General features: G+C 40.2%; 7 protein-coding genes across 11 annotated transcripts in view; 2 read left to right on the forward strand and 5 right to left on the reverse strand.

The window, feature by feature from the left end:
• Positions 1 to 11,982, reverse strand: part of zcchc10.S (zinc finger CCHC-type containing 10 S homeolog) — a 14,316-nt gene extending 2,334 nt beyond the window's left edge. Inside the window, exons 1-4 of the mRNA XM_018256191.2 lie at positions 11,835 to 11,982; positions 4,894 to 5,055; positions 1,989 to 2,030; positions 1 to 624 (exon numbers count right to left, since the gene is read on the reverse strand). The exon at positions 1 to 624 is cut by the window's left edge and continues 2,334 nt beyond it. Of these exons, the coding sequence (XP_018111680.1) occupies positions 333 to 624; positions 1,989 to 2,030; positions 4,894 to 5,055; positions 11,835 to 11,875 (537 nt within the window). The 5' untranslated portion in view covers positions 11,876 to 11,982 and the 3' untranslated portion in view covers positions 1 to 332. The remainder of the gene's footprint in view (positions 625 to 1,988; positions 2,031 to 4,893; positions 5,056 to 11,834) is intronic.
• Positions 11,983 to 28,400: 16,418 nt separating this feature from the next.
• On the forward strand, positions 28,401 to 63,645 carry hspa4.S (heat shock protein family A (Hsp70) member 4 S homeolog). Its single transcript, NM_001089848.1, is given in 19 exon segments — positions 28,401 to 28,573; positions 37,703 to 37,760; positions 39,524 to 39,664; positions 39,961 to 40,083; positions 41,473 to 41,572; positions 41,854 to 41,987; positions 43,093 to 43,337; positions 44,831 to 44,907; positions 45,125 to 45,276; positions 51,820 to 51,926; positions 52,665 to 52,798; positions 53,439 to 53,620; positions 55,837 to 55,923; positions 56,162 to 56,314; positions 56,430 to 56,555; positions 60,486 to 60,593; positions 61,399 to 61,518; positions 62,065 to 62,226; positions 63,394 to 63,645. Coding segments are annotated over 19 exon segments (2,511 nt in total). The 5' UTR covers positions 28,401 to 28,466; the 3' UTR covers positions 63,589 to 63,645.
• A 4,369-nt stretch (positions 63,646 to 68,014) lies between these two features.
• On the reverse strand, positions 68,015 to 84,188 carry gnpda1.S (glucosamine-6-phosphate deaminase 1 S homeolog). Of its 3 annotated transcripts, none has more exons than XM_018254169.2 (7): positions 84,033 to 84,188; positions 79,117 to 79,256; positions 77,140 to 77,241; positions 74,003 to 74,185; positions 69,466 to 69,650; positions 69,176 to 69,350; positions 68,015 to 68,332 (listed from the first exon to the last, which is right to left on the reverse strand). In XM_018254169.2, the coding sequence occupies exons 2-7, from the start codon at positions 79,238 to 79,240 to the stop codon at positions 68,232 to 68,234; spliced, it is 870 nt and encodes a 289-aa protein (XP_018109658.1). In that variant the 5' UTR covers positions 79,241 to 79,256; positions 84,033 to 84,188; the 3' UTR covers positions 68,015 to 68,231.
• Positions 84,189 to 91,162: 6,974 nt separating this feature from the next.
• rnf14.5.S (ring finger protein 14 gene 5 S homeolog) lies at positions 91,163 to 101,803 on the reverse strand (the record flags this gene model as incomplete). The annotated part of the gene is given in 8 exon segments (NM_001097849.1): positions 91,163 to 91,715; positions 92,930 to 93,060; positions 95,606 to 95,775; positions 96,786 to 97,014; positions 98,512 to 99,024; positions 99,549 to 99,700; positions 100,030 to 100,202; positions 101,657 to 101,803. Coding segments are annotated over 7 exon segments (1,356 nt in total). The 3' UTR covers positions 91,163 to 91,708.
• A 12,475-nt stretch (positions 101,804 to 114,278) lies between these two features.
• rnf14.4.S (ring finger protein 14 gene 4 S homeolog) lies at positions 114,279 to 127,099 on the reverse strand. Its single transcript, XM_041588743.1, has 8 exons — positions 126,823 to 127,099; positions 123,674 to 123,846; positions 121,382 to 121,533; positions 118,880 to 119,392; positions 117,749 to 117,977; positions 115,526 to 115,683; positions 115,192 to 115,322; positions 114,279 to 114,717 (listed from the first exon to the last, which is right to left on the reverse strand). Exons 2-8 carry the CDS (start codon positions 123,825 to 123,827, stop codon positions 114,711 to 114,713), a joined length of 1,344 nt encoding a protein of 447 aa, XP_041444677.1. The 5' UTR covers positions 123,828 to 123,846; positions 126,823 to 127,099; the 3' UTR covers positions 114,279 to 114,710.
• A 10,820-nt stretch (positions 127,100 to 137,919) lies between these two features.
• Positions 137,920 to 179,351, forward strand: ndfip1.S (Nedd4 family interacting protein 1 S homeolog). Of its 3 annotated transcripts, XM_041587429.1 has the most exons (9): positions 137,920 to 138,271; positions 140,025 to 140,106; positions 163,270 to 163,357; positions 165,875 to 166,005; positions 169,905 to 169,992; positions 171,715 to 171,839; positions 172,150 to 172,216; positions 175,873 to 175,978; positions 179,011 to 179,351. In XM_041587429.1, exons 2-8 carry the CDS (start codon positions 140,074 to 140,076, stop codon positions 175,974 to 175,976), a joined length of 636 nt encoding a protein of 211 aa, XP_041443363.1. In that variant the 5' UTR covers positions 137,920 to 138,271; positions 140,025 to 140,073; the 3' UTR covers positions 175,977 to 175,978; positions 179,011 to 179,351.
• A 76,239-nt stretch (positions 179,352 to 255,590) lies between these two features.
• spry4.S (sprouty RTK signaling antagonist 4 S homeolog) lies at positions 255,591 to 270,345 on the reverse strand. The gene is made up of 2 exons (XM_018256193.2): positions 270,106 to 270,345; positions 255,591 to 259,366 (listed from the first exon to the last, which is right to left on the reverse strand). Exon 2 carries the CDS (start codon positions 259,319 to 259,321, stop codon positions 258,428 to 258,430), a length of 894 nt encoding a protein of 297 aa, XP_018111682.1. The 5' UTR covers positions 259,322 to 259,366; positions 270,106 to 270,345; the 3' UTR covers positions 255,591 to 258,427.
• Between the last annotated feature and the right edge of the window lie 18,013 nt (positions 270,346 to 288,358).

The following is a 288,358-nucleotide window of genomic DNA, read 5'->3' on the forward strand; positions in this document are numbered from 1 at the left end:
TAACTGGGATTTGCCACATAAAAACAGTAAAACAGAGCTGGCAGCAGCAGGACCCCCTCCCCCCGCTAAAATTTATTCAGAGGGGCCCAGCAATTACCCTCTTACGCGTGGGCAAATTGTGTTAGCTATAGAGGAAGCAGGCCCGATAGTCCAGGCCCCCTGACCCCACAGGGTCTGCTTCCTCTATAGTTACCCCACTGAGAGCTGAGAATTTGTCAAGTACAACTGTATTACACATATGCTAGCATGTAATGTAGGGTTGTCGGATAATAAAAGTAGAATCTTTAGAAGGATGCCATGAGAAAGCTTTGAAGGCGGTCTTTTCGTGAATTTTATTTCTTTCTTTTCTTTCTTAACGGCTCATCCTCTGAGCTACTGTCTTCTTCACTACTGGTACTGCTGCTTGCGCTGGTGCTACTGGCACTTGTATCAGAGTCACACTCAGACGAGGAGGATGAACTTTGCGAGGACAAGGAAGTTGAAGAGCTGGAGGTGCTCTTGTCACTGTCTTCTGAAGATGATGAAGAGCTGGATGTGTCTTCACTGTCTGAAGAAGAGTCTGTATCAGAGCTGCTGCTGCTGCTCCCACTGCTCCCACCACTGGAGCTTGTGACACTTCTAGACCTGGAGAGGGAAAAAAAACTCCATGTTGGTACAACAAAGAAGGCAAAAATTTACATATACTTAACACAGTGTTCACCTTACAATTCAACTATTAATAGTATTTAGATCTGCAGCTCTCTTTAGGGTCTGGCCACTTGGGCAGATTAGTCACCAGGCGACAAATCTCCTCTTCTTTGCGGTGACTAATCTCCCTGATCTGCCTTCCCCGCCTTCTAAAATGTAAATTGCCTGGGGGCAGGCACGGAGCGTTTCATTTTCCGATGTCGCCCGAAGTTTCCTCGCGAGGCAGTTACGGGCGACTTCGGAAAACGAAGTGCTCTGCGTGCCTGCCCCCAGGCGGTTTTCATTTTAGCCGGCTGAAGATCTTCTTTCTAATTTTCTTTTCCAGGAATTGGCTGTAGTATAACATAACAGGAAGATATACATTCAATCTAACAGATTCCTCTAGTTTGAGACAATATATAGGAGAAACAATATCCTTTGTTTAAGAAGCAAGTTTTAGTGTTACTCTCTCATACATGTAGTTAGGTTACTACCACCTAAAAATAAAAATCATGTTTTCTGCTAGTGATTTTCTGGTGGTTCACTGTGACTATCCTAAGTATATCTAAATGGTATTTAGTGTGACCATTATGTGTAGCAAACGTGTGAGGTGCTTGCTACAGTGCTGTAACCTTAACATTTATCTCAACTTAATGTAAACTCACACATAAACATATAGTAAACCAAATGTTCCACTTGGGTATGCTTACCTAGGCAGTGCAGTATTTGTAAACAGTAGCAAGGTTCCTCGTATCTGCCATCTATCATCTCAGGTCAAATTCTATTGTGACCTAAATAAATATATTCAGGCAATGTATCCCAGGCTGTAGAATGTTATCTAGAGGACTCTACTGTGTAGCTCTCTAGGTGTAGAGACAGCAGAGGTGTGAATGTGGAGTCCAGCCTGAATAACAGGGTGTTATGTGTTGATGATGCCCATTGGTTCTTCTCAATATTTCTGGAAGCCAGCCTAAAATGCATTTAGGATGATTACCAGCTGTCTGAAATATTTTTGGAACTATGGCTGAATGTGTATGGTTCATGCAGCAGTGTTGTCACGTGTCTTTACCTTGATATACACTAAAGATGCCCTGACAAAATTTGGCCCCCAAAAGCAGGCCTTAACCAAACTGTAAGGTATGTAGGATGCTCAGAAGGAGTTGTTTTTTTATTGAGAGTGTAGCAATGGAAATTCCAGGCATTTAAGTGTCCTTCTGTAAAATGGAAGTTATGCAGATCACAGGAGATGCACATCTCTTTGTGTATAGGGCTGCTGAACATGGTGTACAGTTTAATAACAAGCTAACAGATTTAAAACATACCTTTTCTTCTTCATCTTTGTTTCAGCAACACTGTTGCCACTACTACAAAAAGAAAACACATGTTTAGATAAGTCAAACATAACTATTAATTTCTCCAAGCAAAAAAAAAAAAACATATTACAGGACAATATATTGTTTTAATCTTAATACCTGCTTACTCTCTCTGTCGACTACCTAAACATTCCCTGACATTTGAATGTGCCTAGAGCTATGGTTTATTTGAAGTAGGGGAGGATGAAAATGGACACCGGTATCCTGACATTTTCTTGCTAAATATAGAGCTTTATCTAATGCTAAAAAAGCATTAAAATGCAGGTGAATGGAAAAGCATAGATCACAGTTAGGCACTTGGCAGAACACCAACCGCCTTACTTAGCATTTATGCTGGGAATCATAACTGCAGCTCAACTGTAATCTCCAAGCAAATGTAATTGTCAATACAATGAAATTGTGAAATGGCTTTCCGGGAATCAGACAACGTAATATTTTCTACCCAACATGCACCGAGCATCATTTGCTGACAGCCATTTCTGATATCATGAAATATTACTAGGGATGCACCGAATCCACTTTTTTGGATTTGGCCGAACCCCCGAACCCTTTGAGAAAGATTCGGCCGAATACCGAACCGAATCCGAACCCTAATTTGCATATGCAAATTAGGGAAAAAACGTTTTTTACTTCCTTGTTTTGTGACAAAAAGGCACGTGCTTTCCCTCCCCACCCCTAATTTACATATGCAAATTAGGATTCAGTTCGGCCAGGCAGAAGGATTCGGCCAAATCCCGAACCGAATCCTAGATTCGGTGCATCCCTACATATTACATAAATGGTTTCTAGAAGACTAACAGCAACATTTGCAAATTATATACCATGATTCTGATTAAAGGAGAAGGAAAGGCTTTCAGCAGATGGGGTGCCAAAAATTAGGCACCCCAAGTGATTATATTGAATTGCCTGAAACCCCAGGCTGGTGCTCCGATCAGCAGGAAACTGCACCGGCCCAGGGTTATACCAGTGAGCACCATGGAGTGATCCACTTCTGTTTTCTTCTGTCTTAAAATTTCCCGGGCCAAACGCATGCGCAGTTAAACGAAACAGCCGACTTTTTAGTTAAAGTTCGCCTTTTCATTCTACTGCACACGTGCAGCCGTGTGAAAAAGGAGGAAGATGGAAGAAGATTGATTGTGGTGCTCACTGGTATAACCCCAGGCCAGTGCTGTTTTCTGCTGATAGGAGCACCGGCCCAGGGTTTCAGGTAAGTACATACAATCACTTGGGGGTGCCTAACATTTGGCACCCCCAAGTGCTGCAATCCTTTCCTTCTCCTTTAAGGAGACATTTTACTGAAAGAATGCTCTTAAAACTGGCAAAGAAAATGGAAATGCTGCTGTTTCGAAAGGTCAGGTGACAGGGGCCTTAGAGCAGAGGTCACAAATCAGTGGGGATGTTCTGACTAGAGAAGCCCAAAGCAGCAGCTGAGGGATGAGTTAGCATGAGATACAGGGAAGAAAATATGGTCTCCTAATTTCTCCTGCAAACCCAGTTTGAAGGCCAGTTAGTTTGATATAACGACTGTGTTTTGTTTATCTGTAACCTTATTATGAGAGAAACTTAGTCCTGAACAAATGCTAGACTGGAGATATCAGCCTGAAGTCAAAAGGTTATACCACTAAGAGATCCCCTGCCATAAAGCCAAGACCAAACGTTTACCTTAAAATTATATTTCAGTACTGGTTTTACAAAGCAAATTGTAAATGGCCTTTAGATATTCAATTCAACTGCATACTGGTCTATGTCTCAGCTTTGCTATGCAGGCACTCCCATGTGTAATATAAACTACGAGGAAAATGGAGCACCAAAGGAAGCCTCCTGAGGAAGTGGCTGGTAGCCACAAAACCCGTAAAGCAGGCAGCCTATAATATGTCCTAGGCATGCTTTCATTATTTTTAATGATTCTTCAATAAATTTCCATTTTTTAACGGTTGAAAAATTGACTCTTTTGGTGCTCCATTTTCCTCGTACTTTATATTGGACGTCACTGTGTGGGATCACAGTATTTGTGCAGCACGCTGGAGCTGAACTCTGACCGGTAAGTGCTCCCACGTTTATTCATTGCTGACACGAAGGGTGGATAGCGGCACAAAGATGCTCTGAAATCCACAATGTCTGAACACAGGTCAACACTGTGTCTGTCAATGAAAATTATACAAAACAGGGGATGGGAGTGTTTTAAAACCACAAATAAATAAATAAAAAGACCAAGTACAAACGAATATCACCTTAGCAGTAACCCATAGCAACCAATTACATTTTTGCTTTGTTTCAGTTGCAGCTGGCTGAGCAAAGCTGATCACTGACACGGGTTACAGGCAAGGTGCAAATTTGCCTGGTGTTAATAAATAAACCCAAATGTCAGCATCATACTAAAATTTATTGTGAAAGTAAAAAAAAAAAAAAAAAAACATTTAGCAAATGTGTTCCAAATGACATTTACACAACACTCAGGGGTACGAAGGTCTGCTGCCTCCTGATTCAATAGACCCAATGCCTCCTCCACTTACCTCCAGTGAGTCTACCTGAACAAATATAGGCAGATTTACTGGTGTAGAGAGGACAGTTGCCCTCTCTCTACATTGAGTCAAATATCCAGTTAAATGGGAAAAAAAAAGCAGTTCAGTTCTTAAAAGTTCTTGACATCATGGCTGAAATTGGACTGACAGCACAGTAGTTAACAGGAAGTTATTATATCAGCTTCACATAACTGGCATAATGCTTTTCCACAAAAAATAAATAAGTATAAAATGGTTATATAAATGTTTCAGGCTAGGAAATGATTTAGTAGCATTCATTAAACAACAGTACAGAGAGCAATAATGCAGTCTTCCACATTTGATAAACTTACGATTGTCCCAGCAATAAACAGGCTTCTTTTTCTTTTAATGCCCTTTTTAATTCAGTGGTTCTGGAAGGTCTATATAAATATTTTCTCTTTCCTGTACATTCATAGCTCCAGTGACCCATCTCCAGGCACTTTTGACAACGGACATTTTGCTTATTTGCTTCACTGTTGCAAAAGGGGATAAGAAAAAAAAAGAGTGAATGACACCTTCATATTAATAGGTAACAATGCTATCAACAACTAAAAAGCTTTTATTATACTTAAATAGCATGCTTTATGTTTACCCCTGCTGTTTTTTCTGTTTCATTTATAAATATTTGCTATTGTACCATTATTATCAAAACCTGCCACTTTATTCCTCTGAGAATAAAGTGGCAGTTGAGAATATATAGCATGAATGACCTGCCATGCTGAAAACAGTGCTCAACTTCTATGTACCCTAGTGGAGGCAGCTCGAAAGCCTGTTGAAGAATTTAGAATTTTGGGGGGAAAATATCCAGTTGCTCTCCAAAATACTCCTGGAAGCTTATCTCTTGCACCAATTAGAATGAAATTAGAGGGTGGACACCAACTGCAAAATATTTTAGCAATGGCTGAACAGGTGATATAGCAATGTTTTCATATGCCTCTAATCTTGTATCTATGATGTTTCTCATGTATTCTAGATCACGATATACAGCAGGTGTCCCCCCCCAACAATTTTGAGCCACACAATCCAAATTACGGAAAGATCCGTTTTCCAGAAAACCCCAGGTCATTCTGCATAACAGGTCCCATACCTGTACCATCAAAAATAAACATTAACTCCTGCTTCAATCCACATTTACAGTGACATTATACCTGGATCATAATTTAACACATGAATGAGTTTTGTCTAACACCTGCCTGAATAAATTCAATAGATCCATTGTGATTGGATTATGCTGATTGCATTACCCTTAAAATGTTTAATGCCAGGAAATTCCCACCTATTTGAATGAGCTGCATTATTCTTAAGGATTTAAAATGCCAGGGAAATCCCTGCTCAGTTCAAATGAATTGGATGAGTAATAAATAATATATATATATATATATATATATATATATATATTTTTTTATTAATCAGCAAATCCAGTTACTTTAGATTTATCACTGGTAGATACTCTAACCTTGCTATTGGCTAATCAGCACCCTGACCAAGGAAAGGTGAGGTCTCAACAGAGAGCTAGAGATAGAGAGTCCAAAAACAACTGCCTTATAGCAATTGCACACACTTTTAATCTCCCAGGCCTCTCATGGTGATCTTTCACTGTCAATTTTTGTATTTACTTACATTTCAAATATGCTGTCCTAGTGTGTGCCTCAGTGCCCTTTAAGGAACAGTAACATATAAAAAAAATTTATATTTCTCCTCCCTGCCTTCTATAGGAGATAGCCAGGGAGGAGAAACTGAGTGCCGCGCAATGGATCGTCGCCCTGACACCATTTCTGAAGAGGAGCGCAATCGAAGAATCGGTAAGTTATTTCTTAATAAAGACTGCGAATTTAAAGTTAAAAGTGTCTAAAATTGTTTTTTATGTTACTGGTCCTTTAAAGCAACAGTTCAGTGTAAAAATAAAAACTCGGCGAATAGATAGGATGTGAAAAATAAAAAATGTTTCTAATATAGTTAGTTAGGCAAAAATGTAATGTATAAAGGCTGGAGTGACCGGATGTCTAACATAATACCCAGAACACTATTTCCTGCTTTTCAGCTCTCTAACTCTGCCACATGGGACATATCTGTTCAGTGAGTTTGCAATTGATCCTTAGCATTCAGCTCAGATTCAAAAGTAACAGTTATGTCCCATGTGCCCCCCCCTCAAGTCACTGATTGGATACTGCCTGGTAACCAATCAGTGGAAACCAAGAGAGCTGCAAAGCAGGAAGTAGTGTTCTGGCTATTATGTTACACATCCAGTCACTCCAGCCTTTATACATTACATTTTTAACTAACTATATTGAAGGCATTCTTTATTTTGCACAGCCTATTTACCTAGTTTTTATTTTTACACTGAACAATTCCTTTAAGGGATTTTCCTTAGGAATGCGGATTTCCTTTTACTGGCATATTGTGTATATACAATGTTTACCGTGACTTCTGTAATTTTGCAATATTTAACTCTCCCAGTAAAATGATACCTAATTGAAAGTTTCTGCCAAAAATGTTTACTGCCACACAGGGCTGTTTCTTTGCCTGGTTACAAAAGCAGAAGGAGAAACAGCCAATCCACAACTTCCTGTATCTGACCTGACCAGCACTGCATAAACATGTGTGTAGATTCATAGAGCGGATATCAGCACAAAAATGAATAAATGCACAAGTCTGCACACAGGAAGAAACAGTGCCTGTCGGTGCAGATACAAAAAGAAGTGGATCAGCTTTTTCTCTGCCATGCATTATTTGGGGTTTTTTTCACTGATCTTCTTCCACTTTTAGCACAGAACAAACAGTATATATATTTCATAATATGCATAACTAGTCACCTTTCATTTGCAGCAAACAATAGCTATGTGCATTACGCCATCTTGGCCACAACACATTTATACATTGAAAACTTAAAGGACATGTAAAGGCAAAAATATAAAACCCCATTTTTACTTTCTTTAATGAAAAAGAAATCTATCTCCAATATACTTTAATTAAAAGATGTCTACAGTTTTTATCATAAACCTGACTGTATGCAGTGCAATTCCCCCTTCTTTTACTGCTGTGGATAGGAATTGTCAGATGGTCCCCAACTGCTGTGCAGGTAAACGATCATACTTTCAAATGGCAGGGGGAGCCCCCCCCACCTTACTTCCCAGAACTCGAGCAGCATTGTTGGATTCCCTGTAGAGATTTGTATCCAGAGACGCAGTGCAGTCTCTATATTCTGATTATTAATCAGTCTTGCTGTATTGGCTTCTATGGCAGATATTATTTGACTTGTGCTGTTTTGATCATTTATGACGATCCCTAAGCTTAACCTCCCAACTGAAGCCCAGACCACACTGAGCATGTGCGAGACTTGATGTTGCAGAAATGTCTAACAAAGTTACAAGATGACAGCTCCCTGCGCCAACTTTGAAAGCATAAATCATTTGTCTTATTAGGCTGCTGGTGCAGTAAGTTCATGTTTATATTTAGTATACATAATACAGCATTTCTAACATTATTCTATTTTAGACTTTAGTTGCCCTTTAAGACATATAGATTTCATATAAAAGGCACAATTAACCAATCATTCTAGTCAGATTGTATGTGAGCTGTAGCTCTTATTCCATTTTGTACTGGCATATGCAACCTGCTTACTATTCCATGCAAAGTCAGTAAGACTAAACAAGAATCCTCTACAACTAGGGTTGCCACCTTTTCTGGAAAAAAAATACCGGCCTTCCTATATATTTATCCTTTTTCCCTATTAATAACATTGGGATCAGCCATCATTTTTACCAGTCAGGCTGGTAAAATATCGGCCAGGTGGCAACCCTATCTACAACACTCCTATCCAATTATTTCTGTATAATGGGAGTTATTCACTACACTAGACAAACAGATTCCAGATTTTAATAAAACAATTACAAAGATTTCAGCTCTTGAGCAGTCTCAGTTTGACACAATTCTCTTTCAAGACCACATCTGACCTGCAGACCTCCAGTTGGACAGCCCTGCTCTAGAAATAAGTAATACATGCACAAATATAAAATTGTATGAAATGTTGTGGTGAGCACAACTCTCCTTTGTTTGTTAATGTTTTCAGACTGTGTGAGTCCTGCCAATTTCTGTGCCAAGGTGGTCATTTAGTCGATCTGACACCAGGTTAGAAAATTTCTGTCAGATAACGATAATATCTTTGAATTTAACAATACCCATGGGTGACTGACACTACTATTTCTGGGACATTACTTTCGTAATTACTTTTCGTAATTAATGGCCAGAACATCAACTGATTTGTTCTTTTTCCTACTTTAATACTACAATTTAAATCTAAATGGTTTGTTTTAGATTGTTGCATTAAGTTCGGCATAAAAAAACCCTGTACGGAGCCAGCTGGGCAGAACCATGCCCAACCCGGACCAGCTAGGCAAAAGCCGAACCCGGACCTGCTGGTCCTCTGTAAATCCCCCCCCCCTCCTCTTCCTGCTCCCGAAACCTACCCACAGTGTCCTAATTTTAGGCCCAACCCAGGACCCACGAAAACCGGAAGTGACGTCACTCCGGAGGCGGATCAACCAGGTCAGGCAAAATAGTTACTTTCATTTAAAGGAGAACCAAACCCTTTATATTAAAACCCCCTACCCTACATAGACCCCCTCCCTGCTCCCCCCCAGCCTAGGTGTTACCCTCGGTAAATGCCCCTAACTCTTTACCTCCCCTCGTTGCAGCTTCAGTGCTTTGGAGTTCACAGGCACCATCTTCTTCTCTTCGGTAATCTTTGTGAAGTAAGCGCCATATCAGTGCATGCAGTAAAAGTCACGGAAATTGCCGAAGCGCTGGAAGAAGACCAAAGATTACTGAAGATGGTGCCCGTGAACTCCGATGCGCTGAATCTGCAAAGAGGGGTAAATAACGAGTTGGAGCATTTAACGGTGGTAACATCTAGGCAGGGGGGGGGAATAGGGTCTATGTAAGGTAACAAGTAGAGGATTTTAATATAAAGGGTTTCGTTCTCCCATAAAGGACCAGTAACATCAAAAAAAAAACGTTTTAAAAAATTTGTTATTATACTACCAAAAAAAACGCACCAAGACTAATTAAACTTTAAAAGCGCACAGCCTTTATTAAGAAATAACTTACCGAAATTCCACTTGCGCTCCACTTCAAAAAAGGCAATCCATCCTGCGGTGCTCGATTTCTCCTCCTTGCCTTCCTTATAGGAGATAGCCAGGGAGGAGTAATCGAGCGCCGCACGATGGATCGTTACCCTGTCGCCTTTTCTGAAGAGGAGCACAAGCGGAGTTTCGGTAAGTTATTTCTTAATAAAGGCTGTGCGATTTTAAAGTTTAAAGTCTTGGTGGGTTTTTTTTCGTGGTATACTAACAAATTTTTTTTTTAATGTTACTGGTCCTTTAACTGTAGGACTCTAACAGGAGGTGGGGGAAATGCAGCCTACAATAGGCCCGAGTACCCAGGCAGGGTACCCACGGACAGCCCGCATTGTCGGGACAGTGATCTTTTCACCCAAAGCACAACAACCTTGCGGGTATTCCGCAGGTACCCCGACCAGATGCAGGACTCTAGTACATGGGATAAACCAGCTTAAGTCACTTGACCAATATGAGCCTGCGGAGCCCCTAGGGTTGCCACCTTTTCTGGAAAAAAATACCGGCCTTCCTATGGGGCGAATTCACTAAAACGCGAATCGGCTGCCGCTAGCGCAAATTCGCCAGCGTGACGTCATTTCGTTACTTCGCCCATTTACTAACGGGTGTTGGCGTAAATTTGCTAGTGAAGTGGACCTACTTTACTGCTACTTCACACCCTTACGCCAGGTGAAGTTGCGCTATGGCGAAGGGACGTAACTACGCTAATTCACAATCGTGTGCATTTTACTGAACGTTACCTCTTGCGCCAGACTTGCCTTCGCCACCTCAGACCAGGCGAAGTGCAATAGAGTAGATAGGGATTGCTTCAAAAAAAGTTGAAATTTTTTCTAAGTCCCAAAAAAACGCTGGCGTCTTTTACTTTTTTAAGGGTGATAGGCTGAAAAAGATTGTCAATTTTTTTGCGGTTACCCTCCTTCCCCCCTACATTTCTTAACATATGGCACCTAAACTATACAGTGGGCACATGTAAAGGGCAAAATAACAACTCTATTTTATTCTATAAAGCTTTCCCAGGCTTGTGTAGTGTAATATATTTGCTGCTACATATACGTCCATTGTACTTTAACTTGGCGCCGTATGAAAATTAGGCATCACTAGCGTAACTTCGCTTTGCTTGACGAATTAACGCTAGCGCAACTTCGCTACCTTACGCCTCCCTGAGCGCAACTTCAGATTTTAGTGAATTAGCGGCGCCCTGGCGAAGTGCGGCAAAGGCATCGCTAGCGTATTTTCGGCGCTTAGTGAATTTGCCCACATATATTTATGTTTTTTATCTATTAATATAACATTGGGATCAACCATGATTTTTACCAGCCAGGTGGCAAATCTAGAAGCCCCTGACCACTAAAGAAATCCTTTTCTCATCCTCTTCTGTGTTTGCGCCCAGAAGTCTTGCATCAGCAACGTGGCGTATTTTACAAAAGAAACGCGAGACTGCCGACTGTGCTGACGCAAGGCTTCCAAATGCAAAGAAAGAAAAGGATTCTATTAAAATGATTGGTGTCACTAGTAGCGCACTTTGTATCCACATCTTTAAGTGCCAGACGTACCCAACCAATTATAATCTTTATACGTTTACGAACATTGGAGTTAAATAGGCGGAGAGAGTTCTGGAGATATTGCCCATAGCAACCAATCAGATCTTTGCTTTCGTTTTCTAATTTATAGGTTGCTGTTTAAATCTAATGGCTGATTGGTTGATCTCCAGAAATCTCTCCAGATATTTATCTCCAATGTAAACATGCCCCTAAGTACTAACAATTGTAAAAGCACTGTAGAATTTAGATTAGGGTCTATTATTGCCGACATTCACGTGGTCGTTCTGCATGTATGGTGATACTTTGGCCCAAATAACCAAAGTATCACCATTCCACCGCCCCCACTATCTCCCATTGTCGCCATATACGGATAGTATCTCTAGCACTGGCGTTCCATTGGCTCCTCCTACCCACTGAGACTCCAATCTCCAGCTACACAAGCCAATAAATCCTGACACAGTCTCTAGACATAAACATTGTCCCGCCCCCTTTTATGCGCATGTTACAGTTCGTCCATATCAGAGGTTTGTTTGGGTACATCCATATTATAGATACCCCTGAACCCGTCGCTTTACTTACGCCTGCCTTCGAGCGATCAGCCGGTGCATGGGGGTAGCCATGTCGGATAAGGCCAAAAGACGACCCACTGCATGCCGGGACAATGCGCGAAGCAACAAATGACCGACTCTGTGACGGAAAGCCGTTGCTTGCGTGAGGCGCGATGGCAGCCATGATTGATGAGGGCACATTTCCCGCAAAATATGAAATATTCAAAAAAAGAACGTTTTCATGTTTGTTTTTATCAATAATTTCCTGATTACCGTGTTAGCTTTTGTTGTCTCTACCTGGGAAAACTGAAAATGATAAAGCTTTGTAGTATAAAGCATATAGGCGAATTAAAGGGTATTTTACAAGCAGCCGTGTTTTTGCACAATTGTGCCCTGCTTTCCTGTCTACTAAATTGTGCATCACTTAATAAGATTTTTGAAAAGATCCAATCGTCATCGTGAGACCACGATTATCTCGAAACGATCGTACGAATTGTCCATTAACTAAAAATACAATTTGCCAGGAAAACAAAGGGGAGCTGCCTGCTTGGCCCTGCAAAGATAGATTGCACTGGGACCGATAAAGATTTTTGTTAACCTGGCCGATCAATTTAATGACAGATGTCGGCCGAAAAATCGTAAGATGTACGATCGTTCGAATCCCACTAACCGCACGATAATTTCGAGGATTGGTTGGACTTCGCTAAAATCGGTCGTTCGGCAAGAAAAATCTTTGCGTCTATGGGGAGCTTAAGACTTGCAAGTAGTGTAAGGAAATATTTTTTCTTGATTTCTGCCAGAAAAGTCTGAAATTGTCAGATTTTCGGGCTAATTACAGAGCAGACCACAGAAACTTCCAAATAGGTAGGTCTGAAATCCAGATTTTCGGATTCTGACTTTTTCCATCCTCGGGGTATAATAAATCTTAAAAAATTCAGATTTTATAATAGAAAAATACAAAATGTAAATTTTTCTAGTTTTTGGCATTTGGACTTTAATAAATTACCCCCTAGTAATAGCTATAACTAAAGCATATAATGAAGGTGTGTTTGCAATACATTCCTCTGTAATTAGGAAAGAAAAGTAAACCCATTTGACCCCTTTTCCAGTTATAGTCATAGTTTAACACCAGTACTGCTTGCCCTACCAATGAAAGGGACTCATACAGACTCCTGCACAAATGGACCTCATAAACTGGATTATGCATTCCTTGGCTGACACAGTTCTACAGCCTGTTGAATATAGAGGGCATTATTATCATGACCATTTTTAGAGCAGAGAGTCTCACTGCATCAGTCAGAGTAGACAAGAAAATGCCAGTTTGAATATTAGGTGTTATGGCTGCTGTCTTGCTTGACTATATGACCAGTGGCTGGCCGAGCATTTTGTAGTACAGCAAATATTGTATCACTCATGTTTAAAATTCATGAACCATAAAACACTCAGACATTTAATGGCAACAGAACTGAACATTCCAGGGAAGCTATGTAACGCTTTATAAAACCAAAGTTCAGGCACAAAGCTATTAGGTAGATAGGCTTAGTGATATCATAAAGATATCAGCATATTTCCATTTTTTAAGTAACGAAGACAGGCTCAAACTTTTATTACCTGTCTGGCTTTCTATTGGACACTTTCAAGTTTGATATTTATCTGTGTAATGGTCCCATGGCAGCAGCTTTTACTATTGTAACACTCTAGACTCCAGCCAGCATTGAATGTTCCATCCTTGGATTGTTTGAACTGTGCTGTTTTAAGCAAGTGGGCTCAAACTGCTAGTGACGCATCACTACTAGTTATTCATTCTCATCATAAGTCAAAAATAATGAGGGCAGTAGTGTTCAATAAGCTTTGAGACATCTGCCTGCATTTTCGGCATGTAATGGCAAACAATTCCCAATTTATTAGCCACACTTATACAGTATATTATAAATAAGCTTTGTGAGTCTTTATTAGTGAGTATTCCATAAATATGTATGTCACCAAAATCCTAAACAAAAGCTACATCACCTCCATCAAGCTCTTTAAAATGGGGAGAACGATGGATGACTCCTGCCCCCAATAACGGGCAAATGCAAACTTTCTCCATAAAGATCTGGTCTTTCCCACCAATAGCCAACTTTTGGTGAAATATCATTGACATTTTGGTAAATGACTAGAGTTTCTTCATATAAAATCACCCGACATTTACTTCTTGGGCATTTTGGAAGATATTATCCCCACCAATTATGCTCACTACCGTTCTGGTCTCTGTTATTCCATGTTAGAAAAGTCATTGCCATGCAATGGATGGATGAAACCCTACCCAGTGTTTCCATATGGCAACAACTAGTTTATAAAGCAATTCCTCTTAAACTAACTTCAGAAACCTGGGGTACCCAGACCAAATTTGAACTAATCTGGTCACCATGCATTTAACATAATAACACTTTTTTTGTACCATTTTCTAAATACTGTAACTTATACAAAACAATCTATACCACTCCCAATGACTCCGATGTATAATGCCTTGACCTGGAAACTAGTGATTACTTTGTTTTTTTCTGTTAACAAAACAATTTAAAAAATAACCTTAAAATGGATGTTACCGGAAATGGGAGACAGTAATCACTACAGCCAATGCTCACATTGTTTTTTTTCTAATTTTCCCCAGAGATTTTACTTGGACGAATTGTGACAACCCAAGGCATTTTCTTAACACAAAATCTGGAATGTTGTGGCAGTATATTTCTACATTTGGCATATTATACATATAAACATGTTTTAAAACACATCACTAAAAGTTCTGCTACATTCTGCATGGTTTCTTCCTTTGCTTATTTAGAATTTCTGTCACACAGTGGATCGTGTGTGTGCTTTGAAACAGCAAAAAAAAATCTTGGTGTTCACTCTGACTTTCAACTGTCTAATGACGCTCTTCTATAAATAGATAAATATATCGCCATTGCTCACAGTTCCTTTGTAAAATGATTCATCATTGTATTTGTACTGACAGTGAGAAGAGCCATGTTGTTTTCCTGTCAGTGAATTAAACAGTCACATACCACAATGATAACATCACCAACTAGTGGTCATAAATACCAAAATGGCAAGGATTTTTAATATATTTTTAGTATGGGACCTGTTATTTAGAATGCTCTGGACCTCAAGTTCTCCAGATATAGAGCTATTTCTGTAATTTGGATCACCAAACCTTAAAGGAACAGTTCAGTATAAAAATAAAAAACTGGGTAAATAGATAGGCTCTGCAAAATAAAAAACGTTTCTAATGTAGTTCATTAGCCAAATATGTAATCTGTAAAGGCTGGTGTGACAGGATGTGTAACATAACAGAACACTACTTCCGGCTTTTCAGCTCTCTAACGCTGAGTTAGTCAGCGACTTGAAGGGGGGCCACATGGGACATAACTGTTTAGTGAGTTTGCAATTGATCCTCAGCATTCAGCTCAGATTCAAAAGCAACAGTTGTGACCCATGTGGCCCCCCTCAAGTCACCCACTGGTTACTACCTGGTAACCAATCAGTGGAAACCAAGAAAGCTGCAAAGCAGGAAGTAGTGCTCTGGCTATTATGTTACACATCCAGTCACTCCAGCCTTTATACATTACATTTTTGACTAACTAACTATATTGAAGGCATTCTTTTTCTATTTTAGTTTTTTTTTTATTTTGCACAGCCTATCTATATTACCCAGTTTTTATTTTTATACTGATCAATTCCTTTATGTCTGCTAAAAATCAACCAAATAGGATTATTTTGCCTCCAATAAGGATTAACTAGTTGGGATCAAGTACAAAGTGCTGTTTTATTATTACAGAGAAAAATAAATAATTTCTAAAAATTGGAATTATTTAATTAAAATGACCTCTATGGGAGATGGCATAACCATAATTTAGAGCTTTCTTGATACAGGCATGGGACCTGTTATGCACAATGCTCGGGACCTGGGGTTTTCCGGATAACGGATCTTTTCGTAATTCGGGTCTTCATTCCTTAAGTCTGCTAGAAATTAATTTAAACATTAAATAAACCCAATAGGCTGGTTTTGCTTCCAATAAGGATTAATTATATCTTAGTTTGGATCAAGTACAAGCTACTGTTTTAAAGAAAAATTTGGATTATTTGGATAAAATGGAGTCTATGGGAGACATCAATTCCGTAATTCGGAGCTTTCTGGATATCGGGTTTCTGGATAAGGGATCCTATACCTGTAATAGGTTTCCTGATAATGGATCCCATACCTGTATATGCCACATCAAAAACTCTTCCTGCATACTGTCCTTACATATACAAATTAATAACTGGTGGTAATAATATACTATATAGTGGACTTTATATTATTTTCATTGAGGATAGTGACATAAGTGGCTGCTTACTTTTGGTATAGCAGGTGGTAAAAGAGAAAGAAGAAGAATTTGTATTATAATGTGTTATTTTAAAAAGCAACCTCCCCAATGGCATTATCCAATCCACTCAATCAATGGTTTAGTCAGCACACTCCAGGAATTGGCTTTAATCTGGTGCAAGTCATCCAATGTCCACTTCACATTGTTCTCTCAGATCAGCACCAGCCACAAAATTCTATTGTTAAAACGCCTTTATTAGGACATGGGCTCTGACCCGAAAATTCAGCAACGTTTCAGACTGTTGTGAGTCTTTTAACGAAAAAAGAAAAAGATGCGGTTCGCATCGGAGCTCATCCGGATCAGCTGTGTCCATCCAGTCGCAGCCTTTACGAGACGCCGGTTACTTCGTGCCGGTATCCTCTACTGAATTCATCACGCTCTCGCGTTTGCGGCGCAGATCCTGGACATCACTCGGACAACAGTGTTAAATGCAAAATTCAGGCTTTATTTCATCATACACACAGGTAAGGGTTTGGGCGGTGGGTATGCACGCTGACTTACGCGTTTCTTGCCGGATCCACCGGCACTTCCTCAGAGTCAGTGAATATCACATGACTCTAGACTTAAATAGCAACAGTGACTGACATCAGTGCTCAAAAAATACAGGTGTATTCAAACTTCATTAATGATCAATACTTATTATTCATATATCGTTCGAAATAGTGATAACACGATTAAAAATTGAAAGTTTAAAAATTACTTGATATAACCATGCATTTTATATCATTTATACAATAAATTGAAAAAAACAACAACGAAAATGTATATCATATTGTGGTGATTAATTTAAATAATCAAATCATATATTTGTTATATAAACGTGTTTTTACAAAGCCTTATATTAAGCAAACCATTGTGTTCATATCTGTACTTTAAAGTGAACGTATAAAATCATTAAATAGATATAAATGAGAAAATTCTTTTAAAACCATTTGTATTCTCTTTAGAGGGCTGGTTATGAACTCATGTTCAATTGTATCAATTCATGTATCATTTTTAACCAGTGTATATTGTAGCATTCTATTTCTGTTTATAACCAGTTGCAACTTTTTAACCATTGCTTTTTGTCTAATGTCATCTTTTGAGCAGGAACAATAAAGTAAAAATTATTATTTTTGATTATATTTTAAATTTTAAATAAATCAACTCAGTGTTCAATTTCAATTAATTAATTCATTTTTATATATCAATTTCAATTAATATTGATTAATACTGATTATGTTTATTGTATATATTTTTGCAAATTAATGACACAGACAGGCTCCTATGTTTTTTTAAAAAACTTTTTTATATATATACTTCATTTGATTAATTCATCAATCCTATCTTATTAATTATGGCATATATCATTTGGTTTTCAATCTTTACTCGTCTAAGTTAGATACTTTATCAACTTGTGTCAGTTGAAATTGCTATATGTCATTAGGATTGTATAAAAAGTAGTAGATATTGGAAAAGCTTCAATTTCATAATTTTGTCTCATTCCATAATAAAAAATATCTTCGCATATTGTTGTAATTGAATAGTGTTGGCTGTGATAGGAAATATAAATAAATATTGATGTTAAATGAATTTACAAGACATATAATCATCTTAAGAAATACTTTATATCTGCTTCTTTGTTAAGACCCTTTGGTTTAACAGTGTTCAATGTTAATATCCAATAAAATTCCCTCTTAGACAGTATACCTTCTATGTCTCCTTTTCTCTTACCAAGTCTAATCGCCTCTATGACTTGGAAGGTTACAAAATGTTCCATCGCTTGATGTTTATCTATTACATGTTCGGCTACTGCAGATGAAATGTCTCTCCTATTAATGCACGCTAAATGCTCTAGAACTCGGTCCTTGAATCTCCTAGTGGTTTTGCCTACATACTGTTGTCCACACTTACATGTGGCTAGATATATCACATTCATAGTTCTACAGTTGGCATACATCCTGTTCTTATAAAGTTTTTGTGTATTCGTACTTTTGAACTGATCTGATCTATTAATGAAACGACAGCATTTACATACATTGGCTCCACATTTGTAAGTACCCAGGATCTTCATCCAATTCGCATTACCCTCTTTGTTAATGTCTGGTAACATACTTGGTGCTAGTTTATCTCTTAAATTAAGACTTCGTCTGTATACTATCTGTGGTTTCTTCAGATCCATAGAAGATAAAATGGGATCTCTTCGGAGTAGTGACCAATGCTTATAGATTATTTTTTGTATTTGTTTTGCCTCGGTACTGTATGTAGTTATAAATCTCATCTTTCTATCGTTTTGTTGTTGTCTAGGATATTTTGGTGTCTTAAGTAAGTCAGCCCTATTTTTCCTTATCGCATTCTCATAGGCTTTTTTGACACAGTCAATTTCATATCCCCTGGAAATAAGTCTGTCCCATAGTTCCATAGATCTCTGGTGAAAGGTGTCCCAAGTGGTACAGTTCCGTCTGAGTCGAATGAACTGACCAGTCGGTACACCTCTCAGCAAAGGTTCAGGATGGCTACTGTTCCTGTGTAATAATGAATTCCTACTTATAGTTTTTCTGTACACTTCAGTAAGAATGTGTGAATCTTTGATTTCTTTGTTGTGAGTCTTTTATCAAGCTTTTCCCAATTCACTTCATGCACGTATGCATTCAGGGTCGGACTAGGGCCTTGCGAGTCCACTGGGGCTACAATATTAAGGGCCCTCCTGGCAGTCCCTGGGGGCCCCCTTGCAACCTCCAAATTCTCACCAGCGTGAACTGCGACGTGCATGCGCAAACTGAGAGAACTGAGAAATCATTTTCTTCTATATGGTTTATCCAATAGCACATCCTACTAGAAGAGTTTTTCATGAAAAGACTTATTTAAATGAAACAATGTTTTAAAAATGCAGTGTTTGCCTGTGACTTTTTTATACCGACCCTCGACATTTAGGGATATTGTTTCCCTTTAAATACATCCAGACTTAGGATTTGCAAGTGGTTTCTGCAATGTATTTATAGGTATATCTATTTGACTTTACCCAGGATTATACTGAGTGGCAACTGTAGTTACAGATAATTGACACAATTGTCCCTCAGGGGTGTACCTAAACAATTATTGTGCAACCCAGCAACAATTTAAGAGGCCTAGGGCTGACTTTTCCCATAGGTTTATGTGACCCATTAACATGCCAAAAATGTCAGTGACTGTCCCTCTCTATCATCAAATTTGCAGTCCTCACAGTAAACCACTGCAGCGAAATTCTCACTGGTGCCTGCATGAACTCTGCCGCAGATCGCATGCATGTAATCCACCATGGCGTGCATGCGTGAATGCCGTACATGATGCGGCAGCACAGAAGCCACAGCTGGGGAAGTAGGTCTGGGCCAGCGGGGCCCATGAGGGCCAGGGCCCCCCGGTTTTTTCCCAGTGTCCCTCCGGCCCAGTCCGACCCTGTATGCATCAACCTATCAGAATGCAGGAGGCTTTAATTTCCCCAAATGTTACCTGGAAATGTAAAATAAAAGTGATGTATTAGTGAAGTAATAAGACTAGACTTTGGAATTGTTGTGAAGACATCTGTGGTGGTAGCACATAAAATATGTATCACCATTTAAAATACAAATAAAATGTGCATCACCATATAATACCATATAGTGCAGTCCCTTTAAGGATTTGTTTGTGATGCTAAATGGCATTTATAAAAAAAAAAATCAGAATTTATAATAATCCCAGCTGTATATATATATATATATATATATATATATATATATATATATATATATATATATATATATATATATATATATAATCTTTAGAATGGACCCGCACTCCAAGGGGCACATTTACAAAGCTCGAGTGAAGGATTCGAATTAAAAAAACTTCGAATTTCGAAGTGTTTTTTTGGCTACTTCGACCATCGAATGGGCTAGTTCGACCTTCGACTACTACTTCGACTTCGAATCGAACGATTCGAACTAAAAATCGTTCGACTATTCGACCATTCGATAATCGAAGTACTGTCTCTTTAAGAAAAACTTCGACCCCTTAGTTCGGCAGCTAAAAGCTACCGAACTCAATGTTAGCCTATGGGGAAGGTCCCCATAGGCTTGCCTGCGTTTTTTTGATCGAAGGATATTCCTTCGATCGTTGGATTAAAATCCTTCGATCGTTCGATCGCAGGATTTGCGCTAAATCGTTCGACTTCGATATTCGAAGTCGAACGATTTTAGTTCCTGGTCGAATATCGAGGGTTAATTAACCCTCGATATTAGACCCTTAGTAAATCTGCCCCCAAGTATTTAAATTAAAGTGAATTTTATTGATATATATATATATTGATATATATATATATATATATATATATATATATATATATATATATGCAATAAATATATTAGCGCCTTGCTATTAAACTAAGTATAGAACCTAGCCAAGGAACATCTGCTGTGTGTGTATTTTATTCTAAAATAACATCATGACTCGTGAATTGTGCTTTTCATGATCCAGTCTTCTACTAATAGCAAATAAGAGATTCTGGCTGGCACATTTTACATGTGACTCTTTATATATGAATTTCTTTTATCTTTTCTTATCGAAATGTATCATGATGTATCCATGTATGACAACCATCAGAGAGTATTTAATAGTAACTTCGTAGCAAATAGCAGGTTATGAGTACACGGAGTATAAGTAATGTGCTGTTTGTGAAAGCTGTGAATTAAGAATCAACAGCATTTTTACAATCACGTTTTCTGTGTTGCTAAAAGGAAATACATTGAAAGCGATTCATATCTTCTGCTTGAAGTGCGGCTAACATTTTTTGAATATGCCGATTTTATGTCCACACCCCCTAATTACCATGTCCATTTTAAAAAATTTGGCAGATTATGAAAGTTTGAATACATTTCTTGGAGTTTTAGGGCCACATGTTATGTGTTAAAACAGTTGCTAATGAAAGCTGTGAGTCACAGTTCTCCCAAGAGATTTACTTATCTTAAATTGTTACAATTGTATCTTTGCTTATCTTAAATTGTTACAGTTGTATCCTTGCTTGTCTTAAATTGTTACTATTGTATCTTTGCTTATCTTAAATTGTTACAAATGTATCTAAGTGCAGGTGCTGAGTATTCTGGGCTCTCTGCCAAAAAGTCTCATTTAAAGGAAAACTATACCCCCAAAATGAACACTTAAGCAACAGTTCATATTATACTAAGTGGCATATTAAAGAATCTTACCAAACTGGAATATATATTTAAGTAAATCTTGCCCTTTTACATCTCTTGCCTTGAGCCACCATTTCGTGATGGTCTGTGTGTTGCCTCAGAGATCACCTGACCAGAAATACTTCAACTCTAACTGTAACAGGAAGAAGCGTGGAAGCAAAAGACACAACTCTGTCTGTTAATTGGCTCATGTGACCTAACATGTATGGTTTGTTGGTATGTTTGTGAGTACAGTGAATCCTACGATCCCAGGGGGCGGCCCATATTTTTTAAAATGGCAATTTTCTATTTATGATTACCCAATGGCACATACTACTAGAAAAGTATATTATTATGAAAATGGTTTATTTACATGAAGCAGGATTTTACATATGAGCTGTTTTATGCAATATCTTTTTATAGAGACCTACATTGTTTGGGGGTATAGTTTTTCTTTAATTAGGTTCCGAAAATTTGTCTCTTTTTCTAGCGTCAGTGCAGGAGATCAAAGAGAAACTCGGGACTCAATAAAAATCTGGGACTGCGTGCTGAGCTATCAAAATCAGTACTGTCCCTCAGAAAACGGGACAGTTGGAAGGTATGCATATGGACTTAACCTCCTACTACCAGTAATTACAGACAGGGCCGCCATCAGGGGGGCACACGAGGTACAGTTGTATCGGGGGCCTAGCTATGCTGCTGTTTCCTAATTAGCCAGGCCCCTTGACAGCGCGCAAGCTGAACCTGAAGTCCTGAAAACATAAAGTCCTGAAAACCCAAAGCCACAAAGTCCCGAAAACCCAAAGCCACGAAAGGAGCCGAAGGAAACAAGGAAGGAGGACATGGAAGAAGAACCTGAGGTAAGTTCCACTGAACACCAATGTGTTTTTTTAAAAATATTATTAAACCCCTGGCCACCAATGTAATATTTTAATACTCTATTTGACATTCTCTATGGGGCCCCTGACCACCAATGTTTTTTCTTAACGTGTAAGGGGGGGGCTGGCCACCAATGTTTTTTTTTTTACCTTGTCGGGAGCGGAGGACCCTGGCCAACAATGGGTTATTAGCGCCCATGTTTGTGTGGCTTTTTTACTGTGGTGTGGGGGAGGGGTCTAGGAGCGGGGCCTGTGGTGGGAGGGGCCCAGAAATTTTTGTTGTACGGGGCCCCGTTATTTCTGATTGCGGCCTTGATTACAAAATCTCCTGCAGAGATTACAGAATCTCCATACAACTCCTGCATGAAGAGAGAATGAAGAGAAACAGATGCTGAAAGAGGGATAGTGAAGATGAACTTGATTATTTCAGAAACAGTACAGAATATGTAATTGATTGTATTTAGAAAGTTTCTTATTTTAGTATGCTGAAGCTTATATTAAATTTTCATTTTTGCGATAGTTTCCCTTTACAGAAGAAGGAATACCATTTTCTACTTGGGGGTGCCTATAGTTACCACCTCCAAGTGACTACTTTTACTTACCTGACACCCGGGCCGGTGCAGAAAACTGCACCGGCCCATGGTTTTTCTGGATCTCAGAGGATCCTTGAACTGATGTGCGTTTTCTTGGACATCAACGATTTAGTTTGATTTGTGTTGATTTTTGATGATGGTCAAGTGTTTCACAGGCCAGCTCACCACTCTAGTGCAGAACTCCAGAACCCCCATAAGGCTTTTTTTTTTTTTCATTTACATTTTCCTATGTGCCTTTATTGAGAGTTTTCACTTTACAAAGGAATAAAGTCATCAGAACACAAACATCAATAAAAGTACAGCTAATGACAAACTATAATATGTCTCATGTCCTAATTGTAAAAGTAAGAGGGGGAGTAGGAGGCATGAGGAAATACTCGGTCAGAATGTAGGGTAAAAATAGTAAATTCAAATTCAACTTTTTTTTTGGTGTCAAAATTCACCCATTCTAATTTTAGTTCCAAATTGAATGTAAATTCGAATGGGAGATTTATCACATCTCGACCATGGAAACAGTTCTAATTTGAATATTCGCCACCTAAAACCTGCCGAGTTCATGTAAAAGTCAATGGCAGAGGTCCATTAAACCATTTAAATATGTTAATTGCCTTGAGTTTTTTTCGGAGGGAAAACACGATTCGAATTTTCGGGTTGGGACTATTCCATCGAATATTAGATGTTCGAAATTTTTCTTAAATGACCTCCCATTTGAGTTGTGTGTATATTAGAATTTATTAGAGTAAAAAAAAATTCACATAAATTCAACCCTTGATAAGTCTGCCCATTATACTGACCCATTAAAGGAGAACTAAAGCCTAACTAAAGATGTAGGCTAGAAATGTTGTACATTATGTTTTGGGCTTCTGTACCAGCCCCAGACAACCACAGCCCTTTAGCAGTAAAGATCTGTGTCTCCAAAGATGCCCCAGTAGCTCCCCATCTTCTTTTCTACTGATTCACTGCACATACTGCTGTCACTGAGCTTAGGGACCCACTCACAATATACAGTGCACATAGAATAGAAATGTTATAATATAAGGCGGATTAGTAATTAATACAGATAATTACTACATGGCAGCACAGAAACCAGTGCAATTAGCATCAGAATTTAATAATCAGCCCTGTAGCATCAGCTTATATTACATTACAGGCAAACCTTATTTACTGTTTGATAATTTGCGACGACCCCTAAGCTTAGCTTCTCAACAGCTGCTCAGAGCCCACTGAGCATGTGAGTGTCACAGACACCCTCCAAGATGGTGACAAGTTTGAAGTCCTGGATTGAACTTGCTGCTATTAAGAAGCTGAAACTTTAGGCTGCAATAAATTCAGTATATAAAATATGGAATTTTTAGCCATATTCACTATTAGAGTTTAGTTCTTCTTTAAGGTACTATGTCACTCCAATATTGTCACCTACAAAGTTCTTGCAGTAGTAATGTTGGCCATACACAAAAAAATAAAATGTTTATATTTGCCAAGATGATGACATTTTTTTTTCCCTGACAGGGTAAAAGTTATATGTACAAAACAATTATTCACAGGTGTATGTTTGTTGGCTGGGGCTTAAAAGCTCCCTGATTTCTCACTAGAGATTCCGAGTGAAGGGTAAGTGCACTGTTGGTCTTACTACTCAGTCACACTGGTTGCTGGGGGACTTGATTTTAAACATACTAAGGGGCAGATTCACTAACTTCGAGTGAAGGATTCGAATGAAAAAAATTCGAATTTCGAAGTATTTTTTGGGTACTTCGACCATCGAATTGGTTAAATTCGTTCGAATTCGAACGAAATCGAACGATTCGAAGTAAAAATCGTTCGACTATTCGACCATTCGATAGTCGAAGTACTTTCCCTTTAAAAAAAACTTCGACCCCCTACTTCGGCAGATAAAACCTACCGAAGTCAATGTTAGCCTATGGGGAAGGTCCCCATAGGCTTGCTAACCTTTTTTTGATCGAAGGATTTTCCTTCGATCGTTGGATTAAAATCGTTCGAATCGTTCGATTCGAAGGATTTAATCGTTCGATCGAACGAAAAATCCTTCGATCGATCGATCGCAGGATTAGCGCTAAATCCTTCGACTTCGATATTCGAAGTCGAAGGATTTCAATTCGAGGGTCGAATTTTGAAGTATTTTTAACTTCGAAATTCGACCCTTAGTGAATCTGCCCCTTAGAGTGCTAATAAAGAGTGTAGGACTCATGAACAATGAGGGGCCTTGACATGGCACATGATCTTACATATTTTGGCCAAAGTGTCCCTATCAGACTTTAGTTTAGCAACTTTAGAGGAATTAAATTTAGAAGAATTAGATTTGACAGGTAAAATGGAGCGCCAGTCTCAAGCTGTCTGGCCAGTGCTTTTATCCTAACAGGAGCACCAGACTGGGGAATAAATCTGGTAATTATTTGTATTATTTCTATTTTTCAGTGAATAGGGATTTCCCTGTCACTTTAATCAGGGAATGTGACATTGACCCATGTGAGGACTGGACTAGGGCAGGAACCCTGAGATTCATACTGAGAGTTCCCAAGTATGTCTGTAAGTCACAATACCACATTGCCCTAATAATAAATGTCAGGTAAAAATAGATAAAAGTAGTATTAACATTTTAAAAAACAAAATAAACATGAACTATGTATTTAAAACAAAACATGTTAATTACATATGCAGCACTTCATATTCAAGTAATTTAGTGGCTACCATGTAGGAGGACATTGACCTGTGAAAATAAACGACTACGTTCCCAACTTTTATTAAAAATAATTAGATTGAGTATATTAAAGGAAACATAAATATTGGCTTTAAAATCGCAGTAACAGCAGCACAACACACAGGGCTGGAACTAGGGGTAGGCAGATGATGGAGCCTACCCCTAGTCCAGTAAGTGTTAGTGGGTGTGCACTTTAAAGTCATAAGGGTATATTTATCAAAGAGTTAAGTTAGAGATCACTACCAGGGTTGGCGCTTTTCCAGCCGAATTGGGCTACAAATTTAAAGCCCAGGCGGGTTTTGAAAGTACAAACTAGCCAAGGTACGGATTTGGGCTACTTTTTGGGGTTTTTTCTTGCCCTAATGTGCCAAGCCTGTGTCTCCCAATGCATGTTGGGTAATGTAGTTTTTGTTTAACAATTTGCTAACTGTATTGTAAGACTAAAATACCCAGCATGCAATGGGACTGACTTGTGTAGAAGTCGGGAGTTTATAGGCAAAATAGTCAGCACAACTTTGTTAAATCTTCTTACTTTGTATGGGTGCAGGTTCTCCAGTGGTCACTTCCCACCAGCAAATGCAGCAGAGATTCGATATGAACGGCACCACAATGTCTTGTTATAATAAAAATGCCTTTATTGCACACTTATAGGGCATTACCGCTGCGGTAATGCCCTATAAGTGTGCAATAAAGGCATTTTTATTATAACAAGACATTGTGGTGCTGTTCATATCGATTCTCTGCTAGAAGTCGGGAGTTACCAGATTTTGGGCTCTGTTCCAATCACTCTTAAAGTGATACTGACTTCAGTTCTGGACTGAAGGAATTAAAATAGGCCCTGGCATTTCAGCTAAGTAAATGGGCCACATATTGTCAGTTTCCCAGCTGCCCCAAGTCATGTGAGTTGTGCTCTGATAAACTTCAGTCACTCTTTACTGCTGTACTGCAAGTTGGAATGATATCCCCCCCCCCAAGCAGCCTAACAACAGAACAATGGGAAGGTAATGAGATAGCAGCTCCCTAACACAAGATAACAGCTCCCTGGTAGATCTAAGAACAACACTCAATAGTAAAAGCCAATTCCCACTGAGACTGATTCAGTTTCATTAAGTAGGAGAAATAACAGCCTGCCAGAAAGTACTTCCATCCTAAAGTGCTGGCACAAGTCACATGACTGGGGGCAGCTGGGAAACTGACAATATGTCTTGCCCCATGTCAGATTTCAAAATTAAATATAAAAATAATCTGTTTGCTCTTTTGAGAATTGGATTTCAGTGCAGAATTCTGCTGGAGCAGCACTATTAACTGATGTGTTTTTGATAAAAAAAAATGTTTTCCCTTTAAGCATTCTCGTGTTTTCCAGTGACTTTCCTCAATTTCAGACAGTTTTGGGGCAAAAATCTGCTGGCTACCTAATGTTTAGAGGTTGAGCTGTTTTACCAATATTTAATGAAATTATACATGTATTAGGGCCTTTTGGGGCCACGATACCTCCTGGGCCCCCTCTGTAGTTACGCCCCTGGTGACGGGTGAATCTGTCCCATTTTGCTTCATGGAAAAATTTGCGAAACAGTGAAAATGAAATTTTCACATATATTCATTTCTTTTTTAGACTTTTTTTCCCACTGCAAATATTGTGCTATGGTTGAAGTGCCCCTTGGCTAGTTCTCGGCTGGTTTTGTAGCTGACTTGTGGCTCGTTTTGAAAATTAGACCTGGCAACCCCGATCACGACAGTCCACTAGAGTGAAATACGGCCTCTCTCCATTCATTTCTATACGTATTTATCAAAGAGTGAAAGTTGATAAATACGCCTTTAAAAACCCCAAAAAAATGAATGTAGAGAGGCGGTATTTCACTGTAGTGGACTGTGGTGATCTCTAATTTCACTCTTTGATGAATACACCCCAAAGTGCTTTGTGCAGGACACCATTGGCATACCGCCCAACTGTCCCTTTTTCGGAGGGACAGTCCCTCTTTTGACAGCTCTACCCGCAGTCCCTCATTTGTACTGGAAAGTCCCTCTTTTCTCTGCACTGAACAGCCAGAAAAAGAAACAAAGTTTCTCACTTAATTGGCTTTTAGCAGAGAACCCAGAACAGCTAACAGGTGCAAATAAGATACTTTGAAACAATTTTGAGACACAAAAACACAGTTTAGATAAGGAGAAATATTTTCAAACTTTCATAACCTGCCAAATTTTGTAAATGAACATGGTAATTAGGGGGTGTGGCCACCGAAAGGGGTGTGGTCAACAAATTGCTGCGCTACGTGCGGGAAAAAATTTTTTGTCCCTCTTTTTACTTCCATAATGTTGGGAGGTATGCATTGGTCTGCGCGCATTTGCGCACACGCGTTCTCGTTTTAGCACTGCTGCGGTGGGTTGCCTGAGGTGGACGAACAAACTAGCCCAGGCAACGCCATTCCCATCCTTCCTTTGCACCATCACTGTTTATTTTTAGCTAAAGTTGCGTCACTGCCATAGAAACCCCCCCAATGCCCGCTGTATCCGTCCGTAGCAACTGCATCAACGTGCTTATGACGTATCCCAATCGGGCTCCGCCCCCTCCCCTTGAAAAATGAAAACCGAGCGTGACTAGGGCGCTTAGTCACTAGGCCCCGCCTATTTTCACGCTGACGGCTTGAGGATTTCATCACTGCTTATTGGCCTCCGACAAGCGCAGGGAATCTGCCATTGGTAAGTTTCGGCCGGCCCGTGACGTAATGATATCGCGATATCACCCGGCGCTGCCGATTTCCCATCCCTCCTCCTGTGACAGCGAGAACTTTCGAGATCTCACGCGGATCCATTCATCTCCACCTCCGCGGTGACTAGCACAGTGCTGCAGCCCGCCGGATCTTAGTGTCCCTCCGCCGTCCTCCCTGCTCGTCGCTGTGCTGTAGACATGTCGGTGGTGGGATTTGATCTGGGATTCCAGAGCTGCTATGTCGCCGTCGCCCGGGCCGGTGGTATTGAAACGGTGGCCAATGAGTACAGCGACCGCAGCACCCCGTGAGTATATTGCCGCCATGTTGCCTGTCAGTGATACACACGTAACATATAGTTCTTCACCTCTAGCTTCATTGCTACAGGTTACACAAATCTACTGGTGCCATGTGTGGACAAAAGCCTTCCTTGTCCTGTCCATGCCTCCCTACATATTCCTCACTTGGAAATTACAGTGGGACTCCTCTATATGACTTGTGGGGCTGCTAATGAGTGCCATGTATAGGCAACATTATATCAATTATATATATATATATATATATATTCATTCCCTCCCTCAATGGAGAATATTGTATGTTTCTTGGTACTTTTTTTTTAATTTAATAGTTACAAGTTAAAGGGGTTGACTTTAAATACATTTTTAGTATGATGTAGAGAATATTTGATTTATTCTAAAACAATTTGCAATTTTCTTGTGGTTATTTTGATTTTTTTTATTTAGCAACTCTCCGGGTTGCAATTCCGGCAGTCTGGTTGCTTGGGTTCAAATCCCCTAACAACCATGCACTGGTTTGACTGAAGAGACATGAATAAAGCTGGCCAAACTCTATAAGATCCGCTCGTTTGGCGATGTCGGCAGTACTATATTGGGTTAATCCGATCGTTCCGCCCTACAACGAGGAACAATGGGTCGATCGCCAGAAAAATGAAACCTTCCCGATTGATATTGTGGTCAGATATCGATCAGGAAGACCCGCCAGAAGCCCCCATACACAGCCAGATAAATTTCCGAATTGTTCTAAAGGGCCGATGTCGGCAGGTTAAATCTGCCCGTGTATGGCCACCTTAAGAGAGGCCTGAGTAGAAAAACAAGTAGGAAGAAGGAGGTAAATAATTCAAAAGCTATATTATAGAAAAAATGAAGACCAATTGAAAGTTGCTTAGAATTGGCCATTCTCAAACAAACAATCGGATCTTTCCCCGATATGCCCGCCAACGGCAGTACTACATTGGGTTAATCCGAACGTCCGGCCCTAGGCTACAAAGAGTAGCAATGGTCTCCGATGGGTTGATCGCAGGAAAAATGAAACCTTCCCGATCAATGGCGTTGTGAGATATCGATCGGGAAGACCCCAAAGATGCAGAATTGGTCTAAAGGGCCGATGTCTGCAGCTTTAATCTGCCCGTGTATGGCCACTTTAAGAGAGGCCTGAGTAGAAAGACAAGTAATAAAAAGTAGCAATAATGATAAACGTGTAGCCTTACAGACCCCGTTTGATAGTAGGACAGAGTCAGAAGAAGGAGGCAAATAATTCAAAAGCTATATTAAAGAGATACTGACACCAGAAATTAATTATTTTTTTTTTTTACATCTATCATAATAATGCCTTTGAAAGCTACAAATACATTTGCCATAAAGTATTTGCCTGATGCTTTTACATTACCTATCTGATGCTCCATGTTCCTGTATGAGGGGGCTGCCATATTTGTGCATCAGGTGTCTGCTAGTATTAGAAACTCTAACTGACAAGGTTAGATGGGACAGTCAGGTTTACAAACTTCAACAAACAATTACTTACAAAAAAAAAATATCAATATGACCTATAGGTAACTTTTAATGCACATTCATATTTTAAAAAGTAACAAAAAAAAGTTTTTGTGTCAGTATCACTTTAAAGAAAAAACGAAGACCAATTGAAATGTTGCTTAGAATTGGCCATTCTCGAATAAACAAGCAAATCTTTTCCCGATATGCCCACCAATGGCAGTTCTATATTGGGTTAATCCGAACGTTCGGTCCTAGGGCCGAACAAGCTGATTACAATGAGGAGCAATGTGCTCCGACGGTTGATGGCCGGAAAAATTAAACCTTCCCGATCGATATTGTGGTCAGATATCAATCGGGAAGACCCGTTGGTAGCCCCCATACAAGGGCAGATAAGCTTGCGAATTCTTCTAAAGGGCCAATGTCGGCAGCTTTAATCTGCCCGTGTATGGCCACTTTAAGAGAGGCCTGAGTAGAAAGACCAGTCATTTTCTAAGCGAAATTTGGCTCATCACTACTATTAACCTTTAATTCAAGGGGCCTCTGCCATTGACTTCTACATGAACTCGGCAGGTTTTAGATGAATAGTCGGATTAGAACGGTTTCCAGGGTCGAGGAGGGATAAATCTCACATTTAAATTCGAATTTTTCAGTTTTGACCAAAAAAAAAAAGAGAATTCAAATTTACCATTCGAACCTTATTAAATTTGCCCCTTAGTGATGCGGTATGGAAATTATTACTTTAAAGATCATTAGATCTACTTAAGTGGTTACGTGTTTAGTGCTAAATGACCAAGCCCTGCCCTCAAAGAGGATGGGAAAGCTGCAATGTTTTCCTTTAAGCAGGCAAGTCTGTGCTGAGTGGCTAGAATGGCATCCAATATCAGACAATGTAAAGTATAAGAAGTTACAGCACTTACCTAATCAGTCTGTTTGTGATTTATTTACCCAGTTTTACCACAAAAGAACTTAGCAAAACTTTCACTGGCGGTCAACAGATTTTCTGTAAAATGTGTGCCGTGCTTTACCCAGTGATTATATTTGGAATGAGTTTCTTCTTGTATGTGGGAGTAACCTTGGATTAGGTTGCACAACATCTGTATACATGGTTTTTAATCACTCATTAAAGGGATACTGACACCAGAAAATAACATTTCTATCATAACATTGTCTTTGAATGCTACTTAGAATTTTGCCATAAAACTATTTGCCTGATGCTTTTACATCAACTTTTTTACTACCCTGTTCCTCAATGAGGAGGCTGCCATATTTGTGCAGCAGGCGTCCGTTAGCATTAGAAACTCTAACTGACAGGTTAAGAAGGGACAGTCAGGTTGGCAAAAGAGTCAGGTTCAGACTTCAAGTGACAATTACTTACAAAAGCAGAACTATCGGCAAAAAGCGATCAACATGACCTATAGGTAACTTTTCATGTAGGTTAATATTTTGAAATTATATTTTTTGTGTCGGTATCACTTTAAACAGAGCTTTCTTTTCTGCCTGTGCTGCGGATACTATGGGGCCCATTTACTTAGCTCGAGTGAAGGAATAGAGGGAAAAAAACTTCGAATTTCTAATGTTTTTTTGGCTACTTCGACCATCGAATGGGCTCCTTCGACTACGACTTTGAATCGAACGATTCAAACTAAAAATCGTTCGACCATTCGATAGTCGAAGTACTGTCTCGACCCCCTAATTCGGCAAGTAAAACCTACCAAGGCCAATGTTAGCCTATGGGGAAAGTCCCCATAGGCTTCCTAACAATTTGCTGATCGAAGGAAAATCGATCGATGGATTAAAATCCCTCGAATCGTTTTATTTTTTCCTATGATTGTAGGAAATCCGCTAAATCCTTCGACTTCGATATTCAAAGTCGAAGGATTTCAATTCGGCAGTCGAATATTGAGGGTTAATTAACCCTCGATATTCGACCATAAGTAAATCTGCCCCTATGTGTCTTTCTGGATGACTGAGCATTCTATAAATTGGTAACGTTTATCTCATAAAATGATCTGATGCTCACGTAATGAAAATCGGTTTGTTTGGTCATTGTAGGTTAAGTGTAATTTACAGTTTAAGCAACACGTGTCCTGTCATTGCTTTATCTCATATATAGTATATATTGTATTTAATGTACAATATTATTTGTAAAGGTATGGGATTTGTTATCCAGAAAGCTCCAAATTACGGAAAGGCTGTCTCCTATAGACTCCATTATAATGAAATAATCCGTATTTTTAAAAAGTATTTCCTTTTTCTTTGTAATAATAAAACAGTAGCTTGTACTTGATCCAAACTAATATATAGTTAATCCTTACTGGAAGCAAAACCAGCGTATTGGGTTTATTTAATGTTTACATGATTTTCTAGTAGACTTAAAGGGATACTGTCATGGGAAAAAAAATTTTTTTCAAAATGAATCAGTTAATAGTGATGCTCCAGCAGAATTCTGCACTGAAATCCATTTCTCAAAAGAGCAAACAGATTTTTTTATATTCAATTTTGAAATCTGACATGGGGCTAGACATTTTGTCAATTTCCCAGCTGCCCCATGTCATGTGACTTGTGCTCTGATAAACTTCAATCACTCTTTACTGCTGTACTGCAAGTTGGAGTGATTATCACCCCCTCCCTTTTCCCCCCAGCAGCCAAACAAAAGAACAATGGGAAGGTAACCAGATAACAGCTCCCTAACACAAGATAACAGCTGCCTGGTAGATCTAAGAACAACACTCAATCGTAAAAACCCATGTCCCACTGAGACTCCTTCAGTTACATTGAGAAGGAGAAACAGCAGCCTGCCAAAAAGCATTACTCTCCTGAAGTGCAGGCACAAGTCACATGACATGGGGCAGCTGGGAAATTGACAAAATGTCTAGCCCCGTGTCAGATTTCAAAATTGAATATAAAAAAATCTGTTTGCTCTTTTGAGAAATGGATTTCAGTGCAGAATTCTGCTGGAGCAGCACTATTAACTGATTCATTTTGAAAAAAAAAATTTTTCCCATGACAGTATCCCTTTAAGGTATGAAGATCCAAATTGTGGAAAGACCCATTATCCGAGCATTCTTTGTAACCGGTCCCATACTTGTATACCTAGAAATACACAAAACACTGATTGCATGTGTATTGTCCTGTTCTGCTTATAGTGTAAGAAAAACATCCCACTTCTCAAAAACTTAAATCTAATCTGTTCTTCACATATTCCAACCTCTCAGGCTTTGTTTTGTGTTGCTTGTTTGAGCAATCTATATACACTGCTCCCTTCTGACTCCTGATCATTATATAGTGAATAAAGTACCCCCTCTTGTAAAATATAAGGATATTAAAAGTTACCGAGGAGTTTCATGACCATATAAAAACACGAGGCCGAAGGCGGAGTTCCATACAGGTCATGGAACTCCGAGGTAACTTCTAATATCCTCATATTTTACAACTGGGGGTACTTTATTATAATACACAAATTTCAGTGAGTCATGTGACAGAAATGACATGACTACTCATACTTTATAACTGATGACATCACTAGTCACCGTTTATAAGGATATAATTTACAAGATATTCATGGCTTTTGTGTATTATATGAATTTACTCAGCATGGTGATATTACATAGCTTCCAAATATAAGGTGTGCTTGTGTACACTAATTTTTTTACATTTGTTCTTCGCCCTCCAGGTACAAATTGTATGAGTCTATTTAAAAACTAATCTTGCAGAGGGATGACCTTGTAAATACAATTGTTTTTTCGTTGATTTTTTTTTTTTTGAGGAAATGGTGAAATACCTTGGGCCAGTCATTTCCCATATTCAGCATGTGACGTTAGTGTGCAATGCTTACTAGTGCAGTAAGATGGGCCAGAAGGTAAACTCACAGCCATCCTGTTATTTAAACTACATATAATACACAAAAGTTATGAATTATATCCTTATAAACGGTGAGTTCTGATGTCATCAGTTATAAATGGTGAGTTCTGATGTCATTTCTGTCACATGACTCACTGAAACTTGTGTATTATAATAAATAAAGTACCTCCAGTTGCAAAATATGAGGATATTAGAAGTTACCTCGGATTTCCATGACCTGTATAAAAACACTTGTCCGAAATATGGTCATGAAACTCCTCGGTACAAGAGGGGGTATAATTTACAAGAGGGGGTACTTTATTCACTATATATCTGGATTCTGACTTTGACAGGAGTAAATGTAGTTGTTGGCAACAGGTGTTTCTCGTGGTCATGCTCTAGTCTCTGGAGGTTTAGAGCCCAGTACAATTGTGTACACAACTATGCAGATACATACAGACCCAGACTGACAGTAGATTGTGGCAAATGCCAGAAGGGCTGCTATAAAATGCTACAGACAGTCATTGTTTATTGGCCCAGGGGGGTGCAGTTTGGACCTCTCTGTACTTGAAATGCTGCTGCTGTTGGACCACTATACGTATATGTTGTCAAAAGCACTTCTTTGTTGTTCAGGTATGGTATCCGTTATCTGGAAACCGTTAACAAGTACGCTCTAAATTATGGAAAGGCTGTCTCCCATAAACTCCATTTTATCCAATTAAGCCTAATTTTTAAAAGTGATTTCCTTTTTCTTTGTAATAACAAAACAGTACCGTGTACTTGATATAATTAATCCTTACTGGAAGCAAAACCAGCCTATTGGGTTTATTTAATGTTTACATGGTTTTCGAGTACATGTAAGGTCGGAAGATCCAAATTACGGAAAGATCGTTTATCCAGAAAGCCCCAGGTCCCGAGCATTCTGGAAAACCGTTCCCGAGCATTCTGGAAAACCGTTCCCGAGCATTCTGGAAAACCGGTCCCATACCTGTATATTTTATTTGCTAGTGAAATATCCTGTAATCACAGGATATGGGACACGGTACCATCAACTTAATGGGTTCGTAGTCAACCTTTTTCTGGTGTGCAGTCCAATAACCAAAAAAAATCAACTGTTAGGGGCATATTTATCAAGGTTTGAACTTCGAATTAAAGAAAACTTCGAAATTCAAAAAGACCAACCGAAATTATGTCAAAGTTTTTTTTTTTTTGGTCGAATAGGTCCGTATTCGGTCGAATTCGAATCATGCAAATCTAAGGAATAGCGCATTCGATCGAATTTGATTTGAAGTTTTAGAACCAAATAGGCTAAAACAGCAATTCGGCAGGTTTTAGATGGTGAATGGTTGAAGTCAAAGAAGACAGTACATGATAAATTTTGATATTCTAATTTTTTTCAAATTCAAATCGAAGTACACAAAAAATTGCTCGAAATTCGATTTTTTTTTTTCTCCTCGACCTTTGATAAATCTGCCCATTAGGGTTCAATTTTATTTTTTATTGCTTAATTCTTATTGTGCCTTCCACAGATTTTCTGTTCTATCTTCAAATGGCTGTTTAGTTGCTAGGATAATTAAGTCCTAGCTAATAGACAAATGTACAATAAAAAATGTAAATAATTAAAAAAGAGAAATAAAAAATGAAGAGTAATTGCAAATAGGCTTATAATGCCGTTGACTTTCACAGGTGCAGAATCATATTTCACTTGACGACAATATAAAAATCAGGGTTTTAAAAAGACTTATATTGAATATACTTGACTATGTAGTCTCAATTGGCAGGCTGCTGAGTTTTAGTTTTTTTCTTTATTTTTCCTACTACCACAAGGGAAACTGTGACCATAAAGGAATAGCAAAAAAGGGAATTTGTTTTTACTTTTTAAACCGGCACAATATACTTTCCATAGCCTGCCTATTCTGTTGTAACCCTCATTCTTAAATTAGACTTTCAAATTTTTGGAATCCAGAAATGGCAGTGGCAGCCTATAAGTTACAATGTCAATGTATTTTTTTTTCCGTTTTTGACTAGCACCCATGTTCTCGTCTTAAGGAAAATGCAAAACTTGATCAATTCATTTCCAGTTCTCCTCTTCTGTTAGGGCCATGTAATAATCGAGAAGGATTTAACTAGTGAAAACAAAAATTCATTATTTCCACATTCTAAAAAGAGTGAAAAGGGGTAGTCTGTTCATTTCATATCCATTTCTTCTGTTAACTGTTTGATTGAATGCAGGTCTGCACGACAGATCAGTCTTTCACAAGCCAACAAGAAGCTTGTTTGTAACAAAACTCTTAGTCTTTCTAAAGTTTACAAGCACAGATCAATGACTGTTGAAATAAATGAATGATGGATAGATGCCAGGTATCGAGCTACTTTTTTTTTGCCACCCTGATATGTCTATGTAAATAAAAAGCACACTGGCCCAGCAGTCTAAGTGTTATTCTTCATTTTCAGTGGATCAATAGACTTTTCTTTGTACGGTATATATATAAAAAAAAAAGTATCAAAAAATAAACTATATAGTGTAATTTCACAGAACTCTCTCAAAGGAATTGTTCAGTGTAAAAATAAAAACTGGCAGTTGATGGCACAATTGTGTACATGTGTTAGGAACCCAGTCTATTTAAAGGGATTCTGTCTTTTTTTTTTTGTTATATAGTTTTTATTTCTAAATTACACTGCAAATAATTCACTCTGCCATATAAAATTTTATTCCTGAACCAACAAGTGAATTTTTTTTAGTTGTAATATTGGTGTGTAGGTGCCATCTCGGGTCATTTTGTCTGGTCATGTGCTTTAGGAAAGAGCCAGCACTTTAGGATGGAACTGCTTTCTGACAGGCTGTTGTTTTTCCTATTCAATGTAACTGAATGTGTCTCAGTGGGACCTGGATTTTTACGTTTTATTGTTGATCTTAGATCTACCAGGGATATGTTATCTTGTCTTAGAGACCTGTTATCTGGTTACCTTCCCATTGTTCTGTTGTTGGGTTGCTTGGGGTGGGGGAAGTGATACAGTATCACTCCAACTTGCAGTAAAGAGTGTCTGAAGTTTATCAGAGCACAAGTCACATGACTTGGGGCATCTGGGAAACTGACAATATGTCTAGCCCCAGGTCAGACTTCAAAATTAAATATAAAATAATCTGTTTGCTCTTTTGAGAAACGGATTTCAGTGCTGAATTCTGCTGGAGCAGCACTATTAAACGCTTTGAAAACTTCATCCTAAAGATGCGATTTTGTAAAACCTCTTTGCCTTGGGACATGCTACATGATTTCATATATTGTAACCTCCACACACCTGTAGTTCACTCTCCCTGCTTATGGTGGTGCTGGACTTGCGTAGACTGGGAGAGGTCCCTTAGCAACAGTGTAAAGAATTAACCGGTTCCGCACACACGCAATTTTTAGCAGTCGGGGAACATCCCCTTTTATTGTGCCACCAACAAGATCAAAAACAATCCTGAAAGGTGGGTCTCCTTTTGACAGTAATATGTTTTATCTTGTGCATATTCAGTGTGTTGATGTCTATAGTTTGCATTTTAGGCCTTGTATAGTTCATCTACGTTTGGCTGGGATAATGTTACCATACAAATATCCATTGTTCTTGTGTATCTATTCAAATGTTACAAAAATCTATGTTATGTTCGTACAGTTGGCATACATTCATAGGAGAGTTAGCAGTTTGGAACTAGAAATTGTTTTCCTACCCTGTGCCCTCTAAAAACCTCCCCATTACTGCAGTTTTTAGAGCAAGTAAATTGTATCTTAACTACCCAATAATAAATGTATATATTTATCTGACAGAGCATGTATTTCATTTGGTCCGAAGAATCGGTCTATTGGGGCAGCAGCTAAAAGCCAAGTAAGTAATATATGTGTGTGTTTGTGTTTGTTTGTGTTTGTTTGTGTGTGTGTGTGTCTGTGTGTGTGTGGCATTAGTGAAAACACTAACAGAAAGCTCTACAAATAAGTGAATGCATTTTCTATATTTAAGCAAAACCATTTTTTGACAGATTTCCCTTTTTCTACATTTTACTTGATGGTAACTTAAGTTAGCATCCATGCTGGCAGCAAAATACTATTTGGTCTTTTTGGGCAATGGCACACTAAGAAAATGTAAGCCTTTTGCCACCCAATAAAGGTTTTAGGTGACACGCTCCAGCTCAAAGTGTAAAAAAGTAGAGAAACCATCGTCCGGACTCAGACACAGGAGTGTGACCCAAGTGTGCAAACTCTGAGTCCATCACCAACTAGTCAGCATTCCATCTTTTTAAAGAAGGCGCTTACCGCTTGAAGTCAATGGACCGGGTGCATAAGCCCAGAATACATGACTTGAGGGTGCCGCCAGACAAAGAAATCCACGTTTTGGCTTTTGCACTCCTGCACAATGGAAACTGAATGTCATTGAAAACAACACCTGACAAGTTTTGTGTGTCCTGCACTTAACCATAGACCAGGCATGTCTAAACTGTGGCCCAGGGGCCAAATTAATTTAAATAAATGTAATTTTACAAAAAATTTAAAAAATGTAGACCTATAATTTTTCACAAGCCTTTTAGTGCCACAGAATGTAAGTACCTGCTTGTCACAAATTATTTATGCAATTCACAGCCGTATTGAATCTGCAAAACACTTATCCAGACTTCATGCTTTTCACTCCTTCCAGCCCCCAAACAACAAGCCATGAATGCATTAGTGGCCCAGGACAGCAGGTCACATTGTTGTTGCATACAAAGTCTTTCCATCTTGAACTACATGGTGGTCCACCAGTGCTGCAGCCCTCCTGTGTCTTTTGCCTGCACCCAGTTAAGAGGCACTTACATTTTTAAAGGGGCTGTTCACCTTCAAACACCTTCAGAATGTCCTCCAGAAATAACAGCATTTTCCAAACACTTTCTATTTATGACCGTTTTTCTAATATTGATGTGTAAAGTGTCATTTTTCACCTTCTAAAGCAGCTTTGGGAAGGAGGGGGGTCGCTGACCCTGTAAACTGTTCTTAATTGATACATTTCTTATCTTCGTCGCTGCTGAGTAGAATCCCTGGGTTCTAAAGGCAGCTGTTAGAATTGATACAATAGTTACTAACAGTCCTCATTGAGAAATGTAGCAATTAAATGTAGCGAATTGTAACCGTTTACGGTCTGCACCTGAGCTGCCAAATAACTAATGGAAAGTATTTGAAAAAAAAAAAAATCTATTTCTGGGGAACAATCTGCGAACAATTGAACTGAAAAAAGTTTTTTGGAAGGTTAACAACCCCCTTTTTTTTTTTCTAGTGGTTTTTTAGTAAGGATACACTGAATGGGTTGTAAAACACGGAGTTTCCTTGTCGTTAAAAGAACAATTTCCCTGTGATATTTGAAGGCATTGTCCTCTTTTATATGCTGCAAAGGGTGATGTTATTGGATGTTTATGAGTTGTTTTCTAAACTGTTTAAATACATTTTCTGACCTAAATATTTGCAGCTCAATTTTCTGATTTATGAAATTTTCTCCCTGAACAAACAAAACTGTTTCTTTTATTTAATGTAGCTAAAATACCATTCATTACTTTTTTTAAACATATCATGACACTCTTATGCCATATTGTAATTTAGCCATTGATGTTCTTTTTCTATTTCTAGGTAATATCAAATGCAAAGAACACATTACAAGGCTTCAAAAGGTTTCATGGGCGGGCATACACGGATCCATTTGTGCAAGCGGAGAAGCCTGGTCTTGCCTACGAACTTGTGGAGTTGCCAACAGGCTCTGCAGGAATCAAGGTGCGTGTTGTTTTTTTTTTTAAGATATTTTATACATGAAAAGGAAATTAATTTACTGTTTTGTTGCCATGTCATCACAGTATAGGCGTTTTTAAGAGGCAGCAGACGTAAGTCTATAAAACTGTTTCTTCATTTGTATTCTTTTGTTCGTCTATATATTTTGAATAGGAATTGGGAAATATTTTCACCATTATGCCTTTCCTGCGAGGGCTGCCTTTGTCAAAATTCTGTCTGTGGCACGGGCTAAATTTTTCTATATTTCTTAGTGTACTAACTTAGTTCTTTCTCAATTGCAGGTTGTATACTTGGAAGAGGAGAAATGTTTTACCACTGAACAGGTGACTGGAATGCAGCTTACCAAGCTGAAAGAAACCGCAGAGAGTGCATTAAAGAAGCCTGTTGTGGACTGCGTTGTGGCTGTGAGTAACCTGACAAGACTGTAGCATTAGAGTGAAAGTAAGGTTTTTACAGGAGAATTCAACCCGTAATAAAAACAAAAAAAAAACCTCCCCCCTACCCTGCGTAGACCCTCCTCCCCCCAGCCTACCTGCCCCACTGGGCAAATGGCCCTAAATTTTTACTCACCCCTCCGTGCAGATTCTGGCCCCGGAGTTCACTGGCGCCATCTTCTTTCTTCAGTCTTTTTCAGAAGTTTCGGCACATGTGCAGTTGGAGTAAATTTCCGGTCCCAGACCACTGTGCATGCGGTGAAAGTCAGAAATTTTCACGACTTTCGGCGCATGCGCAATCGTTGGGGACCGGAAATTTACTCCAACTGCACATGCACCGAAAATGCCGTCAAGACACGAAGATTACCGGAGAAGATGGCTGCTGTGAGCTCTGATGCCTGAATCTGCACGGAGGGGTGACTAAAAAATTAGGGGCATTTGCCCAGTGGGGCAGGTAGGCTGGGGCGGAGGGAGGGGGTCTACCCAGGGTAGGGGGGAGGTTTTTTTTTTTTTTTTTTATTACGGGTTGAATTCTCCTTTAAGGACACAGGTATGTGCAGTATAACACAATTCTACAACTGACTATAGATCACTTTTTGAAACTGTCTCTGCTTACACAGACCTCCCCCTTTGGGAACACTTCAAAACACAAGAGTGTTTATAAACATATGCTGCATAGCAAGGGAGGCAGTTGAAATAGAAATTAAATAGCACAGGTTAAATAGGAGATGATAAGCTCTGCAGAACATCATTATATTCTACAGCGCTTATCTGCTGTGTAACCTGAGCCCTTTCTCCTTTGAATGATATATATATATATATATAGCTATAGTAGTGTTTCTGAAGCAAACACACCAGTTTTACCAGTGCAGTGAAACCGCATACAATATTTTTCGGCCTTTTTAAGCAGGATTCGGATTCGGCCCGGGCGAAAACGAATCCAAAGCCTAATTTGCATATGCAAATTAGGGGAGGGAAATCGCGCGACTTTTTGTCACTAAACAAGGAAGTAAAAAATGGTTTCCCCTTACCACCCCTAATTTGCATATGCAAATTAGGGTTCGGTATTCGGCCAAATCTTTCGAGAAGGATTTGGGGGTTCGGCCGAATCCAAAATAGTGGATTCAGTGCATCCCTAGTGTAATTATATTGTGCCAATAGAAATTAGATGTAGTGCATAATAATTAAAAATGAATTGTATTAATATTTAGGTGCTGGGTGGGTATCCCCACTTTCTCAATAACCTTTTGGCTTTTATGATAACCGAGTACGGCCTGTCAATCCTAATTAGGGGGTTTAAGCCGCAGACTAGAGAACTAGCAAAGTTGTGCACTTTGTTCAAACTGCCTCTTATTTCAGGTTCCTTCTTTCTATACGGATGCAGAACGACGGTCTGTAGTTGATGCCACACAAATCGCAGGGCTGAATTGTTTGCGCCTTATTAATGAGACAACGGCAGGTAAAGATGGAAACACTTTGTTGCCATACTAAAAAAACATCCTTTTTAAAGTTTGTAAACATTTCAATGAATAGCAATTTTTTGTTCCATGTAATGTGTGACTGTGGTGCAACTTTATGATCCAAAACTTTCTGGACAAATAAAATAAATAATAAAACCAAGAGCAACATGCAGTGGAAGACGTACTGTAACAATGATTTTATTTAGGCTTCGTAACAATTCATTTAGGTTCTAATGGGAAGTGCTAATTTTCTTTATTTTATCCCATTTGCTCTTCTCAGTTGCTTTGGCCTATGGTATCTATAAACAGGACTTGCCTGCTCCAGAAGAGAAACCAAGGATTGTGGTGTTTGTGGATATGGGACATTCTGCCTATCAAGTGTCTGTCTGTGCATTCAACAAGGGCAAACTAAAGGTGAATGTTTGAAGTATTTTGGTGACTAGAGCCTTCTGAGTATATACAATTAAGTTGAAAAAAGCAACTCTAGGCCCATAAGGATTTGCTTTTTTTTCTACATGTTTTTAGGGTGGTTTTAGTGTTTAAATAAGCCAACAATACCATTTGTATGTGTTCTTATAGTAATATTAAACATGAAATTATGTTCTTTAAACACTCCAAGTATTTTCCAAAATTGATTTTAAATAAATAAATATAAAGTGCAACAATTGTTATAAAGTGCTAAACGCATCAATTAATCAATGAATTCATTCAAAATGTATCAATTATTTTAATGTATAATAAACAAACTAAGCAATTGATTTAAGTACCTGTGCTTAAAAAATATTAAAAATTGAGTGCATTAATGAACTCGCGTTTTAATATTTATTATTTTTTAGGCACATGCACTTTAAAGGGGTGGTTCACCTTTAAGTTAACTATTGGTATCTTAAAGAATGGCCAATTGTAATTAACTTTTCAATTGGTCTTTATTTATTTCTGATTTATTTGCCACCTTCTTCTGACTTGTTCCAGCATTCAAATGGGGGTCACTGACGCCATCTAAAGAACAAATGCTTTCTAAGGCTAAAATATAATTGTTATTGACACTTTTTTTATTACTCGTCTTTCTATTCAGGCCTCTCCTATTCATATTCCAGTCTCTTATTCAAATCAGGGCATGGTTGCCAGGGCAGTTTGGTCCCTAGCAACCAGACTGCTGAAACTACAAACTGGAGAGCTGCTAAATAACTCAAAAACCACAAATAATAAAAAAATTCAAACCAAATGCAAATTGTCTCAGAATATCACTCTCTACATTATACTAAAAATTAATATAAAGGTGACCAACCCCTTTAATCAGTTGGTTATATATTCAATTTTGGGAGATACTTTGAAGTGTGGGGTTTTACTGCTAACCTATTTAAAGAATAATACTGTCTGGTAATTACACCTCTATACAATCCACAAGTGATTAAGTAAACGTGAGTCTATAGTAAATAACAAGGAAATTCTTCTTCCTTTTTGACTGTTAAATAATGTATTATGTAACATATTAATTTGCTTGCAATTACCTCTGCAGGTCCTGGCCACATCATTTGACCCTACATTGGGTGGCAGGAAGTTTGATGACGTTCTGGTAAACTATTTTGTTGAAGAATTTGGCAAAAAATACAAGCTGGAAATCAAGTCCAAGATTAGGCCTTTGCTACGTCTTGCTCAGGAGTGCGAGAAGCTTAAGAAGTTGATGAGCGCAAATGCTTCGCAGCTACCACTTAATATTGAATGTTTTATGAATGACATCGATGTATCTGGATCTATGAATCGGTAATAGCCTTTCACCATAGCTGTGAAATGTACCTGTCCTCTGAAATGTTTCCTTTTTGTTTGTTTTTTTTTTGTTCTACACTTTGTGAAATCAGGTGTTTATTTGTATGGGCATTTTACATGTAACAGGTAATGTATAAAGTTAAATAACTAGAGACTTATCTATTATATAAACACAAATCTATTTTTTTTTGTAATAGTTGCATGGTCTGTTGAAAATCCATTTGGAAACAGTTTATATATCAAGCAAACGCCTACAAATCTCCAACCTAAACATTTAATTTATGAACCGTGCTAAAATGTTGGTGAATTGTCAGTGGAATCTATCACAGATAAACAATAGTCTCATTTACAGTATGTGAAGTAGTAAAGATGCCTAAATATTGTTTACTAGGGCCACCCATGTGATTTTACTAGAACCATATTTTAAACTTGAAAATCACTAACAAACTGGTGTTGGAAAGAAATGTATAGCAATGTTTTAGCGCACGTTCTACTCTTGTTAACTATTATTGTTGTCCCCCTGGTCTGCACAGAAAAAGGAAAGTTCTGTTTCTCTTTTGTCTCAACCCAATTCCTCATCCCTGACCTTGTTAAATAGACTTAAAGGAACAGTAACACAAAAATTAAAATTAAAAGTAATTGAAATATAATGTACTGTGTCCCTGCACTGGTACAACTGGTGTTTGCTTTAGAAAGGCATATACAGCATTATATAAAAACAAGCTGCTCTGTAGCCATGGGAGCCATTCAAATAACAGGTTACATAGCAGATAGATGCACTCTGAAGAATCCAGTTGTATTCTATTAAAGAGTTTATCTGTTCTCAGGGAGGCCCATTTATCAAAGGTCAAATTTTGCATTCATATGAATTTGAATTCTAATATGCTCACTAATCGACTGGGAGGTTATTTAAGAAAAAATTTGAATGACTAATATTCAGTCTAATGGTTCGGATTCTAAAATTCGAATCTTATCTGATTTTGTACGAATCAAGTTTTTCTCCCAAAAAAAAGGGCTATTAACATCTCCAAATAGCTCAACGGACCTCTGCTATTGACTTGTACATGAACTCGGCAGGTTTTAGATGGCGAATGTTTGAATTAGGACTGTTTCCATGTTCGAGGTGTGACAAATCTCGTATTCTAATTTACATTTGAATAGGGGGATTAAAATCAAATGTGTGAACTTTTAACCTCAAAAATTTAAATTCAGATTTACTATTCGAACCTTGATAAATCTGCCCCTTATTAGCCTGTGCCTTTTCTCCTTTTTTTTGCCTAAATGGCTGCCCCCGTGGCTACACAATAACCTATTTACATAAACTATAGTAGTCTTTCTAAAACAGACACATAACTTTTACCAATGCAGGCAAACCGTACATTATATTTGAATTACTTTAAAATGCTTTTATTTTCTGATGCTGCTGTTACTTGAACAGTATCTTGTACTCCCAATATGACTGATTTGTCTTTATTTTTCTTCCAACATAGAGGGCATTTTGAAGAAATGTGTGACAGTCTTTTATCTCGAATTGAACCACCACTTCGAAGTGTTTTGGAACAAGCCAGTAAGTAAATAAAGACTAAATCGAAGTCATCAAATAGCTCAGTTTAGCGAACATATAAATCAGAATCTTTGTAAAATAAGGGCAATAAACACAGGTTTTCTTGTTCCCCTGTTGAGGTTATCAACATAATTTTAGGGCTCACCTTAATTTTGGTCATTAGACTGTTTATTAGTCAGTGCCGCTGACTGATTCACACTGAGTGGTTTTGTTTTGTTAGAGCTAAAAAAAGAAGATGTTTATGCAGTAGAGATAGTTGGTGGTGCCACTCGAATCCCTGCTGTGAAGGAGAGAATAATGAGATTCTTTGGCAAAGAAGTCAGTACAACACTGAATGCTGATGAAGCAGTAGCCCGAGGCTGTGCGTTGCAGGTAAGTTGAACCACCTTTACCAGATCTTGAAAAATGCTTAGAACTATCGCATTAACAGGGGTTTATTGCAGAGTCTGCATATTGTCTTTCTTTAAAAATAAAATAAAACAATCTCTGCCAAAATTCACTGTGTAGTTCCTGATAAACTAGTTTGAATTGCTGTGTCTGCAAAATGTTGTTGCAGAGCTTCATGTGTATTAGTCCAGTGCAAAAATGTTTTGTTTTAAAATGCAGCGGCGGTTTCTAGATGGGGAGGAATAATATCCAAATGTGCTTATTTAAAAAAAGAAAAAAAAATCCATAAAGCTTTATTGTGTAATGCATGAACCTATATCTTTCTCAACGTCAGCTTGGGGGACACAGGGACAATGGGGTATAGCTAGTACCATTAGGAGGCAGGACACAACTACAAAAAAGACAACTGGCTCCTCCCCCACTGGCTATACCCCCAGCAGGCTGGAGAAGAGCTCTGTTTTAGTTGTGTCCTCAGGAAGTTAGGACAGAAGAATTTTTTATTTTAATTATTTAGTCGGTTTTTGCTGACACCAGGGGGTTGCTGGAACCTTTACACTGCGTAAAGTACCTCATTGGCACCTTCCAACGTGGGACCTGTCTCTGGGGTCACAGGTGTTTCACACAGACCACCCAGCCAATTCCTCTCCTTCCCTTACAGATGGAGACCAGGCTGGCCGGCAGACAGTATTGGGAGAGCGGTCTCCAGGACAGGTAAGTCCCAATGGGCTCTCTCTCCCCCTTTTCCTTCTCCCTCCCCTATCCATGGAGGGCAGAATGGATTTTTTCCTCAGCCCCTAGCAACCTCATTGGAGAGGTGAGAGGGGGGTTTTCCTGGCTCTGTGCTTCCCCTTAAGCCTCTCGCCTCTCGAGCAGGGAGGGGGGTTCCCCTACAGGATTCTACTAGTGGAGCGCACGGGTCTCCTACCACATACGCGGCTTGCCAAGCAGCCACAGTGATCTTCCCTATGCGCTCCGATGCGGTTAGATGCGCTCTGCATGCGCACATTACAGACGGGCGCCATTTTCTTCGGATAGGCGCCTTTCTTTACTCCCTGTTGCGGAAGTAAATGCCCGCGGTTTTGTTGATCTCGCGCGATCCTAAGCGCGCTCCTCTACCTAGCGGCCGCCATTTTGGATCACACGCAGGGGAATATCCACGCTGCTCCCAGACTGCTATACTCTGGAGCTACAGCTAAGTGTCAGGCATTACTGGGTTATTCCCCCAGGCATTCCCACTTGCAAAATTTTTCACTATGTCTGAGGGACCCAGTGCTAGCCTTTTTTCTAGGGGGGCAACCTCAGCCCTGGTCACTTTTCTGTCGTGTGCCAAATGCCGCAAACATTTGCCCTCAGGGCACAAATCTTCTCTATGCAACCAGTGCACTACACTGCAGGTTTCTGAACCCTCACCACCTTCTCCACCTCTGGTGAATCAGGCGGCACAGGGGGATCCCTCAGTATCTAGCCCTGAAGCTTCTCCACACAGAGTACAGGCAGCACCTGAGTGGGCAGCCCAATTGGCCACAGGCATTCCTAAACTAGCGCAGTCACTAGACAAACTGCTCTCTCGCCTGGACACTCATAAACCTAGACCCTCCAAACGCAGGGCCCCCTCCCCATCCGAAGATGACAGCGACTCTCCTCCTAGGGTCTTTTCACCTCCTGATTCCGGGGACGATCAAGATCATTCTGATGGGGAGCTTCTTTCAGATTCAGACCAAGATGATTCTAGAATTTCCTCTGACACTGTGGACTCACTTATTTCCTCGGTGCTAGAAACCCTCCACCTTCAGGAACCGGAGGTCCGTGCGGAGTCTTCCAAATCTCTCTTCAAGCGACGCAATAAGACTTCACCTATGTTTCCGTCCCACAACCAGCTTGATCAAATTATCCAACAAGAATGGGACAAACCCGAGAGGCGTTTTCAAACAAACCGTCGTTTCCTGAGGCTGTATCCTTTTCCACCTGAGCTTACTGAAAAATGGGCTTCTCCTCCATCCGTGGACGCCCCAGTGTCCCGCCTCTCTAAGAACACGGCCTTACCAGTCCCTGACGCGTCCTCCTTCAAGGACTCTATGGACAAGAAGTTAGAGAGTTTGCTACGCTCTTCATTCGCAGCTTCCGGGTCCTCGTTGAGACCAGTCCTGGCTACAGCATGGGTTAGCCGAGCCATACAATCCTGGGCTGACACTCTCCTCACCGCTATTGCGGACGGAGCACCACGTCACGAACTCTCTCAGTTGGCATCTCAAATCAAGGAAGCCAATGACCACATGTGTGAAGCCTCACTTGACGCCACTCAAGCTATCAGCAGAGCCTCCACTCTCTCGGTGGCAGCCCGCAGATCCTTATGGATGAAACTATGGTCAGCTGACCTTTCCTCTAAGAAGTCCCTGACTTCCATTCCGTTCAAGGGGAAGCTCCTTTTCGGTCCTGAACTTGATAAAATCATTAGTCAAGCTACCGGGGGTAAAAGCACCCTTCTCCCCCAACCCAAAGCACGTCCCTCCTTTCGGAAGAACAAGTTTTTTCGTGGCTCTCAGACCAAGAGCGCGAGATCTTCTCCCCCAAGGCACTCCTTTTCGAACAAGGGCCGTTTCGGCAACAAACAACGAACTCCCTGGCAGAACCGAAAGCACTCTTCAAAACCCACCGACAAGACTGCCTCCGCATGACGCCGTCCTTTCCGGGCCGAATTGTATAGGGGGAAGATTGTCCCGCTTTGCAGACACGTGGGTATCTCTTGTTCAGGACACCTGGATTCACGAGGTGGTTTCTCAAGGCTACCATCTAGAGTTCTCGTCTCTCCCACCTCACCGATTCTTCATGTCAAGACTCCCTCAAGAATCGGGCAAGCGTACAGCTTTTCAGAGGGCCATTTCCAACCTTCTCCTAGCAGGCGTGATTGCTCCTGTCCCCCCAGACGAACACTTCATGGGCTACTACTCAAACCTGTTCATAGTCCCCAAAAAGGACGGCTCTGTCCGGCCGATCCTAGACTTAAAGGAACTGAACAAGCTCATTCGTCCGAGAAGGTTCAAGATGGAATCCCTCCGATCTGTCATTGCGGCGATGTCCCCAGGGCAATTCCTAATGTCTTTCGACATAAAAGACGCTTATCTTCATGTTCCCATTTTCCCTCCTCATCAGAGATACTTGCACTTTGCCTTCCAAAGTTTCCACTACCAATTCACAAGTCTCCCATTCGGCCTCACTTCGGCTCCCCGGGTCTTCACGAAGATCATGGCGGCTGCCACTGCTCTGATCCGCAACGAGGGAGTCTCCATCACCGTATCTCGACGACCTTTTGATCAAGGTGCCTTCGCCCCAGGAGGCTCAGCGGTCCCTTCAGGTCTCCATGGCGAAGCTACGGGAACTAGGTTGGGTTCTCAACCTACAAAAATCCTCTCTAATCCCCAGTCAATCCATGAACTTTCTAGGCATGAACTTCAATACTCAATGACCCAGAGGATCTCCCTCCCTCAGGAGAAGATTGTTCATCTCCAGGCCTTGGTTCGATCACTGCTGCAGAAGCCCAAACATCCCGTAAGGTTCTGCATGAAAGTACTGGGTGTCATGGTTTCCACCATAGAAGCAGTCCCCTTCGCCCAATTTCATCTCCGGGAGCTCCAGTGGAACATTCTCAGCACCTGGAGACGGAAATCCCTACTACAAGAGATACTCCTCTCTCCTCAAACTCGGACGTCCCTTCTGTGGTGGCTCAACACCACTCACCTCTCAAGGGGAAAACACCTCGGGGACCCCAGTTGGCGCATTCTCACAACAGACGCAAGTCTCTTCGGTTGGGGCACAGTGCTCGAAGGCAGGTCGGCCCAAGGGCAGTGGAACCTCACAGAAAAGACGTTGCAGATCAATCTGCTCGAGATCCGTGCAATTCGCCTGGGCCTCATCCACTGGCAGCAGGACCTGACGGGGCAGGCGGTGAAGATAAAGTCGGACAACTCCACGGCGGTGGCCTACATCAACCACCAGGGCGGCACAAGGAGCAGGGCGGCTCTAAGCGAGATAAAGATGATATTCCAGTGGGCCGAGAATCACAGCGTACAGCTGTCCGCCATCTTCATACCGGGACTGCTGAACTGGGAAGCCGACTTCCTAAGCAGGCAATCCCTGGACCCAGGCGAGTGGTCACTAAAGGACGAAGTATTCCAGGAAATAACTTCCAGATGGGGCACTCCAGAGGTGGACCTCATGGCGACCAGGCACAACAGAAAGGTACCAAACTTCCTAGCTCGTTACAGAGACCCACTGGCCCTAAACGTGGACGCTCTGACGGCCAACTGGCCCTTTCGCCTGGCGTATGCCTTTCCTCCCACTCCTCTCATTCCCAGAACGATCAGAAAGCTTCAAAGGGAAAGGTCCACCCTCATCCTCATAGCACCGAGGTGGCCTCGACGAGCATGGTTCACAGACCTTCTCAACCTCTCCGTCGCAGAACCGTGGCCTCTGCCTCTTCTTCCAGACCTTCTCACTCAGGGTCCAATCCTACACCCAAATCCGACCTACCTCAACTTGACGGCGTGGCTCTTGAGACCAAGATTCTAATTCAGAAGGGATTTTCAAGGGCCGTGGCACGCACTATGTGTGCGGCACGGAAGCCAGTTTCAGCCAGGGCCTATCACAGGGTCTGGTCCACCTACCGTCAATGGTGTTTCACTCGCAAGGTTAACTTCCGGCTTTTTTCTCTACCATCTCTACTGGAGTTCCTGCAGGAAGGCCTTTCACTTGGACTGTCTTTGGGTTCCCTCAAATCTCAAATATCGGCTCTATCCGTACTTTTCCAGAAAAGACTTGCTCTGCTTCCTGACGTCAAAACCTTCATGCAAGGAGTGGCTCATGTGACTCCGCCTGTCAGGGCTCCCACACCTACCTGGGACCTGACGTTAGTGCTCCGGGCTCTTCAACTTCCTCCCTTTGAACCCCTGGGGTCGGTGCCCATTCAGTTCCTGACCTGGAAAACTGTTTTTCTCCTGGCTATTACTAAAGCAAGACGGGTTTCTGAGGTCAGCGCTCTTTCCTACAAGTCGCCTTACCTTGTCTTCCACCACGACAGAGCAGTCCTTCGTACCATACCATCCTTCCTGCCTAAGGTGGTCTCAGAATTTCATATACACCAAGAGATTGTGGTTCCTTCCTTCTGCCCATCTCCAGCAAACCAGAAGGAGAGGGCACTGCACACTCTGGATCCTGTGCGGGCCTTAAAGTTTTACCTCTTCAGAGTTCAGGACTTCCGCAAATCCGATTCCCTGCTGGTACTTCCCTCAGGCTCACGTCGAGGCGCATCGGCTACCAAACAATCCATTTCTCGCTGGATCAAACAAGCTATACAAGGTGCATACAAAGCCCGGGGTCGAACACCTCCGTCCAGGGTCACTGCCCATTCGACCAGGGGTGTGAGTACGTCCTGGGCTTTCAGAAACCAGGCATCAGCTGAACAGCTGTGCAAAGCGGCAACTTGGACCTCTGTCCACTCGTTTGCAAAATTTTATCATTTTGACACCTTTGCGGCATCTGACACTCGCTTTGGCAGAAAAGTGCTTCAGGCCGCGGTGGCTGATACCACATAAGCCTCTTTTTCCCCACCCGGTTGTTAGGGGACAGCTTTGGTACGTCCCCATTGTCCCTGTGTCCCCCAAGCTGACGTTGAGAAAAGGAGATTTTGTGTACTCACCGTTAAATCCTTTTCTCTTCAGTCACTTGGGGGACACAGGGCTTCCCTCCCTGGATTGAGGCTTTCACTTCCGTCAGACAAGTTTCCTTTTTCTTGTTAACGGTTATTGGCTTTTTTGAAAAGTTTTTACTTAGTTATGTAATATCCTGTTGACTTTGGTACAAACTGAGCTCTTCTCCAGCCTGCTGGGGGTATAGCCAGTGGGGGAGGAGCCAGTTGTCTTTTTTGTAGTTGTGTCCTGCCTCCTAATGGTACTAGCTATACCCCATTGTCCCTGTGTCCCCCAAGTGACTGAAGAGAAAAGGATTTAACGGTGAGTACACAAAATCTCCTTTTCTGAAGGAAACACACCAGTTTTACCAGTGCAGAGCAACACCACATTATATTGCTATTCTTTGAAACCCGTTACAGTTTTTTTTGCTGTTCTTTGACCAGAAAGATGGTGATGTTTATAGTTAGTGACATTTAGAGATTCGCTTGACCACATATTCATGTATAGATGCAGATGTCCAGAGAAGATATTATCTACACACGCCGTAAGCTTTGCATGCACACTATGGTCTGCTGCAAGGGAAAATAAATGGCAGAGTTATGAAACTGTAAGATGTATTTACTTGCAAAAACAAACAGAAATGCACACACAATGGTTTGCACTACAACATCCTTGTGTCTTAATGAGCTTAATTCCATAAATTTCACCAAGTTTCAACTCCAGCTTGAGGCTTTTTTTTCCCAAGGCAAACCAAAAAGCTGCAGATTTTGTGAAATTGCAGATTTTTTTTTTTTTTTGTTCTGTTTTATACAATTTGCAAAATGACTTTTCCTCTATTTTACAGTGTGCCATCCTATCGCCAGCTTTTAAAGTGCGAGAATTTTCCATCACAGATCTAGTACCATATCCTATATCATTAAAATGGAATTCTCCAGCTGAGGAAGGCTTAAGGTAAGCTATTAACTTTTTGTGTAGTAGACAGGGATAGAATCTTACAAGAACTATTTTCAGAGGTTTGCCTGCTGTTTTTTTTTTTTTTTTTTATGCATAAAATAGTCTAATTCATGTGATTTTAGGTCTGTCGCTGTTGCAGTTAACACAGGAGGCAAAGGGTTAATCTGTGTGCCATTGCCCTTATTTAGTATGAATCATCATCATTTATTTATATAGCGCTGTCAAGATACGCAGTGCTTATGAATCAACACTTGTTTATTTCTGAATTTAAAGAAGAAGCAGGGCCGACCGGCACTCAATCGGATCCACAGAACCAGTGAAGATTAGTTAAAAAAATATATTTTATTTATACAAAATTGGATGTAGATACAAATATACATCTTTAACTTTGTATAAATAAAATATATTTTTAAACTAATCTTCACTGGTCCTCTAGATCCGTTTGAGTGCCAAATAATGGTTGATCCCAATGTTATTAATAGGGAAAAAAGATAAATATATAGGAAGGCCAGTATTTTTTTCTGGAAAAGTTGGCAACACTATTCACAACTGTTTTTGTCCTTAAACTGAAATCTGATTTCCTCCTTGAGTGCACATCCCTTTCTCCTCCTGTTTTTTGTCTGGCTGTGCAAATATCAGTACTGCTGAAGTGGTGTCAGGGAATATGCTACTCTGTCAAGTTTTGTTGTGTTCCTCTTATACTGAATGTCATATTTTGGTGCTTCTTACTTTCAGTGATTGCGAAGTCTTTCCTAAGAATCATGCAGCTCCTTTCTCCAAAGTGCTTACGTTCTACAGAAAGGAGCCTTTTAATCTGGATGCTTACTACAGTGCTCCCAAGGAATTGCCCTATCCAGACCCCTCCTTAGGTAATTACAATAACTTTTTTTTTTTTTTGGTTCATTTGGTCTTTAAATCTACCCATCAGCATGAAAATCTGAAGATATTCTGCTTGATAGAATAGACTAAATTGCACACCACTCACATGCCTACTTTATACTACATTGCTAGTTTGTTTAGTTATATTTTCTAGGGATGCACCGAATCCGTTACAATAGTATTTTCCAAATGGTCTTTAAAATTTTAAGGGCTTAGAGGTTGTGGCAAACCTCCTTTAGCCTTGGCGACAAAACGTCCATAGTTCTCCTCCCGTTGTCTGTGCTGCAACCCTTTGATCTTCCCATCAGTGGGAAAGATAACAGCACGAAACACTAATAAAATATTCCTTACATAAAATGTAATTTAATCAATCAACAACGCTTCCCCCTCCCCTTTCTTATCATTCTCATTGTTCTTGACCTTTCCATAATCTTAACAGTAACCCACTAGGTGATATTTGGCTGTCTTTCTTTGCCCCAATACAAGAAGTCATTACATATTTTATAATCATTATTTCTTGTTGGGCACTTAATATTAAATATTCCAAGCAATTAAGCGGCAAATTACACCCCATTTTGTTATGGTTTCACTCTTCTATGGAAATTTTTGATTTGTTGTTCTGTCTGTCAGGTCAATTTCACGTTCAGAAAGTTATCCCACAAGCTGATGGGTCAAGCTCTAAAGTAAAGGTGAAAGTACGTGTGAATATCCACGGGATTTTTAGTGTATCCAGCGCCTCTCTTGTTGAGATACACAAAACAGAAGATGGCGAGGAACCCATGGAAACAGACCAGGTTACAAAGGAGGAAGAGGTACATATGCCAAACGTAATTTTTCCATGGAGGTAACCCAAGCTGTACTGTACGGCCTTTCATGTTACAATTTGCATGGTGATTGCACTATACCTACTTATATATTTATTTGATACTTCTCATTAATGACCATAATGCAGGTGAGTATGCAAGACGAAAATTTAATTGGATATTTAAAATTCTATTTGTAAGCATTTCAGTCAGTTCATTGCCTCCTTTGTAATGTTTTACAACAGAAGCCATCTGAATACTCCTTGATTTTATAAACTGCAGCTCTGTAGGAAAATTTACACCACTTGAATCAAATTAAATCCGTAATGCTTCTCCTAATACTGGCAAAATTCACAGTATTCTCAGACATAATAAAAGTTCCCTTAAATGTGACCCACCCCTTATATTTTATATATTATTAATATATACAGACTATTATAACAAAAAATAGGAGGGCTTAGAGTGGCAGTGTTTATATGAGGTATTGTGGCATTAATGAAAAACTTTCTCACTGTTCAGAAAAACACCCTCAATCCTCAAGGTCCTATTGAGGATAATGCAAAGTCAAACAAATAAATTAAAGGTGTATTTTAAGACCAATGTATTAAAAATATATATAATTTATTTAACAAATAGAATTCTTAAAAGCTGGCCGGCCAGGAAACACAATAAATAGAAAATCGGTAAAATTACATAAAAACAATTATCAAGTTATTCCAGGTGGTAGTCGCTGGTTTAAATTTAATAATACAATATATACTCCTTGGTTATGATAGGATATATAAGCACCTATCATAACCAAGGAGAATATATTGTACTTATAAAATTTAAATGAGCGACTACCCGCCTGGAGTAACGTTATAAATTTTTTTAAGTCATTTTACTGATAATTAAACCCTTAACTAAAAAAAAAAACCTACCCTAAGTAGACCCCCCAGGGAAATGCCCCTAACTTTTTATGTACCCCTCGTGCAGATTCAGGGATCGTAGTTCCCGGCAGCCATCTTCCGGGAATTTGTGTCTTCTTTTGACAATTCGGGCAATTTCCATCTATTACGGCGCATGCACAGTTGTCGCAAACCGGGAAATTGCTCCAACTGCGCGTGCGTCGCTTCTCGGTTCTCAGTCTCAGATTACCGAAGACCCAGAAGATGGCTGCTGTGAACTCCGATCTCTGAATCTGCACCGAGGGGTAAGTAAAGCGTTAGGGGCATTTCCCCGGGGTAGCAGCTAGGCTGGGGGGAGAGGAGGGAGGGGGTCTACGTAGGGTCGGGGGTAGGGTTTTCTTTTAGTTAAGGGTTGAATTCTCCTTTAAGGCATTACAAGCTGGATTTTTTGCCTTCTAAGGAAGATTTGGGTGGCAAAGAACTCCATGCATTTGTATGATGCTGAATGCTGCTTTTCATACTCTCTCAAGTTCCATTTATTTTGCACTACACAGCAGAATATATTTCTCCCTCCTTTTAAACCCTATGTCTGTGAGCTCTAAATTCATTTTGGTATGCTTGACAAGAAGCAGGCCTGACAAAATGTTTGTTGACAAACATTGCTTGAGATAATAAAGTCAAAAATCATCTCCTGTGCACATTTGTATAACTGGACATTCTTATTTTGGAAAAAAAAATATTTATTTTCAATTTTGTATCACAGTACAAGCTGAATTGAATCAGGTTTGTAGCTGGAGACCCGTTGGCTGGATGTAGCCTGCAGTGGATTTTAATGGCCTCTCCATTTTTTCATGGATTCCTTTATAGATGACCTTGTCCTATTGAAGTAAAGAGCTCCTGGAACATGAACAATGTAGAACCCCCATTTTTCATCCCCTGCTTTTGCTTTTAAGTTTTCCCTTATTTTACATTGTTGTTTTGTATTATGCATAGTACATTTCACTGATTTTACATTTTCCTGGATTTTACACCTTTTTTTTTTTTTTCTGGTCCCTTGAAAAATGTAAAATGGGGGGTTCTACTATAATCAACCTGTTACATGTAATTAGTTGCACAGCAATCAATTACATATGGGCCTGGTAATAAGGGATGCTGCAATCTGCCTTAGTGTTTGTTGGGGAAATCGGACAAATACTGAAATGTTCTGTAACCACGATAATCAAGTGCCTGTTCTTTGCACAGGTGAATAAGTAAAGGTTTATTTACATAGTATATATGACCGCTACAGTATCTTCAGAAATGCATGTTTTGTGATCCTTATCCAAATCTCCATTTTAGAAAATGCAAGTGGATCAAGAAGAGCCTAAGCCAGAAGAGACCCAGCAAGCACAAGCAGAAAACAAGACTAACCCTGATGAGATGGAGGTGCCTATAATATTCTAAACATTGGGTTGGGAACCATTATTACCACTATATAACTCGGTGCTACATAGAATCCGAGTGGGTTATGTAATAGAAACAATTCTGCAATGATTAGGAGCTTTTAATGATGGGTTAAAATGTTGCTTTACTGCACAAATGTTTCACATTATATCTCCCACGTCTGTGTAACCCAAACAACAAGAAGCTTTTTTGGATAACGCTTTGTTTGTTCTGTTCATAGACCTCACAACCTGGGACCAAGGATAAAAAGACTGATCAGCCTCCCCAAGCCAAGAAAGCAAAAGTGAAGACGAGCACAGTTGACTTGCCAATTGACCACTACCCACCATGGCAGATTGGCAGGGACATGCTCAATTTATTTGTTGAGAATGAGGTATGTACATAAAGAAATCTATATTTATATCATATATTTTTTTGCTGGCATTCAGTGCAATAGAATGAAATATGATGGAGCCTGAGTATAAGCTGCTGAGTCTTCTCTCCCTCAGGGCAAGATGATCATGCAAGACAAACTGGAAAAGGAAAGGAACGATGCCAAGAATGCGGTAGAAGAATACGTGTATGAGATGAGGGACAAGCTGAGTGGGATCTATGAGAAGTTTGTCAGTGAAGATGTGAGTTAGTTGCTCTGTGCATAAACCCAGTTATTTTTCTGCAGGCAGCAAGTAATTGTTTTCAATCTAGGTTTCAAATGGAGATGACTGACCCCAGCAGCCAAAAAACGAATTACTCTTCAGGCCCTCTCTTAGTTTCTAATTCTAACTGCTGCCTAGTTGGTAGCTTTGACCCAAGCAACCAGACAGTGGCCGAAATTGCAAACTACAGAGCTGCTGAACCTTTCCAGAAACTAAAGGCTGATTACATATTGTCTCAGTATATTCCTACCTACATCTTCCTCAAGGATCATTTCAAGCTGAACTATGCTTTTTAATTAGTTACAGTACAGCAAACACTCACCCTTGAAATGTAGATGAATTCAGCTCATTGATCTCATCACATCCATAACCGTGATTGGACATTTACTTAAAGGAGTTGTTCACCTTTAAACACTTTTTTTCAGTTCAGTTGGTTTCAGATAGTTCACCAGAAATTAAGACTTTTTCCAATTACTTTCTATTTGTGACAGTTTTTCTAATATTGAAGTTTAAAGTTACATTTTTCACCTCTGGGCAGCTCTGGGCTGGCGGGGGGTCGCCGACTCTCTAACTGTTTAAATTGATACATTTGTTATCTTTGTCCCTGCTGAGCAGAATAGAAAAACTTACACTCGCACACCCTGGCCGTCCAAAATCAAACGAATCCCAGGTGCTCGATGTTAAAGGAATTGGGCAACCTCAAAAACAGCGTAGACACAGAACACACCGGCACAACGTGGATAATTCTAGCAGGTTTAACCTTGCTCGTTTATTGCGGATGCAACGTTTCGGGGTGTGACCCCTGTCACGCCCCGAAACGTTGCATCCGCCAATAAACGAGCAAGGTTAAACCTGCTAGAATTATCCATGTTGTGCCGGTGTCTTCTGTCCCTGCTGAGCAGAATCCCAGAGTATCATTAAAGGCAACTGTTAGAATTGATACAATAGTTGTTGATATTCCACAGATGCTGCTGAGAAATGTATCAACTAAATTTAGAAAATTTATAACCGTTCAGAATCTGCTCCTGGATCACTGAGCTGCCAGACTGAGACACTTTTAACTCAAATTTAGGGGAAACGGTAAATAAATAAAAGATGGAAAGCTATTGAAAAAAGTCTTTGTTTATGGTGAACAATATGAAAACAACTGAACTGGAAAAAGGAGGGTACAACTCCTTTGATATAGTGTTAATTCTGTGTTCTGATGGCTTCATTCGTTTTTAATTTAAGGAGAACTTCTATAGAAAGAATATCAATGAAGAAATGAATAGAAAGCATGTTAAATTTGCAGGGCACACACACTTTCCTTAAAGGAACAGTGACCCCAAAAAGTTTATTTTTTGTGAATTTCCCACTGGAAACAACTTAACTGCTATTCCCTTTTATTACATTTGATAACATTCTAAAATCAAGAAAACACGGGACATGGAATTACATCGAAGGAAAAGGATCTTTATTGTTGTTTGCATTTGCCAATGCTTAGGACGATACTAAGTTGAATATTATTATCCACAATCTGGGATCTTTATTAAGCAATAAAAACTTTAAAAAAAAAAAAATCTATAGCTTTAAAAAAAAAAAAATGCAAGTTTTTTTTAAAGGAATAACAAAATAAGGTACTGTTGCCCTGCACTGGTAAAACTGGTGTTTTGCAGAAACTGTACTATAGTTTATATAAACAAGCTGCCCCTATGGCTACACAGCAGCTTGTTTATATAAACGAAAGTAGAGTTTCTGAAGCAAATACACCAGTTTTACCAGCGCAGGGTAACGATACATTATAGTGTCATTCCATTAAAACACTTTTGGTCACAGTTGTTGGTGTTATTGGTCCTTTAAGTTGAAACTGTAGAATAGAATAGTTCCACATTTCCTTGCTTAGAGTCTTAATTTATTTGTTCATGTTTGCACTTGCAATACATTTCTTCTGACTTTTTACAAAGGGCAATATTTACCTGAACACACTTGTTGCTTCCCTAAAGAACTCGCCAGTTCTGTTGATCAGGGGTGACTAATCACATGACTAATCACATGACTAATCACATTCACAGCTGTTTTGTATTGAGGTCTGTCCTGCTGTTCTTCTCAAATTCCAATACAAATTTCAGCAGCACTCGGTATAGTGAAAAATAATTTATTTGTGCAAATGAAGCAACGTTTAGGGCGTAACCAGCCCTTTATCAAGCTTCAAGCTGCTCTTCTCAAACTCACACAATCCTTATTAGATGTAGATGTAGTTACAACTCCGAGATCATTTGCAGATCCGGTGTATATGATTCTGCACAGTTCTCACCGAAAGATGGCATACACCCCTAAATTCAGCTGTTGCTCTAATTCCCACTATGTCTGACCTGAATAGCTCATAGACTACCGAGGATAAACACAAACGTTGCCGAGTAGAGGTGTAGCGATAATTAAGCAAATGTATAAATAGAATTCAATGATGTAAAAAAGGTTAATTTCTGGTGTCAGTTCATCTCTTTCCCTAAAATCTGTAATTGATATTTCTTTTGATATGTCACCCTAAATATGTGCATTATACACCATTACAAAACACGAAAAATAGAGCTGGCACTACTCCGGTACCCCAAAAATATGATCAAATCAAATAGAATCCAGGAGTCACGAAGTATTAATAAAATAGTACAAAAAGTTTTATTGCATCTTGTATGAATAAATATTGTTATTTGAAGAATATTGTTATTTTCTTGTATAAAAAACTCAATAGTACATCCATTAGAACTACTATTTGTACTAGCTTTGCTTTTTAGATAATGAGCCACTAGGGGCAGCAATACACACTTTTTTTGTAAATTGATTGTAATCCCGCCCATGTCATTTTCTATTGGCTCCCACTCCTTTAAATACTATGTTTGTAATATGTACCAGTTAGCCTATGATTAAGTGTCCTGTGTGGACACGAAACGCGTCGGGCTTTTATCTTTTATACAAGATGCAATAAAACTTTTTGTACTACTTTATTAATACTTCGTGACTCCTGGATTCTATTTGATTTGATCATATTTTTGGGGTACCGGAGTAGTGCCAGCTCTATTTTTCGTGTTTTGTATGTATTTTCCCCCCTTGCTGAGGGTTTGGAGCATGAGCACCCGGACCCCATATGGAAAGCGGTAAGCTTCCCCATATATTTTCCAATGTCTTCTGCTTTTTATTTAGTTTGTTCTATATATCATTATACACCTTTAACATGTTATAAAAATGTTTCCACAGCCAGGTAATAATTCAGCCTCAAAATGCAGATAAAGGCTAATGGCATTATTCAAAAGCCAATCTGCTACCTTCGGCTTTCTAAATGCATGTATTGGTGTGGGTTCAAACTGTCAGTGAGCACGCAGAGCGGATTTTGGAGCACCGAATCCAGGATTCGGTTTGGGATTCGGCCTTTTTCAGCAAGATATGGATTCGGCCGAATATTTGTGCCTAGCTGAACCAAATCCTAATTTGCATATGTAAATTAGGGGAGGACAGAAATCATGTGATTTTTCGTCACATTTTTTTCCACTTTTTCCTTTCCTGTCCGTAATTTGCATATGCGGTTTGGTATTCAGACAAATCTTTCACCAAGGATTCGGCTGAAACCTAAGTAGTGGATTTGGTGCATCCCTACACAGAACCCATACTGTTGTGTATCTTCCCAAAATCCACGCACTAGTCCTGTCCCTGTCAGCACATACACACATTGAGACACACACCACAAATCATGTTGGTCGCTGTTTTTTATTTATTTTTTTAAATATGCCTGACTTAGAGGCCCAAAGACAGATTTACTGCCAAACAAGAGCCTACCTGCAATTCTTCAATGGATAAAAATCAACCAATCACAGCCCTTGTTTAGCGATCCTCTATGAACTTTATATTGTGATCATTTGTCTGTACTTCCCTTGATAGGACCGGAACAGCTTCATTTTGAAACTAGAGGACACTGAAAATTGGCTGTATGAAGATGGGGAAGATCAGTCCAAACAAGTTTATATTGATAAAATAAATGATTTAAAGGTAAAATCCCAAACCCCTTCTGTTTCTCTCTGTTATGTCTGGTTGTGATATTTGTAGAGCCATTCCACATGCACTTGTTTTAAAATAACTACAGTTGTGGATAGCACTGATTTAATTGCAGATGTTTTCATTTTGTTCAACCCTTTCATTGCCAGTACTTTTTTAAAGGGGTGGTTCACCTTTGAGTTAACTTTTAGTATGTTGAAGAATAGCCAATTCTAAGCAACTTTTCATTATTTATTTCTTTTATAGTTTTTTAATTCTTTGCCTTTTTCTTCTGATTATTTCCAACTTTCAAATGGGGCGTCACTGACCCCATCTAAAAACAAATGCTCTGGAAAGCTCCAAATTTATTTATCATTGCTACTTTAGTACTCCTATTTCTTTTTAGGTCATCTCATCTTATTCATATTCCAGTCTTCTGTTAAAATCTTCACATGGTTGCTAGTGTAATTTGGGCCATAGCGACCAGACTGCTGAATTTGCAAACCGAAGAGCTGCCGAATAAAAAGCTAAATAACCATAAATCATAAATGAACACCAACTGCAAATTGTCTCCGAATATTGCCATCTATATCATACTAAAAGTTAGGTGAACAACCCATTTAATATCTTGCAGTCTAGCTAGTAAAAATTCATCATGGAGCAGAAGGGAATCGAAAAATTGCATAAGTACAACGGTACTTTTGTGTAGTCTCTACAACAGTGAAACTTAATGGATTAAACACTATACAGCTTTTTACATTACCCCTAAATTTACATCTACCCGTCTCATTGCCTATAATCATTTCCCTTTTGCTTGTAGAAATTAGGGAACCCTATACAGATACGCAATCAAGAATACGAGGAAAGACCAAAAGCTTTTGAAGAACTGGGGAAGCAGATTCAACTTTACTTGAAAATTGTTAATGCATACAAAAATAAGGTAAGTGTTGTTATGTGTGTGCTCACTGGGTTGCACTATCTTTTACTTTGCCCTTACTTTGCCCTTACTTTGCCCTTACTTTGCCCTTACTTTGCCCTTACTTTGCCCTTACTTTGCCCTTACTTTGCCCTTACTTTGCCCTTACTTTGCCCTTACTTTGCCCTTACTTGGCCCTTACTTGGCCCTTACTTGGCCCTTACTTGGCCCTTACTTGGCTGGAGTTTGTTGGTAACCTGAGTATTCTGTGCATTTGGGTCTGTATGTTCTCCCTGTAACTATGTGGGTTTCTTTCAGGTACTGATTAAACTGACCCTAAATCAGTGCTTTTCACTTCAAGCCATAATTTGAGGTTGTTTAAAGTGAATATAAATGAAAAGTAATTTTAGAATAAAAGGGGCAGATTTCCTTTTAGTTTAGGGGTCGCATATCATTAGAGGAATTAGAATGGTAAGGCTACAGGTTTATTTCTAATCTGTTAGAAGATGGAACCACATGTGGAATATATAAAGCAAATAAAAATATGTATGTTTTGTCTTGTGTCTGTAGGAAGAGGCTTATGATCACTTGGAGGCTGCCGATATGGAAAAAATAGAAAAGAGTATTAATGAGGCCATGGAATGGCTGAATAACAAAATGAATTTACAGATGAAGCAAGATCCTACTGCAGACCCAATAGTGAAGACCAAGGAAATCCAAGGGAAAACTCAAGTGAGTTTACTGCATAGTGTGTCTTTCAAACCTCTCCTATTATTTAGGGGTGTATATGAAGATACATCAGGCCAATAGCAGACTAAGAGCAGAATCGCTATTTTCCGAGTAGCACATACAAGGGGAACTATCATGAAAATTTAATATAAGCTTCCGTATGAAATAAGAAACTTTCTAAATACAATCAATTAGAAATTCTGTACTGTTTCTGAAATAATCAAGTTTATCTTCACTATCCCTCTCTCAGTATCTGTTTCTCTTCATTCTGTCTTCATGCAGCAGTTGGGTGACCGTTAGATCTAGGGTTGGCACCTTTATGTCTGGCTGAGACTGGGCGCGGGGGGGTCCGTGACATCAGCAGGCGGACCCGTGACGCCAGTGGGCGGGGCTATGCCGCATCGATCAGCGGTTGGCCGATCGCCGTGTCAATCAAGGGAATCCCACCTGGTTTTCCTTATTTGGAAAACCGGGCAGGAAGTATAGACCCGGGCAGCCCCTCCAAATACCGGGCTGTCCGGGTCGAAATCGGACAGGTGGCAACCCTAGTTAGGTCCAATATATCTTATAGGGGCTCCTTTTGTCTAGAAGATGTATTAGAGCTCATGCTATTAAAATCATCAGACATCATGTCTCTCTACATGCAGAATTTGTTCGATTTTGTTTGTACTGGAATCATTACAAGGAAAGGAACCCCCCCTATAAGATATATTGGATCTAACTGTCAATGAATATCTGACACCCAACTGCTGCATGAAGACAGAATGAAGAGAAACAGATGCTGAGAGAGGAATAGTGAAGATCAACTTGATTATTTCAGAAATGATGCAGAATATTGAATTTATTGTATTTAGAAATGTTCTTATTTCAGTATGCTGATGCTTATATTGAATTTTCATTTTCACAATAGTTTTTTTTCAAAACTGTTCGCAGATGGAACAAAATTTGAAATATGAGAAGTAAATGAAATATGTATTTTTGTCCCGCTGTCTGTGTGCTGATCTACAGTAGTTGCTTCACCAGCGCATTATCCCCAGCAGATAAGTACTGTATATCTAATAGGATCAACACTTTTGTGTAGATCAGAACATAAATATCACATCTGATGACTTTTTTTTTTTCTCTTCTGTTTTTTTTCCACCTTCATTTTTACATCCGTCGATTTTAAAGGAGTTAATAAACCTGTGCAACCCGATCGTAACAAAACCGAAGCCCAAGGTCGAGCCACCGAAAGAGGAGCAGTCGAATGAGCAGAATGGACCAGTAGACGGCAATACAAACAGCCAAGGGCCACCGGGCACGGAGCCAAACCCAGATCCGGCTGCTGCAGAGGCAAAGAAGCTCCCTGAAATGGACATCGAATAAATTCCATCATCTATTTCTATTCTAAAACCGTATAATAAAGCTTTAAGTTGTTACCCACATACGGCTCAGAGTACCAGTCTGAGGAAAGAGACGGCAGTTTTCCTAGTTAACAAGTCGCCCTTTTATTTCTCCTCTGCATTTTTCTCTTTTTATTTTTTACTGATCATATTGTTTGTTTGAATGTTCTTTTCTATTTATGTTGCTTTGGCGTAAATCCTTGTTGCTACAACTGATTAGTGTTGGCAGTAACTCGCACATTAGCCTATTAGTTGGAAGCTACAACAGGTGTAGCAGCTTCATAGTAGAAGTCAAGGCCTTCCTACCTACAATAAGCTGAAACGCTCCGAAAAGCTCTTGGCACAATCAAAGGACACTCCCGTGTTCATGCGCTTCACTTTTACTCCAGATCCTAAAGTCTTGGTTTGCATCTCTCCCCTGAATGCTGCACTTCTGCCCAACTGACAGTTGGTTTGCTGCATTAACAAAACCTTTTGCATGGCAGTTTGGTTGCTTAGAGGTGCGACAAGAAAGCAGCGTAATAAAACTCGGCATTGGCCGCTGTCCCTTAGTAGTACCAGGAGTTTATTGTCCTATAAGTATTAGTATTTGCTGATCCCATTATGTTTTCCATTACCAAGGAGTAAGTGTGAGTTCTATACGCAGTTTGATAGATACCATTTGCCCATCATTTTATGGTAGTCGCAAAACAAAAAGTTGCAATAGTTTAACAGCCTTTGTTGTTTCTGATTAGTGTTTAAAGGGGACCCGTCACCCAAAAAAAAAATATTCAAAATCCTATTTTATCACATTAGTCAAGCAAAATGAACTTTAATTACACTGTATAAATTATTTGAATCTTGTTTTCTTCAGTCTGGGAATTCACAATTATAGCAAGCAGGCAGGAGCCATTTTGTGGACACTGTTATTAAGGCAAGCCTTGTATCTAGGAAGTGCTGAATGGAAAGTGAAAGTAATTGTCTAAGGCATAGAGGAGGGGGAGACAATATTTGATTGACAGCTGAGATTTTTAAACAAGCTATGAATGCTTTAATAAAAAATAGAAATTGTATTTCATGTTTAATTTGAACTTTTATTATACAGCTTTTTGTGTCTGGGTGACCGGTCCACTTTAACACAAACAAAGCCACGAACGACTATCTTTAATGCTGGATTATTAAAAAAAAACGAGCTCCGTCCATTTAGCCCTGCTCCAGGGAGGAGTGACGGAGCAAGTATTGCTTTAGAGCTTAATATTGTAACATTATTACATGAAAAGGACAGGTGAAGCCCTTGCAACACAGTCTGTCAATCATACTTCATGTTATTTTAAACATGGGGAAGTATTTAGGAATTTTTTTTCTTTATAGGATTCTGGCTGCCATATTGGTGCCAGGAGATTGTAGAACAGGAATATTGACTAAAACTCTTGCTCTCGGAAGGTTTCTGGTAAGCTGAACCATTCACAGGCGAGATTTACATCTAATCTTGCAGATTTAGTAACCAGTAAGTTACCATACCCCCATAGGAAAAAAAACATCTTTGTAATTTTTTTTATGATTGTTACATAACCAAAACTCTAAAACACAGCAGTTCTTGTCTCGAAATAAACATGCTGGGTTGCAACTTGTGTCCATTGTGTTTCTTTTTCTTTTAAAAGGTTTTATTTATTCGTTTGACCATCCACTCGTATGAAGCAGTTAAGTCAGACAGGCAGTAGTTACACCTACATGTAACGGCTCCATATTTTGTGCAGTTTTGCTGAGTCAAACCTTTTTTTCTTTAAAGGAGAACCAAACCCTTTTAATTAAAATCCCCTACCCTATATAGACCCCCCCCAGCCTAGCTGCTACTCTGGGTAAATGCCCCTAACTCTTTACTTACCCCTTGGTGCAGATTCAGGGCATCGGAGTTCACGGGCAACGTCTTCTTCTCTTCGGGTCTTCTTCTGGTGCTTCTGCAATTTCAGTTGCATTCAGCGCATGCGCAGTTGTTCAGGACCGGAACATTGAGCCAACTGCGAATGCGCCAATAGGCTGCTTTTTTCCTAAGGATTACCGAAGAGAAGAAGATGGCGCCTGTGAACTCCGATGCCCTGAATCTGCAACAAGGAGTTAGTAAAGAGGGGCATTTACCCGGGTAACACCTAGGCTGGGGGGAGCAGGGAGAGGGTCTATGTAGGGTAGGGGATTTTAATAAAAAGGGTTTGGTTCTCCTATAACATAATACAATTAGGGAAGGATAGGGGGAGGGGTACGCCGTTGAGAATGACCAGTACATATAGGCCTACATATGTTTGGTATTGATTTAACTATTATTTTGTAAAATAAAAGTATCAGCCCATGGGCCCCAGACTTTTTAATATTTGTCTAGGCAGCCTCTACTCCTGTATATCAACTTGTAGAGAGGAAGTTCTTCATTTATTAGGGATTTCCATCATTTAGCGTGGGTGCAGTAGGCAGCTTGCATGAGAGGATAGAAATATAGGAGTCGCAGGAGAGCGCGTCTGTATTGGTCTGGCACTATATTATATAGGAGACATACGCTGTACCTCTGGGGACCGCATATTTGGCAAAATGAGGGTTTGTTCTATGAATGTTGCTACTTTTGCCCAAAATTTGTTGGTAGAAAGGCAGGTCCAGAAAGCATTCATAAGTCTTCCTGGGCTGACCACATTTAAAACATAGGTTTTTTGACATGAGGCCCATAGAGTGCAATCTCGCTGGTGGAAGTTCTGTGTATTGTGCGGTATGGAATCAAGATCTCATTGCTGCTAATCACAGAGGGTAGGTAGGAGTGAGTGAGTGAGTCTAGCTGCGGTATAGCCGATGCCCATTTGGATAACAATATGTGAAAGGGTTACCCCTCTGCTTGTTCATAATTGAATAGATACGGGACACTAGGGGGCAAATTTACTAATGGGGAGAAGTGACTAACGCTGGTGAAAATTCGCTGATTTACTAACGGGCACTGGCGTAAATTTGCTAGCGAAGGAAATAGACTGTAGCGCTACTTCGCACTCAACGCCAGGTGAATTTTTGATCTGGTGAATGGACGTAACTACGCAAATTCACTAAGATGCAGATTTTAATGAACGTTACCTCTTGCGCCAGACTTGCTCTCGCCACCTCAATACAGGCGAAGTGCAATAGAGTAGATAGGAGTTACTCAAAAAAATAGTTGAAAATTTTTCCCAAAAAACGCTAGACTTTTCAGTTTTTCAGGGTGATAGGCTGCAAAAGATCATAATTTTTTTTGGGGTACCCGGCTTCCCCCCTACATTTCCTAACATATGGCACATAAACTATACACTGGGCTCATGTGTAGGGCAATATAACAACTTTATTTTATTAAAGTTCACTGGGCTTGTGTAGTGTAATGTATCTGCAACATATAAGTCCATTGAAATGTAACTTCCCGCCGTATGCAAATTAGCCAATGCAGCTTGCTGAATCAACGCTACCGAAACTTCGCCATCATTTGACTCCCTGGATGCAACTTTGCATTTTAGTGAATTAGCGTTGCCCTGGCAAATTTACTTCCCAGCCATGCAGAACTCAAGCAGCTTTGTTTATGATGATCCCTAAGCAGCCCAGACCACACTGAGCATGTGCACAGTCTTAGTCTTGCAAAGATGTTTAACAAAGTTATAAGATGACAGCCCCCTGTGGCCAACTTTGAAAGCATAAATTATTTGTTTGATTAGGCTTGTGGTGCAGTAAGTTCATGTTTATATTTAGTATACAAAATACAGCATTTCTAGCCTTATTCTTTTTTAGACTTTACATGCCCTTTAACATCAGCTAAATCTAGTTCTGGGAGAGGACTGATTTCTAGTCTGTTGCCCTTTAAAGGAAAACTATACCCCCCCCAACCAATGTAGGTCTCTATAAAAAGATACTGAGTAAAACAGCTCATATGTAAAACCCTGCTTCATGTAAATAAACCATTTTCATAATAATATACTTTTCTAGTAGTATGTGCCATTGGGTAATCATTAATAGAAAATTGCCATTTTAAAAAATAAGGGCCGCCCCCTGGGATCCTATGATTCACGGTTCACACAAACAAACCTTGTTAGGTCACATGAGCCAATTAACAGACAGAGTTCTGTCTTTTGCTTCCACACTTCTTCCTGTTACAGTTAAGAGTTGAAGTATTTCTGGTCAGGTGATCTCTGAGGCAGCACACAGACCATCACAAAATGGTGGCTCAAGGCAAGAGATGTAAAAGGGCAATATTTACTTAAATATATATTCCAGTTTGGTAAGATTCTTTAATATGCCACTTAATATGATATGAACTATCTGTTGCTTAAGTGTTCATTTTGGGGGAATAGTTTTCCTTTAATCTGCCTTCAGCCTCCAAAATGCAACTAATCAGCACATATACTGTGTCTCAAAAGGAAAAGAAGGAAAGACACAATGAATACCAAGCTGTACGCCTTTTAATACAAAACCTGGAGTAAGAAACATTTAGTATTCCAATGGAGTGTCTAGATTATACAAAGAGTGTAATGTAATGTGTAAAAATTTATCCCAAGCAGCACTCTGCTAGTACATAGGCTTATAGCATCCCAGTCTCTGCCTGCTCTTCCTATACTTCTTCACAGTCCAACTTCAATGGGAATAGAGTCTCTTTGTGGTTCAGTCGCTGTAGGGTTTCCTTGGAATTCGCCCAGTTTCCGTCCATTTCTCCTTCATGCTGTACAGCGGATCAACCAGTTTGTTGTGAACACGCATCAGACCTGTTAATATACAGTAAAAAAGTAGTTATAAATGGATTTACATTTCTAAATTACACTGTTTACTCTGCAAATAATTCCCTCTACAAAATAAAATTTCATTCCGGAAACAAGTGTATTTTGTTTAGTTGTAATAATGGTGTGTAGGCGCCATCTCAGGTCATTTTGCCTGGTCATGTGATTTCAGAAAGAGTCAGCACTTTAGGAAGGAACTGCTTTCTGGCAGGATGTTGTTTTTCCTACTCAATGTAACTGAATGTGTTGCAGTGGGACCTGGATTTTACTATTGAGTGTTGTTCTTAGATCTACCAGGCAGCTGTTCAGCTGTTATATTGTGTTAGGGAGCTGCTATCTGGTTACCTTCCCATTGTTCTGTTGTTAGGCTTCTGGTGGGGAGGGGGGAAGGAAGGTAATATCAGTCCAACTTGCAGTACAGCAGTAAAGAGTGACTTAAGTTTATCAGAGCACAAGTCACATGACTGTGGGCAGCTGGGAAACTGACAATATGTCTAGCCCCATGTCAGATTTCAAAATTAAATGCTGCTGGAGCAGAACTATTAACTGATGTGTTTTGAATAAAAAACATTTTCTCCTTGAAGTTTGGTGGCCTCAGTAGAGAGTGGATGTCTGTCTCGCGTGAGAGTCTCAAAGATATTTGTTGTATTGCCGCAATTCCCTAACCTGCTCAAGGGCTCAGATGATTTCTTGATCGGTTTATTCTTCCCATGTTATAATCTGGCCCCAAGTGTGGTGAAGCAAAGATTTGGCTTATTACATTGAAGAGGGATTAACAGTTCAAAAACCGAAGAGGAATTTAGCTTGTATTTTACTAAACAAATTGAACACCTTTGAAATATTTTACAGTCTTCACACGAAGCTCCAGAGTGGCATCCTCGTCGCAGACAAACACCGTGCTCGGGTGCTGCTGGAAGGCAGAGACTGTCCACATGTGATTTACACCTTCCTCAATTGCCTTATACAAAGCAAAGGCTTTATGGGCTCCCGTGATGAGAATCATGACCTGCAATAAAAGAATTGAGTGTGATTTGATTTTGTATACACACAGACACTTGCCCCTCTCCCACACACACCCCTTCCTTCATAGAACATCAAATCAGCTCAAAGGTCCATCTTACTTCTTTGGAGTCCATAACAGTCCCCACACCCACAGTCAGGGCCATTGTTGGCACTTTGGAGAGGTTGCCATCAAAGAAGCGTGCATTAGCCAGAATAGTGTCCATGGCCAACGTTTTCACTCGGGTCCTGGAGACCAGACTTGACCCTGGCTCATTGAAAGCTATGTGGCCATCAGGACCGATACCTGTATTTAACAGCAATAAACGACATGTTATATAAAGATCAGCTAAAAACCTAAGGAACATACAGGTAGAAGCCAATGATCTCCTTGTGTGGCACCGACTTACAGCAAAGCTTTCTAACCGGAGCTCTGGGGATTTTTGCTGCCCACAGCCTTGCCAACGGCTCCACAGACCCCTAAATATGGCATCATTTTTTTTTTAAACTTTTTATTGTTTAATAAAGATAACAGATTGTTATTCCCGTGTTTTCTTGATTTTAGAAGGTTTTCTAAAAGTTATAAAGAGGGAGAAAAGCCGTCCAAGTTAGTGATGTGCAGGTCGAGTTTTTCCCCAACCCACCCGATATCTTCCCTCTCTCCACCCGCACATGACTTACGCGTCCCTTTTATAGACCCATGCCACCCCGCCAATGGCGTCACAAAAGGGGCGGGGCAAGCAGGTGCGTGGCTATAAAACCAGAACCCGGAAGTCGGAAGCTGGCAGTTTAAGGTGGCTGCAGGGAGAGCTGGAAGAAGAGCTCGACCCGGACCCGCCCCTAGTGATGTGCGGGCCGACACTTGGGTTGGGGCCGACTCCTGCACAAAATCTTAAGGTCGCAGGCAGGTGTGGGTCGAGCGACTTAGTACTTTCCCGGCTTCTGGCGCCGGAATTTGTAGACTTCCGCCTGCCCCACCCCTTTTGTGACATCACTGTGGGGCTATAAAAAGATGGCAGTAGCAGCCCCGGTCCGGGTCAAAAATTCTCGACCCGCACATCACTATCGCCCGCCACCCGCAAATGGGGGGTGTGCGGTCGGCTGAACCAGATCGACCCGTGGGTAAAAAAGTTGTTTCCGATGGTAAGTTCCTGGATTTCTTCCAGTTTGTAAGAATCACAAATACCATTAGGAGTATTATCAAATCTGTCTGCGTATAAGTTCAATATGTAAACGTTATAAAACAAAATAATAAAGTATAATACAGTGACTCCTACTTTTCTCCCCTCCGGCTACTCTAGACGGGAAACATTAATTTTCCCATATTGGTTACCATTTGTCTCCTTTTTTTGTATTTATTACCTTTTCTAGCTAGAGAGGGGGGCACGGACTGTACCAGAAGGGGAGGCATAGGGGTATATTTATCAGAGTGAAGTCAGAGATCACACAGTCCTCCAGAGTGAAATTTCGGACGCGCGTCTGAAAAGCCACTCGCATCAAAATCACTGTGCGTCAACACTGTTCGGACAACCATTGACTATAAAACCGGCGTCAACATTGACGCAAGTGACTTTTTGGACGTGTGTCCAAAATTGATGCGGGCGTCATTTTATCGTGTTTCACAAATTTTTCCCCATTTCGAGGGAAATTCGCCGAAACAGGAGTAATTCGCCCATCACTACTTGTATCCTGCTTCGAGCAGGGTGGTGTTAATTGAACTATGTGCTGCCAAGTTCCATATTTTTTCCCATTCTCGCTCGTATGGCATCATTTTACTGTCATTTGCACTTCACTGTACAGTTTGGACAACTCTGCAGCAAACACTGCTCTGTGGCTTTGGAAAAAGGCAACATGGCAAGTAAGCCAATTAAAGGAGAACTAAACCCTAAAAATGAATGTGGCTAAAAATGGCATATTTTATATACTGAACTTATTGCACCAGCCTAAAGTTTCAGCTTCTCAATAGCAGCAATGATCCAGGACTTCAAACTTGTCACAGGGGGTCACCCTTACTGTCCCAGTACTAAATCAGTATGAGGCAACCGCCCACCCACCTGTGAGAATCCTCCTGTCTGTCCCATCCTTTGTTTAGGTACATTCTCAGCCCTCCTCCATTAACACCTACACACTCATCCATATTACAGTAAAAGTAGCAGGGTTCTCAGGTCTAATTTTCAAAACCAGCCAAAGTCTGCTACAAAACCAGCCCAAAACCAGCCAAGAGGCACTTCAAAAGTAGCCCAAAAATAGCACAATACGTGCAGTGAAAAAAAAGTTTCAATAATAAACAAATATATGTAAAAATACACAAGTTTCCATGAAGCAAAATGGGACAGATTTGCCCGTCACCAGGAGTGTAACAGAGGGGGGCCCAGAAGTTATAGGGGCCCCATGAGACCCTAATTCATATACAATTTCAATAAATATATATAAAACAGCTCAACCTCTTGATATTTTGGTGGCCAGCAGATTTTTGCCCCAAAATTTTTGAAAATGAGGAAAGTCACCAGAGAATGCTTAAAGGAGAACTAAACCCTAAAAATGAATGTGGCTAAAAATATCATGTTTTATATGCTGAACTTATTGCACCAGCCTAAAGTTTCAGCTTGTCAATAGCAGCAATGATCCAAGACTTCAGACTTGTCACAGGGGGTCACCATCTTGGAAAGTGTCTGTGACACTCACATGCTCAGTGGGCTCTGAGCAGCTGTTGAGAAGCTAAGCTTAGGGGTCGTCACTAATTATCCAGCAGAAAATGAGCTTCCCCTGTAATATAAGCTGATGCTACAGGGCTGATTATTAAATTCTGATGCTAATTGCACTGGTTTCTGAGCTGCCATGTAGTAATTATCTATATTACTAATCAGCCTTATATTGTGACATTTCTATATTGTATGTGTACCGTATATTGTGAGTGGGTCCCTAAGCTCAGTAAGTGACAGCAGCACAGAGCATGTGCAGTGAATCAGCAGAAAAGAAGATGGGGAGCTACTGGGGCATCTTTGGAGACACAGATCTTTACTGCTAAAGGACTGTGGTTGTCTTGGGCTGGTATGGAAGCACAAAACATAAGATACAACATTTGTAGCTACTTTTTTAGTTAAACTTTAGTTCTCCTTTAAGTGACCCTTGATCCAGAATATTATTTGTGTATGTGGTAATATTAGATAACTACATGGGAGGGGGCACAAGAGATCTGGTATGGAATATACAAACACAACACAGTGTCACTACTAGTAGAATGAGATTCCAGCATTGTGTATAACAATGTAGAGCTGTAGAGAGTACAGATGTATTAACAAGCATTTACATTGTAAGAATTAATTGGATCTTCAGTAACAGTATTACTATAATCCCAGAGGCTCTGGCCATGTATACTAATAATTTGTGCTTATTTGTGCCAGTATTTACCAGCCTGGAGCGCTAAGGGTTACTCTACTGGCACAATGGAGCGTCAGCCTGTACTGGAATATGTGACTATTGACTAATAAAAGCCTGGGGCACTAGAAGGACAAATACTTTAATATGTTGGGAAATGGCTCCATTACTTGGCAAAGAACATTCCCTGTTGGAGCAGGAACCTGTCGCAAGGGCTGAACTATATCGTCTCTGCCAATTTGCTGTAACAAAGGAACATGGGTGTAAGGCTGGGAGAGATTATAATTTTATCCAGGGTCTATAAAAGGAAAATTCTGTCCAAAGTACATCTGTAAGTATTTTGCAACACCCATTAAAAAAAATCCAATGTTTTGTTTGTAAAGGGAAAAGACCGAACAAAACTATTTTATCCAAAGCGTTTCTCTCACACGTTTTGATGTTGCTTGGGCAATTACATGTGTTTTGATTTCTTTATAGCTACCATCATTATTAAAGGAGAACTAAACCCCCTGCAATGTTAAGTCCCCACTGGCCCCCCTCCGTTGGCCTCCCCTCTGCACAGTCTTACCCCACAATTCTGTCCCCTCCAGAAATAGTGACCGCACATGCCGAGCAAGCGCAGCGGAGCTAACGGACGACATCTTCTTCTCTTCGGAAATCTTCGTGAAGTGAGCGGTGTAATGTTGCATGCGCAGCTGGAGCAATCTTCTGATTCACGCTGAAAGAGACGGAAATTGCCGAAGGGGAGGAAGAAGACACAAAGATAACCGAAGAGAAGAAGATGGCGTCCGTGAGCTCTGTATGTGCGGTCACTATTTCAAGAGGGGACAGAATTCTGGGGGTAAGGGGGGAACAGGGAGGGGGGGCCAATGGAGGGGAGCCAGTAGGGGCTTAACATTGCGGGGGGTTTAGTTCTCCTTTAAAGGAACAGTAACCCCAAAAAATGAAAATTTTTAAAGTAATGAAAATATCATGTAGTGTTGCCCTGCACTGGTTAATTGATCTGTTTGCTTCAGAAACTCTACTATAGTTCATATAAACAAGTGGCTGTGTAGCAATGGTGGAAATTGAAAAAAAGGTTATTTGACACAGGTTAAATAGTGGATAACAGATAACACCATTATGTTCTACAGAGCTTATCTGATATCTGCTGTGTAACCTGAGCCTTTCCCCCCCATTATGTATATATAACAATAGTAACAATGGCGTATGTTAACTCCTGTACATGCAGTATGTAGGAGCCATGTTGGATTCTGTAGCACTTAGTCAGAATTTCCTCACCTCCAACAAACAGTTCAATCCCTCCAGCAGCCCGAATCTTTTCTTCAAACAGGTCACACTCTGCCTGAAGGTCTTCAGTGTTTCCATCCAAGATGTGGGCGTTCTCAGCGCTGATGTCAATGTGCTTGAAGAAGTTGTTCCACATGAAGGAATAGTAGCTCTCTGGGTGCTCCCTGGGAAGGCCTGGGTACCAGAAACTACATTCAGACAGCTACACCCCCAACACATTCACACAGGATGGACACAGACTTCACAGGTAAATTGACATGGGGCTAGACATATTGTCAGTTTCCCAGCTGCTCCCAGTCATGTGACGTGTGCTCTGATAAACTTCAGCCACTCTTTACTGCTGTACTGCAAGTTGGAGTGATATCAACCCCCTCCCCTCCAGCAGCCCATCAGCAGAACAATGGGAAGGTAACCAGATAACAGCTCCCTAACACAAGATAACAGCTGCCTGGTAAATCTAAGAACAGCACTCAATAGTAAAATCCAGGTCCCACTGCAATACATTCAGTTACATTGAGTAGGAAAAACAACAGCCTGCCAGAAAGCAGTTCCATCCTGAAGTGCTGGCTCTTTCTGAAAGCACATGACCAGGCAAAATGAGCTGAGATGCACCTACACACCAATATTACAACTTAACAAAATACACTTGCTGGTTCAGGAATAACATTTTATATTGTACGGGGATTTTTTTGCAGTGTGAACAGTGTAAATTAGAAATAAAAACGACATCATAAAAATCAAGACAGAATCCCTTTAAAGAGGAATTAAACCCAAATAAAACAATTTACATAATAAAAAGAAATTCCAGTATACAGTCATTAAAAACATTAAACTTTTTTAAGGCTATTTGTAAACATAACTGCTATTGACAGCCGATTCTGTCAGCCCTGCTGATTCATATCATTGATATCATGTATCATTAGTCAATAAGCCTGCAGCCAAAATTCCAGATTCCTCAATGTCTGCCATGTTGTGTGATTAACTAACTAATCACAGATGTATAGAAGGCATTGTGGGAAAGTCTTCGCTGGAGGAGGGTAGATTACTGCAACAACCCAACTGTGTTGAGAGTTTCCTTAAATGAGAAGGATCTAGTGGTTGTTGTAGATAACAAGTTGTCTAATTCTGGGCAGTGAAACAACAACAACGAACTATAAGTGCAGTGTGGGCACCACAATTCGATATGTTGGTGTATATGTGGGGGCAAATGGGCTGGGGTGTCCTCCAACAATTAAACATATATACACAACAATTGGGACTATAAATCCCCGCCCATGTGACCCCCAACTACTCAATTATACATGAATACTTCAAATATGTAAAAGGCAATATTTATTGTTCAACACTATGCCAAAATCTCAAATTAAAAACAATTAAAACCTAACTAAGCAGCGCTGCGTGTACAAAGGGATCCCTTGTGAATATTATAGGTGTAACCCAGCATGGGTAATGATTAAATGTTGTGGTGTGCGCCAGGACTGCCGAATACTGCTCATCACGGAACCGGAACGAAGACGCTGCCACACGTCTCTCTAAGGACTCACAGTTATTCACGGACTTCCGCATGGTCGGTAATATACTTTATCTTGGTTGAGCGGGGCTGCCCTGGAAAACATCCATATTTGTAGGACACCCCACGGAGGCGTCCTTTTGGTCATGCCAATTATTTTGTACTCACCTACAGGGTTTTGGCCGTACGGCAGGTGCATAAAACCCCTCCCCTTGAACATTGAACGGGGTTATTATCTAGAGGAGACCTACCCTGAAGGGGTGCTTTATTGATACCTATTGACTCTGGCACTTTGACACCTGGGATATTCCATTATTCATATTTCGGTTATAATTAATCGAATACCAGCATCGGATAATTTGGAACTTTCGCTATAGGTGGCTCCAGATACGCCACTTTCACACCACAACTTTCAATCATTACCCATGCTGGGTTACACCTATAATATTCACAAGGGATCCCTTTGTACACGCAGCGCTGCTTAGTTAGGTTTTAATTGTTTTTAATTTGAGATTTTGGCATAGTGTTGAACAATAAATATTGCCTTTTACATATTTGAAGTATTCACGTATAATTGAGTAGTTGGGGGTCACATGGGCGGGGATTTATAGTCCCAATTGTTGTGTATATATAATTCTGCGCAGTGTCATTCTGTGGCTACTAAAGCAAATAAAGTTCTGTCTTGTATAAAAAAGGGGCATTAACTCAAGGGATGAAAACATAATTATGCCTCTTTATAGGTCCCTGGTGAGGCCTCATCTGGAGTATGCAGTGCAGTTTTGGACTCCAGTCCTTAAGAGGGATATAAATGAGCTTGAGAGAGTGCAGAGACTAAGTGCAACTAAATTGGTTGGAGGGATGGAAGACTTAAATTATGAGGGTAGACTGTCAAGGTTGGGGTTGTTTTCTCTGGAAAAAAGGCGCTTGTGAGGGGACATGATTACACTTTACAAGTACATTAGAGGACATTATAGACAAATAGCAGGGGACCTTTTTACCCATAAAGTGGATCACTGTACCAGAGGCCACCCCTTTAGACTAGAAGAAAAGAACTTTCATTTGAAGCAACGTAGGGGGTTCTTCACAGTCAGGACAGTGAGGTTGTGGAATGCACTGCCGGGTGATGTTGTGATGGCTGATTCAGTTAATGCCTTTAAGAATGACTTGGATGATTTTTTGGACAGACATAATATCAAAGGCTATTGTGATTCTAAGCTCTAGATATGGGTATGTAGAATTTAATTAAAAGTAGGGAGGGGTGTGTGTATGGATGCTGGGTTTTCATTTGGAGGGGTTGGACTTGATGGACTTTGTCTTTTTTCAACCCAATTTAACTATGTAACTAACTATGTAACTATGTAACTGAATACTGCTGTAGCCAAGATAGAAACTGACCTGCAAATTAATTTAAATTAATTTTATTATACAAAATGTCGAATTTAAGTTTTCTGCCCCTTTAAACAAGTGTGTGAGCCAGACAATGAAGGATTTGAGAGAGGCATCCTTACAGCAGACCAGATGACTGCACTATTCTCTAACACAACATGCATGGAACATCAGGCTCCCATTATTTGACTTAACCTCAGCGGTACAACCCAGAACAGAGCGATGAACTTACCCACATACTCATCCATATTGAATGTTTTCACATACTTGAAGGACAGATCTCCATTTTTATGGTACTCAATTAGTTTTTTGTAGCATCCTAGGGGGGTGCTTCCTGTAGGGTAAAATAATTTGTTAATTGAACGTATGACTGTTGAGTTATAGCTTGGAATCCTACAAAGAATTCTGTTTAAATGATCCAAACCTTGGAGACAGAACAGAACCAATGCCCTTTCTAATATTAATTCAGATCAAAGAAAATAGATGCAGAGGCACAGTATGGCTTTAATATGCTCAGTGTACATCGGAAAAATTACATATACTCATTGCAGGTATTTAAATCCATTTCCAAAACACAAAAAGCTGAAATCCTTGGCTTACCACTTTCAACGGAGGGTCCGGGTGCTCATGCCCCAGACCTTCAGCAAAGGGGAGTAAGTCAAATAAAATTGATTGTAGGCAGGAACCAATCCGGAACACCGGAAAGTAGAATCCAGGAGCCCGACATTTAAATTAGTACAATAAAAGTTTTATTTTACATTATTTATAAAAAATAAAAAAGCCTTACATGTTTCATGTCACCCAAGGACACAATCATAGGATAACTTTCTTAAAGGGATACTGTCATGGGAAAACATGTTTTTTTAAAAAAAGCATCAGTTAATAGTGCTGCTCCAGCAAAATTCTGCTGTGAAATCCATTTTTCAAAAGAGCAAACAGATTTTGTTATATTCAATTTTGAAATCTGACATGGGGCTAGACATATTGTCAGTTTCCCAGCTGCCCCCAGTCATGTGACTTATGCTCTGATAAACTTTAGTCACTCTTTACTGCTGTACTGCAAGTTGGATTGATATCACCTCCCTCCCTTTCTCCCCTCCCCCACCAGCAGCCTAACAACAGAACAATGGAAAGGTAACCAGATAGCAGCTCCCTAACACAAGATAACAGCTGCCTGATAGATATAAGAACAACAATCAATAGTAAAAGCCAAGTCCCACTGAGACTGATTCAGTTACATTAAGTGGGAGGAATAACAGCCTGCCAGAAAGTAGTTCCATCCTAAAGTGCAGGCACAAGTCACATGACTGGGGCAGCTGGGAAACTGACAATATGTCTAGCCCCATGTCAGATTTCAAAATTGAATATAAAAAAATCTGTTTGCTCTTTTGAGAATTGGATTTCAGTGCAGAAGTCTGCTGGAGCAGCACTATTAACTGATGTGTTTTGAAAAAAACACATTTTCCTATGACAGTATCCCTTTAAGACAAATACAAGATATTTAAAGGAGATGGGGCCAATAAGGAGTTTTTTAGGTGGAGTTTGTAAAGCCAACCAATGACCCCATTTTATTTAAATGTTGGGCTCCTGGATTCTACTTACTGGTGTTCCGGATTGGTGCCTGCCTACAATCAATTTTCTTTGGTATTTAAATCCAGGCAACTGTCTCAGTCCAGTCAGTGGCTGCTTTGTGCAGTCCTGGACCCCTTTGGCTTGAGCACTGCAGGATTTAAAGGCTACGACAAAAATGTTTTTCAAGGACATGATGATGGAAAAAGGACATTCTAGCTATGGATTTTCCTTGCCCGCCCAGCTGTTTGTATGGACATCCCCTATAGCAGCCCTACAACACCTTAGGAGGGTACAGCAAACTACTTTTCCAAATGATAACTTGATACTAACAAGTTAAAGGGCTTAACACGTTTTGATAAAACTAGTGCACAGAGATAGAGGGCCTCTTTCTACATTTTGTAACCTTGTGTATCTTAAACAAGTACAGATGTGCCCCTCTCCCTTTCTGAACTGCACTACTTTTTACCCCCTAAAACTGAAACTTTGTTGTTTGGCCCTGGCCAAATAGGCGGCAAAGCTACCTTCTATAATAAAGTTTGGTTTTCTGAGGCAGTAGCTACAAACTGCTGGGTTATGTGCCTTCTCCATCTGTTAGAGGTGTGTGCCAGTGTGGAAACCATTGCTGCAGGAATCTTACCTGTCGGAAGCCCCAAAGTAAAGTACTTATCAGCGGTCGGATTAAACTGGATGATGCGATTTCTTATGTATTTAGCTGCCCACTCACTGGCTTGATCATAATCGTCTAGAATAATGAGCTTCATGCTAATGGATTAATTTCTAAAAAAAAACAAAAAAACAAACCATGTACATGATATGCGGGCAAAAAAATACATTGATGAAGTGCCAGAAGGGGGCATGAAATGCGTCAGGTGATTCTACATGTCATAGGGTAGGAGTACAACTGCTAAAGATGCCTGTCTGTTGTTTTAATTTTTTCAATAAAGCTGGACAGTGATTTTTATCCAAAGTGTGTGGATTGGCTTTCTCACCCACCTAACCCCCTACATATGATGTCCACTGGATTGGAGACCAGTAAGAGGGAGCCAGCACACTATTAGGACTGGACACAACGAATGAGTGGCCGCGATGTGGACCTGTGAGTTTCCTCTCTCTCAAAAAAATACATTCACAGTTACACATTATACATTTTAATGTCTTTTATTTAGACAGCTTCCTATTCAAGGGGACAAATAAAAATGAATCCAAATCCTATTTTATCCCGTTAGTCAAGCAAAATGAACTTTAATTACACTATATACATTTTTTTAATCTTGTTTCCTTCGGCCTGGGAATTTATAATTATAGCAAGTAGACAGGAGCCATTTTGTGGACACTGTTATTAAAGCAAGCCTTGTATCATCTCAAAATCTTGTTTGTGCACCAGAATGGGGGACCTGATGTCCATTCCCACACACTGGTTACATAATTAAATGGTAAAGAGAACGGGGGAATGTGGGGATTGCAGTGATATCAACACAGGGAATTACTCCTTTAAAAAGACTTACAAAGTGTGCGTCAGCTACAGAGGGTTTAACTTTCCCTTTGTCAATTAGACAGACAGTAAGAGGCAATAGATTAAAATATTGGGAGGCTGCAACTGATCTTGTAAGCCATAGCAACCAATCAGCAGCAGCATTTACTGGTCAGTTGCAGGGACGATCCCGCCCAATTTGCCGCCCGAGGCGGCCTTTGTTTTTGCCGCCTCCCCCGGAAATTCAGCTCTTAGTTACTAGGAGCGCCATTTTTGCCACCCCTGGCAACCAGCGGGGCACTGCCGTCTGAGGCGAGTTCCTCAACTCGCCTCATTGGCGGAGCGCCACTGGTCAGTTGTGTGAAAGAAAACATCAGGGTTTTACAGGCAGAAGTATGGCTGCACCATGGGATCACCATGGGGTCACCAGTACAGTGAAGTACAGTACAAGGTTGTGGGTACTTTCAACGGAATCACACCCAGTCATTGGTTCAGATATGTTGATGACACCTGGGTTCAGATACACACACAAGAGGTACAGACTTTCACTGAACACATAAACGCAGTGCAGGGCCGGGCCAGCCTGGGCAGGCGCCCCAGGCAACCCGACCTGCCGCGTCACCCCCTACACTGAGCGCGCGCAGGCACGCTGACAAAAGCATCACAGCACATGTCACTCTCAATCACTTAGGCGCACGCATGCGCACACGCGCATACATCGCATGCCACGCTCCTGTCTCATGCGCACAAAGAACAGTAATAAAGACCGGACAGGGGTAGGCAGCAGTTAAAGGTACGTGCTGGGCGCCCCCTAAGCATTGCGCCCTAGGCACGTGCCTACTCTGCCTACCCCTAGTTCCGGCCCTGACGCAGTGGACCACAACATCAAGTTTACTCATGTAAATATGCAAGATAACACACTGGCTTTTTTGACTGCTTGGTAAGAGTCAGAGAGGGTGGAAAGCTGGAAATAGAGGTCTACAGAAAACCAACCCACACAGACCAGTGCCTGCTGTTTGACTCCCATCATCCACTAGATCACACCATGCACAGCACGAGGCAAAAGAGTTGGAACATTTCAGAGGGGCCCTTAAAATGTGCAAGTATCCAGATTGGGCCTTTGTTAATATCAGGAAAAGGAGAAGCAATAATATCAAAACTACCAGTGAAGTTGGAAAGCAGGTCAGATGTAAGAACTTGGTCCTCATATGTAGCTGGGGTGTCCAAAAAACTTAGAAGGACCTTTAATAAGCACTGCATCCTGGGCTGCTTTAAAGGAATTCTTCAGTGTAAAAATAAAAAGTAGGTAAATAGATAGACTGTGCAAAATAAAAAGTGTTTCTAATATAGTTAGTTAGCCAAAAATGTAATGTATAAAGGCTGGAGTGTCTGGATGTGTAACATAATAGCCAGAACACTACTTCCTGCTTTTCAGCTCTCTTGGTTTCCACTGATTGGTTACCAGGCAGTAACCAATCAGTGACTTGAGGGGGGCCACATGGGTCATAACTGTTGCTTTTGAATCTGAGCTGAATTCTGAGGATCAATTACAAACTCACTGAACAGTTATGTCCCATGTGGCCCCCCTTCAAGTCACTGACTAACTCAGACTTAGAGAGCTGAAAAGTCAGTATTGTCTGCAACATTCACTGCTGCTTTGGCACCTTGTGGCGCTAATCATGCTAATACAATCAACACCTTACCAACATGAGCTCTCTGACCCCATGCTGGTTATGTAGGGTCGGACTGGGGGGCCCAGGCCCCCCCGCCCCCTTACTAAGACTCGTCGGAGTGAGCCGTTCGTCGCACATGCGCAACATGGCCGCTCTGCGCACATATGCAGGAGGCGCAGCGCCGGAAATGTTTTTTTTTTTTTTGCAATCCTAAATATCTGGAGAAGGGTTCTGGCCTGGCAGGGGCCAACGAGGGTCTGGGCCCACCGGGTTTTTCCCGGTTTCCCGCCGGGCCAGTCCGACACTGTGGTTATGATAGAAAGGTTATGCAGATTGGAGCAAAATTCCAGGGTATTTAAAGGGGTTGTTCACCTTTGAGTTAATGTTTAGTATGATGTAGAGAGTGATATTCTGAGACAATTTGCAATTGGTTTTCATTTTTTATTATTTGTGGTTTTTGAGTTATTTAGCTTTTTATTCAGCAGCTCTCCAGTTTGCAATGTATCCAAATTACCCTAGCAACCATGCATTGATTTGAATAAGAGACTGGAATATGAATAGGAGAGGCCTAAATAAAAAGATCAGTAATAAAAAGTTGCAATAACAATACATTTGTAGCCTTACAGAGCATTTGTTTTTAGATGGGGGTCAGTGACCCCCTTTTAAAAGCTAGAAAGAGTCAGAAGAAGAAAGCAAATCGTTAAAAAAACGATAGAAAATAAATAATGACGACCAATTGAAAAGTTGCTTAGAATTGGCCATTCTATAACATACTAAAAGTTAACTTAAAGGTGAACCATCCCTTTAACTCCAGAAGCATGCATTCTTACATATCATTTTGAATTGAAAAAGCGAGTTGGACCAGCAAAACAGAAAGTTTATTTGATTTAACTTATTACAACTATAGAGGAAACTGATCCCGCGGTCGCTGGGGGGCCCCAGAAACAGGGGAGCCTGGAACACGGGATCAGCTTCCTCAGGGAGGGGGGCGCGACCAGCAGAGCAGTGCAAGGTAATGCGCATGGGCTTTTTTTTTCGGGAGGGGGGCCTAGCATGGTCTTGTCTTGATTCTGCTTATTACTATAGCTATACCATGACTTGGATGAAGGAGAACCTTCACAAACATCTGATTGGTTGCTCTGGGGTTACTGGACCAGAACAAAGTCTGCACTTTATTACATGAACCTATTGTGTTTCACTGTCAGGACACAGGGTGTTCCATGTCATTAATTCTCTAGCACAAAATCCTCCATAAACAGGAAATAGGAGAGTCACCGCAAGTACAGAAAGGAAAGATTCACATTCAGCTCTGATCAGTGCATGATAAATGCTGATCTGTACATGTTATCTTAAATAAGAGAATGGCTTACACATACCCAGACTAGTCCTTAGCAGCAGTGGGGTCTGTTACCCCTACAGTCAATGACAGAGAGAGAGAGTTTTTTGCTGGAGATACAGAAATGCTATAATTGGACTTTAAAAACAGTAACAATAATATAATTCAGGAATAATAAATGAGAGAATTTGCTTAGAACTTTAAGTCTTTGAACACTGCAGCCCCTAAGTGACCATAATGCCTGTGAATTTAAAGGGGGACTATTGCAACAATGAAAATTTCATCATACTGAAATAATAAACTTTCTACAATCAATTAAATATTCTGTACTGTTTCTGAAATAATCAAGTTTATATTCACTTTTCCTCTCTCAGCATCTGTTTCATTCTGTCTTCATGCAGCAGTTGGGTGTCAGATGAATGATCCAATATATCTTATAGGGGGGCTCCCTTTCCTAGCAGATGTATTAAGAGCTCACTGAAATAGCTCTAACTGCTCTAACTGTCAATGATTATCTGACACCCAACTGCTGCATGAAGACAGAATGAAGAGAAACAAATGCTGAGAGAGGGATAGTGAAGATCAACTTGATTATTTCAGAAACAATGCAGAATATTTAATTGATTGTATTTAGAACATTTCTTATTTCAGTATGATGAAGCTTATATTAAATTTTCATTTTCGCGATAGTTCTCCTTTAAATAAGAAAAGGAGAGAGAGAGAGAGAGAGAGAGGGGGGGGGGAGAGAGTTTTTTTGCTGGAGATACATCAGAAATGCTATAATGGGACTTTAAAAACAGTAACAATAATATAATTCAGGAATAATAAATTAGAGAATTTGCTTAGAACTTTGAACACTGCAGCCCTTAAACGACCATAATGCTTGTGAATTTAAAGGGGAACTAAACCCTCCACCAGCCCCATCGCAGTTGTACAACCAATCAGATTAGGGTTACCGTCCACTTCCAAATGTGCCCATGTGACTGTGGTAGAGTGTATAGAGCCCACTCCTGCTGACTGATGTCCAATAAAGCTTCTCCCAGACACCCGGCGTCACTGCAAACAACACTCACCGGCAGCCCTGCCTCTAAACTTCACTTGTTCTGCCACAGCCCAGTCTCTGCTCAGCCGGTCATATGACTTTAGGTCAGGTGGTTAGGAGAAAAGGCTGATTCAGCTCATTCCGCCTGTTCACCTCCAGATGTCCAGCAGGTGGCGCAGGAGTGTAATGTGTAACCTATAGTAGTTCTTTTTCCTTTTATCATTTGAGAATGGCTTCTCCATTTAGGGTTAGTTCACACGAGGAGATTCGGGGAGATTTTGTCGCCTGTCGACTAATCGCCTCGTCTTCTGAGCGACAATCTCCCCGAACTGCCTCAGCGTGTTTTCCCATAGGCTATAATGAAAAGTCGCCTGCACTAAAGCACACGCGGAGCTGCGTTTTCCATAGTTGCCAGGCGACGAAATCTCCCCGAATCTCCTTGTGTGAACTAACCCTTACTGTCTAACCCTTCTTTAGGTACATTCTCAGCCCTCCTCCATTAACACCTACACACTCATCCATATTACAGTAAAAGTAGCAGGGTGGCCAGGTCTAACATTCAAAACCAGCCAAGAGGCACTTCAAAAGTAGCCCAAAAATAGCACGATACGTGCAGTGAAAAAAAAGTTTTAAAAATAAACAAATATATGTGAACATATACCATTTTCAAGTTTTCACTGTTTCCATGAAGCAAAATGGGACAGATTTGCCCGTCACCAGGAGTGTAACTACAGAGGGGGCCCAGGAGGTATAGGGGCCCCATGAGACCCTATCCCTAACTTGTCACAGGGGGTCACCATCTTGGAAAGTGTCACATGCTCAGTGGGCTCTGAGCAGCTGTTGAGAAGCTAAGCTTAGGGGTCGTCACTAATTATCAAGCAGAAAATGAGGTTGGTCTGTAATATAAGCTGATGCTACAGGGCTGATTATTAAATTCTGATGCTAATTGCACTGGTTTCTGCGTAGTAATTATCCATTTTAATTAATAATCATCCTTATATTGTGACATTTCTATTCTATGTGTACTGTATATTGTGAGTGGGTCCCTAAGCTCAGTAAGTGACAGCAGCACAGAGCATGTGCAGTGAATCAGCAGAAAAGAAGATGGGGAGCTACTGGGGCATCTTTGGAGACACAAATCTTCTCTGCTAAAGGGATTTGGTTGCCTGAGGCTGGTATAGAAGCCCCTGCTGCTGCCCCCCCTCCCCCGGAAAATCGCTCTTAAAGTACCTGGAGCAGCATTTTTGCTGCCGCTGGTACCTTGTGGGTCACTGCCGGTTGAGGCTACAGCCTCAACCCGCCTCATTGTGGAAGCACCCCTGCTGACTTGTGTAGTAGTTGGGAATTTCAATCTGCTGGCCAAAAAAATTACTCGAGGTTGACATGTTTTACCAATATTTATTGAAATTGTATATGTATTAAGGCCTTATGGGGCCCCTATACCCCCTGAGCCCTCCTCTGTAGTTATGCCCCTGGTGAAGAGGCAAATCTTTCCCATTTTGCTTTTCGGAAAAATGTGCAAATCAGTAAAAATATAAAAAGGCATATTTTCACATATGTTCATTTATATTTTAGACTTTTTTTCACTGCACATCTTGTGTTATTTTGGGCTACTTTTGAAGTGCCTCTTGGCTAGTTTTGGGCTGGTTTTGTAGCTGACTTGGCTGATTTTGATGGGCAACACACGGGAGGGGGGGAGGGTTTTTGCGCCAACTAGGTTTCCTTCCCCTGTAAAGGAAAACTAACACCAAAAAATGGAAATCTTCTAAAGTAATGATGAAATGTACCGTTCTCCTGCACTGGTTAGTTCATATAAACAAGCTGCTGTGTAGCAATGGGGGCAGCCATTCAAGCACAGGATACACAGCAGATAAAAGATAAGCTCTGTAGTCTACAATGGGATTCTTCATAAAGTATCTGTTATCTATTGTGTATCCTGTGCTTGAATGGCTGCCCCCATTGCTACACAACAGCTTGTTTATATAAACTATAGTAGTGTTTCTGAATCCAACCCTACGGTTGGATTCCATAAGTGAATTTCTCATTTTCCTCTAATAAAACAACCATCTTGATCCTGCATGACTTTAGTATTACCACAGATTACCCAGTTTTCCTTATCTCCTCTACACTTCAGTATGTAACTGTTAGTCCCTTATTTAAATCAAGCTGTTCTGACGATGATCAGGGACAGAAGCGTTCCCAGAGGGGGGCGGGCCCTGGTGCGTGACGCGCAGCCGGACCCCGCCCCCTCCGTACGGCCGAATTTTAGTGGCGCGCTGTGCTGCCAGGGGGATTTCAGTGGCGTGCGGCGCTGCCGGGGGGCCCTGAGGGGGTGCGGCCCTGGCCCGCTCGCACCCCCTGCTCCCCCGGTAGTTCTGCCACTGATCAGGGACACTTTAAAGTGCTGGTAGGCCACAGGGCAAAGATCATATTTGGGGAAGCTACAGCCACTGGATACGTTTTCTTAAATAGCAGGCAATAAAGAATGTTCTGTTTTAAAGAAGAACGAAAGTTGTCCCAAATGTTAGGTGCCCCTGTCCCAAGTGATTGTATTTACTCCTCCTATCAGCAGAAAACTGCACTGGCCCAGGGTTATACCAGTGAGCACCATGGAGCGATCCTATTCCTGCTTTTTCTTTCTTCAAATTTCCCGGGGCAGACGCATGCTCAGTAGAACAAAATAGCCGACTTCTTATTTAAAGTTTGGCTTTTCACTCTAATGTGCATGTGCAGCAGCGAGAAGAAGCTGGAAGAGGATCACTCCGTTGTGTTCACTGGAATAACCCCAGGCCAGTGCAGTTTTCTGCTGATAGGAGCACCGACCTTGGGTTTAAGGTAAGTTAATACATTCACTTGGGGGTGCCTAACATTTGGCACCCCCAAGTAGGATATGACTTTCCTTCTCTTATAACTAAAATAGACGTGAGTCAACAACTGCAAGAGTAAGAACATACAAACATCTCCAGTAAAGATATAGGTAGTAAGATCCCTTATCTGGAAACATGTTATTCAGAAAGCTCTGATTACCCACCTTAGCTCATAAAAAGGTTACATATATATTACAACACTGCTGTAAGAGCCATTGATGTCAAGACTATGTAGGACAGCAGATACAGTGCAGATACAGTGCCTTGTAAAAGTTTTCACCTCCCTTGGCATTTTTCATGTTTTGTTGCCTCCCAACCTGGAATTAAAATGGATTGTTTGAGAGTTTGCACCATTTCATTTACAGCACATGCCTACAACTGAAGATGTTTATTTTTTTATTTTTATTAATGTGAAGCAAACAATAAATAGGACAAAATAACAGAAATCTTCAGCGTGCAGAACTGTTCACCCCAAATTGGAATTTATAAATACATAAAGAAATGCAGCTGAAGTCCAATTATTAATGCAGGTTGCTACAGAATCCTGTAGGACAGAAGCTCGCCGTGTGATGTTAGAGAGCTGTGCCTGAAGTCCAATGGGAGGGGAGGGAAAGCTGCAGGGAGAGAGCTGCAGCAAGAAGAGACCCGCAACCCGATCAGCATCCCGCATCTATACCCGGACCTGAAACGCTTACCCTCGTTCCATAGGGTACCGTTTTTTTTCCCGGGTAACCGACCTGCTGCAGGATTCTACTTTACTGCACATGTATAAATCTACACTAAGGGCCCCCAGAAATTGTAAGTAAGATGGGGGTGAGCTGAGCATGCATTCACTTTTTTTTTCCAGGGCTTGTGCATAATTTTTCCTAAAAGGAACAATCGGACTGGGGCATCTGGGGCCCACGGACACTGGCGCCTTGGGGACTCACACCTAGTGTTGCCACCCAGCCGGTATTTTACCAGCCTAGCCGGTAAAACACATGCCAAGGCCAGGATTACAAATTTAACGGCAATGTAGCTGCTGGTAAATTTGTAATACCCTTAAAGAGACCCCTCGGCCTGCCCCTGTAAAACTTAACTGAAATCCGTCCTAAAATCCCCGCACCACAGTTCCGCCCCCTTTTGCATCATGTCCCGCCCCTTTTGATGTCACACCCCACCCATTTTTGTTCCCGCTCCCCACCAGCCGGTAATACATTTAGGAAAAGGTGGCAACCCTACTGACACCCCAGCCGTACACCACTAAACAGGCCCCCCGGAGCTGTACATACAGGTATGTGGTGTATGGGGGCAGTTAACAGCCAGGGAAGAAGTGGACAGAGCCAATGGAGGCCCATGAGGGCCAGGGCCCAACAGGTTTTTCATTTCCCACCAGCCCAGTCTGATCCTGGATTTAATGAAGTACCGAACATACAAACACCCCTTAGTGAATCCTTGTACATAAAAGGGGTTGTCCACCTTCAAACACTTTTTCCAGTTTAGTTGTTGAACAACCCTTTTAAGAAAAAGAAATAAAACATGTAGAAAATATAAAGTGTATTTAATTATAATTAAGTATTTACCTTACAAGATGATGTTGGTTATCTCTATAAAATAAGAAATGTTGTCTGCAAAGGTTTTCATTCATCCCGGTCATGATATACTGGACTTAAAGGGGTTGTTCACCTTTGAGTATGATGTAGAGCAGGGATCCCCAACCTTAAGAACCCGTGAGCAACATTTAGAAGTAAAAGGAGTTTGGGAGCATCACTAGCATGAAAAAAGTTCTTGGGGTGCCAAATAAGTGCTGTGATTGGGTATTTGGTAACACCTATGTGGATTGTCAACCTACAATAAGATTCTGTTTGGCAGTGCATCAGGTTTTTATGCAACCAAATCTTGCTTCCAAGCCTGGAATTCAAAAATAAGCACTTACTTTGAGGACACTGGGAGCAACATCCAAGGGGTTGGGGAGCAACATGTTGCTCACGCGCTACTGGTTGGGGACCACTGATGTAGAGTGTGATATTCTGACACAATTTGCAATTGGTTGTAATTTTCTATTACAGTATTTGTGGTTGTTGAGTTATAAGGCTTTATATTTGGCAGTCCTCCAGTTAGAAATGTATACTAGTCTGGTTGCTAGGATCCGACTGTCCCTAGTAACCATGCATTGATTTGAATAAGAGACTGGAATATGAATAGGAGAGGCCTAAATAAAAAGATGAGTGATAAAAAGTAGCAATTATAATAAATCTGTATCTTTGCAGAACATTTGTATTTCGACGGGGGTCAGTGACCTCTTTTTGAAAACTGCAAAGATTCAGAAAAAGGCAAATAATTAAAAAAACAAATAAATAATAAATTGAAAAGTTGCTTAGATTTGGTCATTCTATAACATACTAGAAGTTATCCTAAAGGAGAACCACCCCTTTAATGATATACCCATCCAAGCGGCTTCTTCAGCTCAACTGAGGGATATGGAATTCCCCAGCATTTTACAGTCACCAACATGCAATCACAATGGTTCCAATTAATTTAAGTTGGCCATACACGGGCAGATTAAAGATGCCGATACCAGTCCTTTAGACCGTTTCGTCAGTTTATCTGCCCATGTGTGGGGGCTCCCGACGGGTCCAACCGATCGATATCAGGCCAAAAATCGAGCAGATATCGATCGGTCAAGTTTGATTTTTCGTATGATCCTGGACCACATTGGCTAGTTGATGAGGTCCTGCGACTTGTCGGAGCCCATTCGTAGTATTGTAATCCGATCGTTAGGCCCCAGGGCCGAACATTCGGATTCATCCAATATTGCCCAGCCGTCAATGGGCATATCAGGTTAAGATCCGCTCGTTTGTCGACCTTGCAAAACGAGCGGATCTTTTAGTGTATGGCCATCTTTTCAAAGGTAGGTATTAGCTGAAACTCAGACTATTTCTGTTTCAGCAATCAAATCTAATTAGCCCTTTTACGGTTTTGTTTCACCAATTCCATATAATTAGGGGGAGTTGTGTGTTTGTGTCTTCTTAAAGTGGTGGTTCAACTTTAAAGGGATACTGTCATGAGAAAACATGTTGTTTTCAAAACGCATCCGTTAAGTGCTGCTCCAGCAGAATTCTGCACTGAAATCCATTTTTTAATATTCATGACATGGGGCTAGACATATTGTCAGTTTCCCAGCTGCCCCCAGTCATGTGAATTCTGCTCTGATAAACTTTAGTAACTCTTTACTGCAAGTTGGAGTGATATCACCCCTCCCCCCCAGCAGCCTAACAACAGAACAATGGGAAGGTAACCAGATAACAGCTCCCTGGTAGATCTAAAAACAACACTCAGTAGTAAAAGCCAAGTCCCAATGAGACTGATTGAGTTACATTAAGTAGGAGAAATAACAGCCTGCCAGAAAGTACTTCCATCCTAAAGTGGAGGCACAAGTCACATGACTGGGGCAGATGGGAAACGGACAATGTCTAGCCCCATGTCAGATTTCATAATTAATTATAAAAAAAAAAAAATCTGTTTGCTCTTTTGAGAAATGGATTTCAGTGCAGAATTCTGCTGGAGCAGCACTGTTAACTGATGTGTTTTGAAGAAAAAAAAACAGGTTTTCCCACGACAGTATCCCTTTAAGGTAACTTTTATTATTTTATAGAACAACCAATTCTAAGTAACTTTTCAAATTGGTTTTCATGATTTATTTTTTTATAGTTTTATAGTTATTTGTCTTTTTCTTCTGATTCTTTGCAGCTTTCAAATGGGCGTCCTTGTCCCCAAACGCTCTGTAAGGCTACAAATGTATTGTTATTGCTATTTTTTTTTTTACTACTGATCCTTCTTTTCAGACTCTCTCCTATTCATATTCCAGTCTCTTATTCAAATCAATGCATGGTTGCTAGGGTCAATTGGACCCTAGTTACCAGATTGCTCAAAATGCAAATTGAAGAGTTGATGAATAAAAAGCTAAATAACTCAAAAACCTTCAATAATAAAAAATGAAAAATTGCAAATTATCTCAGAATATCACTCTCTACGTCATACTAAAAGTTATCTCAAAGGTGAACAACCCTGTTAATTATAAATTAGAGATTGTGGTTTTTTTTGTGCTACAACCTACATTGTGGTGTAAGTAAGGTGTAACGTCAACCTGACTGGCTTGTGCTTGCTCAGTGCAATAGTTACCAAATATAAGGCTTTCCGTAAAGGTGAATAAATGATGGGTCCATCACTTGCAATCCCAGACAATAATTACTTTAACATCTGCCTGTTTATAGTGAAGGGAGCACATCAAACATAGCTGGCCATATGATTTCAATACTTTGCCAACATTCTTTATTCACTGGATCAGAATATTATAGGAATTACCCTGACCACAAATGCAGAAGCCTATGGATAACAGGAACACGGTTTATCTGCCACCAAACAGACACTGAGGTATTCCTAGTGACTCTCATATTGTTTGCTTTGTCTCCGCAAAACCAGCACATAAGATTTATAAAAATATATAAAGCATATAGACACTGGTGCATAAGCTGTGCATAGAGACTGTTTTATAAAAAATATACCCTTAGATTGCTACTTACAGATCTACTGTTTTCTGCTCTGTTATGTGTGTGCACTGAATTTCAATGTGGAAATGCAAAAGCATTGAAGCCCAGTACTGACTGGCCAGTGTCATGCCTTTCAGTAACACACACACAACATGGACACTGGATCTGACTTCTACAGCAGGTGGAGAAAGTGCCACTAGCCAAAGGGAAAATATAACCCTCTTTAAAGCAAGTTTCCAAGCCTTTCTGTGTACCGCAGGCCAGTCTTTATCATCTGTATTCCATGGGTCCCTGTCCACTTTGGTGCCATATTACAATCTGCAAAACAATTCATGTAATATATATTAGCAGCTGGCCCTATTTTATACAGGTATTGAATCAGTAATCTAGAAACCCATTACCCTGAAAGCTCCGAATTGCAGAAAGGCCACCCCCCATAGACTTCATTTTAACCAAATAATCCAAATTTTTAAAAATGATTTCCTTTTTCTCTGTAATAATAAAACAGTAACTTGATACCAACTAAGATATAATTAAGCATGAAGCCTCTGATGAAGTCCTAAAGCGACGAAACGCGTAAGGCGGAGGCAGTGATGTCATCTCCAATGCCCCAGGAGCGTTACAACGGGTGGAAGCAACGTGGGTCGGAGCCGAAACCACAATACCAATTTGCACAGTAACACGGACATTAGAGGGACAGAGGAGATTTGATTTGCCTATTTAAAACTTCTCAAATGTGAGTGAAACTGATGTTTTCCATATATACGGCCACAAAGGTTGACAAAAACTAAATTAAAATATTTGAGCATCAAATAAGACATTTGTTTCATCATATACCACCATTATTCTCATATATACACCTATTCATTTTCAATCTTCTTCTTTAATTCCGGAAGCAGTCAAAATCAAATTGCAATTATCATTTTGTACAGTGAGGTTACAAATAACTCCTAAAACCATGTTTAAAGGGATACTGTCAATGGGAAAAAATTTTCTCCAAAATGAATCAGTTAATAGTGCTGCTCCAGCAGAATTCTGCACTGAAATCCATTTCTCAAAAGAGCAAACTGATTTTTTTATATTCAATTTTGAAATCTGACATGGGGCTAGACATATTGTCAATTTCCCAGCTCATGTGACTTTGATTTAAAGAGACAGTAACCAAATTAGTGTTACACAAACATTTCGGGACATATGTATGCTCCTCCTCAAGTGATAAGCCACCATAGAGAACAACACAACTTATGTACCCATTAGTACAGTGACACTTATCATGACAATTGTGAACACTATCATGATTTTCTAATAGGTGTCACTGTACTGATGGGTATATAAGTAGTTTTGTTCTATACCCATTGTATTAATGGGTGTGTTCAGAGCACCACAATAACATCAGGAACATCCCACCACTGAATTTCAGGTATTTGTGTATTCACTTATGATTGGATACTAACGAAGGAGGAGGCCAGCGTGAATACCGATATTCCTGTATCAATATTTATCAAAATCATTAGAAACTCTTAGGCACTTACTGATTGTAGCAGCCTGATGAAGGATTATGGAAGTGTTGGTATGGGTCTTCTTTGGACAGTACAGAGAAGCACCGCCAACAGAAGTTTTGCTTACATCTTGCACAACACATCTTGTTGCAGCCGTCTACTTTCTGTAGAAGTGAACATGTAGCGGTTACTATTAAAACAATCTCAGGCAGCAACACAATTCTCCCGGGGACTTGAAATCCACTAAAAGGTTTAGTGCAAATGATATAAACCAAAAAACTGGGTACAAGTATCACAAATTAAAGGAAAACTATACCATCAAACAATGTAGGTCTCTATAAAAAGATATTGCATAAAACAGCTCATTTGTAAAACTCTGCCTCATGTAAATAAACCATTTTCATAACAATATACTTTATTAGTAGCATGTGCCATTGGGTAATCATAAATAGAAAATTGCCATTTTAAAAAATAAGGGCCACTCTCTGGGATCGTAGGATTCACAGTTCAAAAAAAAAAAAAAAAACATACGTTAGGTCACATGAGGCCAATTAACAGTTAGGGGCACATTTACTTAGCTCGAGTGAAGGATTAGAAGAAAAAATACTTCCAATTTCGAATGTTTTTTTTGCCTACTTCGACCGTTGACTTCGAATCAACGATTCGAACTAAAAATCGTTTGACTATTCGACCATTCGATAGTCGAAGTACCGTCTCTTTAAAAAAAAAACTTCGACCCCCTACTTCGCCAACTAAAACCTACCGAGGGACAATGTTAGCCTATGGGGAAGGTCCCCATAGGCTTTCTAGCTATTTTCTGATCGAAGGAATTTCGTTCGATCGATGGATTAAAATCCTTCGAATTGTCCGATTGATCAACGTATTTGCGGCAAATACTTCGACTTCGCTATTCGCAGTTGAAGGATTTTACTTCAACGGTCGAATATCGAGGGTTAATTAACACTCGATATTCGACCATTAGTAAATGTGCCCCTTAGAGTTGTAGTATTTCTGGTCAGGTGATCGCTGAGACAGCACACAGACCATCACAAAATGGTGGCTCCAGACCCGAGATGTAAAACGCAATATTTACTTAAATATATATTCCAGTTTGGTAAGATTCTTTAATATGCCACTTAATTTGATATACAGTGGTGTGAAAAACTATTTGCCCCCTTCCTGATTTCTTATTCTTTTGCATGTTTGTCACACAAAATGTTTCTGATCATCAAACACATTTAACTATTAGTCAAAGATAACACAAGTAAACACAAAATGCAGTTTTTAAATGAGGGTTTTTATTATTTAGGGAGAATAGAAATCCAAACCTGTGTGAAAAAGTAATTGCCCCCTGAACCTAATAACTGGTTGGGCCAACCTTAGCAGCAATAACTGCAATCAAGCGTTTGCGATAACTTGCAACGAGTCTTTTACAGCGCTCTGGAGGAATTTTGGCCCACTCATCTTTGCAGAATTGTTGTAATTCAGCTTTATTTGAGGGTTTTCTAGCATGAACCGCCTTTTTAAGGTCATGCCACAACATCTCAATAGGATTCAGGTCAGGACTTTGACTAGGCCACTCCAAAGTCTTCATTTTGTTTTTCTTCAGCCATTCAGAGGTGGATTTGCTGGTGTGTTTTGGGTCATTGTCCTGCTGCAGCACCCAAGATCGCTTCAGCTTGAGTTGACGAACAGATGGCCGGACATTCTCCTTCAGGATTTTTTGGTAGACAGTAGAATTCATGGTTCCATCTATCACAGCAAGTCTTCCAGGTCCTGAAGCAGCAAAACAACCCCAGACCATCACACTACCACCACCATATTTTACTGTTGGTATGATGTTCTTTTTCTGAAATGCTGTGTTACTTTTACGCCAGATGTAACGGGACGCGCACCTTCCAAAAAGTTCAACTTTTGTCTCGTCGGTCCACAAGGTATTTTCCCAAAAGTCTTGGCAATCATTGAGATGTTTTTTTAGCAAAATTGAGACGAGCCTTAATGTTCTTTTTGCTTAAAAGTGGTTTGCGCCTTGGAAATCTGCCATGCAGGCCGTTTTTGCCCAGTCTCTTTCTTATGGTGGAGTCGTGAACACTGACCTTAATTGAGGCAAGTGAGGCCTGCAGTTCTTTAGATGTTGTCCTGGGGTCTTTTGTGGCCTCTCGGATGAGTTGTCTCTGCGCTCTTGGGGTAATTTTGGTCGGCCGGCCACTCCTGGGAAGGTTCACCACTGTTCCATGTTTTTGCCATTTGTGGATAATGGCTCTCACTGTGGTTTGCTGGAGTCCCAAAGCTTTAGAAATGGCTTTATAACCTTTGAAATTGAACTCAGGTGTGATAAACCACAGTTAAGTTATTTTTTAACAAGGGGGGCAATCACTTTTTCACACAGGCCCATGTAGATTTGGAGTTTTTTTTCTCCCTTAATAACGTAAACCTTCATTTAAAAACTGCATTTTTTGTTCAATTATGTTATCTTTGACTAATAGTTAACGGTTTTTGATGAGCAGAAACATTTTAGTGTGACAAACATGCAAAAGAATAAGAAATCAGGAAGGGGCCAAATAGTTTTTCACACCACTGTATATCTGTTGCTCAAGTATTCATTTTGGGGGTATAGTTTTGCTTTAATATTCTTAACCATAAAAACGGAGCAGTTGGGCAAGTTCTAAGTTCTGGACTGAAGAAGTCTCAATTTATCCCTGGACTTGCCTGGACACTGGCTCTACAGCTTGGGCACTGCTTGGTGTTTGTGTTCAGCCATTCAGACGATTTCATCTCTATTGCTTTTATTATCACATTCTTGCCATAGCGCTTCTCCAGCAACTTCTTACCAGCCTCATCTGCCTCCAGGTATTCGTCACGCACTAAGATAAGCTTTACTGGGGACAACATCAAAAGAAAGCCAAGTGAAATGTACTGCTTTACTTCATCACAAAGTAATAATTGTAATATAGGAATATCAGTAACCATAATATTTTTGTATTTATTTATTTTCCCTGAGTACTTTTACATTTTCTATTTTTCCTGCTAAGGTTACAGGATGTTCGTAGGAAATGCACTGACCAGTGTTCCTCAACCTTTACCCTTGAGTCACATTAATTGTAAAAAGAGTTGGGGAGCAATACAAGCATTTTTTTTTTGCAACAAGGATAAGCTCCTACTTTAAGGCCAATGAGAGCAACCTCCAAGGGGTTGGAGAGCAACATGCTCACAAGCCACTAGTTGGGGATCACTCGCATAGATAGTCAGGGTCGCTGACTCTTGACCTTCTTGGGTGCCAAGATTCCTTTGTTTGGCAGATGGGACTGTTTGTATTTGCAAGATACTGTAGCCAGCTTTGGTCTGTATTTCAAACAGGCAGTAGATAAAGGGACCACGTTGTATTGCATTTCAGATTATTAAAAGATCAGTTCAGTGTAAAAATAAAAACTGGTTAAATAGATAGGCTGTGTAAAATAAAAAATGTATAAAGGCTGGAATGGCTGGATGTCTAACATAATAGCCAGAACACTACTTCCTGCTTTTCAGCTCTTGAACGCCGAGTTAGTCAGTGACATGGGACATAACTGTTCAGTGAGTTTGCAATTGATCCTCAGCATTCAGCTCAGATTCAAAAGCAACAGTTATGACCCATGTGGCCTCCCCTCAAGTCTCTCTAGAGTTTCGAATGCTTACCAACTACTGCTGCACAAATATGGCAGCCCCCTCATGTAAAAGCATCAGGCAAAATACCTTTATGGAAAAATTATAAATAGCTTGAAAGACAATGTTATGATACATGTAAAAAAAGGTTTAATTTCTGGTGTCAGTATCCCTGTTGGGAGCCCCTATTCTGCCCAAGGCAATATTTACCAAAATAAGCACCCATCCCTCATTTAATGCCACTAACCTGTTGTTATATTACAATATGCGACTGCATGGTAGGCCATTTTGCAGAGAGTACAGAAAGCATAATTGCAGTTGGAGCAAATACCCATTGTGCCCCCAGGCTCCAGCACTACTGCAGTTTGGCAGCTGGGACGTGGACAGTACAACACATCTGCCATCAGATCCAGACTGGACTGTAGTAGAAGACGGTCATAGCGGCTGAACAATTTCTCCCCAACTAGCAGCTTCACCTGCAGACAAAGCAATAGATCCTGTAAAAGATATTTACCAAGGTCTGTCCTGCAGCCTCCACTGTCTCTGGGTATCAAAGGCAACAGTCTACAACAGTGTAGAGAAGTGTATCTGCTCCTGTACTCTCCTGTGTGTAGCTGCACATCTTCAATCTGCATTTTTTAGGAAGGTGTAGTGAAGCTGATCCACTCTTAAAGGAATTGTTTAGTGTAAAAATAAAAACTGGGTAAATAAATTGGCTGTGCAAAATAAAAAATGTTTCTAATATAGTTAGTTAGCCAAAAATGTAATGTATAAAGGCTGGAGTGATTTGATGTATAACATGTCAGTCAGAACACTACTTCCTGCTTTTCAGCTCTCTTGGTTTACACTGACTGGTTACTCTGGTTACCAGGCAGTAACCAATTAGAGACTTGAGGGGGGGCCACATGGGTCATATCTGTTGCTTTTGAATCTGAGCTGAATGCTGAGGATCAATTACAAACTCACTGAACAGAAATGTACCATGTGGCCCCCCTTCAAGTCGCTGACTAACTCAGAGTTATAGAGCTGAAAAGCAGGAAGTTGGATTCTGGCTGTTTTATTAGACATCTGTTTACTACAGCCTTTATACATTACATTATTATATTAGCATTTTTTTTATTTTGCACAGCCTATTTACCCAGTTTTTATTTTCACACTGAACTATTCCTTTAAGGCAGAGACACACGCAAAGATTCAGGGAGATTTCATAGCCCGGTGACAAATCACCTCTTCTTTGGGCAACTAATCTCCCTGAAAAGCCTTCTTGCTGGCTAGAATCTAAATCACCGGCGGGATGGCACTCTTCGTTTTCCTAAGTCGCCCCGAATTTTCCTCATGAGTGCTCCAAGTCCCAAACCGACGGCGGTTTAGATTCTTGCCGGTGGGAAGGCAGTTTGTGGAAAATAAGTCGCCCGAATAAGAGGCGATTTGTCACCAGGCAACTAACTCTCCCCGAATCTTCAAGTGTGTCTCTTCCCCCTATACTCTCCTGTTTGTAGCTGCACTGTCAGGCACGCAAGTGTCAGCCTGAGGGCTGGTACACGAAGAGGAGATAAGCTCATTAAAAGTTGAAAGCAAGCAATTTCGGGCAGATCTCAGCCCAAGCGTAGGTACACATAGCTGAGATCGGCCCTAAAATAATACATTACAATATACAATACAATACAGTTAAGGAAAGGCCAACACAATGGGCTGTGCATACCTGAGTGTGTTTTAAATTGTTAACGGTTTTTCATGGGACATTGATCCAGGCTGAGGTTCTTTCTTTGTATGTGCAGTGCCCCAATCAAATTGTTTTCTGAAGGTATCCCTTTTAGTAGCTTATGCACTAAAGACAGATGAACGTACTGCACATACAAAGGTCTAGAAGCCTGACGGAGGCCACTGAACCGCTTTCTGAAGAGAAGCAGTGGCCTGTGGAAAAAAGTTAGCAATTTTATAAACTGGGGAGCATAACACTGTAAATGTATTACCTGTGCAGGTGTAGCAACAGAAGAACACTTTGGCTCGGGACAGTTAAGAGCCTGGACCTGCCCATCGCGTATTTGAACTGTATAATAATCTTTAAGGCAGACATTGCAATAGATATGCTGACAGTCCTTAAAGTGAGTGCACTCGCTGCCCAGCTTTTCTGAGAAGCAAATGTTGCACATATAGGATTTACTATCAAAGCACTTCTTCAACTGAGCTTCATTAAAGTCCAAGATACACTCAATAAGGGCAGAGACAGATTCCACGTCCTGGATAGCGCGTTTGTCCCAAATCTCTGCTTGTGCAGAGCCTGTGGCACAACAAGTATCATATGTCTCACCGTTGTTATTATTTGTGCTGTGAGATCCAAACTCACAAACTGGTATTTCATATGGTGAGTTAATCTTTAAATAATCCAGAGTCTCCTCCTTGAAAAACTGCATCCAAGCAAACAAAACTACACCTCCTGCGTATTCCTCCCATAGGTCATCCAAGCGCTGACACAGCGAGGCAAGCTGGGATAAACATAAACAGAGATTTATTCATGGCTTCTTGTCTCCTACTCTTCATCTCCATGTACCTGCAACTAGGCAAAATCTAACTATAAAAGATTTTAATTTAAACAGAACAAAAAACTGTTTTGAGTAGGTATTTGTTAGGCATCTAATCACTAACCTTGGACCTCAGGCCAGTGCTCCTTTTCAATGAAAAACGCACCAAGCTGGAGTACTTTCTATGGCAGGGCCATACCACCAAATTTCCCAATGATTCTTTGCAATGGCCAAGAACAGCATAGCACAGGCAGGCATTGTAAGTTTTGGGTAATATAGTCTTATTCAAGCAAAATAAGACTATATTGCCCCTGTCACTGGGGTGTGCCTAATAAATTGCCACTGTTCCGACCAGTCAGTTTTACTATACTTGCCCTTTAAATGCTTACAAACACAATAATCCACTAGTATATTGGCTAAATGCAGATGTTTAATTGGTTTAGATAGGATGCTGTTCCTATGTTACTACATAAGTAGGTGTGTTTTACCTGACTTGGAGAAAGCCACTTGCAGCTAAGTGTGAAGGCTGGAGGTTCAGTGGATGGGTATCCTGGAGGCAGCTCAAAGTTCAGTATGACAGGGGGTAGGAAAGAGACGATTCCCTCAAAGCTTCCCATGTATTCATTAGATGCACAGTCACCTTGGGTAAGCACAAAAATATTTGAAAATTTTTGCCTATAATGAGATATCTGAGCTCATTAAGTGCACATGGTCCAGAGCAGGGGAAAAGCAAAATAAGAGCAAATGTGATAAGAGTTGAGGAACAACACAAACATGAAAATGTTCCTGGGAGTGCCAAATAAGGGCTGTGATTGGCTATTTGGTAGTCCCTATGTGGACTGGCAGTTACAGGAGACTCTGTTTGGCAGTACACCTGGATTTTAAACGAATCACTGGTAGGGATTACTGGTCTAGAGAAACCTTCAGCATGTTAGAGCACAGAAGTAGTTATCTGAATATTTAACTCACCTTTTATTGTCACACTAAAGTTTGGAGGAAGATCTAAACAAACACATATTTCCCCTCCTGACGCAGTCTCTGATCTCTTGAATTCATCTTCAGAGTAGATACTAGCGAGTGCTAGCAGTTCATCCTCCTGCGCTTCCTTGTCTTCTCTTGACATTGGTTGTTTATGCAAATCGCTGATACATTAAGCACAATATTAGTTTCCATCATAATTTACCTAAAGTTTCGTGCCATTCTGATGGTATAAAAGCAAACTCACACAGATGAATATGTCTCTTATTAAAAAAAAATTGCTGGGATGATTAATAAGCAGAACATGATGCACTATAAGCACCTTGTTTTACTTAAATATAATTTTACTTTGGAGGGAGCACTTTAAAACACAGAAGAAGAATCTGTACATAGACTTTCTATGGTTTCTAGATACACACTGATTTGTGTTGCAACACCCTGGTGACTGCATTGAATATTAAATATATTGTGCTAGGTTCTGTTAGGTTTTTTTTCCATAGCCTGTGGCGCTGATCTATGATTTTATCTTGATCTTTGACAATGTGGAAGACTTCTTTACAAATACACTGAAGGGTATGTATCAGTGTATAACAAAAAAAATCCAACTTGGATAAGCAGAACAAGTGCTAATTCAGCCAGTAAATGTTACAGTCAAAATTTCCAATCAGCAATCCCCAGACCAGATCTTTCTGGTCTGGGGATTGCTGACTGGGAGATCGGCAATCTCCGTCAATTTCGGCGCATGCTCAGTTGTCAAAAACTGGCAAATTGCTCCAACTGCGCTGACATACCGATCTCCCAGTCAGCTTACAGAGGACCCGGAAGATGGATGTTGTGAAGTCCGCTGCCACAATCTGCGACGAGGGGTAAGTATAAAGTATGGGGCATTTCCCCGGGGGGGGGGGTCTACGTGGGGTGTACAGGGTTTTTTTCTACAGGTTTAAAGCAAACAAACCAGTTGTACCAGTGCAGGAAAACAATACATTATATGTTACTTTAAACAATCTATTTTTTGGGTGGAAGGGCAGAGACACACTCTCAGATTCGGGGAGATTAGTCGCCTGGTGACAAATCTCTTCATCGGTGCATCTAATCTCCCCAAACTGCCTTACCGCCGGTGATTTACATTAGTTCGTCAGACAACTTTGGGCGTCTTCAGAAAACGAAATGCAAGGATTGCCATCCCGCCAGCGATTTACATTCTAGCCGACAGGAGGCAGTTCGGGGAGATTGGTTTCCCCCGATGAAGAGGAGATTTGTCTCTGGGCGACTAATCTCCCGAATCTGAGCGTGTGTCTCTGCCCTTACCGTTCCTTTAAGCAAACTGAGCTCTGTCTTCTCACTGCTAAAATTCTCAGAAACCGAAATTAAACAAAATCGACAGTTTAATCACAGGAATCTCTATGTAACTTCCCCCTTCATTAAATAGTATTAAATAGATTCCTGCCAAATTTTCCTTTCCCCAATTGATCAGAAAATGCATTGGGCTTATTCTGAAGTTTCACCTTTGTTAGAAACAGTTCAAGTGTGGCTGGGGACGGGGCCTGAGGGAGAATCATGAACACAAATGGCAATTTCATTTCCCAGAGGTGGTATGGTGGTGTTACTTAATACTCACAGAGGTAAATGGAACAATCAAATTGCTTGTCAGGCGTAGGCCGGGGGTTGTGAAAATACTCGTCACTAGTTTGTTCCCGGATTTCTGTAGGTTTCTGTAGTGGTACAGCAAGGCAGCCGGCAGATGAGATCACACTCACTGGAACAGAATGAATATTTCTTTTTCCCCAAATCCTAAATGCCAATCTAACTTCCTGCTTTTACATGCCCCTCCCCTGTCTGATGACTCATATGACATCACCAACTGGAATGCCGTCCAGATCCAAACAGCTGAACCTGAGAGAAAGCTCTCTCACACACACACAGAGACACACACACCGTATCTGAGAGAAACCCTTAACTTCATGTACCAGGACTTGACACTGATCCTCAAGGCTGTGCACAAACCCCCCACCCTCCTCAGACCTCAAACTATTACAACACAAACAAAACACTTTTCCCCATATGTAAGTTTGCCCAGTAACCAGTAGCAACCAATACGATGTCTGCTTTTAAACAGGTGACCAGTAAATACTACCTGCTGATTGGTTGCTATAGGTTACTGCACCTGGGCAAACTTAGTGGGGGTTATTTATGAACTAGGGATGCACCGAATCCACTATTTTGGATTCGGCCGAACCCCGGAATCCTTTGTGAAAGATTCGGTCGAATACCAACCCGAATCCGAATTTACATATGCAAATTAGGGGTGGGAAGGGGAAAACATTTTTTACTTCCTTGTTTTGTGACAAAAAGTCACACAATTTCCCTACCACCCTAATTTGCACATGCAAATTAGGATTCGGATTTGGTTCAGCCAGGCAGAAGGATTCGGCCGAATCCTGCTGAAAAAGGCTGAATTCCCAACCGAATCCTGGATTTGGTGCATCCCTATTATAAATACTGTGCAATTTTGCACCTGGGCAGTAACCCATGGCAACCAATCAGATGACTGCTTTCAGTGTTCAACCTGCAGCTGGCTGAAAAACGCTAATCGCTGATTGGTTGCTATGGGTTACTGCCCAGGTGCAAATTTGCCCAGTGTTTATAAATAAGCCCCAGTGTCTTTTATTACATAACCCCCTTAATTTATTACATATTTGCCTATATGTCAGCGACTGTTTGTTTTTTGGCATGTGACAGTGGGACCTAATGTATTTATTGTGCTGTGTAGAGCAAATACAGCACACATCACCAGGCATCGCTTTAAAAAACGGTGTACTTATCGGTGTATTGGTTTTTATTCATCACTTACCTCTGTATATAAATCCAGTGTAAAGAACAGTAGCCCCTTGAAAATGCCTTGTGTAGTTCATCCATCATGTTTTTTTTCCACGCTGGAACTAGGGTTGCCACCTTTTCGGCCGGTGGGGGCGGGAACAAAAAGGGGCGGGCATCGATGTAAAAGGGGACGGGGTCTCACACAGTGACGCAAAAGGGGGCGATGGACAGAAACCTGAAAAAAGTACTGAGAGAATTGGGGGCGGGCCAAGGTCTTTTTCTTAAGGGTATTACAAATTACTGGCAACTACATTGCCGGTAAATATGTAATACCGGCCCCGGCCTTGGCAGGTGTTTTACCAGCTTGGTCGTTAAAATACCATCCGGGTGGCAACCCTAGCCGGAACTAACTTTCTGCTTGAATTTTTCCCATTGACATTAATGGATTATGGCAGGTCTGCAGTGGTGTAAAATAACGGCGTCAAATAAAAAACTCACCTTGATAAATTTGCCATTTGTTTTACACAGCTTTTTACACTGGTTTTCTGGTGTTTTGCACATTATGATATATAGGCTTTTCCACCGTATGTATTTAGTGTATGTATATATATTTTGCACGGTATGTGTTTTACACTATAGTACAGTACAGGTATGGGATCCGTTATCCGGAAAAAAGCTCAGAATTATGGAAAGGTTGTCTCCTATAGACTCCATTATAATCAAATAATCCAATTTTTAAAAAAGTATTTCCTTTTTCTTTGTAATACCGTAATCCCAATTTAAGATGGCCATACACGGGCCAATAAAAGCTGCCCTCCAACGGGCTTCCACGATCTATATCTGCCCGAAAATTGGCCAGATGTCGATCGGACAGGACTAATAATCCCGTTGGATCGCAGACCCTTCGTTGATGCGGTCCCACAATCTGACTGACCATTTACCCATCGTTATGATCCAATCGTTGGGCCCTAGGGCCCACGATCGGATCAGCCCGATATCGCCCACCTCAAGGTGGGCATATCAGGTGGAGAACCACTCATTTGGCGACATCACCAAACGAGCGGATCTCTTAGTGTATGGCCACCTTAAGATATAATTAATCTTTATTAATATTATTTATTTGTTATTTTATTTTTTAAAAAATTACCATGCCCATTATCATGTTCATTTTACAAAATTTGACAGGTTATGAAAGTTTGAACACATTTCTGATGTATTTATGTGTTATTACAGTTTTGCTAATGAAGGCGAATTGCCCTTTAAGCTGCAAGTCACAGTTTCACCAACAAAATTGCTTATCTTAAATTGTTACAAAAGTAACTAAGTGCACCTGCCACGTATTTTGGGCTCTCTGCCAAAAGCCAATTAAGTTTTGGAAACTTTGTATCTTTTTCTAGCTGTTCATTGCAGGAGATCAAAGAGAAAGTCGGGACATTTCAATAACAATCCAGGACTCAAAATGTTGGGAGGTATGCCTGACAGGATACTGCAGCAGCATGCCATCACTTTTTCAGGCTGCAGCTCACAGTTAAAGAATAGAGGCTGAAGTTACTGGGCTACTTTTCTTTTACAGATTCAGTTAGACGAGAGGACTAGCTCATCCCTTAGAACTGACAGTGGCCACGATCTATGTCCCTGGAAGTGAGGCTGAGAGAGGAACAGTTGCACGGTTTGGTTGCTGCGAGTTATTCATACACAGTGCAGCCTCCTGTAGTTTCTGTGTTGTAATGATCAGCATTACAGAATTATGTTAATGGGGCAGAAAGAGGCGTTAGAATAAATTCCGTTAGCCGAGGGGTGTGGTATTGGGAGTGAGCACATTTTTATATGACTGGTATTTCCCTCACTTTGTACCTGCAGTAAGTCTCACAGATAAAATGGGGTTTAATGGCTGCCCTGATTCCTAGCGATTTTATGCTGCTATGGAAACTCAGGCAGTAATTACCTCTGTGCCGGTGGCAATTACCGGAGAAGCCATTCCTAGAGACAGAATGTAAACATATTACATAAATGCAGCTTGTTGTCTCCAGTGTATTCTGTGCAGAAAACACTGGGGAAAGTGTAAGTGGAACAGATGAGAACTAGGGATGTAGCGAACGTCGGAAAAAAAGTTCGCGAACATATTCGCGAACTTCCGCAAAAATGCGAGCGGTTCGCGAACGGTTCGCGAACCCCATAGACTTCAATGGGAAGGCGAACTTTAACATCTAAAAAAAAAATTTCTGGCCAGAAAAATGATTTTAAAGTTGTTTAAAGGGTGCAACGACCTGGACAGTGGCATGCCAGAGGGGGATCAAGGGCAAAAATGTATCTGAAAAATCTGCCTGTGTGTGCTTGGAAGAGATAGTGTAGGGGGAGAGCTGTTAGTGATTTCAGGGACAGATGATAGTAAGTTTGCTGGCTAGTAATCTGCTTGATACTGCTCTGTATTGGAGGGACAGAAGTCTGCAGGGATTTGAGGGACATTTTAGCTTAGGTAGCTTTGCTGGCTAGTAATCTACTGTTCTCTTTAAACAACTGCCATACGTTGACCTTGTAGGCATTGTTTGCCCAGTTTTTTTGGACGCAGCCACTGAAGCACAGTTGCCAGAAAAAATATGCCATATAAATGCTGAAAATAGTAATTTTTCGCCATACGTTGACCTTGTAGACATTGTTTGCCCAGTTTTTTTGGTTGCAGCCACTGAAGCACAGTTGCCAGAAAAAATATGCCATATAAATGCTGAAAATAGTCATTTTTTGCCATACGTTGACCTTGTAGGCATTGTTTGCCCAGTTTTTTTGGTCGCAGCCACTGAAGCACAGTTGCCAGAAAAAATATGCCATATAAATGCTGAAAATAGTCATTTTTTGCCATATACGTTGAGTCAACGTATGGCAAAAAATGACTATTTTCAGCATTTATATGGCATATTTTTTCTGGCCTCTGTGCTTCAGTGGCTGCGGCCAAAAAAACTGGGCAAACAATGCCTACAAGGTCAACGTATACACTACTACAGCGGTGGATACGGATTACGTAAAATATATTATGGCTGCTTGAAAAAAGTCACTCCGGTGTTTTTTCTGGAGACGGTAATATTATGGATATTTAGACAGAATGTGAACAAGGTCACACAGCTAGATGGCGGGTTGAAGAAAACAGTGTGCAAATAATGCCTACAAGGTCAACGTATACACTACTACAGCGGTGGATACGGATTACGTAAAATATATGAATGCTGCTTGAAAAAAAGTAACTCAAGTGGTTTTTCTAGAGACGATAATATTATCAATATTTAGACAAAATGTGAACAAGCTCACACAGCTAGATGGCGGGTTGAAGAAAACACTGTGCAAATAATGCCTACAAGGTCAACGTATACACTACTACAGCGGTGGATACGGATTACGTAAAATATATGAATGCTGCTTGAAAAAAAGTAACTCAAGTGGTTTTTCTAGAGACGATAATATTATCAATATTTAGACAAAATGTGAACAAGCTCACACAGCTAGATGGCGGGTTGAAGAAAACACTGTGCAAATAATGCCTACAAGGTCAACGTATACACTACTACAGCGGTGGATACGGATTACGTAAAATATATTATGGCTGCTTGAAAAAAGTCACTCCGGTGTTTTTTCTGGAGACGGTAATATTATGGATATTTAGACAGAATGTGAACAAGGTCACACAGCTAGATGGCGGGTTGAAGAAAACAGTGTGCAAATAATGCCTACAAGGTCAACGTATACACTACTACAGCGGTGGATACGGATTACGTAAAATATATGAATGCTGCTTGAAAAAAAGTAACTCAAGTGGTTTTTCTAGAGACGATAATATTATCAATATTTAGACAAAATGTGAACAAGCTCACACAGCTAGATGGCGGGTTGAAGAAAACACTGTGCAAATAATGCCTACAAGGTCAACGTATACACTACTACAGCGGTGGATACGGATTACGTAAAATATATTATGGCTGCTTGAAAAAAGTCACTCCGGTGTTTTTTCTGGAGACGGTAATATTATGGATATTTAGACAGAATGTGAACAAGGTCACACAGCTAGATGGCAGTTGGTTGAATAACACACTGGGCAAATAATGCCTACAGGGCAAATAATGCCTAAAAGGTCAACTTATACACTACTACAGCGGTAGTAAAATAAAAAAAAGTAAAATAAAAAAAAATGAATATTAAAAAAAAAAAATTAAAGTTGGTGCTGCTGAACTACTAGGAGCAGCAGATTAGCACACCAGTCCCACTCCCCAACACTGCTAGACTAATAGCACTGGGCTCTTATAGTAGTAGTAGTAGTAGTAGTAAAACAACAAAAAAATAAATAAAAGCAGTCCTTACAAGGACTACTGTTATTGCAGCAGTCAGCAGATGAGATCAGAAGCAGGACAGCTGCCCACAGCAGCTACATACAGAGCACTGCAGTAGAAGGTAGATTACTAGCCAGCAAAGCTACCTAAGCTTAAATGTCCCTCAAACCCCTGCAGACTTCTGTCCCTCCAATAACAGAGCAGTATCAAAACGATTACTAGCCAGCAAACTTTCAACTGTCCCTGAAATCACTAACAGGCAGCAGCTCTCTCCCTACACTATCTCTTCAGCACACACAGGCAGAGTGAAAAAACGCTGCAGGGCTTCGGTTTTTATAGGGAAGGGGAGTGGTCCAGGGGAGAGCTTCCTGATTGGCTGCCATGTACCTGCTGGTCTGGGGTGAGAGGGCAAAAAAAGCGCCAACAATGGCGAACCCAAAATGGCGAACGTCGCGCGACGTTCGCGAACTTCCGGCGAGCGCGAACACCCGATGTTCGCGCGAACAAGTTCGCCGGCGAACAGTTCGCGACATCTCTAATGAGAACATGGAGTACACTGGCTCTGTACTTACATGGCAGCCCAAGTGTAGCTCACACACTTATCTTCCCCAGGCCCGGATTTGTGGAAAGGCCACCTAGGCCTGGGTCTAGGGCGGCAGGATTTTAGGGGGACGGCATGCTGTCCAACCACACCCACATTAGTTCAAAAACACTGTGGATGCACTGGAGATAAAGTCATTTTTATATTTCCCCATTGCTCCAGTGCAGATGATGAAAATTTGCACAAATAAAAGAGAGGCGACAGGGGCGACGAACGGCAGTGGGCCTAGGGGTGCCTACCATGTAAATATGGCCCTGACCTTCCCTGAGTCACCTCACTGTATAGCAATAAAAATAATTGGACAGGCAGAGAGGATTCCAGGGGCGGAAAAAAGCCGCTCCTGCACCTTTAAGAGACGAATTTCCATTTTTTAAACCGGAAATTCGGCTGTACTATTGCGAGAGAGCGCAATTGCGCTCTCCACACTAGTGTACCTGCCTCCCCTCCCGACAGGTAAGCCGGCGAGGGGGGGGCGGCATTGCCTTCGACAGGATCGGAGCTGTGGACAGGGCAGGTGGGACACTGGACGGTGCAGGTCTTGACTGGGAGTCAAAATAGGCCCTGGCATTCCAAGTACTCAGTGGCCCAAATAGTACTCAACCAGCCCACTAATTAGTGATTGTCTATGGGACCTTACAGCAGCCCCTCTGGCATTTGCCAGAACCACAGATTGCCAGTCCGGGCCTGGACACTGGGTAAAAACTGGGTAAAAACAAAGACTTTCCCCTTGGGTGCTATGAATGTGGGTGGCAGGGGACACCACAGGCAGTTGCGTCACCACTATGGGGGACACTGGATGTTCATAGCTGCAGTGGGACCCAAACTTCACAGACCAAAACTGACAATGAATGAATGAGAACCCTTGGCAATTAGTATCACCCTTGTTATTAAAAATGCTGAGCATGTTGCTTTTACTGCAGTTCCAACATGTGGGGGCCACGCAAACCCATGCAAATCACAAAACAATCTCTTTTAATCAGGGACACACAGGGGTATTTTGGTTGTGGTTCCTTTGAGTTTTAGTAGTCAGGGGGCAGCGCCAAATTGTCCAACATATTGTGCCAGCACTTGCACATATTGTGCCATAAGACTTGAGCTGACACATTTCCACGAGACAATCACCTGACAAGAGCTTTCACAAGTGACTTTAGGCAGCAGGGATTTTTTGGTGCTGCCTCCTGAACGTCTCAAAATTGTGACCTCCAGAGCACCAGTGCTTTTACTATTTTTTTTGTTATACTCAAATAAAGTGTATCATTGAATTTGTAAATAAGTCTTCCATATTGTGCCATATTGGGTTCCTTTTCTGCTGAAAGATATTTTTGTGCAACATGTTCTGCTTACTGAACATCCAAGCTAATATTTTAAACAGGGCCAAAAAAAACCCAATTGATGAAACTTACTGAGATTCTGAGACCAATCTATATTATTTTTTTTATTTTTGGTTGTTTCTGAGAAATATACATATTACATTCCCCCATAGACTCCTAACAGCTTTTTAAAGACCCAGAGTATGAGTGACCCTGTCTATGCATTTAGGGGCCTATTTATTATGCTGTGTAAAATTAAATTTGCAGAAAAAAAGTGTACAAATCTGTGCAAAATAAATTACAAACTTATTTTAAGGCGTGTTTTATTTTATGCCAAGCGAACAAGAAAAAACACATTAAAATAAAATTAATCCTTATTGGAAGCAAAACCAGCCTATTGGGTTTATTTAATATTTACATGATTTTCTAGTAGGTAATCTATGAAGATCCAAATTACGGAAAACCCCAGGTCCCAAGCATTCTGGATAACATACCTGCAATCCCTATGAAATGTTTTTACACCCAAACTAATGACAGGAGCATATTTGCTCTTTAGGCTATTTCTGATGAAAGCTTATATTGTATTACAGATTTGTACAGACAACCAATGTCAAGAGAAGACAAGGAAGCGCAGGAGGATGAACTGCTAGCACTCGCTAGTATATACTCTGAAGATAAATTCAAGAGATCAGAGACTGCGTCAGGAGGGGAAATATGTGTTTGTTTAGTTCTACCTCTAAACTTTAGTGTGACAATAAAAGGTGAGTTAAATATTCAGATAACCACTTCTGTGCTATAACATGCTGGAGGTTTCTCTGGACAATGTTTGCAGGTATAGGATCCATTATTTGGAAAGTTTGGTACCTGGGGTTTTTAGAATATTATTTTCTTTAAATTCACAATTAATATTTTCTTGCTTTCCTTTTGCTGCACTTTGAACCTGTTTTGACCATCTGGAACCAAGACAGCAACCAATCAAAGTGTAAGCTGCAAACTAAAGATAAATTCCCAGTAGAGTCCCAGATTGCTCAGTAATTGCTCAGTAGTTGCTCATAATCTTTTATTCGTTTAAAAGGAATATCCATATGAATAATCGGCCTTGTTTTGCTCAGAGTACTAAACTGCATTTTTTGGGTGCTGTATTGAGATGTTTTATAGAACTATTTTTTGTCACTTTTTTACAGCTTTATGTCACAAGAAGCTAATTTCTATTTGTGACCGTTTTTCTAATATTGGAGCTTAAAGGTTAATATTGCTACTTGTGTCTTTCTGAAGCAGCTCTGGGAAGAGGGGGGTCTGGGTGGGTTCTGGGTGCAGGTAAAGACGCGGGTCGGTGGTTCTGCAGGTTTGCGGGTCAGGCTGCGGGTCTTCTCAATAGCGATATTTACTCCTTTTTTCTGGTCACGTCTACTTCTGATGATGCCACTTCTGGTTTACAATGACAGCACTTCCTGATTCTTGATGGTCAGCGATTTGCGGGTCCAGGTTTCGGATAAGGTACTTGCGGGTCGGGTAGCTGTTCCAAGCGGGTAAGAATGCGGGTTGTGGGTCAGGGTTGTGGGTTGCGGGTCCCAAAAAATTGACCTGTGCAGGACTCTATTTCAGATGCTCCTGGATCACTGAGCTGCCAGACTGAAACAGCAGAGACATGAACATTAAACTTTAGATTTCAATTATGGGAAATACAGTAAAAAATCACAAATGGAAAGTAATTGGAAAAAGTATTTATTTCTGGTGAACAATCTGAAAACAATTGAACTTAAAAAAGTTTTTGGAAGGTGAACAAACCTTTAAGTGAAGGTAGTACATTTCTTAGGCTAAAGACACACGGAGTTACTAGTAGCAGCTACTACTAGTTGTGGCTACAAAATGCCAAAAATATACCCTGCCATAGACAATAGTGAGAATTGCCTCTTCTGACAAACGTAGTGTCTTAGCAAAGCCAATTATAACTATTGTATATATTGTTGCCATGACAAGTAGCTGATACTAGTAACTCTGTGTGTCTTCACCCTTAGGGGGGAATTCACTAAAGGGTGAATTTTTGCCAGCCAACGCTCCGCCACATGGTAAAGGGAGCAAAAAAAAAAAAAGAGATCCTCTAATGTCCTAGACATGAGCCCACCTTAAAACAAATGTGGCATGCCCCTCAAATGGTCAGAAAAAAATGTTAACACAAAAATCTTTAATAGAACTTTTGCTAGCGCATTGTCCTCTACCCCTTTTAGTATATTGGTGATGTCCCTGCGGATGGGATTTCTGGCAAATTGTCACTTGCATCTGCCACTTCTCCCTTTAGTAAATCTGCCCCTTAGTTTTAAGGGGCTGGGTTCCCCTTAGAAGAGGTGAGATGATCTGCCCCTTAAACGTCTGTGAAGCATACTGACTCTTCGCTCTAAATACCCAGGTTCCAGACTGACTATATACCAGATGGGGCTTTAACCACCTTGTGTGATTTTACAGAGACAAATTTCAAAACACAAGTTTCATAGTATATCCCTTTCTTGTTTTTATTTAAAGGTGGATGTTTTTGTATAATGTCATTCAAAGGACATCCGCACATACAGTTTGACAAATTATTAAACTTAAAAAACAGCTCTGTCTGACATATACATTATGATTATGAGCCTGTTTCTCCAGTACATTAGTTTAATTGTTTGGTTTTGTCATGCGACAATAGTTGATTTTGAATGTTTTTGAAAGGATACAATTTTATTTGTTAGATTACCTGGGGCAAGTTCTTCTAATGCCAATAGATGTTAGTCTCTTGAGACTGAGTAGCCTATGATTAAGGGCACATGAGCCCCAAATGTGTCAGGCGTTGTGCCTAAGTTGTATAGCAGTGCTTTTAATGATTTAAAGCCATTTTTTTCAGTAAACCCCAGTGAAGCAGCTTTACTTCTTTGTTTTCCATTCCAATATTGAAGTGCTGCCAATTTATGCAATTACTTTTTCTTTTTTTTTTTACAGGAAAAAATGAGAACAATGATTATGGAACTATGGGCTGACAGGTTTTCATTTTAATGGGCACATTTACTAAGGGTCGAATATCGAGGGTTAATTAACCCTCGATATTTGACCTTCGAAGTAAAATCCTTTGACGAGCGGATCTCTCAGTGTATGGCCACCTTAAGATGGGGGTGAGCTGAGCATGCATTCACTTTTTTTCTAGGGCCAGTGCATATTTTTTTCCTAAAAGGAGCAACAGCTGGGGGGGAGGCAGTGGCGTAACTAGATGTTACTGGGCCCCACAGCAAAATAATTTTAGGGCTCCCAAAATATCCAGTGGTTGCCCTGTATTAACAATATATATTAAAATTCCTAATTAATTAGAGCCTTATGGGGCCCCCTATGCCTCTTGGGCCCCCCTGCAGCTGCATGGTCTGCTTCCTCTGTAGTTACCCCGCTGGGGGGAGGGGTCCTGGGGGGAGGGGTCTGCAGTAATATTGATTTACTCAGTGTCGGACTGGGGCCCACCGCTACTGGCACCTTGGGGACCCTCACAGAACAGGCCCCCCACCACTGTACAAACAGGTACATGGTGTATCGGGGAAGGGGAGGTGGCACAGTCTGTGCCGGCAGTTAACAGCCAGGGAAGAATTGGAAAGCGCCAGCTGGGGCCCATGAGGGCTAGGGTCCACCGGGGTTTTTTTTCCTGGTCTCCCGCTGGCCCAGTCCAACCCTAGATTTGCTGGGGGAGAACCTAACATACAAGCAGGCCCGGACTGGTAATCTGTGGGCTCTGACAGTCACTATTTATTGGGTTGGTGGGGGGCTGCTTGGGTCTCTGTGTACTTGGAAATCCAGGGCCTATTTCGATTCCCAGTCCAGCCCTACATACAAGCACCCTTAGTGAATCAGAATTTCCTTGTACATTAAGAAAAAGAAATATAAAATGTAGAAACTATAAAGTGTATTTAATTAGAATTACCGTAAGTATTTACCTTACAAGATGATGTTGATTATCTTTATAAAATAAGGCTAGCAAACAATTTGAAATGTTGCTGTAAAGGCTTTCATTCATCCCGGTCATGATATACTGGACTTAATGATATACTGGACTCAGTCATATACTGGAGTAAACTCATCCAAGCGGCTTCTTCAGTTCAACTGAGGGATATGGAATTCCCCAGCATTTTACAGTCACCAACATCCAATCGCAATGGTTCCAATTAACTTACTCAGGTAGGTATTAGCTGAAACTCAGACTATTCCTTTTTCAACAATCACATCTAATTAGCCCTGTTACTGCTCCGTTTCACCAATTCCATATAATTAGGCCTTTCACTGTGTGTGTGTGTGTGTGTGGGGGGGGGGGGGGTGGATGTATCAGCCTCTGTAGACCCTCTATAACTCAGTCAAGGGCAAGGTAATGACTTGAAATGAAAATCTGATTTTTAACACTATTAAAAAAGGTTAAGCACTTTTTATTTATTTCTCCATGGATCTGCTTTCTTGTACTTTTAATAGTAAATACCCTCAACATATAAAAATAATATATAAAAAAATTATACCTTAGAGATAAAGTTTTTTGTGCTAAAACCTACATTGTGGTGAAAGTAAGGTGTAATGTCAACCTGACTGGCTTGTCCTTGCTCAGTGCAATAGCTACCAAATATAAGGCTTTCCGTAAGGGGAATAAATGATGGGTCCATCACTTGCAACTCCCAGACAATAATTACTTTAACATCTGCCTGTTTATAGTGAAGGGAGCACATCAAATATAGCTGGCCATATGATTTCAATACTTTACTAACATTCTTTATTCACTGGATCAGAATATTATAGGAATTACCCTGACCACAAATGCAAAAGCCTATGGATAACAGGAACACGGTTTATCTGCCACCAATCAGACACTGAGGTATTCCTAGTGACTCTCATATTGTTTGCTTTGTCTCCGGCACAACCAGCACATAAGATTTATAAACATTACATAGACACTGTTGCAAAAGCTGTGCATAGAGACTGTTTTATAAAAAATATACCCTTAGGATCAGGTCACACGCTCAGATTTGGGGAGATTAGTCGCCCGGTGACAAATCTCCTCTTCTTTGGGGCAACTAATCTCCCCAAACTGCCTCCTAGAATGTAAATCACCAGTTGAATGGCACTCGAATCGCTTCGTTTTCCGAAGTACCTTCAGGCAACTTCGAAAAAAGAAAGGTTCCGAGTGCCATCCCGCCAGAGATTTACATTCTAGCCAGCGGGAGGCAGTTCAGGGAGTTTATTCGCCCCTAAAAAGAGGAGATTTGTCGCCGGGCGACTAATCTCCCCAAATCTGAGCGTGTGACCTGACCCTTAAAAGCAGCTAGTGTCAGACTTGCTACTTACAGATCTACTGTACTCTGCTGTTATATGTGTGCACTGAATTTCAATGGGGTAATGCAAAAGTTTTGAAGCTGAAATCCTCTCAATTACATACTGACAGCCCAGTGTCATGCCTTTCAATACACACACAACAGGGACACTGGATCTGACTTCTACAGCAGGTGGAGAAAGTGCCTAATGTGTCACTAGCCAAAGGGAAAATATAACCCTCTTTAAAGCAAGCTTCCAAGCCTTTCTGTGTACCGCAGGCCAGTCTTCATCATCTGTATTCCATGGTTCCCTGTCCACTTTGGTGCCATATTACAATCTGCAAAACAATTCATGTAATATATATTAGCAGCTGTTGCTGGCCCTATTTTATACAGGCATGGGATCCGTAATCTGGAAACACGTTATCCATAAAGCTTTTTTATGATGGTGCTCTGGAAACACAGGGTGGAATCAAACATTTCAGGACAAAAGTATGCTTTTCCGCAAGTGATAAGCCACCATAGAGAACAACACAACTTATATAGTACAGTGATACTTATTATGATAATGCAATAAGCTAAATGTCTTCAAAGATTCAATGGATTAAAATTTGCACTATTTAAATATATTGTGAACTCTTTACATTATCATGGTATTCCACTAGGTGTCACTGTACTGATGGGAACATCCCGCCACTGAATATTTGTGTATTCACTTATGATTGGATACTGACGAAGGAGGAGGCCAGCATGAATACCGATTTTCCCGTATCAATATTTATCAAAATCACAATAAACTCTTAGGCACTTACTTATTGTAGCAGGGTGATGAACGATTATGGAAATGTTGGTACGGGTCTTCTTTGGACAGTACAGAGAAGCACCGCCAACAGAAGTTTTGCTTACATCTTGCACAACACATCTGGTTGCAGCCGTCCACTTTCTGTAGAAGTGAACATGTAGCGGTTACTATTAAAACAATCTCAGGCAGGAACACAATTCTCATGAAATCCACTGAAAGGTTCTTTGCAACTGATATAAACCAAAAAGCTGGGTTCAAGTATCACAAATTAATATTCTTAACCAGAAACTGAGCAGTTGGGCAAGTTCTAAGTTCTAGACAAGAAGTTTCATCCCTGGACTTGCCTGGACATTGGCTCTACAGCTTGGGCACTGCTTGGTGTTTGTGTTCAGCCATTTAGACGATTTCATCTCTATTGCTTTTATTATCACATTCTTGCCATAGCGCTTCTCCAGCAACTTCTTACCAGCCTCATCTGCCTCCAGGTATTCGTCACGCATTTCTGGGGACAACATCAAAAGAAAGCCAAGTGAAATTTACTGCTTTTCTTCATCATAAAGTAATAATTTTAATATAGGAGTATCAGTAACCATAATATATTTTTTATCATGTATTTATTTTCTTTGAGTACTGTTGGGGAGCAATACAAGCATTTTTTCTGCAACAAGAATATGCTCTTACTTTAAGGCCAATGAGAGCAACCTCCAAGGGGTTGGAGAGCAACATATTGTTCACAAGCCACTAGTTGGAGATCACTGGAATAGATAGTCAGGGTCGCTGACACTTGACCTTCTGAAGCACTTGCCTTGGGTGCCAAAATTCTTAAGTTTGACAGATGCTACTGTTTGTATTTGCAAGATACTGTTGCCAGCTTTGGACTGTATTTCAAACAGGCAGTGGATAAAGGGACCGCTTTGTATTGCTTTTCAGGTTATTAAAGGGAAACTAAATTCTAAAATAGAATAATGCTAGAAATTCTGTATTTTGTATACTAAACGTAAACATGAACTTACTGCACCAGAAGCCTAATTAAACAAATGATTTATGTTTTCAAATTTGGCCACAGGGGGTCACCATCTTGTAACTTTGTTATACATTTTTGCAAGACTAAGACTGTGCACATGCTCAATGTGGTCTGGGCTGCTGTTGGGATCGTCATAAATTAAAAGCACAAGCCAAATAATATCTACCAGAAGCAGATACAGCAAGATTAATTAATAATAAGAGTATGCAGACTGCACTGGGTCCTGTGTTGTCATGTAATCTAATGTGGATTTTATAGTTTTTGTATTGTTTAATACAAACTTGATCCAAGTCTGCAGAACCAGTGGCTGCAGCAAACTAATTCTCAAATAGAATCCCAGTTTATCTTTTTAAATCTGGCTCCATGAATTTTGTCCCTTTTGTCAGTTTTGTTAACTGAAAAAGAAACATATCCACAATAATAAATCTGTACTGTTTTTTATAAGAAACCTGACTGTATGCAGTAAAATTCCCCCTTCATTTACTTGCTCTGACTGCTGCGGATATGAATCTCTACACAGTCGCCGGCTGCTCTACAGGGAAACAAACAAAGCTGCTCGAGTTGTGGAAAGTAAGGTGGGAGGGGCGCCCCCTGCTGTTTGAAAGTATGATTGTTTCCCTGCAGAGCAGTTAGGGACTGCCTGAAGTTTCCTATCTGCAGCAGTCAGAGCAAGTAAATGAAGGGAGAATTTCACTGCATACAGTCAGGTTTCTTATAAAAACGGTAGACATTATTTAATTAAAGTATATTGAAGATTGGTTTCTTTTTCATTGAAGAAAGTAAAAATGGGATTTTATTTTTTTGCCTTTACATACGGACACTTTCGATATGGACACTAAAAACTACTCTTTAAAATATTAAAGTACATTAAAAGTTGCCTATGGGTCATGATAATTGTTTTTTGCTGACAGGGCTGCTTTTGTAAGTAATAGTTACTTGAAGCTCTTGAAGAACTTAGCTCTCTGACTGTCCCTTCTCAGCCTGTCAGAGTTTCTAATGCTAACAAAGTACTGCTGCACAAATATGGCAGCCCCCTCATTAAGGAACATGGGGATCAAATAGGTGATGTAAGCATCAGGCAAAATACCTTTATGGAAAAATTATAAATAGAGTGAAAGACAGTGTTATCATAGATGCAAAAAAAGGTTTAATTTCTGGTGTCAGTGTCCCTCTAGGGCAGGGTCCCCAACCTTTATTACCTGTGAGCAATATTCTGATGTAAAAAGAGTTGGGGAGCAACGCAGTATGAAAAATGTTCCTGCGTGCCAAATAAGGACAGTGATTGGTTACTTGGTAGCCCCTATGTGAACTGGCAGCCTACAGGAAGTTCTGGCAGGCAGTACACCTGTTTTTTATGCAACTAAAACTTGCCTTCAAGCCTGGAATTCAGAAATAAACTCCTGCTTTGGGGCCACTGGGAGCAACATCCTAGGGGTTGGTAAACAACATGTTGCTTAAGAGCTACTGGTTGGGGGAGCCCCTATTCTGCCCAAGGCAATATTTACCAAAAGAAGCACCCCAGCCCTCATTTAATGCCACTAACCTGGTGTTATATTACAATATGCGACTGCATGGTAGGCCATTTTGCAGAGAGTACAGAAAGCATAATTGCAGTTGGAGCAAATACCCATTGTGCCCCCAGGCTCCAGCACTACTGGAGTTTGGCAGCTGGGACGTGGACAGTACAACACATCTGCCATCAGATCCAGACTGGACTGGAGTAGAAGACGGTCATAACGGCTGAACAATTTCTCCCCAACCAGCAGCTTCACCTGCAGACAAAGCAATAGATCCGGTAAAAGATATTCACCAATGTCTGTCCTGCAGCCTCCTCTGTCTCTGGGTATCAAAGACAACAGTCTGTTTCTCTCAGTGTAGAGAAATGTATCTGCTCCTGTACTCTCCTGTGTGTAGCTGCACTGACAGGCACAGCCTCAGCTACACATAGCTGAGATCTGCCTGAAAATGCTTGCTTTCAGCTTTTAATGAGCTTATCTCCTTGGGGGGCCTTATTTATCAAAATCCAAATTTTTCTGATTATTGTAATTAAAAAAGTCCGACCAAGCAAGAATCCACAATTGGACCTTATTTATTATAAAAAATTATACAAAAAAAATCGCACGAAAAACCAAATCATATGATTTTTTTCTGAGTTTTTTCCCAAAATTGTTCAAATTGTTTGGATTTTTGCCCAAAAAGTCCAAAATAGTTTTCAGGCTAATTTCAGCACAGAAGACAAAAACTTCCAAAAAGGATAGGGAACTCCCCCATTGACTTGGAATCCGAAAATCAGGCATCTCAGACCTACTGAGGTTGTATATGACTTTTTCCATCCTCGGGGTATAATAAATCCCGAAAAAATCCCTTTTTTACCCCACTAACAATTCAGATTTTATAGTTAAAAAGAACTTGAATTTTTAGAGTTTTTCATGGGACATTGATCCTGGCTGAGGTTCTTTCTTTGTATGTGCAGTGCCCCAATCTTAAACTGTTTTCTCAGGTATAACTAAATTATGCACTAAACACAGGGAAACTTACTGTACTTCTCATACAAAGATCTAGAAGGCTGACTGAGGCGAGGCCACGGAAACCCTTTCGGAAGAGAAGCAGTGGCCTGTGAAAAAAAAGTTAGCAATTTTATAAACTGGGGAGCATAACACTGTAAATGTATTACCTGTGCAGGTGTAGCAACAGAAGAACACTTTGGCTCGGGACAGTTAAGAGCCTGGACCTGCCCATCGCGTATTTGAACTGTATAATAATCTTTAAGGCAGACATTGCAATAGATATGCTGACAGTCCTTAAAGTGAGTGCACTCGCTGCCCAGCTTTTCAGAGAAGCAAATGTTGCACATATAGGATTTACTATCAAAGCACTTCTTCAGCTGAGCTTCATTAAAGTCCAAGATACACTCAATAAGGGCAGAGACAGATTCCACGTCCTGGATAGCTCGTTTGTCCCAAATCTCTGCTTGTGCTGAGCCTGTGGCACAACAAGTATCAGATGTCTCACAGTTGTTATTATTTGTACTGTGAGATCCAAACTCACAAACTGGTATTTCATACGGTGAATTAATCTTTAAATAATCCAGAGTCTCCTCCTTGAGAAACTGCATCCAAGCAAACAAAACTACACCTCCTGCGTATTCCTCCCATAGGTTATCCAAGCGCTGACACAGCGAGGCAAGCTGGGATAAACAGAAACACAGAGATTTAGTCATGGCTTCTTCTTGTCTCCTACTCTTCATCTCCATGTACCTGCAACTAGGCAAAATCTAACTATAAAAGATTTTAATTTAAACAGAACAAAAATTGTTTTGAGTAGGTATTTGTTAGGCATCTAATCACTAACCTTGGACCTCAGGCCAGTGCTCCTTTTCAATGAAAAACGCACCAAGCTGGAGTACTTTATATGGCAGGGCCATACCACCAAATTTCCCAATGATTCTTTGCAATGGTTCAGGGCCATGAACAGCATAGCACAGGCAGGCATTGTAAGTTTTGGGTAATATAGTCATATTCAAGCAAAAGTGGTAGCTCTCAGACAGTGCCCCTGTCACTGGGGTGTGCCTAATAAATTGTCACTGTTCGGACCAGTCAATTTTACTTTACTTGCCCTTTAAATGCTTACAAACACAACAATCCACTAGTATATTGGCTAAATGCAGATGTTTAATTGGTTTAGATGGGATGCTGTTCCTATGTTACTACATAAGTAGGTGCAGGGCCGCCATCAGGGGGGGACAGGGGGGACAAGCGTACCGGGCCCGGGCATGAAGGGGGGCCCGGCAGCGCTGCATTTTTTTGAAGATCCGGGCCCCCCTTACGAGCGCCCGAGCCGTACGTCTTGCCTCTTCAGTGCCGAATGCGGAAGTGCCGAAAAGCCGAAGCCGATGCGACGAAAAGACCCGAAGTCACGGAAAAAGCCAAAGTCCCGAAGTCACGAAGCGCCGAAAAGACCCGAAGTCACGAAAACAGCCGAAGCCGAAGTCCTGAAGCAGCGCAAAGACCCGAAGTCACGAAAACAGCCGAAGCCGAAGTCCTGAAGCGGTGAAAAGACCCGAAGTCACGAAAGGAGGCGAAGTTGAAGTACTGAAGCCATGAGTTCAATTCTACTGAACACCAGTTTGTGTTTTTTTTTTTTTTAATCCCCTGGCCACCAATGTATTATTTTAATATTCTATAGGCCCCTGCCACCAATCTTTTTTTTAAAACTTTTGTTTTTGGGGCCCCAATTTTTTTTTTAACTCGTAAGGGGCCCCTTGCCACCATTGTTTTTTTTTGGGTTTTTTTTTAAAAAAAAAATTAATTTTCTTTTTGGTGGCCCCAAATTTTTTTAACTTGTAAGGGGGCCCCTGCCACCAGTTTTTTTTTTTTTTCAAAAAAAAATTATTTTTTTTTTAAATTTTTTTTGGGGCCCCAATTTGTTTTTAACTTGTAAGGGGGCCCCTGCCACCATTTTTTTTTTTTCTCCAAATTTTTTTTTTGGGGCCCCAATTTGTTTTTAACTTATAAGGGGGCCCCTGCCACCAATGTTTTTTTTTTTTTCAAAAAAAAATTAATTTTTTTTCAAATTTTTTTTTGGGGCCCCAATTTGTTTTTAACTTATAAGGGGGCCCCTGCCGCCAATGTTTTTTTTTTTTCAAAAAAAAATTAATTTTTTTTCAAATTTTTTTTTGGGGCCCCAATTTGTTTTTAACTTATAAGAGGGCCCCTGCCGCCAATGTTTTTTTTTTTTTTCAAAAAAAAATTAATTTTTTTTCAAATTTTTTTTTGGGGCCCCCAATTTGTTTTTAACTTAGAAGGGGGCCCCTGCCACCAATGTTTGTTTATTTTTTAGTTTTTTTTACATTTTTTTTTGTTGGGGCCCCAAGTTTTTTTTAACAGGGGGCCCCTGCCACCAATGTTTTTTAAAAAAAAAAAATTTTAATTTTTTTTTTGGGGCCCCAATTTTTTTATAAGGGGGCCCTGACCATCAATAGCTTTTTACAACTTGTGTGGGGGGGGGGGGGGTTACTTTTTTAGCGCTGATGTCTGTGTGGTCTTTTAACTGCGATGTGGGCGGGATATGGGGCGGAGCTTGGTCGTCAGTTTGGGCGGGGCCCAGGGGGCCCCAAAAATTTTGTTGTACGGGGCCCCGTGATTTCTAATGGCGGCCCTGAGTAGGTGTGTTTTACCTGACTTGGAGAAAGCCACTTGCAGCTAAGTGTGAAGGCTGGAGGTTCAGTGGATGGGTATCCTGGAGGCAGCTTAAAGTTCAGTATGACAGGGGGTAGGAAAGAGACGATTCCCTCAAAGCTTCCCATGTATTCATTAGATGCACAGTCACCTTGGGTTAACGCACAAAAATATTTGAAAGATTCAGTATGGACACCAATAAATTCAATTTTTTTTATTTTTGCCTGTAATGAGATATCTGAGCTCAAGTTAGCTATATATTTGTTCATTCTAAGAAAAACATACATCCAGTGTCGGACTGGCCCACCGGGATACCAGGAAAACTCCCGGTGGACCAAGGTGTCAGTAGGGCCCTCATGCTGTTAAACATTTGGCCTATTTCATGGCCATTCCCTATTTCTATGAAGCTAAATAGATGGAATAATAGATTATAGTATGAAAAGAATAGAGACTAGAAGAATAGAGAATAAGTGAGGAGAGGAAGAAAAATAGTACTAAGTGGTCCCCTGGTCTAAGGTTTTTGGGTGGGCCCCTGGTGTCCCAGTCCGACACTGCATACATCTAAAATAGAACATACTGTATATAAGAAAAGCATAGCACAGTCAGTTAATTTTCTATAGTTAAAATACAGTATATCTGCAAGTTATGGAATCCATGACGTACATATATATCTTAACAGTATAAAGTTCTCTTTTGGTACAGAGCAGAGTGGGCTTGTTCCTTGGAATTTAGATTTCCAGGCCCTCCCTGCTGTGTTATGATGAGAGATTGTTCTTAAAGGAACAGTAACACCAAAAAATGAAAGTGTTTTAAAGGAATGACAATATAATGTAGTGTTGCCCTGCACTGGTAAAACTAGTGTGTTTGCTTCAGAAACTCTACTATAGTTTATATAAACAAGCTGCTGTGTAGCCATGGGGGCAGCCATTCAAGCACAGGATACACAGTAGATAACAGATATGTTCTGAAAAATCCCATTGTATACTACAGAGCTTATCTGTTATCTACTGTGTAACCTTTGCCTTTTCTGCTTTTTTTTCCAGCTTGAATGGCTGCCCCCATGGCTACAAAGCAGCTTGTTTATATAAACTATAGTAGAGTTTCTGAAGCAAACACACTAGTTTTACCAGTGCAGGGCAACACTACATTATATTGTCATTCCTTTAAAACACTTTCTTTTTATGGTGTTACTGTTCCTTTAAACAACTAATAGTGTAACAGAATGCTGGTATAGGGAGCACACAATATGTGTATTAGATAGAGTTAAGTCAGTCAAGCGCTTCCCTTCTCCACTAGTCTTTCCAAAGCACCAGTTTTACCAGTACAAAGCAACAGTACATTATATTGTCATTTCTTTAAAACACTTTCTTTTTATGGTGTTACTGTTACTTTAAACAACTAATAGTGTAACAGAATGCTGGTATAGGGAGCACACAATATGTGTATTAGATAGAGTTAAGTCAGTCAAGCGCTTCCCTTCTCCACTTGTCGCAAGGTACTGTGCCACTGTTTTATTAATATTCTTGCAATATATTTTCTATACTATGTGCTAACTGGTCACAGAGAGACCAAGGAAAAACACATGCTGAAGTATATTGACATTAAAGGACAAGGAAAGGCAAACAAATAAAATACCATTTTTACTTTCTTTAATGAAAAAGAAACCTATCTCCAATATACCTTAATTAAAAAAAGTGTGCCGTTTTTATAAGAAACCTGACTGTATGCAGTTAAAATTCTCCCTTCATTTACTGCTGTGGATAGGAATTGTCAGATGGTCCCTAACTGCTGAGCAGGGAAACAATCATACTTATGAACAGCAGGGGGAGCCCCCGCCTTACTTCCCAGCCATGGGGAACTCAAGCAGCTTTGTTTATGATGATTCCTAAGCAGCCCAGACCACACTGAGCATGTGCACAGTCTTAGTCTTGCAAAGATGTTTAACAAAGTTACAAGATGGAGACCCCCTGTGGCCAACTTTGAAAGCATAAATCATTTGTTTGATTAGGCTTGTAGTGCAGTAAATTCATGTTTATGTTTAGTATACAAAATACAGCATTTCTAGCCTTATTCTATTTTAGACTTTCTTTGTCATTTAAGTACACATGGTCCAGAGCAAAAAATAATTCATAGAAATTCAAAAATAAACACCTGCTTTGAGGCCACTGGGAGCAACATTCAAGGGGTTGGAGGGCAACATATTAGTCACGAGTCACTGGTCAGGATCACTGGTCTAGAGAAACCTTCAGCATGTTAGAGCACAGAAGTAGTTATCTGAATATTTAGCTCACCTTTTATTGTCACACTAAAGTTTGGAGGAAGATCTAAACAAACACATATTTCCCCTCCTGACGCAGTCTCTGATCTCTTGAATTCATCTTCAGAGTAGATACTAGCGAGTGCTAGCAGTTCATCCTCCTGCGCTTCCTTGTCTTCTCTTGACATTGGTTGTTTATGCAAATCGTTGATACATTAAGCACAATATTAGTTTCCATCATAATTTACCTAAAGAGCCAATTGGTTTCTTGCCATTCTGATGGTATAAAAGCAAACTCACACAGATGAATATGTCTCTTATGAAAATATTCGCTGGAATGATTAATAAGCAGAACATGATGCACTATAAGCACCTTGTTTTACTTAATTATAGTTTTATTTTGGAGACAGCACTTTAGAAGAATCTGTACATAGACTTTCTATGGTTCAAGACACTTACTGATTTGTGTTGCAACACCCTGGTGACTGCACTGAATATTAAATATATTGTGCTAGGTTCTGTTAGGTTTTTTTTTCTTTTTTTGCACGTGCTATGTTTTATTGTCCTTAAGGAAAGGTTGAATCGTGATAAAAAAAAAGCCAGAATTGTTGGAGAATATTTGATTAGCTTTTCAATTACAATTTTTCTGTGAGTATAATGTGAGACTGGATTTTTGGAGTAAAGTTTGTCCTATCCTGGTTCCTATACCCTTCTCAAACTATCCTCTAAAGGTGATACATGGAGAATTAACACTTAAAGGAGAACTAAACCCTCTTTTATATAATGACCTTATTGCACCAGCCTATAGTTTCAGCTTGTCAATAGCAGCAATCATCCAGGACTTCAAACTTGTCACAGGGGGTCACCATCTTGGAAAGTGTCTGTGACACTCACATGCTCAGTGGGCTCTGAGCAGCTGTTGAGAAGCTAAGCTTAGGGGTCGTCACTAATTATCCAGCAGAAAATGAGGTTTGTCTGTAATATAAGCTGATGCTACAGGGCTGATTATTAAATTCTGATGCTAATTGCACTGGTTTCTGTGCTGCCATGTAGTAATTATCTGTATTAATTACTAATCAGCCTTATATTGTGACATTTCTATTCTATGTGTACTGTATATTGTGAGTGGGTCCCTAAGCTCAGTAAGTGACAGCAGCACAGAGCATGTGCAGTGAATCAGCAGAAAAGAAGATGGGGAGCTACTGGGACATCTGTGGAGACACAAATCTTTACTGCTATTGGGTGGTGGTTGCCTTGGGCTGGTACAAAAGCCCAAAACATAATGTACAATATTTCTAACATACTTCTTTTGTTAGTCTTTAGTTCTTCTTTAAAGTCCCTGGGCTATGAGCAAGATATTGGCTTTATTTATTTATTTATGTGTGGTGAAAACACTTGGGTGAAATTGAGTTAAGGAAATTACACTAAATATATTTTATCTTGTTTCTCACATGGTTCTATGTTTGGTTCCGGCCAAGAGCACATCATTTTGGAAATGGGGCTAGACATATTGTCAGTTTCCCATGTGCCCTCAGGTCATGTGACTTGTGGTCTGATAAATTTCAGTAACTCTTTACCGCCACACTGCAATTTGGAGTTATAGCACCCTCCTTCCCAGCAGCCCAACAGCAACCTATCTACAGAACAATGGGCAATTAACCAGATAGCAGCTACCTGACACCTCTGAAGAAGGATTTGTTTGCATTACTAAAGGTGCTCCCTAGCCCCATTTAGTGGTAGACATGAGAATAGCACCACAACCTGGGTCGTGGTATAATAAAATGGTAAGGGAAGAAAAATAGCTGTCTCAAAGCAGTTCCATCCTGAATTCTCTTCTCAAAGCTCAGAATCAGTACAATGCACACCAGCTAAGCCTCCACACCAGCTAAAAGAAATACATTTGTTGGTTCAAGAATAAAATGTTAAATGGTAGAGTGAATTATTTGCATGTAAACAGTGTAATTTAGAAATAAAAAGTAAACCATAAAAACCATGACAGAATCCATTTAAGTTAAAAGTGCACCCAAACTTTGACAAAACATAAATTGCAAAACAAACAAGATTTGGAAAATTTAAGGAAAAGTAAACCTCAGAATTTTTTCCATTGCCAATCTTTTTCACAGTTTCACCACTGAATCACCAGATCAATATAAAATCATAGATCAGGGCCACAAGCTATGGAAAAAAAAACAAATAACAGAACCTAGCACAATATTGTTAACATTCAGTGTAGTCACCAGGGGTGTTGCAACACAAATCTGTGTGTGTCTTGATTCATTGAAAGTCTTAATACAAATTTTTCTTGTATGTTCTAAAGTTCTATCTCCAAAATAAAATGAAAAATAAGTAAAACAAGTTGCTTATAGTGCTTTCTTCACAAGGTAGAATAAATTAAAGCAAGGTGCAATGGTGTTTTCTTCGAACAATAAAACTCAATAAAACTTCTCCACTCTCTGGTGGGATTAGCAATTGGACCAGATCTTTCACTATATATATATATATATATATATATATATATAATTTAAAGAAACAGTAACACCAGAAAAAGAAAAGCGTTTCAAAGTAATTCAAACAAATGTGCTGATGCTATGCACTGCATTACACCAAGTTATGTGTTTGCTTTAGAAAGACTTTATTTTATATAAATAGGCAACTGTCGACACAGGGGCAGCCATTCAAGCTAAAAAAGAAGAAAAGGCACCGGTTACTTAGCACATAACTTAGCTAAGAAACCTCTGTTTTGAATGGCTGCTCCCATGGCTACACAATAGCTTGTTTAAATTTAAATCATAGTAGTGTTCCTAAAGCAAACAGACCAGTTATTCCAGTGCAGGGAAACAGTACATTATCTGTTAATTACTTTAACAATTTTTTTGGTGTTAAAAAGTGAACTGAGCTTTGTCTCCTCACTGCTAAAAGTCTCAGAACCAACAAAATCGACAGTTTAATCACAGAAATCTCTAATTCCCCCTTCATTAAATAGTATTTGACTTAGATAGTACAGATTTCTTCCACGTTTTCCTTTCCCCAATTGATCAGAAAAGGCATTGGGCTTATTCTGATGTTCCACCTTTGTTAGAAACAGTTCAAGTGTGGCTGGGGACGGGGCCTGAGGGAGAATCATGAACACAAATGGAAATTTCATTTCCCAGAGGTGGTATGGTGGTGTTACTTAATACTCACAGAGGTAAATGGAACAATCAAATTGATCGTCAGGCATAGGCCGGGGGTTTTGAAAATACTCGTCACTAGTTTGTTCCCGGATTTCTGTAGGTTTCTGTAGTGGTACAGCAAGGCAGCCGGCAGATGAGATCACACTCACTGGAACAGACTGTAGATACGCTCTTCTAAGGCAGCGGAATGCAGCCGTACCTGTTATTTTACGCACACCTTCGTCCTGGCTACATTATCATGCTCTGGTCTCACCCCTCCTGTCTCCTTTGTTGGTCCTTGGAGGAGGGAGGGCTGAGGACAGAGGGCTGAGGACCATACCTCCCAACATTTTGGAAACAGAAAGAGGGACAAAAAAGATTATGCGTGGGGAAATTTTTTTGACCATGCCCATTTTTCTGGCCACATCCCCTACTTACCATGTTCATTTTACAACATTTCTGTGGTTTTTATGTGTTATTACAGTTTTGTTTATGAAGGTGCATTGCCCTTTAAGCAAGTTCTCCCAAAAGACTTTCTTATCTTAAGCTGTTACAAAAGTATCTAAGTATCTATTCTGGTCTCTCTGCCAAACGCCAATTAAGTTGGAAACTTTGTATCTTTTTCTGGCTGTTCAGTGCAGGAGATCAAAGAGAAAGTCAGGACATTTCAGCAACAAACCCAGGACTGTGGGCTGAACTGTCAAAATCGGGACTGTCCCGCTAAAAACGGGACAGTTGGGAGGTATGGAGGATGGAGAGTTGAGCACTAAGGATGGAGGGCTGAGGACAGAGAGCTGAGCACTAAGGACAGAGGGCTGAGGAGGGAGGATAAAGAAAGGAGACAGGAGGGATGAGATGTGAACATGATATTTATCCAAAATGGAGGTATAAATACAGCTTTTTCGGATGTGTGAGTATAATAAAAGGACTTTTTTCTGTGTAAAAAAAATGGATGTGAGAAACTCGTCTCACTGACAGCAGCACAGAGCATGTGCAGTGAATCAGCAGAAAAGAAGATGGGGAGCTACTGGGACATCTGTGGAGACACAAATCTTTACTGCTATTGGTCTCAGGCAGCAGCAACCCCCGAGTTTCCAGTGGCACCAAAAAGCCGCTCTTGGTAACTTAAGAGCCAAATTTCCAGTTGTTAAACTGGAAATTCATCTCTTCTAGTGCAGAGAGAGCAATTGCTCTTTATGCACTAGTGATTCAGCCCCCATGGACCCGCTTCTGCGTAAAAAAAGGTAAGTGCTGGGGAGCAGCATCGCAGAAGCCGCCTCAGGCAGCAAGAGGCAAAGAATCGCCCCTGGTACCTTCTATATTTAGAGAGAATAATGCAGATTCTTGTTATGTCTTCTTTAAAATTCCTATGGGTCCAAATCGGGAATTGTAGGCTCCCTGGTCGGGATGGAGGGAAGAGAGTAACAGGTGGCTTCCAAAGAGGTAAGTCTGGTGCGCTGAAGTTGGCGGGGGGGGGGGGGTGTTGGGGCCCGGAGTGGGTGAGAACTTCTAAAATCGTGACCTCCAGAGCACTGACTGATTTTTAATAATTTTTTTTGTTATACTCAAATAAAGTTTATCATTGAATTTGTAAATAAGTCTTCCATATTGTGCCATATTGGGTTCCTTTTCTGCTGAAAGATATTTTTGTGCAAAATGTTCTGCTTACTTAACATCCAAGCTAATATTTAAAACGGGGCCTAATTTTGGTTGTTTCTGAGATTAGCACTTTTAGGGGGAAATGTAATAAAATTTTGCAAAGAGCAAAACTTTGCCATTAAAAATCTGCCTGTCTCAATAAATATTCTTTGTTAGGCTTTTATTGCATTGCAAATTTAAATTGCCAATGTGAACCGTTAACATCTGCTCTGGAGTTTTCGTTAAATATTTTGTCGCAAAAAATGGTTTGCGATTGCGAAATTTTATTCCATACACTACAAACGTTCGCAAAAACAATTTGTTTGCAAACTTTGCAAGGCAGTCTTTGAGGTCTTTAATCAGTCAAAAATGGCGCAAACATGGTCGCTAATGTTTGCAAGTGTCTTTGCAAATGTTTTTTGTGCTAACAAAGCATATTACATTCCCCCATTAGACTCCTAACAGCTTTTTAAAGACCCAGAGTATGAGTGACCCCGTCTATGCATTTAGGGGCCTATTTATTATGCCGTGTAATATGAAATTTGTAGAAAAAATGTGTACAAATCTGTACAAAATAAATGACAAATTTATGAAGGTGTTTTATTTTTTTATTTGTTTGCTTTTTCGCGCAAGTGTGCGTTGCATCATCGTTCACGCAGCTGCATGGCAAACCAGCATTCGCACAGGAGCGCCTGAACCGGCGTTCTTTGAGGTGCGCAGAGGGAAGCCAGGAGGGGGCCCCGGGTAACTGCCTGGAAGGGCCTTCACGTGGCAGTACCAGGGGCCCCCAGTACTCCAGTCCGACTTATTTCATTTGTTAGGAAGGAATTAGCCAAGCAACTTCAGTGTCTGCTGGTCTACCGCAATTTGCCGCGGATGCGTTCTTCCCACCATGACCAGGGAACAGGGTTGCCAGGTTTACATTTCAAAACCAGCCAAAGACTATCAAAAAACTAGCCAAAAAGTAGCCAAAAGCCATTTCAAGTAGCCCAAAAATAGCCCAATTCATACACTGAAATATCTTTATCTTAAAATAAAGTAAAAAATAAAAAAAGTAAAACAATAAGGTCCGCATCAACACTTGGAAGAGGAGAGACAGTCGATAGTACACAGGGAATTGTATTAATATTATTAGTGAATATGATTCTGGGTTTCAGAACATTTTGGGAACAGCAGCTGACTACTATCACATTCACTCACTGCGAGTCTGCGTGGTGGCACAGCAGCCAATCTCGCTCTCAGGCACTTAGTCTCACTGTCATGTCGCTATAATTTGCATGAAAGTCCAAACTCGTGGCAACCTCCAAAACTAGCCCAAATCCTTATGTTGGCAGGTTTGGACTTTTACAGCCTGCCACTAAGTTTTAAAAATAGCCCAATTTGACTTTAAACCTGCCAACATAGCAACCCTGGCAGGGGAGTAACTATAGCGTAAGCAGACCCTGTGGCTGCAGGGGGGAGGCTCCAAGGGATATAGAGGGCCCCACAAGGCCCTAATTAATTAATTCCAACTAATTTCAACATATATTTGTAAAAAAAAAAAAACAATCTTTGGATATTTTGGGGAACCTAAAATTCATTTGCTGTGGGACCCAGTAACATCTAGTTACGCCATTGACCGTGACATCATGCTCTGTTCATTAAACTGGCTACCAGTGTGTAAAGGGAACGCAATGTGGCTAAAGTAGCTAAAGCATTAGGCTCTAGGGCCACATGATGTGGAGAATCCACCGCCCCACTGCAGGTTGGGTGGATTTCGGCGCAAAATGCGAAATCTCACGTATTGCCACCAAAATCTGCTGTGTCTGCCTGCACCCGATTGGAGGTAATGATTCCAGGCTGTGCAGCAGAAGAAGAGCAGCAGCGGGGCTGTGGATGTTTGGCCTGCATTTCTGCCTTAAGCTGGCCATAGAGGCAAAGATCTGATCGTACGAATCGAGGATTTCTTACGATTTTCGGACCATGTGTGGAGAGTCCCAACATTTTTTGCCCGGTGGAGATCGGTCGTTTGGTCGATCGGACAAGTTAAAAGATTTCTGTCGCCTGCGGATAATATCTCTGCGTGTATTGCCGATCTGACAATATCAGTGGGAGACTGTCACTAGCTTTGTCAGACATTCGTACGATTGCTGTCAGGGGCAGAACATCGGCTGATCTGTTCTTTTTCTACTTTATTTGATCTGAATGGTTAGTGGCAGGTCGGGAGATGGGGAAGTCTGATCGTACGTTGATTTGTATGATTGGATCTTTGCGTCTATGGCAAGCTTTAGGATAGGGGAGATCCCCGCTACACCAGCCTGTGTTGTTTGGCTAATCTTCTTTGCTGATATTTCTGGGAGAGGCGCCGACCCCTCCAGCCAGCACCGGGCAACTATCACCAGGAGAGACCTAGGGGAAATTAGGTAATTTGTTTTGAAGCTTTAGGATAGGGCCAGAATCCACTCCCCCGCTCCTGCTTTGTCTGTGTTGTGGATTTTAGCGCCGAAACATCACATTTTGCATTTCACTACGAAATCTGCCCTGCCATCAGAATACAATGGGAGCTGCAGGTCAGCAGATTCATTTACATTGTCTGGCCTTAGAATGCATAACCTGAGAGTTGTTATACTCTCCTTGGCAACTATGTGGTTATGTTTCCACTTGCAGGCTGACTGATGTTTAGAAGGAAAGAAGCCAGGTTGTACTACTTAAGGGTTTGGTGTCATGGAAGTGCTTCTCCCCCACACATCCTGTTGCTATTTTTCTCATTCACACCTTCCGAGCGGGGCCTCTGTATAAGGACTGGAAGTCGTTTTCACCACGATACCACTAACTGGCTGACAGTGCACAACAGGAATGGGCAGTGTCAGGCTGGGGTGTCTGGGGCCCACCAGGGCTGCCTCAGGGGTCACCCACCCCAGTTGTGTACTCTTCCACTACCTACAGCCCTCACTTCTGCACATATGTTCAGCTCTTTGCAGCCATGTTGGCAGAGGGGTGGAGTACTGAAAGTTCCTGCCAGGGATCAGGTCTGCATTACAGGCCCACTCGATTTTACCCTGGTGTTCCGCTGGCCCAGTCCAATCCTGCATGGGCAATAGCCATGAAGTATAAGTACAGTTTGTTGATATATTTATCAGAGACTTTAGTAAATATGAAAAACAGTGTAAGAAGAATCAGTGTAATTCCTCTTGAAGTTTTGAAGCTGAAACTTGCTAGCTCATCCTTGAATGACTTGAGATGTCTATATCTTCATTAAATTGTCTGCCTATGGCCCAGTTTCTGAAATCAGCAGTATAATTCTCTGTAGGACCAGGATCAGCCTGATTGCAGATCATGTGGGGCAGTTTCAGATGTAATTGCATGTACGGTGTCATAGTACCTGGTTGGCAAGGGTTGAAAGAAACTTTAGACATTGTTCAGGCCAAAGATCTGCCATTTGAAGGCAAATAATTACCCTCTCTTTCACCCCCGTTCCTTAAGGTGGCCATAGACACACAGATCCTATCAGTAGCGATCCTAGAGGGGGGCGGGCCGTGGTACTTGACGCGCAGCCAGGCCCCACCCCCCCTCCGTACGGCCGCATTTGTCAGTGGCGCACGGACTGCCGGGGGGCCCTGAGGGGGTGCGGGCCCTGCTCCCCCGGTAGTTCCGCCACTGGATTCTATGGTATTAATCGGGGATTCGTACGATTTACGGATCGTGTGTGGGGAGTGCTGACAGCTTTTCGACCCAACCGATCCCGCCGGAGCCCATGGCACATCGTAATCGGATCGTTCGGCCTTACGGACGAACAATCAGATTACCCCTGCTATAGCCATGCTCGTTAATGGCATATCGGGGAAAGATGTCGCCAAACGAGTGGATCTTTTCGTCTATGGCCACCATTAGCGTCTACCAATCGCAAGTTCTAATAAGTTATACCACTATATTCAATAGATTATGATCCTGATTGGTGGCTTTTCTCATTGATGAAAACATTGAATATCCTACTTACTTGATTCATTTTTTAATGAGCCCATTGTATGCACACAAACTCAACTTGAACATAATGGGAAAGAGGCCCCTTAGTGGGGCCGAATGAATTTAGGCTGGGGCCCCCTCCCCCTGGTTGTACGGGTTTAGGCACTCCTCACTCCTACCCCTCCCACCCCCCTTTTGGCTAGAACAATGGGCTAGTAAGTCTCGGCGGGAAAAAGGGGGGCGGGAGGAGGGAGCTGAGGGGAGTGCCGTGGGGGTGGTTTAGGGGTTAAAAGGAGAAGCAGAGCAGGAGAGCGGGCATTAACTGTTGTTTTTTGTCTCCCACCCTCCCACCCTAGGAGAAGATGGAAGCGAAATATGGTACTCCAGGGTTCTTGGAACCGATCACCTTAGAGGGGTCAGGAAGGAATTTTTCATCAGCAAATTGGCTATAGGCTCCTGAGTTTTTTGCCTTCCTCTGGAATGCCATTATCTGTGTAGGTCAAAGATAGTTGTTCCCCTGACGCAGCTGCGGTTCCACATTGGGCGTCAGCACGGCTCCGGAAATGGTGAGATTTACAGTGCAGGCCTACCTTTGGAGAGTCACTAGCGTGGATCAGACTGAGACTGCACGGTCTTGTCTGAGTTCAGCTGAGAGGCTGGGTTAGCGCCACTATTGCACATGATAGGGAGCAAGAGGATGGGTAACCGTAGGTCACAGAGTGCGTTTTGCCCTGAATCTCTGCTCCCTGTAAGTCGGTAAAGGTATGGGCGGAGGCCCAGAGGAAATGATAGGAGCCGCAGCTGTGGGTCAGGGGTGCCTAGTCCTTTTGTGAATTTGTAAATAAAGAACGTGACCTCCACAGATTTTGCCACTATTCATGTGTTTGTGTTTTTATTTAATTGAAATGTTATGATTCAGTTAAGGTAAAGTTAAAAGAAGGGAGTAGGGGGATCCTTAGCCTAATGCCAGTGAAAAACTGGCATCCCTTTTGCTAGTATTGCTTGTGATTATAAGCAAGGCTGCATTCCATGTAAAAAAATGAGGGTATAGGAGTAAATAACATGTTACTAATTTACTAAAATTGTGCTTGATCAAGTCCATCTTGAAGTTGGAAGGTAACTGCAGAATTACTTTTACCCAGGCAAGTCATGAGTTAAAAAAGATAAATTCTTGCTCACACTAGTTGGAGAAAACCCATGCCGCTATCACGTTTTTGCTTTAGAGCTATTCACTAGTCTGACATCTGAAGTATTCTGCTAGCACAGCTAGTTTTCTGCTATGTAAGACTGAGGATTCTTTTAAGGCCAAAATATGACTAAGAAGCTTTTCTGTACAGAATTTCTTGCAGATGTTATCCCAGAATTCTCTATTGTCAAACAATGGAGTTGCAGAATAAGCACATTTTCCAATTGTATCTTGAAATGATTAAAAACAATCAACACTTCAGTAGTAGCAGAATGGAAAATGGAAACCCTCTTTACTTCTTGTATTGTATGTTCAGTGTATACATACATATAGGGGGTTATTTACTAAACTCTGGTCGGGCTTTTGGGGCACAACTTTTTCTTTTTTCAAGATTTATTAAAGTCTAATGCAGCAAAAAGCCTAAATCTGAGAATCCACCATCTCAGACTTGTCGAGGTTGTGTATAAGTCAGTGGCAGAGGTCCCTATCCTATTTTGAAGTTTCTATGATCTGCACTGGAATTAGCCTGAAAATCCAACCTTATTGGGCAAACGAGCAATTCTGGAAAAAACTCGGACGATTTGGGTTTTCGCTCGATTTTTATCAAGTTTTAAATCAAAATTAAATCATGATTTTTTAATAATAAATAAGGTCAAATTATGGATTCTAGTTTGGTCAGACTTTTTGATTTAAAAAATCAGAAACATTTGGATTTTGATCAATAAACCCCATATTGTACAGTATTGCGGCACATGTTGGCATGATGACTTTAGTGCCAATATTGTAGCAATTTTGCTGCCACTTTGGGGATGAAAGTCTTGCAGATTTAATAGACTTAGGGACAGTGCAGTGCATGTAAATATCTCACTGTGCTCTGAACAGGGGCGCGCCGCCAATGAGGCGAGCTGAGCCGCTCGCCTCAGGCGGTAGCGCCTGAAAGGATTCCAGGGGCGGCAAAAAGCCGCTCCTGTACCTTTAAGAGCCGAATTTCCGGTTTTTGAACCGGAAATTCGGCTGTACTATTGCGAGAGAGCGCAATTGCGCTCTCCGCAATAGTGTTTCTGCCTCCCCTCCTGACGCGTAAGTTGGTGAGGGGGGGCGGCATTGCAGGAGCCGCCTCAGGCGGCTCCTTAGTCAGAATCACCGCTGGCTCTGAAACGACTACCAGCATTTTACATACATAACAAAAGGAAAGGCAAATAATCGGAAAGCACAATTCCTTTGGACAGATTTGGAAATAAGAATAAAAGCAAAGGCTAACTAATAGACACATGTGAATGTTCATCATTTAGTACTTCCTCTGATATTTAATACAGATTAGGTGAATTTGTTAACTGGAAACCCATTATCCAGAAAGCTCTGAATTATGGCAAGGCCATCTCCCATAGATTCAATTTTAAGAATATAATTCTATTTTTGTTATTATGATTTTCTTTTTCTCTTTAATAATAAAAGTACCTTGTACTTGATCCCAAACAAGATATAATTAACCCTTATTGGGGCAAAGCAATCCTATTTGGGTTTATTTCATGTTTAAATTATTTTTTAGTAGCCATGGGAAATAACCCAACTGCAAAATGCCATAGATGCGGGGCTGCAGGAGCCACCTTTTTGCACATGGCTTGGTCGTGCCCACCAGTCTCCATGTTTTGGACCGAAGTCATGGATATCTTAGCTGATAAGTTAGATTTCCCTAGGCTGCTGACCCCACAGGTGTACATATTAGGAGTCATAGATGAAATCATATACGCTAACCATGCCAGAGTTAGATACCGTACACTGTTGTACTATGCCAAGAAAGTAATTGCTATGGCATGGATGGGTCCCCAACCGCCAACGGTACAAAACTGGATAACGTTGGTGAATCAGAATCTGCCTCTCATTAAACTCACCTTACTAGCCAGAGGCTCACTGCAAAGATTTGAGAAAATATGGAGTCCATGGTGGGAAGCGGGACTTGGGGGTCAGGGCTCCCGAACGTGAAAAGAAGTGTTTATTTATACTCTAAAAGGCAGAAATCCTTGATTCTATCTAGTCACTGTCCAGTATGTTGATGATAGAAATCTTGGAGGCAACATTCACATCTCACTGTACGACTGTTTTAACTGTGTTTAAATTCTTGAAGTGTATCAATCACATTACTAAGCAAATTGATATGTACACGTTTTATTTCAAGCTCTGTAATGGTACCTCAACTGCATTTCCGGCATATATTTTGTTTTGTTTTTTTTTTATGTTTTATGTGTTGTAAAGCAATAAAATTTTACCTTTAAAAAAAATAAATTATTTTTTAGTAGACTTATGGGCATATTTATCGAAGGTCGAAGTTAAAAAAACGTTGAACTTCGAATTCAAAAAGACCAATTGAAAGGAGGTCGAAGTTTTTTTGGGGTCGAAGTGGGCCGAATTCGGCCTACTTCGAATCGTACGATCGTACTTCAATTTGAAGTTTTTTTAACTTTGACCTTCGATCTCCCAAACTTCCCCAATTGCCTCCATACAGGTTGTAGGAGGTCCCCCATAGGCTAAAACAGCGCTTCGGCAGCTTTTAGGTGACGAATGGTTGAAGTGGAAGTTTTAAAGAGACAGTACTTCAAAAAAATTCGACCTTCGAATTTCGAAAGTTTTTTCAAATTCGGATTCCTGAATTTATGATCAGGTGTAGGGAGTTGCAAGGGGAAATGCAGCTGTTCTGGAACAATTTATGACCAGGTGCAGAGAGTTGCAAGGGGAAATGCAGCTGTTGAGGAACAGTTTATGGTCAGGTGCAGGGAGTTGCAAGGGGAATGCAGCTGTTGTGGAACAGTTTATGCTTAGGTGCAGGGAGTTGCAAGGGAATAAATGCAGCTGTTCTGGGATAATTTATAATCCGGTGCACGGAGTTGCAAGGGGAAATGCAGCTGTTGTAGAACAATTTATGTCCAGGTGCAGGGAGTTGCAAGGGGAATGCAGCTGTTGTGGAACAGTTTATGGTCAGGTGCAGGGAGTTGCAAGGGGAATGCAGCTGTTGTGGAACAGTTTCTGCTCAGGTGCAGGGAGTTGCAAGGGAATAAATGCAGCTGTTCTGGAACAATTTATGATCAGGTGCAGGGAGTTGCAAAATAAAATGCAGCTGTTTTGGAACAATTTATAATGAGATGCAGGGAGTTGCAAGGGGAAATGCGGCTGTTGTGAAACAATTTTTTATCAGATGCAGTGAGTTGCAAGGGGAAATCCGGCTGTTATGGAACAATTTATAGGGAGGTGCAGGGAGTTGCAAGGGGAAATGCAGCTGTTATGGAAAAATTTATAGGGTGGTGCAGGGAGTTGCAAGGGGAAATGCAGCTTTGTGGAACAATTTATAGGGAGGTGCAGGGAGTTGCAAGGGGAAATGCAGCTGTTATGGAACAATTTATAGGGAGGTGCAGGGAGTTGCAAGGGAATACATGCAGCTGTTCTGGGATCATTCATGAACAGGTGCAGGGAGTTGAAAGGGGAAATGCAGCTGTTATGGAACAATTTATAGGGAGGTGCAGGGAGTTGCAAGGGAATAAATGTATACCATATAATAACAGATGCAGGGAGTTACATGAGGAAAACCCAAAAGACGTTGATTGCTTTTTGTATAGAACATAATACTTTGTAGAAAATGACTATGGTACTTACACTAACTGCTCATACACTTTGCCCCCAGAAAAGAATAAAATCCTTTTTTTATTTATACTTGTTTTATTTATACAGAAGTTTGCTTTTCTTTCTTTTCCACAATTATTGCAGGGCAAGAGAAAGGAACAAGCAGTGAAGGGAGGGGGAGGAAAACAAACAGGGCAGAGAGGGGGTTAAATAAATAGGAAAGAGAGGGAGAGAAAGGCGCAGTTCAAGGAAAACCAGAAGTAAGGGTTAACAGAAGTCTGCAGGGAAGGACTATGAGTGACATCACAGACACGCCCACTCCTCCCTCATTGGCTGCTGCTATGTAGCTTATACAGAAAGAGCCATCAGCTGCAGCTCAGATACTGAAGAGTCTGAGACAGGAAGTTGCAAAGGGGGAGGGCTGAGAACAGTTTTCAAGCTAATACAGACGTTTTTTGGTGCAAAAGGGATTCAAATAAAAACAATTTCTTCTATTTTACATTATTTTACATGGCTTGATGTATTGTGAACATTTATGCTAGATGTCCCTTTGAAGCACATGTCCCAGATCTGTAATTTTGCTGGAAATGACGCTGGTTTTCAGTTCAATTATCACCTCCTAGCAGGCAAATATGCTGGAATATGCAGGAAACATAGTGACTTGCGCCAGCCCTTTTTAATAAATAGTGAGCTGGAACCCCCCCCCCCGAATATTAACTCGGTACTAGTGACCCGTACAGTGTTGATAGACGTGTCCCCTCCACCGTGTGTCACTCTCCATATTGTTCCTTACTACAGAGCGACAATTATTTCTTGCAGTGTTACTTGTCAGAGAGCCTGTCTTTCATTCGTCTTGCTCTGTGTCCCTCAGTCTGCGTGTCACTGTGTTTGCCTCCCCTTGCCTTGTTGTGCAGAGTGTGTCAGTGTCTCCTCCTTGCATTGCTCCCTCCTCCCTCCATAGGGCAGTATCTTCCGTCATTTACACGTTCTTCCTCCAGCAGCCGCCTTGGGTAGCAGCTTTGCCAGAGCCCACAAACAGTTCCCCCCCACCCGGGTCCCCTCAGCAGAGATGTCCGAGCAGAACAGCAGTAGATATCAGCAGGTAAGAGCGGTGTCCTGCTAGCTCTGTTGCTTAGAGGCCCCTGTGAAGTACTTGAGAGCCGCAGATGAGGCTGAACAGACTAGGCCGCAGTGTTATTATCCGTCTTTTTGGATAGTTAAACCATCGAAACAGTCAGTAGAAACAGGGCCTTAATTGTTGGGGACTAAACATAACGCTTACCAGCTTTTTATTCAAGAAGAATATTGCTGTTACCTTCAAACCAGTAGCAAAACAGAGGTTAGTCGGATTCCATGTGTTGCACCTCCGCCGTGTGTGCTGCTGTATAATCCAAGAAAGTAGAGTTCGCAAGAATCGACCAAAATGCAAAAGGTTAACTGCTCAAACGTCTGTGTTTATTGTTTAACACCGTGTTAAACAATAAACACAGAAGTTTGAGCAGTTAACCTTGCATTTTGGTAGATTCTTGTGAACTCAGATTTTTATTCACACCCTGCTTTTCTTCCTGCCGTGATTGACCGGTTGTGGCAAAAACACAGCGCACACGCGTGGCGGGGGGCTGAGGCAGAAGCCCCGGGCCCCCCAGTCTGACCGTGGTACTGAGAGTGGGCCCCCGGTATAAGGTTTTTTGATGGGCCCCTGGTTTAAAGTTTTTGGGTGGGTCCCTGGTGTCCCAGTCTGACACCAGGCAGGGCAATCACACCCGATCTGTGTTTGACTGATCATCCAAGGAGAATCCTGGCTTTATTTCTTAATTTAGAAAAACAGGCAGACAGTTTTGCCCCAGATGGCCTTTAAGAATTCTTTCTTGCAGTGTTACTTGTTAGAGAGCCTGTCTGTCATTCGTCTTGCTCTGTGTCCCTCAGTCTGGCGTGTCACTGTGCCTCCCCCTGCCTCGCTGTGCCGAGTGTGTCAGTGTCTCCTCCTTGCATTGCTCCCTCCTCCCTCCATAGGGCAGTATCTTCCGTCATTTACACGTTCTTCTTCCAGCATCTGCCTTGGGTAGCAGCTTTTCCAGAGCCCACAAACAGTTCCCCCCCCCACCCTGGGTCCCCTCAGCAGAGATGTCCGAGCAGAACAGCAGTAGATATCAGCAGGTAAGAGCGGTGTCCTGCTAGCTCTGTTGCTTAGAGGCCCCTGTGGAGTACATGAGAGCCGTGGATGAGGCTGAACAGACTAGGCCGCAGTGTTATTATCCGTCTTCTCGGGTAGTTAAACCATTGAAACAGTCAGTAGAAACAGGGCCTTAATTGTTGGGGGCTAAACATAACGCTTACCAGCTTTTTATTCACTCCCTGCTTTTCTTCCTGCCGTGACTGACTGGTTGGGGCAAAAACACAGCGCACACCCGTGGCGGGGGGGGGGGGCTGAGGCAGAAGCCCCGGCCCCCCAGTCTGACCCTGGTACTGAGAGTGGGCCCCCGGTATAAGGTTTTTTGATGGGCCCCTGGTGTCCCAGTCTGACACCGGGCAGGGCAATAACACCCGATCTGTGTTTGACTGATCATCCAAAGAGAATCTTGGCTTTATTTCTTAATTTAGAAAAACAGGCAGACAGCTTTGCCCCAGGTGGCCTTTAAGAAATTCTTTCTTGCAGTGTTACTTGTCAGAGAGCCTGTCTTTCATTCGTCTTGCTCTGTGTCCCTCAGTCTGGCGTGTCACTGTGTTTGCCTCCCCCTGCCTCGCTGTGCCGAGTGTGTCAGTGTCTCCTCCTTGCATTGCTCCCTCCTCCCTCCATAGGGCAGTATCTTTCGTCATTTACACGTTCTTCTTCCAGCAGCCGCCTTGGGTTGCAGCTTTGCCAGAGCCCACAAACAGTTCCCACCCCGGGTCCCCTCAGCAGAGATGTCCGAGCAGAACAGCAGTAGATATCAGCAGGTAAGAGCAGTGTCCTGCTAGCTCTGTTGCTTAGAGGCCCCTGTGAAGTACACGAGAGCCGAGGATGAGGCTGAACAGACTGGGCCGCAGTGTTATTATCCGTCTTCTCGGGTAGTTAAACCATTGAACGCGTCAGTAGAAACAGGGCCTTAATTGTTGGGGCTAAACATAATGCTTACCAGCTTTTTATTCACACCCTGCTTTTCTTCCTGCTGTGACCGACCGACCGGTTGCGGCAAAAACGCAGCGCACACGCGTGTCGGGGGGCCTGAGGCAGAAGCTGGAATATGCAGGAGACTTGCGCCAGCCCTTTTTTAATAAATAGGGAGCTAGAGCCCCCCCCCCGAATTTTAGCTCAGTACTAGTGACCCGTACAGTGTTGAAGTGTCCCCTCCACCCTGTGTCACACTCCATATTGTTCCTTACTACAGAGCGACAATTATTTCTTGCAGTGTTACTTGTCAGAGAGCCTGTCTTTCATTCGTCTTGCTCTGTGTCCCTCAGTCTGGCGTGTCACTGTGTTTGCCTCCCCCTGCCTCGCTGTGCCGAGTGTGTCAGTGTCTCCTCCTTGCATTGCTCCCTCCTCCCTCCATAGGGCAGTATCTTCCGTCATTTACACGTTCTTCCTCCAGCATCTGCCTTGGGTAGCAGCTTTGTCAGAGCCTACAAACAGTTCCCCCACCCATTGAACGCGTCAGTAGAAACAGGGCCTTAATTGTTGGGGACTAGACATAATGCTTACCAGCTTTTTATCTTCTATACTAGCTGGGTTTTAACATGTCCTGTGTGTTCAAGTCCCTTAATACAGGTTATAACATGTCCTGTGTGTTCGAGTCCCTTAATACAGGTTATAACATCCTGTGTGTTCAAGTCCCTTAATACAGGATATAACATATCCTGTGTGTTTGAGTCCCTTAATACAGGTTATAACATATCCTGTGTGTTCGAGTCCCTTAAAACAGGTTATAACATCCTGTGTGTTTGAGTCCCTTAATACAGGTTATAACATATCCTGTGTGTTCGAGTCCCTTAATACAAAATGAATATTTGCTTAGTGTTCAGGATAGGTTCTATTATGTGGAATGGTTGAAACTTGTGGGCATATTTATTATGCTGTGTAAAATGAAATTCGCCTAAAAAAATTGTGTAAAACGGTGTAAAATAAATGGTGAATTTATCAAGGTGTGTGTTATTTTACAGCAATTTTGGTTCATGGATCCACACACATACAATTCTCAACAGTAGGGTATGTGACCCCTCTTTTTATTGTTATATCACCATGCGAGCACTAGATTTGACGGCGTTATTTTACATTGCTTTCAGCAGAAGTCGCATAAGAAAAAAACATGCAAAAACTATACTCCGTTTTTTGCATGGCGAAGTGAGGCGATGTGTGGTGTATTATCCTGCTGTTTTTAACACAGCATATAAATATGCCCCTTGGTGTTTTCTGGATAAGGGGTCTAGTACTAAAAACATTGAAACATAAATGTTTTGCCATCAAGATGGAGTTCATGCAGCTTATTTACCATCAAGTTAAAAGGACTGCTTGGGAATGGGGTTTCTGTGCTTTTAGGGGCTTTTGGATAAACAGTTTTCCGGATCATAGATCCATAACTGTGTTTGCATGTATATATATCTGCATTTGATTTAATTGCCGAACATATTATAGCAATGAGGTCTCCTACATTGCTTGTGAGATGTTATACAGGTACTGGATCATTCATTTGGAACCCCTTTAATCAAAATGTAATGAAATACAGCAAGGCTATTTTTCTACTGTTCCATTTTAACAAGTAGTTAATTTCTCACTAGTTTACTTTTTGTCTAACATAATAATACAGTGCCTTTCTAAATTAAGCTAGCATTAATCCATATTGATGGCCTAACAATGCTTTTCATTTTTTAATGAATAAATGTTTTCATAGCCTAAAGGCTTATTGACACATGGGGCATATCCAGCCAAAATATCACCAATGGAGAGCGTGATCCGTGTGCTATAGGCCTTAATGCATTACGAAAAATCCCAGGTCCCAAATATGTTTCATTATATTTTCCATACATATAATAAAACTGATTTTTATATTGAAATACCTACGTCCTTTAATTAGTAACATGCTATGGAGACTTAGTAACATAACGGTTCAGACCCAACTGTGCTGCTTTGTGGTCAATTAGTTACACAAACAGAACCTTTGAATCATGTAACAACATTCAATTTTTATGAGGTGTGATGTGTTCAGTTAATTATGATGCATAATAGTTGCAGTGTAAAGCAATTGCTTCAAATACTTGAATTTGTTCCACTGCGTTGGGTCAAAGTTTGTTGTTTGAATGAGGCCTAAGGGCATTAAATCTTTACTACAATGGTCTAGTGCAAAATGAAGGGAATAAGAAAAGTTGGAGTGAGGACTGTATCAAAGAGCCAATGCTGTCCTTCATCCGACAGAAAAATCTAACCTACCAGATCGAGATCTGGACAATTTTTGGCCAGATATTTATCGGGGAAGCCTGTTGGAGGGCCCCATACACAAGTAGATAAGCTGCCAAATTGGTCGAAAGGAACAGAATGGGCATCTTAAATCTGCTCATGTATGGCCAACTTTAGGTGAAAATGCCATCATGGCACAAGGGACCCAGTGGAATGTCTTCCTTGTAATTGTGAATTCAAATGCTTCTACTTAAATAAAATCTTATACATTGGAGGTTTTTGCTACTTTTACACACACACGATTTGGAGATTTGAGGTTTTAAAAAAAAAAATAGCCAAGTAAGCAGACACATACAATGGCCATATTAATCCTATGCACTTTTCCCAGCGCTTCACTTAACTTTTTGGGGCAAATTCATCAAGGGTCGAATATCGAGGGTTCATTAACCATCGATATTCGACTGGGAATGAAAATCCTTTGACTTCGAATATCGAAGTCGAAGGATTTTGCGCAAATACTGCGAACAAACGATCAAATGAATAATCATTCGATCGAACGATTAAATCCTTCGAATCTAATGATTCAAAGGATTTTAATCCAACGATCGAAGGATTATCCTTCGACCAAAAAAAGTTAGCCAAGCCTATGGGGACCTTTCCCATAGGCTAACATTGGGTTCGGTAGCTTTTAGGTGGGAACTAGGGGGTCGAAGTTTTTTCTTAAAGAGACAGTACTTCGACTATCGAATGGTCGAATAGTCGAACGATTTCTAGTTCGAATTCTTCGATTCGAAGTCGAAGGTCGAAGTAGCCCATTCGATGGTCGAAGTAGCCAAAAAAACACTTCGAAATTCGAAGTTTTTTTTCTTCTATTCCTTCACTCGAAGTTAATGAATTGGCCCCTTAGTAAGTGGGCTCACCTTCTTAATTGGGTCATACCGTAAAGACCAAAAGATTCATCAATACACGTTGAAGGAGGCCACAATGCATCTGCAGTACTGTGCTGCAAAACTTTTATTCCAAAATACACTACATGTTTCGAGTCAGCAAGGACCCTTTCTAAAGTGTGGCCATATTGTCTGAGGTCCCAATACACATCCTGACTGGGGCCCATAGCTGGCCAACAATAGATGACCTGCAGGAAATTATGGAAGAAATTACCATTTTTTTCATTCTAACCTTGTCCATTTACAGCTTATTGTAGTGCAAGTTATTGTTCATTGTTTTAAGACTCCATGCTGTGTCCTTCAGAATCCTGCAGGGGAAAAAAATTGCTTCTCTATTTGGGTTTATTCCAAATATTTTCACAAAACCTTTGTGTGTTTTAAAATGTATAAATGCTGGACAAGTATAAAAATGTATATGTTTTTCAATGCAAGTCCTGTCCCCGTTGTTTCAAATTTAAATATAGTATTACTTTTGCATGGTGATTTATGATAAACTTTGAAAATATGGCGCTGGTTTGCTGGGGTAATATAAATATCCACTCATAACCTACTGTACTGAAGAATAAATGCTGTGCGGACCTTTCTCAATATTTTGGAATGTGGTTAACGGTTGGCACACTAACTTAAGGGCAATGGCATACAGTGATTTTGCATGCTTTGGTGCCCATGGTTTTTGGAGGCTCAAGGGTGGGTTCAAGCCATTGTGCACATGCTTGTTAGAAAATTGTCCCTTGCAAACGTTGTCCGTCAGGGCTGTTACTAGGCCTAAAAACTCATAATACTTGTCCATGGTTATTTGCCAAGGGTCTTCCTATAGGCCATTCAGCAACCCACCACCAGTAGTTGCAGTACGGTGCAAGAAATATTTTGGAGACTTCCATGTGCATCTAATTGCTGGATATTGTGATATTAAACCTTTCTGCCATATCCTCTACTTATGGCTGTGGTATACATTAGCTTTAGTGTTTGTGCTAATGATCTTGTATAGCTATCATTATTTTGATCTCAGGAGATTTCTCTGTGTAATGTTATATTTGCAGCATACTTGCATTGCATTAGTGTTCAGAAGAGCTGCAAATTATACATCTACTTGTCTGCAACTGAGATTTACTACTGAGAAAATAGATTCATTATAAATGCTGATTTTCATTCTCTGAAATGGATGCAAACATTAAACCTAAATTACTAGTGCCTTTTATAAAATAGCCTTTTTGTATATGTTTTTCTCTGAGCATTAATGTCACTTTGGTGCATTGCTACTTATAAGTACATTTTGTTACAAACCCATTCACTTGAACTTTAAAGGAACAGTTCAGTGTAAAAATAAAAACTGGGTAAATAGATAGGCTGTGCAAAGCTGTGCAAAATAAAAAATGTTTCTAATATAGTTAGTTAGGCAAAAATGTAATCTCTAAAGGCAGAACAGAACACAACTTCCTGCTTTTCAGCTCTCTAGTTAGTCAGCGACTTGTAGGGGAGCCACATGGGACATAACTGTTCAGTGAGTTTGCAATTGATCCTCAGCATTCAGCTCAGATTCAAAAGCAAAAGTTATGACCCATGTGCCCCCCTCAAGCAACTGATTGGTTACTGCCTGGTAACCAATCAGTGGAAACCAAGAGAGCTGCAAAGCAAGAAGTAGTGTTCTGGCTATTATGTTAGACATCCAGTCACTCCAGCCTTTATACATTAAATTTTTGGCTAACTAACTATATTAGAAACATTTTTTACTTTGCACAGCCTATCTATTTACCCATTTTTTATTTTTATACTAAACAATTCCTTAAAGGGGAACTCCGACTTCCAAACCAAAATTTGATAAAGAGGCCCACATAACACAGAAACCCCTAATATACCCATCACAGTAACCTGTTTCTTCAAAAATGCACAGCATGCAGGAACTACATAAACCACAATGCATTGCACTGTGATGTTCCATTCCTTATTGAAATCACATGTGCAGGGAATTGTGGGGTTTGGAGGATGCAGGCTGAGGACAGATGGTCGCAGATACAAAGTAACAGTAGTCAACCAGCTCAGCAAAGTAGTCAGACAGATCATCAGGAGAGCGGGGGGCTAGGCTTAGGGACCGCCTTCCTTCTATAGACCTGCCCCCACCGATGACATCACAAAAGGGGCGGGGTGGGCAGGTGTGCACCTATAAAACCTGTAACTGGCAGTGTAGGATTGCGGGGAGAGCCATCAGAAGAGCTCATCCTGAACCCGCTTGCGACCCGCAAATGGGGCTGCTATGTCGGCCTGAACCTACCCAACCCTACAGGTCCCGCGGGTATCTGGCCGGCCCGTACATCACTACTGTGGTTCCTTAAGTACTGGTGGTTTTATTCCGCTTACCAAAAACATACAGGCAGGTTAATTGGCTTAGTTTGTGAGAATGTGAAAGGGACCTTAGATTGTAAGCTCCTCTGGGGCAGGGACTAATGCGATTGATGTGTAAATTCGGTAAATGTGCTACAGAATTTGTCTGCTCTACTTAAAGGATAATAATAGGTCTATTATTCTAGTCTTGGTTGTACTGAGCTGTCTAGGGCTAGGCCAACACAGTAGTTCACCTCTGGGTTAACTTTTGGTATGATGTAGATAGTGTTATTTGCATTTGGTTTTGATTTCTTATTATTTGTGGTGTTTGAGTTATTTCGCTTTTTTATTCAGCAGCTCTCCAGTTTGTAATATCAGCAATCTGGTTGCTAGGATCCAAATTACCCTAGCAACCATGCATTGATTTGAATAAGAGACTGGAATATGAATTGGATAGGGCCTGAATTGAAAGATGAGCAATAAAAAGAAGCAATAAATATACATGTGTAGCCTTACAGAGCATTTGTTTTTTAGATGTGGCCAGTGACCCCCATTTGTAAAGTTGGCGAGAGTCAGAAGAAGAAGGCAATAGTTGCTTGAATTGGCCATTCTATAACATACTAAAATGTATGCCTGTTACATATAAGCAGTGATACATAGGGTGCTTTAGTGAAGTAAGCTACATCTGATAAGACCACTTCACACATCTTCTCCCTGCCCTGGCTTTAGGACACAAGTTGTGGGTGCATAAGAGGTATATATAAATGTGTTCTACACTGGAAGTTTTTGTAGTTTTTTGCCTACTTAAAATGATTATTTGCGTTCTTGTATAAGTAGACACAAGTCCCTAGGACTCTCACCACACCTGCCCCGAACCACACGCAAATCCCCTGCCCCTGACTCACTCGCAACTCCCCTTCCCACTCGCTTGTACAGCCCTACTACTCACCTCCCTCTCTCCCTCACCTTCACAACTATCAAAATTTCCCACCCATTTCCCCTATTCAGATGAGGCCAGCCAGCAGCATACCTTCCCAGGCTCTTTGTTGCCCTAGGTCTGGGCCTTTGTGGCCTGCCCATAGATCCAGGCCTGAGTAGATAGACGGAGCAAAAACACCATATTTACGACCAATTTGGAATGGTGAATCATGACTATAACAGCATAACCAATTCTATGTAGGATTTATTATTCCTCTTTTTAAGCCTTATATAAATATTGGTTATAATTTGCAAACGTTTAATCATCTTAAAGGAAAACTATACCCCCCAAACAATGTAGGTCTCTATAAAAAGATATTGCATAAAACAGCTCATATGTAAAACCCTGCTTCGTGTAAATAAACCACTTTCATAATAATATACTTTTCTAGTAGTATGTGCCATTGGGAAATCATAAATAGAAAATTGACATTTTAAAAAATACGGGCCGTCCCCAGGGATCATATGATCCACAGTGCAAAAAAAAACAAACAAACCATACATGTTAGGTCACATGAGTTCTGTCTTTTGCTTCCTACACTTCTTCCTGTTACAGTTAGAGTTGCAGTATTTCTGGTCAGGTGATCTCTGAGGCAGCAATAAATAGAAATAGAAAATTGACATTTTAAAAAATACGGGCCGTCCCCAGGGATCATATGATCCACAGTGCAAAAAAAACAAACAAACCATACATGTTAGGTCACATGAGTTCTATATTTTGCTTCCTACACTTCTTCCTGTTACAGTTAGAGTTGCAGTATTTCTGGTCAGGTGATCTCTGAGGCAGCAAACGGACCATCACAAAATGGTGGCTCAAGGCAAGAGATGTAAAAGGGCAAGATTTACTTAAATATATAGACCAGTTTGGTAAGATTCTTTAATATGCCACTTAATATGATATAAACTATCTGTTGCTTAAGTGTTCATTTTGGGAGTATAATTTTCCTTTAACTGGGCTGACCCTGACTCTTGCACAAGTTTTGCACCAGTGGATATTTGGTACAATAGTGCCTTTAAGTCATAATTGCTTTTAGACTAATGACTTTCCTGTAAATGGCTTCTGAAAATAGGTACCATAGAGGAAAAAAATGAGATGAATTTACCTTCAGCAGAATAAACAAGCAAAATGTTCATTCAGCAGTGGAAAAAAATGCATTTACCTATTGCAGCTGTGTGTATATTTAGGACTGCAGTAAACAGAAAAACTGTATTTGTTGGCTGTAGTTGGAATAGTCGCATGGTTCTGCTCCCTCAACTGCTTAGGGCTTTACACATGGGCATTTTTTTATGGGTTTGACGCGCGTTAAAACGCAGGTTTGAGCGCGAAAAAACACATTCACTAGTTAATTCCATTATTTCCCTCATTCCCTCCCTCACTCATTTCTCCTGAGTGTTCTCAGTTGCAATTCCGTTTGAGTATGTTTGTTTTAGGGATGCACCAAATCCAGAATTCGGTTCGGTATTCGGGGAGGATTCGGCCATTTTCAACAGTATTCAAATTCGACCAAATCCTTGTACCTGGCCGAACCGAATCCTTAAAATCATGTGACTTTTCATCACAAAACAAGGAAGTAACTTCATGCGTGGCTGCCTTTTTCCCTCCCCCTCACTGATTTGCATATGCAAATTAGGGTTCGGATTCAGTTCGGTATTCGGCCGAATCTTTCACAAAGGATTCGGCTGAATCCAAAAAAGTGGATTTGGTGCATCCCTAGTTTGTTTAGATGCAGCATGCTGCATTTTCTTGTGATTGACGCACATTTAGCTATCACTAGAATAGAGGATTGCATTTGGAACTGAAACTGGGGCAAACAAAAACATGTTTAAAGAAGAATTCAACCCCTTATTAAAAAAACCCTACCCCCCCTACCCTACATAGACCCCCCCTCCCTCCTCCCAGGGCATCGGAGTTCACGGCAGCCATCTTTTTCTCTTCGGTAATCTTCAGGAAGTAAGTGCCGTATCGGCGCATGCATAGTTGGAGAAGTCTACCGTCACTGAACAACTGTGCATGCACCAAAAGACACAGAAATTGCCGAAGTGCCAGAAGAAGACCCGAAGATTACTGAAGAAGAAGAAGATTGCTGCCGTGAACTCCGATGCCCTGAATCTGCACCGAGGGGATAAGTAAAAAGTTAGGGGCATTTACCCGGTGTAAATCAGTTGCCTTCAATTTATTTGGAATCACTCAGACTCCATTGGATTACAGCCTGGAGGGAATGATCCTCTCTAATATTAGTGTTCCTTTCAATATGCTTCATATTAGTAACAACTGTTATTGAAGGAGGTGAAGAATGTATTTTCTCGTTCCTGCGTCGTGTAGTTGAACATTAGCAGTGCCCTCCAAAGCTCTGCATTTACACAGGTCACATAAATGACGTCTCTCTGAACATACACTTATTTTCCAGGAGAAATAATCATCTGCTCCGACCACAGAGTTCCTTTTCGGGTTGCTGGGGGATGACATAAGCATAAGCTTGGTAGGAAATGCTGAATGGTTGCACACCATAATGTGTTCTGAATCATCGTTCTAAACCATAACCAGCAGCAAGTAAGCCCTAGTTTTTTTTAAACTGAAACTATTGCTAAACCAAGAGCATTTTGCACATATGTATTCATGCTAAAACATTCACCTTCTAAGTACAACCTTTCATCAGTTAGAACAAGAAAGCAACATTTTTCTCCTTGTTGTGAGGAAATGGCGAAATGTGTGTTTGTGTAAAGAGCCTACTTTTCACACATCCATTATCTGTGAGTGCCTTCCCCACCTACTGAAACCTCAACACATTCTAACAAAGGGTAACTTGATATCTCTTCTGTCCTATATCTAGTTGCTTCAGGGGAGACAAATGCTGATTCAACAGAATTCATTTTCCTCCGTGGCTGCTAGTTTGAAATCTGAGCTGCTTTGTTTTGTTTAGGAATGTTGTTCTGCGGAAAGAAGAGGCTCTCTTATTTGTATCTATTGGAGAGGGGATTATATGGGTTTGTACAGTTGGTTAAAGATTTTTATCGATTCAGTTAGGACCAAGACGGGCTGTATATTTACTGCCAAGTTGCAGGCCAAGTCTGACATGAGAAAATGGTAGGAGTATAAAGCTTAGCGAACCATGGCTTCAACAAACATAACAAAGTTATTTGGCCAACAATGTGGATTTGAATCTGGACGAAACAGATATATGGTATCTAGTGATTCACACAATAACCATCCATCAGTCCATAGTATATATGAGGTGGATCAATGCTGAAATGTGAATGACTCGGAATGTTGTTTTGAGTATTATATATGTATATATATATATATATATATATATATATATATATATATATATATATATATATATATATATAAAATACACAAAAGCCATGAATATCTTGTATCCTTATAAACGGTGAGTTCTGATGTCATCAGTTATAAATGGTGAGTTCTGATGTCATTTCTGTCACATGACTCACTGAAACGTGTGTATTATAATAAATAAAGTACCCCTAGTTGCAAAATATGAGGATATTAGAAGTTACCTCGGAGTTCCATGACCTGTATAAAAACTCCTCGGTAGCTTATAATAAATATCCTTATAATTTACAAGAGGGGGTACTTTATTCACTATATAAATGTTGACTATTGATGTCATCAGTTTTCCCCTTGTTGGAAAATATGAGGATATTAGAAGTAACTTTGGAGTTCCATGACCTGTATAAAGGATATATAGGAGGTACTTTATTCACTATATATATATATATATATATATATATATATATATATATATATATATATATATATATATATATATATATATATATATATATATATATATATATATATATATATATATATATATATATATATATATATATATATAAAATACTCAAAACAACATTCCGAGTCATTCACATTTCAGCATTGATCCACCTCATATATACTATGGACTGATGGATGGTTATTGTGTGAATCACTAGATACCATATATCTGTTTCGTCCAGATTCCAATCCACATTGTTGGCCAAATAACTTTGTTATGTTTGTTGAAGCCATGGTTCGCTAAGCTTTATACTCCTACCATTTTCTCATGTCAGACTTGGCCTGCAACTTGGCTGCAGCCTTTTTTGGCATCACTGGAGACTTTGAATGCACTGAAAGCTGGCAGTCAGATATTTGACAGCTGGCTGTAGATTTTACAAAGTACAGCAGTTAAATAGGGACATCTCTGTGTCATCCTGTAATTAAATAGTACTTTAGAAATATGCCTCCTTTCCTCCATGGAAAGTAGTGGTGCTGCTGAGTGGCTGCTTGATGTAATATTTCCTTGTATTTGGTACCCTAATTCCCCAATTAATACTTTTATATCAAAACAAAAGGTTAAACATTTTCATGGTCGCAGTTTTTATAGGCTACAACGTGTTACATAAGGATGGTATCACCTTTTTTTTCCTCCTCAATATCCAACCTTCCTTTCTGACCAAAACTGAGTCAAGACTGCAATGAAACTTCTAAGTACTTTTGTTCACAGGGGCACCATTTATATAAAGTTATTCTGTACCCAGATTAACCAGGTTAGTGACTGCAGTTATTACAAGGTTTGCAAAGCTGAACTGTATTACACACACACACACACACGATTATGGCTTAATGTTTTTGTCTCACATAATCCTAATAATAGCTTTATAGAATCTTTGAGATCTTAGTTCAGGTTGTCACATGCCCTTGAAAGCGTGACTAGTGTGGAAACGGTCAAGTGTGCACCAACTGAAACAAAATGACAGAAGCTCTGCTGCTGCATGGTAATTGAGGAAAAACCTGCAAATAAATTCACCAACACAATGGACACAATTCAATAGTTGTTGAAGTTTTAGCACAGGACTGGGGAAGTGTATAAAAATGTAGAAGAGCATTGCAGTGCCCTGTTGTTTTTGCTAAAGGGTTACTGTACATATATGTAACACACCATGTGCCAACTTGTGCTTTTATTCTTTTTTAAAGGGGACCTGCCGGCCCAAAAAAATTATTGCAAATCCTATTTTATCACGTTAGTAAAGCAGAATAAATGTTAATTACACTATATAAATTATTTGAATCTTGTTTCCTTTGGACTGGGAATTCATAATTATAGCAAGCAGGCAGGAGCCATTTTGTGGACACTGTTATTAAGACAAGCCTTGCATCAGCCCAAAATCTTGTTTGTGCACCAGAATGGGGGACCTGATGTCCATCCCCATGCCCTGGCTACACAATTAAATGGTGAAGAGAACTGGGGAATGTGGGGAGAGCAGTGACATCTAGGAAGTGCTGAATGGAAAGTGAAAGTAATTGTCTGCCCCGACTCTATGACTAAGACATAGAGGAGGGGCAGACAATATTTGATTGACAGCTGAGATTTTTAAATGTGCTTACAACAGCTATGAATGCTTTAATAAAAAAACGAATTTGGATTTCATGTTTAATTGGAAAAGGACTTTTACTATACAGCTTTTTATGTCTGGGTGACGGGTCCCCTTAACCTCTACCTGCAATGCAGTCAGGACAACAGCACCTCCTTCAAGGCCTCTCATTTAAGTAGATGTAGATTTTAAATCACAGTGTAATTGCTTCAAGGATATTGTATAAAGTGACCCATAGGGTTAAAGGTTTAGTTCACCTTTAAATGAACTTTTAGTATGATATAGAGAGTAATATTCTAAGACAATTTGCAATTGGTTTTAATTTTTTATTATTTCTGGTTTTTGAGTTATTTTTTATTTAGCAGGTCTCCAGCCATCCAGTTGCTAGGGTTTGAATTACCCTAGCAACCGTGCAGTAATATAAATAAGAGACTGGAATGTGAATAGGAGATGGTCTGAATAGATAGATGAGTATTAAAAAGTAGCAATAACAATAAATTTGTAGCCTTACAGAGCATTTATTTTTAGATGGGGTCAGTGACCCCCATTTGAAGAGTCAGAAGAAGGCAACTATATAAAAAAAATATAAAAAGAGCAAAAAATGAAGGCCAATGAAAAGATGCTTAGAATGGGCCATTCTATACCATACTAAAAGTTAACGTAAAGGTGAACCACCCCCTTTAAATCTCCTATTGGTTTTGGAATTCTCCTATTGTGAATGGCTTTTCCTCTTTAGACTCCACCTGCTATAAAGGGGGTATGTTGCTGGGCAGTATGGAACACGAGGCCCCAGTAAGGCGTTCCCCACATTTTATTTAACATTATATTTGTCTGTTCTTTGTTATGACTGAATTTCTTAGTCTCAACTGCACAAGAACTGGCACGACTGTTATGACAGACTTAAAAAGTCACTTGCCAGTGATCATTCGGTGAATATTGCAAAACCTGCACATTTGTTTATGCAACGGTAACGTTTTGCTTCCAAAAACAAATATTCCTAGAAAGTGTAATAGTTACATAGTGAGTTATTCCTGTCAGCAGAAACCTGATCCTCTCCATTCAATAAATAATATTCAGGTAAGGAATTGCAAGGATTTTTGTATAACTTTTAATTATATTGCTGACAGGCCACTTGTATACAGTAAACGTGAGGCCCACGAAACCCCCACAACATGAATCCATATGATACCTTAGTTATAGATAAATATAGAATAATATAACCCCAAAAAAGTCACACTCCATGCATTCTATTTGTAGTCTTTTAGTGTCTCATTAGTAGTCACTCTTAGGGTAGGGACACACTGGGCGATTTGGGGAGATTTAGTCGCCTGGCGACTAATCGCAGCGACTTTTCTTCCGGAATGCCTCCCCTCACTCTGCGCCTGGATAAAATGAAAAGTCGCCGGCGCTAATCACACACGGCGATTCGTTTTCCGAAGTCACCCGAAGTTGCCTCACGAGGAAACTTCGGGCGACTTCGGAAAACGAATCGCCGCGTGTGATTAGCGCAGGCGATTTTTCATTTTAGCCAGGCGCAGAGCGAGGGGAGGCATTCGGGGAAGATTGGTCGTGGAAAGTTGCGGCGATTAGTCGCCAGGCGACTAAATCTCCCCAAATCGCCCAGTGTGTCCCTACCCTTAATGACAACACTGCACTAGTGGAATCAGAAATCTGATCTGTTTTTGCTTGTTTGGACACCCTTGATATTATCTGACAGTTGGTGCTCTGCATAACATTTGTAACCCATTTTAGTAGTTTTCAGTCAGTTGCTCTACAGTTCAAGAGATAACAAGGCATGGAAAAGTTCAGGAGATATTTTGCTTGAAAGTCATAACTACAGCTATGGAATCCTTTATCCAGAAACCCAATATCCAGAAAGCTCTAAATCACAGAAAGACCATCTTCTTTTTTAAAAAAAATTGTTTATCTCTGTAATAATAAAAAAGTATAAATATATTGGTGGTACACCCACCCTATTGGGTTAGTTTAATGTTTACATATTGTTTTTTAAAGGAACAGGTCAGTGTAAAAATAAAAACTGGGTAAATAGATAGTATGTGCAAAATAAAACATTAGGGATCCACCGAATCCACTATTTTGGATTTGGCCAAACCCCGGAATCCTTCTCAAAAGATTCGGCCGAATACCGAACCAAATCCTAATTTGCATATGTAAATTAGGGGTGTGAAAGGGAAACATTTTTTACTTCCTTGTTTTGTGACAAAAAGTCACACGATTTCACTCCCGCCCCTAATTTGCACATGCAAATTTGGATTCGGTTCGGCCGGGCAGAAGGATTCGGCCAAATCCGAATCCTACTGAAAAAGGCCAAATCCTGGATTCGGTGCATCCCTATAAAACATGTTTCTAATCTAGTTAGTTAGCCAAATATGTAATGTATAAAGGCTGGAGTGACTGTATGTCTAACATAATAGCCAGAACATTACTTCCTGCTTTTCAGCTCTCTAACTCTGAGTTAGTTAGTGACTTTAAGGGGAGCCACATGGGACATATCTGTTCAGTGAGTTTGCAATTGATCCTCAGCATTCAGCTCAGATTCAAAATCAACAGTTATAACCCATGTGGCTCCCCTCAAGTCACTGATTGTTTACTGCCTGGTAACCAATCAGTGGAAACCAAGAGAGCTGCAAAGCAGGAAGTAGTGTTCTGGCTATTATGTTAGACAATCCAGTCACTCCAGCCTTTATACATTACATTTTTGGCTAACTAACTATATTAGAAACATTTTCTATTTTGTACAGCCTATCTATTTACCCAGTTTTTATTTTTACGCTGAACAATTCTTTTAAGTGAGCTTATGGTATGGTGATCTAAGATACAGAAATATCACTTACCAGAAAACCAGAGGTTCCAAGCATTCCAGAAAATAAATCAGATACCTGTAATAATGTTTTTCTATGCTGATTATAAAAATGCCTGGGCTATTTCTGCTTCAGTGATTCTCTGAAACTCACTAGGTTACTGTGGAAACACAGCATGAAAAGTTTTAGTGAACATGCTTTAAAGTAACCTTGATTTGAAGATTTTGAAAAGCCTGACACAGTGTGGGCAGCTTCAGTCACCTTTCAATGGCTTAAGTATTTTATTTGTGTAATTCCAGGTTTGACATCCTCCATAATTTCTAGAATCGTAGCTGCACAACAGAGCAGAGTAACCCCACTGTGTTTGTGTGTTGTTCTTACACGTGTATATGGAATGATGACCATGTTTAAACAATCTCACCTTAAAATTATAATATATGTTTTTGCTGAATCGTCAGACTACAATAAATGCATTATAGAACTCATTACTGTACAGCATGAACAAAAAAATAACAGTTACAGGTATGGGATCTCTTATCTGAAACCCCTTATCCAGAAAGCTCTGAATTATGGGAAGGCTGTTTCCCATAGGCTCCATTTTAATGAAATAATTAAAAAAAAAAGTAAAATTATTTCCTTATTCTCTATAATAATAAAACGGTACCTTGTCTTGATCCCGGCTGAGACATAATAAGTCCTTATTGAATACAAAACAATCCTATTGGGTTTAACTAAATTTAAATGCTTCCTTAGCAGATTTAGAGGCACATTGATCAAAGATCGAATTTCGAGTTTGTGTGAGTTTTACCTTAAATTTCGAATATATGCAGAATTTGACTGGGAGGTTATTTAAGAAAAAAATTGAATAACTAAAACTCAGACAAATTTTACCGACCCGAAATTCAGAAAAACAGCCTTCTGATATTAATATCGGTTGACCTTCCAGGCATAAACCTGGATTGATCAGGGAATATTATATCTTGTACATTTAAGGGCAGTTTTGTTGCTAGCAATCGTGCTAGGATTTTTGCATCCACATTAATGAGTGAAATGGGCCTGGACAAGGAGCACTCCTTCCTCGGTTTGGAGATGAGGAATATTAATGTTTCCCACAGAGAGCGGGAAGATAGGACTCCTGTATATCTCTGTTGTACAGTTAACAATGACACAATTTGTTAGCATGTTGTTTATACCACTCTGTATGTAAACATCTCTTGCCTGTGGGGAAGGCCCAGATTGCTGACCTCCATACACTTTTATATGATTAAAGTACACATATGGGACCTGTTGTCTAGAATGTGGGAACCTGGGTTTTTTTTTCAGGAGAAGTAATTTGGATCTCCATACCCAACGTATACTAAAAATATAATTTATATGTTAAATGAACCCAATAGAATGATTTGCCTCCAATAGGAATGAATTATGTCTTAATTGGGAATCAAGTACATAAAGGTCACTACTTTATTATCACAAAGAAAAGGGAAATAATTTTAATTATTTGATCAAAATGGATTCCATGGGACTTGGTCTTCCCATAATATGTATCTTTCTGGGTAATGGGTTTCGGATAACTGATCCCATACCTGTATAATATAGCACATGCAGAGCCCTGAGGGATATGGAGCTTTATAGGATCTTTTTTTTGCATAGACAAGTACAAGGAACCAGAAGCCACCACTTTAGACTTAATTAAACTTTGATTTGGAGCAGCATAGGTGGTTCTTCATAGTAAGAGCAGTGGATTAGTGGAATGCCTTGCTGGGTGATGCTTAGATGGCAGGTTGTGTTTGTGTCTTTAAGAGTTGATTGACTGATTGCCCCGGGAAGCATAATATCCAAGGCTATTTTGATCTTAAAAGGGTAGTTCAACTTAAAATTTATTTTGAATATAATGTAGATGTTGTTATTCTGCGACAATTTGCGATTGGTCTTTATTTGACATTTTTTCAATGTTTTTTTCAGTTTATATTTAGCTTTTTGTTCAGCAGCTCTCCATTTGGTATTTTAGCAGCTTATTTATCCTAGCAATCAGGCAGATGTTTGAACGAGAGATGGGAATATGAATAGCAGAGGGTCTGCATAGAAAGATAAGTAATTAAAAGTAATAATAACTTAAAAACTGTAGCCGCTAAGGGCAAACGTTTTTGGCTGACTGGGTCAGTGACTCCATTTGAAAAATATAGAAGAGGAATGCAAATATTTAAGAAACTATTTAATGAAAACCAATTGCAAACTTGCTAGGAATTGTACAATATATGCACTGGGGTTCATTTTGAAGTGTAGAACTTGACAGACTTTTGTCTTTTTTCAACCCAAATTAACTTCGTGACTTTATTGCTCCTTTATGTCCCTTTGGCCAACTATCAAAACTGTATTAAACTGTATCAAAAAGGTTGATGAAAAAGCAGGAAGTAGTGTTCTGGCTATTATGTTACACATCCAGTTACTCCAGCCTTTATACATTACATTTTTGGATAACTAACTATATTAGAAACATTTTGTTTGCACAGCCTATTTTTTTCCCAATTTTTATTTTTACATTGAACTGTTCCTTTAATAAAACATGAAGAATGAATGGAAATATTATGTGAAGCATGTTAGACACATGATTTATGTAAAGTAACATTACAGATTGTACATTGATATACAGCATTACACACTTAACAAGTTTATTATTTTTTCTGGAACCTGTCTAAAGAGTTTTGTGTGTCATATGGGAGTATGGTCCCTTTTATTATTGATATCACTCCAGTAATAAAATAAAAACATTTTATTTTAAATCTGTGCAGAATATGTTGGCACTTTATAAATATGTGTTAATAATCTACAAAATAACAAAAATATTGATTGTTGCTGAAGCTTGTGTTTGGTTATTTCTAAACTGCGGTTTTTATGGTGTTTGCAGAGTAAATAACCGTTCCTGATATTCAAGCTACAGTATATAACAAAAGCCCTTCTGAGCAGTGACCTGCTAAATGTTACCTGAGTGTTGAGGGAATAAGGAATTTGTTTGTTACAATGAAGTTCGGGTTTTCAATAGCTGCTAAACGAGATCCTTCTCTTCCATTTTCCTGCATGCCATTTGTTATCTGATGTACTGGCATTATTTAATCTAGTCTCTTAAAAAATAGAGCGGTGTATAATAGCCAGTTGCTGGAGGGTGCACAGCAGCTATACCCTCGCAAGGGGTTTAATGAAAGAAAATACTTTATTACATTTGCACACTCCTACAAATGCTTGTAACATCAGATAATGGAATGGATGTGCAGCACCGGTTGATTTTGCAGCCTCTTTTTATATAAAGGGACTGCTGAATAATGGATGATATTGTGAGTAAGTACTGAGTAAAATGGCCTAGAGCAGAGAAATAGCTTTTATCTCTCCTAATGCAGATTTCTGAAAGGCATCCTGATAGAATATCTTTCTGGAGAGGAAACAAGGGGAAAGCAATTTCTGTTGGTTATTAACCGTTTCATTTGTGACAGGCAATGACTCCCAAATCCAGTGTGTTGTGAATGAAAGAACAGTGGTATGGGATTATATAATTGTGCGTATTTTTATCTGGACATCAGTGTCAAATAGTCCATTTATTTATATGTTGCAATTAAAGGTGATTGCACGAGGCGCTTTGCGCCCATGGGAAATCTCCTTTTCTGCAGGCAGCAAATCTCATCTTGAACGGAGGTTAAGGGCTCTTACTGACGAGCGGTTGAAGCTGCGCTCTCCTGCGTTACGTTTTTCAGCGTTCAGCCGCAGGGGAGCGTAGGAATAGACGCATTTAGCTTTTTTCAATGGGGCTGTACTCACACAGGCGCATGTAGGCGCCGAACACAGGTTGAGACGCAACATGCTGCATTTTTCCTGCGTTCGGCGCCTACACGCGCCTGTGTGAGTACAGCCCCATTGAAAAAAGCTAAATGCGTCTATTCCTGCGCTCCCCTGCGGCTGAACGCTGAAAAATGGAATGCAGGGGAGCGCAGCTACAACCACTCGTCATTAAGAGCCCTAAAGGTAAAAATATGAATTGCACAATACGGCGTATAAGGGTGACTATGCTTAATTAATATGTCTTAGCTGTGGCAATTTCCATTAACCCCCTGTGCAAAGGTATTTTTAGGAACTGTTGAAAATAGGAAGTTAAACGGGTTGTTCACCTTTTTTCAGTTCAGTTGTTTTCAGATTGTTCACCATATACAGACTTTTTCTTTTTTTTACTGTTTTCCAATTGTTTTTAAAGTTTAAAGTGGTGGTTCACCTTTAAGTTAACTTTTAGTATGTTACAAAATGGCCAATTCAAAACAACTTTTCAATTGGCCTTCATTTTTTATTTTGTATGGTTTTTGAAATTATTTGCATTTTTCTACTGACTCTTTCCAGCTTTCAAATGGGGGTCACTGACACCATCTAAAAAACAAATGCTCTGTAAGGCTACAAATGTATTCTTATTGCTACTTTTTATTACTCATCTTTCTGTTCAGGCCTCTCCTATTCATATTCCAGTCTCTTATTCAAATCAGTGCATGGTTGCTAGGGGAATTTGGACCCTAGCAACGAGATTGCTGAAAATGCAAACTGGAGAGCTGCTGAATAAAAAGAGAAATAACTTAAAAACCGCAAAAAATAAAAAAATAAAACCAATTGCAAATTGTCTCAGAATTGTCTCACTCTCTATATCAGGGGTCCCCAACCTTTTTCCACCCGTGAGCAACATTCAGATGGAACAAGAGTTGGGGAGCAACACAAGCATGAAAAATGTTCCTGGCTAGTGCCAAGTAAGGGTTGTGATTGACTATTGGTAGCCACTATGTGGACTGGCAGCCTACAGGAGCCTCTGTTTGGTAGGACACCTGGTTTTTATACAACTTTCAAGCCTGGAATTCAAAAATAATCACCTGCTCTGAGGCCACTGGGAGCAACATCCAAGGGGTTGGGGAGCAACATCCAAGGGGTTGGGGAGCAACATGTTGCTCACGAGCTACTGGTTGGGGACCACTGCTCTATATCATACTAAAAAATTACTTAAAGGTGAACAACCCCTTTAATGGTTTTGTCTCTGGAAATTCAGTCTGGCAGCTCAGTGTTCCATGAGGAGTTTCTGAACTGTTACAAATTGCTACATTTAGTTGATACAATTAGTTGATACATTTCTCAGCAGCATCTGTGGAGTATTAGCAACTATTGTATCAATTCTAACAGCTGTCTGTAATGAAACCCATGGATTCTGCTCAGCAGGGACAAAGATAACAAATGTATCAACTGAGGGGCAGATTTATCAAGGGTCGAATTTCAAGGGTTAAAAAACCCTCGAATTCGACCCTCGAAGTAAAATCCTTCGAATTCGATCTCAGCGCAAAATGTTTGATCGAACGATCGAATAAAAATCGGTGGATCGAACGATAAAATCCTTCGAATCGAACGATTTTAAGCGATCGATCTAATGATTTTTATTCGATCATAAAAAGTGCCCAAAACCTATCTACAATGCCCCATAGGCTAACATTCAAATTCGGTAGCTTTTATTTGGGTATTGAGTATTGAGTCAAAGGATTTTTTAAAGAGACAGTACATCGATTATCGAATGGTTGAACGATTTTTCCTTTGAATCGTTTGAATCATTCTATTCGATGGAATTTGATCGAATTTGACCAATTCGATGGTCAAAGTACCCAAAAAATTACTTCGAAATTCAAATATTTTTGTATTCGAACTATTCACTCGAGCTTAGTAAATCTGCCCCCAAATGTATCAATTTAGAGCAGTTAAAGAGTCGTTGACCCCCCCCGAGCTGCTTTTGAAGGAGAAAAATGAAAGTTTACACTTCAATATTAGAAAAACAAATAGAAAATAGAAAGTAATTGAAAAAGTCTTTATTTCTGGTGAACAATCTGAAACCAATGGAACTGAAAAAAGTGTTTGAAGGTGAACAAACCCTTTAAGAAAAATAGGAGCAATTGATTTACAGAAAATGATATGATCTAATATTGTATGCAGTGTTAAATAAGATGAGTTAAATTGTAAATTAATGCATATAATGCTGTTATTGTTTTACCTTTTCTTCTCCTCCCCAGGCTGCTGGGATGTAACACAAAGATATATATAGATAGATAGATAAATATAGATATATATAGATGACTACTGATCATGACTTATTTACAAATATACAGACAGCTAGAAGCTCTAAGGAAGTAGGCATGCAAGAAGAATTATTCAGATCCCTTATGCTTCTTGGAAAAACTGATTTTCAGAAAATATGTTTTCTTGTGTAGTTGCACCAGAAAGTGTTGAGTAAATTAGCATAAGATATACAATTAGGTCCATAAATCTTTGGACAACTTTTTTCTAATTTTGGTTCTGCACATGACCACAATGAATTTTAAATGATGCAGTTGAACTGCAGACTTTCAGCTTTAATTTAGTGGGCTGAACAAAAAAGATTGCATAAAAACGTGAGGAACTAAAGCCTTTTATTAACACAATCACTTCATATCTAATACCACGCACTAAATTTATCGAATCAAATTAGACTAAACTCGATTAGCGTTTTTTCCCCGAAAAAAAACTTGAATGTCAGGAAGAGTATTAACATGTCCAATTTGGTCCCCGGATCTCTCCCATTGACTTATACATGAACTCGGCAGGTTTTAGGTGACAAATAGTCGAATTCGCATTTTTAAAGGGCCAGAGTATGAAAAAACTCAAATTGGATAATTCACAATTTGAATTTGAGAGTTTTTTTTCGAATTTTCAATTCAACCCTTAATAAATCTGCCCCAACATGTTGGAGGAGTGTGGTCAAGAACCTTCTACAAAATCCTCTGTAAGGTTGACGACTCTTAACATAATTACTTATTTATAAAGATAGGGGCTGAATTGCAGAAGTGCCTATAGCAACAAATAAGCATTTTGCATTGAAGAATCTACTACCAGTTAACACAGGAAAGCAAAGATCTGATTTGGTTTTGCTATGAGCAACCTGTGCAAATTAGTACATTTTTGTAACATACAGAGATATATGTATCAGTTGCAGGTAGATGCAAATATGGATGTCTTAACCTGTATGCTGAACACTCATTTATGCACAAGGAAATTTAAGGAATGTCTTCTCACCTAGTTTGTCAGATCTGCTAAAAGAAAGGCTCTTGTTAGTCTTATTTATGATAACTGCATTTATTGATATATTATATTATATTATTATATATTATTTATTGGTATATTTTGCTTTAGGAAAATGTAAACCTGGCAGTCACAACAGATTGGTATTTTCTCTCTCTTTCTCTCTCATTTCAATTTGTTCATACAGTTTGATTTATTTTATTACATGCTGTATGCATTGTTTATTATGCATAAATAGAAGATGCTCTATCTATCTATCTATCTATCTATCTATCTCTATCTATATATTATACATACTCATGTAACAAAGAAACTGTTAGTTAAAATAAACATATATATATATATATATATATATATATATATATATATATATATATATATATATATATATATATATATATAAAATGCTGATTTATTTCACATAATTTTACATCTTATCCGATGTTTCTCAATGTGGGACCGAAACGTTGGATAAGACTTAAAATTCTGTGAAATAAATCAACAAAAATAAATCAACAAAGACTTTCAGCTTTAAAGGAATTGTTCAGTGTAAAAATAAAAACTGGGTAAATAGATAGGCTGTGCAAAATAAAAAATGTTTCTAATATAGTTAGTTAGCCAAAAATGTAATGTATAAAGGCTGGAGGGATTTGATGTATAACACGTCAGTCAGAGCACTACTTCCTGCTTTTCAGCTCTCTTGGTTTACACTGACTGGTTACCCTGGCTACCAGGCAGTAACCAATCAGAGACTTGAGGGGTGGCCACATGGGTCATTTCTGTTGCTGTTGAATCTGAGCTGAATGCTGAGGATCAATTACAAACTCACTGAACAGAAATGTACCATGTGGCCCCCCTTCAAGTCGCTGACTAGCTCAGAGTTATAGAGCTGAAAAGCAGGAAGTTGGATTCTGGCTGTTTTATTAGACATCTGTTCACTCCAGACTTTATATATTACATTTTTGGCTAACCAACTATATTAGAAACATTTTTTATTTTGCACAGCCTATCTATTTACCCAGTTTTTATTTTCACATTAAACTGTTCCTTTAATTCAGTGGGTTGAACAAAAAGTTTGCATAAAAAAGTGAGCAACTAAAGCCATTTTTGGTCAGTTTGCTGTTTACAATAGTTTAGGTTACACTTTAATTTTCTTCTTTATTTTCTGTCTTAGTTACAAAATGAAGAAGATCCTGAAGAAAATCCTCAGGGTGCCACAGATGCCCCACCACCATACAGCAGTATCGCTGGTGAAAGTTCAGGTAAGTGACTCATACAATGACTGTAAAACCATTGCCCTTCAGAGTAAGCATCCCAAACTATTTACAGACACTAAAGATTTATTGAACTGGAAAGAGACCAGAATGCTCAGATGACCTTTCTTGTGTCTTTCCTGAGTAGAGCAACATCAGAAGAGTTCTTTGTTTTTGTTTTGTACAGTCTGTACTGACCAGCAGGTGGCGGGCTTGTTACATAGGTCACTATTAGCCGATTTATTTAAGGTTTACATTTTATTTAAAGGAGAAGGAAAGGTTAAAAGTAAGTAAGCTTTATCAGAAAGGTCTATATAAATATACCAGTAAATCCTCAAAGTAATGCTGCTCTGAGTCCTCTGTCAAAAGAAACACAGCATTTATTTCCTTCTATTGTGTACACATGGGCTTCTGTATCAGACTTCTTGCCTTCAGCTTGAACCTCCTTGCCCCGGTCATGAGCATGCTCAGTTTGCTCCTCTTCCCCCCCTCCCTTTCTCTGCTGTAATCTGAGCCCAGAGCTATAAGTGAGCAGGGAGAGAATCAGGCAGGAAGTGAAGTCACACCAAGCTAATACTGCAGCTGCTATTCTAAACAAACAGAGAGCTTCTAGAGATTTTTACTCAGGTATGGTAAAACATTCTACAGAATAAATATAGCATTCTAGATTGCACTATTGCAGCTAATCTATTGGCAATAAAATGCCTCTGTATCTTTCCTTCTCCTTTAAATCATTAGGTTTTCTGTTCATAATTAGGGATGTCGCGGACTGTTCGCCCGCGAACTAATTCGCGCGAACATCGACCGTTTGCGTCCGCCGAATGTTCGCGAACGTCGCGCGACGTTCGCCAATTTGGGTTCGCCTTAGCTGGCGCTTATTTTTGCCCTCTCACCCCAGAGCAGCAGATACATGGCAGCCAATCAGGAAGCTCTCCCTCCTGGACCACCCCCACACCCCCTGGACCACTCCCCTTCCATATATAAACTGAAGCCCTGCAGCGTTTTTTCATTCTGCCTGTGTGTGCTTGGAAGTGCTAGTGTAGGGAGAGAGCTGTTTAGTGATTTGAGGGACAGTTGATAGTAACTTTGCTGGCTAGTAATCTACTTGATACTGCTCTGTATTGTAGGGACAGAACTCTGCAGGGATTTGAGGGACAGTGAGTTTAGGTTAGTTAGCTTTGCTGACTAGTAATCTACCTTCTACTGCAGTGCTCTGTATGTAGCTGCTGTGGGCACTGCTTCTGATCTCATCTGCTGACTGCTGTAATAACCCAATAGTCCTTGCTTTTATTTTCTTTTTTGTTTTTTTACTTTGCTACTATAAGAGCCCAGTGCTATTAGTCTAGCCGTGTTGGGGAGTGGGACTGGTGTGCTGCTCCTCCTAGTAGTTCACCACTACCAGCACCAACCAGAGTCAAAATTGTTACAAAGTATCTTATTTGCACCTGTTAGCTGTTCTGAGCTCTCTGCCAAAAGCTAATTAAGTTAGAAACTGTTTTTTTTCTGGCTGTTCAGTTCAGAGAAAAGAGGGACTGGTGTGCTGCTCCTCCTAGTAGTTCACCACTACCAGCACCAACCAGAGTCAAAATTGTTACAAAGTATCTTATTTGCACCTGTTAGCTGTTCTGAGCTCTCTGCCAAAAGCTAATTAAGTTAGAAACTGTTTTTTTTCTGGCTGTTCAGTTCAGAGAAAAGAGGGACTTTCCAGTACAAAAGAGGGACAGGGGGTTGAGTGGTCAAAAGAGGGACAGTTGGGAGGTATGCAAGTGCCACCTAGCTGTGTGAGCTTTTTCACATTCTGTCTAAATAACAATAATTCCGTGTCCGTAAACATCACCTGAGTGATGGTTTTACAGCAGCAATAATATATTTTGTACCCACTACTGTATACGTTGCCCTTGCAGGCATTGTTTGCCCAGTCTTTAACCAAGTGCCACCTAGCTGTGTGAGCTTTTTCACATTCCGTGTCCAGAAACATCACCTGAGTGACGTAGTGTGATTTCTGCCCTTTACAGCACAAAACGCAGCGCTGTGTCAACAATGTATTTTTCAGATACATTTTTGCCCTTGATCCCCCTCTGGCATGCCACTGTCCAGGTCGTTGCACCCTTTAAACAACTTTAAAATCATTTTTCTGGCCAGAAATGTCTTTTCTAGCTTTTAAAATTCGCCTTCCCATTGAAGTCTATGGGGTTCGCGACGTTCGCGAACCGTTCGCATTTTTGACGCAAGTTCGCGAATATGTTCGCGAACATTTTTTCCGCCGTTCGCTACATCCCTATTCATAATACTGAGTTGGCTAGCCTTTTCCCATTTAGAATATAGAATGCATTCATTCTGTATTTTTTAGCTGTCTTTTTAAATTATTTCCAAAATTTGCCTTTATTTGCCATTAGCCCTATACTGAAATTTGTATTATTATTGGGGTTTGAGGGTTATTGCAATTTATATCATAAAGTACATATGTTTCTCTCTCCCTCTCTTTCTCTCTCTCTCTGTGTGTATGTCTGTCTGTTTTGGCAAAAGGACTTTTTGATTACAAGGACGAGTTAGGATTTCCAAAACCACCTTCTTACAATGTGGCAACAACACTGCCCAGTTATGATGAAGCAGAGAGGACCAAAGCAGAGGCTACCATCCCTCTTGTCTCTGGCAGGGTAAGTATTCTAATCACAGACCAAAGCTGTGCGTGTACTCAGGATTTGCTGGTTCTGACTTAAAATGACATAAGAAAAGGACACAGTTTATTTACTTTTTGTATTTTGTTTATACACTGTTATAATAATGTCAGATCACTTAAATGACATTCTTTAACAGGATTTACTGCATGTAGACGATGCATTCTTCACACATTTAAAAAAATACCCTTGTTTTTTACCCTTGTTTTATAACTCAACATTAGTATCATAAGCAATTTACATTTTCTGATGCATAGGTAAAGGATTTATAACTGGCAGGGGTAAAGATTGCACAGTGTTATTTTTGTTAGCTGTTAATTTGAAGTAGAGAGTACTGCAGTAGAAAGAGGTGCTCCGATGCACGCTGCGTCTGCATCCGACAGTCGTTTTGCGTCGGACCAAAGCTGTGACTTCATCCAACAATATATCCTCTTACCTTATTTTTGTCGCATGTGACTGGTCGCATGCGTTTTGTCGCAGCGCTTCGGATTGCGCCAAAAACGTCCATGAAGTCCTACCCTTAAACAGCTCTATTAAAAATGAAAACACAGCACTAATTTAAATCATACTCCTAATCCAAAATCCCAAGAAAAGTCACATGATTTTAAGGATACGGATTTGGTTTGGCCAGGCCGAATCCTGCTGAAAACGTCCGAATCCTGGCCGATAACCACACGGAATGCAGGATTCCCTAGTTTCAATTATGTCAGAGCTCACATATTTACAATATTCTGTGGTTAGCACAGTATTTAGATACTTTATATAAAGGAATACTGTGACACTTGTATTTGACTGCCTTCTATTAACATTAATATAAGTATTTAACTTTCTAAGGCAGAGTTACATTTTAAATTAACTTTTAGAATGTTTTTGGCTGCTGTTCTAGGGCAAATTGCAGTTTGCCTTAAAAATTTAAATAATTAAAGGAAAAATAGAAAGATAAACTTTAGAACAATGTCAAGGCTCATAATCGATCAGTGATTTTTGGTATAGGAAGTCTAATAATTGGAAAATCATAAAAAACTAAGACCAACTGAACAGTTGCTGTAGAATATGTACATTTAGAGCTTACTAAAACTTTTTTAAAGGTGAACTTTCATTTGTATGGAATTCACAATATGACTGTATGTTTTATGGTGCTGGCACCATGCTGGTGACTCTTTGGATTTCTGTACAGTTGTTTTTTTCTAATTGTATTTGTCCATCAAAAGCAAACCTAGCAATTTGGTACATAAAAATATGCTCCCACAGCATATCCATCTCCGCTCTATATTTTGGCTAATTTAGAAACATGTCACTAATATCATGCAATATGTACCACTCTTAACATGACTACATTCTGGTGTCTACATTATTCTCTGTCCATGGCAGGACAAGCAACCCAAAAAAAAGGATAACAGAGGTGCCTTAATTCCATAAAAGCTTGAGCACATTTGTAATCTGCATTCATTTTCAGTTTTTTTTTGTGGTTTCTGAGATATTTGCAGCTTTAGATTTCTAATACCAGGCTTTTTTTTGTCTTAAAGTTGACCTGTCACCCAGCCACAAAAAGCTGGATAATAAAAGTCCTTTTCAAATTAAACATGAAATCCAAATTCTTTTTATTTATACAGTGTACGTAAAGTTTCTTTTGCTTGACTAACATGATAAAACAGGATTTGGATTAATCATTTTTTGGGTGATGGGTCCCCTTTAACAGCACTATTCATATTACAGTCTCTCATTTAAACCATTCTCTGGTTGCTAAGAAATACAAGGAGAGCTGCTGAACACAAAAGCTAAATAACTGAAAAACCATAAAAAATCCAAACCAATTGCATATTGTCTTACAATATTAATGTCTATGTCTAAGCTGATATTTAAAGGGCACCCGTCACCCAAAAAAATGTATTTATAATCCTATTTTATCACATCAGTCAAGTAAAATTAACTTTAATTACACTATATAAATTATTTGAATCTTGTTTCCTTCAGTCTGGGAACTCATAATTATAGCAAGCAGACAGGAGCCATTTTGTGGACACTGTTATTAAGACAAGCCTTGCATCATCTCAGAATCTTGTTTGTGCACTAGAATGAGGGACCTGATGTCCATCCCCATGCCCTGGTTACACAATTAAATGGTTAAGAGAACAGGGGGATGTGGGGAGAGCAGCAATTTCTAGGAAGTGCTGAATGGAAAGTGAAAGTAATTGTCTGCCCCGACTCTATGCCCATGGCATAGAGGAGGGGCAGACAATATTTGATTGACAGCTGAGGTGTTTAAATGAGTTTACAACAGCTATGAACGCTTTAATAAAAAAATAGAAATTGGATTTCATGTTTAATTTGAAAAGGACATTTATTATACAGATTTTTGTGTCTGGGTGACAGGTCCACTTTAATAAGGGGGAGTAGGTACCCTTACAATCACTATAATTATAAACAAGTATTTTTAAAGTACAAACAAATACTACAGCACTGTAGGGCAGAATTGTGATGAACGTTTATGCTTTTCTCTTTTTGTATATGATCTGCTCACACACAGCACAGGGAGAGATTGGATACATTTGATGATTTCTTCCCTATTTCACTGGAGGTATGGTGAATGCTCCAACTCCTCAATTGAAACAATCCCACTAGAAATCAGGTCATACTGTTGTGGTACAGAAAGCTAGATAACCTTTGTAGAGAAGATAGTGGTACAAGTAGCTTTGTAGCATTTAGAACATGGTATAGTAATAGTTTTTATATATATAATACACAAAAGCCATGAATATCTTGTAAATTTTATCCTTATAAACGGTGAGTAGTGATGTCATTTCTGTCACATGACTCACTGAAATTTGTGTATTATAATAAATAAAGTACCACCAGTTGCAAAATATGAGGATATTATGTTACCTCGGAGTTCCACGACCTGTATAAAAACACTTGGCCTTCGGCCTCTTGTTATTATATGGTCATGAAACTCCTCGGTAACTTATAATATCCTTATAATTTACAATAGGAGGTACTTTATTCACTATATATCTATATATATCTATATATATCTATATATATATATATATATATATATATATATATATATATATATATATATATAATATTCTCTTTGTATCTGAGAATGGCTTAAAAACTGTTGGTTTCCAGCAAACACTTTCATTTTGTATTCATTTTCTTCTTCGATACGGGTTTTGCAGGTGAAGGGGTAGAATTATTCTTCTAGCTCAAAGGGGGTAGAGAAAGGATGAATGATCTCTGCTGAGTCAAAGGCTGACTATCATTGTCTCCCAATCAGAGGAATCATGTATGACTGAGAGGAAACGGAAGCAGAAAGTTTTCATATCATAAAATGATAAAACCAGCATCCTGTACTAGATAATTTATCTATTATTATATACTGCTCACACTTCACAATGCCAGCTCACTACTCTGCTCCTTTCACTTAACATTGACATGGTTTTAATAAGTACATCCAGTATTCCTATGCCCACGACTCTTTATTTCAATTCTGTCACACCAAGGCAGGTGCCAGCTATATATAACGGCATCCCTTTAGCATTCATTTAAACCATTAAATGACCCACTTGGTTGAATGTGTTGACTATATGTTTGACCAACTTTTCTCTCAAAGGCAGCCCATGATTGATTTTCCCTTTTAGTCATTTGTTATATCTTGGAACCGAGTTTTCAGAGGTGACCAAAGACTGGCATCATTTCCATATTTTATAATTAAGGCTGACAAGTTTTTTCTTTGTATTCTTGGCAATAAAAATAACGACATTATTAAAGTTTAATGTGTCACTGGTGCACACAATGCGATCAGTGAATAGGACTCCATGTTAATGCCTTTGCTCGAGTGCAGAGTTACATAACCTCTTTTTTGTTTTTAACAGGATGACGATTTTGTGGCAAGGGATGATTTTGATGATGCAGATCAGCTGCGGATAGGAAACGATGGGATTTTCATGCTTACTTTCTTCAGTAAGTAGAAGGAATAATGCAAAGAAATGTACAGATGTGGGATCTATTATCTGGAACATTAGGGACCTGGGGCTTTTCATATACGGAGTCTTTCCACAATTTGGAGCATTCTCTAAGACTGTAAAAAAAAAATGAACACTAAAAGAAGTCCAAAAGGATTGTTTGGCATCAACATGGGGTCGTTTTTAAGCCACGGTAGCTACAATTGTATTTTTTATATTTTTATCATTCTGATTTCCAGATTGCAGCCCTGGTTGGTATGCAATAAACAAAACATGCAGCAGACTTTATTGGTTTACGTGTTTATCTGTCATAGGTACATATATATATCTGTCATAGGTACACACACACACACACTCACATATAAAGCCATAAACATATATTCTTTCCCCTCTCGAATCAAAGAGTTGAGGTTCAGTAATTATGTTCTCATCAGGCTTTTGCATTCTCTGCTTTGAAATCACACCAGAGCTATACCAATTTGGAGACTATACAGTGTTAAAAAGGGTATTGCATTTCAAGAAATGTGAAAAGTATTTAAAGACAGAAGGTGTCTAATGTAAATAAAGAGTTATATAAGATAGGTACTGAACATTGTATTTGTGGTACATCCGCAGGTAGCTGGCATTAGAATGTGTGCCTTCTTGCATGTGAGCAGGTTTGGAGCAGCTGTTCTTGCCGTGCATTTTCTTGTATAAGATTTAGTGAAACTGCAAGCCTAGGGTTAGGTAGATTGCTCACTTAGTGGGTAGTGAAGATATGTGAGGGAAATGGCAATTGCCAGATAATTAAAAAAAGGTAGAAATTTGTTACTGATTTTTCTACAAGAGGTAGAGAAGGACTAGGAGGTTGTATCCACAGGTCACCCCAACAGATTTGCCATTTTTATGCCTATATAATGTTGCTGCATATTAGATGGGTCTCCTGAAGCATAATTATTTGCGGTTTAACATTCTTTATGGAATCAAACTCTGGTCTCCTCTTAATCGGGTTCCCCATTCCCCACACATACTTTTTTTTACTGTAGATAGCATTAAAGGAGAAGGCAAGCTACCGAGTTTATTGCCAATAAATTAACCATAATAGTGCAAGCTAGAATGCTTTATTTATTCTATAGAATACTTTACCATACCTAAGTTAACAGCTATATAAGCCCTCTCTGTTTGTTTAGGATAGCAGCTGCCATTTTAGCTTGGTGTGACATCACTTCCTCCTTGAGTCTCTCATAGCTCTAGGCTCAGATTACAACCGGGAGGGGAGGAGGGAGGAGGAGAGGAGCAAACTGAGCATGCTCAAGCCCTAGCCCTGGAGGTTTAAGCTGAAGGCAGGAAGTCTGATACAGAAGCCCATGTGTACACAATAGAAGGAAAGAAATGCTGTGTTTCTTTTGACAGAGGACTCAAAGCAACATTACTTTGAGGGTTTACTGGTATTTATATAGACCTTCTGATAAAGCTTACTTAGTTTTAGCCTTTCCTTCTCCTTTAAGCACCTCTGTTAGCGTAGGCTTGGAATGTGAGGAAGACAATTACTTGCTGAAGAAATACTGTTGGATCAGAAACGTCATTAAAACAGCTTTTTTTGATGGCAATTTAGCGGGTTAATACTAATTCTGGAAATGTATCATGGAGTATTTTGATGATGATAAAAACATTTATTCCAAATCTGAATGTTTAGTTGAGCATAACTTGCATAACTTGCCTTCTCATTTTATTTTCACAGTGGCATTCCTGTTTAACTGGATTGGGTTTTTCCTTTCTTTCTGCCTAACCTCATCTGCAGCAGGCAGATATGGAGCTATTTCTGGTTTTGGCCTCTCTCTAATTAAGTGGATTCTAATTGTACGGGTAAGTCTTATTAAAACTAGTGTTGTTATTTGAAGAAACGATGGGTATGGTTTAATATAGGGATGCACGTAATCCAGGATTCAGTTCAGGATTCAGCCTTTTTCAGCAGGATTTGGCCACATCCTTCTGCCCGGCTGAACTGAATCCTAATTTGAATATGCAAATTAGGGACGGGGAGGGAAATATCGTGACTTTTTGTAAAAAAAAAATAGTGGATTCGGTGCATCCCTAGTATGGATGGCATAAAGAAGGTGTGATTTTTTTTTATCGCCTTAACATCTCTTTTTTTCTGTGTTCTTAATTTTATTAGTTCTCCACCTATTTCCCTGGATATTTTGATGGCCAGTACTGGCTTTGGTGGGTGTTCCTTGTACTCGGTAAGTATAAATATCTATTTTAGGTAAAATACTGTTACTTTTTGTAAGCTTTGTTACTGAAATGATTGCTCCTCTCTGAAAAATGGTTCTTAAGATATCAGAAACCAATGTGCTTTGTTACATATATTTGTGGGAACATTGTTGTTCCACAATCATTTTAATGGTCTCTTAGTATTAGTCTGCTGTGTTTTACAGTAGCCTAGTAGTAGCCTAGCCTAGTAGGAAGGAAAGGTTGTGGGAGAACTCCATGGCTTAATAAAAATGTACTAAAATACAATCGAAGTGCTACTGATCTGGCCAAATTAACTACAGACATAGAAAAAAGAAGAAAAATTGATCAATGCACATTCCCTGGTCCCCTGTCATATCAGTAATCTATGCAGATGCATGTATTTACAAAGACAGGGGTTTTTTAGTTACAAAATTATGATCATAAGATTGATAAGCCACCATACCACGTCAAGGCAAAACCCATATGGCGGTCCCTAACTATTTACCTCTGGTCATAATTTCAAATGCTAAAGCCTCCCGGCATAAGAGCATTACCTGAAATAAAAGGTCTCCCGACCTGGGCATTGGTTTTCATCATAGGGCTTAGTCCTCCCCCCGCCATTAGCTTTCAAAGGGGAGAGATAACCTAGACCCCCAGCATTGGTTCCACGAGATTAATCCTCCCCCGCTTGCGGCTTTTAAGAGAGAGAAACTGCCCAGACCAACACCCATTTCCATAGGCATTGTTCCACCATTTAAAGAGACAGCTGTGGGGGTGCTACAACCACATGGAAGCCTGGCCTGTAGCAAGCTGCTGAACTTCCAAACAGAATAGATCTGCTACAATACAAAATGCAAAAAGGAAAGGTTGTGGGAGCACTCCATGGCTTAATAAAAATGTACTAAAATACAATGGAAGTGCTACTGATCTGGCCAAATTAACTACAGACATACAGTAGAAAAAAGAGGAAAAATTGATCAATGCACATTCCCTGGTCCCCTGTCATATCCGTAATCTATGCAGATGCATGTATTTACAAAGACAGGGGTTTTTTAGTTACAAAATTATGATCATAAGGAATGTGCATTGATCAATTTTTCTTCTTTTTTCTATGTCTGTAGCCTAGTAGGAAACCAGCAGTCAATACAGTAGAACCCACATTTTATGTTTTTCAAGGGACCAGGAAAAAAATTATGTAAAATCCAGGAAAACGTAAAATCAGGCACATGTGTTAAAGTAACTTTTTCTTCAAGTACTGAAAGGATAAAAGCACAGGAGTCCATTTTACTTTGAGATACAATATTTACTGGAAAATAACAAGGCTTAAGCATTGCAGCGTTAATGTTACACTATTGAGGACATGTGCAAGGCTTATGTCAGGCCTTGCACATTGATCAGCAATTCGTTTTGAGCAGCCTAATTAAAGTTAGAAAATCAAAGCAAATACCTTCTGGTAACAATTTTCCTCCATTTAATATTGATGCTGATATAATCACAGTGAGAATGACAATGAACATGATTGTGGTGTGTTTGGCAACAACCCAAGCCTTCAAATGTTCTTAAGTGCTTATTTTAGTGTAGTTATCTTAGCACAGGAAGAACACATGCTCAGATATAGCTTTATGTGTGATCTCTCTGCACAACAATATGTACAGACTCACTGTACAGACCTCTGCTTAGAAATTGCCCCATAACCTTCTGAAAATATTTGCACAATATTCATTTTCGTTTACAAGATGATTATGCTTCATTATTCATTCAACAGAGTTTTAAAAACTGAAGCAGGAAAGAATACATATAATGTACAGCAGGGTCGGCGCCTCCCCTCCTCACCACCTCCTATTGCAGCGCCGCCGGGTGCACACACGATGACGTCGCTAAGCGGCACGGCCCGCACCACTGCGCATGCGTGCCCGGCGCCGTGCATCAGAAACTTTTTATATTAAAATTAATTGGGATTGGGAGAGGGGGGTCTGGCCCAGTGGAGGCCTATGAGGATCGGGGCCCACCGGGTTTTTCCCCAGTGTCCCGCCGGGCCAGTCCGACCCTGATGTACAGGTTTAGGACCTGTTATCCAGAATGCCCAGGGCCTGGGGTTTTCCGATTTAACGGATCTTTCTATAATTTGGATCTTCATACCTTAAGTCTACTAGTAAATCATGTAAACATTAAATAAACCCAATAGGCTGGTTTTGCTTCCATTAAGGATTAATTATATTTTCGTTTGGATCAAGTTACTGAGAAAAAGGTAATAATTTAAAAATTTTTTAGATTATTTGATTATAATGGAGTCTATAGGAGACATGCTTTCTGGATAGCGGGTTTCCCGATAACGGGTCCCATATCTGTTTTTTAGGTGCAGAATTATTTTCTGTATAAAGTATAATACAGTGGCGCACTCTAGTGGTGGTTTCAATCAGGTTCAGAATCATAACCTGCACAACCTTGAAAAATTCTGCCAGGAAGAATGGGCTAAAGTCACTCCCAAAAAGTGTTCAAAAGTCAACACTTACCCATAACGACTTAAAGCCACTGCAAAAAGTGGCATTTTTCCCACCAATTTATTTGCTAATGACAAATATATAAAGATTGACTGTAGGTAAATAGATTCATTAAAGGTTCAGAACAGTGTTGTGGATGTGCAGGGCAGTATTTTTAGCAGAAAATATGTCAGTCTAAGTGCAGGAGGTGTTATGGGTATTCCATTCATTGCTGTGTAATGCCAGCCATTGTTCAACAGATGAACTATGCCATAGCTTTATAGACAACTGTTGACATTTTTGCTCGAACATATGTATTTAAAGGAACAGTTCAGTATAACAATAAAAACTGGGTAAATAGATAGGCTGTGCAAAATAAAAAATGTTCTAATATAGTTAGTTAGCCAAAAATGTAATGTATAAAGGCTGGAATGACTGGATGTGTAGCATAAGAGCCAGAACACTACTTCTGCTTTGCAGCTCTCTAACTCTGAGTTAGTCAGTGACTTGAAGGGGGAAGGGGGCACATGGTACATACTTATTCAGTGAGTTTGCAATTGATTCTTAGCATTCAGCTCAGATTCAAAAGCAACAGTTATGACAAATGTCCCCCCCAAGTCACTGATTGGTTACTGCCTGGTAACCAATCAGTGGAAACCAAGAGAGCTGAAAAGCAGGAAGTAGTGTTCTGGCTATTATGTTACACATCCAGTCACTCCAGCCTTTACATTTTTGGCTAACTAACTATATTAGAAACATTTTTATTTTACACAGTCTATCTATTTACCCAGGGTTTATTTTTGCACCGAACAATTTCTTTAATAGGATCATGAGTGATGTTAGAGGCTGTCCAGATAGTGTCCCCCTTAGCTTTTAAGCTACAACCAAAAAGTAACAGTTTGGGCAGGTTTAAGTCTTTCTTTTGGGGGTATAGTTTTGCTTCAATGTATTGCAGGTTGTATTGCTATAACTCAGCAGCAGTCCCTTCCCAGTGGCTTTTATCCCACAGTTGCTACAGACACAACCTACCCCGCCAAGAGGTGCAGTTTATATAACTTTCCCACACTTCTCCTACCTGCACTTGCTGTTCTGTGTTTGTGTTCCATACCGCTGTCCTTGTGTTTTCAATAAAAAAGTAAATAATAGCTTTTATTAAGGACCATGCGTGTGTCATTCTCTTGCAGGATTCCTTCTTTTTCTCAGAGGCTTTATCAATTATGCAAAGGTTCGAAAGATGCCTGATAACTTTTCCACACTCCCCCGGACCAGAGTTCTCTTTATTTATTAAAGGTACAGTACAGTGATTCACACAGACGTTTCTAGTGTGGTTTTTATTTGCTTTCATGTTTCAAAATGACACTTTGCTAAAATAAACTACATGGAAGATTTGGATTACTTGCATGATGGATAGGGTTAGCTATGCAGTAATAAAGAGTTGATCTTTTGCAGGCACAGAGGGACCTATTTATAATGCAATGTAAAACATCACCAGTGATGTTGCCCATAGCAAACAATCAGAAACTGACAATCGCCTACAAGATGAAAACAAAAGCAAACTTCTCATTGGTTGGCATGGGCAATATCACTGGCATGATAAACACGCCCCTAAATGTATTAGTGTTTAACTGTAAACGTAATTATTGACATAGTTTACAGACCCAGACTGCATGCTTATCTTTGTGCATATGATCTCTCCCTTTGATTGATTACAGTGATCAGCCTCATGAGCTAGAGTCCTGCAGCGGGTTGGGTACCCGCAAAAACCTGTGGGTTGCGGGTAGAAGTTCCGGTGTGCGTATAGATGCGGGGTCGCGGTCAGGCCACGGGTCTTCTCAATAGTGATTTTTGCTGATCACGTCTACTCCCGATGACGTCACTTCCGGTTTACAATGACAACACTTCCTGTTTTACTCCTTGTTTTCGGACCCCACCTATTTCCGATGATGTCACTTCCCGGTTACAATGACAGCACTTCCTGTTTTACTCCTTGTTTTCGGATCACACCTACTTCAGATGATTTCACTTCCGGTTTACAATGACAGCACCTACTGTTTTACTCCTTGTTTTCGGATCACACCCACTTCTGATGATGTCACTTCCGGTTTACAATGACAGCACTTCCTGATTCTTCATGGTCAGCAAGTCGCAGGTCCGGGTTGCGGATAAGGTACTTACGGGTTGGGTAGCGGGTCCAAGCGGGTAAGAATGCGGGTTGCGGGTCCGGGTTGCGGATTGCAGGTACGGGTTCCAAAAAATGGACCCACGTAGGACTCTATCATGAGCAGTCTCACCAAAATGAAAAACTAGAGACAGAATACGCTAGACAAGAGCTGCACTACTCTGAACACCATTAATCTTGTGCACGCTGGCTTTAAAATTTTTGTAAGGAACATTGGCCCAACCCTGATGGTTCCTTCCCACAAGCCAGCAGCCATTGCTCCCCACTCAGTTGCTTTGTGTTCCCCTGTGGATTGCACTGCTATCTTTAGTGAAGTACTGTAAATAGTTCTGGGAGTGGCTTTGGTGGGGGGGGCAGAGGGGTGAGTCAGAGTCCTGCGCGGGTCAATTTTTTGGGACCCGTACCCGACCCGTACCAGCAGCCTGCAATCCGCAACCCAGACCCGCAACCTGCATTCTTACCCACTTGTACCCGCTACCCAACTCGACCCGCAAGTACCTTATCCGCAACCCGGACCCGCGACCCGCTGACCATCAAGAATCAGGAAGTGCTGTCATTGTAAACCGGAAGTGACATCATCGGGAGTAGACGTGATCATAAAAAATGGAGTAAAACGGAAGTGACGTCACGGGATGTAGCCGTGACAAGAAAAAAGGAGTAAATATCGCTATTGAGAAGACCCGCGGCATTTTGTTGCTTGTATTGTTTGTATATCTGGGATTTACTTATTATATACCTTAGGCATCAAGCACCACCTAATTATAGATACTGGGAAGAATTGAGCACTTTGTGAGGCAATCAGGAATAGGGGAGAATAACATCAGCAAACACCTAGTAAAAGCCCTTTTTCTTTGTAAAACAACTGGTTAGGTCACATTTAAGTATTGTATACAGTTAAGCCATGCATATGGACTGAAAAATGGATTGCATGGTTTGATTATTTCAGAAACTATGCAGAATATTTAATTGATTGTATTTAGAAAGTTTATTATTTCAGTATGCTAAAGCTTATATAAAATTTTCATTTTCGCGATAGTTCCCCTTTAATTTATACATTTCTGGAAATATTTTGCCCTTTACAATCAGACATAGTAATTATGTGTATATAAATATATTTCTGCCTCTTCTTTTAATTAAAAAAAAACAGTTTAATATGGAGCATTATTTTGCTTTGGCACTTACTATATTAAAGGACCAGTAACATCAAAAAATGAATAAAAATACAATTCATTGTTGCGCTGCAATAATAAAACTGCTGTGTTTGCTTCAGAAACACTACTATTGTTTATTTAAAAAAGATGCTGTGTAGCAATGGGGTCAGATATTCAAAGGAGAAAAGGCTCAGGTTACACAGCAGATAAGATTAGAACATAATGGTGTTATCTGGTATCCCCTATTTAATAGGTGCCATATAGACTTTTTTCAGTTTCCGCCATTGCAACACAGCAGCTTGTTTATATGAACTATAGTAGTGTTTCTGAAGCAAACACATCAGTTTTACCAGTGCAGGGCAACACTACATGATATTTTCATTACTTTAAAACACTTTCATTTTTTCATTTTTTGTGTTACTGTTCCTTTAACAATAAGTGTATAAGCTAGTTTAAATAGAGATGAGTTCTGCATAAACAACCCCCCCTTATTGAGATTGCTTTGGCCTACAGATAGGGAAAAGTCCATTATGCAGGTGGAGTTATCTCTGCACTGGTAATCAAATTATACAATTTTCAAGGACCAAACATGGAGTAGCTCCAGTTCCGCATTTCTCCTGTTTAGCTTAGGAAATAACAAAAACCATAGATGTTTCACAAATCCAGCAAAAAGTTTGTTCAGCACAAGTCCTATACATTGCACTCATGTTGAACAAGGAGGGTACTGTGCTTTTTTTTAATAATAAATAATAATATAACAATATTAATTAATAAATAATATTAATACATACATAATAATAATTTTTAATATTTATTGTAATAAATTGTAGATGGATTTGGACCACTACTAATTTCTTGTAAAACCCTGTATTAGGGAACATTTTGTGATGTTTCCATATGGAGAGAAGTCATGTGACTGTCCCATACTGTGTATTGACACAACTTACAGGAAACGCCTTCTAATTATTTTCCATGTGCCTTTTTTCTGGCAGATTTATTTCGGTCTCAGCCTTCCTGCATTGACCATCGTCCCATGTATCAGAACACAGAGGACACCTGCAGGAAGAGCGTTAACTACTAGGAAAACCGAAGGGGGGATAAAATCACGTAGGAATTAATAAAAAAAAGAAATACAAATTCTAAGAAAACATCAAGAAAACAAATAAAATAAGTATTGCCGAAGTTGAAGAAGAAAATGAGCATTTTTTTTTTTGTTTGCTTTTAGGTGTACAACTTTTAATAATTCTGGAATCAGTAGTGGCTACTGTATAAAATCAAAGCTATCGCAATCAAGTTTGTGATGTACTTAATAAAAAAAGCCTTATATATTGTTTGTAAAGTTTTCCACTGCGGTTACTGCACCTCTTCTGCCAGCAGGGGGCAGCATTGCTTTATCTTGTTTTCCCATCTCTTCTTTCGACTGCCTCGCAAATGTCTGTGTACTACTGTATTGTATTTTGCTTTAGTCAAACTTTTGCAGTTTTTTTTAGGTCTGATTAGATCGGCTCTAGTAAGCAGCACCCTGATTCTTGCTATAAATATAATTTAATATTGTGTATATAAATAGATAAACAACCGGAGTAATGTTCCATACACCTAACTGGAAAGAAAATGTGGGAAATTGCAGGAGAATACAGTTAAGCCTCATCCTCTCCCATAGTCCAATCATAGAGAACAATTATACTTATCGATTATGCACAAGTAGGGACAACGTTTAACTTTACCTTGTAACCCATAGCAATCAATCAGCTGCTTTTATTGACCTGGCAACATTGAAATGAAAGAATGTGATTGGCTGCTATGGATTACAAGGCAAGGGGGAACTTTGCCTATGTTTCTGTATAACCCCTGTAACAATAACTAGGCAACCTTTATATTTAATGTAGTCGGTAATATATTCATTTATTTCTCATCTTGAGCCAGTACTTAAAGGGATTCTGTCATAATTTTTATGGTGGCGTTTTTATTTCTAAATTACACTGTTAAGACTGCAAATAATTCACTCTACCATATAAACTTTAATTCCTGAACCAACAAATATTTTATTTTTTAGTTGAAATATTGATGTGTAGGCTCCATCTCAGGTCATTTTGCCTGGTCATGTGCTTTCAGAAAGAGCCAACACTTCAGGATGGAACTGCTTTCAGATAAGCTGTTGTTGCTCCTACTCAATGTAACTGAATGTGTCTCAGTGGGACCTGGATTTTTACTATTAAGTATTGTTCTTAGATCTACCAGGGAGCTGTTATCTTGTGTCAGGTAGCTGTTATGTGGTTACCTTCCCAATGGGGGGAGGGAGGGGGTAATATCACTCAAATTTGCTGTAAAGAGTGACTGAAGTTTATCAGAGAATGAGAAAAACTCTGGCACTCGAGGCAAGTGAAATGCAGGGTTTCCCCTTGCTTTTATTTCTTGTGCAGACGTGCTACCCTGTGCACCAGGCGTTCTCTGGGAAGTTATTAGAGTGTGCTCTGCTTCACCTTGTTCCTGTTAACTGAAGTTTATCAGAGCACATGACTGGGAGCTCCTAGGAAACAGGCAATATGTCTAGCCCCATGTCAGATTTCAAAATTAAATATAAAAAAATCTCTTTTGCTCTTTTGAAAAATGGATTTCAGTGCTGAAGTCTGTTGGAGCAGCACTATTAACTGATGGGCTTTGAAAAAACACATTTTCCCATGACAGTATCCCTTTAAAAACTGAAACCTGCTTTTGTGAAAGAAGACATAGTACTTAAACTGCATAAAACATCAGTTGTTTTGCTTTGTTTGAAGCACCGAAAGCCCCTTTGGCCCTTGAGATTTTCACAGGCGGTAGGTCACCAATCTTTGATTTGATAATGGGAAGCTCAACAGGACTAAACTGGATCTCTAGCACCATATTCACTGTATTAGACATCGGGGGCATTGGTTTGGTACAGTCTGATTCTCAGGTTTCCAACTGGAAAATCTCTAAGTGATTTACTCTCCAGCTAGCAACACGTGGCCTTAGCAAGTATTCAGTGAATAGGAACGATGGGCTTTGAAGTGTATCATAACATCTTCCTAAATTCTAATTCATTCTAAATGATACTATTCGATTTTATAAACCTTTAAAGCTTCTTTCCTCAAGCAGGGCCATGATTCATTTCAGCTGCCAGAGGGTGGTGTTTATACCTCGAATACATGGATATTCTGCTGGGCCCGGATTATTGCTGAGCTCCTGTCACATTTGTGAAGACTGGACACAAAGCTGTGTGTTATCTCTTGTGAGCAGGAGAATACCTATGGGCAGCTCGTGACAAACCTGTACTTTATTGTGCTTTTAAACTGTGTAAGCAGAACTTTGCATTTTGTGTAGACTGATATGCACCTTTTTGGCCAAGTGGCAATTCACTTTAAAGTTTTACTTTTATGTTAAAAAAAAAAACCTGTAAATATAGCAGAATATTAATAAATGTCATTTATGTAGCTAATCTGGGAGTTTAACATGTTCTTGAAATGAAAACTGAGAAGAGTAAACGTTTTTGTCTGACTGAAGAGCAGATTTATCTTTACTTGTCTGACAGTTGTGAATAATAGCATAGCATAATAGTTTAAAAAAGTGAATAATAATCCTATACAATAATATAATGCAGTGATCCCCAACCAGTAGCTCGTGATCAACATGTTGCTCTCCGACCCCTTGGATATTCCTCTCCGACCCCTTGGATGTTGCTCCCAGTGGCCTCAAAGCAGGAGCTTATTTTTGAATTCCAGACTTGGAGGCAAGTTTGTACTTGTAAAAACCAGGTGTACTGCCAAACAGAGTCTTAATGCCGGTTGGCAATCCACATAGGGGCTACCAAATGGCCAATCACAGCACTTATTTGGCACCCCAAGAACATTTTCATACTTGTGTTGCTCCCCAACTCCTTTTACTTCTGAATGTTGCTCAAAGTTCAAACGGTTGGGGATCCCTGATATAATGCATTGGGAACACTGCACATTCTATTCCAAAGAAAAAGTGATCGCATTTGCGTTATTCCTTTACAGAAAGTGAAGAAAATGGAATATTAGGCTGTTCCAAAAAATAGCAGTGTCTGCATTCTTCGTCACTTAAACATTCACTGTATAAATTAATTGAAAACTGTTTCAAGATGTTGTGTTCCTTTGAATGACTGAACTAATATTTAGTTGTATAATCAGTGTTTCTGAGAACTGCTGCACATCTGTGTTACATGGAATCCACCAACTTCTGCCACCTGTTACATTCCACCATTTCTTCTGCATTTCTTGCTTTTGCCTCAGAAACAGCATTTTTAATGTCACCCCACAAATTTTCTATTGGATTAAGGTCCTGGGATTGGGCCGGCCACTCCATAACATTACTCTTGTTGGTCTGGAACCAAGATGTTGCTCATTTCCTGGTATGTTTGGGGGTCGTTGTCTTGTTGAAACCCCCATTTCAAGGACATTTCCTCTTCAGCATAAGGCAACATGACCTCTTCAATATTTTGATGTATTGAAACTGATCCATGATCCCTGGTATGTGATAAATAGACCCAACACCATAGTATGAGAAACATCCCCATATCATGATGCTTGTGCCACCATGTTTCACTGGATTCACACTGTACTGTGGCTTCAATTCAGTGTTTGGGGGGGGTCTGTCTGTGATCCCTAGACCCAAAAAGACCAATCTTGTTTTCATCCACAAAATGTTGAGTCATTTCTCTTCAAGCCAGTCAATGTGTTCTTTGGCAAATTGTAAGCTCTTCAGCACGTCTTTTTTTCAACAGAGACTGTGCGAGGGCTTCTTGCCGATAGTTTGGCTTCACATAGGCGTCTTCTAATTGTAACAGTATCACAGGTAAATTTACACCTTCTTTAGATCTACCTGGAGCTGATCATTGGCTGAGTCTTTTACATAACTCAAAAATCGCAAATAATAGAAAGGCAGTGAGTGTGATGGGGATACCTGCATTCCACCCCAGGGTCTTCCCCAATTTTAACTCTGTGCTGCTTAAACAAGGCAGCCCTGTATGAATGTGGGGAATGCAGGTCCTGCTCCTGTAGGTGCTCATCCAATGGGCAAAGTATGAAAAACATGCTATTGTCTGTATGCTGTGTGGTTAGTTATATGAGAAAGACAAAGCATACTGATCAACAAACCCTCATTAAAGGACATTTTGTGCCGAATAGTCTCTCTGGTGGTCTAGTGGCTTACCCGTTGGCATGCGGGGGCGTGGCGAAGTCAAATCTGGCAAAAGAGGTAACATTCAGTAAATTCCGCACTTTACTGAATTTACAGAGTAACGACCATTCGCCAGAGCGAAAAGCGAATACATGTAAATCTGGAAGCAATTTAATTTTGCATCGCTCGCTTACAAATCAAAATGGTGTATCAAAATGTACTTGATCCCTGCTTATGCTGCAGTTATAGCTTCCTCCTAAGGGAAATGGCTGTTGTTAATGCATAGTACAGGCATGGAACCTGTTATAAAGAATAGGACCTGGGGTTTTCTTGATAATAGACCATTCCATAATTTGCCTTAAATCTACTAGAAAATCATGTAATCATTAAAAAAAAACAACAGGGTGGTTCTGCTTCCAATAAGGATTAATTATATCTTAGTTGGGATCAAGTACAAGCTACTGTTTTATCATTACAGAGAAAAAGGAAATTGTTTTTAAAATAATGGATTATGTGGATCAAATGGAGTCTATGGGGCAAATTTACTAAAAGGCGAAAATTTGCCAGTGATGGCTTCGCAGGCAGCGCATCAATTTGCCAGACGAAAATTTGCTCAGACAACGCTAATTCATTATCATGCAAAGTTTCGTCCAGGGCGCCAAACGCTGGCAAAGTTTAGCGTTAATTTGGCAAGCAGAGCGAAGTTGCGCTAGCGTTGCCTAATTTACATGCGGTGGGAAGTTAAAATTGAATGGACATATATGTTGCATCAAATACATTACACTACACAAGCCCAGGGAACCTTAATAAAATAAAATAAAGTTGTTATATTGCCCTACACATGAGCCCAGTGTATAGTTTATGTGCCATATGTTAGGAAATGTAGGGGGGAAGCTGATTACCCCAAACAAATTTACGCTCTTTTGCAGCCAATCACCCTGAAAAAAGGAAAAGTCGCCAGTGTTTTCTGGGACTTTCGACTAAATTTTCTACTCTACTACATCGCCTGGTCTGAGGTGGCGAAGGCAAGTCTGGCGCAAGAAGTAACGTTCAGTAAAATCCGCATCTTAGTGAATTTGCGTAGTTACGTCCCTTCGCCAGAGCGCAACTTTGCCTGGCGATTGAGTGCCAATGAGTGCCAGCATCTGTCTCTTTCGCTAGCTAAGTTACGCCTGTGCCTGTTAGTAAATCGGCGAAGCTCCAAAATGACGAATTTTCACCAGCATTAGTCACTTAGCCCTTTAGTAAATTTGACCCTATGGGAGATGTTTTTTCTGTAATTTGGGTAACGGGTTTCTGGATAATGGATCCCGTACCTGTACTGAATACCAATTCTAACTTTTAAGATCAGATCATTTTTATTATTTTGAGAAATTTCCCCCATTATTTAGCATTTTGCACATTTCTTTCTGACCTATGTTGTTTATGTGCCCCTGCACCTTTAGCCAGACCTTTTCTAATAGCTCCTGTTTTTGTGCTCCTGTTTTCCCCAGAAAAACAAGCAAGCTTGGGGAATAACATAAACATCAGTGAAACAATGTGGTTTGGGCCAAGCTTGTGATCAGACACACCCTCCCTGTGTTATTTAATTTGGCATGCCATGCAGAAAATTGGCATTTGCCGTTGTATCAAGTTAACAATGGCTTCCTAGCTGATGGCTGAACCCAGGCACACACCTCTCCTGCAGTGTTTTTCTACTTCTAGCAGAGACCAACAAACAATCAGATCTCTTTGCAGAGCCCCGGATGTGTTTTGTGCATGCTGCCATTGAGGCTGGCTTGTTTTGGTTTGCACGGCCCAGGTATCCTTTACACCTGGAGGCTCTGTTTGCTCACAGAAGCAGTTAAGGAAGGTCATTGGGGTTGTCATGCCAAAAGAGATTCCTATGGGAATCATTTGAGAGATTCATTGCCATGTTTTCTTAACTGTATTTGTCTTCCTGCTTTGTTTGCCTCTGCTGTATTTATGGTATCTCGATTGACTGAGTTCAGGAAACCGCACCTTCTTATAATTTCCTGGTGTTCCATGAAACAAAAAAAAAAGCTTTGACCAAGAGGATTATAATCTTACGGACACCTTCTGTCGACTGATTGTAAGCGTTTTTCCCTTCAAGCTGATACAATAGTATAACTGCACAAGTTAATACAGAGTGCTCACGTATAGGTAAGGCACAGTCAGATTGCTGAACTATCTATAACATAAGAGAAACCAGCACTTACTAACCCTACATATAACAGAACTACTTTCCAGGTTAGGGTTACCTTCCTGTATTTTTTTGTTTCCCCTATAAATAACATTGAAATCAAGCAACATTTTTACCGGCCAGGTGGCAACCCTATTTCTGGTGCACTCACCTTTTCTTTAATAGCAAAATGTAGAAGTGCTAAGAGCCACCTGTGTATAATATATATAAAATCTAAAAACCATCAGCAGTTGCCAACAGATATTCTACTACTGTATTTGCACCATTTAATTAAATCATGTCTTATTGTTACTGTTTTTTTCCCCTATACCATAATTTAGATCTGTAGAATATGTTTCTCTATTGCCTGAAACAGGTCCGGACTGAGAATTAAAATAGGCCCTGGCATTTCAGGTACACAGAGGCCCAGCAGCCCACACAGAGGCCCAAACAGCCCCCATCAGCCCACTAAATACTGACTTTCTTTGGGACCTTATAGCAGCCCCTCTGGCATTTGCCAGAACCCACAGATTGCCAGTCCGGGCCTGGCCTGAAACACCAATAGCAAGTTCTGCAGCCTTTTTTTATCCAGGATTCGGTTCCAGATTTGGCCTTTTTCAGCAGGATTTGGATTCGGCTGAATCCTTCTGCCCGGCCGGACCTAATTTGCATATGTAGGAAGGAAATTGCGTGACTTCTTGTTACAAATCAAGAAAGTAGAAATGTTTCCCCCTTCCCACCCCTAATTTGCATATGCAAATTAGGATTCGGATTCGGTTTGGTTTCCGGCCGTATCTTTTGCAAAGGATTCGGGGGTTCTGCCGAATCCAAAATAGTGGATTTGGTGCATCCCTACTTTTTCCATTTGTATGCACGGTTAACACTATAACTGCTGGTGCCAGAAGTACAGGGAAATTGAGTTCCCAAAGGAGCTGATATGAGTGTTGAACCTGGGCTGCCATGAATATTAGGAGTGGGGCATTAGGATGGAGCCTTTCCCCCCCCAAATGATATCACTTATTTTTGTGTTACCTATAGTGAAACACATTATTACTATTTACAATCTCTACATAACCAGCACTCCTCAGTTACACAGTGTGATAAGCTGTGAGTGGCTTTCTGGGTTTTGCCAGTAAATTTAATTTCCTACGAATCATCTCGAAAACATGATATTACCTTATTACCTACTTACTGTATACAGGTATGGCAACCCCGGGACCTGGGGTTTTCCAGATAAGGAAAATGTCCATTCGCCAGAGCGAAAATTCGCCTGGCGTTAGAGTGCGAAGTAGCGCTAAAGTCGATCTCCTTCGCTAGAGAATTTACACCTGCGCCTGTTAGTAAATCGGCGAAGTCCCAAAATTAATTTTTGCCAGCTTTAGTCACTACGCCCTTTAGTAAATTTGCCCCTTAGACTCTTCCCAGAATGCACATTTTTCAATAAAACTTTATGAACAAACAACACTGACATCTACTGGCAGAAGTAAACAGCAGTATAACACATTATAGAGTCCTGTGCAGAACCAATTTTTGATACCCGGACCGACCGAACCCTCGAACCGAACCGCAACCCACATATTTACCCACTTGGATCCGCTACCTGACCCTGGTCCTCAACTGCCTTATCCACAACCTGATCCGCAACTGCTGACCACCATTAAATAGGAAGTGCTGTTGCTGCAAACTAGAAGTGACATCATCAAAAGAGGGGTGGAGACAGAAAAAAGTTTTGTAAAATTTTAAAAGGAGTAAAATATAGACAATATAAGATAAGAAATATAGACGAGACCCGCAAACCGCATCGATACCCGCACCAGAAAATCCTCCCCTCATCCCGCATAGTACCCACATTTTTTGCGGGTAACCCGCGGGTACCCGACCCGCTGCAGGACTCTAACACAGTATATGAGTGAAAACGTTTTTAATTGCTTATTTCTTAAAGTGCCTGTTTCTAGCTACAGGCTCGGAGGAAATTGCTGTGGGACCAGGGCCATTGGGTGCCATAGCCAAACACACTATTGCTTGCACCCCAGTTTTAGTTGAAGGGCATGAAACCAATATCACAAAGTGCTCTTCTGTAAACAAGTGCATTGCAACAACCTAGTGCTCTTTGAGCAAGTTTACTTAGTTTACTTAGTGCTCTTTGAAGAAGTTTACTTAGTTGACTTAGTGCTCTTTGAGCAAGTTTACTTAGTTGACTTAGTGCTCTTTGAGAAAGTTTACTTAGTGCTCTTTGAGCAAGTTTACTTAGTTTACATAGTGCTCTTTGAGCAAGTTTATGTAGTGCTCTTTGAGCAAGTTTACTTAGTTTACTTAGTGCTCTTTGAGCAAGTTTACTTAGTGCTCTTTGAGCAAGTTTACTTAGTGCTCTTGAGCAAGTTTATTTGAATTATCATTTGTATCTATATGCCCTTTAAAATATTTGTAAGAGTAAATGCAATCTTCTTAGCTGATATACCTACTTTACCCAACAGTCGCTTTGCAGAAGGTTTCTCAGACTCTAGCTACAGTATTGTTAAACGCTCTTCTCTTTTTCATTCTAATTCCGGAGAGTTTGGGTGTATCGTTTCCAAAAAATCCTTTGATATGTGTCCTTATATGGAAGCGAGTTCGATTTTGGCATTTAATGGAAATTGAATTTTTAGCTGGCAGCACCCTGAGGATCTTGACTTATAACAAGAAATGTCACAGTGCAAGGTGAAATTGTTTTTAACAGCTCTGCTCCTGTAATCCTGGTGTTGAAACAGCTCTGTTTCTTTGAAATGACTAAGTCAAGCATGCCATCCTTAGAGTAATGGGCTTAAGAGGAACTTCCCTGGAATCATGTAGCGACAGACCCTAGTAGGCAAGCCTAGATTTTGCCAGAAAGGAGATGGATGCTAGTTGCTAAGCTGGCGCACTCCCACAGAGGATTTGTCACTTCACTGCCTTACATCCCTGGCTCCCAGAAACATTACTAACCTAAGCCCCTCTGAGTTATAACACTCACTGAGGATACACAGCACCATCATAGAAGGCTTTCTTTGTTCTTTTTGCATTAGTCAAGCCATGGAATTGTGCCATGCAAAATTCTAATCACTACAGATAGCCATGGGTCTATACAAAATTACATAGACTTCTTCCACTATTGCCCCTATAAGTGATGTTAATATTCTTCTCTTTGGAAAGGAGATAATGAATGGCTTAAAGACATGGGGCCCTAACCTTTTTTTACCCGTGGACCACATTCAAATGTAAAAGAGTTAGGGAGCGACCCAAGCATGAAATAAGTTCCTGGGGATGCCAAACAAGTGATGTGATTGGTTATTTGTTAGCTCCTATGTGGACTGGCTTTGCTCTACCCATATGGTAGCCAGCAGCGGTATTTAAGATCAAGGTTGGCACGACTTTAGAGTATAAAATACATTTTGTCAAAAAATCCCCCATCTTTAAAATAAACAGGTTAGGTGGGTGTACCAGCCTTTGTTAGATGATTACTTCTCTAAAAAACAGAAGCAGAGCGGCATCATGAAAAACAGAAACTTAACAACCTGAGACATCAGAGAGGAATAGAAACTCGGATCAAGAGGATGCCTGATAATATTGTTGACTTTACATCTTATACGACTTACTGGATAGCGAAAACCCACAGCCGCCCATAAATCTCCTGTTAAAATGTAACTAGTGGCATAGTAATAAAATGTATTTGAAGCAAGAGAGACGGGTAATAATTTAGTATCAGGCTTATAACGTTTAATGACCATTATCGGCAAATAAGTATTGATCTTGCTCTGTCAACATTGCTAAAGAGGATAACAAGGATGAAAAAGGAAGAGGGGGAAAGGAATGGCTTCACATAGGCACAGTATTGGGATTTCATTGCTTCATATGTCAGGCACCAGAACAAACCTAGGGTGAGGATTATTGTGGGGGGCAGTTGATAGATGATCTCACTACTTTCATTTACTTTTGGCAGTTGGAGTTACCGCCACCTTCAGACCAAGCTGTAGCTCCAGGGTTCCCCCGCTATCCTGCAGTTCTGATGCACTGGAAGAATAGGATGGACATGTTACCCGCACACTAAACATCTGAAATGGCACCAGCAAACTCTGGAAAGGACACCAGACAACTCAAAAATATTTGGCGCGACTGCAACCACAAAAGCACATGCTGTTCTGATAATTTTGCCGAATGGGATGAGATTGCAGCATGTGCAGGACCATTGTATCATGAGCATTGCCCCTTTGCAACTGTGATGATGCTGGAATTTTGGGAAAACGTGGCATTGTGGGTAAAAAATTTGGCTAGGGTTTGAAGGAAGACCGACTAAAATAGTAGACCTTATTAAAAATAACAAAGTGATAACACTGGCAGAAATACAAAAAAAATGGGGCTGTTACCCACGAGATGAATGGAATTATAAATAATTACATTATTTGATACAAAAGATAACACATGCGGAGTGGACAAGAACCCCTACTGATTGGGAAATAGTCTAATAGTACAACCAGATAATGTGGTTAAGCCGATACAAAACAAATTGCCCAGAAAGAGTGGGAAAAGGAGCTAAGTATTACAATTTCGGATGCATTTTGGGAAAAGACTTTGGCCACTATACATAAAACATCTAGAGCAGCAAGATTTAGAGAAATGAATTATAAATTGGCCATTAGATGGCACTATACTCCAGTCAAACTTAAAAAAATTTACCCAAATAGTTCTGAAATTTGCTGGAGATGTGAACAAGATAAGGGAACGCATGTACATATATGGTAAATGTGTTCAAAATTGAGTGATTTTTGGAGGGAAATTATAAAATATATAGTGAAGGTAACAGCAATTACTATATAAGATACAGATTTGTCCCTTATTTTTAGCAACAGAAAAGAATAGCTTAATATCAGACCCACTTACCTTACATCTACTTAATGGGGCCAAATCTTTAATACCGACATACTGGAAGAAGACCACACCTCCAACACATATTGAATGGAGAGGAAATAAGGAAAATGGAAGAAATTACCCAAATGATTTATAATAAGTGTCCGTTATCTGGAATCCCTGGATTTTATTTTTAAAAACAACTTAGAGCCCATTTTTCTTACTTGTATTTGTGTAATATAGGATAGAAAGTTTTTCAGGCCATATTACTGTTATTGCTAGACTTACATGGAACATGTCGATTTACTTGGTATTAAGAAATTAACCTGCTGGGAAAAAATGGAAAGTGTATGAACTGAATTGTGTAGAAATTTGTTATGTTTATCTCACCTTATGCTTTCCCTTCCTTTTTTGCTTTTTGTATCCCTTTCCCTTGTAAATTTTGAAAATAAAGAATGTTTAATGCACTTAATTGCACTTTGCTCACTGCATTTGTGGATGTACATGTGTCTCATGTGACCGAGGCCATCCAGTATTTAGGAGAAATTCTTTTGTGCCTCAATGTCCTTGGCAGGTTTGGACTGGAGGGCCCGGGGACCCCCTCCAACCCCCCGCTGCACCGGTGTGGCATGTAAGTATGCATGCACCGGAGATCTGAGCGTCTGCAGCGGTGCTCCGAGTGTGTGTGCATGCGTTGGCGCAGCACACGTGTGCGCATACGCGGGCACGCAATGCTTTCCCAGCACTAAGAAGCCTTTATATCATGGATGTGGGTGCAGATCTGGGCCGTTGGGGTTCTTGGTTATGTCTACTTTGATTTGGTAGGTTAAAACCGCTACCGCCAAGGTCCCATTCACATATAGCTATTCTCATCCCTTTTAATGTGCAGTGAGAAGAATACTGTTATTAATACCATACACCCTTAAAAAAAAAAAAAAGATGCACAATGAACAAAAGGTGCTTGTTTGTTAAGGTGTCTATCAGTGTTTAAACAGAGCTGGCGGGAAGTATTCGCTTCTGTATCAGCACCTTATCTGGGACTATATTTATTCACACACATTCATCAGTCACGAGTTGGACTTACCACATTGACACAGGCATTAAAAGTCCATACACTGCACTAGTGTGTGGCTGCCATTGTGTTCCCATCAAGAGAAAACATCCGATTCACAATGATGGGACTTTACCATTTATGTAATAAATGGGTGTGTTATTTCAAGGTGCTTATGTACACTGCCAGAATTAATGAGAAATGAACAGTACTAAGCACTCAACACAATCGAATGACTTGGGAGGGACACATTTTTAATATATTTCAGCGAGGGATAGGAACAAAATACACAAGATTCATTAATGTGTAAAATATATATTTATACATTGATACAGGTATAAGTTCTCTGATGATATGCTTTGAACCTGATGCTCTCCAGACAAGGGGGTTTTCATTATTTCTATCACTATACGGTCTAAAAAAAATTGAATTATTTTCTTAAAATACTTCCTATTGAAGATGACTCTCCTATATTTCTAGATATTGTGTTTCTAATGGGAGGTCCCATTTGTAGCAGGTTTCTTGTAAATACTATGTTTGGCATCTAACAAGGTCATCATAAATAAACTTGCATAGTAGCGTAAAATTGATGAACGACCTCCAAGTGTTTGTTTAAAAATAACAATGCTTTTATGAATAACGTGCTTCTAAAAAAAACTCAAATTCACTTTAATTTCCCATGCATATATGCAAAATATTTTGGCATAAATTGACCTGCAGAGAAGGTGCACTCTTTAAACAAAGCACTTCACAGGCATGTATGTATTCTTGTGTATAAAATATTAAATATATTCAAAATGTATAGAAGGGCAGAATAATACCACTTTAAAGGGCATGTAAAGGCAAAAAAAATAAAATCCCATTTTTACTTTCTTTAATGAAAAAGAAACCTATCTCCAATATACTTTAATTAAAAAATGTGTACCGTTTTTATAAGAAACCTGACTGTATGCAGTGAAATTCTCCCTTCATTTACTGCTGTGGATAGGAATTGTCAGATGGTCCCTAACTGCCGAGCAGGGAAACAATCATACTTATGAACAGCAGGGGGAGCCCCCGCCTTACTTCCCAGCCATGCAGAACTCAAGCAGCTTTGTTTATGACGATCCCTAAGCAGCCCAGACCAAACTGAGCATGTGCACAGTCTTAGTTTTGCAAAGATGTTTAACAAAGTTGCAAGATGGTGACCCCCTGTAGCCAACTTTGAAAGCATAAATTATTTGTTTGATTAGGTTTGTGGTGCAGTAAATTCATGTTTATATTTAGTATAAAAAATACAGCATTTCTAGCCTTATTCTATTTTAGACTTTACCTACCCTTTAAAAATGAAGTGCAATAGTTCCATCACTGTTACAGTCAATCTTTGTAAGTTCCAGACAGTTCATCTTGTTTACTGTATCGTGTCAACGGTAGTCGGCAAGCTGCCTGTGTTTACAAACTGACTATAAAAAAGGAGTCATGCGGCTATGTGATAAAATTAATTATTTCCTTATGTTAATGATGCTCAGGCTTTGGAGCTGTTTCCCTTTGGATCAAACTTTACAGCAAGGGTCCCCAACCCGTGAGCCACATTTAAATGTAAAATAAGTTGGAGAGCAACATAATCATGCAAGTTCCTACAGGTGCAAAATATGGAATGTTATTGGTATTTGGTAGCCCATATGTGGATTTTCAGCCTACACAAGGCTCTGTTTGGCAGTACATTTGGGTTTTATGCCACTAAAACTTGCCTCCAAGCCAGGAATTCAAAAATAAGCACCTGCTTTGAGGCCACTGCGAGCAACAGCCAAGAGGTTGGAGAGCAACATGTTACTCACAAGCCACTGGTTGGGGATCACTGCTTTACAGGCTTAAAATATAAAGAAAGGAATAAAAAACACTCTATAGTTATACACAAGGCAGCTATCCTGTGCAACTATACATTTACTCACTCCCACTTTGTCTATGTAAATCAAATGGGGTGATTAGCTGGGAGCAAAGGGTTTAAGAAGTCAAGAAATATATGTGAAATGCCAATGATTTTAAAAGTTTTAAGACCTGGAAGTTTTGAATAATCAATATAGTCTGGGGTGTAACTTGAGATCCCTTGGCTCCCACATCTGTGAGAACACCGGGGCCCTGCATCCCTATCCCCATGCACCAGAGTTCCATATAAGTGTTGGAAGTAATAGTGCAGAAGTGGTGGGGAGCAGCCTCTGGGTCTGTAACCGCTATAGTCACGTTACTGGATAAAGGCACACAAGGAGAATATGTTATTGCTTGTTAGGAATAAAGGGGCTGAGCATATAAAGGGAATTATTGATATAGCACTTTTCACCCATGGCACTCAAAAGCACTTAAAAACAAGGTAGTGATTATAGGTGCACTAATTATGCTCGGATACCAGGAGATTAAACCCACATCAAACTGATCACCTTACTTAAACTATCACGAAAATGAAAATTTAGAAGAATTCTTTCTAAATTGATTGTATTTAGAAAGTTTCTTATTTCAGTATGATGAAGCTTATATAAATTTTTCATTTTCGCAATAGATTCCCTTTAACTCCAGAAGTACCTGACACCCAGCGGCAGCAAAGAGGCTGCACAGGATGAACCCTCAAGGTTCTCTCTCTATACAAGAATCACTGGTTAATATTTGCAGCCAATGCTGCATATGAAATTATTGCACTTTGTGGGTAACCACATGGCCCCTGACCACCTATGGTATTTTTAACTTGTAAGGGTAGGAGGAGACTGGTCACCAATCTTTATACATTTTCTATGGGGCCCCTGACCACCATTGTGGGGGTTTTTAACCTTGTAGGGCATTAAAAACCCTGACTGATTTTGAAAGAAAATTAAGAAACGTCCAATTGCTTTAGACAGGGGGGCCCTGACCACCATTCTTTTAACTGGTAAGGGGACCCTAGTCAACACTTGGTTTTTAGCATTCATGGTTTAGTGCCCATGTTTGTGTGGCTTTTTTTTACTGTGGTGCGGGGGTATGTGTGGTCTGGGTCAGGGACTGTGGTGGTGGGTGGGGCCCAGAAAATGTTGTGATTTCTGATGGCAGCCCTGAGTAACATAAACAAAGCTATTCATTTCAGTAAAATGGAGGTTGCATCCTAGAGTTGATAGTGGCCTCAGTTTAACTGCAGGCTGCATATACATACTAAGAAAGATCTGAATAACACTAGTGATGGGCGAATTTATTCGCCAAGTGCGAATTCGCTGCGAATTTCAGCGTTTTGTCGCCGGCGAATAAATGTGCAACTTTACCACGAAAATTCGCCCACGGCAAAGATGATTAACGGACGCCCATTGATTGTAATAAGCGCCAGCGTCACCTCTGATGCCGGCGCCCATTTTGATGCCGGCGCATTGTCGCCGGAGGCAAAATCCCCATTTCGCAACTTTTTCGCCCGTTTCATGACAAAGCGAAACGGGACAAATTCGCCCATCAGTAAATGACACCAGTTACAAACTAAAGAGTAAAGGTGGCCATACATTTTAAGCAAGGTCTCCAAACAAGGGGATCTTTCCCCTGATTTGTCCACCAAAAGGCCAAATGATCAAGTTCAATGACTGGATTAGGGCTGTCTGAGCAAAGGCTACATCAACGAGCTGATGCGGTTCTCAATCCGACATGAAAATTAAACTTGCCTGCCCAACATCTGGCCGATTTTTCCCAGATATTTGTTGGGTAGCCCCCATCGGAGGGTCCCATACATGGGCAGATCTAAAGGACTCAATTAACAGCCTAAATCTGCCTGGGTATGGCCACCTTAAGAAAGGACATAAATTGATACAGACAGAATCTCTAAAACAAGGATGTACCTTTACTATCAATTTAATAACAAAGACAATAACATAAGTGCACTACTGATTCCAGCCCATGGTTATGTACAGCACTAAGATAAATTGGTGGGGTTGGGGATTGGACCTGGTGCAACATATTGGCTGTGTCTAAACAATCAGAACAAGAGAAAGACAGCCATACTGTGTATCTGTTTATGGGTTCACTGGTTGGATAACAATGGAGTGGCCATATATATGGCCTCTTGTAGGCTATAATATAGTTTGTAGAAAAACAAAGCATCAATTGCAAAATCCTGATGTGGGACTGTCTAGATTTGTTAAGGCAAATGTGCCAAGTATGCCTGGGCATGTATGGCACCTTGGGTGGCAGTTTTGAAAGATTGTCTTGGTCTCTGAGCCTGTGTGTGGATGTTCCTTTTCCTCTTAGTTGTCAGATAATCATTATACAGTATACAGGCTGACCTGTACATGTCCAACTTAACACTACCCAGATCACCAAAGCAAAGAGCTGAACACAGCAGTGCCTTGGCGAGTTAGTCAACAGAGAGTCTCCTACTAGGCAGGAAAGAATCTAGTTGTTAGTGGATTTGTGATGATACAAATTTAAAGAACATATATGACATTTTATTGCGTTGGATCATGAGGTCTTATAAAGGGTTAACATATTACTAAACACATTTTGTTTATGTTCTCAGTTCAGTTTAGCAGCTGACAAACCATTCATTGTGTGCCACTACCTGTCTCTAGGGCCCCACTACCCCTCAGCTCATGAATATTTAAATCCACTTCCCAAACTTCTTCTGCAGCTTGGGGGAAGTCTTAGGCCTCAGTAAGACCATGTTAGACAACTTTAGTTGCTTTGTCTATAATTGGAGGAGACAGTTTCCCTCCCTTAATCCAGGGTTAGTTTATACTTCAACAAAATGATCATTTAGCGTTTGTGGCTTTCTGCAATTTACATGGGGAAACAATTAGCGCATGGAAAAAGGTGAATTGTGCATCGTTTCACCCCCCTGCTATAAACCCTTGTCTTCTGACTGCGAGAGTTTGTAAACTAATGGTGGGAGGGGTAAGTATAGATAAACGTCTGTATGTGAAGTAAGGCTTCATTCATATTGAGGATTAATGGCTGCAGCTACATTGACTATCCATTGTGTAAATAGGATGCAATGGCTCAGATTGTGTTATCCAGCCATAATGCTTCAACAGCCAGTCAAATATCTCACCAATAAAGTAGCTCATTGCTTTATTACACTTACAAAGGGTCATGTTTGAAAGTCCTCTCTATAGTCTTCTAATTCTCTGGGATTTTCACCCTTCTTTCGCAGTCCAAACCCTTCCTAGTGTGCTCGTGCGTGACTTGAATTGCTTCCCTATCGGCAAACGAGCGGATCTCTCCCTGATATGCCCACATTGAGGTGGGCGATATCGGGCTGATCCAATCGTAGGCCCTAGGGCCCAATGATCAGATCTAAATGGAGGCCACACGGTTGGTCTCTGACTGCTATTGGTCAACGAACAGATGCGGCCGTGATCCGATGGGATTTTTTACCTTGCCCTATCGTCATCTGGCCAACTTTTGGCCAGATATCGATTGGGGACCCCCTGTCGGATGGCCCCACACACGGGCCAATAAGCTGCCGACTTGGTATGTCGGCAGATTTTATTGGCCTGTGTATGCTAGGGTTGCCACCTGGCCAGTATTTTACCGGCCTTGCCGGTAAAAATTACGGTTGATCCCAATGTTATTAATAGGGAAAAAATATAGGAAGACCGGTATTTTTTTCCAGAAAAGGTGGCAACCCTAATGGGGGCCTTTACAGGATCCTGGGCCCCTGGGGGTCCTGCAGGTAAGACCAAGTACCAGGGGTCCCCAAAATAGGATATAGTATTGTTTAATTTCTTACAATTATTTTTAAATTGATCATGTGGCCAACAGAGCTTTGTTTTCTCTACCAAAGCAACCCCTGGATATTCACGCATTTTCTTCCCGAGAAAGAGAGTTTGACTTCAGCTACACCCTACCTTTACATTTGTGCTTTAAAGTTACCGTTTTCTCACAACAGGAGCGTCGGGTTGTTTTGGGATTCAGCAAACAAAGCACTGAGTCTGACTGCCATGTCTGTTTTAACAACCCTACCTACATTGCAACTTCAGGCTCCAGTCAGACTCCATCCTGCTCTTAATTTAGTACAAACACTTACAGCTTCCTTTCTAACCCCATAACACATAGCAAGAACACAATCCCCCAGGCTTTCCTGTGTCCCGGCTCCCTTATGAAATGGTCTCTGACTGCTATTTCACTCCCATATCAAAGGCCACAGTTAGACAAGTGGGAATTTGGGGCTGCAATTTTAGAATTTAAGATTTATAAATCATAAGTATCTAAAGTTTACCCCCTGGGCTTGCCCCTAAATAAGGTCCATTTCAGTGACTATATGAAGGCCAGTGACCAGAGTGACCAGGGCAGGTGGCATAGCCAGTGTAGGACTGGGATGCCAGGGGCCCACCAGAAAACCTGAGACCAAGGATCAACTTACCAAACTTTATTCCACCTCTCCTCAATTAACCTCTTTATTTTCCTAGTCTTTTATATCTACTCACTCTACTCTATTCTTTCATTATTAAGAATCTTTTTTCCCATAAAGAAAGAGGGAATGACCATAAAATAAAACAAATGTTTCGCAGCACGAGGGCCCACTGACCCCTGGGCCCACCAGGAGTTTTCGTGGTATCCCCGTGGGCCAGTCCAACACTGGGCATAGCCCTTTTGTGGGATGTAGTAGTAACAAGAGGTTGCTTCTGCTAAACTTTATGTGGGTGTACACTGATAGAGCCTCCCTGTTAGTGAGTTATACAATTAACAGATTTTGACCACCCACAAACTAGTTCAAAATAGAATGAACCAATGACTAGTAGCCATATTATAATGGGGTCCTAAGGAAAGATATTGACTGAATGGGATGTTTTTACCTGCTGATACTGTAGATGAATTTTGGGAGGGCCACATACACTTGGCAATAAAGTGCTGACTAGAGGGTGCTGACTATTATTATTATTATTAACGTGTATTTATAAAGCGCCAACATATTGGCGTCGCTGTAATGTGTTTATACAACTAAATCACATGAATTACATACGTAGAACATATGGAGTTACATACATCACAACCAATACAGGTACAAAAGGCAAGGAAGGCCCTGTGCACAAGAGCTTACAATCTAAAGGGAAGGGAATAAGACACAAGGTATGGGAGTGGGCAAGATCTACCTTTACACAAAGTTGCCTTGCAACGTCATTGCTGGTGGGAAAGCATTTTGGGGAGATTAGTCACAGTGATTAGCACAAATGCTTTGCAGTTCTGGAGTCCTGTCCTGGAGTTCAGTCCTGAGCAGGAGGTCTCGAAGACTTATGATTAATGATGGGCGAAAAATTGGCCAGGCGCGAATCTCTGCATTTCGCCTGCTGTGTCAAAAAAATTTGGGCTTGCGTCAGAATAGTTGCGCGCATAAAAATTCCGCTTGTCAAAATTATTCGGACGCCTATTTAATGCATTTGGACAAAATAGGCCCGCATATAAAAAATTGTCACGGGCGGCAAAATTTACGTGCATCAAAATAATTTTGACGCCCATTGACTTGATTTTCGCTGTTTCGTAAATTTTGTGGTAAATCCGCAAATTTTTCGTCGAAACGGGACAAATTCGCCCATCATTTCTAATGACACATGGGGACTGATTCTCAGCCTGTATAAATATATATATATATGGCTAGGGTTGCCACCTTTTCTGGGGCCGGAAAACTGAAAGGGGGCGGGGTGGATGACGGATGCCGTGGGCAGGGCCTGTGACATTGGGGACGGCAGGTGATGTTGGGGGGCGGGACTGATGATGTGGCAATCAGCGATTGGCACGGTGGATTATTTTCAATGTCGTGTCTGGATTTCCTTTGGAAATCGGGACAGGAAGGTTTCACGCAGACAGCCTTTCCAAATACCGGGCTGTTGGGGTGAAATCAGGACAGGTGGCAAATTAATTCTTTTCAAATTAAAAATTATGATAATTGGTCTAGATCAGATCTAAAGACTTTATTTTTTTATATCACTACAGGATTTTAAGCCCTCAACAACAAAGAAAATAGGATACGGATAGATATGGTAGCATTTATTTTGGAAGCTACTCTAAAAGCTCTAAAAACCCTGTTTGATATCATTAACTTCATTTTGCACAAAATGACAAACTGAATACCAGATCATGTGGAATAATCTGGGGCACTTCTAAAAATGTATCTGGAAGGTTTGCACTAATTGTCACTAATTTGAAGGCAATGAGGACAGCCCAGCAACCTAGTACAAGTGGCCCAGATTTTTCAAAAGATTAAGGGCAACTCAACCCCAAAATAAACATTTGCAATATACGTGTATGTTTAATAAAAAAAAATATTTAATTAGGCAAAAAAATTTTTTTTTTGGGTTGACATTCTCTTTAACACAGATTTTATGTATCATTTGAGGATCATGTGTAACACCCTTTCCTAGATATATTGCAAGTCTTTTATACTGGGACCCTGTAATAGTGTTCCTGACATGAATAATAGTTCTAATTTTTCTTTCAAACTGTTAATACGCCTCTAGCATCCTCATCTAGTCTTCACCATGCTTGGAGTTATAAAATTGCCTTTGTTTCCCTCTTAGGGCAGAGACGCAGGCTCAGATTCGGGGAGATTTAGCCATAAATTAGCTTCTTCTTTTGGGCGACTAATCTCCCCGAACTGCCTCCCGCTGGTTAGAATCTAATTCGCCGACAGGATGGCACTTGGAGCGCTTCGTTTTCCAAAGTTCGCCTCGAAGATTTTGGGGGACTAATCTCCCCAAATCTGAGCTTGTGTCTCTGCCCTTAATAGTAGTTAGAAACCTTCAGCCCATAAGGCATTTATATGGATATTGTAGGTAGATTAGTGTATTGACTTGGGTATTGAGTTAGCCCTAAAATGATTTGCCTAAGGGCTATTATGTCACTATGTGGCTATTCATTGTACCCATTAGATAATGGAATATTTTTTCCTCCCTTCCTTTCTGGAAATGAGGCCACACTTTTATTTATAAAGGAAACTAACTGTTGAAGGGATAGAAAGATCTATGGAGTGGTCCACTAATGGAAGCTAGTGTTCTAGTGCTACAGGGTTGATTCTAGAGATAGTGGGAATCATAGTTTCTTAGCAACACTGGGTCTTTTATTGCATTTTTAGACATCAAAATAAATATAATTGGCGGAACTCCCTGATTTTCACTGCAATATAAACCCTGATAAAAAGATGAATTTGTTTATTGAACATTGTTCCTATTAGATAAATACCTGGAGCTTTCTATGTTTTCCATTATTAAATCACTTAATGAATGAACTGGTAGCAGCAATTATTTTTACTGGCTGTGCTCAGTAAGACTATTTTTATTTCCCTGACAGAATTATGTAACACCAGGATGATATCTGCTGTGCCAAGCTTCTCTGTGCTGTGGAATGCGGCTACAAGGGATGGGGGGGAGACTTACCAGAGAAAAAGGGAAGACGTAATGAAAACTTGTGAATGAGAACACAGGATAAAAAGCAGGGCTTGCTTACACACACACACCAGCTGTAACGTCTCAGCACAATAGATTGGAAAGGACCCCATCCAAGTATAAGCTGCTTAGCACCCTGGAACCTAGCCAACATTTTTACTTTATTTGGCTACAATTTTGTATGTGTAAAAACTATGTTGTTTTGTGCTGATAAATGGAAATAAATGACCTAACTGGCCTCCCAGACTCCCATCTCTCTCCTTACAGTCAATCTGCTGCAAGAATTCTCCTGCTCTCCCTAAAAGATAAGCTGCCCCGTCCTTGTTATGATTGTTATCATGGCTCTTAGAAAGAATGAATAACTCACAAAATCCTTCTACTGACCTTCAAGACCCTTCTATGCAGGCTTGGACCGCCAATCTGTGGATTCTGGGGCTGTCTTTTTTTTTACACATTCAAATGTAAAAGAGTTGGGAAGCAACACAAGCGTGAAAAGTGTACCTGGGGGCACAACATAAGGGCTGGAACTGGCTATTTTGGTAGCCCCTATGTGGACTGGTAGCCTACAGGAGGCTCTGTTTGTCAGTACACATGGTTTTTATGCAACCAAAACTTGCCTTCAAGCCAGGAATTCAAATATAAGCAGCTGCTTTGAGGCCAATGGGAGCAACATCCAAGGGGGTGGTGAGCAACATGTTGCTACTGAGCCACTGGTTGGGGATCATTGCCATAAACAATCACTGTTTATTGGGCCTGTGGGGAGCTGTTTGGTCCTAAAATGCCAGAACCTACTTTCAATCCCAGCCAAGACCTGCTTCACTCCTCTTAAACTTTATACATCTATGCAGGTCATATGTTCCTGGTCAGACCCAACCTCCTAGAGCACTAGCATTGTATTTGGCCCAAGCTTGCCATTGTGAATAGAAGATCTTTTTTTTATCCTTCTATTCGTACCTGTAAGTTACCCACTCGCTTCATTTTGTTTGTCTCCAATTTGCTTGGTAGCTGTGGGGTACCAGACCTGGAGCAGACTGTGCACCTTTTATAAGAGTAGGTGTCTTATACCTACTAACATCTGGAGAAACATAATTATAGAGTTTACTTAATTTGCCCAGTTCAGTTTTTAATGCAACTGCTCGAATACAATACACACACACACAACAACTTTTGTGTAAACAAATGTTTGCTACACAGTTACACACCTCATATCTTTGTCTAATGTCTTTACTCATCATAAACTCATTAAAATGATTTCCTTCTGAATCCTATATATAAACTAAGGTTTCTATCATCTCACCTCTATTTTGGTCTTCAAAGCTCTTTATTATTATAATTAATTATTGCTATATAATAATTCATATTTAATATACACGGAGTGTGTTTAAACCATCTACGCTTGGGTTTCTCATCCTATATATATATATTTATATAACATACATAACACATGTTTGTTTATTTTTGTTTTAAAAGTGCAACTTGTATTAGCAGTAGTGATGGGCGGATTTGTCCCGTTTCGCAGAAAAATTCACGAATGTCTCGGAAAATCTGCAAACTTTGCTTCCTGCATCAATTTTGACACCCACATCAAATCCGAATATTGTTGACATGCAACGGTTTTGACGCAAGCGATTTTTCCAACGTGTTACAATATTTTTATGCTGTTGAATTTTCGCCGGTGAATTTTCGCGGGCAGTTTTGCGTATTTATTCGCCGGACAAACTGTGGTGTTTATACAAATGGCCTGTAGATGTTTGTGCTCAAGACTTATACTGTGCATAATTCCTGACAGCTTAAAAGCGAAAGTTACTGTTGTGTATATTGTTTTAAAATGCATACTGTTTAATTGTTGCTGTTATTATACTTGTCCAAATGCTTTCCTACTATAGGGGGAATATATGGTGTTTACACAAATGGCCTGTAGATGTCACTGTGCCCTGACTTATACTGTGCATACTTCCTGACAACTTAAAAGTGAAAGTTACTGTTGTGTAATGGCTGCATGAGTCTCTGCTAATAAAGCACTGTTATACTCTACTCATCCTCGGCTACCCAAAACATAACACAAACATTGTGTCAAATAAAAATATAAAATCCAGTCGCTGTAAAGGCAACATAACAATATTAAATGTACTGGCAGGTTTTGCTCAGACATTGGTATTATTGCAGTTATTCTGTATGTTACACTTATTCTGTGTGTGTAGGGTCAGTGGATTTTTATATGCAGTATGTTTGCTAATGTTCCTTGGCTGGATTTCCTTGTAACTGCTAACATAAGGAGAAGGCCCAGTAAAATGAAGGATTTCCACTTAGTCACATTCTTTTTCAGATTTCCTAAGGTAGAGTTGCCAAAGCTACTTCAGGAGCAGCTGCCTCCTGTGTTCCGACAGCGCCTGGGTTTGATGCCAACTCCCAACAAGGAGAAAGGCACGACTTGTCAACCAAGGGACCCGCGCTGCAATCTGTTCTTTTTGTAACCAGGGAGACTCTACTGGGCTGTAAACATATTCGTTTAGAAAAAATCATTCTTTTGTACAGTATTTCCTAGGTAACATGTATTTATCTGTACTTGAAAAAAGGAGGGACATTTCTTTATACAGTATTTCATTATATTGTTGAATTTTGCACATATACAAGCTAACAGTACTAGAGATGCCCATTATTAATGAAAATATAACACACATTTGTTAAAGGCAGACAATTTCAGATAATGGAAGGGCTTCCCTGCCACCATTCTCTTGTGCAGTTGAAGTCTTCTGATTGATTTTGATCTTTGCTTTTGGCAACACAAAGTCCACTTCTGTATCTGCTGTGCAGAGTAGAGTGCGTGTACAAACAACTCCAAGGGGCAAACTCACTAAGATTCGTAGTTGCGCCAGGCGCAACTTCGCCACACTTCGCCGCACTTCGCCAGGCGTAGTTTCACCAGCGCTTCGCAAATTCACTAAAATCCGAAGTTGCGCACAGGGGTAGCGTAAGGTTGCGAAGTTGCGCTAGCGTTGATTCGCTAAGCGAAGCGAAGTTACGCTAACGATGGTTAATTTGCATACGACGCCAAATTCAAATTTCAATGGAGGAATACGTAGAATCACTACAAATGCCTGGGAAACCTTCAAAACATCAAATACATTTTTTTTTTGCCCTACACATGTGCCCACTGTATAGTTAAGTTGCCATGAGTTAGGAAATGTAGGGGTGAAGTTTTTTTTCGATCTTTTTGAGCCTATCACCCATAATATAGAAAAAACGCCTGCGTTTTTTGGGACTTAGAAAAAACTTTAACTTTTTTTGAAGCAATCCCTATCTACTCTATTGCGCTTCGCCTGGTCTGAGGTGGCGAAGGAAGTCTAGCGTAAAAGGTAGCGTTCAGTACACTGCGCGTGTTAGTGAATTTGCGTAGTTACGTCCGTAGCGAAAATTCGCCAGGCGTAAGGGTGCGAAGTAACACTAGCGAATTTACGCCAGCGTTCATTAGTGAATTTGCGAAGTAACGAAAATGCCCAACGCTAGCGAATTGACGCTAGCGTTAGGCGCTTCGGCGCTTAGTGAATTTGCCCCCAACTGTCATCCTCTCTTTTTGCATTTCCATTAATTAACATTCTTCTCCCCTTTATATATTTACATAAACACATTTTCTGGAATTGCAACTACTCCCCCCCCCATTTCCCATTGTTGCCTACCCCCTACTTCCAGACCTTGGACATCAGCAACATTTCAGGCATTTATTCAAGCTTTTTTTCAGATTTTAATCTGTCCCCTCATTTTCAGACTGATTCCCTCTGTCTTAAAAACAAGGGGCAATATACAAGGGGCATGTTGCAGATTTAACATAACTCTTATGGCTATATTACTACATTTCTCTTATTTACTTGTTTATTTTTAAATAGGGGATGAGCAGGAAATACAATCATTTTTTAAATTTCCCGTGCGCCAATCCCCATTGCTCCAGTCCAGATGATGAAAATTTGCACAAATAAACGGGAGGGGACAGGGGCGACGAATGGCAGTGGGCCTGGGGGTCCCCACTATGTAAATCCAGCCCTGATTATACATATATATTATATAATTATATTATAGTTCAGAGACAGACATTGTAAATGGCGACTTCAAAAGAATCCATTCTGACCGGAAATAGCTATAGTGGGCTTTATCCGTGTGCCAGAAGTGTGTCTGTATTTGTGGTTAGATAAAACTCCCAGAAAGAGGAAGGCTGCTGGCTTTAGTTTATCTTATTCCCCATTACCAATTATCTGAGCGAGGGCTGTTTACAGTAGACAAAGAGGTTACTGACATGTCCTTCCAAAAGCCATTTTACTATTAAATATGAAGTTGTCTTTCCAAGCTCACTGTATATATTTTCAATCATTTAAACATGACAGTGTTGTTTCTTGCTCTCGATACTGTGCATCCTGTTTATATAATCCTCCATAATTCCTAAATACTACTTTTCCAATATGACGGGATATAAAGTGTCCAGTAACAGTGCAGCACAGATTTCCCAGTGTGCATAGCAGGGCACTTCAGCACTGATGCCTCTATTATTAACTCTGCTATTAAGGGATTCCAGGAATGAGGTGCATTTTATTTACACTGTAAGCTTATATTTCCCAGGAAGGAGTAAACATTGTAAATGTAAATATTGAATTGACTCTCAATAAATAACATATATTATGACATTACATAACACCGGAGGACCTATTAGGTAATTTTGACATTTTCTGGCAACACTTCTACATTTGCTACACAGGGAAATATTTTCTTCTACACAAGCAATGTACACATCCTGTTCTTGTAACTAATTTATATACCCCAGATATAGCACAGACTGTACATGCCACTAGAATGAAAGGACATATCATTAGGTACAGTTTGCTAATTTCTTGATGGTATCATTATACCTTGACCATTTATCTTAGTAGGAAAAAACAATATACAAAAGGTTCAGGCCATGGACATTTGGACAGTGAATGAACTAGGGATGCACCGAATCTTTCTGCCCGGCTGAACCGAATCTGAATCCTAATTTGCATATGCAAATTAGGGACGGGGAGGGAAATTGCATAACTTTTTTGTCACAAGCACATGCAAATTAGGATTTGAATTTGGTTCGGTATTCGGCCATTCTTTCGCGAAGGATTCGGGGGTTCGGCTGAATCCAAAATAGTGGATTCGGTGCATCCCTAGTATGAACGTTTGCACACAGTATGGCCGCCTTTCTATCATTCCAAACAAACAATCAATGCAGCAGGAGTGAAAAGGAGCTTTAGATGTGAATTTAATACCAGCAGTCACCATGCCTCCCTACAAGAAAAAAATCATCAGAGGGGCCCAGCGCGCAATATGCTGCCCCACTCCTCCCTCCCCGCCTGCTGGCTTGCATAATGTGGTGGGCGCAAGCATTTTCAATTAGAAGGTGGCTAGGGACTAGGGAGGGAGGCTTACTGTACAGCAGATCAAGGGGACTGCAGGGTCTGCTTCCCCTAAAGTTACACGCCTGTTTCATATGATTTTATGACCACCTTTAAAACTATCTAACAGAAGCGTAACTACAGAGGAAGCAGACCCTGTGGCTGCAGGGGGGCCCAGGAGGTATAGGGGCCTCATGAGGCCCTAATTCATATACAGTTTTAATAAATATTGGTAAAACAAGTCAACCTCTAGAGATTTTTTAGATTTCACATTCAGTGACCGAGGTACTACCATGAAAGCAATGCTGAATAAACAAAAATATATTGTGTGCGCATGGGATGTTATAAATTGGGAAAAAAATAAAAAAGATATATACACTAAATAAATCTTGATAATGTCCCATAAGAGCTCAATATAGTTTTGTTATATATATATATATATATATATATATATATATATATATATATATATATATATATATATATATATATATATATATATATATTATACACGTATATATATATATATATATACGTATATACACACACACAGGTTTCAGTGAGTCATGTGACAGAAATGATATCAGAACTCACCGTTTATAACTGATGACATCAGAACTCACCGTTTATAAGGATATAATACACAAAAGCCATGAATATCTTGAATATTATATCCTTATAAACGGTGTGTTCTGATGTCATCAGTTATAAACGGTGAGTTCTGATATCATTTCTGTCACATGACTCACTGAAACTTGTGTATTATAATAAATAAAGTACCCTCAGTTGTAAAATATAAGGATATTAGAAGTTACCTCGGAGTTCCATGACCTGTATAAAAACACCCGGACTTCGGTACTTTATTCACTAAATAATTTACAAGATATTCATGGCTTTTGTGTATAGAAGTCTCCAATATCCGCACACGCTGTCTAGTGTTAAATTAGTATTGGGTTCTGTGCTGTAGTTGAACGTTGTACAGGACCAGAGAGTAGCACGCACACCGAATCTTCTTTACTCCAAAAGATTTATTAGAATACAAAAAGCATTACATCGGGTTTACATCGACGTTTCAGTTGTGCTCTACAACCTTTATCAAGTAAACCTTGTGCTCTACAACCTTGATAAAGGTTGTAGAGCACAACAGAAACGTCGATGTAAACCCGATGTAATGCTTTTTATATTCTAATAAATCTTTTGGAGTAAAGAAGATTCGGTGTGCGTCCTACTCTCTGGTCCTATATATATATATATATATAAAAAAAAAAATTATATATATTTATATATATATATATCCTTTCTCTTGTGCAAAATCAATGTTTTGGTCCTAAACATGGATTTTGCACAATGTGAGTCAAAACATCATACCCATCCTGGTCTAATAAATTACCATTTAAAAAAAAAAAACATTGAAAAATATTGTTAAATTGCCCTGTTCTCTTAGCAGATCTTAGAACAGTGTACCTGGATTTATTGATAGAACCAATCACCACTATGTGGCCTTCATCAAATATATTAGTACAGACACACATGCCCCTGTCCCTGATAAGAAGAGAAGAAAAAGAAGACAGAGGATTTATTCATTTAAATATATATATACAGGTTACAAAAGTTACATTGGGTCTTAGTATAGGAAATTATACATTTGTGTAAATCCAACACACACGTGTATATATATATATATATATATATATATATATATATATATATATGTATATATAATTGTTTTCTCTTCTGTCTTAATGAATTGTAAGGATGAGCTCTCAGGATCGACTGAATTCAGAGAAGCTCGAGCAGAAATACAGAGAACTGGCAGCAAGGCATTGTTGTGCTTCTCATGCATTAATAATACAGTATGTATCGCTGTGTCCTCATTCTTCATCAGGAACGGAAGTTATGAAACCCTTGCCTTTGTTTCATTAATAGCCTAATAAAACAAATGAGCCATGTTTCATTTTGGAATGCAGAACTGCTGCAGCTCGACCAAGGACACACACGCATGCAGAGAAAACATGATGGAATGTTTGATCAAGTCAAGGTTTCTGATAGGCCCTGACAGACTTATATAATTTATTGTTTATGCATAATTATACAAGCAAGAGGAAATACATTTTGTCATGCCGAGCTGACATTCAGCAAACACATGTCATTCGATCTGTTTGTTTAAATGTTGGTGCAAACCGGAATTTAGTAAAGGGCCCAGCTCTAAATAAGATAAATTGCTTTGTGCAAAGGTGGGACTCATCTCCTCAGCTCCCTTTGACTTGGCATATACCATGACTTACGTATGACTCGATGTTGGCCCCAACACCCACCTACTCCCAAAAATACTCAGAGAATCGTTATGGGTGAAAAAGGCTGCAGCTTGTTTTATTGCTTAACCTTATTTAAGCTTACGTAAAATATCTCCCAAACAAACCTCGTTATTATTATCACCAAATTGAGTAACCTGTTAACATGCATAAAAATACATTAGCTGCTAAAGGCTGCATATAACAAAATGAATAACATGTTGACGAGTGTAAACTAGTAGCCACTGAAGTGAACATTTCACAATAACTTGTAATAACTTACAGTATTCCTGTTAACCAACCCTGTTCTCCAGCCTAAGGCTAAGCCTCCATCACTTCCTTCCATGCCTGCTGTGCCTAAGCCTAGCCCCAGGTCAATCTCCCCTTAGCACTACAAAGCCCTTTCAGCTACCCATTAGGGGAGCCCCACTACGCCTGAGCTTCGACTTATCTCCCAACCCTCCTTGTCGTGCGGGTGGGAGGGAAACACTCTTCCTCCTGCTGTTCCCAAGGTAAGACTGGCTTCCCGCCTCTTACCCATTTATTTATGGCCTAATCCCAACCCCCTTCAGCCCTGCCTCCATTCCTACAATCCCCATAATGCCTAGCGTTCAATCCCCACTGTAGACCTACTCGTCCCTCAGTCATGCCCCTCTCTGCTTCACCTGTCCCAGGAATGCTTCTTGGGCTTCTCAACATGCAAAGAGATTTATAAAAAAATACTCTAAGGCGTGCATCAGCCCTTACACTGGAATCAGTGACTCAACTTGCCTGTACCCAGATCCATTGTTCTGGCCAGGGTGCCGGCAAACTCTGCAGATTTGGCTCTGAAATGCAAACTCTTGCACCTTGTCGCCAAAATCTGCCATGCATGCCAGCATCCAGGTCAATGCAATGGATACAGGTGCAGACAAGGTAAGGTGCTGATTCCACCGTAGGGGCTGATTCTCTGCCTGCATTTTTCAGTTCTAGTACCATTAAGGACTCCCCTTATCTAATAAGCAGGCTACAGATATTGAAAAATATCAGTGCATGTATTATTTAAGTATAGATTCAAGAATATCTGGTATCCAGTAGAGCAAACATTTATTTTCCCCAAATCCTCCCTAACTGTCCCTGAGGAGTAGCAACCCCACAGTATGGGAACCATTGCTCTAAGGCCTCCTATTATTTCTAACACCCCAGGCACCTACCATCACTTCCCATTTTAATGCATTTCTATGCCTAACTAATATTAATACCAATATAACTACCTGCTCATTAATTGCATTCTAGTTATTACATTAAAAAATAAAACAATTTGCAGCAAAAATTCAAAAGAAACACAACCAAAAAAAGAAACCATGCTGGTGCCTCCCCACTCAGTGATTTCCAGATACTTATTGAGAAAACAGAGTTTAATACTATACAATATAACTTTTAATCATCTGCATTAAAACCAGCAATTTAGTCCCATAACCCGGACAACAAACAGAAATCCGATAAGTTAAAAAACCTGCTATCCTGACACAAATCATGGGTGGACCAATTATTGTAGCATGCTTTGGTGAACAACTCAAAAAAAAAGTCTCTTTTCTTTTTCTTTTATTATTTTTCTATCTATTTAGCCTCTCTGTTCCCATACAGAATGAGGTAATGATCATAAAACAGGCCAAATGTTTAGAACAGTGGTTCCCAACTGTTGCTCACCAACGCCTTTGATGTTTCTCCCAGTGACCTCCAAGCAGGTGCTTATTTTTGAATTCTTGGCTTTGAAAAACAAGATTTGGTTTCATAAAAACCGAAGTTTACTACCAAACAGAGCCTTCTGTAAGCTGCTGTCAACCACAATTTATAATTGGCACCCCAGAAACTTTTTGCATGCTTGTGTTGCTCTCCAACTTTTTTAAACATGGGAATGTGGCTCACGGGTAAAAAAAGGTTGGGGATCCCTGGGTCAGAAGCAGGAGGACCCACTGACACTTGTCCCACCGGGAGTTTTCCTGGTATCCCCAGGGACGGATTTACATAACGGGTGCCCCTATGCCCTCTGCCGCTCGTCGCCCCCATCCCCTGCCTTTATTTGTGCAAATTTTCATCATTGGGACCAAAGCAATGGGGATTGGTGCATGGGAAATTTAAAAAACTATTGTATCTCCTGCAAATCCCCAGTGTTTCTGATTGGGTGTGGTTGGGCAGCATGCCGCCCCCTAAAATCCTGCCGTCCTAGGCCCGGGCCTTGGTGGCCTCTCCACAAATCCAGACCTGGGTATCCCAGTGTTCAGTTCGACACTTGCCATCGCTAAGTGCTATTCAGTCACTACTCAGAAAATCACAATAACTTGTTAATACAGTTGGAAGGTAATCCAGGTTTGAGCGGGTTGAAGTGATTCAAATATTACTTGAGAAGTATATTAATAGTAAAAAGATGCGGGTTGAGAGTGTTGCTCCGTTAAATAATGGTACCAGTATGGTTGTAACAGATACAGAAAAGGCAAATGTGCTGAATTCTTTTCTTCAGTGTATACAATAGAGGAGTCTGAGTTTCCAGGCTCACGTCATAGCTGCACTGATGGCTCAGTTCAATCTATTCAGTGGCTGACTCAAGATATGATACATAAAAATTAATGTAAACAAGGCTCCACGGCCTGATGGCATACACCCCCGGGATCTAAGAGAGCTTAGTTCAGTTTTAGACCGGCCCCTGTTGCTGATTTTCTCAGATTCACTTTCAAAAGCTGATGACATTCCAATACTTAAAAAAGATTACAATCTCAGCCTGGCAATTATAGGCCAGTAAGTTTGACATATGTGGTGTGCAAATTATTTGAAGGCTTGTTAAGGGATCACATTCAAAATGTTGTCCTAGTGAATGGCATTATGAGCAGCAATCAGCATGGCTTTATGAAGGACAGGTCATGTCAGACTAATTTGATTGCTTTTTATGATGTGGTAAGTAAGATCCTGGACAGTGGGGAGGGGCAGTAGATGTGATCTATATGAATTTTGCCAAAGCGTTTGATACTGTGCCCCACAAACGACTGCTTTCTAAACTAAGGTCTGTTGGGCTTAATGAAGTCGTTTGCACATAGATAGGAAACTGGCTACAGGATCGGGTACAGAATGTGGTTTGTAATGGTACATTCTCTACTTGGAGTAAGGTTCTTATTGGGGTCCCTCAAGGCTCAGTATTGGGTCCACTTTTATTTAACTTGTTCATTAATTGCTTAGGGGAGGGTATTGTAAGTAATGTATCAGTGTTTGCAGATGACAAAATTATCCAGCCCAATTAATTCCATCCAGGATGTGACATCCTTGCAACATGATCTTGACAGACTGGGAATCTGGGCAGCTAAGTGGCAAATGAGATTCAATGTTGATAAATGTAGAATACGCCGTACAGTTTTGGTCTCCAGTGCACAAACAGGACATTATTGTATTAGAGAGGGTACAAAGAAGGTCAACTAAGCTGGTAAAAGGTATGGAAAATCTTAGTTATGAGGAAAGAAGATGGTGACCCCCTGTGACAAGTTTGAAGTCCTGGATCATTGTTGCTATTGAGAAGCTGAAAATTTAGGCTGGTGCAATAAGTTCTGTATATAAAATGTGGCTTTTAGCTATATTAATTTGTAGGGTTTAGTTCTTCTTTAATGAGGACTGACACTACACAGCCCTGAAAAGCAAAAAAAGAAAAGAAAACATTTAAAGTCACTTATCGGGTTCTTTAGATAGGTGCTCATGACTGCACACACTTTATCTCCACAGATACATTTTCAGACAAAACAAAAACAGTCCTTGGACATAACTTGTGTGATAAAAATGAAAAGTCAGGCCGCTCTATGGAGCACTAGACATATTTGTGACTATAAATAATATACGTGACATCTGCATAATCCTTATGTTCTGCTCTGGAATTCACATTTAGGTGAAAAACAGCCAACAAATAACTCAATGATTTATTATACTGTATTTCTAAGCACTGCAGCTGAAAGCACATATCCACAGACAAATCTGCAGGCGATTGTCCCTGCACGATGCAAAGTGGGACTCAACAGTAGACCTTGCAACCGCTCCAGAGCCTACTCTTCCCTGGGTCTGCGCCAATGGTTTTTAGTTAAAAGCAATGTGTCACGACCGGCACCCAATACCAGAACAAGTGCCAAGCACCCTGGTCTTGGCTCGGCTTCACCAGTAGTGTGACCACCGTTGGGCTTCGGGAGGAGCCCTCAGCTTACTTGGGTGCCACCTGGACTTAACGAGGGGTGCAAGGCGAGATGTTCTGGCTGGCAAAGGGGCACGGCTGTTAGCAGAGTCTTTTGGGCCGAAGGTCATGGTACAAATGGAGCAGGCAAGAGAATTGTCAGATAGGCTCGGTCGAGGCAGGCAGATATCAAGAATCGTCAGGCAGGCAAGGGTCAAAACCGGGTAATCAAACAGATGGGATCAGGCAAGAGAGTGGTCAAAGTTCAGGCTGGGTCAGGATACAGAGTTCAGAGTAGTCAGGATACAGGCAGGGTCAAACACGGATAAACAAGATAATCAGAATAACAGGATCAGACGCACTAGGCTCAGAAACCACTAGAAACAGAGTTCTATCACGGACACTGGCTGGGAGTCAGAATGGGCCTTATATACAGACAAAGTTTGCACCAAAAACGTGCCCAATGCGCGCTGGCGCAATCACGCCAGTGTGCCTGTACCTTTAAGAGGAGCGCCGCACGCGCCCTAATATTCCAAGATGGTGCCGGCCAGAGAACCACGTGGCGGGCGTCCCCGCTGATGGCGCGGCAGCGACCCCGCCGCACAGGTAATCTTTTTACACAATGATATTATTGCTAGTATCACAACAAGGGTTAGGGCATTAACAGGGAAGAAAGATAAAAGTCGAGGAAGGTCTATAATTTTTCTCAGAAAGGATGGCAACCCTAATTGCATCCAGGTAAACTCCATGAGGTGGTCCTAATGACTTACATTTAAAAATGGGGCTATCCGGCATTTAAAGGAATCCACATGGGTGTCACAACCACACAAACGCTTGGCCTTTCTTTCTGCAAAATAAGTAATAAATTAGAAAAACATAAAGTGGGACCAACCAGACACATCGAGAATTCTGGGAAGAAAGTGTTTCCACTGTATAGCCTGTTTAAAAGACATAAAATCCACTGTTCCATCGTTATATGATATTGTGCCCTGTATTAATGTACAGTGTTATTTTAAATGGAGGCGCTCGCCAATATCTCTCATTTAATTCTTCACAATACATCTCTTTAAAAGGTAAAAAATATAGATGTTGGAAGCCTAAGGAACAAACCACCAGATGGGAATCTCATTTGAACTTTATAGCAGACTGTGTAGCATTCCAGGGATCCAATCTGTGGTCTGAGCTTTGGAGGGGCGCCCATGGTTTCTGTGGATGCTGGACCGCAATGTTTAAGTCTGAAGCCAAGACAATTAAGTGCTGGGCAGGGCATACTAATACCTGGGTAGGGAATGTCTCTCACTTCTTAGCAGGAAGCATATTTTCTCCACTGAGCCTGGGATGTATGCAAAACCAGTTTAGAAACAACACAGCTCATGAACTTCCTAATAAGATTAAGTGATTTTCTTTAAAACAGGATAATGTTTGTACAATTACAGCCAGTTGAAAACAAGAATTGTAATGTAATGTCATTAAATAAAGTGCTAACGCGTATGCAGACATCACTCTTATGCCAGGTGTGCCACAGCTAGCACAGCTCAGAGACAGTTCAGAACATGGAGATGCTGACATAGGACTTGTCCAGAATAGATGTGACTTTAGATACTCCTGTCTGTGTATTGGTACCACTTTAAATTGACAAATGTTTGGTTCTGGTTTTGGGAGACTAAAGATGTACCCTGAAAATGCTTTGCAACAAGAAACTCTGATTCAGTGTTACTTTATGGCTCTGAGTCATGGACAACCTACACTTCAAAGCTTGGAGGCATAACACCAATTTCGTAGGATGAGCTGTAAATCTAGATGTACCAACATTAGTAGCTGTACTTGGGTTCAGTTGTGGCGAGTATAATGTCCCCCTCAAGATCTTTGTGTAACTGTAGAGACTTATTCATGTTTCAGCGCATTGTGGAAAAGGCTAAGCAGTGGTTGTGAACAGTGATTGGACCTTTTTTGGATCATGTCCTCTGTGGAACAGTGGAGGCTCTTTATAATGTAGTATGAACACTTTCGAAGGATGATGCAATCCTTGAAGAATTTCTGCTGCCCACCAGGAGCTTGTTGACCTGCCTTCAACTGTGAGTGGAGGATCTGTCTGGGATGGGGTGAGTTTGATATTTAGAAGACATTGCCTGTCCACCCAAGTTGGTACTGTACTACTGCAGTTCCCATTGGTTTCATCTTGTATTCATATTTAGAGCATCTATCCTTCCAGATCATCCTCAGAATCTTTCTTAAAGACTTTGGTGTTATTCTTCCAAACTTTCAACTGTAGGTGGCCCATGATTCAGTCCTAATTATGTTGGAAAACCAACTGCCCCATGGTCATCAAATATGATTTTTTCTAACTTCATGTAGACTATACTATATATATACACCGTGTGCTGCCTAGGTAAGGAAAATGTTCTACATATTTTTCCTTACCTGGCAGTTAGGCAGGTTAAAAAAAAAAGTTAAAAGGTTGAACTTGATGGACGTGTGTCTTTTTTCAACCTAACTTACTATGCTACTATGTTACTATGTATTTATGTATATAAGGGCAACATCATCAGTTTTTATGGGGTCTTAGATAAATAGATTGCTGAGTAGAGTCTCAGATGCCCTGAGTTTGTTTTCCTGGAAGAAGATAATAAAACTCAGCATAAGGCAAACCTCTTAACTAATTTGGTATATATATATATATGAGCATATATCGTAAACATCTGTAATTTTCCATCTCCAGGGGGATTTGGATGGCAAAAAAAATTGAAAGGAAAGTCCTAACTCCTTAATTTACTTCTTGTTGCTTTTGTCATACTTTTTAATGCAGATTGATTGGATTGGGTCCAATCGAATATCTTTTATAATTGGCAATAACATGAGAAAAAATTCACTATAAATAGACAAATTATAGAGGGAATCTTAGCTAGTTCTCAGTCTTTTCTACCTGTACTTTTTTTAGATTAATCAAAGAAAGTCTAGAGGTACTAAGTAGGGTTGCCACCTTTTCTGGAAAAAAATATCAGATTTGCTATATTTTTATAAATTACATTGACATCAAGCAACATTTTTACTGGCCAGGCCGGTAAAATACCGACCAGGTGGCAACCCTAGTACTAATCCCTATAATATGGGGGCCATGGGCGCAGACTCCAACCTGATTGTGTAAATCAGATCCTATTTCCAGTCTTCTTAATCCTGGGCGATGTCACTGCAAAAAATATTAAAATACAGTTAATTGGTGTGAGTATCGATTTAAAAAGTAAAATATACCCTTTTTAGCAAAAGGGTAATTTTCCTTCCTGTGTTTAATCCAGGGAAACACATTCCATACTTAATCCAAAAATTCACCTCTCCATATTTCATTCAGATAATCGGTCATATTTCTATATAATATATAATATATAATCCAGAGAAGCACTCCTCTCTCTGTATTTAATCCAGGGAAGACCTCCTCTCTTTGGATTTAATCCAGGGATGTAATCCTCTCTGCATTTAATCCAGGGATGTACTCCTCTCTCTGTATTTAATCCAGGGAAGCACTCCTCTGTATTTAATACAGGGCAACACTCCTCTCTCTATATTTAATCCAGGGAAGCACTACTCTTTCTGTATTTAATTCAGGGATGCAATCCTCTCTGAATGTAATCCAGGGATGTAATCCTCTCTGTACTTAATCCATGGATGCACTCCTCTCTCTGTATTTATTCCAGGGATGCACTCCTCTCTCCATGTTTGACCCAGTGAAGCACTCTTCTCTCTGTGATTAATCCAGGGAAGCACCCCATTTAAAATGTTTAATCCACAGAAGAATGTATTTCTGTTTAATCAAGGGAGCACTTCTCTTTAGGGATGCACAGAATCCAGGATTCGAATCGGGATTCGGCCAGGATTCTGCCTTTTTCAACAGGATTCGGATTTGGCCGAATCCTTCTGCCAGGCCGAACTGAATCCGAATCCTAATTTGCATATGCAAATTAGGGGCGGGGAGGGAAATTGCGTGAATTTTTGTCACAAAACAAGGAAGTAAAAAATGTTTCCACTTCCCACCCCTAATTTGCATATGCAAATTAGGATTCAAATTCGGTTCAAATCTTTCGTGAATGATTCGGGGGTTCGGCCGTATCCAAAATAGTGGATTCGGTGCATCCCTACTTCTCTTTCAGTATTTAATCCAGAGAAGCACTCCTCTATTCATCTGTCTGTTTCATTCAGGGAAGAATTACCATTTTGAATAAAATTAATGGTTTTATAATTTATATATGCTCTAAAATACTGTGTGATGTTCTCACATAGAATTCAGTTTTCCAGTGCATTTAATAATTCATCCAAAATGAATGAGCAATCTCCACTAGAAGTACCAAAGTAATCTGGTGTTACGTAACCCAGTGTAAAGATCTACACAATCAAAGGCAATTTAAAGGGCATTTCTATCAAAGGAGAGGGGAAATATATATTATATTTTCAAAATGTATTTATTTAAATTCAATGGTTTTGTTTCCTGTGCTTTAGCTGATCTTTCCTGTATTACTCACGTTTCTGCATCACATACATAAAAGTAATACTCTGTTCCCATATGTTGAACCCTATTAATCAAGACCTCTGTATATTCTATCCTCAAAGGAAGCACAGACAGTCACATAAGAAGCAGGAGTCACTATATACATTATATACAGCTATACATACAGAAAATTAAAGTGAGAACGATTTGGAGATTATTGTGGATAACCGTCCTTGCAACTCTAGGCAGCATCAGTCAGTGTCTGCAAAATGAATGGATTAAAAAGCATATTAACTCGAGGGATGAAAACATCATATTGCCTTTTTAATAGATCCTGGTAAGGCCACACTGTGAGTATGCAGTGCAGTTTGGAGCCCCAGTTCTTAGGAAGAATATTTATGAGCTGGACAGTGTTAAGAGTCAACCTACAACCCCTCTCCAGTCCTTTCCCATATCCATAGTGCAATGCATTTTTATTATTTACACTCTCTATGTATAACCAGCCCCCCTTAGTCTAGAAAAACAGGGTGCCTTTGGTTCATAACTACTCCTGCGGATGCAAACTACCATGTGAAACTACAAATCCCAGAATTACTGACAGCTTTCTTTTGTTTAGATGTTTTCCCCTTAGGGATCCCATATGATGGTAGATGCTGCCTCTTAGCATTTGCCCTTTCCCCTAACCTTTAACTGTCCCTGAATAGGATAATATAAGTGTAAATTGACCTGTGTCTTTGAGTCAGCATGATCCAAACATATAGGGGCAGATTTACATAGGGTCGAATATCGAGGGTTAATTAACCCTGATATTCGACTGCCGAATGTAAATCCTTTGACTTCGAATATCGAAGGATTTTAATCCATCGATCGAACGATTTTTCTTCGACCTAAAAATTGATTGAAAGCCTATGGGGACCTTCCCCATAGGCTAACATGGCACCTCTGTAGGTTTTAGGTGGGGGTCGAAGTTTTTTTTAAAGAGACAGTACTTCGACTATCGAATGGTCGAATATTCGAACGATTTTTAGTTCGAAACGTTCAATTCGAAGTCGAAAGGTCGAAGTAGCCCAAACAAACCTCGAGTTTTTATCCTGCTAATCCTTCACTCGAGCTAAGTAAATGTGCCCCATAGTATCCCTAAAGAATAAGGTCTCCATTAAACCAGAGAGAAAAGAAGAGAAAGATATTTTTTATTGCATTATTATCTTTATATAAATAAATTTTTTATTAAATATTTGGCTTGTATTCATTGGGTAGAGTTTCCAAAGTGAACGAACCCCATAAATATTAATATATGGCTTCTTAATGTACTTATTGCAGATTGGCTGTTGCCCCACCTAGTGCCGATTTGTACCAGCCAGGGACCTACTGCAAGAAATTGCAAATGTACTTAATTATTTATTTGCATTAAAAAAAAACCTCGCTACATTAATGCAGCTGAAGTCTAGTCACCTTCCTTCCTTTTGCAGATATATTTAGTGCTAATTTCCCCCCAATTTTTCAGCTGGAAGACTTGACAACATCACTTCCTTAATCTGCTATACTACTTAAGAATCCTACAATGCTGACCTCAGCCAGATCCCTTACATATGTGCACATATACACAGCACCTGGTTTAATCAGCCTAAATCCCATGTCCTTTCTTATGTGTTAAGTATTTTTCTTTGGATTCAGTCCCTGGGCTCCCTGGGACAGGCCTGCAGCCTCGTGAACCTTGAAGACAGGAAATTAATTTGGATTCACTGTCCCAAATGGCTTGACTGTCCCCCTGGGGAGGCATTTCATGTACTGGCCAGGAAGAGAAATATTGATTGGAGCCTGCCAAGAAAAATCTTTTCCCAGAAAATGATCTATCAGGGACCAAGCTGCTCTAAGACACCCTCCCATTATTTCTGTCATTTTTTACTTAACACTGTCAAGGCTGAGCACTTAACAGACCTGCCAAGCCTGTTATTGATTTCAGTTCATCATTAGCTGCAAGTAGTAGTAATTTAAACATAAAATATCAGTATATAATAGTAATATACACCACTACAAAAAAAAAAAATAGATGTGGTCTATGGATCCTTATGCCTTATTATTGATGGGCGAATAAATTTGCGGTGAATTTCCACGCTTGCTGTCGGTGAATAAATTCATGAAACTCCAGCGGAAATTTGCCGGCAAAAATTAGCCGGCATCAAAAAACTTTGGTCACGTGTCCGAAAAGTCGCGCGCAGCAAAATTCGGATGTCCATTGACTTTAATGCGGGCATCAAAATTGACTCAAATTGACTCACAGGTGTCTATTTTCTAGTTTCACAAAAATTTTACAAATTTTTCGCTGTTTCACAGGAAATTTGAAGATTTTTTGGCAAACGAAACGGGAGAAAGTCGCCCATCACTACTTTTGATCTCCCATCACTACTTTTGATCTCCATGAAAGGATTGTTTCTAATAAACTGGGAAGCACCAAGAGAAACCTTCTTTTGCCTCCTGCAATACATGATATCCTTTCAGTCTGTTGAAAGGACACTTGCTTAAATAAAACTTAACACACAAGTAAACTATGAATGCTAACGAATAAGTTGTGGGATTGTTTACAAGCAGAAGGTCAGATGAGCTTTTTAGTAGTGATTGGCGAATATGCGCCGTTTCGCTTAGCCGAAAAATTAGCAAATTTGCAGCGAAATTCGCGAGACATTACCAAACGGTGCCAGCGTCTCGTTTTTGATGCGGCATCTGTTTTTTTGGACACTGGCGCACATTCGCAAAACGAATATGCGCTGGCATAAAAAAAAAGGAGGACAACGTCAATTTTTTTTGACGCTGGTGAATTTTCGCTGGCGAATTTTTGTGGCGATTTCGCAAATTTATTCGCCGACGGTGAATCGCGGGAATAAATTCGCCCATCACTACTTTTTCTCTGCTGGTTTAGAAGAAATGCTGTATTTTGTATACTAAATATAAACATGAACTTACTGTACCACAAGCCTAATCAAACAAATAATTTATGCTTTCAAAGTTGGCTACAGGGGGTCACCATCTTGTAACTTCGTTAAACATATTTGCAAGACTAAGACTGTGCACATGCTCAGTGTGGTCTGGGCTGCTTAGGGATCATCATAAACAAAGCTGCTTGAGTTCTGCATGGCTGGGAAGTAAGGCGGGGGCTCCCCCTGCTGTTCTTAAGTATGATTGTTTCCCTGCTCAGCAGTTAGGGACCATCTGACAATTCCTATCCACAGCAGTAAATGAAGGGAAAATTTCACTGCATACAGTCAGGTTTCTTATAAAAATGGTACACATTTTTTAATTAAAGTATATTGGAGATATGTTTCTTTTTCATTAAAGAAAGTAAAAATGCCTCTAAGGATCTCCCAGTAGCTCCCTATAACAGGCTAATTAGTCAGCCCCTAAGCTTAGGTTCCCAATAGATATCTATAGCACACTGAGCATGTGCAGTGTCACAACATGGCCTAACAATATTCAAGATGAAGGGCTCCTCTCGACAGACTTCAAGGCCTGCCCCTTTAATGTTATGGGGCTAATGAACATCTCTGCTGGTAAAATTAGTTAAATCTATTATATATCACATTTGTAGCCATATTCCTTATTAAGTTCCAGTTCTCTTTTAAGCATTATAATACAATGAAGAAAGAGTCGGACTACAACTTTCACAAGCAAGTTATGAAAGTGAATGTTTTATAGAACAGACCATGAAACAAGGCTAACGGGGAAAGGGAGAAGGAATAGTGTTGGCAACAAGAAAGTAAGGAAACAAGTCCATGTAGTGATAGGCCACCCTAATACAGACCCACATATAAATGTCAGATAACACAAACACAGAGGAGAGAAACAAGACATTACAGGATAAAAATGAAGTTGAAATGGCCCAGGCATAAATAACCACACTCTGCTAGGAATGATAACTGCTGTGAATAACTATACTCATAGTGGATTACAATCTAACATTAATGGTTTTCATGGGGTGGAGCAGGCTTTGGATCCAGGTTGGTATTGTCACAAATTGGGGACTTACAATATGTTGTGCTATAAAATGGGCTTGAACACAAACCTCCATATTTAATAAACGGCACAAAGTTTACCCAGGAGCAGTAACCAATAGCAACCAATAAGATTCTTCCTTTTTAACAGGCGACCAGTAAATGCTACCTGCTGATTGGTTGCTATGAGCGATAAGAAGTGAAGCAAACTTTGCTCCTTATATTACATCACCCCCAATATGTCTTAAAACTTTGCCTTACAAGAGATGTAAACCCAAAAATACACATAATTACAATTAAATTCAGCATTTTACTGTCATCTTCTGCACAGCTGGTTCTGTCTCCTGAAACAATATAACATATGTCATTCTTGCATGCTTCTGCTATGTTATTTTTACAGCCAGAACCACTTGGAGAGAGACTAGAAATGGACAAACAATGCTTTCAATAGCAGTTATACAGTATTTACTCTGAAAAGGAATATTTAATGAATATCAGTTGCTGGGTATGGTGATTAAAATTGATAACTGTGAATCAGGTATAGTATGCAATAGCAACCAATCAGATTCTTTACAGGTAGGTTTGCCACCTGGCCAGTATTTTACGGCCTGGCCAGTAAAAATGATGGTGGATCCGAATGTTATTAATAGGGAAAAAAGTTAAATATATAGGAAGGCCGGTATTTTTTTTTTCAGACAAGGTGGCAACCCTATTTAGAAGTGGTTAGTAAATGCTACCTTCTGATTGGCTGCCATAGGTTACTAGACCTTGTTCAAAGTTTGCAAAAAATAAGATTGTAATCTGTATATGCGAGCTATTGCCATGCCTGGAATATTCTAAAGACTGTGCTAAATAAAAATCCCTATATATAAAAAATATTTGTAGTTGCAGTCTAAAGCTGGCCATAGATGTTGAGATTTTTAAAAGATCTGATCGTCATCGTAAGACCACAATCGTACGATCATAAGAATTGTCCATCAACTAAAAAGACCAATTTGCCAGGAAAACAAAGGGGAGCTGCCTGCTTGGCCCTGCAAACATAGATAGATTGCACTGGGACCGACAAAGATATTTTTAACCCGTCCGATCAATTTTCTGACAGATGTCGGCAGAAAAATCGTAAGATGTTCGATGGTTCGAATCCCACTAACTGCACGATAATTTCGAAGGATTGGTCAGACTTCGCTAAAATCAGTCGTTCGGCAAGAGAAATCTTTGCGTCTATGGGGACCTTAAAGGGCATGTAAAGGCAAACAAATAAAATCCCATTTTTACTTTCCAATATACTTTAATTAAAAAATGTGTACCGTTTTTATAAGAAACCTGACTGTATGCAGTGAAATTCTCCCTTCATTTACTGCTGTGGATAGGAATTGTCAGATGGTCCCTAACTGCTGAGCAGGGAAACAATCATACTTATGAACAGCAGGGGGATCCCCCGCCTTACTTCCCAGCCATGCAGAACTCAAGCAGCTTTGTTTATGACAATCCCTAAGCAGCCCAGACCACACTGAGCATGTGCACAGTCTTAGTCTTGCAAAGATGTTTAACAAAGTTGCAAGATGGTGACCCCCTGTAGCCAACTTTGAAAGCATAAATTATTTGTTTGATTAGGCTTGTGGTGCTGTAAGTTCATGTTTATATTTAGTATACAAAATACAGCATTTCTAGCCTCATTCTATTTTAGACTTTACATGCCCTTAAAGGCATTGGTTGTAATTCTTAGGCCTCCCATGAGTCTCAAGCCTTTGTAACAACACCAAATAGCTTTTGCTAGAAACCACAGGGAATACAAAAAAGACCTTGCAGAAAGGTGCTATGGAATCTAAGACTTATTCCCACAATACAATAAATTAACCAAAGCGGGATATGAATGCTTACCTATTTAATCTCCAAGGATATCCGGCTGTTAAGCAATAGTATTCATGCTAGAACTTGCAGAGTTTCTGTTTCTTGCATGTGATCCCAAACTAACCCTTAAGTACATTTCCAGCGATACAATCAAAATTCAAGATAATGTATCAGACACAGTTCCTTTCTAGCATCTCCCATGCTGCTCCTTCCAAGACTGATTCGCTTCTGATAACACAGGGATTTGCACTTGAAATGCCACTGAGATCTGTTACTTAAAGCAGAGTTGGCATTGGACTTTACTAACTTGTATTTTTAAAAGTCATTCCGTTATAAAGTAGATCTACTGTCAGCACTATTAACCCATAACTGGCCAAACAAAAGCCGCCTTGGAACTAAGATTCTCATCATGCAGAGTTTTATCAGAGGATCCGCACCTTTTGCAGAACAATGAAAGGGGTGGTTCACCTTTAAGTTAACTTTTAGTATGTTATAGAATGCCCAATTCTAATCAACTTTTCAGTTCTTCATTATTTATTTTTTATAGTTTTTTTTTCAACAATTTGTCTTCTTTTTATGACTCTTTTTGGCTTTCAAATGAGATTCACTGACCCCCATCTAAAAACAAATTCTCTGTAGGGCTTCACATTTATTTTTATTGCTACTTTTTGTTACTTTTCTTTCTATTCGGCCCCTCTCCTATTCATATTTCAGTCTCTTATTCAAATCAGTGCGTGGTTGATAAGGACCTTTGGACCCTAGCAACCAGACAGCTGAAACTGCAAACTGGAGAGCTGCTGAATGAAAAGGTAAATAACTCAAACCACACATAATAAAAAATGAAAACCAATTGCAAATGATATGCAGAATATCACTCTCTACATCATACTAAAAGTTAGCTCCAAGTTGAACAACCCCTTTAATTTAAAAAAATCAATAGTTTCAATGCCATTTGCAATTGTTTTTTTGGTTCTGACTCTTGAAATAATGTAGAGGTCAGTGTCCCACAGTGCTGTAAATCAGTGGGCTTCTGTAAAAACTTTTCTGCTTTCTGGCAGAAATCAATCCACTCTTTTCGCACCAAACAGAGAAAACCTTTCTGTAGCACAAAACTTACCGTATTTGCACAAGTTTATTTTATTAAACATTGCATTCACAAGTAGGATTGAAAGTTTTGCATGTGGTGCTATAGGGTGCTCTTTGCGGCAGGTGGTTGGCAGTAGTTACCCCATATAGTTATAGTTACACCACTAAATGGGTATTAATTAGTAATAATTCTCCTTTTGCTTCCTGCACTAGCTTCTATGAAGGTGTTCATCATTTTTCTCTGAGTGTGCCACCCTTGTTGCCACTAACTGTCTCCAGCAGATTGCATAGTGCCCTGAATATGCGGTGAAATCAGTTTTCACATCTGAAGTGGCACAAATTAGGGTAGAGACACACACGAAGATTCAGGGAGATTAGTCGCCCGCCACAAATTGTCTCTTCTTCAAGCAACTAGTCTCACTAAACTGCCTTCCGGACGGCTAGAATCTAAATCGATGTTGGGATGGCACTTCATTTTCCAAAGTCATCCGAAGTAGCCTCACAAGGAAACTTCGGGTGACTTCAGAAAACAAAGCTCTCCGAGTGCCATCCCGGCAGCGATTTAGATTCTAGCCAACGGGAAGGCTTTTTGTCGCCTGCCGCTTAAATCTCCCTGAATCTTCTTGTGAGGGATGTTTTGCTAAGCCACACCTGATTTTTACATTCCCTATGGTCGATTAAAAGAGTGGCAAACAAGGGAAAGTTGTGCTCACCACTAATTTTTAAAACCATTAGGCGGGGGTGCAATGAGGCTGTGACCACACAGTGGCGGAACTACCGGGGGAGCAGGGGGTGCGAGCGGGCCAGGGCCCGCACCCCTCAGGGCCCCCCGGCAGTCCGTTCGTCATTGGAAACTCGTCACGCACCAGGGCCTGCCCCCCTCAACGAATGCTACTGTGACCACAAAATACATATAGACAAATACAAGAGTCCTCTGCACTCAACCCATTATCAATATATTAAGACATTGAGACTTAAATATATTGATAATGGGTTGAGTGCAGAGGACCTATTGTATTTGTCTATATGTATTTTGTGGTCACAGCCTAATGGTTTTTACAAATTAGGGGTGAGCACACAGGGTCAGACTGGGGGGCTTGGGGCCCACTGGGGCTACTGCCCCAGGGCCCCCCTCCGGCCCCCGCTGCCGCTCTAGTGCACTGCGTCACCGGGCCTCTGCGTGTGCACACAGCACCACTTCAGTATGCATGCGTGCGGCGCAGCGTTTGTGCGCATGCGCAAAATATTTATTTTGCCGTGACCCCAGACAAAAAGGGGTCGCGCAACACCAAGAAGTGGATCTGTGCCAGCGGGGCCCACAAGAGCCCGGGGCCCACCGGGTTTTTTCCCGGTGTCCTTTCCCATGTTTGTTATAGTTATACAGGAGCAGTGACCAGCTCCATGTTGTAGCTCCCACCCCTCCCAGCTATAGTCAGGTGATCCCACTGGTGTCTAATAAAAGGGCAGCCAAGTTTGGGAGTTTTACTTTGAAAGCAGCAAGTAAGTTGCAGGTAAAACTTAGTCCCTGTGTAAAATGTATAATGAAGCAATAGAATTCTTAATGAATCAGATGAAAATTGAGCATAGGACTGGCCAGATATGGGATGACATTGCAATATATGGACAAACAATCCCTGTTTTGTTTAAAGATTAAAAGAGTGGTACAGCCTCCATACCTTACAAGGGCGTAAGAACAGGGGGACAAAGGAATATATAACGCTGGTGGGGCTTATTCTTAAACTCCTGGGAAGGAACCTATAGCAACCAATCAGTGATTAGCCTTTACAGCCAGCTCTAGGTAGGACAATGGCAAAAAACATCTGGTTACTATCCAGGTGAAAAATAACCCCCTGAAAATTCCTAAAGTATTGGTAGCCAAAAATGAATATGTTGTGGGTATAGTACTTCTACTTTTGTTACTGCCAGTCTCCTCATCCTGGAAAATTGCTCCTTCTTGTCTTATCACTTGCAATTCAGAATCACCTAAGTTGTAAATACAAGTTGTAGAGAACATAACCATGCCTTATTATAGTAATAGCATAAGTTATAATAAAATCCCACTGCAGGCTAAACAAAACCCAAAGCCAGTCTATCACATTTACACTGGTGTCTCTCTCTCTCTCTCACTTTCTATATATATGTATATAGCAATAACTATTATTTATATTAATTATCCTACCAGTTGAACTGAACGTAGTTGTTTTATTTTGCATTCTGTTTGCTTCGATCAAGTTTGTTAAAGGGGAACTCCACACAAACATTATTTAAGCTTTTTGAAAAGTAAACATCATTTCAAGCAACTTTGCAATATACATCAATTAAAAAAATATGCAGACTGTTCATGATGTTTAATGGTTTGGAACAATTCCCTAAGCCTAGCCCCCTGCTCTCCTGCTGATCTGTCTGACTACTTTACTGAGCTGGCTGACTACTGTTACTTTGTTTCAACAGCCATCTGTCCTGAGACTGCATCCTCCAAACCCCACAATTCCCTGCACACATCATAGTGCAATGCATTGTGGGTTATGTAGTTCCTGCATGCTGTCTGTAAGCTGTGGAGTAGTTGTTACAATTTGTAACATCAGTGTTTAGTCCCTCCTTCCCTGCCAGGATTTCAAATGATGTAGAAAGAGAAGAACTGTTAAACAGCTGGATTTCTGCATAGAAAATGGCATTTATTCATACTTTTTGAAGAAACTGGTAACTGTGTTGGGTACATTAGGGGTTTCTGTGTTATGTGGTCCTCTTTATTAAATTTTGGTTAGGAAGCTGGAGTTTCCCTTTAAACAAATATGACCGGGTCATTATTAAAGTGTTATTAAAGTCATATGTTTAAGAAAATATACTAACTATTGTGAAGTGCATAATCAAACAATTTCCTTCCAAAACATAAAACCATGATGTATGCAAGATTTATTATTTATATGCTGCTGTAAACCCTGCCTATCTTTTAATTTTTTTTTTGCATATGAAAGATTCCACTGGGAATAATGCGCAAAAAGCTGTGTTTTAGCTAGAAGCAAGGACATGTTCCAAGGCACACATGGAGTATTTGCATCCACTCCTACCACCGCCTAGTGGTGGAGTGAAGGCGCTGCATTATGCCAATCAAGTGTAGGTGCCATGACACATACGCAAGAAACAACTATTTGATTATTTTTTAATGTAGATATTTCTTTGGAGTGATCTACAGAAGCAGCAATTGGAATATTGAATAGAAGGTTGTTTTTAGATCATGATCATCTTCTTCTTGTGCTTTTAGCCTCTGCTCGCAGTATGGATGGAATCTGAAGCAAGTGTTCTTCCTAAATGATGCCCCAGTTCCACCTAACTTTTTGTGTATTCAACATATGAACCCCTTTGCCATGTTTATGTTTCTGTCACGGCTGGCACCCAATACCAGAACAGGTGCCAAGTACACTGGTCTCGGCTCGGCTTCACCAGTAGTGTGACCACCGTTGGGCTTCGGGAGGAGCCCTCAGCTTACTTGTGTGCCACCTGGACTTAACGAGGGGTACAAGACGAGATGTTCTGGCTAGCAGAGGGGCACGGCAGGTAGCAGAGTCTTTTGGGCCGAAGGTCACGGTACAAATGGAGCAGGCAACAGAATCGTCAGACAGGCTGGGTCGAGGCAGGCAGATAACAAGAATCGTCAAACAGGCTGGGTCGAGGCAGGCAGATAGCAAGAAACGTCAAACAGGCAAAAGGGTCAAAACCGGGTGATCAATCGAAGGGTTAAACTGTAGAGTAGTCGTAAGCAGGCAAGGTCAGGATCCAGAATTCAGAATAGTCAAAATAGCCAGGCAGGGGTCAAAACAGGAATCAGACAGAATCAGAATAAACACAAGGCTCAGAAGCACCAGGAACAAAATCCTATCACGGGCAATTACAAGCAGCCACCCTGGGCTTTAAATACCATTTGAATTTCGCGCCTTTGCGCGCTGACGTATGACGTCAGCGCGCCTGCGCCTTTAAATTTCCAGGAGGCGCGCCGCGCGCCCTAGAGAGAAGCCGACGCCAGCAAAGACACGCTGGCGCAGCTAGAGAAGAGGGCGGGCGTCCTCGCTGGCGGACGACCCCGCCGCACCCCAGGAACCCCAGGTACCCTGACAGTTTCCATCACCAGATGAACCTCATTTTGTGCTTGATTGTTCCTGACGACCCCTCAGCTTAGCGTCTCAACAGCTGCTCAAAGCAAACTGAGCTTGTGCATTGCCAATGACACTCAAAAGATGGTCAAACAATATCCAAGATGGAAAGCTGCTGTGGAAAACATTGAAGCTCTGGATGATTATTGGGCTAGTTCAGTAGATTCAGTATTCTTTCATTTGTGTGCATTTACTTTATGCATACACAGTTCACATATGGGGTTTTTCACCACCCCTGGATTTATTTGGAAAGTGAAAATGCCAGCCAGCCTGTATGGGGTAAATTTATCAAAGAGTGATGTTCCGTCACTAGAGTGAAATTCCGCAGCTCTCCATTCATTTCTATGGGATTTTGAAAGGCGTATTTATCAATGGGTGAAAGTGAAATTTCACCCTTTGATAAATATGCCTTTACAAACCCCATAGAAATGAATAGGAAGTGGCTGAATTTCACTCTAGTGGTGGAAAACAAGAGGTTGGCATGGTCTATTTTGTGTGTGCAAATCTCATAGAGAGTTTTATTTCAAAGTTAAATATAGAAGAGAGACCCAAAATCTAAAACAACACTGTGGATAGGAAGACATTTAGGAATTGACCAAATGGTTAGACTTTATGGATAAGTACCTTTTTGTACTGTGTATTTTATTCTATCAGCAGAATAAATTACTGGCACTCCATGTAACTCCTTTGGTTTAACTTGGTGCTAAAGGTTAATAGAAGGACTGAAAGAAATATCTCCTGTAGATAATGGGTCTATTCATTTTCTCATGTGAAAGAACTCTACTATTTTTCTTTACTCAGAAAAAAAAGCTTGGACTACTATATAACAGCTCTCCTGCAATTCACATATTTTGGTTGGCTTTGTTAGCATCAAGAGTGGTGTAAAGGGCACCATCACTGGACTAGTGCAAATGTGTTCTCTAGAGCCATTCATTGTGCCTTACCGCTATAATGCTTGAATCTGCGTTTGGCTGATGCCAGGGGATCCCCACCTTTCATAATGTCTTCTGGGAGGAAAAAACAATGGTCTGGGGCTTTTTTTCATTGTTTTGGAATAATTTCCTTATGGTACACTGGGAAAAACCCAATGGTCCCTGGCCTTCATGGGCCCCACTAGGCAGGAAAACCTCTCTCTCTTACCTGCCCCTGATTGTGGCGCAATGGAAAAGAACATGGTACAGTCGGAAAATAGGTGAGGTTGTAGTGCTGGCGAGTCCAAGACTAAGGCTGAGGGTCCATGAGGTGACAGCCCCAGTGGGCCCCAGGTTCCCCATTCTAACGCTGTATCTATGATTTATCTATCTAGCGTTCTATCCATCAAGCTATCTATATGTAACTTTTTTTGGAAGTTTCAGTTTTATTAGCGATCCTAGAGGGGGCGGGCCCTGGTGCGTGACGCGCAGCCGGGCCCCACCCCCTCCATACGGCCGCATTTGGCTGCATTTGTTAGTGGCGCACAGACTGCCGGGGGTCCCTGGCCCGCTCACACCCCCTGCTCCCCCGGTAGTTCCGCCATTGGGTAGATGATATGTCAAACTTCACATCACAATTGCCCAAAACAATACGTTTGTAGTATACATATCACATCTACATAACTGAATATAGGGAATATAAAAAGAAAGAACTGTGAAAGTGAAGATAGAGATAAAATGAGAATAGAAATAAAAATGGAAATAGTAGCAGGCGCAGCTTTAATTCCAGTGCCACTTATGCACTCAATTAGAATCCTGGTGTAATACATTAAATTGATGCCAATTGTCTCATATTTTGTGGTAGCTGTCCAGATTATTGGTTCTTTCACCGTCAGTCTTTTCATAGCTTCTCTATTTTTTATTTGTGTCGTACAAGCTTGTATTGAGGGCTGCGTAGCTGTTTTACAGGAGCTGGCTATCAATTTAGTATTTACGTTCGAAATATGGAAAAAAAGTTTTTTGGTGGCTTTAGTAAAAGTTGTAGGATAGATTTGCAATAATGCAATTTCTGGTCATGCAGGTAAGTCTTGTTGTAACAGTTATGAGACCATTTGAAATAGTTCGGCAGTCGGGCGGTGCCACCACATATGGAGAAGGGAGCCTAGGTTATATATAACTTGTCATGTTATTGTTCTGTTTAATTTCTAAAGGTGACTGGTCAGATTCAATACTATACGAAAAATCTTATCCTTAGCTTTAATTCATGTCTACAGTGATAAAGTGTTTCTCATTAAATGGAAATGGTGAATGTTATCCGACAGGCAGACGAGAGTCAGTGGAGACCCGTCTTGCTTATATTTTATAATCTAGTATTCTTTTCTAAGAAGATTTCACAAGTTTAACCCGTTGCTGGTGTCTGTAGTCTGATGCGTTAAAAGGCAGAACACATGTACAATTAAAGGGAAAGAGTTACACTATAAATAGCTTGTTTCCTGATAACAAGGCAGTTGCTGTTTATTGCCAATTTCCTTATAGGCAGACAGCTTGGTAGTGGTTAAACCTGGCACTTCCCATGGAATGTAGGGGAACTCTGTGCTGTCAAGTTCCTACAATTGTTTGGAACCAACAGCTTCCTCTTTTAACATTTTACAGCTTCCAGCTCAATAGAAAAAGGAGGGTGTGGGAAGACTGTTAAATCTGCATTACAATATCACTAGAAGGTTGCCGGCAGTTACCAGTGATTGAACTTTGAAAGTTTGTGTTTGTGAACAAGAACAAATTTGTTTTTTTATTGTATTGACTTTTGCACACATCTTCTGTTCTGTAATAAAGTTCACTCTGTGAAAACTACAGTATACTCCTCAAACAATGTAGGTCTCTATAAAATTATATTTTATAAAACAGCTCATATGTAAAACCCTGCTTCATGTAAATAAACCATGTTCATAATAATATACTTTTCTAGTAGTATGTGCCATTGGGTAATGATAAATAGAAAACTGCCTTTTTAAAAAATAAGGGCCGCCCCCTGGGATCATATGATTCACGGTGCACACAAACATACCAAACAAACCATAAATGTTAGGTCACATGAGCCAATTAAAAGGCAGAGTTGTGTCTTTTCCTTCCACACTTCTTCCTGTTACAGTTAGGGGCACATTTATTATGGGTCGAATATCGAGGGTTAATTAACCCTCGATATTTGACCATCGAAGTTAAATCCTTCGACTTCGAATATCGAAGTCGAAGGATTTACCACAATTCATTTGATCGAAGGAAAAATCGTTCGATCGAACGATAAAATCCATGGATTTTAATCCATCGATTGACCGATTTTCCTTTGATCAGAAATTGCTAGGAAAGCCTATGGGGACCTTCCCCATAGGCTAACATTGGTGCTGGGTAGGTTTTAGGTGTCGAAGTAGGTGGTCGAAGTTTTTTTTAAAGAGACAGTACTTCGACTATCGAATGGTCGAATAGTCAAACGATTTTTAGTTCGAATCGTTCGATTCGAAGTCGTAGTGGAAGTCGAAGTAGCCAATTCGATGGGCGAAGTAGCCAAAAAAATACTTAGAAATTCGAAGTATTTTTCATTCTAATCCTTCACTCGAGCTAAGTAAATGTGCCCCTTAGAGTTGTAGTATTTCTGGTCTGGTGAGGCAGCACACAAACCATCACACCAAATGGGGGTTCAATGCAAGAGATGTAAATGGGTAGAATTTACTTAAATATATTTTCCAGTTTGATAAGATTTTTCAATATGTCACTTAATATGATATAAACTATCTGTTGCTCAAGAATTCATTTTGGGGGTATAGTTTTCCTTTAAGAAACAGACTTCAAAAATGGGTGAAAACAAGGCAGGCCTGGAATAGGAATATAGAAATCCTACAAATTGTACTGGATCATCATCTGAAAACCAATTTGCAACTAGAGGGGTGACATTTTCCTTGTCTACACAAAGATTATTAAAGCCAGAGGAATTTATTGTTTCGGGGTATTTGGATTTATTGTATTGCTCTTCTAGTTGTTTGCAAAATGGGTCTGCCATGTCTGGGATATGCTGGGGTTACTGTAGAGAACATTATTAAGTAATCACATTGTGCTGATATGGCTTTGTACTGGCCACACTCTGACTTCATGACCTCTTATGATCCGAGGTGGGCCAAGCCGGTCAGGCGCCCTAGGCAACATGGCTGGCCAGCTCTCTCTCCCCGCCTTTTGTGCGCAAGCGCACGCGCTGCCGACCTGCCTGCTGCACATTCTCACATGACTGAGCGCGCACATTTGAAAACATTTGTTTTTGGTCTTCATACTACTGCCTGTTGATGTTCATGTTCCTTCACCTGTCATATCAAGCATCATTCCCACTCAGCCAGGACTTTGCTTGTAAACAGGAAATATTCAATTATTCCACTAATGGAATCACAGCCTTTAGAATGTAATTTCATACGTTTTTTTTTTTCCTATCATATTTCTGTATTGATTCTCTTGTCAATAATATTGATATTTTGTGATATATCTTTATGTCCATGTTAACACTTCAATAAAAACAATTGAAAAAGAAGGAAAGAATGTAATTACCAAATTTGTCTTGGATCTGAATAACTTGAAGGATTGATCACCTTCAATTTTATTTGACCAATCTAAGAACCCTACTAATAGGGATTAAAGAGTTTTAAGAATGGAAAACTTGAGCAAGGCAGGCATTAAATTAAAATTCAAAATTTGAATATCAAAATTCATCATGTACTGTCTCTTTAAAAATTCAAATTCGACCATTCGCCATCTAAAACCTGCCGAATTGCTGTCCACCAATTGAGTCAATTGGTGGACTTTGAAAAATCTATTTTTTTTTGGGGAAAAACTTTGAATCGAATTAGATCGAATGCGATATTAATTCGATTTTTATTATTCGAATTTGGTTGAATATGATACGATCGAAATGGACCTATTCGGCCAAAAAAACCTTCAACTTAATTTTGGTTGGTCTTTTTGAATTCGAACTTTGAAGTTTTTCAAATTTGAAATTCAACCCTTGATAAATATGCCCCTAAGCGTCGTGACACATGCTTCGTGGCTTTGGTCATTATTACCCCCTGCTGGAGAACAGTAGTGGTCAAAATTCTCCTCTCTGACTGTTGCCACTCCCAATCTTATGAAATATAAATCACTTAGTTTGTCGCACTGGTGGCAAGTGGACCTCTGCGGCACAGATTCCGACGGGATTTTTTAACTAGCCCGATCGATATTTGCCCGACTTTCGGCCAGATATCGATCAGGGCAGTCCGTTGGATGGCCCCACACACGGGCAAATAAGCTGCCAACTCGGTCTGTCGGCAGCTTTTATCGGCCCGTGTATGGGGGCTTTAACTGACCTTCAAGTTGAGATCCCACAAGCATTCTCTCATAATTGTACTACTTGTCTTTAGGATGGGCAACCTCAGCCAATACTCTGGTCATTAGGAACCACTGCCAAACACTGTATTACTTGTTTCATTATGAATTTGTCTACTGAGCTAGCCATCATTCTGTCAATTTTCTTGGGTAGATTAAGGGCAACTGCTTCCAGACACTCTATCCCAAGTAAAAAGGTCCATTGAAAGTTTCTGTCCAAAGCCTTTGAAATAACAAGGCATTCTCCTTTGTTTTTTTTTGTCAAGTTGTGCCATTAGCTATTCCCTACACTGGTTTGAGACATGTGCATTATTGTTCACTTATTGGCATTCAAGTGTAATCTCATTTCTCTACTCTTAAGGGATAGAATATGCGCTTATAACAAACTCTGTGTCATTGTAAAAGCACAACACTTTCCTTTAGTTATTATGCTAACAAATGCTTTAATGAGTTAATAAAAGCTTCAGCCCAGTCCCTGAGGGGGTGTCCTGCCCTTGAAGTGTACTCCCCTATTTAAGTCTAATGCCTACCCTTTAACTAATAACTTACCCATGGTTTACTCTACAGTCCAATACCAACACTAGCAATTAAAAGATTAAAGATAAGTTATCATTACCTATAATTTCATGGCAGACTCTACGATTAGTCAGGGCATGTAATTGAAAGGGATCCACCCAAACAGCTAGGGTCTAAAAAAAAGACCATCTGCAGTTATATACAAGTTAAGCATCAGTGAAACCCCTACGTGGCTCATTTAAACTAGAAGAATTAAAAAAGGACCCAACACACCTCCATTCAGGCAATGAACTGCTCAAGGGAAATACTTTTAATCAATGAGCTTTCCTTATGTTCAATAAGATAAGGCAAATAGGGGATCTACCACAAACAGGAAGTGAAACAGCAGATTTGGCTTCCTCTATACAGGTATGGGACCTGTTATCCAGAATGCTCAGGACCTGGGGTTTTCTGGATAACGGATCTTTCCGTAATTTGCATCTTCATATATTTAGGGAAATTCATGTAAACATTAAATAAACCCAATGGGCTGGTTCTGCTTCCAATAAGGATTACTTATAGCTCAGCTTGTATCAAGTACAAGGTACTGTTTTATTATTACAGAGAAAAAGAAAATAATTGTTTAAAATTCGGATTATTTTGATAAAATGGAGTCTATGGAAGACAGCCTTTCCATAATGCGCAGCTTTCTGGATAATGAGTTTCCGGATAACGGATCCCATACCTGTAGAAGGGCACATGCTAAGATTCAGGGAGATTTAGTCGCCCGGCGACAAATCACCTCTTCTTCGGGCGACTAATCTCCCTGAAAAGCCTTTCTTTCGGCTAAAATCAAAATCACCGGCGGGATGGCACTCGTATTGCTTCATTTTCCAAAGTCGCCTGAAGTTGCCTCACGTGGAAACTTCGGGCAACTTCGGAAAACAAAGCACTCCGAGTGCCATCCCGCCTGTGATTTCGATTCTAGCCAGCAGGAAGGCTTTTTGGAAGGTTTATTCGCCCGAAGAAGAGGCATATTGTCGACGGGCGACTAAATCTCCCCGAATCTAAGCGTGTGCCCTTACCCTAAAAATCGTGGCCAGCAGAGCAGGATATGTCATGCACACCAGGCCCCTCCAGATTTTTTTGGCAGGGGTGCCCAGCACAGTCTTGTTTTGTCTATGCACTGATCTCAAAGGCAGATGTCTTTTCAGTCTCCGAAGGTTTTAGCTGGGGATGTTTTTATAAAAAAAAAGTCATGGCAAAACATAAAGGTCAAGAATTAAAAAAATCTGCCCCGTAATCATATAACCACCAGGCCCAGCTAAAGACCACAGTTAATGTTTGACACCCCTCTCTACAAATAGAAGATTAACAAAACAAATATAAAACACAGAAGGGTGCCGATTTGTTAGGCACCCCTGGTGATCAAAGATCGAAGATGCTAACCTTTGAACCTGGGCCATTAAGGTTCTCTTAAAAAAGTAAACGTCCCCAAAGTATTATTCATCACAGTGTAGTGGCACTGATTTTCCTGTGGTCGCTGGCATGTCATGAGGTGCCTTGGACTAATGGATAGTACAGTACTTTATTGGAAGTCATACTAAACTGCATGTGCAACAGCCCAAGCTGCAGCAAAGGACACCTGGGATCCCAGGAAAGATGGAGCATTCATGTTCTGAGGCAAAGTACCCTGGGCTGATGTGTTATTTAAAAAAGAGTTCTTTTTAAATGTGGTTTACCATTGGGTCCCAGTACTTTGACTTTACTTGTACTTTAACCTCATACCAGTAAACTTATATGAATAGAATATTTTTTCCTTTTTGTTTTTTGCAATTTACATCCTATCATTATCAATGGAAATGAAGAAAAGCGCAACCTAATTCAATACGTAAACATTAGCCATCAATTAAACACTAGTAGTGATGGGCGAATTTGCGCCGTTTCGCTTCGCCGAAAAATTCGCGAATTTCGCGAAACGGCGAAAAATTCGCGAAACGGCGCCGGCGTCTCGTTTTTGACGCCGGTGCCCGTTTTTTGACGCCGGCGTCCATTTTTCGGAAACATTTTTTTTGACGCCAGCGAATTTTTTCCGCGTTTCGCAAATTTATTCGCTGGCGGCGAATCGCGCAAATTCGCCCATCACTAAACACTAGCCTTATTGCTTATACTCCCTTTAAACAAACTATATATGGGATTAATCCTACATTTTAGTTGCAAATTCATCATATGGGGTATGAGCCATGCTGATGTACATTAAAGAATGTAAATGATGTTTAATATACAATCTAGCCTTTTGGACTTTTGGCTAAAGTTTTCATGACCTGCCAGAATTGACACCAATGTTAGACATCAGTGAGCTTCCTGCGTTAATACCATGTAAAACCTCCCATTCAGAAAAGCAAGATGAGTGGAGCTAATAGGTTGTGTCACTTGGGTGGGGAGGAAATTTTAACTTGCCTGCTGGGATATTTTACAGGACTGGAAAGGGAGGGTCGATGTTTTCTTTAGTGTATGAAAATCAATGGAAACCACAATTTGCCGGGGTAAAAAACAGGGAGAACAGTGTAATGTAGTCTGATGTTTGCTGCTGGGTAGACCCTAAGTGATGACTCCTACGTAAAATATTATGGAATGCCACATATGTTTAACTCTTTAGTATCATTGCAGAAATTTATAGTGAGCCCAAAACCATTCGGCTGGTATATGGAATTCCAGCATATGTAACTGAAGCTATAGCTATAAGAAATATGGCACATGCTTAGTATGGAACCTCTTATAGAGAACAGGTAAAGAATGAAAGAAAGATGGGTCTGTAGAGCTACGTTTAAGGACTATTTGTAATTTATTATGCTGCACAAAAGATCCATCTGAGAAAAACATTGGACTTTATGGACTGAGGACAGCTCTTTTTTGTAGCTGTCAATTGCTGTTGTGTTTTGAGGAGTACACAATTGATACAAATTACATTCCAGCAAGGTATGTACACAGTAAACTACCAAAAAAGGAACCATTGGAGATATAATGAGCATTCAACAATTCCAAAATAGTGTGAAGATAAATGTAATTTTTTATTTGTATCGACCAACACCAAAGGGAGTATCTTATTCTAATAAATACCTAAAAACTCAAAGGCGATACAGTGCAATAAAAGTTGGCATACTCCCCAAGCCATGTTAAACAAATTATAACATGGATTATATGCAGAATTGAAGAAGGTAGATACCCCCTACTAAATCACAAGGTTCTGTCAAAATATGACCAAAAGTGAGATTGCCAATTCAGCATCAATCCTAGTGTGAAGCCTGCATCATCACAAAATCACTGGTTGTAGGAAAAGATACAGTTCAACAATCATCCACACATGTTCATCGTTCAATTGCATTAATTGATTGCAATAGATTGCAGGTACGTTCATTCTGTGTCTCTAAGCCTAAACCAGACAGGAATATATTATCCAGTTCTCTGGATTCGAGTGCTCACTATATGCTTATTTTTTTTTATTTCCTATTTTAGGTAGTATGATGGCTTGCGGGAGGTGGACACCCTTTCCATATTAGAGGTATCCAAATAATCATCAGTGGCAGTTTTTAATACTATGTACAATGTCATATATACAAGCTGCCATTCATTATTGCTCAAACCTGTATCTTATCTTGCTTATATTAAACAGGCCTTACTGCTAAATATCCTGCTTGCTGGCATTTTCATGTTTTTCCATGGTTTTACCAAACTATAGTTGTTTTTTCTGCTACTACCTTTCTGAACTTTGACTTACATGTCTCAAATAATCACTCACTTGGTTTGGATGGAACCACAAAGCAGCCACATTGAACTGTATAAATTCAATTGAGCTATATAATTACACCAAGCTTTCAAGTGTCCAAACTTATTTTATTTTCATGTCACTCGTGTATCCAACGTTTCGGCCCACATTGGGGCCTTTATCAAGGATATCACTCATGTATAGGGATGTAGCGAACGGCGGAAAAAATGTTCGCGAACATATTCGCGAACTTGCGTCAAAAATGCGAACGGTTCGCGAACGTCGCGAACCCCATAGACTTCAATTGGAAGGCGAATTTTAAAAGCTAGAAAAGACATTTCTGGCCAGAAAAATGATTTTAAAGTTGTTTAAAGGGTGCAACGACCTGGACAGTGGCATGCCAGAGGGGGATCAAGGGCAAAAATGTATCTGAAAAATACATTGTTGACACAGCGCTGCGTTTTGTGCTGTAAAGGGCAGAAATCACACTACGTCACTCAGGTGATGTTTCTGGACACGGAATGTGAAAAAGCTCACACAGCGAGGTGGCACTTGGTTAAAGACTGGGCAAACAATGCCTGCAAGGGCAACGTATACAGTAGTGGATACGGAATATATTATTGCTGCTGTATCACTCAGGTGATGTTTACGGACACAGAATTATTATTGTTATTTAGACAGAATGTGAAAAAGCTCACACAGCTAGGTGGCACTTGCATACCTCCCAACTGTCCCTCTTTTGACCACTCAACCCCCTGTCCCTCTTTTGTACTGGAAAGTCCCTCTTTTCTCTGAACTGAACAGCTAACTTAATTAGCTTTTGGCAAAGAGCTCAGAACAGCTAACAGGTGCAAATAAGATACTTTGTAACAATTTTGACTCTGGTTGGTGCTGGTAGTGGTGAACTACTAGGAGGAGCAGCACACCAGTCCCACTCCCCAACACAGCTAGACTAATAGCACTGGGCTCTTATAGTAGCAAAGTAAAAAAACAAAAAAGAAAATAAAAGCAGTCCTTACAAGGACTATTGGGTTACAGGCAGCAGTCAGCAGATGAGAGATCAGCAGCAGGACAGCTGCCCACAGCAGCTACATACAGAGCACTGCAGTAGAAGGTAGATTACTAGCCAGCAAAGCTACCTAACCTAAAATGTCCCTCAAATCCCTGCAGAGTTCTGTCCCTACAATACAGAGCAGTATCAAGTAGATTACTAGCCAGCAAAGTTACTATCAACTGTTCCTCAAATCACTAACCAGCTCTCTCCCTACACTAGCTCTTCCAAGCACACACAGGCAGAATGAAAAAACGCTGCAGGGCTTCAGTTTATATATGGAAGGAGAGTGGTCCAGGGGGTGTAGGGGTGGTCCAGGAGGGAGAGCTTCCTGATTGGCTGCCATGTATCTGCTGGTCTGGGGTGAGAGGTCAAAAATAAGCGCCAGCTAAGGCGAACCCAAATTGGCGAACGTCGCGCGACGTTCGCGAACATTCGGCGGACGCGAACAGACGATGTTCGCGCGAATTAGTTCGCAGGCGAACAGTCCGCGACATCCCTACTCATGTAGCCAACGTTTCGGCCCACATTGGGGCCTTTATCAAAGGCCCCAATGTGGGCCGAAACGTTGGCTACACGAGTGACATGAAAATAAAATAAGTTTGGACACTTGAAAGCTTGGTGTGCTGGTCCATTTTGAAGGCTACATATTTATTTTGACCAAAGCACCCTCGATCGAAATTGGAGGAAGAGTGCGGTTACTATCTGGACATTTATATATTATAGATATATACCTATTATCCAGAATGCTTGGGACCTGGGGCTTTCCGGATAACTGGTCTTTCCATAATTTAGAACTTCATACCTTAAGTCTACTAGAAAATCAAATAAACATTAAATAAACCCAATATGCTGGTTTTGCTTCTAATAAGGATTAAATATATCTTAGCTGGGATCAAGTATAAAGTACTGTTTTATTATTACAGAGAAAAAGAAAATAGTTTTTAAAAAATTTGTGTTATTTGATTATAATGGAGTCTATGGGAGACGGCCTTTCTGAAAGTCTGAACTTTCTGGATAACGGGTTTCTGGATAACGGATCCTATACACACACACACACACATCCTGACAACGACTATACATTCTTTTGGATGTGCTTATTAAAGGAGAAGGAAAGCTACAGAGGCATTTTATTGCCAATAGATTAGATGCAATAGTGCAAGATGGAATGCTATATTTATTCTGTAGAATGTTTTACCATATCTGAGTAAAAAGCTCTAGAAACTTACTGTTTGTTTAGGATAGGAGCTGCAGTATTAACATGGTGTGACATCACTTCCTGCCTGAGTCTCTCCCTGCTCTGGGCTCAGATTACAGTAAAGAAGGGAGGGGGGGGAGGAAGAGGAGCAAACTGAGCATGCTCTTGCCCAGGGCAATGAGGTTTAAGATGAAGGTAGGAAGTCTGATACAGAAGCCCATGTGTACACAATAGAAGGAAAGAAATGCAGTGTTTCTTTTGACAGGGGACTCAGAGCAGCACTACTTTGGGGGTTTACTGTTATATTTAGATGGACCTTTCTGATAAGGCTTACTTAGTTTTAACCTTTCTTTCTCCTTTAAAGAAACCCTGTATGTCCTAAAGAAATGGCCAACCATGGAAGCAATGAAAATAAATCAAAACCAAAAATACTATGTTGCTAAACCTCTGGCTAGGAAAGTGGCAGTAACATATTAAGGTAGGTGCATGTGTAAAGAGGTAATTTGTTTTCTCCCAACAAACCAAGGCCCTTAGCAACCATATAGTCACTGCCAAGAGTCACTTTCACAGCTTTTAGACAACTGTTGCACTCTAAAGCTCTTAATGATGCATCTTTAGTGCTGTGCCAAGACTTCCTTTTTGTGTGGTCTGGTTTATTCATTTACACCAAGAGGAACATTCATGTCGAATGCAGCTGCGTTTTGCTGGAGCAGCACTGTTGGATGGAACTGTATTTATTCTAAATGCACAAAATAAAGTATCAACACTTTCTGGCCAGCAGGGCAAAGGTAATCATTTTTTAAGACTTTAGTTAAGTGGACGGAAATATTGACACAAGTTTAATGATACTTAAGTGCTCGGGAAGAATTGCGCAGCTTTATGCTGGGGTCAACAGCCAGGTCTTGAAATAGAGAAACCATTCCAGGCAAAGAATTCTATTATGATTGCTAAGTATCTAAGCATGTGTCCAAAATATACAACAGCATGAAGTCTAACAGTGGGGTGGCAAATGTGCTGTGGTTTGTAGCATTAGGATAAGCCCTTACCATCAGGATGCTTTCAGTATTTCATCTTCTTTCCTAATTTATTGTTCCCTGTTTGTTATTGTATTATTGTAAAGAACTGGCTGGCCATATATAAATAAAAAAAAAGTACCTGGTTGCAGTTTACAAAGGCTGTGTGTCCTTCCTGGGAATGGAACTACATGGGTTGCTGCATTTGCAACCTCTAGAAAGCTTTAGCAAAACAATGGCATTAAAGTGGACCCGTCACCCAAAAAAATTATTCCAAATCCTATTTTATCACATTAGTCAAGCAAAATGAACTTTAATTACACTTTATAAATTATTTGAATCTTGTTTCCTTCAGTCTGGGAATTCATAATTATAACCAGCAGGCAGCAGCCATTTTGTGGACACTGTTATTAAAACAAGTCTTGTATCGTCTCAGAATCTTGTTTGTGCACCAGAATGGAGGACCCCATGTCCATCCCCATGTCCTGGTTACACAATTAAATGGTTAAGAGAACTGGGGGAATGTGGGGAGAGCAGTGACATCTAGGAAGTGCTGAATGGAAAGTGAAAGCAATTGTCTGCCCCGCCTCTATGCCTAGGCATAGAGGCGGGGCAGACAATATTTGATGGACAGCTGAGATTTTTAAATGAGTTTACAACAGCTATGAATGCTTTAATAAAAAATAGAAATTGGATTTCATGTTTAATTTGAAAAGGACTTTTATCATACAGATTTTTGTGTCTGGGTGACGGGTCCACTTTAATAAAGAGATAATAATTGGCAGCATATAAGTCTGCATGTAAACACAACTGTGCACTGGGGCAAATTAAGTTCTAAATATCGTGCACAGTATGGTGGTATAATGGTTAGTGGTGCTGCTTTACAGTGTTGGGGTTCTAGGTTTCATTCCAGCCAAATTACTCTCTGCAAGGAGTTTGTATGTTTTGCCTGTCCTTGTGTGGGTTTCTTCAAAAACATACAGACTGGTTCCTTGGCTGCTAATAAAACTAACCATAGTATGTGTTAATGTGATAGGGGACCAGGGACCTCAGACCTTTGACTACCAGTTCCACTGGGGCAGAGAATGAATATATTTGTCCTTGATTAATAAAGAATATTATAATATAGAAATATTTGGCTATTCATTTCCTGTGAAACAGGCCATTGGTTCACCACTGAACCCCTCATCTCCTTTAGTTATTTCTGAAGGGTTCACACCATGGACGCAGCCATTCAAACTGAAAAAGGGAAAAAAGGCACAGGTTACATGTCAGATAACCTCTGTACAATGGGTTTAGATTCCCATGTAATAACTAACCTCATTGTATTCTACAGAGCATGTCTGTTATCTGCAATTTAACTTGTGCCATTTAGTCCTATTTCAGTTTGAATTGTTAGCCCAATGGCCACACAGCAGTTGTGTACAGTATTAGCATTTCTAATGAATGAAAACATAACAGTCACTTTAATATAGTTTTCCTGGTATCCAGAACAACATAACAAAATGCAACCCAAACCCTTTAATCATGCTGAGTCCCATTCCCTGTCACAAGCTCCCTAGAATTTTGATCTACTTGTATTTTATGATCATTAAGTCAGTCTACAAACAATAAATAATACTGTATAATTAAGAAGAATGCTTCTAGACCTCAAGGTACCAAATAGCCCTTTATAGAGTGTCGTATGTCTAATGTAGGATGTAGTATTAATAAGATATGCCTGCGTAAGAAACTGAATGTGAGTGCAGTGTTACGGCTTTCTATTTTTCTTTTCCAAGGTACTTCCACGATTGAGCGACATAAGGAAATGAGGTGAGTTGTTCAATTCTCCGGTGCAGATGTCTCCATAACCGGCTGGTGCAAGAGGCCCGAGGCACAGGTGGGCTCCGTAGTGACTTGCGCTTTGGCAGCCAGAGCCTTTAGAATGACACGCAGACACAATTGGAATGTCATTTATTGAAGGAAACACAATGAAACAAGCAGCTCTCTTCCTGTCTCTGAGACCCATAAATTAACAGAAATTACACCTGCCCCAGGCCCTGTACACATTATTTTATTAAAGTTTGGACAGCAAAACCTGAACAACTGGAAATATCCTCTAGTCCCACACAACAACATATGTGTTATTTGAATGGATCTTCAATCTGTGCTTGCAATGGGGTATTAATAAAGTATTAGGCGTTCTCATGCAACACAAAAGCACAATTCATTCCCACGGGAAATGGATCAGAAGGTGGAAGGGGGCACAGAACTAGAAAGTGTCACAATTTGCCTAAACTTATTCTGAAGGCACTGCATTCAAACACTGATAAAACAGGCTCTATGTCATGCATTACACAAGTCATTTACAGGATGAGTGTCCCAGTATGGACATATATATCCCCACAAGAGCCAGTGAAACGTTCAGCACAAGATATTTCCACTTCAGTGATGGCCACCTAATATGATAATGACATACTTATCAAGATAGGGCTGAGTATATAAAACAAGATGACAAAGATGGAGAACTCCAATACCTGTATATAATCCTGTCTCTATGCTCCTTGTTTGATTTGATTCCATGAAAAGCTCAACCTCCACATTGGTGTTTCGACTGCCTCCCAGAAACTAAATAAGGAAGCTTTCGTTTTCCAGGGAGATAACACTTGCTGGTGCTTGTTATTTGAATGCCTAGGAGCTGTATACTCAATGACCTAGCCTTATGCTTTCTTTTACAGCACACAGCTGTCAGTTAATGTCCTGCCTATACCATACCTCACTGTCTCACATATAGCCCCTTATCCCTTAAAACATAGGCCTCCCCTAAATTCATTCTCTTTATTCAAGTTTAAAAGTACAGGAGCATCTACCCCAGAATTGCATCCAACTGACTATATCATATATGGCTACAAAGGCACGAAACGCGTTAGTTATCGCACATAACCACTGTCATGTATATTGCACTGTGTGTTGGAATAAAGCCGCATTCATAAACAAATCCATAGCGACTCCCTCTGATGTTTGGGTCAGCACCGGATAGCGGGTTTAATCTCTCCAAAGGCCACCTCCCATTGATTGCATTTTAATCAAATAATTTTTTTTTAAATATTTATTTTTTCTCTATAAAAATAAAACAATATGCTGTACTTGATCCTAATTAAGATATAATTATTCCTTATTGGAGGCAAAACAATTAGATCGGGTTCATTTAATGTTTCAATTATTTTTTAGTAGGCGATCCATGTTACGGAAGGACCTGTTTTCTAGAACACCCCAAGTATTCTGGATACAGGTTCTATACAATGCTTCAGGTGATCATATCATGTAGGTCAGGTACCTGTAAGCAGTGTGGTACTTGCTAAGGCCCTTCGATCAGATTAATGTTTAATTGAATGCTGGTACCGAAGAGGTTAGATGTAACCACCCTATTGAATTACACGGTCGGAGAAAGAAAGAAAAGTGAAAGCCTTTGATTCAGAAACCTAGAGCTAGACAATAATATATCAGAATTTAATTTGGATTTCACACCTATATTTTATTAGATGTGTTTTCCAGCAGCCAACAGTCTTGTAAATTAAATGACATGTTTTATTTGGATTCTAGGGAAAAAAAAACAGCCAAAGGTATTTAATTACATTAATCTTGTATGGGCCTTACAAAGAGTTTGACGACTACCTGATGGAGAAAAGGAAATGTTATCTGTGACAGGGGCATATTTTGAAGGAGGGCAGAAAATGGATGATAGTAGCCTTTTAAGCATCCACATAAGTTAGGGTCCCTTTTGTCTACTAAAGCAGGACCTCTTAATAGTATAACTACAGTTTTCTTGCATCTAGTAAATGCCAGTACCGGTGATACTGGGAGGCTTTGGGGTGCAAGTCTGCAGGACTGTATCTCCTATGCAGCAACTTCTCCCTTTCCTCCTGCAAATCCCTTTTCACTTGGACATTTTATGAAAAAGTCATGGATGGGGGGAGAGAGTGAGTTTTCCTTGGAAAATAATTGACCCAATCATGCTGCCGTCCTTAGCACTAATACCCTATAGAACATGAATGTGTTTGACAGCTCAAAGCCTTTGGACACATTGGGACAAATTGAAGCAACCTTAAGCTTTGATAAATGTGTCAATTCGTTAAACCTTTCCTAACTGTCAGAAGAAAATACCTACCAGGGCACTCAGGATATTCCCTTCTTTATTATATCATAAAGAACGGTACAGATTGACATTTTGGGGTCACACAGTACCCCTTGCTCAAAGTCAAACATCAAATGAATTAAACAGTCACTTTTTGGATTTATACATTAAATACTTTATTACCAAAGGAATTAAATGCAGGCCCGGATTTGTGGAAAGGCCACCTAGGCCCGGGCCTAGGGCGGCAGGATTTTGGGGGGGGCGGCATGTTGCCCAACCACACCCACATTGGTTCAAAAACACTGGTGATGCGCTGGAGATACAATAATTTTTTAAATTTCCCGTGCACCAATCCCCATTGTTCCTGTCCCCCTGGAGGGGACAGGGGCGACAAACGGTAGTGGGCCTAGGGGCGCCAACTATGTAAATCCGGCCCTGATTAAATGTTTCATTACCCTTTGGCTGTTCCTTGGAGAATTTTTAATGGTGGTTGTGAATGGGTTAAGGGCCTTGTTTTAGCTATGATGTGGGGTGGGGGTGTTGCTTTGGCTTTTAGAATGGTGTATGTGTAATTCATCTGATATTTGAGAAAGGGGTACTGTGTGAGCCCCAAAGCATTAGTCAGTACAGGAGGAAAATTGCCCTGGGTTTTGTTGTGAAGTGGTGATTTCCCTTCAGTTAGCCCTAGGTGGATATTAAAAAAATGACCTGACAGTTAGGAAAGGTTCGATTTAATGGGGATAAATGATTAAACTGTAAGGGATCCCAATCTGATCTTTCATAAGACTTTTAATTATTGTCTTAAGTGATAACATGATAGAAACCATATTGGTGCTGTCCTTCCAAAATTCTTCTTTAAATAGTAAGAGCTGTGCTGAAATGTGTTTGTTATTTCTCTGCTCTGGATCTTTCATGCACAGTTCAGTCGTTTCAATCAGCTGAATGCAGGTAAAATGCAACTTGAAAGTGGTGGACATCATGATGTTGTGTTCCACCTTTTTTTGCATGTGGCTCAGCTCCTGTGTCAGTACATCGCTATAAGGTAGAACAGGCTGTGTTTCGCCCCCTGCGGTTGAACACAGGAAAATTAATTGTAGTGTCGGACTGGGATGCCAGGGTCCACTAGGAAACCTTAGACCGTCAGCCCACTTTCCAAACTATTACTCCTCCTCTACTCACTTAACCTCACTTTATATCTATTTACTATACTCTATTGTTCCATTATTAAGCCTCCGTTTTCCTTAAAAGAAATAGGGAATGACCATGATATATGCCAAATGGTTAGAAGAAAGAGGACCCACTGACACCTGGGCCCACCGGGAGTTTTCCTGGTATACTGGTGGGCCAGTCCGAAACTGTGTAGGGGAACACGAGGCTAAATGCCCATGTGTAGGGAAAGGTGGTAGGTTCATACTGTGTTTTTTCACCTGGATGACTGAGCATGGTGGGAGTTGTAACTCAACAACATTTAACGTGTCACTGCTGAATGTAAATAAGGAAAGGCCCAGGCTGGGGTCAAGAGGCCAGACTCAATAGGGTTGGATGTGTGTATGTCCCTTCTCTCTTATAGCAGGATATGAGTTGCTTGTATAGCAGTTAGGACAGGAGGTTCAAGCAGGTGTGTGAATTCTGTCTGTGTAAATGGGAGCGGCATCTTTGTAGTGACTGCACAGCAGAGTGTAGTTAAAGAAGGAAGCAGAAAAACTGACACTTATACAGGAAATTAGTATGTTTGCCCTTGTACACCTTGCACACCAGCAAGAAGAAACGTTGCTCCAAAATAATGGCCTTTTCTCTTTGCCTTCCTTTAACAGCAAAACAAAATACCAACTAGTTAGTTACTTGCTGCTTCTTACAGCTGCCAATTAATGGCAATTGTGATAAACATTGTCATGGGAAGGCAACTTACAGCTGCACAAACCATCACCAAGGACTCCACAGATATACAAAAATATTTATTCAAGCTAACAGTCAATGTGGGGCTGTTACTGTACACAGGGCTTTCAGATATTTAGCCTGTGTTACCTGCCCTGTTTATATGCCCCCTGTTGCATGCAGAAACGTGGTATAGGAAGGAATACTTCTATCACTTTCATGCAAACAGTAAACTCAGGCTTCAGTGGGTTTTTGTGGATGAACAAGCTAATACAAAGAGATGAAAATTAAAAATTAAAACAATAATAAATGACACAGGATGCATGCAATATTTTAAAGATATCTTAAAGAGTTAAAGATCTCCTGTTGGTTTAAAAAGAGGGGCCTATAATTTCTGGAGAATCCTTTAATCAAGAGTTATAACAGATCTGCCTCTGTTGCCCATTCATCAAACCTCTAAATATGACTAGTGTCTTTTTATAGATCTCGGCAACTATGTTAGCGTGATAGCTTTATATATATTGATAGCATCATAAATGGCCCCCTATTTTATTTCACTCAGTAAGTATAGAATAAAATAGCTGTACTCTAATTTTACCCTGACCACGGAAGCCAATGTACTTTTGCACATGGTACTAGTTATTTTAGAATTGGATCTGGTTGCAGTCAAATTTAGACTGAGAGAAGAACTACTTCAACATGTCTGAGAATGGTGGTAAATGCTTTCTGAAAAGGACATACTGTAATGGAAGGATGTAAAGGTGATGAGCTGAAGGCATGAACCAAGACTGAAGCTATTCAGGACAGGTAAGTATTTTCTCTGTGTTAAAGAGCCTGAATGGAAAACAGTAAAAGAATTTGCTAGGGGCAGAGGACGGGAGGCAGCACAGGTGTTAAGGCTGTCAACAGACAAATAACTCTATGGTAATTGTTAAAGAAGAAAAGATCAAAGGAGAAGGGGAACAGCAAGCAACTGTGAGATTAGGCCAATGGGGGGTGTCTTATGACAAGGCTTAAAGGGCCACTATCTTTTAATTTTCCTTTTGCATTTTTCTAATGAAAATAATCAGTATTAAGTATTAAGAGTATAGCATTTCTAACTGAAATAGTAAAGCTCCCCATAGACGCGACGATTCTTCTTGCCGAACGACCAATTTTAGGGAAGGCCGACCAATCCTTCGAAATTATCGTGCGGTTAGGGGGATTTGAACGATCGTACATCTTACGATTTTTCGGCCGACATCTGTCAGGAAATTGATCGGCCAGGTCAAAAAATCTTTGTTGGTCCCAGTGCAATCTATTTATGTTTGCAGGGCCAAGCAGGCAGCTCCCCTTTGTTTTCCTGGCAGAATGAGCTGTTCTTCACCGTTATTGACATTCCACAGTCTTTCTATTGGGCCACAAACCCTAAGAAGAAACCAGAAGGGAGGGTGGCAAAGAATCCACAGGGCCCTGGTCTGATATCAGACCAATGAAATGGGGTCATTGAACCAATGAGTTGATGTAAACTTACTTAGAGTGGTCCTCTGAGCACTATTGCAATTTGCATAATTTTTAGTGGTTTCTGAGATATTAGCAGTATTAAATCGTGAGATAGTAAGATGGTACAGGGGTATATAGAACGGGTGATAATGGTAACGGTGCACCTTGACCCTATGGTCTTCGTCTTAGGAGATAGAATTCCGAAATTGCCAAACCCATCGCAGAGGATGGTTAATCACATCCTGACGGCAGCAAGGGGTTTAGTGGCGAAACACTGGAAGGCCCCTAGACCTCCCACAGAACAGGAGTTCCTAGATAGAATGAAATATATTCACAGAATGGATTGTCTGACGGCACTGAAACACAATAGCATGGATGTATTTGATAGAATATGGTATAATTGGGATCTGTTGGAGTTGCAGTGGGGGACCGCGTAATTTGGGATTCATGGGGTCTATAAGATATGTAATTGGCATTTAAAAGACGTGCAGGGCGGTAACCTAAACACACAGCTGGGAGTGGAGGGTGGTGTAGGGACACTAGAATAACTGTGTAGATGTACCTTTTTATTTTGGCAATCACATGTGGCTACATGAATGGATGAAGGAGCATAGTAGGAAAATCACCTGTTGATGTATGGATGCTGTATGATGCTCAGATTATGCCTTCTCTTGCCAATTGTACTGTGATATGGCCCTATGTGGGCAAGTTGTAATGTTTGTTTTTGCAAATGTAAAAAAAAAAAAAAAAAATTTAAAAAATGCGAATAAAAATATAAATAAAAAAAAAAAAATTAATAAATCGTGAGATAGTTTTACATAGCTAATAACAGGCTTTCAGCTCTCTGAAGGTCAGAATGTCAGCAACCCTCTATTTATTTACTGTCCTCAGGTTGCTGACTCTCAGTTCAGCCAAAAGCCTGGTCTAAAAATGTAAATATCTTGTAAAGACTCACAGGCATAATTCATGAGAGCTGAATATAGAAATAAAAAAGTGTTGGCCAGACTTATTAATCTATACACACATCTTTAAAATGCCATAGCATAGGATTCCTGCCGCAAACTTTTACTGTGCAGTTATCATTTTTTTAGAACATTTTTAAGCTGAGTACCTGACATTAGTTTGCTTTCTCTGTGTTCTGCAGACTGTTAGGGTAGAGCTCCATGAGCGTTTTTCATTGGATCGACGCCCAACATCAAAATGCGTGCGACAAGTCGGATTGAGACGCAAGATTCTAATTGGACTGAATGAAAAGTTGCAGGTAAAAACGACATTACATTCGACAAGACACAACTGTCGGATGTGGATGCAGAAAGGAGTGTCTTCATCCGACAGCTGGGCCATGTAGTTGTTAACTCCGACTTTTGATTCAGTCCAATTATATCTCAACGTGTGCAACTCCATCCGACTTGATGCTTGCGTTTTGTCAGCAGGCATCGATACGACGAAAAACGCTTGTGGAGTTCTACCCTTTAGGCCAGGGTTTTCTTCTATCCTACTGCTCTGACAGCATTGCTTTCACCTTAAAACAGGTGAATTTTTGCACAATTTATTTGCCAAATCAAATAAGACTATCTATGTAGAACTGAAATATACACAAGTTTTACTGAACACCATCTGGAAAAATCAACCAAAATACAACACATGGTTTTTTAACGAGGTCAAAGATGTGAAAATGACCTTTAAACCCAGACCCATTCCTAAAGATCTGTTCATCTTTTCTGCTGACAAATAAAAGATCCGTACATTTTCATCACAAAATAAAATGATTCTGCTCTTCGCCTTCAATAGCACTTGTTCTGTGTGTTACTTTCCCTTTAAAACACATGGGGCATAATTATAAAATGTGGTGTTAAATATATATACAAAAAACTGGATTGTTTTCATGATTCTGATGCTTCGTGTCGATTCACGTGTAAGGACTAGAACAGGGCATTATAAATATGCAATGTTTTCTCTTTTTTTTTTTTGGCATAAAATATTTTGCACAGTCTTATAAATATGCCCCTTAATCAGCCCTGCAGGAGGTTGGCAAGTCCACGGTTTGTTTTAGATACTCAGATATCCTTGTGCTTACATCCGATGTGGATTAGTCATTAATGAAAGCTGAAGAGCAAGCTGCCAGAAAATGTGTTACAAATGAGACTCTGCAACTCCTTGTGTGCTGGTAACACATTTAAGTAATCCATGCAAATATATTGTCTAACAGGGATGATTGAGAATTGTTTCTTATGTTGATAACACGATAGCAAATTTAATAACATGCACTTGACCCAGGTTATCAATACATTTGCATTGTGTGTGCAAAAATCCCAATTATTTTAGGGAAATGCACACTTTACGAAGTGCATAGGTTTCTTTCAGCTTAAAGATTTTTCCATTCGCTATGGGATACCGCTCAGCAGGACTCTTCTTAAGCTTTGTACCTGTTCGTTAAGCCCGGAAATTAAGGTCATTAACTGCCTTATGTGCTGACAGGAACAGCATATTGAAATTAGTCAATCCTGAAAAGCCAAATAATCAGCTGTTGTTCTCCAATTTGCCTTGTAGGTTATAATGTAGGGGTGTTGTGAAGAACATATAAACTTGGAGACATCTTGAGTAAATTTGCTACTCCGCGCATGCCTTTAAATCTTGCACTTTTATCCAATAGCATGATAGATCCTTCTGTATTAAGAGTCGGACATGTAGTAGGCTGCAAAAAACTGTCAGACTGAGAATTTCCCTCTTCTGTTTCCTATTTCAGTTGACACGATTAGGGACACATTTTGTCCACAACTTTTGAGAAAGAAAACAGCAATGAAAAAAGCAGGGCGTTGTTGAGAATGAAGGATCTCTTTTTTTTTAAACTCAGATACTATGTAGAAGTCAACAGGTATGGGATCCGTTATCTGCAAACCCATTACCCATTACAGTAAGGTCATCTTCCATAGAACTCCTTTTAATCTAATAAATTAGAATTTTTAAGATTTTCTCTGTAATAATAAAACAGTACCTTGGGGCCCTTACACACTGGCGGTTTTACCTGCGCTCCCCTGCGTTGCGCTTTTTTTCCGTTCAGCCGCAGGAGAGCGCAGGAGTAAACACACTCAATTATTATCAGGAGAGCTATACTCACACAGACGCATGTAAGCGCCAAACACAGATGGGAAGCAGCATGTTGCATTTCACCTGCGTTCGGCGCTTACATGCTTCTGTGTGAGTACAGCTCCCTTGACAATAATTGAGTGCGTTTACTCCTGCGCTCCCCTGCGGCTGAACGGAAGATAGCGAAGCGTAAAAGAGCCCTTGTGTAAGGGCCCTTGTACAGGTATGGGACCTGTTATCCAGAATGCTTGGGACCAGGGGCATTCCAGATAATGGATATTTTTGTAATTTGGAACTTGATACCTTAAGTCTACTAGAAAATCATATACACATTAAATAAACCCACTAGGCTGGTTTTGATTCTAATAAGGATCAAGTATAAGCTACTGTTTTATTATTACTGAGAAAAAGAAACCATTTTAAAAAAAAAGTAGATTATCTGGATAAAATTAATCTACGGGTGATGGGCTTTCCGTAATTTGGATATTTCTGGATAACGGGTTTCCAGATAATGGATCAGATACCTGTACTTGATTTCAACTAAGATTTAATTAATCTTTATTGGAGGCAGACTATTTCTATTTAATGTTTAAATGATTTTTTTAGTAGACTTCAGATATAAATATCCAAATCATGGAAATCCCCATGCCCCAAGCATTCCCCGTATAATATGCAATTGTCATCTGGAACAGCAGCCACCAGGATTTTTGGTCAGCAGCAAACATGGACTGTAGAACAGTTTATGGGGATTATCTTGAAAGCCTGTGCCTGTACACACCTAAATAAACACAGTAAGACATTAATCGGCCTTGCGCCTGAACTCTGTGTAGCTTTAAGTTTCCTTTTTTGTGCTGTCCAACAGGAGTTACCGGCCCAGATGTCTCTCTCCCAGGAAATTGTATGGCCCCAACCCTGCCAGGTTTTCTATATAGACTTCTTTTTAGGACATCTGTAGTCAGTATGAATGTGTTTTATTAAAATATAAACAAGGTAAAAAGTGTTGAGTTGATTCCCACAACAAAGACTATATACCACTGCATATGAAACTAAAACTAATACCTGAAAAACGAACATAGGTTATTCTGATCACTTCTGTTACAGGGATGCAGTGTCCTCTAATCCGCCACACAGTCAAGATATAATTTTTCAGCTGGAATCTTCCCTAGTCACAAATGTACGTTTCACTGAATTGAGTCCACTGGTGAATTAATATGAAATACCATCCATACTCTCATATGAAACCATTTACTATTTACCATTTACTATTTCCATAACTGGTCAGTCAGATACAGTAGATTTGCTCTCCTGGACACTTTGGAAATAGTGATATAGGTTTCGCCATGAAAAAGGCGCCCATTGACTCCAATGGGTGAAAAAAGTTGTGTCAAAAATAATTTGTCGTCTATAGACTTCAATCCATTTGGCAAATTCGCTGTTTTGCGAAAAGCAACGGGTCAGATTTGCCCATCACTATTTGGGAACTACAGCAAGGTAACAAAGGAATTGCTAGAACCTATCTGTAACCTTGTTATTCAGCAACAGAGGACAATGACCAAATGCTGGACCAAAAAGGAGACTTAAAGGAGAACTAAACCCTTAATTAAAAAAAATCCTACCCTACATATACCCCACTCCCTGCTCCCCCCAGCCTAGATGGTACCTTACTAAATGCCCCTAACTCTTTACTTACCCCTCTGTGCAGATTCAGGGCATTGGAGTTCACGGCAACGATCTTCTTCTCTTCGGTAATCTTCGTGAAGTAAGTGCCTTAGTGCTGTATGCGCAGTTGGAGGGATTTTCTGTTTCCCGGCAACTGCGCATGTGCCGAAAGTCACGGAAATTGCAGAAGCAATTTACCCGTGAACTCCGCTGGACAGAATCTGCACCGAGGGGTAAGTAAAGAGTTAGGGGCGTTTAGCAAAGGTATCACCTAGGCTGGGGGGGGGACTATGTAGGGTAGGGGTTTTTAATAGCAAGGGTTTAGTTCTCCTTTAAAACCAAAGAGCCTGAATACCACTGACCTAGGGGCTTGTAAAGTGAGATCCCAGAATGTCAGATATTGTGAAAGAAAAACATTCATAAATGATATGGACATAAACTTGAACGCAAGCAAGAAACACAGGAGTCATAAGGTATATTTAACAATATATAATTATATTTATATATATATATATTTCTAGATCAGTACATTCAGTTTTTAATGTGTTTTTTCTTCACAAACAGAAGAACTCTTACAATAGTAGACTTTCTAAAATAAATACTATTAAAATAGAGCTTCAAAATAAATATTCTATACAAAAGGAACCATCAACGTATACATTTCTTTCTTGGGTTGTGTTTTCTCTCGAGCAAACATGACAGAGCAAGTTGTGAAGAATTTATATTGGTTAATGACAAATATCAAATAAATAAAATACCCAACATAAAAGGCAAGAGAGAGGAATCCCTTATAGGGCATATGACCAAAAAAACATTAAGGCCTTGAGGCATCAGGCACAATTTTTTTCCCCGGAGAATGGCGATAGGATAAGAGGCAAGATTTAGCATTTATTTTCGCAGCAAATCAAGCAATCCCTTATCCCGAAACCCAATATCCAGAAAGCTCCGACTTACGGAATAGACTCTATTTTATCCAAATAATCCAAATTTTTAAAAATGATTTCATTTTTCTCTGTAATAATAAAACAGTACCTTGTACTTGATCCCAACTGAGATATAATTAATCCTTATTGGAAGCAAAACCAGCCTATTGGGTTTATTTAATGTTTAAATGAATTTCTAGTAGACATAAGGCATGAAGACACAAATTACAGAAAGATCCGTTATCCGGAAAACCCGCGGTCCCGAGCATTCTGGATAACAGGTCCCATACCTGTACTACCATAGATACACCTGCCTCCTCCTTACTCACTGATCCCATTACAGACATATTGTAATATCCATGGAGCCTGTGTAAGGAACTAAGAAGAAAATCTGAAAGACAGTTATGTCTGTGACATTCTCTCGGGAAAGGGAGAAAATACTTCCAAAATCAGATTTTTGTAATCTGTCAGTTTATTCATTATGCATGGGACATGGGCCATGCATCTTTGATCATAGCCCTAAGAGAATCGTAAATTTGGGCACTGACCATAGGGGTGCGATGATTATTATATAAATAATTTGAAAAGTCTGCACATTAAATGTCACAATATTTAGTGGTCATCTTTTTAAATTCCCTGTTATTTAAACAGTTAGCTTATCAAACATCATACCCAAGCTATCCCACTATATTAAAAAAAAAAACCTAAAGAAGAATGCTTGGCACAAGTATCGCCCATAAATCCACTGTTCTACATCTCTACTCAAGGGCAAATGCAAATTCTGTAATTCACTTATGGACAAGCAAGAAAGACTGTGGCAATGACAGTGGCATTTGCACCTGCCTATAACCTGGCACTACATATTTCCTCCCATGATGCATCCCACAATATGCAGATTACTGGATCTACCTCCCAAAAAACTGTGCTTTAGAAATAGGGATGCACCGAATCCAGCAGGATTCGGATTCAGCCGAAATTGCGTGACTTTTTGTCACAAAACAAGGAAGTAAAAAATGTTTTCCCATTCCCACCCCTAGTTTGCATATGCAAATTAGGATTCAGTTCGGTATTTGCCCGAATCCAAAATAGTGGATTCAGTAAATCCCTATTTAGAATTTCTAGAATGTGGGAAATTCTGTGACTTAAATTAAAGGGGAGGAAATAAATGTGCCTCTCCCTCAAATGTATAGATGTCAAAATTCCAGAAAAGTGTCTCCTTACTGTAGAACTAATATCATTTATGTAAGGTTTACGGCACAAAAAACGGTGGTTGTGACGCCTTGGTGTGCCTCGGCTTTACGGGGTTGCGCTTTAATTAAATCTCATTACTCTTGTCATTCAGTTTAAATGCTCCTTGCAACATGCAATACTTTTTTTTGAAGAGAACCTCTCAGTTTACAGTCCTAAAGGGGAAGTCTCATGCAAGCAGAAAAAAAAGGAGTGTATTTGTACCTTCTTGCCATAAAAGTTTCCCCAACCTTCAAATTAAATAAAAGACAAATAAATACACTATTTGTGATACAAGACAAAGTGCTAGATATGCAGCTAGGTTGAAGGAAGGGTGTTAAAAAAATAAAACCCCATAATGCATTTTCTGGGGTATTGATAGTCATTTACATATTACAGGTAACAATTTTCAATTTGACTTAAAAATATGATTTCAGAGTGCAAGGGGAGCAAGCAGTATATATAACAAAGCAATGTACTGTGCCTCACGTGCACAAATACCCCAAAAAAAGCACTTTTCGTATAGCAGGCTTTTCTATTTTAGAAAAAAGAATGCTAAGCAAACCCATATGGATTTTAGCAAACGACCTGTTTGTACCATTAACCCTGAAAAGTGTCAATATTTTTCTGAAATTAAAAAAGACAAATACATTATTTTAAGACAGATCCTATATGCAGAGACATTTCCCCTTTAACACAGAAACTAGAATACATGATATTGTACTAGGATTTCGTCCTTCTTTAAAGGACACAGAAAATCGCTTTCTTTTAAAAATGGTTTTCTTATATGTTCCTCTGACTTTACCCAAAACTTATATAACACTAAAATAGACATCTTTATTTGTATCTCTCTATGTACATTTACACAGATATACAAGTTATTTTACATAAGAGGCTAAATTTGAGCAGCAGCAGCAGCGAAGGAAAAAAATACAGGGCAACATGCAAGTTCCATTGGCTGAATACTTTGAAAAAAAACGTTTTGATTGGTGTCTACATTTCTCTAATTTGTCTGGTTCTCAGAAACCAAAACATCCCTGTTGGTGTTATTCATGCAGTTACAAAACAGTTATTGTGCTCTTCTGGGGATCAAGCTTAGTGCACATCTTCTCTGTAAATCCCAAAATCACAAGTAGAATGTTAGGATTTGATGGTCTGACGAGAATATTAGGCCCCTGCAATTATGGAGGAGTTTTACTTTTTAACAATTATTGCCGTAAATGTGTACAATATGGTGGGATGCTAATTAGGCCAGGGCGTTTCCAGAATAGCTGGAGAAAAAGTCAAATAGTTTACTGTGGGGGAAAAAAAAAAAGATGTGTCTTTTTTTTAAATGGAGTATGTTTTCATGCTTGCTTTCTGCATGTATCCTTTCAGCAAAGATGGCCGACAGCTTAGGACACTCCCCAACAGAGGCCTGTGATTGTGACGAGTGAGTGTCCTAAGCTGAACAATAACAAGCCCAGCCCAACAGTAAGGTAAAACACACACACATTCTCAGAATCCTTTAGAAGAGTGGACTAGTAATTCTCTTCCTTATATTATGAACTACAATTCATAACACTGCCCAGAAGGCTTTGGATGTGTGTGAGGGATGCTGGGAGTCAGCTCAGCAACATCTGAAAGGGCTTCTGATTGCCTATGCTTGTTAAAACATATCATGTAAAATTGTTATATCTTACACAGGCATACTGAGTTTGGTGTTACAGGCCTCATAAGAGCAATATAAAAATACAACTTAAGCCTTGGTGATAGGATAAGATAAGGTAGGCCGGACTAATTAGGGCAGAGACACATGCTCAGATTCACGTAGATTTAGTCGCCCGGCGAATCTTCCCGAAGTGCCTCTCACCGGCTAGAACCTAAATTGCCGGCAGGATGGCACTCGGAGCACTTCCTTTTCTGAAGACGCCCGAAGTTTCCTCGTAAAGCAACTTCGAAAAGCGAAGCGCACCGATTGCCATCCCGCCGGCAACTTACATTCTAGCCGTCAGGAGGCCGTTTGGGGAGATTAGTTGCCCCAAAGAAGAGAAGATTCGTTGCTGGGCGACTAATCTCCCCGAATCTGAGCGTGTGTCTCTGCCCTTACAGATAGTGAGGAAGGGGCTACAAGTGGAAGAGGGATGCTAAATTCCTTCCTTTAATCATGTTGATTTAAAACAGTACCCTAAGCACTCTCTTTCATCTTCCACCTAGCCATCATTAGCTGAAAGAAGAAATACATGCTCCGGTAAAACCCATATGGCATAATTAGCAACCAAGCACAATTGAGATATGGTGTCGGAGTCTGTGAACAACAACTTCCAGCATCCTCAGACAGCTCCTGGCTAGCTGAGGATGCCGGGAGGTCTTGTTTGCTCAAGCTGGAGGGCGGCAAATCTGACACTAATACAAAGTATGACACACAGAAACACAAAGACAGTGACACTCTTGCAGATGGAGCGCAATAGGACGTGTGAGTTAGCCGTGACAGCTTTAAAAGAGAAGAGCATATTGTAACCGGTATTTTCCGCACCTACAATGTTACATGCTCTGCCTTTTAGCAGCATAAAAGAGGATCAGTTTCATACAGCCTTGCTCTGCCAACAGGGTGGCCAATAAAGGAAACACTTTATGGACATAGCTACTCTGAAAATATATATATATGTATAAATATATAAAAAAGCGTGCAAATAAATTAAAACTCCCGCAAGGTGGGGAAAGTATAGAGGTGTTGCAATCTGCTCTTCTATAGAAACTGAGTTATGCATGAATGTTCTGTTGGAAACAAAGACCTCTGTATGTTAGGAAGCTCTGGAGCTGGCTTACATCCATGCCAGTGTCAAGGAATTGGCATAAGCTGCTTCCGTTACCAAGAGGCGGTGCAGAAAAGCTGTAAGGTAGGTAGATATGCCACTGTGCTAAAACAAAACATGAATTCTCTGACACTTAAACACAGACATTAGAAACAATTCATAGCTGCTACACACACACACACATAAGGCATTTTTTGCTTTCCTTCTGTGTGACACCAGGTCTTGCTGGATCCCCCTAATTAAGTAAGGAATGCTAAATTAAAGCCTTCTGTGATGGTATCCGCTTACAGTCTTTTGTTTGTTTATTTATTTTTTGCATGAGTTTCCTGCAGAGTGTAAAATGCATCCTTGTAACACAGTTCGCAAATGCAACCTTATGGTCGGCCAATCAGAAAGGCTTCTCTGGTCTGCTGACGGCATCTGGCGCTTTGCACATGACACTGTTTGTGTTTTTGCACCTGCAGCCGGGCCTGCTGGCTTGGTCGTAGCATTTCTGGGAGAGTTTGACACAGCCAGTAGCTGGAAGGTAGCAAAGCAAGCAAGGAAGGACCAGTGACAAGGCACCCATGAAGGACCACCGTACGCAGCAGTTGGAGCGAGAACAAGAGCATGGATGATCTGCACATGAGCCTTCATCATCTTCGTTGGTGCAGTGGTAAAAGACACCCTTTACCAAACACATGCAGGTGGAGTAATTGACCAAATTTTGGGCTGAACACAGACATTCCTGGTTGCACACCCAACAAGACGGCAATGTCCGAGGAGTGGTACAGTCTTTGCATTTGCACTTTCCACAGGCCTCGCACAGTAATAAGTGTTTGTCTAGCTCCTGGGCCATGGGTTGCTTTACATCCGGATGCTTACAGTTAATAACTTTAGGCTGTATCCTTACTGCCCTAGGTGGGGACTGATCCACCACTGGAGGTGGGGCCATGTGGTCCAAGAGTCTCTGATCTGATGAGGTGCTACTGCTGCTGCTAATTGAGCTTGGGCGCCCACTGAATGATATCCAGGGGTGGGTATTGTCGGCCTCACACCTCTGCAGACGCTGATTGATGAGCGTGGGTTCATGAGGGTCCCTGACAAGCTTCTGACTAGCAAGTTGACTCAAGGAAGGATTGTCTATGTAATCATTTTCCAAATGGCTGGTTTTCATCTGGTCGATTGGCAGGATGGTGAGTGGATGCTGTAACCTTCCATAAGGGACCCGGCCATCCAGCAATGGCTGTACCATGACAGCATTAGGCACGACTGTGATACTGTGAGGAATCCTGGAATCCATTGACCTAATCCCCACCAGTTCTGGATATGCTGCTTTTTAAAATGCCTAAACATAAAAGAAAGAAGAAAAAAACAGAGTTAAAAAGAAACCTACAATTTAATGATCAGCAACGTGAAAATGGCACAAAATGATGGATATAGATAGGTTTGTCAGAATTCCCGAGCCAGCTGTATATGTGGTGTTTTGCACACTACGGGGCACTGCTTAGAATAAAAAGCCAAATTTAGCTTTAAAAGAGCCAGTGCATTTTTCTACTGCATATTCATTTTTTGTATGGGAGTAACAGAGGACAATATAAAAATATAAACCCAGTAGCCATTTCTTGCATCCTACATAGCTAAAGGTTGGTAGAGGATTCTGAGAAATGCAGTTCAGCAATAGGAGGAGATTTTAGGGATAAAAATGCAAATTGGGCTCTTTCAAAGGGGAACATCATCAAAACCCCTTTTTTCCCATAATGAATCTTTAGAAACCATCCTACTACAGTTATTAAAGATGTTCATGAATTTTAATGTTAAGTGTAATTGTGATTCAACAGCAGTTATATGTACATATAACATTAAAACCATTATTGTACAGTGGAAATGAACTTAAAATCACATTTGCAGTATGCAAAAACTATTTTGGGTTAGGATTCTCTTTAAACAGTCATATTTTGCAATTTTTTAGACTCTATTAATCACTATCCCATAACAACATGTAGTAAAAGAAGCATACGGTAAGTTTGCTGCAAGCACAATCAGGGATAAAAGCACATACTGCTATAAGCCCGAAGTTATGACTCAGAACAGAAACCACCTCAGTTTACAAGAACGTCTGACTGAATATTGCTTTAGTTTCTAATTTCATCGAAAGAACAGTTCCGAATTGGAACCTATCCAGTTACCCAAAAGCTATGCAAGTCAAAAGAGCACAGGAAGCAACTAAGCTTAAATCAAAGAGCGGATACGGCCTGGCTCCAATTTAGAAAGTGCACATTGTTTTCTATGAGAAGTAGTGTTTCCTGGTCGAGTGACCTTTTATTTGGGAGCCCTGTTTGAAAAGGACTTAAAGGGTCAGAGCACATTTCAACCAAACACAGTTTTTATCATGCAGCTGCAACTTGGCTGGGGTTTAAAACAAACAAATCTTTTAACTTGTGTGGATGTAAAGAGATGTGTGTTTTTATGGGTATGTGCAAATCCATTTTAGATTCATAGGTAACAAAACGCTATCACTTAAACCTTTCCTCCTAATTTTTTTTCCCCCCATAAAATCCATTTAAAGGCTGGAGAAAACCAAAAGTAAAACCTAGATGAAAGTCATTACAAATCCAAGACAATAATCTACATGCAGAGGCTAAAAAAAGAATTCTGTTTATTTTCAGGCTCTCCAGTAGTTCATGGACTATAACCGGCACCACTGTTGCTTAGGGATGTGCCGGCTTGTAGTTCAACCACAGCTGGAGAGCCTCACCTTTCCTTGTATGGTTCAGTGGAATGTAACCATCTACCTCTGCTTCTCATTTAAACCCCTGGGAACAACAAGAGTTTTTATCAGCGCTGTTGTTACATCTATAAAAACAGAGAGGTGACAGGATACAAAGGGGCTGAAAGTCCTAGGTTAATATATACATATTTATTGCATTAACATCAGACACCAGCTTTATTGAATGACCAGCAGGAGAGGTAAACTGTGCTCACAGTACATTACTGCATTAATAAAATATGTATTCCTATACCATGCTGTGAAATATCATACAGAGCTGAGCTGAGAATTTACACAGGCACAGAGAGCCTTTAAAGAGCATGTAAAGGCAAACAAATAAAATCCCATTTTTACTTTCTTTAATGAAAAAGAAACATATCTCCAATATACTTTAATTAAAAAATGTGTACCATTTTTATAAGAAACCTGACTGTATGCAGTGAAATTCTCCCTTCATTTACTGCTGTGGATAGGAATTGTCAGATGTTCCCTAACTGCTGAGCAGGGAAACAATCATTCTTATGAACAGCAGGGGGAGCCCCCGCCTTACTTCCCAGCCATGCAGAATTCAAGCAGCTTTGTTTATGACGATCCCTAAGCAGCCCAGACCACACTGAGCATGTGCACAGTCTTAGTCTTGCAAATATGTTTAACGAAGTTACAAGATGGTGACCCCCTGTAGCCAACTTTGAAAGCATAAATTATTTGTTTGATTAGGCTTGTGGTACAGTAAGTTCATGTTTATATTTAGTATACAAAATACAGCATTTCTAGCCTTATTCTATTTTAGACTTTACATGCCCTTTAACAAGCGGATCTTAAAATCAAATATTTGGTGGCTGAGCACAGTGAGTTAAGGTGACTTGTTAAAAGTCACAAAGAAAGTCGAAAAACAAACCAGGCTGACATGTGTTGTACCTTAGGGGGTGAATGTTAATGGAAAATTCCACCCAAACACAGTTTTGGTTTTTACAGAAAATGTAATTCTAAGCATTTTTCTAATATACAATAATACAATTCAATGGTATTTCTATTATTTTTAAATGTGATTGCTGCTGAAAACAGCATCTATCTGGCTAGTTATACTCCCTGCACTACTGGTTGTGACTCCGGAAACAATGTAGCTGTAGCCCACTAACAGACACACCTGGAGGAGAAATGATCTCTAACATATTAATATAGTAAGATAGGTTGAAAAAAGACAGACGTCTGTCAAATGTAACCTTTTAAATCTATATATATAACCTGCCTAACTGCCAGCTGATCCAGAGGAAGGCAAAAAACCCATTTGAAGCCTCTTCTATTTGCCTCAGAGGGGGAAAAATTCCTTCCCGACTCCAAAATGGCAATTGGACCAGTCCCTGGATCAACTTGTACAATGAGCTATCTTCCATAACCCTGTATTCACTCACTTCTGCTACATACAAGAGTCAGAACCAGAGAACAGAAAAAGACAAATAAAGATTTCAACTGTAATTATATTTACAGATTCAAAGGTATGGGACCTGTTAGCCAGAATTCTCGGGACCTGGAGCTTTCCTGATAATTGATCCTTCTGTAATGTTGATCTTCATACCTTAAGTCTGATTGAAAATCATGTAAACATTAAATAAACCCAATAGGTTGGGTTTCCTTTCACTAAGGATTAATTATATCTTAGTTGGGATCAAGTACAAGGTACTGTTTTATTATTACAGAGAAAAAGGAAATAATTATTATTTTGGAGAAATGGAGTTCATGGGAGATGGCCTAATTTGGATCTTTCTAGATAACGGGTTTCCGGATAACGGATCTCATACCTGTACCAGAAAGTTGATTCGAATGTTATTCTTTCATTTAGCAGAAAACACTTTTGGGTGAAGGTCAGTTTTAAAACTTTATGTTCCCAGCATCCTCTAGAAACACTGCGGGTGATTTAGTTTTAGATGAAGTGGTAATTTGATGTGTCCTAGCTAGGACTGCGTGGATTTTCCAGTTGTCAACAGCTGGTGAGCCTGACATGTCTGGTTGTCAGAACCCTTTGCAAAAACTCTGGTTAAGCGAAGGAGACAGTTCTGTAGATGTTTCTATATGTCAAGAAATTAAATTTGCATCAGGTTGGGGGGAAGCGGCGGGGGGGGGGGATTGCAACATTCCTACGCACTCTTCATTTTCTTAGGTCTATAATATTCTATGGCAAGTCACAACAGGGAAGGGAGTGATACAGCCAGGACAAATTCCCCCACAAGACTCATCTTTATGAACAGTGCAAGATGGTTTTTCATATGCAAGCAACATGTATTTAACTGTTGTGACCCCTAATGCCCCAGTGGCCAAACTTTACGAAGCAGGACAATGATTGACAGGACCGCCTGCAGCAGCTGTACAGTTTATTACCCCCTGCACCATTCCCTGTAGGCACCCACCAGAATCTTCTCCGTGTCTGTTACTTCATTGGATCTGGCCATACACTATAAAATTCGCATACCTTCCAACATTTTGGAAATAAAAAGTGGGACAAAAAAGTTGGCATGCGTATCAAGGCGAAAATTTTTCTGGCCATGTCCATTTTTGTGGCCACAACCCTAATTACCATGTTCATTATACATCATTTTTTTAAAAAAGTTTGGCAGGTTATGAAAGTTTTAACATATTCTGTGTTTTTTTCAGTTATTGCAGTTTTGCCCTTTAAGCTGTGAGTCTAACTTTGCCCAAGGGCTGTTCAGTGCACAGAAAAACGGGACTTTCCAGTACAAACGAGGGACTGCGGGTTGAGCTGTCGAAAGAGGGACTGTCCCTCTAAAAACAGGACAGTTGGGAGGTATGAGATCCGCTCATCGCCAAACGAGTAGATCTTTCCCCGATATGCCCACCAACGGCAAGGCTATTTCCGAACAATTTGATTACAACGAAGAGCAATGGGCTCCGACAGGTCGATCGCCTCAAAAATTAAACCTTTCAGATCGATATCGTGGCCAGATATTGATCAGGAAGACCCAATCGGAAGCCCCCATAATTGGGCAGATAAACTGTCGAATTGGTCTAAAGGCCCATGGGCCACCTTTACGCATATGGGAAACTGTGTCTTCTCAGGAACATGCCCCAGAGCTGCAAATATTATAATAGAGCGCCATAGTAATTAAAAAATCAGGCAAGTTTCAAAATATTGAATAATGCAAATACATTGCATTCTATTTCTAAATGCTAAAAATCAGTGTTCTTTTATCCATTTAATTACAAGGAGGTATCTGAATTATGGAAAGCCACTGGCTTTATAGCATATTAATCATATTTACATCTGTAGCAAAGTATTGCCTGTTTGATACATATTTACACCTAAAAGAAATAGAAAATCAGGCAGGCCAAAGTCACCCTTCATTTCAGAGGCTTGTATGCAACAGGTTAACTGGTTGAGGGTTACACCTTAGCAGGGAATATGGTAATTGAGAAAATAATAGCCTTGTTCTAGCTAGCGCTGTCATATGTCTTCGCTGTGTTACATAAACAGGAAGCTGTCTCCTATTATGTTTATGGGCCAACAATGGCCGCTGATAGAACACATATGCAGAACGCTGGCGTTTGGAAAAAGCAGGTGATTTAGAAAGCACACTTTCAGTAGTTTATGATCTGCTTCTTCCGCTGCAGCCACATCTGTAGTCCCAGCTGTTAAAGCAGGGTGCCCGGGCGAGTCCCACACCTTCCCTCCCCCAAATAAAACTCCACGTGTCACCCTTTAGGGAGAGAAAGGAAAAGACTGAGCAGATTTTTCAGTTCGGTTGAGTCCTTTCTCAGCTCACAATATCCTATAACAAACATTACTGATCTAACGTGACAGAGCAGTGTAAGATTCATGAATGGGGAAGGTTCAAGAGGTGACATCCTACTGCTCTCCAGTGATACCCATTAACCCACTGGATGCCAAAGAGGTCACCCCGTTGAAATCAAATACAGGTATTGGCAATACTTTCTTTTCTGCCAAAGAGGTCACCTACACATCCATGAGGTTAACCAACCAAAGCACTCACTTGTATTCCAAGGGCACTAGGAAAGCACTGCATTTTCAACAAAAACATTTATTTACCCTTACAATACAGTAACACAGCTGCCAAGGCCAATGCAACAATGTAGACATGAAAGATTAGGGTAAATAAGGTCATATGGTAATACAGGAAAGGAACATTCTAGAGTCCTGCACCGGTCCATTTATTTGAAACCTGTACGGACCCGTACCTGCAACGCCCAACCTGTAACCCAAAACTCGCAAATGGACCCACATTTTCCCACTACCCGACCCACAATAGGCCAACTAACCTTCCACTCGGGGACACATGACAACTGGAAATGTAGTCACATTTGACCTTGAAGTGACATCACTCCGGCACCAAATCTTCGCAAATAAATTAAAAAACTGGAAGAACCACAAGGGAGGGCGGGAGGGATTAAGCCCACACATTTGTTCCTTGCATGGCCAAGGAATTGGGGACTTTTTGCCTGAAACCTGTCCACTTTGCGGGTATTCCACGGGTACCCGACCCGATGCAGGACTCTAGAACATTTGCTGAGAAGGGTTCTAGCACATTTGCTGTTGTAGAAAAGCTCAAAACACAACAATCAACTGTTTATTAGAATGTGCTACACATACACATACACGATCCAATATATATGATCTAAACAATTCTGTGTACAGGTATGGGATCCGTTATCCAGAACCCATTATCCAGAAAGCTCAGAATTGCTAGAAGACCATCTCCCATAGACTTCCTTTGAATCACATCATTAAAATTCTAAAAAAACTGATTTCCTTTTTCTCTGTAAGACTAAAACAGTACTTTGTATTTCACACCAACTAAGATATAATGAATGAAGGCAAATTAATCCAATTGGGTTTATGTAATGTTTAAATTATTTTTAAGTAGACTTAACGTATGGAGATCCAAATTACGGAAATACCCCTTATCCCAGAATTCTGGATGGCAAGTCCTATACCTGTCCAATGATCCATAAAGTGGTTATAGCCATTACAACCTTTTATATAATGTAGAAGTTATATTCTTAAAGGGACATCATATAGGTCAGCGGCTGTTCACTGTGTATCCTTCACGTGTACATTTAGTGGCTCCGCAAGTTGTTGCAACCGATGACATATAAAACAGCAGGAACTGTTTTCCTGGCAGGCCAGGGGAACCTGTTTTCTGTGCTGGAAAAGGAAAAAAAGTGCATTCTATATTCAGGGTTTTTGAAGAATCCCCTTAATATGTTTATGCTGCAGATATCAGATTGTAAGCTCCACAGACAGGGAATTGATATGTGTAAATATCTTTATTTGCTTCAAAGTAAAAACAAGATTCTCTCTCTCTCTCTCTCTCTCTTTCTATATAGAAAAAATATTTGCTTTATATTCTACTCGCTTTGCTAAAAACTATAATATATAATAATAATAATATATAAGATGTAGTTCACTATCCACAGCTGACAGCGGTTTTAAATATGTTTAAATATGTAAATAAATCTAAATATGTTTCCCACAACTCACAGCGTATGTTTAATGCGCTAGTACCCCTTTAATGGGCCCTGTCCGCTAGCTTATGCAGCATTGTCCCAGTGCCAGCGGACACGCCCTCTTCCTGAGCAAGACAACACGTTTACCCTTTACACTGTGACTTGTGATTCTCCAACACCTTTACGTTCTATTTAGCAAGTGTCAGAGGAGCTGACAGACGACGGATGTGGATAAAACACACACAACACACTGTTCTTCAGGAAAAAATGCTAATTCTTGTAATGCAGGCTGCTAAGATCCTGCCACTTTAGTCATTTTGTTGACATACAATATAAAAAGATATACATTGTAGTAGAAACAGGAAATCTATCTATCTATCTATAGTATAAATTAGTATATATTTTGCTGCATAGCCTATCTCCTATTTTCTGGACCATGAAGCTTACAATTTAATTTTTACATGGTTGCTAGAGGCTGACACTTTATTCCCGGCAGGTTCATATCACTTAGGCAAGATGAGCCTCCTACATCTGAGGCATATTACTGCATATAAATACAATAACAGAGACCTGTTTATGTTCATAAGAGGCAATCACTGGACTCGGCAGATTCTAAAGTTAAAAACAGCAAGGGAACACTGAATCTGACAGGGAGTCAGAAAAGCTGCATGCAATAGGGTATTTCTGAGATATATGACTCACTAAACAAAACTTACCCAGTACTACATTAAGCTAGTCAATATGACTAAATTCTTCTCCAGCCCACTATACTGAAATAGATGCCCCCTCCCTGCATTTTAACACCATTATAAACACATACTGGTTATAAAATGGGAAACAGCGGATTCTAAATCTAGAACAAGATTAAGATGCTTATGAATTTAAGGCAGATTTAGCAGCTAGCTATCAGACACAATTCCTAAAAATAAATAACCATGCCTGGTCTGTGCCAACTTAATGCCATATACTCCTCGGGCAGCTTTTACAAGATATTTCAGTAAATCGGGCAGCTGTTTTTTTGGCATTAGGACAGTTAAAATAAAAATAACACTTGCTATGTAAAAACACAGCAAATGGCCATGAATTAATCCCAGCCAGGGATAATGGCCCAGAAGCTGGCAGTAAATTATTCTGTGAATGGCTCTATAATTAGCTGTATGCTGAATGGATAGACTACTACAGAACTTGGAATTCTGATGTCAAAACCTTAAAAATATATACGCACACCAAGGATAAATCTGCAGGTCAGTACTCTTTTGGGTTAACCCCCTTACTTGCAGGACAGAATTCTGGGCAGAGTAATGGGCCGCCAGATGAAATCAAGAAAACACCAATATTACTCAAATATAAAACGGGCAGAAAAAAATCATTGAGAATTTGCAGCAAGATGGGTACAGCACTGTATAATGGTGGTACTATGTATCATAGTATATGATAAATGCAGCAGACTGCCCTGCCACTTATCACACACTTTCTCAATAAGCTGATGGGAACATTTCCACAGCATTTTTTTTTTTGCCAAATAAATAACTGTGCTTATCATTTGCAGGCAATTGTGACAACAACAATACTACAGTCCCTCCTCTCTCAGCAATTTGCCACCACTTATGCTGCAAAATTCCTGTTCCAGTATAATCAATAACTTGTATTTTAACTAGCATTTTCTTGTCCCGCTTGCATCCATCTACATACACACTGACCATTCTCCTAATCTTACCCTGGCAATCAAATATATGAATGCAGCAAGTGACTCAGTAATATATATATATATATATATATATATATATATATATATATATATATATATATATATATATATATATATATATATATATATATATATAATACACAAAAGCCATGAATATCTTGTAAATTATATCCTTATAAACGGTGACTAGTGATGTCATCAGTTATAAACGGTGAGTAGTGATCTCATTTCTGTCACATCAATAAAACTTGTGTTTTATCATAAATAAAGTACTCCTTGTTGGAAAATATGAGGATATTAGAAGTAAGCTCGGAGTTCCATGACCTATATAATAGCAGCTTTTATATGGTGATGGAACTCCTCTGTGACTTATAATATCCTTATATTTTACAATATGGGGTACTTTATTCACTATACATAATACACAAAAGCCTTGAATACCTTGTAAATTATATCCTTATAAACTGTGACTAGTGATGTCATCAGTTATAAACGGTGAGTAGTGATGTCATTTCTGTCAAATTTTTTTATAGTAAATAAAAGAATATATATAAGGATATTATAAGTCACCTTGGAGTTCCATGACCTGTATAAAAGCACTCATACCATTAGGTAGAAAGGCCTTGAGAAATCAGTAGCAATGTTATATAAATGATTGTATATATTTGTGAATATGAGTCTACAAATCTATTTCATATCACAGGCGCTGCAAGCCTGCCCAGGGGGCAACCAAATATAGATCTACTTCCGATTGCCCAATATAGCAAGAATAAGGCAAAACAGGGGTGTAACTACAGAGGAAGCAGACCCTGCAGCTGCAAGGGGGCCCAGGAGGTATAGGGACCCCCTGAGTATTTTTAATATATATTGGTAAAACAGGAGAGTTTGGGGGCCCCTAAAATTATTTTGCTGTGGGGTAACATCTAGTTATGACACTGGGCAAAACATCCCTCCCCAAATAAAGGCAACAGACCTTTCCTATGTCTTTGGAAATCGTTAGTCGCATCCTGCCCGCTTGCGACTAACAGAATGTATTTATTATAAATCTCCTCTATGCAGCTAAATCGATAGGCCTCATTTGTTTTCATTTATTATAAGCAAGAAAATCCCATTTGAACTCCTTTCAACGCACACTGTAAAAGAATGGAACGATGATAAAAAAAATGGGCATCGCCTACGCTGCTTCAATTGATGGTGTGTCATCAGAAGTAGGACAAAAATTGCAATTTGCCTTTTTTTTCTGAAAAGCATAGGTTAAACAGGGGGGAATAAAGGGAAATAGAGGGAGGCAGGTCACTTGCTCTGATGTGCGGTAACAATCGCTGAGCTCTGCCGTGGAAAGCAAAGTCGCATTTAATCGCTGATGGTGTAGGAAGCGATTTCTTTTCTGCCGCTGCATAGTGAGGGTGATTTATCAACAGTGGGCAAATTTACCCATGGGCAGTAACCCAATGCTGCTTTCATTGTTCCACTTGCAGCTGTCTTTAAAAAGCTAATCATTGATTGGTTGCTATAGGTAACTGCCCATGGGCAAATTTGCCCAGTATTGATAAATGAGCCCCTGTGTGTGTTTGCGCAAAGAGAAGCCTGAGCTCTGGGTGTCCCCGCTGCATTATTAATGGCATAGTAAGTGCCACAGCCCGGGATTCCCCGCACAAGCGACTCACTAGTCCACACGTAAAGTGCCCAGTCGCCATGGCACATGTAATGTTCAATAATAATAAAAGACACAGGGGAAGAAGGAGTTAAATAAAAATCATACACACTATAAACACTATACACTATATACACTATACACACACTATATACACACTATATACACACTATACACACTATACACACTATACACACTATGCACACACTATACACACTATACACACTATATACACTATATACACTATATACACTATACACACACTATATACACACTATATACACACTATACACACTATACACACACCATATACACACTATACACACACTATACACACTATATACACTATATACACTATACACACACTATACACACACTATACACACACTAAACACACACTATACAAATTACACACTATACACACAATACACATAAATAGATGTATAAACAGCAGATGTAGTTGAAGGCAGTTCTTACTTGGAAGGCTACAGCCGGGCACATTTCCTAGTAATCCTCAAATCGCAGCAAATAAGTGACTGTCTGCTTGGAAACCATTGATCCGAGCTGCATTGCTCCTCCGCTGACTGTCAGCTTCTTATTTGCGTTCGGTGTTGCAACTGCCTGGGAAAAAAAATGGCTTTTTTTTTTTATGAATGGGAGGGAAGAACAGCAGCGCGCAGGCGCACTAGACCCAACGCAGTTCTTATGAATGGGGTGGGAGCCGCAGATGTAAAGCGCATGCGCGCGGATGTTTTTTTTTTTCTTTTCTCCCCCTCTCTCTCTCGCTCTCTCTCTTTTTTTTTTTTTTTTTTGTGAATGGAGAGCGGAAGCTAACCTGTGGCGTTCATTGCCTGCGTTTTATGAATGGAGGAGAGATGTGTGTGGAGCGAGCCCTGCAGGGAATAGGGGTGGGGGAAGGGAAGCACTGCAGTAAAGGGACAACCACCGTACACAGCAAAGGCTCGTCTCTTAGCGGGGAGATTGCGCTGACGGATCTGGATTGTTACAGCTTTTATATCAGCAGCACAAAGCCCGCAGCAGCAAGGGAGGCGGCGAGAGAACAGGTCTGGCCTGGGAGACAAAATAGTCCCTGGCATTCCAAGTACTCAGGGGCCCAAATAGTCCTCCACCAGCTCACTTAATAGTAATGGTATAGGGGACAGCCCCTCTGGCATTTGCCAGAACCCACAGATTGCCAGTCCAAAGATGACTCACCCTTGTAGATTTGCCTCTTAAAATATGGATTTAATTTGGCTCATGTATCTTTTACATTGCTAGCACCATTCAGGCTTCATATGGATAATATGGACACGATAGGGAGGCTGAAGTAATTGATTGAGGTGTATACAGATATATAGATGATCTGTAAAGACCTTTATAGAATCTCTTCAAGAAAAAGTCTACCTTTTGGAGCACTACAACATTAGCCTAGTCCTGTCCCTACTGACTATGCCTTATCTTGTGCACTTTTTTTCATCTCCAATTTGTGTCTGTATGTTAGCCTCCCATCCACTTAGACTGTAAGCTCTATGGGACAGGGACCTCCTTCCCACTATGTCTCTTACCACATAGCGCTTAAGCTCCTTATCCTGATATGATTCTGTATATATTTATTATGTGATTTGCCTTCCCTGTGTATACATATATATATATATAACAAAACAGGGATTGTTTGTCCATATATTGCAATATATTTAAGCTGGCCAACTACGTCAAAGTCATCCCATATCTGGCCAGTCCTATGCTCAATTTTCATCTGATTCATTAAGAATTCTATTGCTTCATTATACATTTTACACAGGGACTAAGTTTTACCTGCAACTTACTTGCTGCTTTCAAAGTAAAACTCCCAAACTTGGCTGCCCTTTTATTAGACACCAGTGGGATCACCTGATTATAGTTGGTGTGAGGCTGTGACTACAAAATACATATAGACAAATACAAGAGTCCGTCTAATAAAAGGGCAATCGTACGAAAGGTTACGTCCGACAAAAGTTAGTGACAGTCTCTCACTGAAAATCGTCAGATCGGCAATACATGCAGAGATATTATCGGCAGCCGAACAGAAATCTTTTAACCGGGCTGATCGTCCAAATGACCGATCTCCATGGGACGAAAAATGACGGGACTCTCCACACATGGTCCGAAAATTGTACGAATCCTCGATTCATCAGATCTTTGCCTCTATGGCCAGCTTAAAGGGCATGTAAAGGCAAAAAAATAAAATCCCATTTTTACTTTCTTTAATGAAAAAGAAACTTATCTCCAATATACTTTAATTAAAAAATGTGTACAGTTTTTATAAGAAACCTGACTGTATGCAGTGAAATTCTCCCTTCATTTACTGCTGTGGATAGGAATTGTCAGATGGTCCCCTAACTGCTGAGCAGGGAAACAATCATACTTATGAACAGCAGGGGGAGCCCCCGCCTTACTTCCCAGCCATGCAGAACTCAAGCAGCTTTGTTTATGACGATCCCTAAGCAGCCCAGACCACACTGAGCATGTGCACAGTCTTAGTCTTGCAAAGATGTTTAACAAAGTTACAAGATGGTGACCCCCTGTAGCCAACTTTGTAAGCATACATTATTTGTTTGATTAGGCTTGTGGTGCAGTAAGTTCATGTTTATATTTAGTATACAAAATACAGCATTTCTAGCCTTATTCTATTTTAGACTTTACATGCCCTTTAAGATGCAGGTAGTTCTAGTTCAGCAACAGATAGAGGACATCCTTGTCCTGTTTGTGTTCAGTTCCATATTCCTCTGATAACCTTTATTTATTTTTTTATTATGATTGCGCATTAGCTATCTGCAGCAGCAGCCCTGTCACCAGCTCGTCAGTAAACAACCCATCCCCCCTTCCTTGCTGTTTCTGTGGGTGGATAAGCTGAGGTGTGCCACCCTGCTAACGCTTATTCTAACCTATTTCCTATGAGAATGGAACATCACAATACATTATTCACGGATGAATTTTAGACTTTGTGAACAAGAGGAGCAAATCTGTTTTGTAAAGCAGATTATGTATAAAAGAATTATTCAACCTACATAAAATCCCATACACCCCAAACAATATATTGTGCCCGTGCTGTCTGGCATGACGGAAAATTAAATAAATTCCCACTATCATGTTGCGTTTGGAATATAAAGTCTTCCTTTTCCTGAGGGAACAATCTGCCTTATTGAAGAAATTCCTTCTTGCCAGAGATGCAAAGAGAGCGTCCCTGGTTTTCTACCTCTCAGGGAAGCAAGCTAGACTGGGTTTTGCAGACAGCGGAAGGAAATCTTACACTGTCTATTAAATATTCTCTACTTACACAAATCGGGTAAGAATACAATCTTTCCTATCTGAACAGGTTCCATGGAACAGAGCCCTTCCTGACAACTAATGGATTTATAAGAAAACCCCAGCCAAAGATGCTGGGAGAGAGAGGAACATTTTGTAATACTCACCAATCTGTAGCTAACATACTTTTTAGGAGTCACAGTTCAGGATATTTGAAATTATACACTTCCTTTGACACATAGCTATCTATCTTATATATAGTCTATCACATATATATATATATATATATATATATATATATATATATATATATATATATATATATATATATATATATATATATATATGGGTTCAGACATTCAAGCACAGGATACACAGTAGATAACAGATAAATTCTGAAGAATCCCATTTTATACTACAGAGCTTATCTGTTATCTATTGTGTATCCTGTGCCTTTTCTCCTTTTTTATCTTTGAATGGCTGCCCCCATTGCTACACAGCAACTTGTTTATGTCAACTATAATAGAGTTTTGGAAATGAACACACCAGTTTTACCAGCACAGGGCAACAGTGCATTATAACTTTATTACTTTAAAGGAGAAGGAAAGGTTTAAACTAAGTAAGCCTTATCAGAAAGGTTCACCTAAATATACAAGTGAAACCTCAAAGTAGTGCTGCTCTGAGTCCTCTGTCAAAAGAAACACAGCATTTCTTTCCTTCTATTGTGTACACATGGGCTTCTGTATCAGACTTCCTGTTTCAGCATAAACCTCCTTGCCCTGGGCATGAGCATACTCAGTTTGCTGCTTTCCCTCCCCTCCCTTCTCTGCTGTAATCTGAGCCTACAGCTATAAGTGAGCAGGGAGAGACTCAGACAGGAAGTGATGTCACACCAAGCTAATACTGCATCTGCTATCCTAAACAAACAGAGCTTCTAGGGCTTTTTACTCAGGTATGGTAAAGCATTCTACAAAATAAAGATAGCATTCTAGCTTGGACTATTGCATCTAATCTATTGTCAATTAAATGACTCCATAGCTTTCCTTCACCTTTGAGACAATTTTTTTGTTGTTACTGTTCCTTTAATATAGCCCATGGGTAATCAGCAAATTAATTAATCCCTGTAATTTTCCTTGTTGGCATTCAGGCTAGCTCACCACATACAGAGCTTTGAGCCCAACAGTTTGGGAACCACTGAACTAGAACAATCTGTAGCTAATGAAAGCATTAAAACATTCTCACCCTGACCATGATGGTTTTAATGTTTGGTTTCTCTGTTAGTCCTGCCCTTCACAGGCAATGTACCAACATATTGCACTTTATTGCAAAGTGCAGACATTTCAATGGTACATGTATACAATTTCCGTTACCACCTGCAAAGTGGCATTATGTGAAAAAAAAAAACCCGCTATAACTGGGAGAGACGTGATGTCCATTTTTAAGTATGAGTCCACTTCTAAATGTATCATTAGTGAATTTGTTTCTATTTCACATAATGTGAAAATAATCAATTATCAACATGATTTCAATACATGTACATAAATTACTACAGACTATTTATTAGTGTGGTCTTTTGCAGTGGCATCAAAGTTTTGGTTTTAAGGAAAATGCTGGGCAATGGCATGTAGAATGAGGCATGTGCAGCTTCTGTTCTCATAAGGATTTCCCTTCAATCACAGCATGAGGGAATCCACAATTTAAACAAGCTGCTGCAAGAACAACAACATGAATCTTTAAAGACAGATTTTTTTTCTCATCTAAAATTTGGTTATTTTAGTTTTTTTTTTTTATATAACTGTTGAATTGTGTCTAAAGCACTTTAGCATTAGGAAGCTGCATAGTTCCTGTAAGATGTTGACTTAGTTTGATACAGGCCAGGCTTAGCATCAGCCTGGAAGGAAATAATTAAACCCCCTAAAACATTGGCCCTGCACTTATTACATTACTCACAGTCATATTGTACAGAGGAAAAATGCCTGTACAGTAAATACATGTGAACTCAATCTGCCACATGTTTGACCACTCTGTATACTGCTCTGACTGTGCAGGCGAATCTGTGGCAGCAGCTTTCTGACAGATGTACAGTAAGAAACAGTATTCTCATATCTGGATTCTGTTATGGCTTCACAAGCAGGAGAATACTGAAAAAACAAACAGCATGATGTAACATGATATGCAGCAAATCTACTATATACTCAGTGTGTGCTGGAAAGGGTTCCATACCCTTTTATTGCTCTTTTACCAAAATACAGAGTGTTTGGGTGGTTTGAAATTGGAATTGCTTTCATATAAAACTAAAGGTAAAAAAGCCAAAAGCTGGGATTTGAAAACAGTTATTTTATGAGGTCTCATTCCCAATTTAAATTAAATCCCACTATTTAACAGCGTCAGATTCACTCTAAGCAGTGTACAAATTTGCCTACAATGTATAACAAAACAGAAGTGTCTGAGGATTTATTTGGACAGACATTTATTCATCAAAACTGAGACACTGCATTGAAGGTGCAATTACTAATACTCCTAATACCCTAGATCAGGGATCCACAACCTTTAGAACCCGTGTGCAACATTCAGAAGTAAAAGGAGTCGGGGAGCAACAACAGCATGAAAAATGTTCCTGGGGTGCCAAATAAGTGCTGTGATTGTCCACTTGGTAGCCCCTATGTGAATTGTCAACCTATACTGAGGCTCTATTTGGCAGTACACCTGGTTTTTATGCAACTGAAACTTGCCTCCAAGTCTGGAATTCAAAAATAAGCTCCTGCTTTGAGGTCACCGGGAGCAACATCCAAGGGGTCGGAGAGCAACATGTTACTCACGAGATACTGGTTGGGGATCACTGCCCTAGATCCAAGTGGGGAGGCCTCCTAACTTGTGCAAATGTCACTAGTTTTAAAGCTTAAAGGGGACCCGTCACCCAAAAAAAATATTTCAAATCCTTTTTTATCACATAAGTCAAACAAAATGAACATTAATTACACTGTATAAATTATTTGAATCTTGTTTCCTTCAGTCTGGGACTTCATAATTATAGCAAGCAGGCAGGAGCCATTTTGTGGACACTGTTATTAAGACAAGCCTTGTATCATCTCAGAATATTGTTTGTGCACCAGAATGGGGACCTGATGTCCATCCCCATGCCCTGGCTACACAATTAAATGGTTAAGAGAACTGGGGGAATGTGGGGAGAGCAGTGACATCTAGGAAGTGCTGAATGGAAAGTGAAAGTAATTGCTTGCCCCGCCCCTATGCCTAGGCATAGAGGAGGGGCAGGCAACATTTGATTGACAGATGATATTTTTAAATGAGTTTACAACAGCTATGAATGCTTTAATAAAAAAAAGAAATTGTATTTCATATTTAATTTGAAAAGGACTTTTATTATACAGATTTTTATGTCTGGGTGACGGGTCCACTTTAAGTTAAAACCATTTATTGCTTTGGAGGTAATATTAGTTATGTGACACCCCCTCTGATGCTACATTCTCAGGTAGGGAGTAAAAGGGGTCATACAGAGGAAGACTTCCAACCACACCAAACAAGTGGATCTTATATATGGATCTTATATATGGCCATCACTGTTCTTAAAGGGGAACTATTGCGAAAATGAAAATTTAACATAAGCTTCAGCATACTGAAATAAGAAGTTTTCTAAATATAATCAATTACAAATTCTGTACCATTTCAGAAATAATCAAGTTTATGTTCACTATCCCCCTCTCAGTTTCTATTTCTCTTCATTTTGTCTTCATGCAGGAGTTGGGTGGATATTCATTGACAGTTAGATCCAATATATCTTATAGGGGGGCTCCTTTTGCCTAGAAGATGTATTAGAGCTCACTCTATTAAAATCACCAGACATCATGTCTCTCTACATGCAGAATTTGTGCAAAAGGCAGTTATTTTGTTAGATTTTGTTTGTACTGGAATCAGTGATTTGAGTGAGCTGTAATACATCTGCTAGGAAAGGAAGCCCCCCCATAAGATATTTTGGATCTAACTGTCAATGAATATCTGACACCCAACTGCTGCAAGAAGACAGAATGAGAAACAGATGCTGAGAGAGGGATAGTGAAGATAAATTTGATTAGAAACGATGCAGAATACTTAACTGATTGTTTTGAGAAATTTTAATTTTCGCGATAGTTCCCTTTAAATGATTGGTCACTGCTGGCTTTATGGGAATGGCCAGTCTAATAGGGAATGCCTTTGAAAAGTGTTCTGAGCCAGCAGCTTATTGGCCCTTGTGTGGTGCCCTCCGACGGGCTTCCCCGATCGATATGTGGGCGAAAGTCAGCGAGATGTTGATCGGGCAGGGTTAAAAATCCCGTTGGATAGCAGACCGCATCTGTTTGTTGAGGCCCTAGGACCCACCATCGGATCAGCCCAATATCACCCACCTCAATGTGGGCATGTCAGGGAGAGATTCGCCAAACGTGCGGATCTCTACGTGTATGGCCACCTTAAAGCGCACTTGTACACCCTTACCTTCACACCAATTAGAGAACCTATTGTACAATGCTAAATGGAGAAGCTTGAAAAAGGATCTTTTGTGTCCTGAAACGTCGCTATGCTATATTTGGAATAAAAGCGGTTTTAATGAAAATACCCGGAGTACTGCAATTTATATACATTTGAAACGGAAAGGCCCCCTCAAAAACAGGATACTTAGAAAATTCATGGGTGCACAAGGCTAAAGCATACCCTACTGTATCAGTCTTGTGTGCCAGTGAATTTTCTTAGTATCCTGTCTAATGTCTGTCCAACATATACCACTGACTAAAGAGCTCAACGTTTTTGAGTCTATCTCTTCTCCCAAACAGCATTCTGGCTTGTTTTCAATTACTTTGTGATTAGAAAATATTAGAAAGTATTAGAAACGTTGCATACAGTATTTGGCTCTACCATACAGATTGTATTTGAATAATGTAATCCAAAGTCAAAAGGTTGGAGTTACAGTATGCGTTAAAATAAGTCAAAACCATTTAACATATATTTAATGTTAAATTGGGGTTTTAGGGGCACTATTTAATTCAACTGTGTTAGTGTTTTTGGGAGCCCGTCCCCACCGGAAACTGGAAAATGCTCTGCCAGTGGTAGACTTTGGTAGTGAGAGGTAAGAGCTGCTCATAGTGTACATGTTCCTTACTATTCTAACCTTTTATATGGACAGTAAATTAACTTTTGAACACTGTTCTTCACCCTGAGTGCATATAAGTGGCTAAAATCCATGTTTGATATAAAAGAGTGGATATTAGGTTATCCTCAGTGATGTTTCTTTCTATATTAAACTAACACAGGCACATTGTTAACCTTTTTAGATGGGATACTGCGGACCAATAACAGAACCTTTTCAAACAGCTACTAGGCCTGCTCTGTCCTTCATATAGTGGTGAAAAGCTAATTTCAAAATGTTTAATTGTTGCTGAGATTAAACTCCCCATTTTGCTGTGAGTGATGGGACAGTTATGCTAAAGCTTGAGGGTTGCAGTGGAAGCATCACTGTCCTAAGGCAATGGTTGACTGAAGAATTTAGGAGCTGTAGTTTATAAGCAATGCTAAAGGCACAGGTGTGATACCCTAACATTGCTCTAGTAAATCCTAACCACAGAAGGGCAGCTGCGGGATTAACAGTGTGACACTTCTGACTGTTCTACTAAGTTTAGTTTAGGATCTACAGTTGGCAGACACCACCTGCTTTCCTTCCAGTTAGTATTTCCTCCCCTGATAAGGGACAGCTGGTAGTGCTGACTTTTGTATAAGTAGGGGAAAACAAGAGCTCAGTGTTACAATAAAAAGGCTGCATTATATCCTACAGCTGGCCAGTGGTGTGTTTGACTTGGGTCACCTTAAAGGCTAAACTGTATACCTGACAGATATGTCATATATAGTGATGGGCGAATTTTTCCAGGTTTGATTCGCTGAAAAATTTCCTGCGAAATTTGCGAAACGGCAAAAAAAATCACGGAAAACCGTGAAATCAGAAAGTTTCACAAAAAAAATCTTGAAATTCAGTCATTGTCATGAAAAATTCCGTGACAATTGAACATTTTCACGGAAAAATTGTGAAAATCTGACATTTTCACGAACAATCGTGTAAATCAGAAATTGACTTCAGTGTCCAAGCTGGCGCTGGCGTTAGAGTCAACGGGCGTCCGAGTAGTGTTGACCCGTGCAAATTTTGATGTGATCGAGTAAATTTTCGCGGGAGATTCGCGAATATATTCCCCCCCCGCCATACTAAAAGTTAATTTAAAGGTGAACAACCCCTTTATGTCTCTAACCTACAGGTTACTGGCTCCTGATGAAATAGACCCTAGTGCATGTGTGTGTGATATGGCCCTTCCAATGTAAGCTCCACTGAAGCAGGGATAGGTGTGAATGCACCCTATGGATAATAACAATCATATGTTGTGCTTTGGAGAAAGACAAAATAATTTCAATACTAAAAAAAATTAAAATGAAAATAGCTAGTAGATATAGTGAATAAAGTATATTGTAAAATATAAGGATATTAAGTCACCGAGGAGTTCCATGACCAAATAAAAGTACAAGGCCGAAGGGCAAGTGCTATTATACAGGTCATGGAACTCCGGGGGTTACTTCTAATATCCTCATATTTTCCAACAAGGGGTAATTTATTTATTATAATACACGCATTTTAGTGGGTCATGTGACAAAAATGACATCACTACTCACCGTAACAACTGGACTTGCTGAGTAATCAATGATTACTCAGCAAGTCCAGTTGTTTTTAGATTGACCTATACTAGATATACTATGACCTGTATGAATGAAAATCTTCATAGTCATCACTACTCACCGTTTATAACTGATGACGTCACTAGTCACCGATTATAAGGATATAATTTACAAGATATTCACGGCTTTTGTATATTATAACGGGATAATACTGTACTTTTAAGCAAGTGTGTATTAGCATTCTCACATTTACTTCATAACCATTTATGTACCGTATACATTATTTATACATCATTACATTGGATCAAGGTTACTTGCTGAATTCACAGTTGATTCCGGTCACAATCAAGCATTTGATTACATTATTTGATAATAAAGACCCATTCTGTCCTAGATGGTACTTTCCGTGACCGTGACAGATATGATTGGACTCCAGGTCAATGTTAATAAATATCTTATCAGGAGTAGGAAATAGACTTTGTTTGATTTGCTGAAGGTCAGTTATGCATCCGAGCCGATACCGGTTAACTCAGCAACAACAGAGCAGCATGAAGTGCAGTACTTGTATTTAGTCTATTGTACATGTGGGTGGAATTATTTGTATTTAGCGTGTAAGCTCCTGGAAAGGTCATTTTATAAAAGTGTACATTTAAAATAATTTTAGGGATTCACTGTAAAAAGTTGACTACACATACAGCTTGCAGTTGGACATTTCTTAATTATTTATAATTTTTTTCCTTGTTACTTGGTTCCCAGGGTCCCGTTTTGTGCTTCCCCTAAGATCTTTGGCCATGTGCACAAAAGTTATATTGAAGTTGTTTGAAGAGTTGTGTGTACAGTACGGATGCACTGAACCTGGCTTTTAGATGTTCAGCCAGGGAAATGGATTCAGCCAAATTCAGCCTTCAGGGGAGTCGGAAAAAACAATGTCACTGGAAAATGCAAATGCTGTTGTATAGGGTTTTGCTCAACCAGGCTCTTGCATTTGGCTGAATATGAATCCTGCTAAAAAAAAGCTTGGATTTGACCAAATCTTGAACCAAATCCAGGATTTGGTGCATCCCTAGTTTGCAGACAGGACCATCATCAGATGGGGACAGCAAGGTACAATCAGGGGTTCAGGACCAGTGAGAATGGAATGGGGCTTACTACAAAAGAGAATGGATTAGGCTGGATCAAGGGCATGATTAATAGGGCAGGCAGGATTAGGTAGATTGAGGTGTGAGCGGGCATATTGGGGCCCCACCGTTCCTTGCAGCAACCTCATATGGATGTACTAACTAACTTATGTATTTTATGCATAATTATCTGTACTCATCACAATTTATTTTGAATTTGTATTTGTGTTCGTTAGCTACCCTAACAACCAGGCAAGAGTATGTTGTACATAAGGCTGCTAAAGGTACAAATGGCTAATCAGTAGGAAAACAAGTAATTAAAATAGGCCAACACTGTGGTGTAAGGTTTAACAATTTAACGAATTCCACGATTCGCCGGCGGCAAATAAATTTGAGAAACTGGCTTGAAAATTCGGCACTGAAAATTTGCCGGCTTAAAAAAAGAATGGATGCCGGCGAATGTGCGCCGTTTTTTGGGCGCTGGCACCCGTTTTTTGGACGCCAGCGTCAAAAACAAGACGCCGGCTCTGTTTCGCAAAACGCCCCAAATTCGCCCATCACTAATTGGAACCTTAGATTGGGAGTTTTGCGGGTACAGGTAGTGATGTGAATGATGCATAATCTTTGTAAAGTGCTGCAGAATATAATGGTGATATAAAAATACAGGATATAATGGTGATATAAAAATACAGGATATAATGGTGATGTAAAAATACAGGATATAATGGTGATATAAAAATACAGGATATAATGGTGATATAAAAATACAGGATATAATGGTGATATAAAAATACAGGATGATAATCATAATCAAACCTCAGGATGTACCTTCTTTGTCAAGCATCACTGACCTCAGCAATCACTGAATTACATAAAGAACAGTAATTTAATCTTATTTAAGTAGCTCCTATATTTTCTAAGACTTATCTCCTCTCTTAGATCAAACATACAACCTGACATGGATTTGGGGAAAGTTTTGCTTCTGTATTGTATTGTTACTTTATCTTATCTGTCTCTCCTCCTTCAGGAGTTATAAAGAATAATACAAATGAAAAGTTTATTAGAGAGTAATACATTTTGTAGTTGGGTACACCTACATTCCCCTCATTTGCTTCCTACACAGAACTGTACAGAATGAAGGAGGAGAGACAGAAACGATAAAAATACAATACATCAGAAGCAAAGCTATCCCCAATTAACATGTCAGGTGGTATATTGATCTAAGAGAGGGGATAAGTCTGTCTTAGAAAATATAGGAGCAAGTACTAATGACTGACTTAAATAATATTTAAATACTGTTCTTTATGTAATTCAGCAATTGCTGAGGTCAGTGATGCCTGACAAAGAAGGCACATTCTGAGGTTTGATAATTATTATCAGCCTATATTTTTATATCGCCATTATATTCGGTAGCACTTTACAAGGATTATGCATCTGTCTATAATGCTTTATGTGAGAGTTAAAGCCTCTCATTTTTGGTATGAAGGCAGTGCTATGTGTGTAGCAGGAGGCATGTAAATACCCTCTTTTTTCAGACAACTTTACACTGCATGTCTTACATTGCGAAGGGCTTTTTGGAAACTATTAGCCCATCTCAGGTTCTCTGCAACAATAGAGGTAGAAAACACTGATATGACAATGGGATAGGAAGAAGGGTACTAGAGGTCTATGTTAGTGGTTTCCTGTCCTGTACATTTTAAAGAACAGGAATAAATAATGTTTCAACTACTATATATTCTGCTCACAGTATCAGGTTATATAGTTGTATGGGTGTACAGTATATTGTCCCTTTAAACGAAATTCAACAACTTTTTTTTTTGCTGGGCAGGAAATTATTTAGAGGAAATCATTAAAGCCACCATTATTATGCATAGATAAAAACAGCAAGTGAGTGTCTGTCCCAGTGCTGTATCGTGTGCTCAGGTCATGGAGATCTGATGTAGGAATCAGGGCCGGGCCAAGGTATTTTGGCACCCTAGGCAAGGGCTGCAATCAGTGCCCCCACCCGGTCCTGCATTACCATTTCCCACCGTACTACTCATGTTGCCTCCTGTACCTGTGCCAGCAGCCATCATGTTACCCCCATTTGTACCTGTGCCAATGTCAGTCAATCAGATTGCACCCAAGCCCCCAATCAGTACCTGTGCCAGCATAGCCCAAAATATCAATCATATTGTTACCCCCAATCTGTGCATGTGCCAGCTGCAGCCAAAAATCCACAATATGTCCCCCAAATATGTATTTGTGCCAGCAGGAGCCAAAATATCCACAATATTGCCTTCAAATATTTACTTGTAGCATAAGCCAAAAATCCATCATATTGCCCCCAAATATGTGCCTGTGCCAGCAGCAGCCACAAATCTACAAAATTGCCCCAAACATCTGTGTACTGTGCCAGCAGCCACCATATTACCCCATGTACCCAGGGTCGGACTGGGAGGCATGGGGCCCACCGGGGCTACTGCCCCAGGGCCCCCTCCAGCCGCCACTGCCGCTCCGGAGTGCTGCAGGGGGCTAGTGCGCATGCGCGCGGCGCCGCGTTTGTGCGCATGCGCGCGGCGCTACCTTTGTGCAGCAGCCATTCTATTCTACCGCGACCCCAAACAAAGTGGGGTCGCGCCGCCCCACTAAGTAGCGGATCTGGGCCGGCGGGGCCCACAAGAGCCCGGGGCCCACCGGGGTTTTTCCCGGTGTCCCGCCGGCCCAGTCCGACACTGCATGTACCTGTGCCAGCAGCAGCCAATCCCTCATATTGCCCCCAAACTGTACCTGTGCCAGCAGTAGCCAAAAAATCCAAACTAATGCCCCTAAATATGTACCTTTGCCAGCAGGAGCCAAGAGGGAGGTGGGGAGTATTTCTGCCTGCAGTACGAATAATGGGCAAGAGGGAGTTGGAACAGGCGGTTTATAAAGTTTAAAAACTATTAAAGGCTAAGCATAACAGAGTTTAAAAAAAAGAAATTCCCCTTAAAAGAGCACCCCTCCATGATTGCGCCCTAGGCAGGCGCCTACTCTGCCTACCCCTAGTTCCGGCCCTGGTAGGAATTAATACCAAGCTTTCTTGAGTTAGAAAGAGTTCTTATCCTTGTATCTTAAAGCCTCAGCCTAGTAGTCTAACACAGCATCTTATCACCAGGTGAAGGTGATCCCCTGGCCCATGGCAAGAGAAGCAGAAAAATATCCAGGTAACCTCTTATAAAAGTCATGTGATGACTGATTGATGTGCACACATTTACCAAGCGTGTCAAAAGACTTAATAGCCACAATTCTGCACCTTAAATAAAATATTTTGCATAAAACAAATATTTTGCAAGTTAGAATAAACTGTATTATTCTGATAATGGTGTGGATACAAGAAGCTGAAATTTAGACAGTCACCGACAAATCCTTTTGCCCAAGTCACCTAAATGTAATTATAAGTAATAACAGGTTCAGTCTAGTAACCAGTTCTAGTAATCCAAAGCAGAAAGTCAGAGCCTAGAGCAGTTGGTGATGAACTGAACTAAAGGTGGCCATACACCTTGAGGTGGGCAATATCGGGCTGATCCGATCGTGGGCCCCAGGGCCCAATGATCGGATCCTAACGAATAGTAACGGGCGGTCGGATCACGGGACTGCATCAACGAACAGATGCGGCTGCGATCCGACGGGATTTTTAGTCCCATCCGATCAAGATCTGGCCGAAAGTCGGCCTGATCTCGATCGGGGAAGCCCGTCGGGGGGCCCCATACACGGGCCAATAAGCTGCCGACTCGGTCTGTCGGCAGCTTTTATTGGCCCGTGTATGACCACCTTAAGACAAAAACTATTTAGGTGCAAATATGCGTTGTTCTTACTGCATGTTCATGGATCTAAGGTGGTACAGTGGGAATCATTTCTGCCTTGTAGTGCTGTTCTCACAGTATTCATGGATTCCCTTTGGGTTTGCTGGTCTCTTCCCACATTCCAATAGACTTCTGTTAAAAATTGACCATACTAAGGGGCAGATTCACTAAATGGCGAATTGTCGCTAGCGACTGCTTCGCACACATCACACCACTTTGCAATGCGCAAATTCGCTACCACTATGCTAATTCACTAGTATGCGAAGTTGCGCCCTGGGCGCTGAACGCTGCGGACTTTTTGCTAGCGTTACTTTGGCAGTGCGAGCATTTTTACAGAGAAGATGCGCTAGCGTTCATTTGTGCCTAGCGAAAATTTGCATGTGATCTAATGCTTAGGTCAATTTGCATACAGCGGGTATTTAAAGTTGTATGGAGGTCTTTATTATAAATGTTGGTGCAAATGCTTGAAGTTACCACTTTTTATTACACATGTCCAGGGAACCTTAAAGGAGAAGGAAAATCATCTTGCACTTGGGAGCCAGTGCTCCTATCAGCAGAAAACTGCACCAGTCCAGGGTTATTCCACTTATTCCAATGAGCACCACGGATCAATCCTCTTCCGGCTTCTTCTTTATTCAATTTTCCCGGGGCAAGACGGAAGAGGATCACTTAGTGGTGCTCACTGGTATAACCCCGGTCGGTGTAGTTTTCTGCTGATAGGAGCACGGCCCGGGGTTTCAGATAAGTCAATACAATCACTTGGGGGTGCCTAACATTTGGCACCCCCAAGTGCACAAAGACTTTCCTTCTCCTTTAATAAAGACAATAGAAATAGAAGTTATACTGTATAATGCCCTCCACACGAGCCCACTGTAAAATGATTGTTCCATGTTAGGAAATGTCTGGAGAAAACTGGTACCCCAAAAAAGTTTGTTAGGACTTTTGCAGGCAATCCCGCTTCAAAAAAGGAAAAGTCGCCAACCTTTTTAGAACTTTAATGCATTTTTAGCACACAGAATATGATGTAAGTGACAGAAAATAAGGAAAAAAAACCTCAGACAATTTTTATTGTAAGATTTTTGCTGTGTGCAGTGGTGCAATAATATTATTATTAACACGTATCTATAAAATGCTAACATAATTGCAGTGTTGTACAGTTAATAGTGGTATAAACTGGACATATAAGAATATATACAATATAAACATAACCAAAGAAGTAAACAAGGTCCTGCCCAAAGCTTACAATATTAAAATATGTGGATATCAGTTATTTCTCTCGTGATGCAACCTTTGTTGTATCTCAGACCTTAAACTGTAAATAGAATGAGGGAAAAACAGACAGTAGAGTAGAAATCTCCTGCATTCTGGCAGGGAAGGAGTTAATGATAAATGCCCACGCGCTGGCAAGTTAAGCCATTGCACAATAGATCAATAGAAACCCCTTCCTAACATTTCCGATCTGGAGCTGCATTCCTGGGCCATTTCGGAAGCAAAATTGCCCAGCTCACTCATTCAAGCGTGCACTTTACTGCTCGCTGTGACACAAGAATGCGCCCAGGCAGGAAACAAAGGCTGGATATGTTTCTATACAGCAAGCATTTTACATTGCTCTTTCCCAAATAACAATGCAAGAGAGGATACAGTGCTAAATACCACTAGCACATTATGCAGAAACTCTTTTTAACACAATGAAAGCCATTTGACTCTTTTTGTTTTTGGAGCTACAGTTCCCAGCATCCTTTATGCTTCAGAGTTTGCCAGGATTTGTAGTCCAGTAGCAATAACTAGTGATCCTTAGGTTAGAAACGAGCAGATCTTTCCCCGATATGCCCACCAACGGCAGGGCTATATTGGGGTAACTGAACGATCGGATTACAACAAGGAGCAATGGGCTCCAACGGGTCAGTCGTTCCGGATCGATATTGTGGCCAGATATCGATCGGGAAGACTCGTCGAAAGCCCCCATGCACGAGCAGATAAATTGAGGAATTGGTCTAAAAGACCGATATTGGCAGCTTTATCTGCCCGTGTATGGCCACCTCTAAGGGCTTTAAAGATCTACCCTATAGAGCCCATCCATAGAGCACGGATCAATGTCTTACTAAAGGTGGCCATAGATGTTAAGATTTTTATCTCCCTTACGACCAATTCTAGTGGCAAATCCAAATCTGTCAAATTATTGTGAGGTTAGCAGGCACCGAATGATCATGCATCTAATGTTTTTTCGTCCGACATTGGTCAGAAAATTGATCGCGCAGGTTTGAAAATGTTTATCGTTCACAGTGAAATTTATCCATTGTCCAATTGTTTGCGGGGCCAAACAGCAAGCTACCCACAGTTTTCCTAGCTTCAACTAGATAATATCACTTGAAATGGCCTTTTTATTTGATGGACATAGAGTACATTTAAACTATCGCTTCAGGATAAGCTTGGTCCTACAATCACGAAAATATCTTTTAAAAAGCTATGGTCTATGGCCACCTTTACAAAACCCTTCACCTTGGATCCTAGGGGGCCCATCGGGGCTGCAAAACAAGGGCCCTCCTGTCAGTCCCAGAGGCCCCCTCCTACCCTTAAAACTGTCGGCGCCGGCACGCTCAAATAAGACAAGTAAGCTAGCATGCACAGAAGATGCGCTGCATGAACGCTGCCGTGGCAAACTTCTTTGTGGAGCAGTCAATGGAGCAGGTCTGGGCTGGAAGGGGCCCATGAGGACCAGGGCCCATCGGGTTTTTTCCCTGTGTCCTGCCGGCCCAGTCCGACCCTGTGTACAGTGAATTGTAAGAGGACTCTTATTGGTTCTCACAGACAGACATTGAACTGGGGAAGTCAGCATTTGCCTGTGCTACACTAAATGCAGCTGAAGCGCAGCTCTAGCGTGAGATTGTGTAGTAGGGCCACAGTTAAGCAATGGCTGTAAATGCTTCTAGAAAAGCATACAATTGTGGTCAGAGATACACTTTGGCATTGGCGTCAGCATGTTTACTTGTTTTTATTAGGTCTAGTCCCTGCGAGGTAATAAATAGTCCTACACAATGCACCTTTACAATAAAGTGCAAGGAAGTCATTTATCTAAAGCCCTAAATATGTCTACATCCCCAACCAAAAGAATTGTGGGCAGATAATGAGGCAGTACAGGAAAATACCCTGCTGGGTGAGGAAATATTAAATAAAGGGTAAAGTCCTAGAGGGATTTAAAAGTGCTGTTTAGAAGGAAGGGGTGAATCTAAGGTGAGCATTAGTATTCTAACTAAGAACATGTTTTCTGAGCAACGTAAGCAGCCATATTGTACTTGCTACTAGTGGTCCAGTAGCATTGCTGTGGTCTGGGATTCACAATAGGCTCTTGCATTCAGGTATACAGAGGCCCAAGCAGCCCCCAAGCAGCCCAATAAATAGTGATTGTCTATGGTATCTTACAGCAGCCCCTCTGCCATTTGCTAGAACCCATAGATTGCCAGTCCGGGCCTGTGGTGGTCTAGGACACTTTGTGAGTTTGGGCGGTCCCCTAAGTCTGCAGGTGTTTTACACTGATTTCCTCAAACACCCAAAAGGCTTGCTAATTTTCTCAGGGTAAAATTAACCAAAATGTGTGCATGTTAGAATCTCCACTGGAACAGGGATTAATGTGAAAATTGAGCCATTTCTCTAAAGTGCTGCAAAATGGGTTGGTGTTATGTAAAAATAAAAAATATTACAATCTTAATAGAACTATAGAATTATGATTCATATTTACACAAATAGGTGGCTCACAGTCTATAGTCAGTGTATCATCTGTTTACTAGACATCAACGTGTCAGT

Source organism: Xenopus laevis, chromosome 3S, assembly GCF_017654675.1.
Source record: "Xenopus laevis strain J_2021 chromosome 3S, Xenopus_laevis_v10.1, whole genome shotgun sequence".
NCBI lineage: Eukaryota > Metazoa > Chordata > Amphibia > Anura > Pipidae > Xenopus > Xenopus laevis.

Bases quoted from the DNA above. Each gene is read 5' to 3' on its own strand.
- gnpda1.S (XM_018254169.2), bottom strand. From the start codon at position 79,240: ATGAAGCTCATTATTCTAGACGATTATGATCAAGCCAGTGAGTGGGCA. The intron at 69,351-69,465 runs GTAAGATGGACC...CTTTTATTGCAG, and splicing joins CTGTTATGGACTCCAAAGAA to GTCATGATTCTCATCACGGG. The intron at 68,333-69,175 runs GTGTTCAATTTG...GTATATTAACAG, and splicing joins GACTGTAAAATATTTCAAAG to GTCTGATGCGTGTTCACAAC.
- rnf14.4.S (XM_041588743.1), bottom strand. From the start codon at position 123,827: ATGTCAAGAGAAGACAAGGAAGCGCAGGAGGATGAACTGCTAGCACTC. The intron at 121,534-123,673 runs GTGAGCTAAATA...CGTTAACCCAAG, and splicing joins CTTTAGTGTGACAATAAAAG to GTGACTGTGCATCTAATGAA. The intron at 115,684-117,748 runs GTTAGTGGCATT...TGTTGTCCCCAG, and splicing joins ATATTGTAATATAACACCAG to AAATGCGTGACGAATACCTG.
- spry4.S (XM_018256193.2), bottom strand. From the start codon at position 259,321: ATGGATTCCAGGATTCCTCACAGTATCACAGTCGTGCCTAATGCTGTC.
- ndfip1.S (XM_041587429.1), top strand. From the start codon at position 140,074: ATGTCCGAGCAGAACAGCAGTAGATATCAGCAG. The intron at 163,358-165,874 runs GTAAGTGACTCA...TTTTGGCAAAAG, and splicing joins TATCGCTGGTGAAAGTTCAG to GACTTTTTGATTACAAGGAC. The intron at 172,217-175,872 runs GTAAGTATAAAT...ATTCTCTTGCAG, and splicing joins GTGGGTGTTCCTTGTACTCG to GATTCCTTCTTTTTCTCAGA.